General features: G+C 38.7%; 2 protein-coding genes, 1 long non-coding RNA gene, 1 other non-coding gene and 1 pseudogene across 10 annotated transcripts; 2 read left to right on the forward strand and 3 right to left on the reverse strand.

Annotated features, from left to right (window-relative positions):
* Positions 1–2,938: 2,938 nt before the first annotated feature.
* Positions 2,939–92,987, forward strand: BLNK (B cell linker). 2 transcript variants are annotated; one of them, XM_004456971.5, is made up of 17 exons: positions 2,939–3,154; positions 32,104–32,169; positions 35,257–35,306; positions 44,817–44,857; positions 49,573–49,729; positions 53,592–53,755; positions 60,518–60,596; positions 61,295–61,366; positions 69,274–69,346; positions 70,713–70,740; positions 72,015–72,057; positions 82,081–82,165; positions 82,616–82,647; positions 83,669–83,745; positions 84,586–84,669; positions 87,320–87,475; positions 91,668–92,987. In XM_004456971.5, exons 1-17 carry the CDS (start codon positions 3,108–3,110, stop codon positions 91,785–91,787), a joined length of 1,374 nt encoding a protein of 457 aa, XP_004457028.2. In that variant the 5' UTR covers positions 2,939–3,107; the 3' UTR covers positions 91,788–92,987. The 2 variants fall into 2 exon arrangements, with proteins under 2 accessions (XP_004457028.2, XP_071071851.1); XM_071215750.1 differs by lacking the exons at positions 2,939–3,154; positions 44,817–44,857 and having other exon boundaries at positions 32,136–32,169.
* LOC131278716 (uncharacterized) lies at positions 65,790–71,399 on the reverse strand. Its single transcript, XR_009186125.1, has 2 exons — positions 71,287–71,399; positions 65,790–69,605 (listed from the first exon to the last, which is right to left on the reverse strand). It is a non-coding gene; the product is annotated as an uncharacterized lncRNA (long non-coding RNA).
* Positions 92,988–99,394: 6,407 nt separating the features above from the next.
* On the reverse strand, positions 99,395–169,289 carry ZNF518A (zinc finger protein 518A). 6 transcript variants are annotated; one of them, XM_071215748.1, is made up of 6 exons: positions 169,166–169,289; positions 168,827–169,029; positions 166,489–166,616; positions 128,418–128,506; positions 106,179–106,302; positions 99,395–106,029 (listed from the first exon to the last, which is right to left on the reverse strand). In XM_071215748.1, the coding sequence occupies exon 6, from the start codon at positions 105,901–105,903 to the stop codon at positions 101,440–101,442; it is 4,464 nt and encodes a 1,487-aa protein (XP_071071849.1). In that variant the 5' UTR covers positions 105,904–106,029; positions 106,179–106,302; positions 128,418–128,506; positions 166,489–166,616; positions 168,827–169,029; positions 169,166–169,289; the 3' UTR covers positions 99,395–101,439. The 6 variants fall into 6 exon arrangements, 5 of the variants coding, with proteins under 5 accessions (XP_071071849.1, XP_004457027.1, XP_071071850.1 ...); XM_004456970.3 differs by lacking the exon at positions 166,489–166,616; XM_071215749.1 differs by lacking the exons at positions 128,418–128,506; positions 166,489–166,616.
* LOC111763809 (U6 spliceosomal RNA) lies at positions 133,588–133,693 on the forward strand. Its single transcript, XR_002796585.1, has one exon. It is a non-coding gene; the product is annotated as a U6 spliceosomal RNA (small nuclear RNA).
* A 60,160-nt stretch (positions 169,290–229,449) lies between the features above and the next one.
* LOC101441282 (E3 ubiquitin-protein ligase makorin-1 pseudogene) lies at positions 229,450–230,826 on the reverse strand (annotated as a pseudogene).
* Between the last annotated feature and the right edge of the window lie 28,506 nt (positions 230,827–259,332).

The following is a 259,332-nucleotide window of genomic DNA, read 5'->3' on the forward strand; positions in this document are numbered from 1 at the left end:
TTCAGTGAACATTCTTGAGCATGGCCTTGGTATACATGGCTTATACTTAGAAGTAGAATTGGTAGGCCATAAGTAGGTTCATCATCAACTTTATTAAATAATACCAACTGTTTAAAAAATGATTATACCTACTTATACTTTAATCCACAGTGTATAGAAATTCCTTTTTTAAGATTGGAATTATTCATTTGTCCAACTAGTAATCTAGTGATTATTTAATTTCCAAATCCACTGTGCCTGATTGAGCCTGAGCACATAACATGGTATGTTGTTGTCCATGTGCTGTGGAAAACATGTTGTGTGGTCTCAATCCCTTTACAAGTCATTCCATTAAACTTGGCATCATAAATTTCCACCCTTGCATTGGTCTTCTTGGTGAACCAGTTACAGATGCAGAGTAGACATGGCAAGTGTCTTAATTTGCCTGAGCTTCAATCACAAATACCATTCCATGGATTGGCTTAACCAATGGGAAATTTTTTTCAGTTCATGATTTCAGAGGCCAGAAGTCTAAATCAAGCCCAGGCAAGACCATGCTTTCTCCTGTATATTCTGGTACTGGATGCTGACAATCCCTGAGGTTCCTTGGCTTGTATCTCTGTTTCCTGTCATAGGGTGATGTCCTCTCCTTTCTCTTATGGATTCCCACTGACTTCCTGATTCTCCCTGTGGCCTTTTCCTTGTAAAAGCCTCCAGTAATTCAGATCAAGACCCAGCCTGATCCAGTTCACCACACTTTGACTAAAAATAACATCTTCAAAAGGTCCTATTTACAATGATTCACACAGGGAAGTGGATTAAAATTAAGAACCTGTCTAAATTGGGGTTCATAATTCAACCTATGACAGTAGGCCTGGAACATTAGGACTGTCACGCTACGGACCACATGGGGCAAAATGTCCAGTCTGGAAAAGCAGACTCTCATTTTCATCATGTCAGACTAAATACAGTAAAAAGAAGAAAGACAAATGGCCATAAAAAGAAAAAGCAGAAGTATAACCCAAGACCTTGGTCTTCTTCTCTGGGGAAATAAGAAGTTGCCAACCCAGGTGCTAGGCAAAGCTGTTGATTGAGAGAAAGATCAAGTGGACAATGGGGGTGCACTTCACAGTCATCTAGAAGGAACAAGCCAGTTACCATCATGCCATTCAGTGAAGCTTGATTTTCCTGATCTTTGATGATATTGGAGGTGCCTTCCCTACTCTTGTCTGCTCCTTCCTTTCAGTTAAGAACAATGGGCAGGTGTTTTAGAGCTCTTTCAGGATGCATTGCAAGAAAATTAAGCTCCTCATTTGGGGAAAATACATGATTGGAAGAAGCAAGATTTGCATTTGCCTCATGAAAGATTGTCTTCTCTCTTGCTGGCCTGGCTTATTTGGTGACCTGGCCAAGCAGAAGGGCCCCACCCTTCAATAACTCTAAGGACTTAGCTTCTGTACATCTGGTTGAACCTGAAATTTGGAGGCAGGGCATGAATGTGAATAATCAAGGCTTACCTGGAGAGAAATAAATCTCCATTTATAGAAAGAAGAGGCACAAGTTGTATGGGGGCTGCATCTATTGTTTCTACCTCTGCCACTGCCACCTCCACCTTCTCCAACCTCCCCCTCTGTCTCCTCCTCTTTTGACTCCTCCTCTTATCCTTTCTGTCTTCAGCGGGACTTTGGGTTTGTAACAGCAGAGGAAGTTAGTAGTCCTCTAATTTGTCCCTTCTGTGTATTTTTTTCAGATCCAGGAAAGGGCTGGTTCCACAGTAAATGTGGGAAGTTTATACTTGACCTCACAAAGTTAGCAGGGCATTCCTACTGGCCACAGGGGACATGCATCAGGTAGAAAAAGAAGAGTCTCATTTTCTTCCTCCCTTTCACTAAACTGCCTTCTGCTCTCTAAATGATAGGCAACTAAGGAGTTTTCAGGAAAAAGACATTTTTAATGCACTCAGAATAGATGAAAGGACTGTAAAGTCTTCCAGAAAGGAAATCGACATATCTGGATGGTCACATGCAAGTGTGGTTCCTCCACCTTGCACTGTGTCCCACTAGTCTATGCTTAGAGCACCATTACTGCCCCACGTCCAGGGATCCTTGTCCTTGGGTTTGGTGAGGGGATAAGAGTAATGGACAAGGATAGAAGGGGACAAAGGCAGGGAGGGCAGTGGCGTCTGCTTTTAGGGGAGACTTCAGAATGGCCTGATGTCAAAATTATATTATTGGGAGATTGTTAGATTTGTTCTTGGTTAACTTGTGGGTGCAACCTGGTTTTGTTGGAAAGCATTGGGCTATTGGCATAGTAATTCCTACCTCCACCAGCCTGATAAAGAGTCACACATCACACATCATGTTAGGCTAGACATCATTTCCTCTTTTCCACATCACCCATCTCCGCCCCCTAAATGACCTTTTACAGAGAATTTCCCCTCCCATTTTATAGAACTCCAGGAAAAGAGAGACTCTTACTCTCTTAGGAAACTGTCACCGCTGGCTCACTGCCACCCTGATATTTATTTTTTAAAATACTTTGGGGAAGAGCAAGAAACAATACAAAATTGCCATTTTCATATAATGGTTCTATAAGTGGGAAAAATGTATCCATGTCTTTATGCAAATGAACAGAAAGGCCTGAAGAAGCATTCAGAAGGAACTTGTTACCCTTTTTCTTGAGGCCAGAAAGCTGCTAGTGACCAAATGTCATGACACCTGCTGAAAATAGGGACTAAATGCAAGTGGGACAAACAGAAAGTAGTGACCAGCCAAAAGCTTGTCCAGACCTGGTTACAAATCTGGCTATTAAAGAAAGCAACTGGAAAGAAATTTGCATGCCCAATAGGTTTCACTATTAAAGTTTACACAATGCAGGGTAATCAGCCAAGCTGGCTGGCTACCCAGATCACATGATTATGTAGAAACATGAAACTTGACTATGTGCTCCAGCAAGTTTTACTTCTCCCTATTGCAGGGGTGTTTGCCAGCAGCCTGCACTCTCAGAAATCAGATAGAAGTGACCAGGACTCTTGAGACCAAACACTTACCATGCTACTCCCCAGGAGGGCCAGAAACTGCTGACATTACCACTGGACAGTTACTCATCTCTTACTATTACCAAAAAGAATGGACAAGCTTAATAAAATAACTGTCCCAGCCAGTCAGAAGTTGAGGTAAGATTTTCTCCATCCAATAATTCTTCTCCTCCTTCTCCTTCTCCTGCTTCTCCTCCTCTTCCCCTTTCTCCTCCTCCTCCTCCTTCTCCTTCTCTTCTCCTCTTTCTTCTCCTTCTCCTCCTTTTCTTTAAATGCTCTTATGGCATCGAATACGTTGATAGTTCTAAGAAAGTGGGTAACAAATACTATAGGGAAGTAGACTAAGTTTTTAAAGAAATGTGTAGGAACAAGTGGGCCTGCTCTGGCTGGCTTTTGCCAGTGATAGATTAATGTGCAAAGCTCTGGAAAGAAAATTACAAAAGAGAAATCCAAGGGCTTAAATTCCACCAAAAGTTAGTTTTCAGAGTCTGAATACAACAAACTTTTCTAAAGAAAAGTTTTGTCTAAACCGAGACCTCAACTATTTCATTGTGGTTTACTACTTCATTTTTAAGGATAGCAGTTAATCATTTGTATTCATTGTCATTTTACTGTTTCTCATTTATTTTGTGGGTATATATCACAAGTGTATAGGGGGGATTGTACCTGTTTTTCCAACATTCTTATCCAATGTAACAGTTATCTATTAAAAGCCTCATAGAAAGAATAAACCAGAATTGGCCCAAAGAACAAGAATCAAGAAATTTCTCTGAGTTATGGAAAAGAAAACTTCTCACATTATGACTCTGAATGTCTTCTTTTTGTTTAGTTGTAACCGCACCATGGTTTTTGGATATTGGAACTTTTAAATGTTTGGTGACTATTTTATATGCTAACTATATATTGGAATTTCACCAATTTTTCATGGACTGGTGTGACACGTGTAAGAGAAAAATTATTACAAATAACATGCTAAAGAATTCGAGCTTTCAAGACAACATTTAAGAAAACTAAGTCTCGAATTGATAGAGGGCAGCCCTACACAGAACAGAAGTTTTATGCCTAGTAGGTGCTTGATAAATGGTGATTTGAAATGAACTACTGCTCTGGAATCAGTAGGCAGCAGCTGCACCGGCCATTTCAATAGCTTGTCGAGTGTGTGCAGTACGATCGGCACTTAGCAGGTACAAGGAGGTATCTCATTCTTGCCCTTGGTCTCAAGCTCATAGCAGGGGAATAAGTAAAAGAATAGGGGGAAAAAAAAAAGGAAGACAGTAAGTGATAAAATGAGTAAAAGAAGAGAATTGGAGTAACTGGAGGCAGCTTCTTGAAGAAGATACTTTAAGAGCTAGATTTTGATAGCAGGTAAGATAAAAGTAGTTGGAGAGTAAGAGGAAAATTGTTATGTGCTGGAAGGGAGGCAATAGCAGCAGCCGAGTTTGCAGCTGACCTTGAGTATAGTCCATATATGGGGTGGTGAGGAGAGTTTTCTGGTCCAACAGAGGCTGTAGAAAGGGTCATGTGGTACTGAACTGTCCTGATTAGGTCGGAGGCACAGGGTGGGGGGCCAGATCACAAAGGGCAGGGAGGGCTCAACCATAGTGACTTGGAGATCCATCTGCACTGTTGGGAGATGCCAAGCCAGCAGGTTTAAGGGAGGTCTGCAGATTAGATTGGGGGAGGAGGGATCCCGGAGGCAAGGAAACCATGTAGGGGCACAAGTAAAGAACCCAAGCATCTGGGATTATAGGCCTGGACTTGGGGCACAGCAGTGAGAAAGGAAATGGAAGAAGTTGAAATGACATACAGAAGAAACTAACAAGACATGTATATAACGGCTTCTCACAAATGAGTAAAAGGGTACCAAAAGGTCCTTTTCAGATATATTCCATAACCTAGAGTTATACTAAACATTAGAACCTCTTTAAGGAAATCCAGATGGAAATTTAAATAGAGAAAAGCAAAGGAAACTAAATTATTTTATGATCCTTCCATTTGGGACAAAGTACAGCTTGATCACAGAGCAGTTCGTAGGCAATATACAACCATAGATTATAGGGTAGAAGACCAAAATTGAGGATAATCATACTCATCTGCTTAGATAGAAGTAACTTATTTTTTCTCAGTTGTCTTTATAGAATTAGCCTGTTTTGGTCAAATATGCAATGTCAACGTAGAACTTTTTAAAGAAAATCATAAACACGATAGACTAAGCACCATCTTAAATCCTGTCTATAATTACATAGGAGGGCAAAAAATAGAGGGATAAAGAACTTGACTCCAGTGATTTGTATTCTCTCTTCTGACTGTTTAACAGCAATTCAGAAGGTTGCCTAACTGTGCCATTATTTAGCACCAGATGACAGCGACGAGCTTTATTCATGCCTTAGGCTAATCGAAGTGTATGAGAATTTGCTCAAATTCTTTTTATTTTTAAAGATTTATTTTTTATTTATTTCTCACCCCACCCCCCCATTGTCTGCTCTTTGTGTCCATTCACTGTGTACTCTTCTGTGACCGCTTCTATCCTTATCGGCAGCACGGGAATCTGTGTTTCTTTTTGTTGCATCATCTTGCTGCGTCAGCTCTCCATGTGTGCGGCACCATTCCTGAGCAGGCTGCACTTTCTTTCACGCTGGGCAGCTCTCCTTACGGGGTGCACTCCTTGCGCATGGGGCTCCCCTACACGGGGGACACCCCTGCATGGCCCGGCACTCCTTGTGCGCATCAGCACTGCGCATGTGCCAGCTCCACACGGGTCAAGGAGGCCCGGGGTTTGAACCCCGGACCTCCCATGTGGTAGGCAGACGCCCCATCCATTGGGCCAAGTCTGCTTCCTTGCTCAAATTCTTAACTACAAAAATAGAGAGACAGTGAATGTCCATCAAAGGGGCTAGAAGGGATAATACTGACCCAGGGGGTATATTCCTAAGGCTGATAAGAGACTGGAGGCAGACTGAGTAGCCAGGAAGGAAGGGAAACCAGAGTCAAACAAAGAAAGGAGGGCAGGCAGGACTGGAAGGGAACAAGGGATTTCCAAAGGGTAGGAGTGAGAGAAATAGTTCCCAGGTGGACACAGTCCCAAATATGAGGTGAGTACTCACCTCAAAAGCTTCTGCTGAGGAATAATTTAAGTGGCTAAAGTTTCAGCACAGAGACATGTGAGCACAGATTCCCACTTTTTTCTCCCACTGAGACACTAAATGAAGTTGGCATTTCTGTTAGCAGATCATAGACTCTCAGGACACTTTAGTTGATTCTTAGGCAGGAGTTTTCCTTGATTTTTATAAGTTAATGATGTCATCATAAACCCAGTTGAGACCTGGGTTCTCAAGTCTTCCACACGAAACATTCCTAGGATCATTAAAATTCCACACTTTTAGGTGAACATTTCAGGATTTACAAGTCTTGAATCACATTGAACATATTCTTTTCAAGTTAGTGAAACTAATTTGAACAGGAAACTTTACATTTTTAATAATCTCTCAATTGACTCATTGTCTGGGCTTGTGTATTTTTCTTTGTAGCATACACAGACACGTATCTACTTACTTTTACAAATAGAAAAGATGAAATCCCCAGGTCTTTGACACAAGTACCGTCAAGTCAGGTCTCCCCAATTTTAGCCTGTTGGTTAAAGAATATGATATTTTTCAGTTAGACAAACGAAAGTTTGAATACTACCTGAAACTTTGAGTAATAGTGCCATTGACAATGCAATGTTAGAAAAGTTTACTTCACCTAACTGGTCCCAGTTTCTTCACTTGTAAGGTAAAGATAATTACAGTATCTTTGTCAAAGAGTTGTTGTTAAGAATTAAATAAATGATTTTGTGAAGTAATTGACAATGGTGAGCCTAGTGTATAGTAATTATTTAATAAAAATAACTGGTAGTTATTAATAGCATTATTGCTGTTATTCTTATTATTCTATAGCTATGCAATTGGTTTTCTGAACATAAACACAGGATTTTACATTGACCTCTGATAAGTTTCCGTTCTTCCCAGCCATTTTGGCTATTTTGTCTGTCGATTTTGACATCCAAGGCACTTGGCTTTATGTGGACAATAGCCATGACAAAATCCTTTCTCTGCCTTTTTCTAAGTAGCTAGTAAAACTATTGAGCACTACAGAAGCCTGTGTTTCACTCTTAAGATCTTATTTGACAGATTCTGGGCTGTGATGCCTCAGGTCTTGGATGTTAAATTAGAGTTTCCAGTTACTTGAATTTTCAAGTTAGAATCTTCAAAAACAAACTCACCTTCTTTTTCAGCTTTTCTCCACTAGCTGCCCCTCTGCTCTTCCCTTTTTGGGTCAGTGGTATCATCATCAACCCTCTTTCGGGCTCATCCTTCTCTCTATATCTCCACTCAAACCCTCTGAACTGCATGCCCCATGGTCTTTCTGGATGATGTTTTCACATACGCTCTTTTCTTTTAATTTTTACTGTTCTTTCCTGGACTAAGCTCTCATGCTCCCCTATGTCCCCAATCTGTAAAATGAGGCATTTGTACCAGACAATTCCCCAGATCCTTCTCAGCTCTAATGCTGTATGATGCTGTTATATCCTCTAAGGCTAGCATTTTATCCCATGACCCTTGGGGGGATATTTATTGATTGAATTTTAACAACTTAGTTGAGATATATAGTTTTCAATAGATTTCCAACCCCTACTTTTCCTGCTTTGGAAGCTGCCCATCTCTGAACACTGAAATCAGAGAATATATCTAAACAGCATCCAGATGAGATCATCTAGAAGGCAGCATGATATATCTGGAAGGACAATATAATTGGAGCCCAACTGGATTCTAATTGCCAGTTACTAGCTATGAGTCCTGAGGAAGTCATTCAACCTTTCTAAGCCTCAGTTTCTTCAGCTTCCACGTGAAAATCGAGATGCCTTTTTCACAGGCTTGTGGTGAAGACCAAGTAACACAACATGGGCTGAAGTGTCCAAAATAGAATTTGGCACTTGGTCAGTATAATAAGTAAATAAAACAGCAATCAATACTTCAATCCACACATCACAAGTGGTCTTTTGCTGTCTCCCTCTTCTTGCTCATGTTTATTGGTTCAAATCCCTTCCAAAAGAATAGTAAGCAGAGCAGGGAGCTGCCTGGAATATCATAGTTGGTAAAGGAACTCTTGAATACATGTACATCTGGGGCATCTCTCAGCTCATCTTTTATAAGTTTGGGTCAGAGGCAGGTGCTGATGTGGAAAAGCAAGCAGGAGGTAAGCATCTAATGGTAGAGATAAGACAGGCTTCCCAGAGAGTTTCATTTCCCATTCTCTTCCCACTGCCTACCCACATTATGTCAGCTGAGAATCCACTCAACTGGGCCATTTTCTATTACACCAATGGGTGGAATGCTCAGAGGAACCAGAGAGGGCTTTTCCTTTTGTATTAGCTGTAGTTCTTTAGGGAAACAGAACCAACAGGAGATGTGTAAATATTGTGAGATTTTTATAATAATTGTCTCATGTAACTGTGGTGATATACAAGTCCAAATCTGTAAGGCAGGCTGCAATCTGGGAACTTCGATGAAGGTTTCTGATGAATTCTCCAGGAGAAACTGGCTAGCTGAAGTGGAGATGGAAATTCTCTCCTCTGACTGCTGAAATCACTTATTTTTTCAAAGCCTTCAACCTATTGGATGAGACGTCTCTCATTGTTGAAGGCAATCTCCTCAGTCAATTGTAGGTGCAATCAACTTACTGATGATTTAACTTCACAAAATGTCCTCACTGTAAAAATCAGGCCAGTGCTTGCATGACCAAACAACTGGGCACCATAAACTGGCCAAGTTGATACATGAACTTAACCATCACGGTCCACCCCTTGTCAATTTGGTGGTGATACACATCTCCTTAAACCACATTTAATCTCTAAGTAAAAATAGTAAGTCGTATTTTTCATTCTTAAACTTGATATCCTATAACTTAAATGCTATGACATGAAGCTAATATAGCTTATATCATATGATAGGGTAGAAAATAAAGATATTTGCTTTATGTACATTTGCAAACATACTCATAACAAACAAGGAAGCAATATTCATAACTATTACAGTTCTCATTTCTCTAACTGGTTGTGTGGTTGCAGCTCATATTTATAACTACCTTCTTCCACTATCCATTCAATATTCCCTTTCCTCTCAGCGAGCACTTATCTGGCAGTGGTTCTTTGTCTGGTGGGGTGACCCAAACCTTCATTCCTGAAGTTTCTAGGCCACTGTTAGATCTGCCTTGGCTGGGCTGTTGCAGTTTTCCACTGACTTTAATCATAAGGTATGATAGTACTAAGAGATGCCCTAGGGGATCTCCTATATTCCGGGCAAACTCTTTTTTACCTCCATTGTGTAGTTGCAGTCCTATTTCTCCCTTGATAGTCAGGATTAATCAGCCAGCCAGTACAGTAATTGCCTTCTTTTCCTATTAATTCAGAGGAATGATAAGCTCAAAGTAGCCATATGGCAATCTTAACTTCCATTACTATGAAACCATAGTTGCGTCTTCTGGTGGAAGCACTCTTCCTTTTGGAACTAAGTCTTGTAGACCACCAGAGCTTAAGGTTGCAGGGACATGAATCAAAATTTTTTCCAGTGGATCAGTAGAAAAATAGTGAATAGTACCGATTCCATTTCCACCCTTTGATTTCTGGACCCAGGAATTCTGGCTATGGAAGAAACAGCACCATAGAGGGAAAACTGACTTAGAGCATACATAGCTTCCTGGAAAACATTGCCTCAGCCCTGCAAGGGATTGCCACCTAGTTGGCTCCATAATTGAGTCTTAAAATGGCCATTTCATTGTTCTATCAATCCAGCTGCTTTAGGATGGTGAAGAACATGGTAAAACCTGTGAATCCCATGAGCATGTGCCCATTCCCATACTTCATTTGCTCTGAAATGGGTTCCCTGATCAGAAGCAATGCTGTGTGGAATATACCATGATGGTGGATAAGGGATTCTGTAAGTCCATGGATGGTAGTTTTGCCAGAAGCATTGTGTGCAGTCAAGGCATACAATATCTAGAGTATATGTTTATTCCAGTTAGAATAAATTGTTGCCCCTTCCATGATGGAAGTGTTCCAGTGTAATCAATCTGCTACCAGTTATCAGGCTGAGCACCTCAGGGAAAGTTGCTATATCAGGGACTGAGTATTGGTCTTTACTGCTGGCAGATTGGGCACTCAGCAGTGGTGGTAGCTAGGTTGGCCTTGGTGAGTGGAAGTCCATGTTTCTTCCCCAGACTTCTTTATCATCAGTTTTCCAATCATTTTCCTTCCAAATCCCTGACCATCCAGACAAACCATTGAGAGCAGTCCACGAATCAGTATGCAAATGCACCTCTGGTCATTTCTCCTTCCAAGAAAAATAAAAAACCTAGTACCCCACTCAAAGTTCTGTCCACTGGGAGGATTTTCCCTAACCACTGTCCTTCAGGGATGTCCCCAGAAAGGGGCTCTAGTGCTTCAGCTGTCCAATTCCAGTGGTACTTGCATATCATGCAGAATCATCTGTGAACCAGACCCGAGTTTTCTCTTCCCCGATCAACTAATCATAAGGAACTCCCCAAGAAGCCATAGTTGTGGGCTTGGAAGGAGAAGGTAATGTGGCAGGTTTGGGGGCCATGTGCATTTGGGCCACTTCCTCATGTAACTTGCTCATGTCTTCAGGACCTGCTCGAGCCCTTTCTCATATATACCACTTCCATTTTATGATTAAGTGCTGCTGTAAATGCTCAACTTTATGGCTTGGCAGGTCAGACAACACCCAGTTCATGATAAGCAACTCAGGTCTCATGGTAACTTGGTAGCCCATGGCTAAACGTTCAGTCTTTACTAAAGCCCAGTAGCAGGCCAAAAGCTGTTTCTTAAAAGGAGAGTAATTATCTGCAGAGAACAGCAAGGTTTTGCTCCAAAATCTTAAGGTCTGCATTGTGATTCTCCTATAGGGACCTGCCAAAGGCTCCAGGTGGCATCTCTATTTGCCACTGACACTTCCAGCACTACTGGATTACCTGGATCATATGGCCCAAATGGCAGAAAAGCCTGGACTTGTCTCAGAGCCTCCTCTTGTTCTGGACCATACTCAAAACTAGTGACTTTTTGGGTCACTCAGTAAATGGGCCTGAGTAGCTCACCTGAATGAGGAATATGTTGCCTCCAAAATCCAAAGAGACCAACTAGGCATTGTTCTTCGTTTTTGCTTGTAGAAGGAGCCAGATGTAACAGCTTATGCTTCACCTTGGAAGAGAAATCTCAACATGCCCCACACCACTGGACACCTAGAAATTTCACTGAGGTGGAAGGCCCCTGAATTTTTGTGAGATTTATCTCCCACTTTCTGACATGCAAGTGTCTTACTAATAAATCTAGAGTAGTGTCTGCTTTTTGCTTGATAGGTCCAAACAACACATGAGTTTAACCATCACACCTTGTGAGCAAACTATGCAGGAGCCACTTTATCAGAAATGTGTCTGGTGAGTGTGGTCTTCAGTGGTGTCAGCTAAGAAAACTTTTTTCACCCACTCTTGGGGATGGCTGTGCCAGGAGAACCCTAAAGTAGAGTGCATATATGTGGGACTCCCTCTCTCCTGGACAAGGCTTGGACAGGGTCTTTCAGTGATAACTGTTGTAGCTTTCTCACTCTGGGCCACAGCTGCATAACACCTTCCTCTTCACACAGTCTCTTTCCAAATGGAGTATGATACAATTAACTGGGTTTCTAAGCCTGCCTTCTAGAACAGTGGATTGGAGGCTGGGCTGGTCCCAAATGCTTCAGGCACACATTTACAAACAAGCTCTTGGATTTTTCTCACAGATAACTAATCTTATCAGTTCTTTAGAGAATTTCCTTAGTTTGGTTCATTTTCAAGTTCTAGAGAGGAGCATACTATTGTTCTTATCAAGGAGTCTGGGCCTATTAAAGAATATGAACAAGAGAAATTAAAAAACAACATGTGGGAAAAGATGTGGCTCAAGTGGTTGAGCACCTGCTTCCCACTTAGGAGGTTCTGGGTTCCTGGTGTCTCTTTTAAAAAAAACAAACCAAAAAGCAAAACAAAGAACCAATGGCGCTCAGTGGTTGAGTGCCGGCTTCCCACATATGAGGTCCTGGGTTCAGTCCCCGGCCCCTTGTACCTAAAAAAAAAAAAAGCGATGGCATGCAGCATGTTTTAGGGGGAATTGAAACACTGGATGGCTTTCTTTGGCTTTTTAATAAACCCCATAGACGTATCCTTCTTTTTCCTTTCCCTAAGACATAGCTTCTTCATTTAGATCAGAGGCTCTCTAGCAGGCATCTAAATATTCTACGTTGCACAGGGCAGTCTCCACAACAAAGAATTATCTGTCCCAAAATGTCAATAGTGCTATCATTAAGAAATCCTGATTTGGAACAAGTGAAATGAATTCTCTCTAGAACAAGAAGCACATAGTTATTTCCATATGCTTGAATTGACAATATGTATTTTGTAATATACAATATATGCCTTTACAATTGATACAGCTTCTCTTCGCCAAACTGATTTTCCTCTGTCTGGGATGGTTTGAGTAAGCAGTTGCCAAGGGAAGGCCTACATTTTTATTAGTTTGTTTTATTTTTAAATTTTTAGTGATCAAACAAAATCCAGATTCCTTGAATTGTATGTACCATTGAGGTACACTCTGTTCTCTCCTGGGTAGAGAAAGGAGAGCAGGAAAAGATTTCCAGATATAAGTTCATCCTGAAATTGTCTCTCCTTCTACCTCTCCAAGTAGACTGGACAAACATTGAGTAGAAACCCTCAGCGTTGGGATAGAAAAAGGAAATTAGGTGATAACACAGCTGTTAAGAGGTCCAAGAGCTTGTGGTTCTAAGCCAAAGTCCAAATTCTGGACATTGTGCTGAATGAACATTGTGCTCATTGAGCATTGTCCTAAAGGCCTGTGGGGAGAACACTACCTTAGGACACTGACTAGATAAGAGTGGAGGGGAAACAATATGTGTTTGTTTGTCTGTACTTTAAAGTCTTCTGGTCATGTATGAAGATTTTGTAGCAGAGTCTGTGAGGCACAGATTCGGAATAACTCTTCCATTACTGGGGATATTTTCTGCTGCATAATGTACTCTCTCATGAGCCTGGTGTCCCTGTGACCAGTGATGTCTATGTTTTGAGACTGCTGGGCAGGTTTGAGGGATGCAAACCTTTTGTTAAAAAAAAAAAGAATTTATTCCTGTCTCTTTTGAGGCAATCCTATATCCTCCTTCCCCTGACCCCCACCCTGCCCTTTTAAGGAGGTTCCAGGGATTGAACCCAGATCTCATACATGGGAAGCAGGCGCTCAATCACTTGAGCTACGTCCACGCCCCTCCTAGGACTCTTTATGCTCTTGTTGATCTTATCCAGATCTAGGAAACAGTTTGCCCGGTTCTCTTCTACATATTAGGAAGATTGAGAATAGGTGTATGTCAGGGATCCAGGCTGGTGCAGGGTTACTGTCTACTGTTATTTCAGATGCTCAAGCCTTGTGGTGGTCCTAGATCCTGCCTCTGAACTAAATGGGCCACAGGGCTCCTGCTCACTACAGATACGGTCTCACCAAGGAAGGCTTTGAAGTCCTCTTACCCGAGGCTCCCTCTGTAGGACAGCGGTCAGAGACTCTGCCGAGGCCTCTCTGTCAGATACATTCTGACTCTGAATGTGTCATTACATTCTGTCAGTTTCCCCCTTAAATCTTACAGACTTGGGGGCTATTCTGCTTCTTTGAGGTGACCTGGCTTCCCTCTATTTGTTGTATTGAGTGTCTTTCTAGGGTAACTTTAGTTTTCCCATTCCAAGTTCTTGATGGGCTTCAGAGGCCTCCAGGGACCAAGCACAGGATTAGGTATAAGAAGATGGAAACTGTTGCTCCAGAAATTGGCTCCCTCTGTTTTTTTGGGTGGAATTCCAGGCTCCAGATCAAGGGAAGGGTAAGCCCCAAGTACAATATCAGCTGCTGTCTTCTAGGCCTCACACGACTGCCAGACTCCCCAACTGTGTCTAAAGAAGCAACCTTTGTGCTGGGCACTGATATCAGGACACTGGGATTGCCTAACCCGCAGTGGAAACCCTCTCTCAAGGAGTCACCCCCCTTGCCTATGTGTTAAACCTCCTTGTTGGCTCCTGGGTTTTCCCATCCCCAGTCCTCCCTCCATCAATAAGCAAGTTTGGCTCCTCCCATGCTCCCACATGTTGTTCCACAGCTGAGAGCAGTCTGCTCCCCAAAGGGCTCCTCTCCTTCGGCTCTGTTCCTCCTCCTTTGGCCCTCATTCTACTACCTGTTCTGCCTTCTCCTCTCCTCTCAGAGTTCCATTGGAGGCTACCCTCCAGCCTTATGTTTTACTCCGATGTTTTCAAGCATTATGGGATAGCACACACACACACACCCCCCCCAAGAGACCATTTCCCTCAGTCCAGCGTGAGTGACTGTTTTCAATGCTTATTTCAAAAGAAAGGCAAGGAAGCGTCAGTTGTAGCTTCCTGCTGAGTCACACTTACCTGTTTGTCACTTCCCTGAAAAGACTCTCTTTATCCCAGGGGCATTCCCTGCCTCCCAGTCTTACTGGGGACCCCAGACCTACTCCAGATTCCCTCCCTTCCCACGACGTAGGAAAATAGCAGCAGGGGCCACTGAGCTTCCTGGCTGCACAGGACCCCACGTTCAGAAGGGTTTAATTGGTTTAACGCTCTGCTGCCGCTTTCTTGAAATTGTTAATAATTTTCAAACAAGGGGCCCTGCATTTTCCACTGGCACTAGGTCCTGGCCACAGTTTCTGTGGACAACCCCAGTCATGCCTGCCTCCCGTGCAGTGTGTAGGGAGGTGGGCATGAATGGAGAAGTCCCCACCCAGATCATACAGGTTCACCTTGCAAGCACCTTAGAGGCCCTCTCTCCAACCTCGGTAAAAGCTGAGGCCAAGAGAGGTTGCCACCTGTTCCAGCTCACACCTGCTGAGCCTCTAACTTGACCTCTGTATTTGTCTATGAGGAGGGAGGGAGAGCAGGGCATGCCCTCGTTTGCTGCTCTCTCCCTGCATAATTTACTCGCCAGTGTAACATTCTTGCCCCTTCTATGTTCTCTATTTTTCCTTGACATATTTCTTAACTAAAAGGTGGCAATTTACTAGTCAGAAACGTTAGTGAAACCCTACAGAATTCCTGTTTTTGGTATTCTAGGCTATTACATGTTTCCAAGTCCAAACTTGAATTCCACACTGATTCAAGGCGTGTTTGGTTTCACAGTACCATAGGTTTTTCAAAGAATGCTTCTGCAATGGCTCATGTAATTTGAGTATGAGTTGTAATTATAAAGAACAGAGTTTGTCTTATATGGGCACCCAGCATACAGCATCAGCGTGTAAAATTTAAGAGGTGCCTCTGAAAAGTGTTTCTGCTGTATGGAAAAAATGTGGGCTTTGGAATCAAGCAGACCTGGGTTTGAATACTTGCTCCACATTTACTAGTTCGTGGTCTTTGAGGAGGTCCCTTAATCCTTTGTAGCCTCTGTTTTCTCATCTTTAAAATGGGAATAAGAATATTTACTACTAATATATAATATGTTGCCATAGTAAATATGTAAAACAGAGAGTAAGAGCTCAGTGAATATTCCCTTCCCCAAATTCCCTCCTGGCCTGTGCAATCCTGATGCCTCAAATTATGTCATTAGAGAGGCATCTACGGGGGATGAGGTGTCTCAGCATCCTAGCTCAGAATTAAACATCACTAAGCACAGGAGGTTAAGGCACTAAGCCATTATCTGTCACTAACACCAGGCAGGGTCAGTTTTCTGGCAGCCAGCTAGGACCCAGGGGTCGGAGAGCTGTGCTCGTCTATCTCCCACGCCAAGGTGTTCCACCAACAGTTGTCAGTTGAGTGACTGGAACATTGTTCAGGGAAGTGGTGATAAGAAGGAGGGAAAGGTCAGAGGCAGGAGGCTGCACCTGCTTGCTGTGACCCAGTTGCTTGGAATAGAAGATGAAAGTGGAACTACCCTCCCCCAATCAACTTTTTCCCTTACTTTATAACTTCGTTTGGTTCAAAGTTTAAAAAGCTGCAGGAGGAAAGATAGTTTTTTGAAGCACAGGAAGGATATTAATGTCCATACTCAATCCTGGGCAAGCCAGAAAAGAAACAGTAGTTTTGTTTTGATGAGAATAATTAGGGTAGCATCAAGCACAAACATTAGTAATATACTTTCAAAAAAGAAAACAGCAAATATAGGTGCTGTATCATTGGAAAACTGAGTCCTCTACATGTATGTAATTGTTTTGGCTTTTAAACTGTGTTTGAGCCCGTGTGGTATCAATGTCCTCTTTTTACAGTGTCACCATCACTGACAAATTACGTTTTTTCCCTGATATGTGATTAGAATTACCTATTTGCCAGTTGGTCTTACACACTTTTTATTGGCAGCTGGTTCAGCTTGAAAATCCTCAGATTTGCACAGTGATTTCCATGCTGGCAGGGGAGAGACTGTGCACCTAACGAATTGTCAGCCGTCAACTCCTATAAAAACCACGCGCACAGGGACAGAATTAAACATGACCCCTGAGTCTCCCCCAAACCTAAGCGTCTGCATTGTCTAGGGATGCAGGAGCCTCCTTTAACGTTTTTAGTTTTCAAAGACTTTTACAGACTTTGTAGATAGTTTTAGGAAGAAGTTTCCCTTTACCTAGCACCCTTCCTGCTATATGGGTGGGTGAGAGCAGAGACCAGGAAGCTTTGTTCTGTGCTAAGAGCAAGGAAGGTGCTAAAACCCTAGAGGCCTCAAAGGTTCCCAGCCCCTCAGGTCAGGGAGGGGGCTGGTCTTGATCATTCTTGCTGTCACATCAAGTGGCAAAGCATCTAAGAACATTTTAAAGCTAGAATCGTTCTAATTTCCTTGTCATCTCATCAGTCTTAAGGTGGTACATCCCACACCTAACGGCCTCTGGTAGTAAGGGTGACTTGTGCCAGGATTTTTGAAAGGATACAGGGTGTTAGTAGAATCATCCTCATTCCTTGTTGTGCCAAAACAGTTCAATTTCTGTCTGCCTATCACCCAGATCAGCAGTTCAGACATGCCAAGGTCTACCTCAAAATATTTGCAGAGCTGGGAAGGAAAAAACCGAAACAAAATAACAAGGTAGGGTGTGAACTATCTGGAGAAATTTGCAAATTACTTTCTATGGTTAGTGAAAAACAACCCTGGCTGTGGGACGCTTCTGTGTAAGGTGGATGCGGTCCCTCCTCTCCATTGGGTTAGCCTTTCTGGCCAGAGTTGTTGGGAAAGGACACGTGGTCATATAGTGCTTTGGTCTCCTGCCAGCTGCTCTGTTCAGCTGCCTTACTTCTGAGCATGTTCTAGAACCCCAGAAAGCATCCCCACACTTCCCTCCTCCTCTCCCCCCCACCCCGCCTACATGCACAGCCCTCTCTCCTCCACCATCTGTCCCTTCCTCTTCTTCTCAGTTCCTCCCTATAGTCTGAAACAAGCCCCAAGGACTCCACCGTCCCCGTCCCCTCCAGCAACAAGTCTGAGCTTGGTCACCAGTTGCAGAGCAAGGGTGGGGGCACATGTGGATCCCTGGTAAGATAAGTCAGCACTTATCACCCAGGGGTAGCTGAGAGCTTGGGCTCCCGAGTCAGACAGCCTGATTTGGAACTCCAGCACTGTCATTCACTGGCTGTGGGGTCTGGGGCAAATTGCTTCACCTCACTGAGCCAAATGTTCTCATCTACAACAAGGAAGATAATAATTGCAACTATGTCATAGAGTTGTTTTGAGGGTTAAATGAGAAAACGCATGCAAAGTGCCTGGCACACACTAAGCGCTCAATGAATGCTGGCTTTATTGTTGCTGATTATCCCTGTCTGCTCACTGGCGTGTGTGATGTGGTTTTTCAACAACGTCCTATCAGGCTTGTACTGTAAACATGGCTCTGGGCCGTGGCATAACAAGGAGGAAGACACAGTCCCTGCCATGGAAAAGCTTATCTTGTAGCAGGAGACCTCAACCATGTGCAGGAAGGGTAGAACAGGGTATGATGGAAAGAGCTGGGAGGGGTCCTCAGCTAAACTAACTTGGGGGCAATCGCAAACTCTCCTTGGACCTTGGTTTCTTCCCTTGGAGCAAGAGAAAGTTGACCCAGGATATTCATAAAGTCTCTCTCAGTTCCAAATTTCGGTGACTGCCTTTAATTCCAGGCAATATGAGGAGTCAGGATTCCAAAGCCCTGTATTCTGGGGAGAGCTCCATGAGCTCTTGGGCCTTGATCTCTGCATCTATGAGGTGGGGATGGGACCGCGACACTTCTGGAAGGCACTGTCTACACCTCCGAGCCTTTGCACCATGATCTCACTCTCTAGGGGGAAACGGCTTCAGGTGCTGAATTTGCAAATCTAAATATAACACCAGTAATGCCACAGGAAGGCCGGATTGGAGGAAGTGGGCACGAGTGGCCTGGGACTGGAAGAGATTGTGGAAAGGGCAGAGGAGGGAAGTTGCTGATTGATCAGACGAGCTCTGCAGCATGCAAATTATAAAAGAGTCACGGAAAAAGCAGCATTCTGTTTCAAAACGACAGGTTGGTAGCCCAAAACTTTGGCTTTGAGACAGAAATTATCTAAAAGGGAGAGATTTTAGTCTGCCCAGTTTCCATCTGTTCTATCTAGCCTTTGGCTTCATATAGGCCAGAACGTTTTTATGTGACAAGGTAATAGAAAGGGGTATCTTCCCTGCATTATCAGAGGGCAGGATTTCAGGTCCATTTAGCTCTGTTTTCAGCATATGCCTTTCTCAGTGTGCATTCACTGAATATTTGTGGAATGAATATGAATAAGAAAAATAAATGTCTTGTATCAAACAGTGCAGGCCCAATATGTTCCAGCAGGGCTGGGACAGCAAACTTGAAGGGAGAGAAAAAAAAAATCAGTAAATCAAGATTTGTAAATAATACATGTTTTCCCCTTAGTTTCGTTAATATGGTATATTACGTATTACATTAATTGATTATCTCATGTTGAACCTTTGCATACCTGGGTAAAACTCAATTGATCATGGTGTATCCTTCTTTTAATGTGCTTTGGATTCAATCTGACAGTATTTTGTTGAGGATTTTTGCACCTATATTCGTAAGAGAAATTGATCTATAACTTTATTTTCTTGTAGTATCTTAACCTGCATTTGGAATTAGGGTAATGTTGGTCTCATAGAATGAGCTAGGGAGTATTACCTTCTGTTCAATTCTTTGGAAGAGTTTGAGCAGGATTGGTATTAATTCTTCTTGGAATGATGGCTGGAATTCACTGGTGAAGCCATCTGGTCCTGGGCTTTTCTTTGTTGGGAAACAAAGAGATTGGATGACTGATCCAATCTCTTTACTTGTAATTGGTCTATTGAGGTCTTCTACTTCTTCTAAAGTCAGGGTAGATTGTTCTTGTGTTTCTAGGAATTTATGCATTTCATCAAGGTTGTCTAATTTTTTAGCATACAGTTGTTCATATTATCCCCTTATGATCTTTTTTATGTTTGTGGGGTCAGAAGTACTGCCACTCTCTCATTTCTGAAATATAAAAAATATCTTAATATAATATTTTTTAAAAATCAAAATTAATGAAAAAAAAAAAAAACCTTGATGACCAAAATCCCAAATTTTAAGTAAAGACAGGATAGTGTTGCCAGTCTGCTGTGCCTCCGGCTCCAGTGTGGCCTGCAGGGCCCTGTGTCCCAGCAATGTTCTTTCTGAGAGCTGTTGGCCTCGCAGCCGTGTGCTCTTCCTTCTATTTGGGGCACTCCTGGTGCTGCTCCGTTGCTTTTGGTATCTCCCTGTCCTGGGCTTGGGACTGAGCCAAACAGAATTGCCTCCAAACTGCCACTGGGGTCCCCATTCCCATGCCTTCTTCCCCGCTGCCACCCTGTTTATGATGACACTCTCCTGAGTAAGAGGCTGCACAGGATTTCCGCTGCCTAAAGCCCCATCGCTGTGGCCTAACAAATAAGGGCTTGATCACCTGCCCCAGCCCCCTCCAGCTCATCTTTGACTACACTCCCACCCACACCACATATCTGCCACCCAGCTTCTCATTAGACCCCAAACATCCCAGACAATGTCACCTCTGAGCCTTTGCATTTGCTATTCCTGCTACCTGGGTGCTGTTCCTCAGTGTTTCATCTGGCGAATTTCTATTTTCCATCAGCATCCAGCTCCTGGGTAACTTCTTGAAACCTCAAATTGATTCACTCCCTTCCCAGAATTTCCACAGCAAGCTGATCATCCCTATGCCCAGCACAGGCAGTTTTCACTTTCAACAGGTTGCATGCATTACTTTTTATAACTTTTATAAACAGAAGAAACAAAACTATTTTCAGTTTAGGGGGAAAATACAGTTTAAGACATAAAATACAAAAGACATCATATGAACCAAATAGTAGCTCAAAAACTGGATAGTAGATATAGGAGATAAAATGAAATAGTGCTGCTTGGAGTGTTATGAATCAGAACATAATAGAAACAGAATTTATTGCTGCAAAAAACCTGAGTGTCCATGTGATCCAATCCTCTCATTTTCTAAGAGGAAATCGAGCTCAGAGAGGTGCAGAGAATCGCTCAGGTTCACACAGAATAGGCAGCAGAGCTTAGAGTAGAATCCACTTCTCTAAACTCCAGTCCAGTGCTCTTCCCCTAAGTGGTCTTCCTTCCTGTACCCAGAGAATGATCTGGAAGGAAGAAGGAATGGCCTGCAAGCTGGGTCTTTGGGCTGTGGAATAGAATGGGAAAAATTGGGGATTCATAGCAGTGGGTTAATCAGGCCTAAAATGTTTGATTGGGGTCCGATTGCTAAGGCCTTTGGATGCCAAGCTAATGAGTTTTTACTTGATCCTGTAAGAAATACAGAGACTTCAAAGATTGTTCATGATTCAAGTGACTGCTGAAAGGGGCAATTTAAGACAATTAATTTGGAGTTCATATAGGTAGGGAAGGGAAGAGACTGAGGTAGGGAGACAAGAGAGGAGGCCACTAGAATCATCCATTACATGAGATTACAATGGCCGTGGCTGAGGGAGGGGGCAGAGATAGATGAGATACAGCTAGAGATGTGTCTACACAACTGATGATGGGAGATGAAAAGTCAAGTGGGAGAAAGGGTCAAAGAAAGCTTAAACGTTTTAAACCTGAAAATCCAAGGGCACCAGATCATAAGCTCCATTTTCTTCTTTTCTTATCTGGCATTCTAAAATTCTATATGATATACTTGTATCAAATGTAATAACAAAATATAAAATATATGATTAAAATAATGAGTAACATCTTAAAAAGAAATTCATAGTCAATAACATGAGATCATTTAAATACCTTAAAAAGGAGGAAGTCCACTAAAGAATCAGTGGACTTAATGATGGTCATTGTATTTTAAAAATGCATTCATTGTAAAAAAAAGTAGTTAAGATGGGATGTATTCTTTACTGGTATATATACCAAGGAAAATATTAGTGAGATTTCTACTTACTGCAAATTGATTAGAAACATATAAGTTGAAGATACCAGGCCAATTGTGAGGAGAGCATAAGATGTCCTAAGAAAAACCAACCAAGTAGGTGTACGTCGGTCACAGACTGAGAGCTAGTCATCCAAGCTCTGCAGGAGCTCAGGGTGAGACCAAGGAGCTCTTGGCCCAGATAATCAGGTTTGATTCAACAGCTACTGGGGAGCAGCTGCAGGTTCCTGAAGAGGGAGTGACCAGTGAAATCTGGGTTTTAGAAATAATAGCTGAGCCCTTATGATGCACGCCATGGATTGACGGCCTACTGCCAGGTGCAGTGTTTTCCTGGTACAAAAAGGAAGGTTTAGGCTTGGATCTTGGCTGAGAGAAGAGGGCCAGTACTACAGATACCAGAGGATGAAACTCGAGAACTGGAACTGAGGTTAAGATGTGGGGGCTAAGGAGATGGATGGATTCATCCATTCTGTTTGCAAAGAGTTGCTTTAATTTGAGACTCTCTTTAATCCGTTCCCAAGCCCAGATTAAAAAGGGATTTTCTCTAATAACATTGCTTTGCATTCCACCTTTTCTGAAAGACAGGAGTGAAACAGCTATGCTAAAGCTCGCCTTTTCACAGTTCTCTGTGTGTGCACTAAGGGGTTAAAATAGAGCAAGGTATTTTCTGATCCCTTTTTGTCTGCAAATCTTCAACAAACATATTTCTTACTGATAGCATCTTTTAAATCATCTCCTGTATTTAACGAAAATTGTTGGGAAGGCATTTTGTAAAATATATTTTTTTCTTAGACTACTCTTGGGTGATCTGGCCAAAATACCTGCAAGCAGCTGCTTCCATGTGCCCTTGTGGCCCTGGTGGAGCTCTGCATCCTGTCAACCTCATCTTTCCTGGACTTGGTCCATCCCTCTACACTCCTGGGCTGTTCTCAGCCTGCAGGTATCTTTCTGAAGATCAGCCAGACCCAATGGATTCCTCTTTGCCCTGTGCTCTCTTAGCAGTGACTCTACCTCCTATCCTGATCATGCTTCCAGTCATTCTTCACCTTGGTTGCACACTGGAGTTATCCCAGGACCCAGTTATTCCAGTTTAAATAGTCTCAAGTCAGGCCTTGGAATCCGGGTGATTAAAAGCTCCATAAGGTGATTCTGTTGTGCAGTCAAGGTCAAGAATCACTTCTGTAGCCTAGCTTTTCTTCCAGGAAGGAGATGATATATAGAGACTGCTCAGTGATGTAAGCTCTTAACCTCAATTTAGAAAACACTTGAAGAAGGCTGGCCATTTGTGTTTGGCTCCTGGGGACACAGTCCCAGGTCGGGTGCCCAGCTGTCTGGGAAGAGAAGGGGGCAGACAGGAAGCATCTCTGAGCCCAACAACAATTGACCTGAGCACAGGTGAAGGGAAAAGTCTGGGTCATCATCACCCACCGCTGATTCTTTCTTCTCTTTTCCCCTGTTGAAAGCAGACCTTAAACCACAGGCTGAAAAATCCTCTTTGCCAGTGTATGATTTTCCCTGGGGAGAGAGGATAGGCCTTTAGTCTCTAATTATGGAGTGAAAAGTAAGATTTGCTTTAAAGATATTTCAGGCAAAAGGCTGCAAGCAGGGAGGCTCTGGAGGTTGGGAAACCTCTTTTGCTCCTTGAAATTAACCCTGGCCTAGAAAGAGAGAAACCTACCCTGATTCTCTTAAAAATGGTGACATGCAAGAGAGTCTGGGATTGAAGGCACAGGAGGGAACTGAGGTTTGTCCGCTCTCTTCCTGTTCCTCAGGCCCCACCCCCTGAGCAAGACCCCGGAAGCAGGGCTTGCAGCATTTACTCTCACACAGGACTTGCTGCTTCTGGTTTCCTCAGATAAGGTCTGGCCTTCCCTCTCCCCTCCGTCAAGGGTAGGGGGATATTTCACTACTTCCTGTTACACCCTCCTGAATCAGAGTCTCAGCTAATTAAAAGCCACTCGCTTTGCAGATGGAGGAAGGATGTAGATAAAGACTGGGGGACAGAACAGAGTCCAAGGCTAGGAAACCAGATTGTGTACACGCTCATGCATGTGTGTGCATTTGTGAGAGAGAGAGAATTTTGCTCACTTTTGAAAATGTTTGACATAAATTAAGTGGAAAATACAGATTATAAAATGTCAGTTATGATCGTAATTGTATAAAACCTATACATATAAACGTGTGTGTAGCAAAAACAGGAAAACTATTAAAATTTAATGTTAACAGTAGGGGTTGAAATTAGAAGGGATGTTTTTAGTATTATTTCCAAATTTTGAAACAATGTAATGGATTAAATTTTTAATCATCAAGTTATAAAATTAAAAGCTATATAACCTATATGACCAGCCAGCTCTCACTCACGTGGGATTCCAAATTTTTAAAAAATGACATGTTACTTTTTGCTATTCTAGTTGCCAAAACCCCTGTCCCACTTTTCCAGAATTTCCCGTGCCTGGGTCTTCTGGGAGTCCCCAGAGGGTGCTTACAAATCCCATCATTCCACACTGGCTCTTGCTTACCTCCACATATATACTCTACTCTTTCTGGAATCATTTTCTTTCCTTGCCATGCTGCAGATGGCATCCTCTAGGTCCCACCTAGATTTCCTTGTACTCCTTCCACCTTTGGCTACAGACCTTTCCCTAATTTCACCAAAATCCTAGCAAGACTTAATAATACATACAGGACCTTACTGAAATTTGGGGGATAACAGAAGAAAAGTTCAAACTTGTGGATGATTAACATCTGCTGCCAGACAAGGTATTGCTCAGTGTACTGGGCCCTTCTTCTGGTCCTCCCCGCTTTGCTCCTAGCTACAAGCCATTTCAAGGGCCAGCTCATCTCTATTCTAAGGAAATCCTTCTAGAAGTCTGCTCAAACTGTAGTCTGGGGATCAAGAGCATGAAACCCTAGGTTTGTAGCCTTGTAGGATAAGTGACAGTAAGGAGAGCCACTGCTCCACTGACCGGGCTGTGCTGGTGTCTTAGTTCCAACATCACTACATTCTGTCATTCCATTTTAGAATACCATATTAGGAACGGCCTAATGAGCCCAGCCATGTGGCTCTGCTCCAAGCATGGTCCAGTCCCTTTTTGCATTGTCTTTCAAAGCAGGTGCATGTTCTTCCTGCAGTCTCTTCATCTCCTCTCTGAAGCTCTCGCAAACTGTAACTCAAGAAGAAAGCACATAACTAGAAAGTAAATAAATGACTAGAAAATAAGTTAATATGGGCATAGTGTAGTCTAAAAGCATCCAGAGAAAAGTCAGGAGGCCCACGAAGAAGGAATAACTGAGTAAAGCACATGCCCAAATTATGTTATCAAACTGACCACTCAGTTTATTTGCCTAAAATTTTGCACTCCGGTCAATAAGGACTTTAGTTTCCCCCAGAAAGTTATTTGTTTTTCTTGGGCACAACTGAAAGGCCATGTTGGAACAGAGTACTATCTATCACAGTGGTGTTCAAGGGGTGGTCTCCTGACCAGTAGTAGCAGCTCCATCTGGGGACTTGTTAGAAATGAAAATTCCCAGACCCCACTACAGACCTACCTAATCAGAAATCAGAAACACAGCCAGCTATGTTTCAATGGCCTTCCAGGTGATTCTGATGTAGCTGAAGCGTGAGAACCATTGGTCTAGCGGATTCAGAAGTAAGTGTCTACTTCTTTGAAAGCAAAAAACTGCTGGTAACTTTCAAATGATGATTTTCACATTCTAGTACATCATGTGATCTGAACTTCTTGGGATTCAGGCTCAGTCAGGGTCACACTACTACAACAGCTTAGATAACAACTAAGTTCTTGACATTAAAAATAAATAGCAGGGAAGCAGATGTGGCTTAAGCAACTGGGTTCCCGCCTACCACATGGAAGGCCCCTGGCTTGGTTCCCAGTGCCTCCTAAAGAAAACAGCAAGCTAGCATGGCAGGCAGGTGTGGTGAGCTGATGCAACAAGATGATGCAACAAGAGATACAAGAGAAAAAACATAATGAGAGACACAACAAAGAGTAAACGGGTGGCTAAAGCAATTTGGTGCCTCCCTCCCACATCAAAGGTCCTGGATTCAGTTTCCAGTGCCTCCTAAAGAAACAAGGAAGATGAACAGACACAGAAAGTATAAACAATGAGGGGGTGGGGGAAAATAAATAAATAAATAAAATTAATCTTTTTTAAAAATTAAATAAATAACAAAGCATATAAAATTGATTTCATTTATACAAGTAATAATAATTACTATAATTAGTTATATGACCTGTTGACTATTTTAATTGCCTAAATGTTATCCTGTTTAAAAATTACATATTATATATTACATATCAAAAATTACATATATTTTAAAATATAGATAAGCTTTGTTCTTCATCTTATTTTATTACATGTGCATGGCTGTGTCTTCACAACTTTGAAAAATGAGAGCATCATAATCCTATTATCCTTCTCCCCACCATGGAAGTTATCTCTGAAAGGGATAATCAAAGTGATATTATTTTATGTCTTATCTATTTTTACCCAGACACAACTTCTCTCTGTAAAACAGTTAGTGCTTAAAATGAGCTAAGAATATCACCACATTCCCCTGGTTTTGGAGACTGTTTTACAAGGTAACAGAAGTTTGGCAGCTGTAGCTGAGCAATTTATTGACATCAGAATTTGTATGTACAAGATGCAGAAAGAGAAAAAACATTTAACACAAAATGTATAATTTATGAAACACTTGAGCAATTTACTTATCATCTATCCTCAAAAATAATAGGAAATGCCCAGAAGCATCAGATACCAAGTAGATCAAATGGCAAAACTGCATCAAACTCTCTTGCAACTATGTGGGTGTTTGCATGTACCTGCTGACTACAGCATTTTACTTGTAGTTTTAGTTATTTTAGCTTATTCCTTTACTTATTATTGCTGCTGTTATGTTAATCGAGCAATTTATAACACTGCTGTAACCAACTGCTTGCCCCTCTTTCAGTGCCTCATGTACAGCCAGTTTGTGCTTACCCCAACTGGCTTTTACCAGTTTTCAAGGGTTTCTCAAGCAGCACTTGCACACTCCCTAGTAATTATAATTGAATCTCAACCCACCAATATATGCCAACTTCTCATCACTCTCTCCATGTGCCTTTGTTTAGATCTCATAAAAACCCTAAGCACTTTAAACTTGGGGAGACAGATTTCCTCCTGTCTTCTTGTTTGGCTGCCATACAATAAAACTCTTTTCTCAAAATTCTAGAGTCACAGCACTGTCTTCTTGCACATCAGGCAATGAGTCCTTGCTCAGTAACGTGTATTTGTGTGTGTGTGTATAAATATGTATACACACTATATATGCATATATATAAAATATATAAATGTATAATATATATTAATATAGAATATATATATATATTTAGATTTATCTACATCTACAGCAAAGTATCTCATAAAAACCATCAGCTCCTGGCTCTGAATTACTCTGCCTGTGACCCACTCTTGACAAACTTCTGAAAGAACCCTTCACTGCTGCCTCAGTTTGCCCTTCAACCTGGTTAAGCACTTACTTAGGCCAAAGATACTTCATTTGGTTACAGTCAGCTTGCAACCAATGTGCTGTCTGGTTTCTCAAATTGTGAAGTTTCCTCCTCCTGTCCTCCCCCCTATGCTCTTTATCCTTCCTTTCCCTTCTTCCCTCTATCTCACAGATTCACTATAGTTCCTCAGGAAAAAGAGAAAGATGTTTGACATAGAATTTATGTAAATAGATTCTAGAAAACTTAGGGATTCAAGGCAACTGGGAGCCTATCCCTAGAGACCCTCTGCCTGTCTCCTGGGCAGGGGTCCCCGCTCTCTGTCATTCCATCTATTCTCTCTGCTACTGATCCCATAATATGCATCCAGCACTGTGTTGAGCTCTTACAAATATATTTTAGCATACCCAGTCTACCTAACTAGTGAGTATAAAATGTAATCTTTCTTTTGTTACCCAAATTACAATGACTTGGCACCAACCCCCTACATCTGAATTTGGGCCCCTCAGTGGATCCCCCAGTAATTCCTTAAGATGCTACCTCAAGAATATCTCCAAAGAGATTTTTCTTAGCCTTCTATTCCACCCTCCAGCCTGTCCTCCCTCTGCCTTCCACTCCTCCCTGCCAATGGAACACTCCATTCCTTAAATTCCATAAGCCCAGCTGAGGCCAGTCTGCAACTACTGACAAGATATTACTGAAAATTCAGGGACAATGGATGCAACTTATCTTATGGAAAAAATCCAGAACGAGCCTCAGATGCAGTTAAAGTCCCCCCACTCCCTCACTGAAAACCCCCTAGGTTTGTCTTTGCTTTTCAGTACTTTAGCTCTTAACAGCCATTAGATCCAGAAGGAGAAAGAGCTCCCTAAAATTCCCAGTTAAGTGCTCATTTCTGGTTTGAGAATTTCCCTTTTCCCAAAATGACTGGGAAGAGGTATTCCCTACCCAGAAACTCTCACCCAATCCCACTCCTTGTACCCATGACACTCAGTAGAACAATTACAGTAGAATACCAGCATATTTGGGTTATTGAGTCTCAAGTTAATTGTTAGTGGAAGTCATTGACAAGCCAGTCCAGTCAGAGTTCTTCTGACAAGTTTTGCTCTCAGTCTCAGAGGCTCCTTTAAACAACTTTTCCATCTCAACACTGAAAAGCCACACTTTGCAGCATGGATGTTCTAAATCTATACAGAGCTCAGGAAATATTTCTCCCAGATCTACCCTCCCCCAATCAATAGGGTTTCATAGACCTATGCTAAGTTTAATTACACATCACCATCATTTTATGCTATAGAAGACCTGGCTCCTAATGTCAGAGAAATCTGCATTCAAGGTGATGGGGAAATCACAATTTTCTCCAAGAACAATGACTAGATACAAATATTGTAAGTTAATTAAAGGATCCAATCAAAGAGTTTTCTCAAAACAAAGGACATGTTGGCCTGAAAGGTAAATTCAAATACCTTCCTCTTCCAAGATGGAACCATGTAAAATTGTATTTATATTTTTATCAGAAGATTATCATGAAGAAACAAAAACATGGCCATATCCTCCCACCCTGTTAACACTTTTCTCTATATATGTATATAATACAGATGTAAACCAGCAATATATGCACATGCAAGGAAAAGTCAAAATAATCAAGAAAAATCTTAATTGTAAAGGAAAAGTCTCCTTTTTATAAGGGAGGAGGCCCACCCCCAGACACCAAGTCTTCACTCTACAATTGGCTGGGCAGTCCCTGCAGGAGGGGGCCCAGCTCCAGGAACAAGTGGGGGCTGAAATCCAAGCTTGCTCTGTTTGCCAAATTGCATGCCCTGGCACAGAGCAGTGTCTGCCCAGACAAAAGAGGCACCTTTATCTCATTTGTACAAAGGCACTCTGTTGGCTTTGAAAACCACCTTTTAGCAAACTGCATGCATGGACTTATTAAAAAAACTCTGCATTGAGCAGCACATATGTTTGTTTATGTTCTTTTTTCTCCCCAAAGAAAGCATACTATACCCATTATTCTGAAGTTTCCTTTCTTTCTTCTTTTTTCATTCTTCTTCCTCCTTTTTTTTTTTAAACTTAATAATATCTCCTGGGGATTTTTCTATATCAGCAGTTCAGATCTATGTTTCTTTCTTTCTTTCTTTTTTTATGGAATCTTTGGTATTCCATTGCATGGCTTTATCAAAATTTATTTAACTAGTTCCCTTTTGATAATTGATAGGAATTTAGGTTGTTTCCAGGTATTTGGGAGAGAGGCAGGGCAGATTGGGGTATGACACATAATACCGCAACCAACATGCTTATATGTATACAATGGCAAAGTTTTGGGATCATGCTCATTAGGTAAATTCTTAGCTGCAGAATTTCTGGGTGAAAAGGTATGGGTGTTTTAACTTTTGACGGGTATCAATTGTAACAATTGGCCCAGTGGTTAGGGCGTCCGTCTACCATATGGGAGGTCCGCGGTTCAAATCCCGGGCCTCCTCGATCCGTGTGGAGCTGGCCATGCGCAGTGCTGATGCGCGCAAGGAGTGCCGTGCCACGCAAGGGTGTCCCCCGCGTGGGGGAGCCCCACACGCAAGGAGTGCGCCGGTAAGGAGAGCCGCCCAGCGTGAAAAGAAAGTGCAGCCTGCCCAGGAATGGCACCGCCCACACTTCCCGTGCCGCTGACGACAACAGAAGCGGACAAAGAAACAAGACGCAGCAAATAGACACTAAAGAACAGACAACCAGGGGAGGGGGGGAAATTAAATAAATAAATAAATCTGTAACAATTTACATTCCAAAAAACATTTGTTTTCTTGCAAACTTGCCAATCCTGGGTATTATTACATTTGTTAATTTTGGCCAATCTGATAGGTAGAACATACCTCATTATTGTTTTGATTAGATATCTTTAAATACAAGTGATGCTAAAATATCTTCTCATTGGTCTATTGGCCACTTGCATTTTTTTCTGTTATGTGTTCATAGCTTATTGAATTGTTCATCTTTTTCTTACTGAATTATAAGATTTTTAGTAAATCAAGAAGCTTCTTATTAGTATAATTACATGTTACAAATATTTTTTTCAGGATGTCATTAGCTTTTTGATTTTTTGCATATTATTTTCAAATATTTATGTACTCAGATTCATTGATCATTTTCTTTATGGCTTCTGCAGATATGGAATTTTTAAATGATAGCTTTTTTAAACCCTTGCAGGGTTTAAAAAACAATCCTGGGGCCTAATTTCAGCCCTTATTGTGTCCTTCGGGATACCTCTATCCTTGTAATGTGGATGGTCTAAGGACAATAAGTGATGAACAGTGAGACCTATGAGAGGACCAGAGAACTTCCTGGTGTCAAGCTGTCATCTGACGTCACTCACAGTGAAGTGAGTCCCTTGGTAGTCTGCAGACCTGACCAAGTGGTGAGGCCTCTGGCATTGCACTGGCCTGAAACCTCTTGGGCTTCTTCATCCTTTGTGTTCAGTTCGCAATGCTGCCTGAGGAGCTGAAGTTCTCTACCATTTTAGCTCCGAAGTTTTCTGGCTATTTCTTTGATAATAAGATCCCTACAGATTCTGGACTGTGATGTCCTCTTTGAAAGCAGCACCTAGGCCTAAGGCCACTCCCTCTAGACCCAGTTGCTTGTCAGAAACAGGCCTTGAATCCCAAATGTCTTTCTTTTCCTAGCCCATTCCTCAAGGCCTGACTGGGAGGAGGACAGGGAAGGACTGTCTTCGGGCTTCTGATACCTGATAGTCCTAATTTCAAGAGCTTCTTCATACTGCAAAACAACTTCATGTTTTGGAGTGGAGGCATGGGAGGAAGAATTGGGGGAGAGACCAGGGAGTTGGGAATTTCCAGCTCCTCTGCACCCTCCCATTATCTGCATACCAATTGTCACTGTCTCTGTCTTTGCCAGCAAAGAATTAACTTTGACACTAGAAACCTGAAATAACAAAGAATTAAGCTGACATAATAGGATCTGGTGGTCAGTGCTCTCAAAGCATGGCTACAATTGGCCTCATTTTTCCAGTAGGGCAACCTTCGACCAGAAAACTTTTTCACTGCAAATTGCCAGTACTATGAAAACAGCCATCTGCCCCCTTTGTATCTTTATCCCGTTGGATTATACTAAGGCAGAAGCTGCCAATCTCAAAGCCTCATCTTTGGTAGGCACATGCCTAAGAGACTTAAAGAGCAGCATGGCTGCTTCACCAAGACACATTCACTGCTATGCGTAACCTCTTCCTGGTACCAGTTTCTGTTTTATGCTCATTTGGTTGCATGGAACATCAGCTGGGTCCGAGTCCCTGAGCACAAAGTCGGTGTATGTTACGAATACATATGTGGACTGGAAATGGAGTGAAGAAGGCTTTTGGAGCTAAGGGATTGCTAGAGACCACCTAGCTCTTCCTCTCTTCTTAGGGTATCTCTGAGATTCTCTGCACATCTGCTCTGTCCTTAAGCTCTGGACCAGCTTCCCTCCCCTCCTCACCGTCCCCTCCCTACTATGCCCACCCTCTCCCCTCTCTCCTCCCTTTGTACCCTCCCTCCTCCCTGTCCCTTTTTCCTATCTTCTCTCTCCCTCTTTCTCTTTCTCTCCCCTGATGCTTTCTTCTTTTTACCCCTTATGTTGTTTAATAAGTTACTGTTTGGGATAGCCCTATCCACTTAACTGAAATAGTTTTTTCAATTAACAAAATGTCTTTAACATTTTGCTACTCACCAAATTAAAATGGCTGCATTTAAATCAGAGTTATCTCCCTCTACTGGCTGACACCTTTGCCTCACATCTCTCCTCAGAACAGATCTGGGAGGTAGAAATCCTCCCTTCCCAGCCTGAGCCTGGGCCCAGACTTCCCAGTGGATGGGGACATGGCCCATGACCACATTCCTTATGGAGTCAGCCACACTTTCTCTCTACTCAAGTAACAGTCAACTTAATTAAGGACAATATAATTCATACCATTTAGGGGTTTTATTGTAGCTTTTTTCCTTTTTTATATTCAAGAGGGGTCAAATTTTTAAAAGTCAGCCTATTATTACTGTATAATAATTTCTAACAGTTCACATTTAAATTTGTTTCTCATAGGCAACTTCAAAAGATGGTCCATGATATCAAACACAATGAAGGTGGAATAATGAACAAAATCAAAAAGTAAGTTAGACTTCATAGCACTATGGAAACATTTTTATTATGTCAGCCTGTGCTAAGTGGAAGAAAAGAAAGCTCTCTGTCACCTGAGTAAAGAGTTGCAAGCTCTTTAACACATAACCCTCTCTTACTCATGGCTTTGAGTCTACAGTAGTTATCCACAGCCAGGAAACAGGCAAGTGAGTGGGCTGGTGCTCAGGGCCCTTTGTTTTTTCCTCTCTCTGCAGCAAAGGTGAGGTATGCTAATTCAAGGTACCCAGAAAACATGAAAGCAGGAAAGTCAGCTTCTATTACCAACGAGCTGAGGGCCATTAGAACATGTGGAGAAATCCAAACAAGTTACAAGAACAGAGCCCCAGCTTCTGTAGTCTTTAGAATGCCAGGTTGTCTTCCCTATTTTGATTTCTGCTTTCTTAATTATTGCCTTAAAATGGTGTTTTCTGTTATATTTGGGGAAAGAAAGCTAGAATCTCAAATCCTCCTATACACCAAAAACCTCTTAAGCCTTTTTTTTATAAAAGAAAATTGAAATTGTATGTATCTGCATTTGCCACTCAAAATCTAAATTAAGTCAAAAGGGGATATAATACATTAAGTTTTTTATTCATTCTTTCTTTTTTTAGTGAAAGTAATGCATATTCACTAAGTTAAAAAAAAATCAAATATTTGAAAATTGTCTAAAGTCAAACTCTCCCACTTCCCCATATACCCGCCTATATTGGTGGGCATTTTTTAAAGGGGGGGTCAGAGTTCAAATTGGTACAATAGTTTTGGAAGGCAGTTTGATAATACCAAGCAAATTTTTCTTTCAGTTTAACTGTCACAAACAATACTACAATAAATATCCTGTGCATACTTTCAATAAACCAGTAAGCTAAATTCCTGAAATGAAATTCCTGGTGGAGGGTTATCTGTCCTTAAAATTTTCATTGCTATTACCAAGTTTCCCTAAAAAATTTTGTACCACCAAAGAGTTCATTTTCCCCACACCTTCAACACAGAGTATTTTCAGTCTTTTTTATCTTAGGTAAACTTAGAAGAAATCACTTTGGGTGTTGCTCTTAGAACAGAAAATGTAAATGAGTTTCAATATGTGTAAGTGATCATCACAAAATAGTTAAAATGATCCCCTGCTTGTGGGGTAGCAGTCATCTTAGAGAGAAGACTTGTCTTCATATTCTGGGATATGACGGGGAGAGGTGTGCAATTATTTTTATTTTAAGTTACTTCTGATACATATAGAACCTCATTCAAATAAGAGAACACTGCTAGTCATTGTGATAATCACTATAAAGTCTAGATTGATTGTCCCATAGATGCCAATTTTATAATATATCAGTTTGTTCAATAATGTGGAGCTTTTGTATAAAATGTTTCTCAGTTCCATGGTAAATCATACTGACAGCAATCATGGATCTAGAATTTTCTTGGACTGTTTCTCTTTCAATCTGTGAATTGTCCCCAAAAGTACTTTTATTTGACAACCTTTTTTTTTTTTCTGCTCAGTTTGAAAACTATGACTACCATAGTCATTACTCTGGGTTAAGTCAATGACCCTTTGGTTCAGAGTTATATGCGGTTAAGCCACTCGAAGCCACGCAGCAGGTGTTACCTTGAAAGGAGGAAGCATGGTCGAGCAGATTGGTTCTCTAACAGAGACCATGACAGAATCTTCACTGGTCCGTGGCAGAATGAGAAAATGAGAACCCTAAGTTTTAGAGTTTGGTGTGCAGCTGCAGGCTACTAGGCAAGATCTGAACCATGGCCTCCGTTCCCTGCTGGTGTTCAGTGGCCAATAGTCTTTTCTAGAGTCTGCCCTTTATTCTGAGATTATGACCTTCATATGTTTAGAAATGTTAAAATACCCATTTTAAACACCATTTAAAATACAATTTTCCCTCATGAAAGGGTGGCAATAGTGGATAGTAGCCGGTTTGCATTTGTTTGTTATTTGTCCATGATCTTTTTTTCCCTACAATACCTTGTGCCATCTCTCTGTGCCTCATCATAGGAATAATGGTGATATCTTCCCAGCACACTCTGATGGCTTGCTGTGAAGACTGAATGAAATAATATGAGAGCCTTTTGGAAACAAAAAGCAAATTGCTACACAAATAAAAATCTTTTATTTTTGAAAAATTGCAAGGCTGATTTGAAAGGGATTTTTTTTTTGGTCATCAAACATAAGTTTTTGTGGTACTTTTTTATCCAAGAAATGAAATGTTCCCCATGAAATGATTATTTTATACATTGCTTTTATAAAAGAATATGAAATTCTGATAAATATAGGTTATTTGATATAGGGTTTATTTATATGTTTTTAAAACTTCATTAAGGAAAGCATTTTTAATAATATTTAAAAGATTTAAATTATTTAAAATTATTAAAAATATATCAATTAATTGTTTAAAATATATAAACTATTATTTAAAATAATAATTTGCTATAAACTTTTCCCATTTCAAATACTAGAAAGGAAGATGTTAGAACTTATGAAAAGTCTAAAAATTAGGATGATTTTAAAAAGGTAATTTTAAGTTTCTTCTTTTAACAACTTAAGAAAGATCATAAATATTTAGCACAAGTTATCTGTATAAAGGTACTGAAGTAGTTTTGAGCATGCTTGAAACTTGGATTTCTACATAAACTAAGTATCACAATCCTCAATCTCAAGATATTCATTGCTCATTTCTCAGCAGTTTTTTTTAACCTTGGCAAAAATAATTTCAGCCCAACTTATCACTGAAGTGCTCACTCTGGCTAATTTTTGTTCTGTTAAAGCATTTGTAAACCATTAAAATGTAGTTCGTCTTCTTTTATGTTCCTTTTATGCAATCACCACATCGCCCTTGAACCTCTGAACTCCATGCTTAATAGCATTCTGACTTACCCTGACCTCTTGGAGCCCCTGCACTGCCTGACTTTGCATTTGCTAAGTCACAGCCACTTTGTGCACTGGGACTTAATGACAACCAAGTAAGCTGCTATTCTATTAGTGTCTACCTGTTATCTCTATATTAACTTATACTGTGGGCCTTGACAACTGTTGTCCTATCCACTAACCATTTGTCTAATGGTTATTATCTACAGGCTGAAAGTCAAAGCACCTCCAAGTGTTCCTCAAAGGGACTATGCTTCAGGTAAGAGTGTTTCTTAAATACTTCAACTAACTCTTGACTAATTTAAATGTTCATATTTACTTGTTGAAAAGGCAAATAAGTTCTACTCAATCGAAAACAGAAAGTGCATATCCTAATTTTAAGAATGAACAAATCTTCTAGGCATAGCATTTGACTGTAGTGGAGATATAGTAGTACCTCATTCATCCATCCATCCATCCATCCATCCATTATTTGTCTATCCATATATCTATCAAACATTTGAACATCTTCCATATCTATGCCAGGCACGTACAAGGTCTTAGATTGAAATACACTTACACTCACAGAATTTATAGTCTAGAAAGGGAACAAATGATGTGAAATTAATTATAATTCTATGAGATAAGGGACACAGAAGTAGCACCTAATATATTCAAAGTGGAGGATGAGGAGGAAGGATATTTACAGGGTGTATGGAAAAGAAGACTGCCTAGATAGAGAGCTGTTCAAATGGATACTTTAGGGGTGATGAAGGGTAGAGGAGAATAAATTATTCATGGCACATGGTTAGTCTATCCTCTTCAACTCTGCAAACCCAATCCAACTAGGATCAATTTGGGCAGGGGAAAGAGGTCAATTTGAGATGGCAGGGCTTATGGCAGGGATGAGTGAAGTAAAATATCCAAAACATTTTCCTTTTCTGGAGAGATACCTTCTGAGGATAGGTCTAAAATCTCTTCTTACCGGCATTAAGTATAAAGATTTCCTTAACATGGCTAGCTCTGTACAGCCCTGGTGAAAGCCACAGGGCTATAGACATGATTGAAGACTTTTCCTCTACAGGGGCAATAGCTAAAAACAAACCTTAGAGAAAAGGGGGGGGGGGGGGGGTGGAAGGAAGGGGAGGGAAGGAAAAACTTGCTAAGCACCCAAATAGGTTTGTGGCAAAATTATGTCTCAGGTTTAAACAGAAGCCCAAAGGTCATATATTAATAGTCCAAGTCCCCATTCTAGGGTTTAAATACTACCCCACTATCAGGGAGCCCACCAACAAAATACAGTTTTTCTGCGACACCTCCTGTGATGGCCCCCCAAGCCTACCTGGTCCAGTCAGGGACAGACAGCCCTGGAAGATATGGAGATGAGATCTATCTTCTTGTGGCTTCCTACCTCTACCTCACTGTCACACCAGACAAGTCTTCGACTATTAAAGAAAGTGAAAATAGAGTTGTTCTAGGCATCTTCAAAGTATAGAATTTAAAAATTAGATCATTCGAATCTTTTCTTCTCCAGAATAAATATCTCCAGCTATTTCACACATTCATTCATTCAACAGAAAATTTCATGAGTGTGCCCTATATGACACTCGCTGTGCTAGGTATTTGGTGGGGAGCAAAATATAGTCCTTGATGTTATGGTGCTTAATGACTAACAGGGAGTCAGCTAATAGACAAGAAAACTAACATACACACACACATACGCACATAAAACAACTCTATTTCCCCAAAGCATGGTAGTTCTTATTAAGGAAAATGAAAGAGTACAGTGATAATTACTCACTAGAGTAGAGTAACCACTTAGGTGGTCTGGGAAGGTCTCTCTAATGAGATGACATTTAATTCGAGTCCTGAGGATAAGCAGGATCATTTGTCACTTTGTAGATGAACCAACAGTATTGGGGATGCTGGACACAGATGTTAGGAGCTTGGGGTGAATTCTCTGAAACCTCAGTAGACCCATATATCTGACTTCAGGATGGACATCTCTCCTGAATATCCCCTGGGCACCTCATATTCACTTGAACACAGGTCTTTGGAGTCCAGGGCCCAGTGATAAGTCCAGTTTCTCTTAACATTCCCTGGCTTTAGGAGATGCATCTTCCAGTCTCCCTCATGTTCAAAAATGTTCTCTCTTTCTTGACCTCAGACACCTGCTCTCTTTCCTAAAACTACAAAAATAGTTTTGGTATCAGTATGTGTGCATTTAATCCCTCTTGAAACACAGACATGTGGCTGAGTTGGGTCATCTAAGCATTTGCTACCCAAAGTGTGGCCTCTAGCCTATCAGTATCAACTACCTAGGAGTTTGTTAGAAACACACGACTAACCCATCCTAGAACTACTGTATCAGAATCTGCATTTTAACAAGAGCTCCAGGGCATTTGAATGTATATTAAATTTGAAAAGCCCTAAAGGACAAGCACATCCCCCCAAATCTGTTAAAGTTCCAAGATCTCAGAAGTTCATTCTGCACACACAATCCCCAACACTTGTCCTTTTTGCACCTGCACCCTCTTGACAACCCCCTCCTTTTGGTCACCTGCATTCTCTTAGCAACCCCCTTTCCCCAACTCATGCCTCAGGAACATTTCCAGCTGCTTCCCCTAAGCCTTGGAGACTCTTTACAGCTCTAAGCACGGGCCTCAGAAAGCAGCTCTGGAAGGTCTTCCTCAACCCAGGGTGTCTACAATGACCTTGGAGGTCCTAGTACTTGGAGAGCTTAGCCCTTCATATGCCTCCTGACCCAGGAAGGCTAATCCAATGCTCTCTGGAGGCCTATGGACCTCCAGGCCTACCTGTTTTCCAAAATCTTGGAATCATTCCCTCTTTCCAGTCCCCCTAGCAAATGACTTGCCCAAACTCTTGAAACTGGGAGGGTATGTTGACCTCGGAGACCCTGACCATCAGAGAGAAGAGCTTGGAAACAGCCAGTGCCCCAGAGGTCAGCAGAAGAGTGACCACAGTCTTCCCTGGGAGTGTGGAAGAACAAAGCTGAATTACAAACACGATGGAAGCCTGGATCTCCCATAGTCATGGAGATCGGACTTGTGCTGAGCCTGCTGTGTTCAGTTCAGACCCAGCAACCCTGCCTTTGTCTCTGAGAGCTGCCATTGTCTCTAGGGACTACATGGTCCACTGAGCAGAGGGCATCACTCCCAGCAGCTGGCATTCCGACTGGAAGGGAAGGTATCTAACACGTGTTGGTTGGGTATTTACTCTGTCCTGGGCATGATGCTAAGCTCTTTACAAATATTATTTCATTTACTTTTCCCATTAGCACCATTATATAGAAATTATCTCCATTTTGCAGATGAGGAAAATGCACCTCATGGTAATTAGTGACCTGTATAAGGTCTCTGCAACCACTAAGAGATAAATCTACCCCCAGGTGCTCATTCTACTGTTCCTTGCTCTGACACAAGCTGTGACGTCCTCTTCTAGCGCATTTCTCAGTATCCTGATGGCTCCAGGGCCTCTGAGGTTACCATGAGACTCTGCGTCCCAGTTTCTGACACTGCATTAGTTGAACAGCCTCCGAGGCACCTATATCTTTGAAACCTGAAGTCTGGCTCTTGGTGGGTCTATCATTGTACCTCAAATCTGCTGGCATCATTGCAAAAGCCCCATTGGTCACTTTAGAAACCCCCAAGATATCTGAACAAGGCCTCTCTCCTTGTACCCTTGGGGCCTGATATCTAGGGGCTGCTGAGATGTCCCAGGAGGTCTACCTTCTCCTCTCACCACTGATGTCATCCAGGGGTAAAATCAGAGCAATTATAAAAGCAGCAGGTTTAATTTATCTTTTCTGACAAATTGAATATTTCTGCCTGAAACTGCTGGGATAGCAAAATAAAAACTGCAGAACAAAGTAAGCTACTTAGCCAGGGATTCTTGGGTAATGGCCGCCATGGAAGCACAGGGTATGCCTAACTATCCTCGGTCCACTAAGGAAGTGACCTTTTGCTCTTCCCCTGGAGTCCTTAGTGAAGCCAGCAGTTACAGGATTTTCCTTCTCCCCATTAACACTCCTCCCTGGTGGTACCAGCAAAGCTGACAGGGGAAGCATGGTATTGGACATCAGTCCTGCCACGTGCAACTAAGAGTAGAGGAATGGAACCTGAACACAAAGGTGTTTTAAAACTGTGAAAGTCCTCAAAGATGGTCCAATGCAAGCCTCTCACTTTAGAGATAATAAACTGGAGACCAGAAGGGTCACACAGTCAGGTAATGGCAGAGCCAGGACCATGCCCCCCATTTCTGCACATACACACACATGGGATCCCGCAAAGGTGGATGCAAATGCAGACGAAGGGAATTTCTAAGACATTAAGTTTTTAGATTCAAAGTCCCTCTGCCAGACAGTCTAGATCTGTGCCTCAGCTTCCTGCTCTGGTGGTACCCCTTTCTCCTCTCAACTGCCATACCCACTGGGACTGTCCACCTGCTGCCTCCTGCTCAGCCTCTTTAGTTCTGCTTTCTGTTTCTCCCTGGCATCTGTCCTCACCACCACAGCTGGCCCATCTGCCTGTCTTCCTTCTTCTTTCCTTCCTCTCTGCCTGCCTGCCTGTATCCTGCTGCAGTTTTCCCACCGAGGAAGGGGGTATCAGTTCCTTGCATTAAATTACCAGCTCTGTAAAGGGAGAAATGAGGAAGGCAGGGCAGCCCAAATATAGCTCCCAGAGCAGGGGCAGGACCACAGCTGAGGCTGTGTGTCAGACATGCAGTTATGGGGCAGGCCCCTCAATGCCCATGGCTGAGATGCTACCATCTTCCATTGGTCCCAGAACCAAGCGGCTGAGTCCACACCTTGCCTTTATCCCTCTGCTCCAGCCATCACCAGCTGACCAGCCTGGTTCAGCCTTCATCTCTTCCTGCCTGAGTTACTAAACAACATCTTCATCAGCTTCCCCATCTCCAGCATGCCAGAACCTGCAATGCCCATTGTGGCTGGAACATCCCTTGGCTGGCAATGAATCTAGCTTTGTCTTGTTACTAGACATATTCTCCTGTTACTCCCCAGTGCTGCTTATTCATTCTGTGCACATCTGCCACCTCATGGATGCCCCTTTCCATCTCTCAGCTAAGCCCTGTTTCTGGAACTGACACATAAGGCCCCAGCCTAGCTGCTGGAAGCAGGAGGCCCTCTCGTCTTCATGCTGTTGTCAGAATCCTGCTCATTCTCCAAGGCCTAGTTCAGTCCCACCTCCTGAACACAGCCTTACACAACCTCTCAGCCTTCACTGAGCACCCGCTTCCCTGAACTTTCCCAGCACCTGGAATCGGTGTGGGTCCTGGGAGAGGTCTGCCACCATGGATTGCCCTCAGTCTAATACATGATCCTTCTAGTCTAGAAGTCTTTCATTTCCAGGATACAGGAGGGCTTTGTGCAAAAACCTCGGACTTTGGGGTCCTTCAAGCCTAAGTTTGAATCTCAACTTTGCTCCCTGAAAAGCCATGTCATCTTAGGAAAGTTTTGTAACTTCTCTGAGCCTCAGATTCCTGATCTGGAGCTAAGAATACCTATCCTTTAGACTATTATGGGAATTAGAGAGAATGTAAATGAACAGTAATAGCTAACATTCATTGAGCCTGACTCTCTGAGAGGTACTCTTTAAGCACTTCATGTATTATTTCACATTCATTCTCTCAAATCCATATGAGATAGGTACTATTAAAGATGTCCATTTTAGAGATTGGGAAACTGAGGCCTAGTGGTTAAGCAAATTGGCTAAGGCCGCACAGCTATTTGAAAGAGCAGAAACAGGAGTTCAAGTTAGTCAGTGTGACCCCAGAACCCAAGCTTAACCCAAGCTTAACCTGCAAGCTCTTCGCCTGGAGCAATGCTGAGACGGGACCTAGTGCTGTGCAAATCCTATGCCAGCAAGGGAGGAGTCCCCTCTACTGGGTGGCATGGGATTGTGCCATAGGCCCCAAACCAGGTACACAACACAACAGGAAAGGCTTTACCCAATAAGTAGGCCCAAGCAGGATCTCAGCTTCCTGGCAGAGGCTGGACAATCACATACACGAAATTCAACCACCTGGTCCATGTAAACTTGAACTTACCCTCCTTAAAATTTCACCCACTGCACTAGAGGCTTTTGGGATCCATTTCTTTGTGGTAACCATACCATGACTGTGGTTGGAGTGAATTAGTATTGGTGGTGTTTTGAGGGTTTATTAAGATATTTGCCGGGAAGCTGACATGGCTCAACTGATAGAGCATCCGTCTACCATATGGAGGGCCCAGGGTTCAAACCCCAGGGCCTCCTGACCCATGTGGTAAGCTGGCCCACGCATGCAGGAGTGCCATGCCATGCAGGGCCCCCCAGCATAGGGGTGGCCCACAGGCAAGGAGTGCGCCCCGCAAGGAGCAATGCCCTGCATGAAAAAAGCACAGCCTGCCCAGGAGTGGTGCCACACACACAGAGAGCTGACACAGCAAGATGACGCAACAAAAACAGAGACACAGTTTTCCAGTTCCACCAGATAAGGCAACCAGACAGAAAAGATAACACAGCAAATGAACACTGACAGCAGACAACAGGGGGGGAAGTGGAGAGAAAGAAATGAAAATAAATCTTAAAAAAAAAAAAGATATTTGCAATATCCTAGATAAGATACATTAGTATAGCTTTTTTTCTGTGTGGCAGGCTTTGCTAAGCACATCATGTGTTTATATGACTTGAGTCTCACAAAAACCATATGAGGTAGGCACATTCTTACCATTGTTTTACAGATGAAGAAACTGAGCTTTGAAAAAGATATTATATTACTAGTCCAAGACCAAGCAGCTAGAAAAGAGCAGAGCCAGGATTTAAAGCCAGGGAGTCTGGTTCTAAAAACCACTACCCCATATACTTTTGGAGGCTCCCTGAGATACTGGAAAACCAGTTACTACTTGGGATCTAGTTCTTGGGACTCCATGCTTTTCAGTCTGGAGGATTGCCTGCAAGCGTGTGACTTTAGGAGTATGACACATGAGTTTCCCTTGAGACCAGAAGATGGATGTAGCTGGGGCTAGGTGGGGCACCATCAAATCATCTCTATGGTCTTTTCTCCCTTTTCTGCCTCCATGCCCCAAAATATCTGGCTTAGGTCATCTGCTTTTCTCCAAGGCTTTATCTGAATGTTCACATGGGGTTTCAGGTGTAGGACCCCACATGGCCAGCTTGGCTCCAATCCTAGTCCTATGCTCCTAGTTCTGAGACCTCAGACAGGTTCTGCAATCTCTCTTACCCCGGTTTTCTCACTGAGAAATAGAAAAAATAGCAATGCCTACCACACAGTGCCGTTGTAAGGAAAAAGGAGGAAACATTTTAATAATACTTAGCCTAGCACCTAATTCATAGTAAATGTTCAATCTATGGAATCTATTATTACTATTTTCTTAATATTCATTCGTTCAACTCATTTAATAGTTCATATTTTTATTAGTGTAGAGGTTACATAATACATAAATTAATGCTTAGAAATGTGAAACACTGTCCAGAGGCAAAGAGAATTAGGCCTTACCTTTCAGCATAGAGAGACACAGCTTAATCATAGCATAAGGCAAAGTAAGGACACGTGAACTCACGGTGCCAGCAGCATCTAGGAGGGCTCTGAGGAAGGGTGAGCGGTTATGGGCAGAAGGACTGGGGAGACTCCATGGAGGAGGAGGCCTTTGAATAGGCCCACAAAGGACAACAAGGATTTCTTTGGAAGAAGGAGACAGGCTGGGGGAAGAGCTTGAGCGGACCAGAGAACGATCAGAAGTGCATGCTGGATCCCCTCTGGTATTACTAAAAGTGAATATGAAAGGCAGAAGCAAGAGAAGTCAATAGAGGGACAGAAGGGGAGGGCATTTGAAGTTGACACAGAATTTAGACTTTATTCTGTAGGGAGTTATTGATGATTCTTAAGGAAAGAAACGACATGACCTAACTTTTATTTTAAGAAAGTAACTAGAAATAGTAGGAAGGAAGGGTTGGAGAAAAGAGATCATGGAGACAGGAAACTAGTTAGATGGCCACTGCAACTACTTTCACTAATAATTGATCATAAAGTAGACCCCAACTCACTAAGAAAAAGTTCAGCAAATACAATTTATCAAGGTAAGGAAATGTGTAACTTATTTGATAAAGTTTCTATTTTAAATGGTTAAATCGTAAGCATCTTGCCAGTCTAAGTGCAGGTCTTCAATTTCCCCAAACGTAAGGAATTAGAAACTGGCCATTCCCCCATAGTAACAGGGAAGAGATGCTGCCATATTAGGAAGGGGATTTGTTCACCCATTCTTCTAGAGTTTCTTGGCCAACTCCAATGACTGCAATACACTATCATTTGGTATATGTCAACCTGAAGAATAATTTAATATGAATTATTTTCTATTAATGTCAAAGTTTGAACCCATATTTTATATGCAGGGTGAGGCTCCTTCTTAGCACCTCTCAAGTTTTCCACAAGAGAGAGCACAGCTGCTGCCATTGCTTAAAGCATGGCCACCCTGATCCAAAGTTCTCCTTCCTGTCCCCATTTCACCTCCAAGATTCCTTTCCCAGGGCCTCTGTGGAACCCCCTGAAGCTGGAGTCAGTTGTCTGTCAAGTCAAGGGGCAGAAATTGTGAAAAAAGTTCTGCTGTGGTTCTGAGGGATTCGGGCACCATTTCTTGGGCCCTCTGGAGCAGTGGCTCTTCAGTGAGGTGGGAGGGGGCTGGGCCCTCTGTGGGGCAGTCGCTGGAGCTCCCCACTCTGCGCAGGACCTGAGTCTGGTTGACCTTTGCCATAGCAGAGTGAATCATGTTTAACCTCTGAGGTCAGCTGATGTGATGGCAGAGGTGCTAAGCTTCTCATACTCTAAATGTGTTTTAGGAAGAGAGGGGCCAAATATTCTTCTTGGCTGTCACTTTTTTCAAGATCTGTACTTTTTTCAAGATCATAAGCTTTATCTATTTATATTTTATTATTTCTATTATATATGATTTACTGACGTATTTATTCTTCAAGATCATACTTAAGAGTTTAGACCTGTTGTATCTATTTTTATATCCCCTGTAGAACCCAGGACAGTGCCTGTACCTGGTAGCTCATAGACAGTGAGGCAGCAGAGCATGAGCTCTGGAGACAACCTGTGGGGTTCAAATCCTGGCTCTACCATTTACTTAGTGAGGGACCTTGGGCAAATGACTTATCTTCTTTAGGCCTCCATTTCCTCACAAGGTTTTTGTCAGGGCTGAATTAGTTATGAAGGACAAACTTCTGATAAAATTGCTGGGTGTGTAGTAAAACACTGGATAAACTTTTTTTTTTTTTATTAATAATTTTAAAAATCAGAGTTAAAGCCAGAGGGAATCATAGAAGTTGTCACTGCATTTTATAGATCTGGAAACTGAGAAGCAGAGTTAGGAACAGAGCCTGGATGGGACCTGAGGTCTCTGTGACTCCTGGTCCAGTGCTCTGCCTACTATATCATCCACATATGGATTCAAAACAATTCTTTATAAGCAGACCCAGCATGGATCCCAGGTCCTACTGTGTTAGTAAAAGGTCCAAGTAAAGTCCCTTGAAAAAGACAGACATTGCTCCACCCAGTGGGACTTTTCCCGATGCTCTGAGAATTGACTTAAAAAAAAAAAAAAGGAGAAAACAGCCAGAAGTGAATCAGAGACGACTGTAATAACCTCCCAAGGCCGATAAACAGGACCGGGAAGGCAGGTGCAGTGTTTGTGGAAGGGTGGAGCTGGCCAGCTGAGATTCATGCTGCTTCTGTTTCCCTCATGCCGATCCAGAGAGCCCTGCTGACGAGGAGGAGCGGTGGTCAGATGACTTTGTAAGTATGTGCTCCTGAGACCAGCAAGGTACCGTTTCCACCAAGCCTGGTGAGAGGCCACTTCAAGGGCTCATTTCTGAATCGCGTGAGAGCAGGGCTGGAAAGGCCAGCTGCAGACAAGGCGACGATAACCGTCATAAAGGCTGCTCCTCGCAGCATAACCCGCGGGCCAGGCACGTGGCTCACAGCTCTGCTTGCATGATCTCATTTAACACTCACCACAGCCCTTTGCGGTATTTTCATGCCCATTTTCAATGTCAGTGCTCAGCATAGGCGCCAGCACAGCCGGAACAGACGTTAGAATGTTTAAATATCTCCACATCAGTTGGTAAATGGCCTCTGCCCCAAACTCCCCAGTGCCCCATCACCACCTGGCCCCTGCCTAGGATCCCTAAACAAACCAGCAACTACAGAGCTCATTCCTGGTGTGTCAGGGGGTCCCTGGGACCCTCTTTAGTGCCTTGGTTAGAAACTGCAACTTATGAGTTGTTCATTTGAATAGCTGTCCTGTCCATTTTACAGATGAAGAAGCCAGGGAAGGAGTGTTTAAGTAACTCACAGTTCCAAAATTTAAACGCAGACCCTCAAATCACAGAATAAAAAAAAAGAAAAAGTTAAAGCCAGAGAGATTCATAGAAGTTATCTCCCCCATTTTACAGATGTGGAAACTGAGGCCCGGAGATGTTCCGTGTCTCCCCAGCTAGTTAGGAACAGAGCCTGGATGGGAATCTAGCTCCGCTGAGGTCAAGAGGAGCCCCAGGGCTCAGCGGAGCCCCAGGGAGTGAGGCTGGGCGTGATGATGGGGAAGGGGACGAATGTTTTCAGAACTGTCAACCTCTGAGAGGTGGTTCTGCAACCCAGAGGAGCCCAAAGCAGGACGCTGCGGCCATTTCTTTCCTGGGCTGAGTCTTGTAGGCACAAGACATCTTACAGATCTTTCATCACAATGATGGTTTCCCATTGCACACAGAGTAAAATCCACGCTTGTTACTGAAGCATCCAGGCCTGATGAAATCGGCCTCTGGGTGTGGAAATGTGTGTGTGGGAGGAAGAAATTGCAGTGAAGTAATAACTTTTTGCTCACATCAAAGCCATCCAGAACATTAGCCTGCTCCACTCTGTGAGTTTTATATCTGAAAGGGATCCAATAGCCACACGCCCCATTTCACAGATAAGGACACTGAGGCCAAGAGAATGAAAATGACTTGCTCAGCAGGGTCCTTGACTTACTCAGTGGCCCAAAGGGATGAAAATAGTACCTAGACTTGAGCTTGAGCTCAGCGCGGTGCTGTGTACACCTGTAGGAGTATATTCGGAGGATTAGGAGAGAGGACTTCCTCCTTTTCACCTATAGAGAAAAGAAAAACAAGGGGAAGGGCAGCCTCTCTCAGGATCCCTTTGGTATGGAATTCCTCGCAGGGCCCAGCAATCCGTCCTGCAGAAGCGCTGCAGGTGCGCCCCCTGCTGGCTGCACATGTGAGGCAACAGACGCTGCTGGTCCACATCTAGAGGAAAGCTAATGAAATTGAACTCACTGGCTGGATAAAAAGAACATAGAGTGGGGTCTTCGAAGACATTGGATGTACAAAATAAAATCAGCCTGGAGAGGGGAAATGACTTGTCCCAAAATTCAAACACCCAAAATTAAGACGCCAGTTATAATAAGGATTATTTAACTCGATTAGTTTTACTTCAGTGGCTTCTCATTGCAGGCTGATTAAAATCCATGCCTGTTACTAACTATGACCAAGTCAGGCCCCTGCAGACCTGCCCAGCCTTCTCTGCACCCCTCTGCCGGGCCGTGCTTCTCACCTGCCTTCCCTTGGTTCCTAGAACAGGCCAAGGTGCTGCCTGCCTCAGGGATTTCAAACTTATGGTTCTAGGGCAGTAGAAGGAAGGAGAAAGCAAGTGAGGGAAAACCAAAGAGCTTCCCCAATCTTCCTAATTTGGTTGGTGATTTCTTATCCTTGAGCCTTGACTAATTGTCTCCTTCTCAGTAAGGCCTTTCCAGTCCCCCCAACCAAGGTAAAATCCCTCCCCCTGTGGCTCTATTTCAGGACCTTGATGATTCCCTTAAGTGCCCCTAGAACACGTGGTAGCTGTTTTATTTATTTGGTTACCTTTTTATCATGTTTTCACTATTTGTTTATCATTGATCTCTCTACTAGAATGCAAATTCTATGAGGGCAGGGACCATGTTTGTCTTGTGCTTAGAGCCAAGCACACTGCCTGGCACATAGTAGGTGCTCAATAAATATTAATTGATTGAATGAATGAACAATTTGAGATTTCTGTCTGATTACACATTCTCTTCTTCAAAGTTTCCATCAGACTTCCCTAAGTATTGTACCTACTCTAGTATTGAGTGAAGGAAGAAATTTTGTTTGCCAGAATTTAGAATAACTTTGGAGAAAGGAATCGTTTTTAAATTGTCTCCAAAATTTGACCAGATTCCTTTTCTATTCCCTTGAGAGAAAAGCATTCAGTGCAGTCACTTTGCTTAAAGTAGCAGGTACTCCTGGTATCACTCAATGGAAAGGATTTTCCAAGGGAAGGGCCAGCCCAGCACTTCTCCTGAGCATCACCCGTCCTCAGTCCCTTCAGAGCCCAAGGCCAGCAGCTCAGTTCATTCATTTGTTCCACAAATGGTTAGTGGGTACCTTCCCTGGAGCAAGCCCTGAGCTGGGTGCTGGGGACACGGTCTCAGTCTGACCCTCCTGAGGTTTACAATTTGGTGGACAGCCCAGTGTCAGGTGATGGCTGCCAGGAACAGCTGACATGGGTCACTTTTCTGCCACCCTCCCTATCCCCACTGCTTCTGCCAACCTGGTCCTCTTATCAGGCTGCTCTGTCCAAGGGGCAGCAAGGACCCCAGTATCTTCCCCAGAAGGCATGCTGCTCCTTGGCCTCCAGGGAACCAATTCCAGAAATCCCCACACCTCTTCCATGCAAAATGAAACAAAGTGGGATACCTAAACTATAGCCCATGCAGGCTCACATGTCTCAACACAATGCCCACTGATGTTTCCAGATGTTTATTAAAGCAATTGTTTCTCAGTACTTGCACTGATGCCTCCCTGGGATGCTGAAACAGCTGTAACAGGGCAATTGGATCTTTGCCCTGGGCAAGGAAAGTTCCCACCACCTCTTGCAAGATCAGACTAGCCTTGCTTGGGAAGTCAAGTGCTTGCCCTGTTAAACCTCTCCCTGGGCCACCCTTTCACTCCCACTCCACCTCTTAGGCTCCTGCCTAATAATGATCATTGCCTTCTCCAGAACACAGACTGCACACTCCAGTTACTCAATACTCTGTGCCTTAGTACCCACATCGGTAAAATGAGATAAGAAGAAACTACCTCATATGATTGTGGTGAGAAGCAAATGAGGTAGTTCATGTTGTGGGCAATACATAGAAATACTGTTAGAAGAATAATTATTATATTGTGTATTATAATAAGTAATACTAATATATATTTACATAATATATAGTTAATTATTATTAATTATAATGATTATTAATATTAATATTATAGCCAGCCTACTTTCATATTCATGTTCAGGAAGAATGACTAAGCACTCCGTCTGCTATTACCGAGATAAGGGGTTGGGAAATTTCCTTTAAGATGTCTCACTCACCCTTCCAGGAATTTTCTTATCTCCACCCTTCTTGACCCTTTCCAGTTCTCTGACTCTAGAACAAAGACAAGTACAGTCCTCGGGGTCCTTCCTCCTTTCATTCTCTCTGCCAACACTCTTCCATCCACCTCAGGAAAACCTTTCTTTTCATCCTCCTTCTCGTTTCCTTCTCCAATCTCTTCACCCCATTCCTCTCCTGGCTGAAGAGGAAAGAACCATCCTCATTCATTTATTCATTCATTCATTCCAAACATACTGAGTGCCAATCATATGCCAGCCCTGAGATGCAGAGGTGAGCGAAACAGCCATCACCGATATCACATCCATGTCAGAAAATTTAATGTAGAAGGGGACAGGCACACCACCCATTCGTGGGACAACCATGGATCCATCATCTGTGACCATCACACCTGGCACCAGGAAGTCATGGGCAGCAGACACAAAAGTGGCCCAAATCAAAAATGTCTTCAAACACAATACACCAAGTCTCTGAAAGGGTGTGCAAGAAGCCAAGAGCGTTGTTTGCCTGTGGAGAGGAACTAAGTGACTAGGAAGGCTTCACCTTATGACCTTCTGAACTGTTTGAAGTTTGGACCATATTTATGTATTTCCAATATGAACTTAAATAGAATTTATACTTTAAAAAGAGTAGAAAGAAACCCGGTCCCTGCAGCTCACCAGCGATGCTTTTTAAAAAACAGCCTCATCCCCTCAAAGGCATCTGTGGACCCTCCCTCATGCCGTTGCCTCCCCTAATTCAACCTACTTCTCCCTCAACCATCTGCATTCAGGACAAGCTATCAGTGATTCTCTTTTATTGGGCCCTTTCCTCCTCTTTTTAAAATAGATCAGCTTTTACTATTCTTCTTGGTCAGCATTCCTAGTCTCAGCCACCTTCAGGGTTAAATAGTCCACTGTTTGCTCACGAGTCAGAAAGATCTGGCTCCACATCCCGGCTTGGCCCCTTCCCTGGCTGCCGACGGGGGTACCCCAGCCGCTCCAGGCTTGAGGGGGCGCCCTGCCCCGCTCGCCCCAGGCCTTCTCCTAAGGCACGCTGAGCTCGGTGTTTGCCTTTCCAGGACAGCGATTATGAAAATCCAGACGAGCACTCGGATTCCGAGATGTACGTGCTGCCCGCGGAGGAGAACGCGGATGACAGCTACGAGCCGCCCCCGGTGGAGCAGGAGCCCAGGGCCGTCCACCCCGCGCTGCCCTTGGCCAGGGGCGAGTATGTAGGTGAGCCCCGCCCGGCGCCCGGACCCCCAGACCCGCGGCCTGGGCCGTGGGCAACCGGAACGCTGCCTGAGGGTCTTGTGCCCGCCTGCCTCCCGTTGCCTCCAAGCAGGTGGTGTGCTCACCCCCAGAAAATGGAGCCCAAGCTGTAAGGCTTCCAATTTAAGGGAAACATATCCTTCCTAAATCTGGAATGGCAAAAACAGCCGAAAAACCAAACACAGCCTGACAGTTGCCTTCCCCACTCCCAGGGGCCCCATGGGAATCCTTGGGCTTCCTGCACCCAGGTTGCCTGGAATTTTGCTTAAGAAATCGGTGCAGGGAGCGGATGTGGCTCAAACGGTTGAGCACCTACTTCACACGAGGGGGGGCGGTCTGTGGTTCGATCACCGGTGCCTCCGAAAAACAAAACAAAACAAACAAACAGAAACAACAAACAAACCAACACAGGGCGGGGGGGACGATGTGGCCGACTTCCCACATATGAAGTCTGGATTTCAATCCCCAGCCTGGTACCTAAAAAAAAAATTCTGTACAGACTAGCAATGACCTTCTCAGTGTCTGCTAATGCCCCTCCTTCCTGCTTCCCCTGCCAGCCATTCCCAAGCCCCCGGGGCTGGCTGCTTACCAACTGAGACTAGCTTGGATTTATAACTGGGCCGAGCGGCTCTCAGCTTGGAATTAGCCTCATAGCTGAAATGCACCCAGCACCGGTCTGGCCTGGAGGCCCGAGTGTGGCATGGAATGCCACTCATGAAGAGGGCTGTGTTCCAAGCTTTAGGGATGGCGAAGTTCCCTGAGGAGAGCAAGCGTGTCCAAGATGCGGTCGGTGATGCTGACGTGGGTGCAGAGCTCTCTGCTGTAAATGCCGCCACGCCTGCCTCCTCACAGGCACCGAGCCCTGCTCCTGGTGCCGCTCTACATTTCACCCCCTGGGCCAAGAGATGCTAAGCACTGAGCCTGCAGCCGCCCCAGGCTTTTTATAGTTTGCACCTTGGTGCTTTACAGTCATTGTTCTACTTAACTCTCTCGAGCATCTTATGAAAGAGGTATTCTTTCCTGCGTTATAGGGCAGGAAAGGGAGGCCCCGAGGAGTGGAAAAATGTGGCCAAGGTTTGGTAAGTGGCTGAACCGGGGGCCAGCGGGGCCTCGTGACCCCCAGAGCCCATAACGCCTAACACTTAACACACACCACTCTATTTGGTAAGTGATCTTGCTCGATCGTGGCATCAACCCTGGGACGAAAACAGCTATCAGACCCTTTTAACAGACCAGGAGACTTCAACTCAGAAGGGTTATGTGGCTCGTCCAGTGGCACACTCTTCAAACCCTGTCTTGTGCTTTCTTACATTAAGAAATTTAAGTACACTGGAAGAGCTACAAATAATACTGCAAAAACCTGACAGGATTCCAGACACAGCCACACGGACCAGCACGAGCCACACCATCCAGAAAGGGGCTTCCACGGAGAAGTCAAATGTGATGTTAGGCAGCAGGTGTGGCTCTAGTGATTGGGCTGCTGCCTATCATACAGGAGGTCCAGGGTTCGGTTCCGGGGGCCTCCTGGGGAAGGCAAGCTGGCTGCACAGTGAGCTGGCCCATGTGGAGAGCTGGCTCAGCAAGATGAAGGAACAAAAAGAGACACAGGATGGAGCTGGCCATGCGCAGTGCTGATGTGCGCAAAGGAGTGCCTTGCCACGCAAGGGTGTCCCCCGCGTGGGGGAGCCCCACGCGCAAGGAGTGCGCCCGTGAGGAAAGCCGCCCAGCGTGAAAAGAAAGAGCAGCCTGCCCAGGAATGGCACCGCCCACACTTCCCGTGCCGCTGACCACAACAGAAGCGGACAAAGAAACAAGACGCAGCAAATAGACACCAAGAACAGACAACCAGGGGAGGGGGGGAAATTAAATAAATAAATAAATCTTTAAAAAAAAAAAAGAGACACAGGAGAGACAATAAGAGACGCAGCAGACCAGGGAGTTGAGGTAGCACAAGAGATTGAGCAGATCTCTCCCACTCCATAAGATCCCAGGATCGGTTCCTGGTGCTGCCTAATGAGAAGACAGGCAGAGAGAGAAGAACACACAGCAAATGGACACAGAGAGCAGACACTGGGGGTGGGGGATAAATAAATAAATAAATAAATAAATAAATAAATAAATAAAATCTTTTAAAAAATGTGTACTTAATCACACACCTATAACAAGGCAGGAGCCAGAGCTGAGGGCAGGGGCAGGTGCCAGCAGGACAGCAGAGAATGAGCAGGACCAGCCAGGGCAGCTGCATCAAGCCAGCGGTGACTGTCACAGGAGGAAGCAGCAAGAAAGCAATGACACAATACAGAAGCCAGTGTAAATGCCTGTCCTGTTCCCAGGACAGGGAACACACCAGCTTATTCCCATGCTAAGACTTTCCTAAACGCACTAGTCTGCGTCAGTTCTCACAGAATCCAGCTGTGGAGTAAATGCGGCCTAAGCCCTCCATCACATTGCAAGAGAATATTTGTCCCATTTATTGGGAATTGATTCTTTCCCAGACACTCTGCACATACTGCTTCCTTCCTAAACCCCACAGTAACTGTCTAAGGTGAGTATTACTATCCTCATTTTTAAAGTGAGGAATGTTATTCATCAACAGATAAATGGATAAATAAAATATGGCATAACTATACAATGGAATGTTATTCGACCACAATAAAAAATGAAATTCTGATACATGCTACATCATGGATGAACCTAGAAGACATGATGCTAAGTGAAATAAGCCAGACACAAAAGGACAAATATTGTATGATTCCACTTCTATGAAATAATCTAGAATAAGCAAATTCACAGAGACAGAAAATAGAATAGAGGTTTCCAGGGGCTGGGGGAGGGGAGGGAGAATGAGTTATTGCTTAGGGGGTACAGATCTTCTTTTTGGGAAGAGGAAAATTTTTGGTATTGAATGGTGGTGACAGTTGTAAAATATTGTGACTATAAGTAATGTCACTGAATTGTACATTCAAAAATGGTTAAAATGGGAAATTTTATGTTATATATGTCATGATTGTATTGTTACCATAATTTTAAAAAGGAGAGAGAGAGAGAGAAGAAGGTGTATTCCAGAGAGGTTGAATAACAAGCCCAAATTAACGTGGCTTATGCATGGCACAGCAAGGAATTCAAAGTAGACCCACCTGGCTTCAAACCTGAACTCCCTTCTCGATGCCTGCTGAAAAAGAGGGGCCTCGCCCCAGGGGAAATTCACAGATTCTTCATGATTTGAGGGAAAGCCCTGAAGAAGGGAACCTGCATGTTCACCCAGACAAGTAATTGCAACCCTAGATATACCTTAGAATAACGTGGGGAACTTTTTAAACCTATAGCCTCAGGCCCTTCCCCAGAAGTTCAAATTTAATAGGTTTGGGGTAGAACACAAGCCTGGGCAATTTTTAAAGCTCTCCAGGTGGTTCTAATATAAACAGGATGGAGAACCTTCTCTTAAGGGTCCCTAGAACAAAGTGAACCATCCTGGACCCCACACCACACACACACACACACACACCACACACACATCCCACTGCTCAAGGTCTTCTGTCCACTTGGTTTGGCAAGATATCAGACTCGCAGTCCTCCACAGTCTATGGGTCTCCCTCACTCCCCTAGAAGGATGTTTTTTATGGGGACATTCTTTTGGTTTTTATAATCTAAGTCAACGGTCACTTGAAAATTTTCCTGAACATTTTGCATTACTCTTTTACGGAATGCATTTATTAATAATTTGTGGCTACAGAGATGTCACTGGTTTTATATTTTCTTGATCTTCATGGCTTCCTCCCAGGGAATGATCCAGAGCCTCATTTGTCTTATGTTGTTTTCTTTCAAGACAACCGATCAAGCCAGAGACAGTCTCCACCCTTCAGCAAGTCACTTCCCAGTAAGCCCAACTGGCCTTCAGCGAAAACAAGGCTCTCCTCCACTCTGCCGTCCCGATCTCCTCTTCAGAAACCTCAAGTGCCACCCAAACCTAAAGAGCTCCTTGAGGATGAGGTAAAGTAAATCTGTCCGGAAGGCTTCCACAGACCAAGTGGACAGCAGGATGCAGAGGGGCAAGAGGACAAGTGGCCAGGATGGTCTGGCCTTGAGCACGTGGCCCTTCTTCCCTGCCCTGCTCTCTGGTCAGCACAAACCACCCTGCTCCCTGACTGCCTCCCTCTAACTTCATACTATTTTACTGAAAGGAAATTTTTTTCTCTAAAAATGTCAATGTATATCCTTATTTTAAGCATTTTAATTTACTATAGGTACATAGTAGGATATCAACTCTGAATCTGTGCTCTTTTTCTTCCCTGTGGTTTCCTCCAAATCCTCTCGTAAAATATTTCCTCCATTTTTGTTCTCCTTTACTTCTCTGCCCTACTTCCACCTTGCTTTCTCTCCCCAACCACTTTTCTCTTTGCTTCTCTACTTTTCTAAGATGGAGAAAAACAAAGGGAACATATACTCGAGACCCTAGAAGCTGAGCGGGGATCAGTATGGAGAGACTAGATGTTAGGGGTCTCATTGTGAATTCTTTCAACTATTCAGCAATCCATAGGAAGATATAAACTCAGACCAACTATAAATGAATATTGTGGATTTTATAAGGCTCTCCACTTTTTGTGAGTATCTAAGTGAGGCAAGGGAGAGTTTTGCTAATGGCAGCCTTGTGAAGGTGGCACATGCCAGTCTGAACCACTGAGAAAAGGAGAAGTATGGAGGAATCATACTTCTGGAATGGGCAGATGGAGAGTCAAGATAAGAAAGAGGTTAAAAAAACACAAAACCCAGAAGTCAACATTAAGATGTGACTGGACCATTAGACAGAAAAAGAGACTCAAGTACAATCATAAATAAAAACGTTTAGTTCCCCTATTCTGGCTACAGCTAAAATATTGAAGTAGAGGCTAACCAGAGAATTGGAGTTGGGGTAAAGACATGCAGGAGGAAGGAGCTTATATGCTATAAAGATGGGACTGGCTTACATTTGATAAATGCTGTGTATCAACTGGTGTTCTGGGTACTGCATAAGTATTATACCATTAAATCCTTACAACAACCCTAGGAAGTATGTACTATTATCATCCCCATTTTATATATGAGGAAACCAGAGAGCAAAGGGGTTGAAAAACTTGTCCAATTTTCCAGAGGTAAATAGTAGGGCCCAGGTGCTAAATGGCTACCATGGACCACTTCTCCAATGTCCACTGGAGCAAGACGAGCTCTTCACTCAACATAAATGTGCCAGGCACTGCGTGGACCCCAGGGCTTCAGCGGTGCCCAAAGAACTCAGTCCCTGTCCTGACAGGGTTTCCATCTATTTGGCCTCAGTGAGTTAATTTACCTCTCTCAAAATCCTCATCTGTAAAATAAGAATAATTGTACCTAACTTAGGGGGAAGGTCTAACTAAGAATTCGATAAAATAATGTATGTAAAATGATTCAGTGTTCTCATGAGTTGTGATAAGGAAAAAAAATTCGTAGGAAATGAATAGCTGATTAAAATTACTCTGAATAAGTAATAGGGTGTACGGTAATATGACTCTGTGGTATTCCTGTAATTTAAGGAGGAGGCAAACATGTAAACCCCTATGGCAGTCCTAATACTGAAAACATCTAAACATTGGAATTGATCAATGATTTTTAAAATTATCTATTTTTAAGTCAAGTTATCGTAATAACACATCATAATCATGTGTAGGTCATGATGGTGAAATAATCTACCCAGTTTCATAAAATCAATCAATGTTGTCACCACTGCCAAGTTTTTGTGATGTACACCTGGGATAATGGGGTTTATATTGAAACATTCCAGGTAGTCTCATTAGTATATGAATTGTGATAGTTGTTGATCATTAACTTACTTTGTCAGGTAACAACTATTTTAAACATTGAATTGTAATGTTGGAAATATACATTATACATTCCCTCTTCTTTATAAAATGTCAGAGAGAAAGCAAACAGAATTTGTTGGGATTGGATCAAGTCTTTTTCCCTATCATTGTTCTTTGAATTTAAAACTTGTCAACTCTAGAAATAGCATTACTTTAAACAGGTCAAATTCTAGACCTTGCAGATAAACAATCGTCTACCATAATCAGGTTCTGCAGAATAAAACGAGTGCAAAATTGAGAATTGAGAGGAGGGAAAAAATTCTTAGGCAGTGAAGTATGGGTAGGGAAGTTTGGTAAAGATACAGTGCTTCCAATTCCCCTTTATCCACTCAGGTAGTATTGCTGATGGCCAGTGCCGTTGTTCTGTGTTCAGATATAAGATACAAAGGATTTTGTTGACCACCTGCTTTGAGATGGGGCATGCCTACCTAGGTGCTGAGCCTCTATGCCCACAGGAGAGAAGCTGGGCTCCACCATGTCACTGCTACAAGCTAATTCAGAGAGATGGACCCGTGGAACCAAAAGGGTTCTTGGGGAAATCACAGCTACTCAATATCCCCACTATTCACTACTGCTAAATCATCTTTTTCCTGGCTATTGGGCCCATCAATTTCAATTCAACTTATGAGGCTCTCACTTCTCAGTCACTGGAACACAAATATAGACAAGGAAGAGGCCTTTCCTCAAGAGTTCAAGGTCTAACACAGTGAGACCAGGGACATCACAGAGGTTTCGGGGTAAAATATATATATACATATATCAGAAATAGCAATTAACTGGAAAGAGTAGAAATAAGACAAAGAGGAGGAAAAGGAAGAAGGTTACTGGACTATAGTGAATTAGAGTATGGACATTGAATTCTTGAACTGTCTGGGTTCAAATCCTGACTCTGACTTCATTTAACTGGGACACCTTGAACAAGCTACTTAATTTATATGTGCCTCAGTTCCCTCATCTTGAAATGGGGCTGATAATGGTGTCTACCATCCTGAGTCATTCTAAGGAATAAGAGCAATAACACACATAAAGTACTTAGAGAAGTACCAGGCACATATCAGATGTTCAATAAATGTTTGATTTTTCTTTCTCCCAGTACCCATTTTGGCTACCAGCCTCAGCAGGTTGTGAAAATCACTTTTGAGACCTGGTCCTAGTTTGCTTCTTATCAATATAAAATCATTCCTCCCAACATATGATCAAGTGATTATCGACAAAGGTGGCAAGACAATTCAATAGGGGAAGAACAGTTTGTCAACAAATGGTGCTGAACCAAATGTATATACATGTGTAAAAGAATTAAATTGAACCCCTATCTCATATCATATATGAAAATTAACGAAAATTAACTAAAGTACATATACAAAAAACCTACAGCTAGCATTGTACTCAAAGGTGAAAGACTGAAAGCTTCTCAGCTGAGATCAGGAACAAGATAAGAATGCCCACTGTCCCCACTGTTTTTCAATATTGTACAGATGTTCTAGCTAGAGCAATTAGGCTAGATAAAGAAATAAAAGACACCCAAATTGGGAAGGAAGAAGTAAAACTTTCACTATTCACTGATGATATGATCCTATATCTAGATAATCCTGAATAACCCACAATAAAGCTACTAGAACTAATATATGAGTTCAGCAAACTGGCAGGATACAAGATTAATATGCAAAAATCAATAGCATTTCTATACACTACTTAATGAGCAATCTGAGGAGGAAATCAGAAAAAAATTCCATTTATAATAGCAACTAAAAGAATCAAATATTTAGGAATAAACTTAACAAAAGACATAAAGGACCTGTACCCAGAAACTACAAAACATTGCTAAAAGAAACTGAAGAATACTTAAATAAATGGAAGGACAGTCTCTGTTCATGGACTGGAAGACTAAATATCATTAAGATGTCAATCTACCCAAACTGATTTACAGATTCAATGCAATCCCAATAAAAATCCCAACAGCCTTTTTTTTTTAAGATTAAGTAGTTATCTTTTTTTTTTAAGATTAATTTATTTTATTTATTTCTCTCCCCTTCCCCCCCACGTGTTCTTCTTTGTCCGCTTCTGTTGTTGTCAGTGGCACAGGAATCTGTGTTTCTTTTTGTTGCGTCATCCTGCTGTGTCAGCTCTCCGTGTGTGCGGCACCACTCCTGGGCAGACTGAACCTTCCCTCGCGCAGTGCGGCTCTCCCCACGGGGTGCACTCCCTGCGCATGAGGCCCCCCCACGCGGGGGATACCCCCGCGTGACAGGGCACTCCCCTCATGCATCAGCACCGCACATGGGCCAGCCCCACACAGGTCAAGGAGGCCTGGAGTTCGAACCGTGGACCTCCCACGTGGTAGACAAACGTGGTAGACAAACGCCCCAACCACTGGGCCAAGTCCGCCTCCCCCCAAGAGCCTTTTTTGTAGAAATGGAAAAGCCAATTATCAAATTTATTTGGAAGGATAAAGGGCCCCAAATATCCAAAAATGTCTTAAAAAGAAGAATGAAGTTGGAGGACTCTCACTTCCAGACTTTAAAGCATATTACTTAGCTATAGTGGTAAAAACAGCATGGTACTGGCATAAAGACAGACAGATTGACACAATGGAAAACCAAATAGAGAACTCTGAAATAGACCCTCATATCTACAGTCGAGTGATTTTTGACAAGGCTGTCAAGCCTTCCCAGCTTGGCTAGGGCAATCTATTCAACAAACAGAGCTGGGAGAATTGGATAGCCATATCCAAAAGAAAGAAAGAGGATCCTTATCTCACACTTTATATAAAAATTAACTCAGAATGGATCAAGGACCTAAATATAAAAGTGACCACCATAAAACTCCTAGAATAAATGTAGGAAAACATCTTCAAGATCTTGTGGTAGGCAGTAGTTTCTTAAACCTGACACCCAAAGCATGAGCAATAAAAGAAAAATAAGTGGGACCTTCTCAAAATTAAACACTTTTGCACCTCAAAGGACTTTATCAAAAGGGTGAAAAGGCAGCCAACCTAATGGGAAAAAATACTTGGAAATTACATATCTGTTAATGGTTTATATTCATGATACATAAAGAGATTGTACAAGCCAACAATAAAAAGACAAACTACTCGATTTTTTAAAATGGGCAAAAGACTTGAATAGACATTTGTCCAAAGAAAAAATACAAATGGTGAAAAAACACATGAAAAAATGTGCAATATCACTAGTGATTAGGGAAATGCAAATCAAAACTACAATGAGCTATCACTTCATACCTATTAGAATGGCCACTGTTAAAAAGTCAGAAAACCACAAGTGTTGGAGAGGATGTGGAGAGATAGGAGTGCTTATTCACTATTGGTGGGAATGTAAAAAGGTACAGCCACCGTGGAGGACTGATTGGAAGTTCCTAAGAAAGTTGGATATAGATTTCCTATGTGACCCAGCAATACCACTATTAGGTATACACCCAAAAGAACTGAGAGCAGTGACATGAACAGATATCTGTACACCGATGTTCATAGCAGCATTATTCACAACTGTCCAAAGATGGAAACAACCCAGGTGTCCATCAATGAATGAATGGATGAACAAATTGTGGAGTATACACACAATGGAATATTATGCAGTTGTAAGAAGTAAAGTCATGACACATATGACAACATGGATGAACCTGGAGGACACTATGCTGAGTGAAGCAAGCCAGACACAAAAGGATAAACACTGTATGATTGCACTATTATGAACTAAATATATTGTGTAAACTCATGGGGTTAATACTTAGAATATAGGTCACTGGAAAATAGAATGAGGATAGAGAATGAAAGCTGAGCTTTAATTTGTGCAGAACTGGTAAAAAGGTTGTTTGGAAATCTTTGGAAATGAATAGAAATGGTGAAAGCACATCATGGTGTTTGTAACTAGCAGAGTTATTATATGGGTATGAAGAGAAGTCTAAGGACATGTATATTATTAGAAGGAAACTAAAAAATGTAGCAAGACTAAATAACATACTGAAATCTCATGTGAAATATGAATATGGGTAATATTACATATATAAGACTTTTTACAAAATATAAATACAAACAAACTAGAGAAATGGAAACAGAATAGCAGCTATGTACAGCAGGGGAAGCAAAGAGAGACTGAGAGGTGAAGAGTTTTTGCCTGGTTTTAATTATCATTACTATTGGAATAATGAAAATGTTCTAAAAATGATTGAAGTCATAAATGCACAACTATGTGATTGTACCAAATACTATTGATAGTACACTTTGGATGGATTTATGTTTTATTACCATGTATCAATAAAATTGATTTGTTAAAAAAAAATATGTCCACACAAACCTGTATATGAATGTTCATGGCAGCATTATTCATAATAGTGAAAAAGTAGAAACAACTCAAATGCCCATCAACTGATTTTATCAGTTTATGAACTGATAAACAATATGTAGTATATCCATACAATCGACTATTATTTGGCCATAAAACTTAATGAAGAACTGGTAGATGTTACAACATGAATGAGCCTCGAAAACATTATGCTAAGTGAAAGAAGTCCCAAAAGACCACATACAGTATGATTCCATTTATATACAATATCTAGAATAGGCAAATCTAGAGAGACAAAAAGTTAATTAGTCATTGAGTATGTCTGTGGGGCACTGTGGATGGGGAGTGCCTAATGGGTACAGGGTGCCTTTGGGGTGATGGAAATGTTCTAAAATTAGATTGTGCTGATGGCTACACAACTCAACGAATCTACTACAAAACACTGAATTGTATAATTTACATAGGGGAATTTAATGGTATATGAATTATATCTCAATCAAACTGGTTTAAAAATACTCTGGCCCATACAGTAAAATATGAGTGTACAACATTTTCCTCATTTATTTCTGCATTTCTTTTAGGCAGATTATGTGGTCCCAGTGGACGATGATGCAAACTATATTCATCCCACAGAAAGCAGTCCACTCCCATCTGAAAAAGGCAAGCATTTACAGTTTTAAGCACCAGGAAACTTCTAGGCGTTGTTTGTGGTAAATGCTTCCAAGATCCGAAATGACTGTGCCCAGGCCTCCTTCCTCAGCACGTCCTTTCTGGCTAGCATCTGAAAGCCATCCTCTTTGTGTTTCATGGCCTTTCCCGTGCTTCCTCTTCCATGATTTAACACCCCATCTCAAAGTACAAATACCTCTAGGATCTTCTCTTCAGCTGCCCTCGCTTAGAATGAATTTCCCAGAAAACCTAATATTGCAAGCTCGTTGGCATTACAAATATTGCAGCAGAAACATTTTCTGCAGAGTACTAAGAAAATGAAAGAGTGAAACAGTCTCTGGATTCTGGTTCTTTCCAGGCTATTACAAATTATATTAAGAAGCTAGTGCCACATACCCTCAGATGAAGTGTGGAAATAATGCATGTTTATTCTAGATGAAATCACTGTGGAGAATATAATCCTGTATAAGTGATACTCCTGGATTATTCCATTGATTTATTCATTCCTAAAGAGATTTCTTGTTTGAAAGTTTCTTTTAATGGCTTGCGGGTTTGATAACTTTGTCTCCCACCTCTTTGCAAGTTCTCTGCTCTTACCCATTATTTCTGCATTATATTTCTTCTGTAAGCGTGAATTATCTTCAGTAGAAGGCATCTGTAATCATTATGTATGTATTTGTGTGTTTAAGCTCCCATGGTGAATAGATCAACCAAACCACATAACTCCTCAAAGCCAGCCTCTCCTTCCCGGACAGCTTCAGGTAAAGTATATGTGTGACTTGGTTTAATTTTTAAGCTTATTTGATAAACAACTCAGATTCATTATGAAAAAATAATCATTTGTGTCTCCAAAGTCCTTAAGAAATGGTAATAGAAGTCTCCATCTTCATCCTCACCTGCTGGCTGGGGGATTTTTGTTAAAGGGTCTCTCATCCCATGTCTTTTAGACTCTGTCAGATGAGAAGGTCTTCATCTTATCTCGCTAGGCACTTTACTGGCGTCCCTCCTTCTCTCCGATCCTGACTGAGATGTCCCCACGGTTCAGCCCTCACCTCTCAGCTCTTCTTTCGGGATATCATGATGGTTAAGAGCTTGGGTTTTGAGCCAGACAGACCTGGGTTGAAATCCCAGCATTCTTAGTAGCCAACTGTAACATCTTGGACTTGTCCACCCCTACCCTGATTTCCCACTGCCTTCTGAATACCTTGACATTCCCACCACCTCAGGCTCAAAGCACCCATCACCAAACTCACAGCTCATCACCTCTTTTCCCTGCTGGCATCCAGGTAACCTGTTTAGAGTTACCTGCATTCTTCCCACAGCCTGCCATTTCTTTCCCCAGAATTTGCTCTAGTTGTTTCCACCCTAGGCCAGACTGTTTTCATTTTATCACCTCATACATTTCTTGTCTGTAAGAACCATATCCCATCCTCTAGGTTCTCTGTCATTAACTAAAACTGAGCCTCTGAACGCCTCCAAGTGTTCCCAGTTTCATCCCATAACAAAGTTAGCTTTTTCTATGCCACCCTTACCCAAACTATGAATATTCATTGGTTCTTAGCTATCTCCTATAGGGTTTAGCAACTCCAAAGGCTGAAGCCAAAGATGCCGAGTGGTGCCCACACCCCCACCCTATTAATTGTGTAAGAGGTAATGGAGCCTCCACACTCCTTTGTTGTGTCTCTCTCGGTCTCTGTGTCATCTCTCTCTCATTCACACACACACACACACACACATACTACCCTCTCTCCCAGAGCTAACTGCTGAACACAAGAATTTGCGTAGCATGAGTTCTGCTTCTGTGGACAGGTTCCTTGAAAACTATGCAAACTCTTTTCCTGTAAAATTGGTTTGTCCTCTTCACAGGTTCTTGCCTTATTTTCCTCTCCTTCCAAAGTCACACGCTCTTTACATTTGGGGAGTAGAGGTCAGAGCTGTCTTCACAGCTTGTCCTACCTTCTTGGAACTAATGTCAACATACCAACCTAAAATGTCACAGTGAAGTTGCTTTCCTGCCAGCTGAAATGAGGCTCCTGACTAACGATGACTCAGGAGAAGGGTTATTATTAGTGGGAAAGAAAACTTTTAGCTGAAACAGATAAATGAAAGCCTAAATCCTCCTTAAGAAAATAATATAATAATCTCTGGTGATTGCATCTTAAATTGCTCTTCTTGACTAACAGAGGCCCCTTCTTCCTAAAACATACCCGATACTCCAGTCAACCTGGACTCTGAATGGCCCCCATGTAGTTCATGGGTCCTGTTTTTCGGTCTTTTCTTCGAGTTCTCACTGTTTTGACTTACCCATCCCTCACGCCTCAGCTCAGCTCCAGAAAGCCTTCTCTGGCTACTGCGGCCCTCAGCGAGCTCTCCTTTGCTGGAAGTCTCATCCCACCTACAATTCACACACACTTATTCCCTAACTGATTTGTGTCAACGTCTAACCTCTGTAAGTAAAGGTACTTACATTAAGGCAAGTTCCTTGAAGACATTGCCTTGAATGTCACCTGCTCAGGGTGCCTTCTTTGACCCGCACTGGGTTGGTCCCTCTCAAGGGCACCCCTCTGTGTCCCTGCATGTCCCTTTATCCCCTGACCCCTCCTGAGTTTTCTGTCTCCTCTATGAGACTTTCAGCTTCATGTCCTGCTCACAATTGTGTGTGTGTTTTGCCAGTTTAGTGTCAGCATTTGTTTTAAAAATACACAATATGTAAATATTTTAGATCCAACTTACCTGCTTTAGTTTGCACCCTAAGCAAACAAATGGATTTGATTCTGATTTTTTGTTATGGTTCATGTAAACAGTTGAGATAGTTACATATAGTAGGTTGTTTTAAACAGTAAAGTAGCCACAGAAACCCAACAGTAAAAAAAAATCAATTTAGTGTGTTTAATGAGATTGGCAGAAGTCAGATAGATGGGTCAGTTGGTTGGGAGGGCGAGTGAGACCCTCCCGACACCAGCTGCACTTTTACATTTATGTGGCACCATCATGAGAGCTTTAGCTCATCGGACTTATTATTTATTAGTTTGTTATTAACCTAATATATCTGTATTTTAATACTAGAGGTATCAGCTGAAGAAATCAGACTTACACAAGAAAATAATGTCCTTGTTACATGGTTGGTGAATACAGGTGGGAGGCAGTGCAGGAGGAAATGAGGCAATTAGCGAGGGACAAACCTGGACAGCGAGAGTGAGTTTCTGAGGGTGCGAACACTAGTACTTTCACAGATGATTTCTATAAAAAGGCGTGATCTGGCCTCCTGTGTCTTTGAGTAACTGTCAGTTATGTTTTAAAGGCTTTGGATAGTCCCCTGATGGGCATCTGGAAAAGGCTAAGGTTTCAGGTTCTGTTCCTGTAACCCTGCCATGAAAATTGCCTCTGGTTAATGTTCGTTTTGGCTCTTTAATTGCTCCTTAGGTGCTTACTAAGATTCACACAGTAAATTAAGTGCAGTGAGGGACGCTGTCCTCCCCTTCACATTCCCTACTGAGAAGCACAGTAGCATGGACTTGGCACACACTCCGAAGCCAGAAGAGTGAGGTCCTGGCTCTGACACGTGCCAGGTGCACGACTTTGGGCAGGTTAAGTCACACCCTGTTCCTCCGTTTCCTCCTCTAATAAACATCGACACGTAGGAGTATTGTATTAAATGTGTAAAATATACATATGATTCACACTCATAAAATGATAGCTCTTTGTTATGATTTTCATTCAGAATCCTTTGTTTAACCTGCCGTGAGTCATGACCTGCCTAGCAGAACATCCCGTAGACATCTTAGGGAATAGTTTTGATTCTTCCCTTTGATACACATTTTTTTCTCTAAACCAGGGTTTCCCTACCTCCGCACCATTGACATGTGGTGCTGCAGACTTCTTTGTTGTAGGGGCTGTCCTGTGGACTGTCTGCTGTTTAGCAGCATCCCTGGCCTTTACTCACTGGGTACCGGTAGCACTTCCACCCCAGTTGCAAAAATCAAAAATGTCTCCAGACATTGCCAAATGGCCCCTGAGGGGCACAAAATCACCCCTGGTTAAGAACCAGTGGCCTAAACAAACTGAAAGACTCAACCCCATTGTGATTTGTCTCTAAATGAAAATTCAGAAGATGGTACAAACCCTGGGGCTTATTAATATTTTTTTTAAAAGAGGGTAGATACATTTATTTCCGAGCTTCTTCTAAGTAAATATCATAGAAAGTATTCTATTCTATCTCTTTATTTCCTAAAAAAAAAAAGGAGACTGGGATTTATAGAGCTGAATTTCACCTGCAGCCCAAGTTTCAAGAGCTGCTAAATTAAATCTCTTTATTTTGTAGGCATGCATGCAGGGTCTGAGAGGAAATGATGCCCCTAAGACCCATACAAGTCTTGCTATGATAATAGAGTTTCCATCCCAGCTTAAAGAAATTTAATCCCAAGGGTTTACAATGCCCACATTGGGAATGGAAAGAATAAGGAAACTTATTTATATTGTATGTAAAACTGAAAAGAGAGTGATGCATAAGATGTATGTGGCAGAAGGAAAAACTAAGGGGAAAGTGTTTTCTTCTTTAAGAAACTTTGGTAAGAACCAGCTTGGGCAAGCCTGCCCTGCTAAACTGAACACGAACCTAATTTCTTGCTCAACACAATTAAAAAGCTGATTTCTGCCTTTACAATTATGCTCTGGACTCATCTCCCTCTATGGACTTCTCGATTTCTCTCTTACAATATTTCAACCAAGAATTCAGCTTTGCCAGAAAGCAAGGGCCTGATGGTGAAGAGGGCGCCAGAGTGCCAGAGAGGGTGCCTGGCCTAGGAAACAGAGCAGTCATTCTCCATCCTCACGTAAGCATCCACTAAAGCACCTGTTTCCCTAATTTTTCTCCACAGAGGGGAGAAGCAGCAAGTGAATCTGACAAGCCAAATCATGCCGCAAATAACATTGTGAGGTATTGGCTGGAGAGGAAAGGACTCGCCTCGGCTTTAGTTTTCAATAGCCCTGGTTTTGAGTCCCACCCTTGCTCCTTCCTACCTGTATTGCCTTAGGCAAGTTACTTAACCTCTCTTAGACGTAGCTTCCTCTATTTCGTGTTGTGTGAGGCCTCGAGCTGGCATATTTAAAGTACCTGGCACAGTGTCCCTACCTAGAGATCCTGTGGCTGGTTGAGGATAATGATAAAAGCAGTAACAACAGTAATCATATTTGCTCAGCTCCTTTATTGAATTATAATATATATATATAATAATCCCACCCATTTTAAGTGATTTCTAGTAAATTAGCAGAGGTGTAACTATCACCACAATCCAGTTTTAGGAAATCTCCACACCCACCCCAAACCAAAAGATCCCTCCCGTGATTTGCAGTCAATGCTGTTCTCACCCCTGGCCGTGGGCAACCTCCGATCTGCTTTCTTTTGCTAGAGATTTGCCTTTTCTGGACATTTCTTATGGATGAAATCATACAATATGTAATTTTTTTCATCTGGCTCCTATAAATTAGCACATTTTTACCCTGAGATATATTTACTCTCTTTCCAGCAATATTACTTTGTATTTGGCTAATTCTTTAAATTTTCTTACCACAATTACTCTAAGTAAGGTAGGTGGCAGTGTCTCATTTCACAAGTGGGGAAACTGAGGCACAGTGACTCACAGAAAGTACCCAGCCTGTTTGGTGACAAAGAAATAACCAGAATTCTGTCTTCCTGAAGCAAGACCAGTAGGTTTTCCACCAGAGCTTTTACTCCATAAACAGAGGAGAGCTGGGACGCCTACTTCCCAAACCCCATTCCCTTTCTCCAAAAGTTACTTATGGGGAAGGAAGGGAAAAGGCAGATGCTGACATGAAGGAAAGTCAAGCTTAGTAGTAAAACCAGGCAGAAGATCTGACAAAGATAATGCACCCAGGCCAAAGGATCCCTTGGCATTTAAGAAGAAAAACCCTGAGAAGAAGTTCTGACTTAGGCCCTCTTTCCACTTCCTTATTTTTCAGACAATATTTTTTTCTCTTTCCATAAATCTTCTATCAAAACCTATGAGCAGTCAGGAAGTAGATGTAGCTTGTGGTTTGAGTGCCTACTTCCCATGTACAAGGTCCCAGGTTCAATCCCCGATACTGCTTTAAAAAAAAAAATCTATGAGTAGGCATGGATATTTTAACAGAGTCAATCATAAATTTTGCTAATTTAAAGGACATAATTTCTTATACTAGCTAACTGAACTCAGCTGGATTCATATTTAATTGGCATTTCAATTTATTATCATGCAAAGTGTGGAAGTTCAGTTTCTTTTTCTAAATGTTTTTTAAAAATCATACCCAGTCAGGTAAAATATAATAAGGCTACTCCCCCTGGATTATTTTGGGGGCATCCAGGGAAGGCTAGTCTACTGAATCGGTACCACCCACTCTTTGCTGCTGCTACCGTGTGTGTGTGAATCAGCCCTACATGTCCAAAATGTGTATAGAAAAAGAGTGGATGGGCCTGCCTCATGCAAGATGGTGGATTGAGGCACTTCATGGCTCTGTCCCCTCACATAAGCTTTGAACAAGCAGCAAGAACAGGCAGAAGCATCTTTCCCAAAGCTCCAGAAAACAGTCAAAAATTTTCAGTAACAGGGAGAGCACTGAATTTTTTTTTTTTAAGCCCCATATAAGTGGTAGGATCTCATGGTGCCCTGCTGGCCCCTCCTCCATCGCCTCACTGGAGTAAAAATCCAGCTGACACTCCCATCCCATTGCAGAGAGAGCAGAGTAATGTCAAATGAATGTAGCGTGATTGTTTGGGGTGAAGGGAAAGTTCTAGGAATGCATGGTGGTGATGGTACTGCAATATTATGAATGTGATTAACTCCACTGAATGGTGTGCTTGGGAGAGGTAGGATGGGAAGATTTATGTTGTATATATGTTTCCACAATTTAAAAAAACAGAGAGAAACTAAAGAGAGAATGAAAATTGAATGCAATATATGATACTGGATAAGATCTTAGAATGGAGGAGAAGAAGTTCAAAAGGACATTACTGGGACATAAGAAAAAAATAGAATATAGATGGTAAGCTTTATTTCTATGGTACATTTCTTAAATTTGATAACTGCACACTTAAGATGATTATATAAGTGAATATCCTTGTTTGTAGGAAATGTACATGAAAGTATTATGTATCCAAGGAGTATATGTGTGAAACTTGTTCTCAAATGTTCAGAAGATTATAGATAGAGAGATAGAGAGATAAAAAGATAGACAGATATTGAATGATATGGCAAAGGTAGCAAAATGTTTAAATTGGTGAATCTGGGTATCTGGGGGGATAGGGTTATGTTGGAGTTCTCTGTATGAGCTTTATATTATTTTTGCAACTGTCCTGTAACTTGATATATTTTCAAATAAAAGATGTAAAAAAGAGAGATAAAAGAGTAAATGGGCTATTAGTGAAAGCCTGGGAACTTCTCCCTGGTAAAGTCCATGGGAATGAACTTCATGGCTTCTATTTTTAATACTCTTTGAGGCCTTTTTTTTTTTTTCATTCAGAATAAATGGTTCTTGCAGATGAAATGATATGGGGTGGAAGCACGTTCCTCCTATTCAATTATGTTATAAATCCTGAGAGGACAGAGGTCTAGCTCTACTTCCTCACTTTTTCCACAGCCCCTAACCTACTGCCTTCATGTGCTTTACACACCCTAGATTCTCAATAATCCTTGGTAAATGCTTCCTCAGTAAATGTTCACACCAGTGTTTACTTCTGCATGCTTCATCTCACAGTAAAACAACCCATACTGACAAGAGCAGGCCCAATCTATATTTGTGCAATGTACCCTGCAATTCCTATTGGGAATCATTGACTTCCAAGTTTAGTAGGTACTTAATAAAATATTTATTCTGTTCATTTTTACTCAACAAAGAATCTTATCAAGCCTCCTTAGTCTCGTCCAGCAGTAATGCCCAGGCAGGTGGGTACCTGCCTGTGAGGAGGCAGCCGGCAGATGCTGAGGCACAGGCCCCTAGCTTCTGGCCTCTGCTCTCTATCCCAGCTTAAAGACCTATCCTGGTCCCTCTCACCTTCCTCATATTGATTGTCTGGCTTCTGGCTTCAGGGAGCAGAGGGAAGGGTGGGTGCAGTGGACAAGGCCGTCTCAGACCCTTCTGTCACTTGAGAAGGTGAGATTTGGGCAGTAGCCTGCAGCTTGTCTCGATTTCTCCATTTCTGTAGTGTGTGAGATGAATGAATACATATCTTTTGAATGGGAAGTTCGGTGTGTGTATTTAAGTGTGGTTATGAATGAGCAGTGTCCATGGTCTGAATCAGGGGTGGCAGGCTTGTGCCCCTCTGTCTCCGGTGTGCACCTTTGTGCAGTGTATGTAAATGCGATTGTGAACTCCCAGCTTTCTCCCAGTGAACCCTCGGAATCAAGGCCTCTGAACCCACCCCATAGAGGGAAGGAGAAGATTATTTAGAAATGTTAAAATGGTGCCCCTAATCCACATCCTAGTTCTAAACTTATAAACTGACATCTTAAAAATGTTTCATTACATTTGCCTAAAGGTGTTGCCAATACCATCAACGTAATCACTCACCTATGTTTAACTGAAAACAACAAAAAATGTGCCTAAGACCAGCCTCACGGGGAGCGTTAGCCTCAGGTTCAGGCTAGGAGACTGACCTGTGTATTTGTTTGTACAGGTCGAGGCAGCGGAGCCTGGGAACCCACATTGCCTTCTTCACCCGCTGCACCATCCCCGCTGCCGAGGGCTGGGTGAGTCTCTGTTGCAGAGAAGCTTTGTGAGATCTGAGCTGGTCTACACTGCTTCCTGGAGGCCCTGCTAAGCCCTGCCTGAGAAATGGGGGTAGGGCTGGGGCTGCTTGTCTGCTTATTCCATCCAGAAACTCAAAGGCAAGTGCACCTCACTTGGCCGTAGGTATGTTCCTGCCGCATGTGGAACTCAGACTCTACTTCCCTCTTGACTCTCAGATGTGCTTCTCTGTTTCTGTGGCATGGATCAGGGGTGCTCCTGCTGAAATTAAAAAAAAAAAAAGTAGTCTTTTATCCTATGTATTTTCATAAATTTGATGTTCCACAAAAGACATCCCAATTTTCAGAAGCTCCAGCAACTGAATAAATTTGAGACCCACAGGCAGGTTTCATCTTTACATTCTACTTCTCTGCTTCTCTCTCAGGTAGTTACTGTTCTATAAACAAACATACACTAGGGTGATCAAAGCACTGTTGAGATTTCCCTCAAAAGTAACGTGGAGTCATTTTTCTCTTTGGAGTGTGAAAGGCTCTGTAAACTGCCAAGTACTGTAAAATGTTATTATTACAAGCAGCGATTCCATAACTTTACATTGTCTTAAAGGCACTCGGTAGTTGTTAGTATTCTTCTCTCACACTTTCAGGTCGCAGCCAAAAACAAATCGAGAGAGAAATGGTATTTAAAGGTATTTAAAATAAGAACAGAAGGGAAGCATAAAACCTTAGCAATACCAGATTCCAATCTCTCCTGGAACCAAGACAAGCCAGCCTGTTGGCACAGCCAAGCCCCTTCGGGACAGTAGTCGCACTGACTCTCAAGCTGCTGTGGTCTTGGCTCTCTCTAATCAGTGCAAATCTAGGCAGAGCTAGAGGAGAGAAGAGTCATACAGAAGCAGGGCAGAAGCCGGCGTGCAGGCACGGGGCTGCCCCCTCCCCTGCTTGGCAGCCTCCCTAGCTCCACCCTCTCTCCCCAGGCAGCAGTCCCAGGGTGCTGCTAGGGGGCCTTGGTAATATACAACTTTGAAGAGCCTGATCTGTTCCTCATTTTACAGATGAGGAAACTGAAGCTCAGACTGACCTCACAACCGAGATAAAGAGACCCAGTTCTGCTGACTCCCAGGCAACTTAGCCCCAGTTTATCCCCAGTTATCACCAATTAACCGCTTCCCCATCTGTCAGTGGACTCTATCTGAGGCTGAGAGGATCATAACGAAATCCTGCTTCAGCCCCTCTCCACCCTCCAGGTTATCTTCTGAGACTCTTGTACCTCTGTCATTATTCTAGTTTAAATTTGAGAGTAAAATGATAAGAGACTGGCTCCGCGGTTTTCAATGGGTTTTAACAAAGCTAATCTCTTTTTATTCCTCAGAAAGAAATCAGCGACACCACTGAAGACAGTAAGTTAATTTTGAATTTAACAGTGCTGCATATTTCCTGCATGTTTATTCTTTTTTTTTTTTTTTTAATTTTTTTATTTTTTATTGACTTTGTAATAATATTACATTAAAAATATATATGTGAGGTCCCATTCAACCCCACCCCCCCACCCCCCCTCTCCCCCCCCCCAACAACACTCGTTCCCATCATCCTGACACATCCATTGGATTTGGTAAGTACATCTTTGGGCACCTCTGCACCTCATATACATTGGTTCACATCATGGCCCATACTCTCCTCTATTCCATCATGTAGGCCCTGTGAGGATTTACAGTGTCCGGTGATTATCTCTGAAGCACCATCCAGGGCAGCTCCATGTCCCGAAGACGCCTCCACCTCTCATCTCTTCCTGCCTTTCCCCATACCCTTTGTCCATTATGTCCACTTTTCCCAATCCAATGCCACCTCTTCTATGTGGACACTGGATTGGTTGTGTCCATTGCACCTTTATGTCAAGAGGAGGCTCAGATTCCACCTGGATGCTGGATGCAATCCTCCCATTTTACCCGCCTATTTAAAGTTGAAATGCTTCTGGCTAAGGAGAACATGGCAACCTTCACAGCTGAAGTTGTTCCCCACACAATCCAAGAGAAACTTCAAATCCTCAGCTGGGAGGGTACTACAAAGGAGAAAAATCTCAGTTAGTTTATCCCAGCAGCCTCATGCATGTCCCTGCCTCCGCCCTCATCTGCCTCCCCATGGGAACCTGCGCTTGAGCCCTTGTGTCCTGTCCCAACCACTGCTGCAGATATACTGGCTGACCATCGTGTACCAGACACACATAGGCCTGAGTAAACTCACATTCTGGCTAGAACATGTTGAATCTGGGTTACTCCTCTAGGAGAGGAGCCCACCTTGACCTGACACATGATCTGCCGTCTAACATTTATAATCACTTACCAAATATAGAGAAGGTGGGGCCATGAGACCAAAGCCAGATGCCAGATTCCCACTGCACAAGCACTACTGCCCGGGATGCTGTTGGTGGCCATGGTATCCATCAACCCCATTGGCAGAGCCATTGGCTGAGACACTTAGAGCCAGTTGTTGCTAAATGCAAAGGCTAGGTTGGGGATTGCATGTTTTTCATTGTTATTTTGATTGAAAGAATAGCTATGCATCAATGAAAAGTTCTCCCAGTAAGTTTTTTATTGATAATATTACTTTGACATATATTTCCACATTATATCGAATATCCTTGCCTTTCCTTTTTTTTTTTTTTTTTTTAATATAGACTCCAGTTGCATCTCAACAGAATGCATCAAGTGTTTGTGAAGGTAAATTTATTTTATTTTGAAGGATGAGCATGTCCCCTACAAGTTAGTTAACTTATGGATTTGATATAAATGTACTTTTAAATTTCTTTCATTATAAGGCAACTATGAAATACAATTTTCTAAATTAAATGTCCTTCACTCTGCAATAAGTAGTGAGTAGCAAAGCTGACCGAGAACATGAATTTACCAGGTTTGATCTTCAGGGTAGGCTACAGTCTACACACCAAAAATCTGCCTGTTTGCAAGCAGGTGTGCCTTGCCAAACAACAGTGCAATGGCCTTACATAAAGGTGAAAGCTAACTTAGAGCCTCTGCATACCTGAGAACTAATAACTCAAAGTAATGAAATTTTTAAAAACCCACTCAAATAAGAACAAGTTACTTTGCTGAGTTTTCAAAATAATGGTTTCGAAGTTCAAATAACTATTTTAGTGCATCTTCAAATGCTTTCCCTTTTTTGTTTTATGCAAGCCAGAAATTTTACATATTTTTTATTTGAGAAGTTGTGAGTTAACAAAACAATCATGCGTACCATACAGCATTCTGCCCATACACTGTCCTACCCCCAACACCTTACATTGTTGTGACACATTTGTTACAAATGATGAACGAACATCGTCATAATATTACTGCTATCTATAGTCTATAGCTTATATTTAGTATATTTTTCTCACAAGCCATCCTATTATTAACGCCATGTATTGGCACTGTATATTTGTTACAGTTCATGAGAGAACATTCTCATATTTGTACTGTTAACCACAGTCCATCATTCACCACAGGGTTCACTGTATTATATGGTCCCCTGCCTTGCACATTCCATCCAAAGTGTATACTCAGTAGCTTTTGTTTTTATCACAAAGTTGTGCTGTCATCAGCTCAGTCCATTTCAGAATACTTTCATTGCTCCAAAAGGAAAAATACCATACCCCCTTATAACCACCCCCCTTTATTGCATTGATAGAGTACCTTCTTTGCCATTGCTGTAAAAATATTACAATTATTAGCGTTAACTACAGTCTATACATTACATTAGTTATATTTTGCCCATGTATTTTTTTTTAAGATTTATTTATTTCCCCCCCCTCTCTCCATTGTCTGCCCTCTGTGTTTGTTCACTGTGTGTTCTTCTGTGTCTGCTTATATTCTCATTAGGTCGCTCTGGGAACCAATCCTGGGACCTTTCTGAGTGAAAGAGAGGCGATCATTCTCTTACCACCTCAGCTCCCTGATCTGCTGCGTTTCTTATTGTCTCTCCTCTGTAACTCTTTTTGTTGTGTCACCTTGCTGCACCAGCTCTCCATGTGGGCCAGCACTCCTGTGTGGGGTAGTACTCCTGCACGGGCCAGCATTCTCTACAGGCCAGCACTCCATGTGGGCCAGCTCACCATACGGGCCAGCCTGCCCTCACCAGGAGGCCCTGGGCATTGAACCCTAGACCTCCTATATGGTAGACGGGAGCCCAGTTGCTTGCACCACAGCCACTTTCCTCCATACTCTTAACACCTTGTGAGAGGTAAATTCTTCTCTTTGTACTATTAACCACAATCATCCATCACTGAAATCTCTATTATACAGGCCCTAGATTATTCTCTAGCTTTCTTTCAAATGGCATTAAACCTCTCTAGACTATTCCTTTCAGCCACAATCACATTTCTGAATCTGCAGTGTTGATTTTACTCACTATAATGTGTTACCATCAGCTCTAACCATTTTCCCACATTTACAATCCATCTTATTAAACATTCTATATACATTTAGCATCAGCTCCCCCTTCGCAACTCACATTCTATCTCTTAGTAATGTATACTCTCTAGCTTAACTCTGTGAGTTTCCTCATTATATTTAGTTCACATTAGTAAGACCATAAATATTTATCCTTTTGCATCTGGCTTATTTCACACAACATAATGTCTTCAAGGTTCATCAATGTTGTCATATGCATCCCAGGTTCATTTCTTCTTACAGCTGAATAATATTCCATCATATGTGTGTACCACATTTTGTTTGCCCATTCACTGCTTGATGGACACGTGGGTTGTTTTCACCTTTGGCTATTGTGAATAATGTCACCATGCACATTGGTGTGAAAATGTCTGTTCATGTCCTTGCTTTCATGTCTTCTGAATATATTCCTAGTAGCAGGATTGCTGTTTCTCATGGCAGTTCCATATTTTGTTTCCTGGGGAATCACCAAACTGTCCTCCCCCAAGGCTGCACCATTTTACACTCCCACCAACAGATAAGGAGTATTCTCAATTCCTCACATCCTCTCCAACACTTGTAGCTTTCCACCTTCTTAATGACCATTCTGTTAGGAGTAAAATGATATTTCTGCATTTCCCTAATAGTGATTTTGAGCATCTTTTAATGTACTTTTTGGTCATCTGTTCTTTCTCTTTGTAAAAATGTCTATTCAAGTGTTTGCCCATTTTTAAATTTGGTTGCTTGTTCCTTTTTATTTTTTTAATCATTGAGTTGTATGGTCTCTTTAAGGGATGAGGGAGATCAAAACCTTACCAGATTTGTAGTATCTGGAAATTTTCTCCCAATGAGTAGGCTGCTTTTTCACCTTCTTAACAAAGGCATTTGGAGCACAATAGTGTTTAATTTTGAAGAGGTCCCATTTATCAATTTTTTATTTCATTGCTTGTACTTTGGCTGTAAGGTTTAAGAAACAACCACCTACCAAAAGATCTTGAAGATGTTTCCCTACATTTTCTTCTAGGACGTTTATGGTTCTACCTTTTATATTTAGGTCTTTGATCCATTTTAAGTTATTTTGTATAAAGTATGAGATAGGGGTCCCCCTTCTTTCTTTTAGCTATGGACATCCATTTCTCCCAGCACCATTTATTGTTCTGACCTAGCTGGGTTGGTTTAACAAACTATTCAAAAATCATTTGACATAGATGTGAGGCTCTATTTCTAAATTCTGGATTCAGTTCCATTTGTCAATATGTCTATCTTTATGCCATACCATGCTGCTTTTGCCACTTTATAAAACTTTGTAATGTGCTTTAAAATTAGGTAGTGAGACTCCTACAACTTCATTCTTCTTTTTAAATATATTTTTGGCTCTTTGGGGCCCCTTATCCTTCTATATAAATTTGATAATTGACTTTTCCATTTCAGCAAAAAGGCTATTGGAATTTTAATTGGGATTGCATTGAATCTATATATCAGTTTAGGTAGAACTACTATGTTAACTATATTTATTTATTTATTTGTTTATTTATTTTAAAGAAACTTTCAATTACATAAATGTTAAATAAACAAAATACCCATATGCCCCACTCCCCCACACACACACTTTCCCACATTAACAACCTCCTTCAGTGTGACACGTTTGTTACAATTGATGAACATATATTGAAGCATTGCCACTAACTGTGGATTATAGTTTACATTATTATTTATACTCTGTCCCACACAATTTTGTAAGTTATGACAAAATACATAATGGCCTGTATCCACCATAGCAATATTATGCAGGACAATTCCTATGTCCTGAAAATGCCCCCATATTACACCTACTTTTCCCTCTACCTCTCCTCAGAACCTCTGGTGGCCACTGCTTCCACATCAATGATGAAAGTTCTTCCATTGCTAGAATAACAAGTCTATAGTAGACTAATAGTAAGTCTACTTTAGTCCATTGTTCATTCTCCAAACTTGAGGATTTGGGGATGATGATGCCACTCTGCCTCTAATTGAGAGGGGGCTTAGTTCCCATGAGGCAGATGGGTGGAACTATCTTGCTTGCAGTTGCAGACTCTCTCTGTTCCTTGGGATGGGCATTGTCCATCATCACCTTGTTAGTTGTTCTGGGTGAGTCCAATGAACTGGAAAGTAGATGCTGCAACTCTGCTGAGATTCAGGGCCCAATTGGCATGTGGCCAGACCAAAGATTTTAAATCTCTTGGACATACCCCTATCAAGTATAGTACTAACTATAGGTTCAAATAGAAGGGGCAGAAGAGCCATGTGTAGGGAAACTACAACTGAGTCCAACTCTGTCACACTGGGGAACACTGGGTAAGGTCCACTGGCAGGGCACCAAACTCCTGAGCTGTCTCTCCTGCCTATAGTGTCTGGATGTCTCTAGACCCCTCAGGAGCCCCACTATTTGAGGCAGTATATACTGTGGTAGTCAATGAGATCCTGCAGAGAGGTGAATAAGTGTAACCTCTAGAATGACCTCCTAATTCACTTTGAAATCTTTTAGCCATAAGACTTTTGTATTTACTTTTTTCCCCATATGGTCAAGGTCTTTCTCCAGGTGCATTCCTAGTTGGCACTTGATAATAATCCCTCAGTGCCAGGGAGGCTTATCCCTGGAAGTCATGTCCCATGCTGGGGGTAAGGTGATACATTTATATGCTGAGTTTGGCTTAGAGAGAGGCCACACTTGAACAACAAAGAGACCCTCAGGAGGTAAGTCTTAGGCAACATATAATACTAGGCTAAGTTTCAATTTCAAAAGAAAAGATTCCTAAGTACAATCATCAGTATCAAGGGCCCAGCACAATGGACTGTCCTCTTTCACTAGGTACCACCCCTGTACTCAGGGGATTCTTGTCCCATTAGAGAGTATAGCAGAGCACCCCAGGATGGGATTACAATATTCTTTTGGTTATTATGTGGATCTCCACCTCATGAAAGCCCCATGAACACTTGAACACATTCATATGCCTTACAGGCATGCACCAGATGAATCCCCTCCCATGCATGCCCCCACCACTGACATCCTGCACCAATGTTCCTCCCCTGCCTCAGTTGTGACCCTTCTGTGATCCAAACCCTCTCCAAAGATGAAGCAAAAAAAAAAAAAAAACAAATAAAAATAATAAGAAAATTAAATAATAATGATAGTTTTAAAGATAACATATAAAGTACACATTTTTAAATTTTTAAATAAAACAACTTATTTAGTCATTATATCTTTCATCACTGTAAGATCAGTTGTCTCGTATGTACAGTGACATTTTCTTCTGTATATTCCCCCAGTGTCTTTTTTTTTTTTTTTTTTCATTTTATCTTCAAATAAGCTTTAGGTTACAGAAAAGTCATGTAGAGAATATAGGGGATTTCCATATACCCAATGTCCTCCCCCATTTTCCCTCTCCCCTGTTAATAACAGTTTACATGCAGATGGTACATTTGTTAGAATTGATGTACAAATATTGAAGCATTACTACTAACTATGGTCAGTGGTTTACATTATGATTTACATTTTGGACTGTACACTTTTATAAATTTTGATGAAATTTAAAGTCACCTGTATCCATTATTGTGAGATCATACAGAACAATTCTAATGTCCTAAAAATGCCCTATATTCCATCTATTCTATTTTTCCCTCCCCATCCCCTCGGGACCTATGGTAACCATAAAGTTTCACTTTTTGAAGAATAAGATTCATAGCTACGTGCAATAATATTGGCCCATTTTCTTTTACTAGGCACAACCTATGTTCTTGAGAGACTCTTGCCCCTCTATTTGAGAACATAGCATGACTCCTCAGAATGGGAGTTTAATATTTTTTTGTTTATTGTGTGAGTCTCCACCCACTGATATAACAAACTATGACAAGTTGAACATTTACATATTCCACAGAAGCTTGCCCCGGGAGCACTCTGTCCTGTATGTAACCCCTTACACATCCAACGCTCTATACCAATAATCCTCTCCTGCCATATTTGCCAAAAGAACATTCACAATGTTGTAGTTTTAACCACAGACCTGCAAATCTGCAGAGTTTACCTGTTCCTTCACCTGACCCTCCCCCCAGTTCCATGGATAGTCCAACCCAACTCCCCCACACTACTCCACTCACAGACCATTACTGCTGAACCCAATAGCATCTCTGTACCACTGTCACACCCATCCACTGCACCCCACCTTATCTTAGATTTTGGCTAAGGGTTGGTATTGGATCACAACCCTCTATTCATTTTCCGTCTCCTGCAAACCTACCTTCTAGAATCTAGCTCTGTGAGTCTGCTCAATTTGCTTAATTCATATCAGTGAGATCATGTAGTATTTGTCCTTCAATGCCTGGCTTACTTCACTCAACATAAGGTCTTCAAGATTCATTCATGTTATCCCATGTGTTAATACTGCATTCCTTCTTACAGTTGAGTAGTATTCCATTTTATGTATATATCACAATTTGCTTATCCATTCATCTGTTGATGAGCATTTGGGGTGCTTCCAACTTTTCTCAATGGTGAATACTGACACTATGGACATTGGTGTGCAAAAATCTGTTCGTGTCCCTCTTTTCAATTCTTCTGGATATATACCCAGCAGTGGGATTGCTGTGTCATATGGCAGTTCTGTAGTTAGTTTCCCAAGGAACCACCAAACTTTCCTCCAAAATGATTGCACCATTGTACATCCCACCAGCAGTGGATAATTGTTACCTTTCCTCCACATCCTCTCCAACACTTGAGATCCTCTTTGTTTTAATAGGTGCCATCTAATGGGTGTAAGATGATATTTCATTGTAGTTTTGATTTGCATTTCCCTAATAGCTAGTGACGTTGAGCATCTTTTCATGTGTTTTTTAGCCATTTGTATTTCTTCATTGGAGAAGTGTCTATTCATATCATTTGCCCATTTTTTAAATGGGTTGTCTTTTTATTTTTGAGCTGTAGGATTTCTTTATATAAGCTGGATATTAGGCCACTATTGGATAGACAGTTGCCCTTTTCACTTTCTTGACAAATTCCTTTGAAGTGCAAAAGTTTTTTATTTTGCGGAGGTCCCATTTATCTATTTTTTCTTTTGTTGCTCATGCTTTGGGTGTAAAGTTTATGAAACTGTTTCCTCCTACAAGATCTTGTAGAGGCTTCCCTACATTATCTGCCAGAAGATTTATGGTCTTGGCTCTTATATTTAGATCTTTGATTTATCTTGATTTTTGTAGAGGGTGTGAGATGGTGATCCTCTTCCATTATTTTGGAAATGGATATCCAGTTCTCCAAGTACCATTTGTTGAAGAGGTCATTCTCCCCCAGTTGAGGGAGCTTGGTGGTGTTATCAAATATCAGTTGACCATATATGTGAGAATCTATATCAAAACTCTCAGTTCTGTTCCTATGGTCAGTATGTCTATCGTTGTGACAATACCATGCAGTTTCGACCACTGTAGTTTTGTAATATGTTTTAAAGTCAGGTAGTGTGATTCCTCCAATTTCATTTTTCTTTTTCAATATATCTTTGGCTATTTGGGGCCCCTTGCCCTTCCAAATAAATTACATAGTTAGCTTTTCCAGTTCAGTGAAAAAATGCTTTGATAAATTTTTTTTGGAATTGCATTAAATCTGTAAGTCAGTTTGGGTAGATTTCTCAGGGCTTTCTATATATAGGATCATGTCATCTGCAAATAGTGAAATTTTTACTTCATCCTTTCCAATTTGGATGCCTTTTGTATCTTTTTCTTGCCTAAGTGCTCAAGCAAGTACTTCTAACAAAATGTTCAATAAGAACAGTGACAGTGGGCATCCCTGTCTTGTTCCAGATCTTAGAGAGAAAGCTTTTAACATTTCACTATTGAATATGATGTTAGCTATGGGTTTTTCATATATACCTCTTAGCATGTTGAGGAATTTTCCTTCTATTTCTCTTTTGTAGTGTTTTTATCAGGAAAGGGTGCTGTAGTTTGTCAAATGCTTTTCCTGCATCAATAGAGATGATGATGTGCTTTTGTTCTTTTGAACTGTTAATGTGGTGTATTGCATCGCTTGATTTTCTTATGATGAACAATCCTTGCATAACAGGGATGAAACCCACATGGTTATAGTATATAATTTATTTGACGTGTTGTTTAATATGATTAGCAAGTATTTTGTTGAGTAGATTAGCATCAAGTTTCATTAGAGAGATTAGTCTATAGTGTTCCTTTCTTGCGGTGTCCTCGTGTGGCTTTGGCATTAGGGTGATGTTAGCATCATAGAATGAGTTAGGCATTATTCCCTCCACTTCTATTTTTTGGAAGAGTTTAAGCAGGATTGATGTTAGTTCTTTCTGGAATGTTAATAGAATTCACCTGTGAAGCCATCTGCTCCTGGGCTCTTCATAGTTAGGAGGTTTTGAATGACTAATTCAATCTCATTACTTGTGATTGGTCTGTTGAGTTCATCATCTTCTTCTTTCATCAATGTAGGCTGCTTGTGTGTTTCTAGGAATTCATCCATTTCATCTAAGTTATCCATCTTTTTGGCCTACAATTTTTCAAAGTATCCTCTTATGATCCTCTTTATTTCTTTGGGTCAGTGGTGAAATCTCCTTCCTCATTTCTTATTTTATGTATTTGTATCTTCTCTCTTTTTTACTTTGTTAGTCTAGCTAAGAGTTTGCGAATTTTACTCATCTTCTCAAATAACCAGCTTTTGGTTTTGTTAATTCTTTCTCGTGTTTTTACATTCTCAATTACACATAATTCAGTTCTAATCTTTGTTATTTCCTTCCTTCTGTCTGCTTTGGGATTAATTTGTTATTATTTTTATAGTTCCTCCAGGTGTGCAGTTAGTTTAGGTCTTCGATTTTAGCTCTTTCTTCTTTTTAAATGTAGATATTTAGGGCTATCAGTTTCCCTCTCAGCACTGCTTTAGCTGCATCCCATAAATTTTGATATGTTGTGTTCTCCTTTTTATTCGCTATGAGATCATTACTGATTTCTCTGGCAATTCCCTCCTTGACCCACTGATTGTTTGAGTGTGTTGTTTAACTTCTATATCTTTGTGCCTATTCTGGTTCTCTGCCAGAGAATAAATTTCCAGCTTTCTTCCATTGTGTTCAGCAAAATTGCTTTGTATAATTTCAGTTTTTCTAAATTTGTTGAGACTTGTTCTATGACCTGACATGTGGTCTATCCTGGAGAATGATTCATGAGTACTCAAGAAGAATTTTTATCCTGCTGTTTTGGGGTATAATGTCTATATATGCCCATTATGTCTGATTTCTTGAACATATTATTCAAGATCTTTGTTTCTTTTTTGAGCTTCTGTTGAGATGTTCTGTCTGATGGTGATAATATTGTATTGAAGTTCCCCACTCTGATTGTAGAGGCATTTATTTCTCCCTTTAGTTTTGCCAGTATTTGCCTCAAGTATTTGGGGGCGCCCTTGGAGCTGGTTAGAAGATTTTTCCTTTTCAATATATTTGTGTGGTGTATTACACTAATTGATTTTGTTATGTTGAAACACCTTTGCATACCTGGGATAAAGCCCACTGGATTATGGTGTATAATTCTTTTAATGTGCTTTTGGATTTGGTTAGCAACTATTTTTACATCTATATTCATTAGAGAAATTGCCCAGGGACCTATCCAGCTTTTAACACACCCTCAGACCAAATTTGATGGAGAATAAAGCATTAGAAGGATTTAAAATTGCAATATTTATAAATGGTACAGCAGTAACATCTTTCTATGGACTTTGACATAAAATTTCTTACATTTCAGGTTTTAACTCTACCCCTTCCTCTCCCACTCGGGAAAACATAGTGAAATGCAAATCAAATTAACATTATTATAGGGAAACCCTTAAGTTTGTTCCGATTAATTTTTCAAATATTAAGTATGAACTATGATACTTTACCTCTTATCATAAACAGTTTATGTTTGCTTCATCATAAGACACTCGAGAGTATTATAACACTCTTGTGGAGGCTACAAAGCAAGTAGAGGGTGAGTCATTCAAAGGATGGCTAAAATTCACTCATTCTTGCTTCAACCAGTATTCACACACTTGGAAATCCAGTTCCCAGAGATTCAATCCTATGTACATTTCCAGGGGATGGATGGAGGGGGATAGGGTGTACCTGTAACCTATCCCTAAGAGCAAGAACACCTCACTAGACCAACAGGTGCACAAACCAATGACATCCTGGTAAAAGACATGTTCATGGGAAGACTTCTGATGTAATCTGGTTCTTCTTAACTGAGTGTTGCTAGGTTTTAGGGCAGCAGCTGACATTTCACTCTTATGCTAACATGAGAATTTTCCTACTCCAGAAAAACCTATACCTGCTGAACGCCACCGAGGGTCTAGTCACAGACAAGAAGCTGTGCAGTCACCAATGTTTCCTTCTACTCAGAAGTAAGAATCCTTTCCTTTAAAAATGTTTCCTTTGTGGTTGCAGGAATTAACTCCTGCATTGTTATTCCACACAGTGACACTGGCTTGTAGAGCTCGGTGAAAATCCAATATTTCATTGCTTTACACTTACATTTTTAAAAGGTACTAAGTAAGTAACAACTTTAAAAGAACTGCTCAGAGTTGCAGAGACTTAATATTCAGGTTCCCCTTAATTTTTGGACTTAACTAAAATCTAACACCTTAGTCAAGGCCCCTCCTTTCTCAAAATGAAAGGGAAGAACAATTTTACTTATCTTTAAGTTTCTGGTGCATCTCCTATCTGTGGATATGTTTTATTGGTTATTTATGTGCACTGTTCACAACTATTCAGAGCATCTTCAGTGTAAACAAAAAGTCAAAAAATTTCTATTGTGTTTTACTCTTTAACTAATTTGAAATAATTTCTTTCAGACAAATTCATCAAAAACCTATACCTCTGCCAAGTAAGTGCAATGAAATCATGAACAGTGATATCAGGCGGTGGTTTAAGGGTGAGCCTTGCATCTGATTGACCTGGGTTTTAAACACCGATACTGCTTCTTCCAGCTAGATGATTTTAGTACCCTCTCTAGCCTTTTTGCTCATCTGCAAAATGGGCCTAAGAATATTTATCTCATAGAGTTGTTATGAAAATTAATAGAGTTGAGATAATTTTTACTTTTTTTGTATTGACTTAATATTTTTACTAGTCATGCATTTTTTATATAAACAATGAAACTGTTTTTTTTAACATAAGAACATTAAATAAAACAACTTATTGGAAGTAGCTGATAGAATACTTGTTAGACAGAAACTCCTTAGTAAATTATAACTCTTTTAATTAAAACCAAAATACTTTTTAATTATCATAAAATACATCTACAAAAGCACCCCAAAAAGAGGATTTGGCAAATATGTGGACAATTTTCAATTGCCATAGAAATATGTGAATCAAAAAGTCAGGCTTGTAGACTTTTTAAATGAGAATAATAAACACATTACATAAATAACATGGATAACATAATACTAACATAAAAACATACTTTATGAAAAAGAAGCTTATTTTCCAAAGGAAAAAAATGTTAATGAGTGGCATTATTTTACATTTTTGTACATTTCTTTAATGTCTACAGTAACAGACAGCTGGAGAGACAGCTGGATTCTCTTATCTGCTTCTGCATTCAATGTGTTATAATCTGCTTTTTAATTTTGTTGTTGTTGTTGTTTTTGGTTGAAGTATATGAGCAAAATTGGGTTTCACATAGATACGTATTTGGGAAAGAAAAGACCTTATGGACCACCTGAAAGCATTTTGGGGATCCTCAGGGATACTTGGGACCACACTTTGAGAATCATTGCCTTAATTTTGTGTGTGTATGTGTGTGTCTGTATGTCCCCTGCAATACCTACCACAGTGTTGGGGTAGAGGTATAGTACAACTCAAAAAATAATGAAGATTAGTTGATTTTTTCAAATCCCTTTCAGGATTTCCAGAAGGGGGAAGCCCAACTATGGATGGATTAATACCCAGCTTTTTGTCTAGTTCCAATTTGTCAGAACAGGTATGAAATGAACTCTTATGTCATTAAATTGTTGCCAGTGAACTGCAGAAAAGGACATATCTTCTGAAGAAAGACAATTTGTAGTGAAGCTGGAGAATAGTCTGTATTTTAAGTTGATTTGTGAGTTGCCATTTGCTGTTGGGTATAGAATGCATTTATTTTTTCAATGACTAAGGCCTACCTTCATTTATTCCAATTTGCATTCCAGTTGCCCTGAAAAACTATTTGTGTTTCTTCACAAAACTAGCAAAGTATGTTGTTTTCATTGTTCTTCCTCTCACTTAGATTTTATTTCAACCTTGTAATTTCCTCAGAAAAGATCTGTAGAGGTTTGTGATATTAAAATATATAAAACACAGTAAGTTTAAAAAAAGACAAAGTACTCTTGGGCAAGTCTTCTCTGAACTGCAGTTTTTTCAGCTAAAATAGAGACAATCTCATCTGTCCTTGCGTTCGAAGTAGTTGCAAGAGTAAAATAATATTCATAAAAACACCTGACAAACTATAAAGCACTCCACCAAGCAATAACAATAAGAGCACAATAGAAAGGGAGAACATGACTTATGTAGGAGAAATAATAAATGTTCCAGGAATATAGTAAAAGTTAGTTCTTTCCAAATACTATTTTAAGTTTAGCAGCTAAGGCCAATGGAAAAACAAATAGTCAATTATATAATCCTTATGTTTGATCAAAGAATGTATAAAATTCATTTTTAAATTATTAGGCTAAATGTATTTAGGCCTATCTTGGTAAGGCAAAATGGGTCTTTGTTCCTAGTATACAGAACTTACAGTCACTTAAGGACCATCTTATGCTTAACAAAGCCCTCTATTTCACAGGAAGCTGATGTTCATTGTAAGCCATGGTATGCTGGTTCCTGTGATCGGAAGTCTGCTGAAGAGGCGTTATATAGATCAAACAAGGTTTGATCATTTCTAGTGTCCATATTTTGCCCTCAACTTATGCTAGGCACAATGGCCATTCTGATAATATGCTAATTAAAATAATTGCAATGATTATAAATACATTACTTCCTCAAGAGGGACTGCTATCCCCTCCTCTCTTTCAAACATCTCCTCCTTTGTTTTTCCATCTCATTTCTATGTGTCCTTTCATCTCTCCAAGGACACACAGGCCGGATCTGCTGTGTTCCAAACAGTGGGAAAGAAGTAGGTAGGTGGGGGGAGGTTGGCAGTGGGGGAGGGCAACTATAAGGCTTGGTGCTACATGAGCTCCATCCAGGAGTGAGAAGTGACAGGCTATTTTGGATCACTGCATGGGATAAAAGATGAGGGTCAACATGGCGGAAAAAAACACTTGGAAGTAAATTTTTGGAGAGCCCAACACCAACCATGTAGGCACAATGGGGACAGTTTGGACAATCTAAGATTAGAGTGTCAACTCAAGTCTGGGGTAAGCCCAAAGAAGCCCTCCACACCAGAAACTTTTCTTTCTATACATCTGACTCATTGATTTTTTTCCCTTTTCCTTTCTTTTCTTTTTTGTTACCTGTTCTCCTACAGATGTCCTCTCCTCTTGCCTTTGCCATGTACTGCATGGTTTATAAATTTTCATCACATTCCTAGTAATAATAGGTAATATTTCTTTGTCCAGTATTACACATTATCCCTATGTCATTGTTACCTATCCACCATAAGTCTCTTCATCAGTGCCATTGGAAATTAGTGATGGTTAATCCAATTCATCCAACGAACATTTTCTGACCTACTATGTCAGATGTACTCAACACAGAAGATTCACAGCTAATGAGACAGTCCTTGCTGTAAGGGTACTCACAGACAAGTGAACAAGTTGATGAAATAAAATGTTGTGCATGCTATGATGGTATTTGTAGATTATAGCTGTGCATAAAGGAGGTAGAAGGCAAGTCTACTTGGACCATTGATTAAATTCATTCTTTTCACCATCTATACAACCTAGTCCTGGCTTGGCTTTTTAAAAAATAATCTCATAACCACAGAAATGTTTTAAAAATAAGGAGCGCTCCTGTTCTATCTAGTATCCAAATCCACCAATTACTGATACTGACACATGAATAGGCAGACCAATACAATAGAATAAAATCCAGGCTTCATATGGAAATTATGAATACATGAAATGGTGAATATATGACTGATAGTATCTCAAACCACTATTTTAATTATAGAGATGCCGTAATATGTTTTAATAGCTGGTAGGGCTATCCCCTCTCATAGCTCTTTCTGAAACTAGACAAATTGATATTAAATTTCATATAGAAAAATAAACATGCAAACATGACTCAGTGAGCACCGAAATTAAAGTTTTTATTAGGATTGGATACTGAATTTTGTCAAAGGCTTTTTCAGCCTCTATGGAGATATTAAAATGAGTTTTCTCCTTACATTCATTAATATGGTCAATTACATTAATAGATTCCATATTATTGAACCATCCTACTTGGCCATAGTGTATTACACTCTCAGTGTGGTGTAGGATACAAGATTTTTGTATCCAGTGATAAGTAATATTGGCTTATAATTCTATTTTGTTGTTCTTCCTATTGTGTTTAGGCATTGATGCTATGCTTGCTTCATAAAAATGATTTGAAGACTTTCCTTCATTTTCTAAGCCCCAAGATAATTTATGTAACATTGATATTATGTGATCTATAAAAGTTGATAGAATTTCTCTAAATTCATCTAGATCTGGTATTTTTTTGTGTGCAGTAGTTTCTTGATGACCTTTATTTCTTCCATGTAAATTGGTCTGTTTAGGTTTTCTATCTCTATTGGTGTGGATTTTGGAATACATTATCTATTTCACCTAGGTTTCATAGATGCATCATAGAGGTGTGCATGGAAGTCTCTTTTTCCATTTTTGAAAAACTTCCTATCAACAATTATTTATCATTTCTTATTTTGTATATTTATACTTTCTCCTCATTTCTTTTTAAAATTTTTTATTCTGGTAACATATATAAAACCTAAAATTTCCCCCCTTTTAACCACAATCAAATATGGAATTCAAGACATTAATTATATGCGCAATGTTGTGCTACCATCACCACCATCCATTACCAAAACTTTTCTATACCCCAAAGAGAAACTCCATACTAACTAAGCATTAACTCCCCTTTCTTTATCCCCACCCATCTTCCGTTTCAATGTAAGTTTTGAGGGAAGAATTTTCATCAGCTGAAATGTTTTGATTCATAATTCCATTCTATTCTTATAGTAGTTTTGAAAGGAATTTGACTTTTTTCAATTCATAAGCAACTTATGGGTATGGTTCCTAGATTGAGTGCTTTCTAGGTTTGATCTTAATGTTTCTCTTCACACATTTCTAAATCCTATAAACATAGTATTTTATTTATCACATCAGATAGCCAGCATTGACCTCACTAAGGATTTTTCTATTAGTACATTTTGCTGAAGTCTTTTCTTAGAAAATAATACAAACTCTAATCAGTAATAAAAATTATGTAAATAATTACCGTTTGAATATAATATAGGTTTTCTTCATAAACTGATTTCTAAGCTATGGAAAAGTAAGTAATACTAACCATAATTACATTTTTCTTTCATTAAACAGGATGGATCATTTCTTATTCGGAAAAGCTCTGGCCATGATTCCAAACAGCCATATACATTAGTTGTATTCTTTAATAAGAGAGTATATAACGTTCCTGTACGATTTATTGAAGCAACAAAACAGTATGCTTTGGGCAGAAAGAAAAATGGTGAAGAGGTCAGTAATTTCTCCTTTAATTCAACTCTATAATTATGTATTGAGCACAATGGCATCGTACTGTATGCGGTGGTGGGGATGAGGATAAAGAATACAAGAATACTTGGATCTAAGCTTGTATACATGGAGAACAAGTTAAATACTATATTCATAATACTATGGGAGAATAGAAAGTAGTAAAAACTGGTATAATGTCCTTGTCCCTCTCATCCAACTGCTTAATGGAGTCGGTCTGACCCAAGATTTTAATCCAGGAGAAAATATAAATCAAGACTGAAATGTCAAGTAGAATTAAATTCACAAGAATCAAGGTCTGGGTCCTGATCTCCAAAGTCAAGACCTAGAATCTCAACTCAGACACTATGGTTGGTGACAAGGGAAGGATCTAGAGGAAACCCCAAATCCTGGTGAGCTGAAATGTTGGAATATAGCCCTTGGACTATAATGAGCTCATGGGTCTGCAGCCAGAAAAAACTATCACATGGGTCCTGTCTTAGTTTGCTAGGCTACTATAACCAATACCATAGGCTGATTAGCTTAAAAAATAAGAATTTTGTTTCACAGTTTGGGAAGCTAGAAGTCCAAAATTAAGGTATCAGCAGGCAATGCTGTCTATGAAGTCACTAACATTCTGGTTGTGGCTTGCCAGTAATCTATTACTCTGTTTCTACCTCTTCCATATGATGATCTGACTCCTTCTTTCTCCTCTTCACTCTTCCTATCTTGTTCAATTACCTTTGCTTCTAGGAACTTCAATCATACTGGGTTAAGTCCCATCCTGATTCAATTTAGCCTTATCTCAATAGGATCTTCAAAGATTCTGTTTACAGAGGAGTTCACTTCCACAGGACCAGGAGTTAGGACGTGAATATATTTGTGGGGGACATAATTTGATCCGTAATAGATCCTTAATATTAACCAAACATAAACTTAAACTACTCTTTAATCTGGGCCAAATTCGATGCTTACCATATTCCACTTTGGCCAGTATGTTTTGTTTTATAAAGATTTATTTTATTCCCTCCCCCCCCCCATTGTTTGTGTTTTCTCTTTATTCTCTGTGTCCATTTGCTGTATGCTCTGTGTCTGCTCATCTTCTTTTTAGGAAGCACCAGGAACTAAACCTGGGACCTTCCATGTTGGAGAAAGGAGCTCAATCATTTGAACCACCTCCACTCCCTGCTTTGTTGTCTCTCTCATTGTGTTTCCTCTGTCTCCTTGCTATTTCAACTTGTTGCATCAACTTGCTGTGCCAGCCTGTGCTCACTGTCTTGCTGGTCTTCTCCAGGAGGCACCAGGAACCAAACCCAGGACTTCCCCTATGGTAGGCAGGAGCTCAGTCACTTGAGCCACATCCACTTCCCCCAGCATGTTTTTACAGTTAGCCCTGAAATACGGGTTGCAGTAATCCATGGATGCTCTATAAATGGAGTGATAGTTTTTCTGGATACATTTGGAGCTCCCAAAGGGGCTCTGAACTTCCTTGTCCTTCTAAGAATCTCTGGTAAACAGCAACTCCTCTTAGCCTAGAGTCCTCATCCCTACCTCAGAGTGAACAGATTGGAGCTTCATCCCCTTCCAACACATCCAAACTATGGATATCAAAATAAGTACTATATTATTATCGTAGCATCTGGAAGTACTAGGAGTCCATTAAAACTGTTAAATTATATATAATAAAAAGATCACATCTTCCATAACTGAATACCTGAATGGAAAACGAAAACTTAGATTATATGACATCAACTATGAGGATAACTTGAAAAGTCTGTGTGTCTATATTTGCATGTATATGGGTATAAAAATAATCAATTGGTTAAATGCTTAACTTTTCAGACAATGTTTTGATATTGTGTAGTTACAGTACTTAGTAATTTGACAGCTTTGGCAACTGTCTGCTTTATTTTATTGGCCATGAGATTTTGAGTTACAAGTTTGTTTTCCTGTCCAGATATGGATATTTCAAATATACTGGATTAGTATAGACAGGGAAAAAAGAAGTGAGGGAAAACTGCAACTAAATTGTGCACAACTCTTCTTTCAATTAAATCTCAAATATACTTCAGCTCCACACATCCCTCCCTACTTTGAACATGTCAATACCCAAAACTACAACAAAGAAATACTCAAAACTGTTCAGGGACTGGGGCAGAATGAGACTTTTTTATGTGTACGTATGGCATCCATTTCCTTTGCTTCTTGGGTTTAGAATACTTTTTCTTGGAATCCACTCAGAGAGGTGGTATATCAATGCTATTACATTTCCCTGCCTTGCAACCTATAAATTTAAATTCCAATTGCATTCACTTAACATGTTATGCCAAACTGAATGTCTTTTGGTATTTTTCATAAAATCCTTTCATTGGTAACTTGAAGAGAGCTAAATGAATGAAGAGAAAGTAAGGAATAAAGTAAAAGTATTTGAAGGTCACTCTCTCACCTCTCCTCCCTGACCTAATATTCACATACCCAATTATCTAAAAGACAATGGTTATTTCATTTGAAAATTTGGCCAATATTCCATTTTACATTAGCCAATATATAAATATTTGGAAGTCAACCAAATAATAAGTTTTTAAAAACTTTCATTCCAGTTGTCTTTATACGAAAAATTAAGAGAAAAGTAAAATCAGTTGATAGTAAGGACCAATATTGTATAATTTCATGTATATGAAATACCTAGAATAAGCTAAATGCTAGGATTTCAGGTCCTAAGCCTGGCTGTGGGTGGGAATGGGGAGTTATAGTTTGATGGATACAGAGTTTCTGTTTGGGGTGATGAAAAGTTTTGGTAATGGATGGTGGGACTGGTAGTGTAATAATGTGAGTGTAATTATATCACTGAATTGTACACGATAGTGGTTAAAAAGGGAAATTTTGGATTGTATATATGTTACCACAATAAAAATCAATTTATAGTAATTACTAAATTCATTGCACTGTTGCAAAACAATTACCACTTTTTAAAAAAGCCTTTAAATACATCGGTGACTGTCACTGTGACCTTATGTTTTAGTTTCCTATCTGCTAAAACAAGAACTATACAATGGATTGGCTTAACAGCAATTTATTGACTCACAGTTTCAGAGCCTAGGCTTGCCGCCAACCAGGGTCAGTATCTTCTGGATGGATGGCAGTCTTTGGGGTTCCTTGGCTTTTCTATCACATGGCAACATAGTGACCACATCTTCTCTTTCCTCTTCTGAGTTCTATTGACTTCGAGCTTCTGGCAACTCCCCATGGCTTTCTCTTCTGTGTCCAATTTCCTTTGCTTATAAGTACTTCTCCCATATTGGATTAAGGCCCACCCTCATTCAGTTTGGGCACTTTAACTAATAACATTTTCCAAGGTCCTTTTTACAAATGGGTTCACACCCACACAAACAGGGGTTGGGACCTGAACATGCCTTTTATCAGGGACATGATTCAATTCTCAACACCTTGTAACAATTTTGTATAATCAGTTAAGTTCATTTCGTGGTCAGTGTTAATTTTATTTCTCATTTAAAACCTAGATGATTATTACTTTCAGAAAAGATTTGTGATAACCTTAAGTAAAAACCCATAGACAAGAATTAAACTATGGAAAAAGAAATATGTACTGAGAGGCTAGCATGAAATAGATCATTTAATTAGGAACAAATTTAGCACTAAGCTTACTGGTTGCCAGAGCAGAAATGGAAACATGAGACTTTATAAAGCTTTCCTTATTTGTTCAAAATAAAAACATAAGCTTATCTGAGAAATAACTTTTTCCTGACACTAAATTCTAAGGGACTTTATTATATCAGTCCTTTTATCTAAGACTTGTGTAACATAACAGACATTTGACTTGTAAAGGATGCAGGAAACCTCACCTTATCACAATTTCACATTTTGACACTAAAAATAGCAAAATATTCAAATATTAAATCATAAGTCAGTGAAGTAATTTCTCTAAGTATTTCAGCAAATTGATGTCATCAGCTATTTTTATTTTTAATGACTATAAGACCAGGTCTAACACCTAGGTTACTGCTTTTGCTAAACTAGACTTTTGGGGGCAGAATGTCAAATGGGACCTAGAAAATTTGACTAACTTGAGAAAGTGGGAGAAGGTGGGATCTTAACTGGGCTTTGAAGAACAGGAGGAATAAAGCTTGATGTTAACATAAATATCAATGTATAATTTATCTATGTTTTCTTGCTCTAGTACTTTGGAAGTGTTGCTGAAATAATCAAGAATCATCAACATAGTCCCCTGGTTCTCATCGACAGTCAGAATAACACAAAAGATTCCACAAGACTGAAATATGCAGTTAAAGTTTCATAAAAAAAAAAAAAGTCACTATCATTGTTACAAACATTTCCCCCAAGTTTCTACTTTTGAGAGAATATCTTAAAACTGAAGATGGAGGTAGCTATTGAGGTTATCATCTTTTTCTTTAGAAGAACTCACATAGATTTGTTCTATTGCCTGACCAGATGAACTGTTAATTTGGTGAGGATGAGTTACCATGCTATTAATATTCTTCAAATAAATATCTTTATTTAAAAGAACAGGTGTAAAGTATGTTCAGTAATATAAGAGAATACCATTCTATTTTCAAAATAAGAAATGATACTCACTGATAAAATAAAGCTGCTGGCAATTTCAGCCACCACAGTGGTCACTGGTACACTAATTTGGCTTGGTATCTACTGTCACTGCTTGACAATCGTCTTGGTTACATTTTAATTTATGGAGAGGACATCACCATCCCAGGGTCCACAGAATGGAGGAATAAAATATGGGCTAGAGTGGACTTACTGATATTCTACTATAAAATTATTGTGATGAGTAATAGAAGAAATTTTAGCATTGAGGTGGAGAAAGTGGCCACAGTAGTTGCTGAGGGCAGGGAGAGGGTAGAAAAGATGTGATGTGGGGGAATTTTGGGGATTTTGAGTTGTCCTTAATGATATTGAAGGTCAGATGCTGGACTGTATATATCCTGTCATAACCCACTGAATGTACTGAGGGAGAGTGCAAACAACAGGGTAAACTATTATCTGTGTAGTGCAGCAGTGCCCAAAATGTGTTCACCAAGTGCGATGGGTGTGCCACAATGATGAGGGAGGTTGTTGGTGTGGGAGGAGAAGGGTGGGGGTATGGGGGGTATATGGGAACCTCTTGTATTTTTTAATGTAAAATTTTTTGGTAATGTATATATCTTCAAAAAATACAATTTACAAACATGATGTAGTGGGGGGTGGGGAGTGGGTTATATGATAACCTCTTATGTTGTTTTTTTGTTTTCTAATGTAACCTACCTTGTGATCTATTAACTTTAATTTTAAAAAACCAACTCTAAAAACAAAACAAAAAACAACAAAAAATTCTAATGTGTAGAAAATCAAAATATTATATGATATTTTTAAGTAGCAGGCAAGGAGGTTCTAATGGGACATGTAATTGGATATGAACTTTCTAGAAATTCTTGTCCAGGATTATGTTCTTTGCTTTGTTTATTAAAGATTATATCTTCTTTTACCTGCATGTCTATTAAATGGACCTTAAACCTGACATGAGTTCAAGGTCAGATAAGGGCAAAACTAGCCTAAAAGCCAGTTCCTAGGGAAATATTCCCACAGAACGAGGGCAGAAAAGCAGACAGTCATGAACACAGGATTAGAAGAGATACCATCCTGAGCAGCCATATCCAAGGTCTTAGGTCATCCCAGAAATGTATTAGACTTTGCCATATCAAAGCATTTTTAACTGTATACTCCAGACAGCATTGAAATGATAAAGCAGCTAATTAAGATAAATTTAAATATTAAGTGAGGCGCACACTTGTCACTGAATAAAATAGCAATCTCTAAAAGGATTTTAAAAGGCTAAAGTGTAATGATTTCAGAGTAATTCAGACTCACTTGTAAAGATAATTGTATTAAATTTTAAATGTCAAACTTACATGATTGCTATCTATGTAAATTTTTTTGACCACGAAATCAGTATAAATGGATTTAGGAAATTTTGTATAAGAAAGTTTTGAGTATTTTTTTAAGGAAAACAATGAAATCATTTAGAATATGGCAGAAGGGATAGCTCACAATCCACAATTTAAAGGAGAGTTAATATTTTGTGAAGCAAAGGATCCGTTTGTACTGTGAAGTATCAGTTCTCCAGTTTTTCATTTTCTCTGTGTTGTATGAAGTGTTTTTCTAGGTAAGTAAAGCTGCATTAATTCCATTCACCACCACAGTGACCCTGGCTCCCTAACAACCTTTTCTGTCCCAACCCCATTCTCCTCCAAGTGGCCCATTCCAGCTCAGTGTAAGAGCACAGCCATGGGCTTATACTATTCCAGTTAGTTAGGTGGTGGAAAAGGAAACACTAGCCAGAGAGAAAAGTACATTGGCGAGGAGCTGAAGGAAACAAACCACCTCAGTTGCTGTTTTCTATTTGTTTCAAGAATGCTCTCCCTCCTAGTAGTGGGAATATTGCAAACTAGATTACAACTGGAGTAAGAGGAGGGCTGTTTAAGTTTGTTCAGATGACTAAATGAGATGGAAATGAGATGAGATGATCTTAAAATATTATTTCTCAATTTTCCAGTTATGAAGGGAACTATGCACAAATCAATAAACATCAAAATCAACAAAGGTGATCCTATTCTATCTCTTCTGCCAATGCCATACTCTTAAATACCAACAAATGATGCCCTGAAAACTCCCATAGCAAATTTTGCCAGGTCAGATCCCTAAAAGAGTCAAGGCACTTTGCCAAGAATAGGGACCCTGATCAGTGGCTAATACAAGGCCTCATATTATTAGAAATTGTTCCCTCTGATTCTATTTCTTGGAAGAGGTTATAGGTCAGGCTTTCTTAATAAGGGGTCCATGAGCTTGAATTTAAATTCAAAAAAACATTATTCTTGTGGGGATGTGTTGGTGTGGGTGTGATACATTTTAAAAATAATACACAGTTTAGTGTGGACTTAGTAAGGGGTCCATGGTTTTCACCTGACTGGCAAAGGAGTCTGGAACAAAAAAGGTTAAGAACCCCTGTTGTAGAGAATTGGTATCACTCTTCTTTAAATATTTAGAATTCACCAGTGAAACCATCTAGGCCTGGTACTTTGTTTTGAAAAGTTATTAATTGCTGATTGAATTTCTTTAATGGATATAGGCCTTATCTATTTTTCCTTGTGTATGATTTGGTAGATTGTAACTTTCAAGGAATTGGTCCATTTTATCTAAGTGGTCAGATTTAAAGATATAGAATTGTCCAACTCCATGAATTGAACAACTCAAGAATTATTGTTTTATTATTCTTTTAATGTTCATGGAATTAGTAGTGATGGTCCTCACTTTCATTTCTGATATTACTAATTCATGACTTTTTTCCTTGGTTAGTCTGGTTAGAGGTTTATCATTTTCTTGGTCTTTTCAAACAGCTTTTGGTTTCATTGGTTTTCTCTATTGTTTTTCTGCTTTTGAGTTCATTGATTTCTGTTAGTTTTTATTATTTCTTTTGCTTACTTTAGATTTATTTTGCTTTGCTTTTTCCAATTTCCTAAGATTGATTCTGGATCTTCTCTTATATGCATTCAATGTTATGTTTCTTTCTAAGCACTAGTTGTACTGTATTCCACAAATTTTGATAAAGTTTTATTTTTTAGATTTCTCCCCCCGCCCCCCACCAGTTGTTTGTTCTCTGTGTCTATTGGCTGCGTGTTCTTTGTCCGCTTCTGTTGTCAGCAGCATGGGAATCTGTGTTTCTTTTTGTTGCGCCATCTTGTGTCAGCTCTCCGTGTGTGTGGCGCCATTCTTGGGCAGGCAGCACTTTCTTTCGCGCTGGGTGGCTCTCCTTACAGGGCACACTCCTTGCGCGTGGGGCTCCCCTACGCTGGGGACACCCCAGCGTGGCACGGCACTCTTTGCGCGCATCAGCACTGGGCATGGGCTAGCTCCACACGGGTCAAGGAGGCCCGGATTTGAACTGCAGACCTCCGATGTTGTAGATGGACACCCTAACCACTGGGCCAAGTCCACTTCCCTGTATTTTCATCTTCATCTAGTTCAGAGTATTTTTTAATTTCTGAGGCTTCTTTTTTGACCCATGTTATTTAGAAGTGTTATTTAATCACCAAATATTTTTGGATCTTCCCAGCTGTTATTGCTTTCTAACTTGAATTCTATCAGTTTTTGTTGCATGCATTTTGAAGGTCTGTTGTTACACAAATTAAGAATTGTTATGTCTTCCTGGATAACTGATCTCTTTATCATTATATAATGCTTCTCTTTATCCCTGATAATTTTCCTCATTTGGGTATCCGCTTTGCCTGACTACAATAGCTACTCCAGCTTTCTTTTTACTTGATGAGTGTTAGCACAGTATATCTTTTTCCATTCCTTTACTTTTACTCTGTCTTTATAGTTAAATAGGTTTTTTTTAGACAATTAGTTGGGTCTTTTTTTTTTTAAGACTCTGGAAGTCTACCTTTTGATTGGTATACTTAGACCATTCACATTTAAGGTGATTATTGATATGATTGTATTAATATCTACTATATATCTTTTTGTCTTCCACTCTTTTTCTGCCTTCCCGTTTGTTTTGCATTTAATGTTTCAATTTTTCTCTCCTCTCTGCATATCAATTATTTTAAAAATTATTTTTGATTGCACTAGTTTGCAAGATACATCCACAGCTAATCTAAGTCCACTTTCAAATAGCACTATACTTCTTTCCATGTAGTGCAGGTAACTTATCAGTGTATTACCATTCCCCCCTCATGTTCCTTGTAAAATTGCTGCCATTATGGATAAGTGAAATGACATCCAGTATATTTTTGCTATTACTTTTATTTTAGATCAGTTAAAAATGAGAAAAAAAGTATTCTACTTGAACTTAATTTATTCCTTCCTGAACACTCTTCATGGAGATCAAGGTTTCCAACCTAAAATCATTCTCCTTCTCTTTGAAGAACTTGTAACATTTCTTGCAAGGCAAGTCTACTGACAACAAATTCCTTCAATTTCTGTTCCTCCAAGAAAGTATTTCCTCACTTTTGAAGGATGATTTTGCTGAGTACAAAATTCTAGGTTGGTGATATTTTTCTTTCAATAACTTAAATATTCCACTACACTTTTTTCTTGCTTGCATGATTTCTGAAGTACAATCTAATTCTTATCCTTGTTTCTCTATTGATAAGGTGCCCTACACCACCCTTTGGCAGATTTTGTCTGAATTTTCTGTAGTTTGAATATGGTATGACTAGGTGTAGGGTTCTTGTATTTATCCTGCTTGGTGGTCTTGCAGTTTCTGGGTCTGTGATTTCATGCCTATCATTTAATTCTGGAAAATTCAGACATTATTACTTCAAATATTTTTTCCGTTCCTTTCTCATCCCCCCTCCCCTCTGGTATTCCCAATAAATTTGTTGTAACTTTGTTTGTCCCACAGTTCTTGGATATTCTTTTGTCTTTTTCCTTATTTGCACTTTGCATATCCGTTTTGGAAGTTTCTACTGATACGTCTTCAAACTAATCGATACTTTTGTCAGCTGCATCATCTACCAATGCACCCATCTGTTAACAGTGCTCTTGATTTCCAGTATTTCCTTTTGATTCTTAATCACTCTGCTTACATTACACATGTTCTTGCATGTTCTTCACCTTTTCCATTAAAGCTTAGACACTCAATTATTTTAAATTTCTGGTCTTATTCCAACATCTCTGCCATATCTGCATAGTTCTTATGGTTGCTCTCTTCAGACTTTTTTGCCTTTAATCATGCTTTGTAATTATTTGTTGAATGCTAGTAAAAAAAACTGAGATAATCAGACACTTATTTAGTGTGAGGTATTATGTTTATCTTGAGTTAGGCTGTATTTACTTTTTGCTATAGCTATAGGTATCAGAGGTTATAATTTCTTCTGGTGTTGTCTCCCCTGTTGTCTTTGGATTTCCTAGAACTTCCTTCTTAAATAAGGTTTCAGCCTTGCAGTTCTTTTCAGTTGCAATCTTATTATACAGGAGCCTTATTGATGTTATAAGGTGTGGGGGGAAGGAAGATGCTATCTAATCTTATGAATTGTGTCTTCATCTTTTAGTGAGCTTGTGCAACTGGTCTGTGACTTTCACATGAGCTTCTGAGCAATTTCCCCCTCCCCATTGGAGGGGGCTTGAATTGGGTATTTCCCTACCATATCAAAGGCTAGAGGAAACTGGAATTCAGAATTTCCTTTCCCCCAGAAATTTCTGATAAAACCCACCTTGATTGGACTCTGGAAAACAGTCTCTCTTGATGGTAGTTCTTTGGTAAGAACAGATGCTCTGAGTATATTTCAAAATGGTTACTTTCCCCCTTCCCTTCAGGTGCTAAAACAAGGAAGAAATACCAATACCCCAACCCAAATCAGTCCTAAACCAAATTAAGGAATTAGCAGATACACAATGGTGAAATGGAATCACTTAAAAAACAAACAAAAACAAGCAAGAGTTAGCTATTTGGAATGCAAAATATTGTCTTCATCACACTTCCATTTCAATATTTATCCCCCACATTCCAAAAAACCTGTAACTCTTTTTCTTAAGAGTTATTACACATGACTGAAAGAACTAGTTTTTAGGTCTATTTCCCATTGTACCTGGACATAACAGCAGTCCTGACTGACTTTCATTTTTAATCTTTCCCTAAATTGTATTACTATTACATAATCTACCTACTTTACCCATTATTTTTGTTACATTTACAATATTTTAATTTTTATACACACACAATACTGGCAACTTTATATATATTTTAATTTTTATACTTTCTTTTATACAGCCTGGTATATTTAACAAACAACTGTATCAAACTGATTTTAGAAAAAGCAGACCCTTAATGAAACTAAGGCAGGTGGTTAATAAATTATGGCCTGTGGACTAAACCCAGCCTGTTGCCTGTTTCTGCAAATATTAAAACATTTGTTTACACATTTATCTATTGACTGCTTTTGCATCATTAGAATTACTGATAAAGGCTCAAAGCCTGGAAAACCTAAGGTAGTATACTATCTCTTTGCCTTTACAGAAAAAAACAATGAAGACTTAATGAAAAATTTTTTCCTAAAAACTATTAGATTTCAATCTGTGCTACTCAATTCTCAGTAAGATAGAAAAGCATATATATAGTCATTTATATACATATATATTAAATATATGAATGCCAATTAATGGGAGGCCCAATTCAAAGGAAACAAACAGGAAAAAGTAAACCAATTCCTGGCCCTGAAGTGGGGATTACAAAAATAAAAGTAACACTTCCTCTTGTAATAAAACTTCAAACAAATGAATATCATATTTTGAAGGGCCATCTTTTGCTCAGTTTCAGCCAGGAAAAAAGAAAGGTTAAATTTCTCTGCTCTGGAAATAGGAAGATCCAAGCAGGTTTGCTTCCTTCAGAATAACCTAGGATAGCAAAAACAGAATAGGTTCTGACTGGAGTATCTGGGTCATGAAACATATTTTGAATGGCTTTTAAAATGTTAAGGCAAAGGTGTCAGTATGTAGCTCAACATTAGATTTTTTCACTGATATTGCTATCCTAACAAAGAAATGTTATTTTTATAGCACTTCAAATATTGGCAAGATGGTTCCTTCTTTGTTCTCCCTGTTCACAGAAGATGCCTTACAAAAGGTCTATCCATAACAGAACATTTCAATTTTCTTGATGTTAGGGTACTGAAGTGCCCAAGCTTTTTTAATGGCTTAACTTGCAAACACAAATGAAGTAAAATTATGGTAAAGTTACCCTCCTCAAACAAAGTATCACTTATGATTTTGGAGGTGTATGGGTATGGGAACCCCACACTTTATTATGCATAAAAAAAGACTTTGAAAATCTAAGTATTTTCCATTAGAATAAAATTCCCATTAGATTTTAGCACAGTAAAAAAAATTCCTGGATAAACACAATCTTCAGATAAATTTAATTGAAGAATTTGTTACAGAAATTAGCAATACTTGCCATTCTTTAAACATCACACACATTATTAATATATACTGTATATTTCGAATGGACTCCATTCTTAGGCTCAATTTAAGAAACACAATTTAACAATTTTTATACAAAAAATATTTCACTAAGAAAGTAGACAAACTGCACAAAAACAGTACAATATAATGTGCATAGCAAGATAGCTTGAAGTATCTACATATGGCTTTCTTGAAAATAAAACTATTGGGGAAATGGACCCATTTGGGACCTACTGTTACAGTTGACATATGTAAACTGTTTCACATCTTTTAGGCACTTGCTAACAATAGTGTTCAATCCCTGAAAAATGAATTTACAAAAAAAAAAAAAATTCTACATCTGAAATAAAAACAAGAAAATAACATGGGTAAAGTCTTATATATTTCTTTTAAATTAAACAATCAGTTTTATTAGTGCATGCACAGAACTAAACTGAAAAAAAAAACTTATGCTAAAAACCTTCTGTGCAAAATTTACATATCAAAATGAAAGGTACAAAAATATGTACAGGTTTAAATTCTTTGTTATATACAGAAAAGAAGCCCTGAAGTTTTAATTCAATCAATGAAAATGTCATAACACGTTTAGTAACAATGTAACAAAAATCATATAGCATGTAATTCTGCAATATAAGAACTCCATTATCCAATGAGCCAATAAAATTTAATACAAAAATTACAAAGTGGAATTTTAAACCTATGATTCTTGCATTGTTCTGAAAATATCCACTTAAAAAACTTTCCCTGTTGGGTTTGTCCCTAAGGAATCTGTCCTGAAGTTTTATGCACTGTCACTGAGTACACTCTTAATGCTTCCCCGTTTTTGACTGTCAACAATCAGTAAATAACTTACTCTGGGTTGTTAACCACATGAAAAGTTGCTAATAAAAATGATTTGCTTCAATTTGGACAAGTTCAGATACTAAGAGTAACTAAAACAAAAATCTGATTTGCTTTGCTAACTTTGCTTCAAAATATTGCTTCTATAAATTTTTAATTTTCAAGAAAAGCCATTCCCTTTCAAGTGCTCCTGTGACAACTCTTTTTAAAGAGATGGTAACCAACAAAAAAAACCAGCCATTTGGTTTATGGGGGAGGAACAACTTAAACCAGATAAGCATAGTTCTTTGCAAGGCGACCGCGACCACTAAGGAATATATTCAAATTCAGAAATATGTTCAAGGTCTTCAACTGGACATTAAACTACTAAGAAAATGCAATTCTTCTCTTGAGGATGACACCTACTACAATGCTTGACATAACCATTTAGAAAGAGTAAGAAAATTACCTTGGGAGAATGTGCCAATCTCTGACATGGGTCACAACTTAATAAGAAAAAAGATTCAGTAAAAATCTGCTTTAGATTTACTTGCCCAAAACTTTTCAAGCATTGTACGAGGTGTTAATGGCAGCAGATTAAACATCCTTTCAAATGAGGCTACACCCTTCAAAAGAACTACATTTATGAGATGTAGAGTAAGTTTTTTATTCAAACTCAGTATATCTGCACAAATGATGAAAAACTCCCTCATTGCCAAGATGTGAGTTCTCATCTTCAGAGGAGCTATACTTACCAGATTAATAAACCTGGTGGAAGAAGAGAGGGATGGGGCTACCCACCATCATTACCCTTGACTAAAGAGTCACAAATAATTTTAATATAAACTGGGAAAAGAAAGCCGTTTTATCAAAATTTTCTTTAGCCCTAACTTTCAAAGAATAGGCATTAAAAAAAAAAAATTAAACCAAGTACATCTGTGCTGTGACTAGTTTCTTTCAAAATTTATGCACACAGTGGTTATATTTTCAAATATTTAACATAAAACTTTTGTTCTTCCACTGAAATATAACCTACTTTAAAAATAATTAATTTCAGCTACCATCATGAAGTGGAGAAAGGTCTGAATTATGGTAATCAACCCAGTGTTTTCCTTCTAAGATAACTTCATCTTTCTTTTTATTGGTAATTATGTAAACTATTCTAACGTATTCCAATCTCGAGTAGCTTCCATTAAATGTCTCTGCCCATGACCAGCCCAAACATCCTGATTGTCAAAGACTCTACCACAAAACCAACAGTTAAACTTATTAGCCTTCAGAACATTTTCAGAGGTAGTTTTCACAATCTGATAATTGTTTTTGCTTGTCTTTTTAAGTGTTAATTTTAACACAAATCTTTCCTTCACAGAATTAACAGGTTTAAATGTTTTGTGCCTCTTGGAAAATTCATCATAAGGTGTTTCAGAAGAGATACAACAAATGGGTTTCAGTAAAGCATCGACAGTTTTTTTTGACAATAAAACCTTAAGTACACGTCCATTAAATTTAGCAATAGTTTTCATTACATTTACCACTTCTGGTGCATCTGCATCAGGATGGTTCAAAACTACAACTGGTTGGTTTCTCCTTGGACATGTCACAAGCTGTTTGGAACTAAAAGGGAAAATCCTCAAAGTTCTGACTGAATCTTTTGAAAGTCTAGGTCTGTAAAGCCCAAATGTTTGATGGAAATCTCCAGGTTTAGCCTTTTCTTTACACTTTCTATGCAATGTTGCTTTTTTCCTAGGAGGTTCTTGGTAATTGTCCCTACATTTTCGTTTACACTTTCTGTTTCTAGATGCAAAGGGAGTTTCAGAATCTTTACTTCTTACATGAGATTTTGTTCTTGAAAAATTTTTTTTGGAAGCCATTTTTCTATTGAAGCTTTTCTCATGTGGACAACTGGTCTTATGCCTTAATGCTCTGGTCTCTGGAAAGTTGGCATTACACACTGACTCCTGAGGAGTTTCTGAGGATGTTGTTGTAGAAGTTATCACAATTTCATTTGCTGGCATCAGATCATCTAGTAAGAAGGGTAAGGCATCTCGAGAAGATCCTGGTTCTTTCTGCTCTCCTGTAGTCTGAGTAGATGGTATATCATCTTTTTGCAATGAGGATGCAGAGTTGCTTACTGACTGATTATTAGTAGTACTCACATTTAAAACAGGATTTAAAATTTTCAGCAATATTTTTTGTGTTGTTCCTTCAGGTTTCTTTGGCTGTATATTTTGGTAAGTACTATTTTGGACTAACTTAGGCTTAAGCAGCTCAGTTTTATTTGGCATCACACACTTCAAAAAAACAGCTTGTTTACCATCAGGCAAGAAGGTATAAAGTGGTGGTTTTGGCAAAACCCCATTCTGTGGTCTTACTGAATCCAAGATATTCAACTTACTTCCCCGATGTTCAGATAGCATATTAGGAGTCGGAACTGCTTTCACTGAAGAATTTGCTGATGTTTGAATAACACAAGAGCCTTTCAATGGCAAAGTATTTTCTGAATTACTTTTCATGCTCAAACAACTGCCAATGCTGGAACAAAAAGCAGGTGTAAGACAATTATTGTTTGATTCTACCTTTAAAAGAGGTGTTCTGCAAGGCTCCTTTGTCATAGTTCCACCGCAAGCTTGTGCACTCTCACTTTTAACACTGGAAACACCTTCAAGCTTCCCATTATTAATTGTTAAAATCATCCCAGGCTTCTTGTTTAAAAGAAGAGAAGCAGGTACACTTTGTGTATTAACCACTGGAAGTGGTCTTCCTGAAACCACATGTAATCCAGTCTTGTTAGCAATGTGCAATGGTACAAAAAATCCTTTTGGAGTCTGAACAAATATAGCCTTTTTTGGTTCTGCATTTAGAAATGGAGTCTGCATATATAAAGAACCTAAATTTTGTGTAGTTGCTCGTAGTTTGTCCTTTACAAGCTGCTGTGTTATTATCGCATCTGACTGAGTCTTAAGTAATGTGCCAATACCTGAAATTCTAGGTGTCTTCTCTGAATCTCTCAGATCCTGTGGAACCGATAACACTTGTTTTTCTTTTCCATTCCATTTTAAATTTACATCACTTGTAGGCACATTAATACCCACACTGCCAGATGGAACTGGTAAGATGCCTTGCACTTTCAAGTCTTTTGAAGATGCAACTATTTTGCTTTCTTCCTCATGTTTCTGAAATGACTGATCACAATGAAGCGGCAGGCATTTATCTGGAGTATTATTAGAGTCTTGTTTAACATCAGATTTTGTTTTTAATCCATCTTGAAGTAACTGGTTTACTTCAGGAGGCAAAAATTCTGATGCCTGCTGGCTCTGGAGAGAGAAAACAGATGTAATTCTAGGCATCATAGGCGAATCAACACTAGAAATGTCATCCCATTTAGATTTTCCAGTCACACTCTCTAAATTTTGATTTTCATTAGTGTATAGGTTCTGACCATCAATGTTTTGTCCTTTCTCTAACACACACTGTTCCTCCATTTCAGCCTGTGTTTTTAAAGTACCATCTTTCGTATTGAAAAGGCTAATAGATGCTAACAGACTATCTGGGTTTGAGCTCTCCTTCCTCACTAGGGATAAAACGGATTCACTTATTGGCTGCTGAACAATAGTTTTACTTGATGAAGATTCTCTCTGATTTTCATACATTGCTGTTCCTGAAAATCTACGACGTTTATTAGAATTATTCACTTTTGAGTAATTATGAAAAGGTAATGAACCTTGGTTAGACAATTCAACAGGCAATTCAGAGTTAATATAATTAATGCAATAGTTATGCATATCTCCACTGTTATATGCATTTGGTTTCGTAGTATAGTTGACTTTATCTGGACTCTTAATGACGGCAGCTGGTACCTGAGAGTGACTCTGAGTAATATGATTTCCCCAAAAGCCAACATTATCTCTTGTTTCAACTTTTGTGGTCAAATTCACTGATGTTTTAACCAATTCCAATGTTGCTGGCAAAGAAGATACAGTTTTTTCATCATCCACTGACTGAGGCTTATTACCTGTTTGAGATATTAAAGCCATTTCTTTTTCTAATGATACTTTTCCAGAAACTTTAGGAGGTGAACATAAAAATGGAGTAGTTGCTTTCATGTAATCTGTGTCACTTAACTCAGTCGTTATTCCAGTAGTGTCCAAAGTCTGGGGCTGCAAATGGGCAGTACTGTCTTTTGTAGCATCTGACTGTGAGTATGGTGAATATAAATTTTGTTTATTGGTAGGCAGCAATTTTATTACAATATGTTGTTTTCCATCTACCATTTTGAAGTGCATAAACTTAGCACTATAGTTAGCAGGAGCTGTTAGTTTACCATTTTGCACCATTATCACTGTAGGTACTTGTACAGCTGTCTTCAAGAAACCGGAAGTAGAATTTGATCCCTCTTCTGCTTTATTACACTGCCCAATGGAGAAAAGAGTTGGCTTCTCTGACTCTGACTCAATAGGCTTATCATTATTCTTCTCATAGTGTATTCTGTCAGCCTTTTCTTCATTTAAATGTTCTTTAACAAGACGACTCAGGTCTTCAGATTTAGCTTGTGTTTTGGTCATTTTTTTAAGCACTTTTATGTTTTCGTCAATATGTCTGTCACTTCCATTATTAACTTTCTTACGTATCCAGAATGTTTTCCTTGATGCACCTATTTTGTATCTTTTCAGTATTAGTTTAAGTCCTGCTGAAGTCTTTGCCATTCTTTTTTCATATTTGTCTTTTTCCAATTTTTCTTTCGCATATAAATGTTCTTTGTGAAACGTTATAACATGTCTTACAAGGTACTCTCTCCTGATGGCACCATAGCCACAATATTGACAAGTAAAGGGCATTGTACCAGAATGAGCATGCAGGTGCTTCTGAAGTTCTCCTTTGGTAAAATATACATGATGACATTTACCACATTTATACTGTATTTCACCATGTCTATGAATGTGTTGAACAAATGTGCCAACATCCTTGGTGCAGAATTTGCACCTTTCACACTGAAAATGACCATTAACACAATGTGTGGATGTGAAATGCTTTGTCAAGTTCAATAAAGTATATACACTCCCATTGTTACAAATGTCACATTTTACTAACGTGCTTCTATGGGTACGTCTGTGTTGTTTAAATACCTGGAAGTCATTTGCTGAAAAGCTACACATTTCACAAGGATATGAAGGTAATTCACCATAGTGCCACATTTGAAAGTGTTTCTGCAAATCATTTGGGCTATATCGAGTGTTGTCTCGGCATTTTGAACAGCTGAAATTGAGTATTTTTGCAGACATTTTTAAACCCTCTTCATCAGCTCTCTCAGACTTATGGGGCAAAATACATTCCTCTACACAGTTTACCATTTTTATACTAACAGATTTTCTTGCCGTCTGTAGTTTACCCTGAAACAATTTTCTGTATTTATCGATTTCATGTTTCAAAAAAATTTCATTTGGAATATTTATCTTCGGCAAGTCAATTTTCACATTTTTTAGTTCATGATGTAAGCTACCTTCTGAAATACTTGGTTTAGGTATTGATCTGGCAATATCAAATATCTCATTTTTCAAATCATAATCTTTTGGTAAAGCAGTTGGTTTTTCATCACAAAATAACTGTTTCTGTTCAGATGGCATGATTTAGCAAAAAAAAATCCCAATTTTTTTCCTGAAAAACTCTTGAAGTTATTCGTAATTTAAACAGGAAACAATACTGTGCTGACACATCTTCAAAATACCAGGATTTTTTCCACGTTAACTCACCTGAAATTAAACAAAAAATTGAAACTTTCATCACAAAGTTATCAGTGAATTTCATATTCATAAGCTCATTTTGGTGCAAAGTAGGAATATTAATCAAACACATAAATTAAAGATATAAAAGACAGTTAAATATTTTAAGACCAGCTTACCATGAAGTAATAGATTGAGGTAAAAACAACACTAATCTGGTAGTCAGGAAATGCAAGCTCTAATTCTAGCTCTGCTCTGTGACTTTCGGCAAGCATCAACTTCTCCACACTTCAGTTTCCTCATCTAAAAAAAAAAACCAAACAAACAACATAATCAGCTAAGACCCACAAACTGTTAAGATTTCAATAGTAAATTGATATTACAATTTTATAGGATTTTTAAAATCTTAGCAAGGTAGTCCTAAAAACTTAAATTCCAATTACACACATATAGTTTACCCATGAACATTGAATTAACTTTCTCATTTGTTTAGCTGATCCCGTAATATTACCTTGCAAGAATACCAACAGACTTCGGTCCAGATTTTCTACTTCCTTAGTGCCTCAGGGATAAGCTATATTTAAAAGAAAACATTCATATATCTAACTACCACAACATAAATACAGTAGATGCTATCTCAGCAAGCTTCCCTTGCAAAGAGATGAAGATGAGGAGGGAAGAAGAAAAATTAAAAGAAACAGTTCATCTCCTGGGATAGTACCAAAATCTACTGCTACCTTTCTGATTCCCTACCTTTTTGGCCATTTGATTTTTCAGTCCCTAGACCTCAGAAAGGTGGCCACAAGGAAAGCCCTTGGCAGATTAGAATGTACCCAATACTCTCCACTTCCATTAATTTATACACTTACCAGTTATGTTATGTTAGACAACTTTCAATTGCTGTGTTTTAGTTTCTTCATTTATAAAATGGGAATAGTTAGTACTCCCCTAACCTCTTTCACAGGGTTGTTGTGAAGATTAAATGAGAGAACACATGTAAAGATGTAAAGTGCCATATAAATCATTATCATGTGTGATTATCATGTATAAGACTCTATAATTCAAATTACAAAGGAATAAAAGTAAAGCAGTAAGATGTGACAATATATTACTGAGAATGGTATCTGGGTACCAAGAATTCAATAGTAAAAATATCAAACTGTATACCTGAAGAATTATATTTTCTTACTTTACTGTCCTTAACTATATATATTGTTAACAGGTAAAATCAGATAAAGCTAAAGAAAATAAAGTATAAATCACATTAAGTTCCATCCATAACATGGACATTTATACTCTCAAAGGTCTCAATTTTAAATTTCAATTAACCTAAATACCTAGGAGCTCCACTGTTTTAATCCTTTATTTAGGGAATATAATATGTATTCAAATTACATTGAGGTCCTTTTAATAGTTCTCAAAATTAAAACCATTTATTTTGGCTTAAGAAATACATTCTTCAAATACATATAATTGTTACATACTAAACTGATGATGAATTCTGGTTAAAGGTACCAGCTTAATGGATTATTTTTATATACAATGCCTAAAGAGTAAATTTTGTTAAAAGTATATTTAAACTTTTAAAAATTGTTTTACTGTACTACTTATAAAGCTAGAGGTAAAAGTATTTACTTCAAAAGTAAATAAAATTTTTACAAGTTCAATGATTTCTAGTTATACACCGCACCAATTGAGATTTCCTAGGGAGTAAGTTTTCTAACAGTAAAAAAAAAAACCATAATAATCACCTACGAAGCTTGTTACCACACCAGAATCTGAGGGTGGGGCTCTAGCATGTGAAACTTCTTAAGCATGCCTAGTAATGGTTCTTTTCCAACACTTCTGTTACTATATATATAACTCTATCATGGATTTCATTACAAAAGACAATTGCACCTTTGAAGTAATACGTGTCCAAAAATGTATTTTTGTAATGCCTCTAGAAAATTCGATTTCTATATTTCTAAATGTCATCATTCCATTTCAAAACAGCAACACAATTATATTTTTTCTTACGAAATAATACATATCCCAGAGTCTGATATTCAGTACAAAAATGTAATTTTAAATAACTCCATCAACTAACATCTAATGCTAAACAATTACTAAGCAAAGTGTATAAGGCATTTCTGATGGGTGCGTTGGGGAGAGTTCATAAACAGTTATGGCCATTACCCTAATGGAGCTTAAAGACTAAGGAAGGAGACAGGACATATACAAGAATGCAGTATTTATCACAGGGTTGACTATCAACCTCACCCTTTCAGTACACAGCCAAGGAATCAAAAATAATTAAGTAGATGCCTGACAGCCAAAATGGATGCCACAAAGTTCATCCTGTTCTCACAGAGAAGGCTCACACATTCCCATGTAGAGTTTATTCTTATTTCTGTGCAATTAGTGAATTTGGTTTTAGTCCTCAGCAAATGAAGAAGGCAGGAGTCTCTCGATATGGGAAGAGTAAAAAATATCTTTTAAAAGGGGAGGCAGGGCATAAAACTCTAAAAGCATAGTAAGACAAAATAACTTAGCCTAGCAGCAAAAGTCACTTATACATCAATAGTCTTGAAAGGTACTTCAGTACTGAAGCTAGCTAGTAAGACAGGCAATCTACAGAAAAATCTAAAACCTGGCAAGGTAGACCAGGTGGACGTCAATAACCCCTAAGATGGCTGCTGGAAGACCTTTACCCACAAAGATTCTGCCATTCAAAAAATTTTCTCTGGAAGGCAGGAGAAACCCTGGATATTCCTCAAGGACTTTATCACTGGACCCTCCCAGGGGACTGATGGGTGGAGTAATCAATCAAAATGGTGAACAGCTGGAACTCCTCCCCTGCCATTAGTAAAGGGGTGAAATAATAGTTCAAAAAGCAGGCCCAAAGCCTGAATTTGCACACTCGCTCTCTCTCACTTTTAAATCCCTGTTCCTGTCTTCTGTGCCCTGCTCTCGCCGTTTTTCCTCTGCCATGATGGCCATGCAAGTAAGCATTTATAATCTATAATGGCGAATTGTAGTCTGTAAATCAACCTTTCTCACTTTTCAGCCCCTTCCTCTCTACCTGGAACCCATGGTCTGTTATTTTCTCCCATTTCTCATCCCTCCCTGCCTGAATAAATTACTAGCCTAACCCACCCAATGTGCTCTTTTTTTTTTTTTTAAATATTTATTTATTTAATCCCCCCCCCCCCAACCCCGGTTGTCTGTTCTCTGTGTCTGTTTGCTGGTCTTGTTTCTTTGTCCGCTTCTGTTGTCGCTAGCGGCACAGGAAGTGTGGGCGGCGCCACTCCTGGGCAGGCTGCAGTTTCTTTCGTGCTGGGCAGCTCTCCTTACGGGGCGCACTCCTTGCATGTGGGGCTCCCCTACGCAGGGGACACCCCTGTGTGGCAGGGCACTCTTTGCGTGCATCAGCACTGCGCATGGGCCAGCTCCACACAGGTAAAGGAGGCCAGGGGTTTGAACCGCGGACCTCCCATGTGGTAGACAGACGCCCTAACCACTGGGCCAAGTCCGTTTCCCCCAATGTGCTCTTGAAATTCATTTCTGCAACAGTCAAAAACCTAAACAAAATCTGATAACAATACTTCACAATTATAATTATAAATGTCCCAAAAGTAATGTCAACAGTTATATCATATGGAGGATACTCTACTACTGAAAATATTTTTTACAAATTTTTCATCAAAAAGTATTCAAATAAAGTGATTTGAAGTTTGTTTAAACAGGGTTCTCATTTCCCTTAAAATGCTAAATAAATTTTTAAAATAGGAGTATTATAAAGTATATATGTGCATACATGTACATCATAACTCAGACGTTGTGGAACAGTATCAACTTCAAACATTCTCTTGCCTATGTAAACCATCCAAACGTTCTAAAAACCTAATGTTTTAGGGTAAACTACATTTCCCATATTGTTTATATTTGAAACAGTACAAACTTCTTTGCCAAACATGTATTACTACTGTTTTTCAAAATATGGCTGGCTTACACAATAAGTATTCCATTAATTTAAAGAAAGTAGAGATTACTTTAAGTGAGATACTACTTAAGGCTTTCTTTGACCATCCATTTATGAGAAAGCATATGAAAAAAATGGTCTGGAATGTGACTGATGTGCACAGAGGACAATGAATAAACTAGAAAAGCCAGATGGAAGAGTACATGAATGAGAATATGTACTCTACTTGTAGTCCTCTATAAGTATTTAAAATGTAATAATGTATTAAATTTTGTAATTCAAAATAATGAAGGAAAAGGGGTGAAGAAAAACAAAGTAATTTATACCTGGCTCTGGAATGTACTATTATTTTACTGGGCTTCCCCAATTTTGTTTTTCATTTATTTCTTAGATGTTCGTATGAAATTTTTTTTTAAAAATACAGATTTAGCATTAAAAAGGGAAAAGCCCCTCTAGACAGCCTCTTAATCCTACTCCTCTTCCACACAATAAGCACTGTTAAAACTAGGTGTGCAATGTCCCAGACCATTTTCTATATATTTATAAACTTATGTCTGCACACACACAAATATTGAATTGACTAGAAGTCATTTGGTTGCAGGTGACCAAAAGTCCAAGTCATTACAATTTAAGCAAAGGTAATTTGCTAGATTGGAAAAACCTGGCAGTATACTAGTCTTAGGTAAAGAATGATCTCGGGAAACAAGCAATGTAATCAGCCCTGGGTACTCTTCTTCTCTTGGCTTCCTTATTGAGCTCCACATGGCCTAAGTAATTATTATCTCTAAGGCAGGAATTCTTAACAAGGGGTCAGTGAGACTGAATTTAAATTTAAAAAACATTATTCTTGTGGGGACGTGTTGGTGTGATATATTTATTAAATAATACACAGTATAGCGTGGACTTAGTAAGAGGTCCACGGTTTTCACCTGACTGGCAAAGGGATCCATGGAACAAAAAGGTTAAGAACTCCTGTTCTAGGGCATCAAGATAAAAAATTACATTATCTTTCAACAACCCCCCTCCAATTAAAAAAACAGAAAATCTTGATATTCTCTTTAAAAACCTATCTCAACTATCACTGCAGTTAATAAAGATAAGCAGGCAGAAACATCACTGGATATAATAGCTGAAAAGAGAGAAAATCTGAGCATTCAGAAAAACCTCTCCTCCATACCCTATTCAGCAGTGAAAAACAGTAACAACGACAAAAACGTTATGTAGAGAAGAAGAAAACCTTAAAAAATCAATAACAGGCAATCTTAGTGAGGCCTGAGATACTAAACTGAAAATACAAGAGCATGTTATCATGAAAGAGAGAAGTAAAGGGAGGGAGGAGGTGGGGAAGAAATAATTTTTGAAAATAAGAGAAAACATTACTGAGTTTTAAAAAACAGATTTGAATATTCAAAATCAAAGGCTTCCCAAATGCCAGGCAAGATTGTTAGTGGGAGGAGAATATAAAAGATAGTACCTACAACTTAACCAAATAAAATTTTAAGGTTTAAAAGTTAAAAGTGAAATGTTACAAAAAAGGTAGACAGAGAGAGGTACCTATGAGAGGATTCAATTTTTCGTCCGCAACACCAACTAATTTCAGATATTTTATTCACAACTAAATGCTGGAAGACCATGAATAATAATTATAGAGTTTTGAGGGAAAAGTAGTAACCCAAGAATTAATTCTATATCCAGAAAAACTATCATTTATATGTGAGGAAGAAACGTTAATTTTAGATATACAAGGATTCAGAGAGCATGTTGTATAAATATTCTTTCTAGGGGAAAAAAAAAGTTTAAGTAAATACTTCAGCAAAATCAAATTTCAATTAGGAAAAAAGAACTCAAGAAAGCGAATAAGATAATATGCAACACATAACTGTGGACTATAAAATCTACAAAATAGAAATATGCAAATATTATTGTTAATATGGTTAAGAAAGTAGAAGTGAATGAACAAGGGGGACGTGCAACATGACAAATGGCTAATAATGATTAATATATAAGAAGCTTTTATTAAATAAAAATTAACAATGGAGAAACAGGAAAGATGACAACTACAACAAAATTCTGCAAGTTGGAAAGCAGCTAAATAAGAAGTAACTAACCTTGCAGACAAAATAAAACTGACACCCAGGAAAACAGCGGGCAAAGTTGAGAACCAACCCCTTTTAAACCCTGAATCTTCAGAAGGTCTAGGAACTGCAGTTATCAAGTAACTCTAAAATTGGGGAAAGAAGAGGAGGGAAAGCTAGAATAAAGAGAACTTGGAAAAAGCTGTATGAATTTGAGTTAGATGTTAAGATTCCTTTTCCTACTCCATCATGCTAAGTAACCGCTTTTCTAACACAGCAGAAGTCTGGAGGTTTGTTCTCTGCAGAGCATAAAGCATAATCTTTGAAATAGGGGACATCAGGGACAATTGAGAGTGAGCACCATACCAAAAACAGGAAGATTAAATAAACAAACATATAGACAAGCAAATTCTGAACCTTGAGAAAAAGATCCACTCACCCCCTTTTCCTCCTTCTATAGGTTGGCTCATTGGCTAAAACAGTTCTACTCATAGTATGATCTGCTGATGGTCCAGGAACCACTACCAGTCCATGACAAGACATATATAGAAATTGAGCGCACGCTACTATAGCAATTTCACAGGGTTAAATTTATGTCTGCTTATTCTGATAATAAAAATTTGGCCTTGTGTTTCACGTGTTCATTTTTAAATTTCACTTTTCTATTAATTTATTTTTATTGTATTTTACAAAAGTATCCATTTGTAAGAGATTAAAGTAAAAAAATTGGGGGGCTTCACCAGTCAGTGTGCGAAGCACTGGGCCAGTCTTAAGTCTGACCAGATCCATATACGGAGCTTCCCAGAGTGAGGATCAAAGCTTTGTCAGAAACCCTTGCATGCGCTCAGAGTTTCCCATTAGCTCCTAGGTCATGAATACACAATCGAGGATCACCAGGCATCTGAGAAAATCCTCTAATATTAGTGCAATATCCACACCAAATGGAAAAAAGCAACTTACAGAAACAGAGACTATGACTGAAGAAGAACTAATTGACTTCTCAGGGTTATTAAGAAACAAGAATAGGATGCTATGAAAAACAAAACACAGAATAAGTAAAAATATGCAATGAAAGTGTTGGAAGGTAAAACAGAGGTAATTTCTCTGAACAAAAATACAAAGAGATGGAAAATAAGAAAGATTAAGAGTAATAATTCAGGGGGCCTAACATTTGCTAACAAGAGTTCTGGATAGAAAGCACAGAAAAAAGAGGGAAGAAATCATCAACAAAATCAATAAAAATAATTCAAGTGAAGAAATGAATTTCCAGAATAAAAATGTGCAAGTGTTCAGCACAGTGAACAAAAACAGACCCACACCAAGGCACATGATTTTAAGTTAGAACTGTGCAGACAAAAAGAACATTCCCAAGTTTCTAGAGAGGGAGAGAGAGGAAAAAACCAGTCAAATAAAGGAGTAAAAATCAGATGGTTTCATGCTTCTCAAAAGAAACAACAGAAGGCCAAAGTTAAAGGAGCGATATCTACAAATTCTGAGGTAAAAGTACTTTCAACCAAGAATTCTATACTTAACCAAGTTATCAGTCAAAGGTATAATGAAATCATAAGGTCTTAAAAAATTTACCTCCTATCCACCCTTTCTCATGTGCTAGAAGATGTACTCCACTAAAATGAAAGAGTAAATCAAAAAAGAGAAAGACACAGGGTACAGGCAATAGGAGATCAAACAGGAGAGAAGTAAAGAATATCCCCAAGATAACAGTGGCAGGAAATTCCAGGATGACATTTGGGCACCAAATCACATTGATGGGAGCAATATGACTCAAAAGGTAAGATATATTAAGGACTGTCATCACCAAGAACCTTACTAACACTGTGACATATTTTTAAACTGAGTACGGAATCCCCAGGTGATCCTAGCCCAGTTTCTTATCCGTATTTTGACTTGTATTGACATATATGTTGATGTTTCTGCCCGAAGTCTAGATCAGCTGAGGTCTTCGTGAGTTTACAAACTGAAATTACAAACAGCTTATTATCTCACCCAAACATCCAGAAACTGGTCTATACTGTATCTCTGCTAAATCTTCCTAAGGACTCAATCATGACTTTACACACTGATTTCCCCCAAAGGGCCTCTGGTAAACTATCAGAGAAGCTAAAGCCAGACTTTCATCCAAAAATTTTGTTCACCTTAACTTTTCATGAGAACCTTCAAATAATAGTGGCATTATTGCTATTTCCTTGCTAGCTAGAGGAATAGCAAAAGTTAGGCTGGCTACTCAAAATCTCAAAACTAAACAACAATGTTTAGAGTCATAAAAACACAGCTTCGGGAAACAGACTTGGCCCAGTGGTTAGGGTGTCCGTCTACCACATGGGAGGTCCGTGGTTCAAACCCCGGGCCTCCTTGACCCATGTGGAGCTGGCCCATGCGCAGTGCTGATGCGCGCAAGGAGTGCCCTGCCATGCAGGGGTGTCCCCCGCGTAGGGGAGCCCCACGCGCAAAAGGAGAGCCGCCCAGCGCGAAAGAAAGTGCAGCCTGCCCAGGAATGGCGCCGCCCACACTTCCCTTGCCGCTGACAACAACAGAAGCGGACAAAGAAACAAGACGCAGCAAATAGACACAGAGAAGAGACAACCGGGGGAGGGGGGAGGAATTAAATAAGTAAATCTTTAAAAACAAAAAACAAAAAAACACACTTTCAAAGCCCAAGGAAAAAAGTGTATAACTTTTGGTTCATATAATAAATATACCTTCTAAAGGTAATAATCAGGGAAAATATCCACTAAAGCATAGTTTATAAAAATCACAAAATTAAAAATAACTAAACGCCCATATATAAATAAATTACAATTAAATTATGGAACATTACTCAATTTTCAAAACAATATTGTAAACCCACATTTACTAGATAGAAGATATTCAAGATAAATTTAAAAAAAAAAAGGAAAACATAGATTTATTTTGTTCAAATATACATAGATGGATAGAGGATGGATGAATAAACAAATGGACAAACACACACAAACTCAATAAAATGTCAAGAAGAATACATGCATCAAAATGTTTATAGTGATTACTGGTTACCCTAGATCAGTGTTTCTTAAAATACTGTCCTTGGAGCACTATAATCTCCACATTGGCATTCTTCTTTATCATAAAGCAAGCAAACAGCTTATATATGGATGCTATGAAAAATCAATCTCTTTGCCTCTAGATCTCAATGGTATGAAACTTTATCAAAAAGTGGCATGCAATCAAAATTTTGAAATTCTCATACAAACTGACTTCTGCAGTAAATCAACTGAGTTTTTCATGAACAAATTCAAAATTATGTATGCAATGCCAATAAATAATTGACAAATGCTGACACTGAAAGTAGAGAAGAGATCAAAACATAGGCATCATTCAAAAACCGCACTCCTCATATCAACAAGAGAAGACTGTAAAACCAGTCACAAAGTTAATGGCAAACAAAAAACTTAGAAAAACAATCATGCTATTTGATGTCACCCATGCTACAGAAACCCATACTATAACAAAAGTGATTTGTCTGTTGATTTAACAGTTAATTTTGAGTAATGATGTTGACTAGAAAGTAAGTGACAGGGGTCTGCACTCTCAGAATAGAAGTGTGCAGCAAGAATGAGTATGGTTATGCAATAAAAAGTTGCATCTATTTTATACAGAAAACAGATGGTAATGGTATTCAACTTAAAATATGCTTCCTGAATCTTGGAACCTTTTTGGAAAAAACAGTAAAAATTGTAACATCAACCAAATTTCGACTATTAAAAAATATATATACATTCCATATTTTATAAGCTATATGAAGAAATGAACAGCAAGTGAATTATGATTGCATTAGCTAAATAAAAAGTGATTGTATGTAATTCTTTTAGTAAAGCACTGGATTTGATCTGACAAAATTTTATTTAGATTTTTCTCCTATGATGTTATCTTTAACAGTTTGGACATCAGTATAAAATGGAAAATTTGTAAAATAAAATGGGGGTACTTTCTATCATTACATCTGCTCTGGAACAGTTCCTTAATTATTTAACTTAAGAATTACCTGTTTCTTAAGATTATATACATTGTACCATAATACCAAATGGGCCTATTACCTCTTTAGACTTTAGATCTTACAACCATAACAAGTTATTCTGTAGTTTCCGGTCTAATGCTACTTCCTTTAAGGATACAGAATCTTCCTCAATACATACTAATCTTGGCCTTCTCTGAATATCCATTTAAAGGGTAGCCACTATTCACTATTTTATGACAAACTGTCTTATATTGTCATGTCATTTCATTTCTCATTTTTTAAGTTTTAGATTTTTCTTACAACAAATAATTTTATACCACTTCATTCCACTTATTTTAACAGCACAAAAAGGGGATCCTGCTGAAAGAAATAGAATTACTTTACTGAAAGAAATCTTGGTAGAAAGAACCAAAATTTCTATTTGGCTTTCCAAATGCCTTATACATGGATTCACCTAAAATATGCAATCTTATTTTCCACTCCTGCTCCTTCCCCAAAAACCATTTACTGTAACAGGAGAATCAGTTTCCACCCAATCTTGGATCACTGTATAATCATTTCAACACCGGCCTTTTCTTAAACTATTTCCTGTGCCTATCAAAATTCCATTCAAAAGTCATAACTCATCTGAAGCAATACTCCCTTTAAGAAACCTTCCTGAGTTGGTCCTCACCAATTTCCTTCCTATCAGAACTTGGGACTTAAAATCTACACTATACAATTGTGCATTCATTTATCTGCACTCTGTGTTGTATTTTCTGTACATTAACACAAATTCCTCAACTAAACTATAAGCACTGTAAGGCAAAGACCTACTCTTTTTCTTACATTTTCCTAGTGTTAAGCATAACACTCATTATTCTCAACACAACTGATGACCCATCACATATAAAGATATACTATTAAAGAAAGTCCATCATCCACTCAGACTAGTATACAATCTTTGACTATCCAGGTAGTTGGCACATACCTGCACACAGCAGGCACTCAGTGAATGTTTGTAGGCTGAATAAAGGAAGAAATGAGCACATGCATGAATGGCCATTTTTTATAAAATGGAAGAAAGGGGCAAATTGTAGGATGTGAATAATCAAAAATTCAAACTACAAACCTCAAATTCCTAAGGGCTGTACATTCAGAATTCATCCCACTCCAACCAATAGGTATGAAATTTTAAGAACTGGTCTAAGAGACTAGGAAGTATACCAAAGTAGCTGACAGAATCAAAAGAAAACCACTAGTACCACACAACCATGACTCCTGGAACTAAAGTTGGCACTGTCTCCCTCCTTCTCTCATCTCTACCTGACTTCTTCACTTTCTCCTACTGCAGACGGGTTTCTTAAATATGTGGGAAAGAATGTCACTACGATCCTCCCAGATAAACAACTTCAGAGAACAGGGAGCATCTTTCTTTTAGCATTGATAACATCAATTTCAAAGGATTCTGGTTGACTATGCTTAAGTAATAGGCAATCACTGTTACAACAGGGATAGCCAGACTTGGGTTCTAAGTATAAAACTGATGGACAGTCCATCAACCACTTAGAATAAAGGAGGAGTGGTTCCCCAAATGAAGCAATACTGAGCTGGCAAAAACAATTTATGTCTTCTACCAGCCACAACCTTCAACAACCCAATTTTAATTAGGAATTGATTATGATTTCATAACATTTTGAAATCACCTTTCCATAAAGCTAGTATTTATTTTCAGCTAGTACCACTTCTTGAAATGAGACACATATGAAGTTCACTTAATTCTCCTAAGCTTCAAGTCACATATCTTTGTTCTCATATTCTGACACTCATTTCATGTAGTCATACCAACCATGATTTAATATTTTAGCCAGATTTTTCTCACAATCTTTTATGGTAAAATAATCCAAACCCCTCTGGTCAGTGATACAGCAGCCTCTTGTTTACGTTTATTACATTTAAAGATTTCATTCTTTATCCTGTTATTTTTCCTGAGTAGTCTGAATCAAACACAGCAGAGGAAACTTTTGGTATTCAGCATTTACTTTCTCTATTCAGGAACATCATGGCAGCCCTGTGAATCTCACATGGGAAGAGGCCAAGAAAATGTTATGTAATTAGTTATTCAGAAAAATGAATGTTAAGTGATAACCTAGTATCTCAACTCAGTTTTTTTCACTCTCTACTCACTATAATTGTTAAGACATTCATTTCTGATGAAATAAAAATGTGTGCCTTTATGGAAAATGGTGCTGAAAGGAAAGCCATCTGCTGGTGAAGTAGAGGAAAAAACACGGTTGCGATTACGTAAAGTTATGTAAGGAGCTAATGCCTACTTCAACTATTTTAATAGTTACAGACATTATTTTATTCCTAAATTAGACTTATATTTATGCATTCAGTGTATGTGGGGGGATTACTATATGATACTATGATGTCCAAGAATATCTTAAAGATCCCAGGATCTATCCAGCACAAAACAGACACTTGTATTTCAAGAATAGACAAGCCATGTATTTTTACAAAAATACAATATTTTCAATTGTGTTTTAAAGCTTTCCTTATAACACATTGATATGTTGGTGAGTGTTTTATATACCCCTTCTTTTTTGTCCATATCAGGAAACAGAATATTCAAATAATTGTCTCTAGGAAACCAGTCATAATTCTACAGTGATTCGCAAGTTCCTTTTTCTAACTCATAATGTAGAGGCTACTAATCATAATACAAATACATATCGGACAATTATTCTTTCAATACATTTTGAGCTTGCTAGATCAAAACAACAAACATGTTTGTTTATACAGCTTCAAAACATCTTCCTACCATATTTATCCCCAAAACTTCTTCCTATCATATTTATGCCATCTTTATTTAGAAGGATGATATAGTAAAAATAATCTTTAAATATCTAATAAAATGGTAAATAAATTATGAAAGCAAAAGTTACTGCTTACATTAAAATGAAACATATATAAATATTTTGGCCAAAAATAAAACTATGATAAAAACTCATGTATATGTAACTATTTTATTTAGTCCAATATTAAAACTCCAGAACTTCAATCTTTACCATACCTCTTTCTTCAAGGAATAAAAGGCCTATGATTTAATGCTTGGACAATGTCACAATCAGGAACTGTGATCAAAAGAAGAGATGATATCTGGAAATGAATACCAAGATCTTAAGACTCTGACTGCAAAAAGCGTTAGTAAAATGTTTTTATACTCTTGATTCTCTTACACTTCAAACTCAATTTATGCATATAAACTAATTAAAACAAGTCTCTCAGCACTTAGACAAACAACACATAATTAATACCCAGTGATAACATGTCATAAATTTACAAAGGTCACAAAACTTGAAATTTTTAAGGGAGCTGAGAAGCAATATAATTCAGTATCTACATTACTACAAGAAAGGAAAATGAGTCTTGCCCAGTCATGAAGCTAGACCTAGAATCTGAGTGATTTCAGGCCAGTTATCCAACCCCGAAATGCTATTTCTAAATACTTCTATCATCTAACAGCAAGAAAATTGGTCACCATGTAAAACCAATACCCGGTTATAGAACTGAACTGAAGTACTCAATAGCCTACATACCTGGAATCAGATAATCCATAAAAATTTAAACTTTATTATAACCTTTTCTTGTCTGCTAATAGTGCTTTGCCAAAAGAGTACCTGAAGGAATATAAGCAAGAGTCAGGTCTTTTATCAGTAATTTTTTAAAAAATGGTTGTATAGTGTTCTAAGGTGATCAATGCTTCAAATAAAAATAATTCTAAACTACAAACAGAAAAGTAAACAAAAATATATTAAAAGGACACTTTAAATCTTAGTCAAAGTGTTGACTTATTCTAAAATATGTCCCTCCTATGTTTCAAGATATAAAAACTTTTCATGCCCACAGCATACTATTCCCAAAGATGAGAAATGTGACAGTGATGAAAATCTCAAGCATTTAAAAGCAGTTTTTCACTCATTATGAATGCACACAGTTAGTTGTTCATTGCAGTTGCTGTCCTTATATTCTTCCATAAAACCAAATAAAAAATGTTTTGAATTGTTGTTTATATTTACTTTCCCTAAACAAGGAAAACTCTGGATGTGCAGACAGGTTAGATACCTGCATTTTATCCCTCCTTTATCCTTTTCCTAAGAGTTTTCTGTATCTAGGCCTGACTTCGTTTATGGAAGTTTTAGCAAAAATCAACACTATCATGCTTATTACACCCATGAAAATCTAATACCCTGAAAATGTTAATACAACACCATATCTTCATGAATTTCAGAGAATACAACTTTGCTGAAAGTCAATGAATCCAGAAATGAATTTGTACTTAAATTCTTAAAGTGTCAGGGAATTTCATTGAGTCAATTTAATTGGTTTCTATCTATTCAACCTAGGACACTCATCTTAATAGTACACTCAAATCAGACCCCTAGCTACAGAAAAAGTAATTCAACAATATCCAAGTAGACTTAACATACGTAAGCTCAAGTTCATTAAATCCTTCTCCTGATGTACCGTTTGGTGTCCTCATGTTTCATCACTGTGATAACTTATGAAGTTAAACAATTCCTCTCAATTCCTTAAACAATGACTTACTTTACTTTTCTAAATCTTTTTAGACAACAAACCCAAGAATGCTTTCGCTAAAATAGCTCACAAGCACCAACTGCTCCCAAATTTAAACCTACAAAGAAAACTGGACCTTAACTTTCATATACTGAACCTTAAAACTACCACATCTGTTTCATGATCTACCTAAGAGTTACAACATTTCACAATATATATACACACTCATCCTATATATTGTTAGTTACTAGAGCCACCTATGAAAAGACTGTCTACCTGACAATAAGGACACCATGTTTAGTCTCAAAATAGACCCTACGAGTGAGAGAGCCATTTATAAAGGAATCCATCTGCTACTGGGTGTGGTTGAGAACTGCAGAAGAGCTCCTTTGGGCAACTCGGGATGAGGGTGCGCGCGCCAGGTAGCTGCGCGTCTCAGCTGTTAAGAACCCCCCCCCCCCATGACCATAAGCTAAGCCGACGGTATAGACGCCGTCGAGTCGGACCGCGGTGGGTCTGAGAACCTACGGCTCGAGGGATGCGGTCTGAGGGGTGCCCAAGCTGTCTCCATCAGCCCCAGACGCCGCAGAATGGGGGCTTCAAGCGGGGCGCGAACCCCACTCTGCCCCAAACACCGCGCCCGATCCGCCCCTTCCTCCGGGGCTCGGCTGCCCCTCCGACGCGCGGAGGCACACTGTCACTGCGCTCCCGCCGCAACTCTGAGGCAGTGCCAGAGTAGAGAGGTCAAAAAGCCCGGAAGCAAAGTAAACCCGGACTAACAAGCGGAGACTCGGTTCTAACAGCCCTCAACAGCGCCAGGTTAAACAGCCGACTTCTTTAGAAAAACTTTGCAGCAAGTTAAGCGGAAGCGCTGAATGGCCGGGACTATTTAACAAGCGCTTCCTATCACAAGAGGCGGATCCCTCTGCCTGCTTGGGGGGATCTTGACGACCCATAAACTCGCCCTTTGCCTCCAGCCTGGCCCTCTGTAAGTCCTGGCATCCTTACCGGTCTAGGAGGCTCCGCTCATGGGAAATACTCGTTGTGGTACCCATTACCTCCAAGTCCCTGATGGCGGCCATTACACTTCCATCCGGGTATTGCCGAAAAGCCGATCGCAGCACTACGGAGAGCGCACGCTGAGGCGGAGGGATCCGCGCTGTACCTGAGACAAGCGGAAGAGGACGGGGGCCGGCAGGATCCGCAAGTTATGCTTGCGAGACCAGGCCCTCAGTTTGACTCGCCACTGTCCTCTTGGATGAGCGGGTATCCCCGACTCCCTTCTTTAAAGTGACTCACTTTTCCTCCCGTTGCTCACCCACAGCTACAGAGATCTACTGCCAATGAAATGGTACACGAGCGACGACACTATGCTCTTAAAAGTAGACACCAAGAGCAGGAACTTTGTGCTCTGGGCAAGTCTTTGCTAATTGGGGATGGGCTCAATCGCGAGATTTTTGTTTGTTTGTTTCCTGCTTTGCAAATGGTGTCACCCCATCTCTTGATTCTGACACCCGGGTTTTAGGAGCCACTGCATCCTAGGTTAATGAACAAAGCTGCCAAAAACAGCTGGAAGACTTGAGGTCCGCTCCATACATAATCGTATTTAATAGTTGATCTGAGAACTTTCACCCAATCAAAGGACTCTCTTCTCCATATCATGCAGCAGGGGTGGACAAAGAGGTCAATTAATGTTATGGTTGACTTACCCCCAAGGCCAGTATGGATCCTCTTCCTCCTTTAGATCATTTCTCAAACTCAACCTATTAATTGACCTCACTGTTAAAAGAAATTTCCTTCCTAAAACAATATATTTTGTACTTAAGGAGGATAGTGGGGATATGGCATCAAATTTAAAGTTTTAAATAGTTGATGCATTAGGATTCTGAAGACCTGACTGCTATTTATTAGCTGAGGGCATTTAATCTCTTAACCTCACGGAGTTATGCATAACAAGCACTTGGTTGTTTAAAAATAGAGTAATCAACTCCACTGAATCCACAGAGTAATGCAAACGATAGAAATGATAATGGTGGTGACAGTTTCCATCTTGATTACAAACCTTTTTCAGCTCTTCGACATATCACGGACACTGAGTCAAAAAGCAGATCGCTACACAATGGCCAAATTTTCTTCTAAAAATAATATGTAATTGAGAATTACATTTCACTCTACAGATTCACTCCACTGAAGCACTGAAAAGACCATACTACCACAAAGTTACCACGATAAATTTTACACGCATTTACAAAAATATAAGCATTCTTTTAAGCTTGGCACATAGTAAGCATTATATAAATAACCATCATAATCATTATTGAGGAGTTAAATGATATGAATTTGGAAATTCTCTTAAGAATGGCTATTTTGTTTTTGCTTGTTTCTCAACTTAAGCCCAATCTCTCTATCATCAACAATATAATCAATGGTGACAGGAAGTGGGAGAAAAAAGAGAAACCAAAAACCAAGGTGATCTAGTGTAGAGTGGTCAAGGATATTATGGCTTGGTTACTCTCTTCTAGTTTATCAACCAAGGTTCTTCGAAAATGAACTTCAGAAAAAAGAAAAAAGAAAATCAACTTCAAGCATTGACCTTCCCAAAGTTCTTTGCAATGTATGTTACTCAATATTTATTCAGCATTCATTTTCTTGAACACCTACTTCAGAAAATGTACTACTAGTAAATAAGATAAGATCCCTCAAGGAATCACCAATTCAGTGGGAGATTCTTGAAAGCCTAAAAGATTTTATGATCAGAGCACCTCCAAAGATGGGATTTCAGGTACTATAGCAGGTGATGAGAAGATTTTTTTAAGAGTAGGAATCCTTCTTAGCTTCCTCTCAACTCATACTTCCTAGATGATCAAGATTTTAAATATGTTGCTATTTTTATTAAGTTTTTATTCAAGATAAGATCCCTCTTTCTTTCTTCACATTCAACTGTAGAGAACATTAATCTATATAAATTATACTGGCCTTCCCTAAATATTTTAGGGTATACCTCCTCCATGACAAATTACATGGAATTCTTTCTTTGGCATTTCTGTATCCCGAAGGTAAGAAAACTGATGGCACAGTTATATTCTCTCCTATACAATCACGGAATTCAAGTATTTAGGAAAAGAAAGGAACTTATATATTTATTAATTATATTTTTAAAATAGTAAGCCTGGTACACATATATGTTATATACTCTATGTATTTGATACATCTCATTGTTAAAGTTGTAAAAGAGGGAAGCAGATTTGGCTCAAATGATAAGAGCATCCACCTACAACATGGGAGGTCCAGGGATCAAACCCAGGGCCTCCTGACTTGTGTGGTGAGCTGGCCCACACGCAGTGCTGATGCGCGCAAGGAGTGCTGAGCCACGCAGGGGTGTCCCCCGTATAGGGGAGCCCCACATGCAAGGAGTGAGCCCTGTAAGGAGAGCCGCCCTGTGCAAAAAAAAGTGCAGCCTGTCCAGGAGTGGCACCACACACACGGAGAGCTGATGCAGCAAGATGTTGCAACAAAAAGAGACACAGATTCCTGGAACTGCGGACAACAGAAGCAGACACAGAAGAACTCACAGCAAATGGACACAGAGAGCAGACAACTGGGGGGGGGGGGCGGGGAAGAGGAGGGAAGAGGAGAGAAATAAATAATAAATCTTAAAAAAAAGTTGTAAAAGATTTAAAAAGTACAGGATTTCTCTCTGCCCCGTCCCCCCCCGCCCCTTTTGTGGTCAATGGAAAACAAATTGATTGAGCATTCATTTTCTTGAACGCCTATTATGGTCTATGTTTTCCATAGACCCTTTATTAAGTGGTCTATGGAAAACAAATTTTACCTAAATTAATTTTTTGTGGAAAAAATTTTAACAGAGTAAATCTGATCTCCGTGAGACCAGTGACATATAGATGGACCATGCTAATGTAGACAAATTACACTTGATAACTCACAACACTAAATCAGTATGGCTCATTATTCTAAAATTTCCAAGTTACATCCACCTGCAAATTTCTCTAACTCATTCTCTCAATAATAATTTTTGAAAAACCAACTTGTTGGCTTGTTTTAAATAAGTACATGCCTTAATACCTCTACATATAATACCAAAGAAGTCATGAATATTGGTATTCATGTTTTGTTTGTTAATGTTTTTTTCGGGGGCTGAATGGGGGCGGGGTAGGCAGGTCCTTGCAATATGTCTCAGAATGCTTGATGTAATAGATGATTAAGAATCATGAAATGAATAAGAACCAATGACTCATTTCACTTAGTTTCATGTGCTTTATTCCTGTTGGCATTAGGAATATTCAAGGTGATGGGGCAATCCTGGAGAACTAGGTTAGGATAGGATTTAAGAGTATAATTCAGCAATGGTTACAGAATAACGTATTTAAAGAAAATAATTAAATGCAAGGGAGGAGGGAAAACTCTGTACTAAAACTTTGTAAATATGTATGGAAAGTTATTAATCAGAAATTGAAAACCTAGAGGATAGCATGTGGATGAATATAGAAGATAAACAAAATCATAGTGAGGATTGCTAGGATTCAAAGTGCTGCAGTCAGATGGAAGAGATAGATGATATCAAAATATAAATTTTAAGACTGACCTAGAATTCAAAAAACATTTTGGAAAGTCTACCAAATGAAGGCATTGTATTCAGCAGCAGGAATTTAAAAACCTGCCCCTGCCCTCAGATAAGCAGTTTATCAATGTTGAGAGGGGGCCAATACAATGTAGTTTGCCTAGGAAAGTCCTGATTTGTAACTGCCCTCTCTCTCTCTCAAACTGCTGAAAATCTCATCTGCTAAAAGCAAATTATCTGAGAAATGTTTGATCTCCCTTACTCATTGCTGAAATTAATTCTTTAATTAGGAAGAAAGGAAGGCAGCAACAAGAATTATGAACATGAACTTAAGATTAATCAACAAATAAGAAACAGTTGCTCATAAAGAAATGTTGGAATTGGTGGACTGGCACCCGTGATCAGCAGGAGTTTTGCAGTGCCTGGGTTCTTTTATCCCTCTCTCCTTAAATTCAGATATTAAGGGACATTTACTAAATGGCACACACTAATTAGGACCTAGTCTAAGCCTGACCCAAATATACATTACCTGAAAGAGGAGCTTGAGCTCCTAAGACACATTAAGAGAAAAACTAATAGAAAGGAAAATACCAAACTAAACAACATATACTCTCTAATGCAGAATTATTAGAACAGACATGCTAAGAATTTTTAATAAACATGTTAAGTATACTTAAAGAGATGAAGGAAGACCTTAGTACATGAAAAAAGGACAGGAAGTCATTGCAAAAATGTAAAACTGTTAAGTATAAATATATAATAGTAGAATAAATAACACAAATATAGTTAAGTAACAAGATGGACACAAATAAAGAATTAATTATAAGAACATATTGAGGACTTTTCCCAGAAGCATGAAACAAAGCATAAAATATTATATTTAAAAAAAGAAATGCCAAGATGTGGAGAATAGAAGTGCCAGTCTGATGAGGGAAGAAGAGAGAGAATGTATTTTATTAAAAGTTTTCCTGAAATGGTTTACAGAGTACCAAACAGGATATATTGAAAAACCCACCCCAGAGTCATTAGAGTCAAAATTAACAGCAAAGACCAAGATTCACAAACACAAATCAAAATTACACATGTTGAGGATGATTATTGCCAAAGTGTAGAAGTTGGGAAATCTGTAACAATATGATGTGAGAAATAAATAAGTTGAAATCCCCTCCCCCCTAAAAAAAAGACAGAGAAAATTCTAAAAGCTTCCAAGGAGAAGGAGAAGATCATTTATAATAAAGAATAAAAAATCAGATTAAGATCATATGGCTACCATAGCACCAGGCATTATGTCCTACATCAGCAGTATTCCAAGCAGAAAGAAGTGTTCATCTCACACTCTTTCACCTTTTATCAGGCAAAAAAAATTTTCCAATAAATTTTTTACATTTAATTGGCTAGGACTGAGTCATATGCACACCTCTAAAACAATAGATGGCAAAAGGAAACAGGATTGTTGAGATTGGCTTCACCCAATCACAATTTATATTCTGGGACTGGGCAAATTGACTTGTGAACAAAAACTCTAGCCTAATTAGCAAGAAGAAAGGGTGAATAACTTTTGGCTGGCTATTAAAGATGTTTTGGCACCGGCCAATATCACAAAAAAAGAGGAAAACAGGAAATACAGAAAAACACAACAGTACCTACGAAGTATTCTTATCAGTTCACAGGAAATACTAAAGTCAGAGAAACCAGTAAACTATACCATGGGGATGAAATCAGCGACGAATTTTGAGAAACTATACAGGGCAAATGACCTGTTTTTCTCAAACAAATTAAAAATTTCAAGAAAAAAAGAAGAGAGAAGGGTAGATCCAAAGAAACTTAAAATGTATATTAGACATTGTGTGTGGAAGTTATTAGGATTCTCATTCAAACAAACAAGCAAACAGACAAAACATATGTAAGAGACAATTAGAAATTTGAACATTAATGATATTTGATGACATGAAAACTTTCTTCTTAATTTTTAGGTGTATTGTTAGGTTTATTGTTATGTTTTTAAAGTTTATCATTTAAAATGTGCTAAAATATTTGCAGATAAATGATAGTGTATATGAGATTGACTTCACAATAATGTAAGGAGGTGTGGGTGAACGTATAAAAGAAATAAGATTGGACTTAAGTTCATAATTGATGAAGCTGAAGGATGGGTACATAAAGTACCATTATGAAATTATGTCTACTTTTGTATATGTATTACATTTTTACATTTTTCACAGTAAAATGTTTTAAATCTGGCATAAAGGGAAGGGAAGGAAGCTGAAAACCACATGGTAGTGCCATTTTTGTTGTTGTTGTTTCACTGATTTCCTAATAGAAAGGGAAGCCTAGAGGCTAAATTAAACCACAGGAAAAAAGAGAGACTTATCCTGAGAGTCCATTTTGCATTTGCTGAATAAATCAACCGAGAGTGAAAATTATGTCCATTGGCCATGTGGCTGGACTTTACTGATCATATAACTAACAAGATGGTCAATGTTTCTCAAAGGCAGGAAATCAGGGATATATAAAGAAAATGGTTCTTGGGAAAAGGGGCAAAGATTCAAACTATTTATGTGAAAAATGTCCATACCTATACTGAAATCACTCCACTGCCTTTTTTCCTTTTACCCAACCTCCTCAAGCAGCTAAATTAAAAAAAAAAAAAAAAATAGATCTAAACAATACCCAGCTCCTAGTTCAAAGTCTAACAGAAGGATTTAAAAAGTTGCCAAGTAAACAGGAAGGGGAATTAAGGAAATTACACATTTCTGTTGGTACACAAAGATTAATAATTTTTAAAAATCCATGAAGTACTTGCAAAACCTGTTACTCCAAAAATCTTATTTAGAAAAGGAAGGAATTTAAAATGCAAGAAAGAAATGAATAAAGTTGGAAGAAAACAATTTTACACAATAACTACTTTGCACACTCAAGGAAACTAAAGATAAGTCAGTAAACAGGGATTAAAGATGACAAGAATGGAGTCAGGGGACACCAACCACAATTGTGGGTAGGAGTGAAAAATTAATTTAAAACAGAAAAATTAAAGGAAATACTGTTAAAAAAAAAAGGGGCGGGGGGGGGAGGGGAGGGATGCTACTTGCTCCTTTCCCAGACATCCATTTCCTGGCTTTGCTCCCAGAATGGTGGTTGTTAGACATATACCATCCACACACACATAGGCAAACATATATTGGAACATATATCTTTAGTGAAATGAAAGAACTCAAGAAAAATACTTACAGAGATGTATATTTAGGAGTCTAGAAATAAAGCTTTAAGACTCCACAATGGAAGTCACCAGTCATAAAGCCATTCTGTAAACATTTTTTCTGTAAAAAAAGAAAAAGGAAGAAGGAAAGAAAGTAAGTATGGCAGTTTGAGATTATTTACAAATTCCCAGAAAGAAAAGATTATGTTTGTAAACTGGTCTGTTCCTCTGGGCATGATACCCTTTGAGTGTATAAAATTCAAAGGTTTTACATTTACTTGATTAAATCAATTTAGGCCTTGAGTCTCTAAATTCGTTGAGTCCCACCCCGTTGGTGGACTGATAGAAATGGATAGTCACTCAAGGAGAAGATACAAGAAGAAGAGAGAGCTCCATAGACATAGGAAGGAGAGAACTCTGTCAGTATTGATCCTGGAGCCTCTAGGAGGGAGGAGCCCTTCACCTGATAGTTTGCAGTTGAAGAGAGCAGCTGAGCAATTAATAAGGCCTGGAAAGAAATGAGCCCTATGCCAGACTCATATAGGAAGCCCTGAGGGATGAGCCCTATGGCAGCCTACAGCTGAGATGGGAAGAAGCTGGATCCACAGAGCCTGAAGAGGAAGAATGAAGGAGAGACCAGACAGAGATCACCCACTATCTTGCTTAAACACATGGCAACTGACATTGGTGAGGGAGCAATCTTGAGTTGGACTCTTTAGGGCCTTATAATTGTAAGCTTTTACCCCAAATAAATATCCTTTATAAAAGACAACCAATTTCTGGTACTTTGCATCAGCACCTCTTTGGCTGACTAACAGAAAGAAAGAAAATGTTAATTCTAAAGAAAGTGTCAATACAGCAAGCTGAAGAAAACAAAACAAAATCCAAACTATAATGCTCCAGATAAGAAAAGAAATTGCATCCATGAAGGAAAGCAAAAATATTATGAAAAATGGATATTCTGAGGTCAAGAGAGATCTCTTAGACATTAAAAAATATGCTTTAAAATGTTCAATAGGGGAGTGGATGTGGCTCAAGCGGCTGAGCACCTGCTTCCCACATGGGAGATCCAGCGTTTGGTTCCTGGTACCTCCTAAAAACAAAACAAGCAAACAAACCAAAAAAACAAAACAACTAGGGGAGTTGATGTATCTCAGTGGTTAAGTGCCAGCTTCCCACCCACAAGGTCCTGGGTTTAATCCCTGGCCCCTGGTACCTCAAAAAATAAATAAATAAATAAATAAGAAAAGAAAAAGCTCAATAAACAGTTTTGAAGATAAAATGTGAAAATCACTCCAAAATAGAAAAAAAATTAGAGATAAAAAATAGAAAAGATTTTAAAGTTAAAATCTAACATCCAATTAATAGGAATTCCAGAAAATGAAAAGAGAAATGAGAGGAAATTATAAAATAAATAATAAAAAGAAAATTTCCAGAATCAAAGAACACGAATTTCTATACTGAATTTGGTTGTTGAATGCTTACCGAAAATGACTATGCCAAAATACAACATTATGAAATTTCTGAACATCAGGCTATAAAGACCATAAAACCTTTCAGAAAGGAAAAGCAAGACATATGAAGAAGATTGTGAATAAAAATTGAATCAGAATTCTCAGAATAACAAAAAATGCTGGCTAACAATGAGGCAATTTTCCTACCTAGGTTCTATACCCAGACAAACTAACCATTAAGTATAAGAATAGAATAAAAACATTTTCAGAAATGGAAATTCTCCAAAATTTACCTCACTTCTACTTCTTCTCAAAAAGGTAATGCTTCACTAAAATGAGGGAGTAAACCATGAAGGAGGTAGACATAGGAGTCAGGAAAAACGAGATATGAATCAGGATAAGGTACAAGAAAATCCCAGGAGAATAGTAAAAGGAAGTCTCAGTGCAGAACTCAGGGGGAACTCTGGCTCATTGGGGAACTGAGACAACCAAAATTTACTCTGGAACAGAAAACCTGTAACTGATAATATAAAATCTTGCTCTATCAGTGGGGCTAGGGTAGGCTGGCAGAGACAACTTCAAATAACTATACAGGGAAAAGTGATCAAAGAGGAGAAGAGAGAGAAAAGTAAATAAAGACAAACTTCCCACTCAAATTGAACCTGCAAATTAAATTCCAAACCCATAAAGCAATTTTATGCAATGAAAGATAGCCAAGAAAACCAAACTTCAGACTTCAGAATATTAATTCATTCCAGAAGAAACTGAACTGCCTCATACAGGTAAATAAAGGAATGGCATTATTAAAAAGAACAGGCAAAGAATTATGAATCAGGCAGAAATGAAATACAAACATAAATATTTTAAAAATCTATTAGAAATACAATTGGAAATCTCAGAAATAAAAATTATATCCATTGAAATAATGTAATTTAACACAATGGATAATGGCCACAATGGCTGTAATAGAAAAGAGATTTAATAAATGTGACAGCCTTGAGAAATTTCCCCAAATTACAACAAAGGGGGGTAAATTTATTATAATGGGAAAGAGGAGTTAATAGATATGTATTACAGATTGTGTGTCTCCAACATACATCGTTATAGAAGCAAGTATGTGAAGAGATAAAACCTGAGAATTTTTCTACTATGAAAAAATACACAACAGGTGTTTAAATATGTACTCCAAATACTAAGTGGGATAAATAAGAATATACCTGCACACATCATACTGAAACCACAAAATGTCAAAAGTGAAAAGAAAAGCCTTCAATGTTTTCAGAGAGAAGACATTAAATAAAAACAAATGACAGACTTTTCAAGAGAACAGTGGATATCATAAGAAAATGGCATGATGCCTCAAAGGGTTGAGAGAAAATACTTGTCTAACTAGAACTTCATACCTAAATAAGTTACTATACTAAGACCAAAATAAAAATAAAAATAATTGCTATCATAAAGATTAAGTAAATTCACCCTACACATTTCCTTCCCTAAAAGTACTACCAGCAGGTTAGTAAACCTTGAAGGAAGGTATGAAATTTTACAAAAATGGTGAGTTCTGAAACTTGTAAAACATGTAAATAACCTAATAAACTCATCAATGAATGTATTTTTTCTTTGAAAATGGTCAAACCTGAATCACTATGCAACAATTATACAATTTGGAGTTGGGCTTGGTGTTCAATGGATATAGTTGATGTCTTCAAAAGAAGGATAAAAATACTAAGCAATTACACTGTTAGAAAAATTTCACATAATTATTTACATTAAAAAATTGAGGATTACTTTTAGAAGAATAGAAATATATTCTATAGTTTCCAAACCAGAATAGGAATCAAAAGGTTAGTACAAGGAAAAGAGGAAAGACGAGTCAAAGCTGGGGTCTGGCAGAGAACATGGCTGTGAGACTCACCCAGAAAGCCCAAGGGAAGGCTGCTACTAAGAACAAAGATGAAAAGACTGCAGAAACCCTGGCCATGAGGTCCCATTTGAAATTCCCCCAGGGTCAAAGGGAAGTCCCGAATAACTCCAAACAGGACTCCCCATTGGTCCCAGAAACTCCAAAAAAAGGCCTCATCTTTGGTCTCCTGAGAGCCAATCAGAACAGCAAACAGCTAGGGCTCCTCCCCCAACATTAGAAAGGGGAAGTGGGAAAAATGGCTTTAATAAAGGCAGCCATCCAATCCCTTTGCCTGGAGATAGCTCACATCCATGTCTGGATATGTACTTCTATTTCTCACAGTAAACTTTTTACTGGCTTAAAAAAATAAAAAAGAAAAAAAACAAGGCAACAAAATTTTTCAGTACACCATAGTAAAGATAAAATTATAAATGACAAAATGCTGTAAATAGAAAATGCAAATAAATACAATTTAAATACAAATGTAGAAACTGCTCCAAATATACCAATAATCATTTTTAACAAATTAAATTTACATATTGAAAGATCCTCAGAACACATGTCAGAAATAAATTCCATCATTGTCATGCTTATAAGAGAAAACTTAAAACTATAAGGAAGTTTGACAGTAAAGGCAGAAAAAGATACATCAAGAAAATACTAAATTAAATGAAGATAGGTTAAAAAAATTAATGAGTTAAAAATATCATTTAAAGCCAAAAGCTTTAAATGATATTTAAGGGGATTAAAAAGAAACTAGGGAAGCAGAGAGCATCCATCTACCATATGGAGGGTCCAGGGTTCAATCCCCAGGACCTCCTGACTGGTGTAGTAAGCTAGCCCACGAGCAGTGCTTCCAAGCGAAAGGAGTGTCATGCCAAGCAGAGGTGCCCCTGCATAGGACGTGAAAAAAGCACAGCCTACCCAGGAGTGGTGCCGCACACACAGAGAGGTGATGCAGCAAGATGACGCAACAAAGAAAGAGACACAGTTTCCCACTGCTGCCAGATAATGCAAGCGGACGCAGAAGAACACACAGCAAATGGACAGAGAGAGCAGACAATGGGGGGGAAAGGGGAGAGAAATAAATAAAATAAATCTTAAAAGAAAAAAAAGAAACACTACATAGTAATAATAAAAGGGATAATTAGCCAAGAATGTATCACAATCCTAAACTTATATATAAGAATATAAGATTGGAATTTATAAAGTAAAAAACTTTACAAATTATAATGTACATTACAATTATACTATACATTATATATTTAAATACAATCTATTGTAATTTATACATATCATTTATAATATTACAAAGTTAAAACTATACATTTATGAGGAGGAATTAAAAGGAAAAAATGAGAACTCCTCAGTCATTGAGGGAGATTTTAATACTCCTCAATCAGAAACTAACAGGCCAAACATGTGGAAAAAAAATTAGTAGAGATATGGAACATTTGAACAACAAAATAAAAAAGCTCGATCTAATTTATATATTTCTGGCACTTAGGAAGCTGAGAATAAACAAATGGAATATTTATAAAACCTGAACACAATTGAAAGCATAAAGGAAGTCCCAACACATAACACATTTCCTAGAATCAATACCATACAAAGTAGTGATTTCCAAACAAGGACAAAATGAAAATAAAGATATGATTTCATTTTATTTCTCATAATAATGAAAGATGAATATATAGATGAATGCTTTCTTTAAATTTTTCAAGATAAATTAAATAATTAGGAAATGAAATATTAAACACATTTCAAATGTAAAAAGTCAAAAGCATATATAAAATAGCCAACAAAAACACAAATTTATTTTTTTAATGTATAAACATGTCTTATGTGCTCACTTCGCAGCATATGTACTAAAACTGGAATAATACAGAGAAGATTAGCATGGCCCCTGAGCAAGGATGATACACAAATTCTTGAAGCATTCCATAATTTTAAGACAGGAGCCCACCTGGAGGGTGTAGAGGTAAAATGATATGTGCCATGTTACTAAACTCTGGTTGTTCCTAAAGGGATGAAATAATAAGGCATATTCATTTTCTCCTTTTTGTTTATCAATCTTTTCTAATTTTTATAAAATGATCATGTCATGGAAAGGCAAAGCAGGGGTATTGACAGGATTGGGTCAGAGCCATCATGATCAAGTGTAGTGAGGCTCAAGGATGGAAAGCAGATGGAAATGAAAAGATTTCAGTCTGCATTTGAGCATCTCTTTTGCTGCAGCATTATCTCACTGACAGTGAAACTTTCTGGGAATGTGATCTTGGGCATTGCATCTAGGACACATTAGACACTTGGTGAGTATACTCATCACCCATAAAGTATGAATAAATTTTAACCAGCAATGTAACCTGCCAAAATGTCAAATAAAGTACCAAGAACTATTAAATTAGATTTAAAAACAAATAACAAAAACAAAAACATGTCTTATTCAATATGAATTTTTAAGAGAGGTAGCTAAAAACCAAACATGAAAAATAACTAAACACTACCCAAAAAGGGATACTTTTAATTTAAAATGAAAAATAGAAAATGAAGTAATATTGGATGATTTTTACAAAGTGCAACCTTAAAGAAGAAAGTGTATCAATAGCAACAATTGAGCTACAAGTATATTTTGTGTACACTTTTTCTAGCAGTTAAACATCTTGATTTTTATCCTAGGATTGGAAAATGGTGAGCTAGTCATAAATCATGCCAAATCTTTTCTTCTGTCTCCTTTCTTGCCAAATAATTTCATCTCTTTTCGATAACTCTGAAGTGATCTTTTAAACTATTTTTAAGAGACTGCATTTTTCTATTAGTGAATGTTTATAGTTTTTTTTTAAAAGAAAGCATTTCCAGTAAATTTTACTATTTAACTTTAGCTCACCCAAATGAGATGAAGAAGTCATATATATGAATTTCAATGTGTCATATTCATATTCCAGCTGTTAGGAAATTCTTTGGCTTGAAGAAAGAAATAATCTTGTAATACAATCTATACTGATTGCCATTTTCTTTCCCCTCTTGAGGATGTGGATGTTTTGAGAACATTTGCTTATTTCAGAATTTTAATCTACATATATATCTATCTGGAAAGAGATGGCTTTTGTAGAGTCATTGTTTTAGCTATAAATTTCATAGTCAAATTTGTAGTATGATTTGTATCTTGATAGCCAACGTTTCTGGAAGAAACACCAAAGTTTTCATAGAAATAGTATTGAATCTGACTTCAGATAAACACAATTCCTGAATTTAAATAATTTAGTGCCTTCTGAACACCTTTTTTTTTTCAGAATATATGTACAGAGAAACCTTTCTCAGTACCAAATCCTGAAAAATGCCACATAAAATTTCAAAACCAGTTTTTTAAATATGGCTGAGCTGGTGAGAAACAAGTAGCTCATCTAAAACAGAGAAAACATGATTTCACAGAGGGTAAGCAAATATGAGAGCCAGGAATTGTCCTCAATGCATGTGTCAAACATGGTTGCCAAGAACTATTAACAGATTTTTTAAAATGCATTCTTGTTTTAGGAATAGTAGTACATTAAAAATGTTTCAAGGAAATACAATAAACATAGAAAAGTGGACAAATCATAAATATATAGTGTGGTGAACTTTACAAACAAATATACCGATGTAACCACCACATAGGTCAAGAAATTGCCAACATCCCAGAAACCCCATCCCCATGCCTCATCTCAATCACTATACAACCCTTCCCCACTCAGAGGTAACCAGTCTCTTGACTTCTATTTTTTTTTTCAGATTTTTAAAATTTATTTCTCTCCCCTTCCCTGCCCACCCCCACCCCACCTCTGTTGTCTGCTCTCTGTGTCCATTTACTGTGTGTTCTTCTGTGTCCACTTGTATTCCTATCAGCAGCACCCAGAATCTGTCTCTATTTTGTTGCGTCATCTTGCTGCATCAGCACCCTGTATGTGCTGGGCCACTCCTGGGCAGGCTGCACTTTTTTCACGCTGGGCGGCTCTCCTTACAGGGCGCACTCCTTGCACGTGGGGCTCCCCTACGCGGGGGACACTCCTGCGTGGCACGGCACTCCTTGCGTGCATCAGCATTGTGCGTGGGCCAGCTCATCACATGGGTCAGGAGACCCTGGGTTTGAACCTTGGACCTCCCATATGGTAGGCAGACACCCTATCCATTGGGCCAAATCTGCTTCCCTTGACTTCTATTCACCATAAATTAGTTCAGACTGGTTTTTTAACCTTATGTAAGAGAAATAACATAGTATAATTGTGTATTCTGGACTCACTCATTTAATATTATATCTATACACATCATTGATTTTGTTGCGTAGAATAGATCATAATTTTTCATTGCTAAGAAGTATTTAATTGTAGGAATATATCACAATTTATTTATCTTTTATATAGCTGGACAGCTGAACTGTTTCCAAATTGGGGTAATCACAAATAATGGTGCCATGGACTTTCTTCTATATATCTTTTGCTGCACGTATGCACATATTTCTGTTGGGTATATACCTAGGATTGGAGCTGTTAGATCATATGATTGTATATATTTAGTTTTAGCATACACTGACAAAGTTTTCTAAAGTGAATATACTAATTTCTAATTTGAATAGCAATATATCAAAGTACTAGTAGTTTCACATATATACCAACACTTAACATTACTATTCTTTTTCCTTTTGCCATTCTGGTAGGTGTATATCTTATCTCATTATAGTTTGAATTTGCATTCTCTTATTTAATAAGAAGGTTGAGTGTCTTTCTGTATACTTTTTAGATGTTAGATACTCTTCTGTGAAGTGTCTGTTCAAATCTTTGCCAATTTTCTTATTGGTTTGTGTTTCTTATTGATTTTCTGGATATAAGTTCTTTGTAGATTAGACAGATGTATTATAATACATTCTGTGGCTTGCCTCTTCAATCTTTTTAAAAAATTTTTAATAAGATTGAAGTATATAATTCATATGAAAATAAGTAAACAGTAAGTGAATAGTAAAAGTTGTGCACTTAGAAAACGAACAGGCATATCATCATACGAGGCTCCCATACATCACCCTACCACCAACACCTTGCATAAATGTGAAACTTTCATACTATGGAATAGCATCATCAAAATATTATCACTAAATATAGTCCATATATTACATTTTATGTATTTTCCCCCAACTCACTCAATTACTAACACCCTGTATTAGTATTATACATTTGTTACTGTTCATGAAATAATGTTCTCATATGTTTTCTTTTTACCATAGTTCATCTTCGACCACTGGATTCCCTGTGTTATACAGTCCCATGCCTTGTACAAGCCATTCAATGTGTTCAATCAGGGCTCTCATATTCATCACAGTGTTGTTCTGTCATCATCTCAGTAAATTATAAAACATTTTCATTACTCCAAAAGGAAAAATCTCATACCCTCTAATAACCCCCAATTCTGTCCCTTAGAATTGATACATCTTTTTTGCCATTGCAGCAAAATTATTACAATGTTACTGTTAACTATCATACATAAGTTACGTTAGTCATAATTTTTCTGTGTATCACCATATTCTTAACACTTTGTAAACGAAGAACATTCTTATATTTATACTATTAACCACAATCTTCATCCACCATTGAAATCCACATTCCATAGATTATTCTCTAGCTTCCTTTCAATTGACATTTATGTCCAGACTACCCCTTTCAGCCTCACATTCATAAATCAACATTGTTAGTTATAATCACTATAATGTGTTACCACTCTTTTCCACCCCTTCACAATAAGCCTTATTAAAAATTCTACATATATTATGCATCAGCTCCCGTTCTCACCCAACATTCTATCTCCTATTGACCTATACTCTAAAGTTTACCTTTTTTACATCTATCATCTTCCTATTTTTCTTCTTTTTTTTTATTTATTGAAGTATCTCACTCATACATGAACACACATAAACAATAAATGCATAGTAATAGTTGTGAACTTACAAAACAAACATGTAACAGCATACAGGGCTCTCATACTTCACTCTACCACCAATACCTTGCATTGTTGTTAAACATTTTAAACTAATAATTAAAGAGTATCCTCAAAATATTACTACTAACAAAAGTATTTTCCCCCAACCCATCCTATTATTATATCATTTATACATGAATATACAAAAACAATAACTGTATAGTAAAAGTTGTGAACTTACAAAGCTAAAGTGCATAACATCATACAGGGGTCCCATACATCAACCCTCCACCAACACCTTGCATTGATATGAGACATTTGTTACAAATTATGAAAGAATATTGTCAAAATTTTACTACTAATTATAGTCCTTATTTTACCCAACCCACACTATTATTATTTAAATATATTTTTATGACAGAAGTTGTAAACTTACAAAACAATTATGCACATGTGCAGAACTACCAAACAACACCCCTCTATCAACACACCACACCATGGTGGAACATTTGTTACAGATTATGAGATGATATTATCCAATTATTACCAGGTCCATAGTGTACATTTGTCACATATTTTCCATAGTCCCCCATTATCCACACAGTACATCTTTGGCATTTATGGAAGAATATTACATTATTACTGTTAACCACAGTTTATAGATCACTCCAGTTGTATTTTTCTCATGCTTTTCCACATTCCCACCAATGTACAACAGTGATGTACATTTGCTCTAGCTCACCTAGGACATTTGTGCATCTATACCATCAACGACAATTCTCATCCACCTCTGGGTTTACTGAGTTATTCAGCCCCTAGATTATTCTCAAGCATTCTGTCAATTGGCATTTACAGCCCTAGACTACAATTTTCAGCCACATCCCCATTTATAAACCAACAGTTACTCACTTGAATGTTTTACCATCAACTCTACATTTCCACACTTTTACAGTAAAGCTAATTAAAATTTCTACATACATTACACATCAGTAGTCCATCTCAGTCCTCCTCTTACCTCCTTTAAAAATCCACCAGCTATCACCAGGGCTTGAAGATATTTTCCTACATTTTCTTCTAGATGTTTTATGGTTCTTTCTTTCATATTTACATTTTTTATTCATTTTGAGTAAACTTCTATATAAGGTTGAGATAGGGGTCCTCTTTCCTTCTTTTGCCTATGAATTTCCAGTTCACTCAGCACCTTTTGCTGAATGAGCTGTTATGCCCGAGCTGGGTGGGTTTGACAGGCTAGTCAAAAAGCACTTGACCATACATGTGAGGGTCTGTTTCTAAGCAATCAATTCAGTTCCATTGGTTTATATGTCTGTCTGTATGCCAGTACCATGCTGTTTTTACCACTGTAGCTACGTAATATGATTTAAAGTCTGGAAATGAGAGTCCTCCAACTTTGCTTTTCCTTTTTAAGATGTTTCTGGCTATTCAGGACCCTTACCCATCCAGATAAACCTGATAATCATGTTTTCCATTTATTTTTAAAATGCTGGTGGAATTTTTCTCAGGATTGCATTAAATCTGTATATCAATTTGAGTAGAACTGGCATCATAACGATATTCAGACTTCCAATCTGTGCGCATGGAATGTTCTTCCAATTATTTAGGCCTTTTAAAATTTCTTTTAACAAAACAAGTTTTAGTTTTTTGTATACAAGAGCTTTACATTGTTGGTTAAGTTTTTTCCTGAATATTTGGGTTTTATCTGTCATATTTTATTTTCACCACTCTTTTGAGACTTTGTTACTTTTACTAATATAATCTTCATTTCTAGACTCTCTTCTAGGCCTCTCTCTCCTGTGTTTTCTTTTCAGGCTGTAGCACACCCTTTAGTATTTCCTGCAAAGCTGGCCTCTTGGTTACAACCTCCCTCAGTTTCTGTTTATCTGTGAATATTCTAAGCTATTCTAATTTTCAAAAGACAATCTTGCTGGATATAAGATTCTTGGCTAGAAATATTCCTCCTGCAATATCTTAAATATATCATACCACTGTCTTCTTGCTGGTGAGAAATCTGCACTTAATCTTATATATATTACAGAAGGGATAAATGTTTCTCTTGCTGCTATCAGAATTCTTTCTCTTTGGCATTTGCTATTCTGATTAGTATGTGCCTCAGAGTTGGTCTATTCAGATTTTTTTGGATGGGTGTACATTGTGCTTCTTGGACATGGATATCTATGTCCTTCAATAGGGTTGGGAAATTTTCTACCATTATTTCTTCAAATATTCCTTCTTCCCCTTTTCCCATCTCTTCTCCTTCTGGGACACCCATGACACAAATGCTTGCATGCTTCTTGCTGTCATTTAGTTCCCAGAGACCTTGTTCAATTTTTTCCATTCTTTTCTTCATCTGTTCTTTTGTATGTTCACTTTCAGAGGCCATTTCTTCAAGCTCAGCAATCCTTTTTTCTACCTCTCAAATCTGCTATTATATGATTCCAGTGTATTTTTTTCTTCCACTCTCCTTTCCCTTCCCCTGCCCTGCTGTTTCTGCTGTGTCCATTTGCTGTGTGATCTTCTATATTTATTTCTCTTTTTGTCTTCTCTTCTCTTCTTTCTTCTCTAGGACTCACCGGAATTCAATCCTGGGGACCTCTGATGATGTGGAGAGAGGTTCCCTGTCAACTGCACCACCTCAGTTCCTGATCTCCCCTTCACTTCACCTTGATTCTCCCCTTCATCTCTCTTTTCTTGCACCATCATCTTGCTGTGTGACTCACTCACGCGGGCACTGGTTGACCATGTGAGCACTCGGCTTGCTGCACAGGTACTCAGCTTGCCACACGGCACTCACATGGGCACTCAGCTCACTGCATGGGCACTTGGCTGACCACAAAGGCACTGTCTTGCCGCACAGGCATGCTTTCTCCTCTTTGTTTTCACCAGGAGGCCCCAGGGACCAAATCTGGGTCCTCTCATATGGTAGGCAGAGGCCTTATCATTTGAGCCACATCTACTTCCCCCAGTATATTTTTAATTTCATTTATTGTGCCTTTCATTGTCATAAGATCTATTTTTCTATGTATGCTTTCAAATTCTTCCTTGTGCTCATCCAATGTCATCTAATATCCTTAATCTCTTTAGCCATCTCATTGAATTATTAAGGAGATTTGTTTGAACATCTATGATTAGTTATCTCAACTCCTTTACATCATCTGGAGGCTTATCTTGTTCCTTTAACTGGTCCATATCTTCCTGCTTCTTGGGGTGGATTGTAATTTTTTTTGGTGTCTTGGCATCTGGCTTACTGGAGTATTTATTCTGGGTGGTTTTTCTCTTTAGTTTAGGCTTCCTGTCCTTTTTCTAATTGCGTAGGAGGAGCCAAGGATGTATTTGGTGCTATAAGCTATGTAGGCTCAAGCTGCTCTCATTGCCCCAGGGACTGATGAAGCTTCTTAAAACTTTCTCTTTTGCCAGTGGTAGGGAGGGAGCCACAGCTGTTTGAAATAATCCGAGTCCTGCAGGCCTAAAGTGTAGTTACCCAGAGAGACTAATGAAGCTTCAAGCCCCTTTCTCTCCTGGAGCCGCAGGTGTGGGCAATGCCGGTCCAAGATGACTGCAGTTGCCTCAGTAGACTTTTGATTATTCAGTGTGTGCCCGTCAAATGTACCTGCGGTTACCTGGAGAGGCTGATGTAGGACCCATCAGCTTCCTCCCTGTTAGACGTGGAGCTGAAGCCTAGGTTAGGGCTGCAGGCCAGTCTGGCTGAATGAAACCAGTCTCTACTGTCACTATGATTTTCAGTTAGTCTGGCTTCCTCTCGTGCTCGTGCTGGGGGTGGAGTCAAAATGGTGGATACCGGCCTCTTTCTGACTTGGACAGGTTCAAACTTTAGCTGTTCTTAAGGTTATGCTTTACTCAAATGAATTTACTAATCAGTGGCTGAAATCAGTGGCCAGCTGTCTCTTCCTCCTGTTTTTGGGAAATGTAGCCTCCAATTCCTGCCACCAAATAGCTCCTGCAGTGCCTGCACTGCCAAAGTGGATAATCACCAGCCTCCTCGGTGTGGCCTGCAGCTTTCTAGAGAGGCTGGCGCAGGTCCCCCCAGCTTCCTCTCTGCCTGATGTGGGACTGGGGCTTATGCTAAAGCTACAATCTGATCTAGATGGAAAGAAGCTGGTCCCTACCAGCACTGTGAATTTCAGTCTACCCCACTTCCTCTCATGACAGGCACAGATTTAAGATGGTGGCTACGAGTCTCTTTCTGACTTGGACAGGTTCAAACTTTAGCTGTTCTCAGGATTATACTTTAGCCTGCCAAATTTACTAATCAGTAGCTGAAGATGGTGCCCAACCGTCTATTCCTCCCCCATTTTGGGGAAGTGTAGCTTCCAATTCCAGCCGCCAAATAGCTGAGGCAGCTTTTGCTGCCAGTGGAGGATAAGCATGGGCCTCTAGGGTGTGGAATGCTCTACTTACGAATCTTCTCTGCAGATGAGCAGTCTCCTCTTTCCATTGCTTGAAGTAGTTGCAGGATGCTCCTCTGGTCTCCTGGAGCCCCCAAACAGGTGCTTTAGATAGCTCTGGGTGATTACTAACTGCCCTGTGGCAGGAGGTGGACTCTAGCAGCTCCTTACTCTGCTGCCATCTTGCTAGTTGTCCTCTTCTATTTTTTATTTGTTCTTGTTTCTTTTTTCCTCTCCTACTTTTTGGATGAGTGTTTCATAGTTCCTTTTTTTTTTTTTTTTCATTTTTTACTCTCATTTTAAAATAAAAATATTTTCGCTGCTTGTCAACACTTTATAACATACAATTCTGGATAATCTGCATCTGCTTTTTAATAATATTATACTGACTCACATGTAGTGTGAGGACCCTATGATAGTATATTACCTATCCTCTCTCCCTTTTATTGTACCATTGTTCTCACACATTTCATTTTTATGCCATATGCTATATTTTCCTATGCTATAATCATACGAATCAGTTACCATATTTGTTTTAAACAATCACTTACCTTCTTTTTTTTTAGATTTATTTTATTTATTTCTCTCCCCTTCCCCCGCCCCTCCAGTTGTCTGTTCTCTGTGTCCATTTGCTGTGTGTTCTTTGTCCGCTTCTGTTTTTGTCAGCAGCACAGGAATCTGTGTTTCTTTTTGTTGTGTCATGTTGTTGTGTCAGCTCTGCATGTGTGTGGCGCCATTCCTGGGAAGGCTGCATTTTTTTGCGCTGGCAGCTCTCCTTACGGGGCGCACTCCTTGCACGTGGGGCTACCCTACACGGGGGACACCCCTGCATGGCACCCCTTGCACACATCAGCACTGTGTGTGGGCCAGCTCCACACGGGTCAAGGAGGCCCTGGGTTTGAACCATGGACCTCCCATGTGGTAGACGGACACCCTATCTGTTGGGCCAAGTCCACTTCCCAATTACTTATCTTTTAGAGCAATTAAAAATAACATTAATGTTTTATTTTATCTCCATTTATTTCATCTCCAATATTCTTCATTCCTTTATGTAAATGTATGTTTTTTATCTCTATTGTATTACTTCTACCTGAAGATATTTCATTAATATTTTTTAGTGTAGCTATAGAAGCAATGAATTTATTCTTTTTTAGTCTGAGAATACCTTACTTCTTCATTTTGGACTTACAGTTTTATGTACTGACAAGAATACAAAAATGGGCTATACATATATCCTCAAGGTACTTATGATCTAGTGAAATAGTAAACTGTTAAGCATAAAACTGCCATATGAAATGACTATGATTATGAAGAAATATTTAAAAAAAGGATTCAGACTTAGTAAATTTAGTAAGCCAAAAAGCATGTTCTAAGAAATGCAAAACTCCCTCATAAACAGTGATTAACTCAATAGTTCTACCTAGATTGGATATTTATGCCTAAGTACATTTTTAGGTTTAGAAAACAACTACAATCAAAGAGAAAAGGACAACATCAATGTAGAGTCTTCCCTACTGAAAGAAAAGTTTTGCCCTTAGAAAGGAGTTCTGAATATAAGATATGTAAAACAACATCAATGTACAATCTTCCCTACTGAAAGAAAAGTTTTGCCCTCAGAAAGGAGTTCTGAATATAAGATATGTAAAACAATGACAAAGGCTTTGTCATTTTAATATTTCTAGTTCATTTTGCTTGGGTAGAATGGTTCCCTATTTTGCCTTTATGCCTTTCTTCCTTTCAGGATTTTAAGATATCTTTGGTAAAATGATAATTAAAATGGAGGGCATATTTTTGGCTTACTTCATGCTTTGTTTTTTCCCCTCAAGCATTCTTACTTGGGAAAACTAAGTTGCCAGCTGCCCCAACAAACTGACCTGGAAGTTGGTGAGTTTGTTTATGTGTATGTTTCTCTTACTTTAATTGCTTATGAAATACAAATGCTTAGAATGTAGACATTCTAAAATACTTGGGGAAACCAAGTCTCCTTATACTTAGTTGTTATTGCTATTAAAGTTTATATTTTGGGGAATGGATGTTGTTGAAGTGGTTGGGCTTCCTATGTGCCTGTTTCCCACATAAGAGATCCGTAGTTTGGTTCCCGGTGCCTCCTAAAAACAAATAAGTAAACAAGCAAACAAATGAAAAAACCAACTCAAGGGAGCCAATGTGGCTTAGTGCTTGAGCACTGGCTTCCCACATACAATGTTCTGGGCTCATTCTCTGGCCTCAGTACCTCAAAAAAAAAAAAAATTATATTTCAAATATATAAATGAAAAAATGTATGGACAACCAGCAAGACTGCAGCAGAGTAGGGAGCATCTAGAGTCAGTTCTTTCTACAGGGCAGTTAGTAATCACCCAGAGTTACCTAAAGCACCTGTTTGGGGGCTCCAGGAAACCAGAAGAGCATCCTGCAAAATCCTTGAAATAATGGAAGAAGGAGACTGCCCAGCTGCAGAGAAGATTCCTAAGCAGAACACGCCACACTGCGGAAGCCAGTGCCCAACCTCCACTGGCAACACAAGTGGCCTCAGGAGGTATTCCATGGCTGGAATTTGAAATTCCACTTTCCAAAAACAGTGGATGAAAAGACAGTTGGGCACCAATTTCAGCTACTCACTAGTAAATTTGGTAGGCTAAAGTATAGTCCTAAGAACAGCTAAAGTTTGAACCTGTCTAAATCATAAAGAGGCCAGTAGCTACCATTTTAACTCCATCTCCAGCATGAGGGTAGGCAGGGCTGACTGAAAAGCACAGTGCTGGTAGGGACTGGCTTTTTTCTATCCAGATAGGATTGCAGATCTAGCATAAGCCTCAGCCCCACTTCAGGCAATGGGGAAGCTGGGGGTACCTGCGCCAGCCTCTCTGGGAAAATACAGGTCATGCTATGGAGGCCTGTGCTCAACCTCCTCTGGCAGCACAAGTTGCCTCAGAACTATTCTGTGCTGGAGTTGAAAGCTCCATTTCACAAAAACAGGGGAGGAAAAGATGGTAGGACACCAACTTCAGCAACTGATTAGTAAATTTGGCTGGTTAAATATATCAGTAAGACCAGCTAAAGTTTGAAACTGTCCAAATAGGAAAGAAGCCAGTAGCTGCCATTTTAACTCTACCCCCAGCATGAGGGGAAGCAGGGCTGACTAAAAAACAGTGACAGTAGGGATCAGCTTATTTCCACAAAGATTGAATGGCAGCCCTAGGCTGCAGACCCTGCACCAGCTTCTCCAGGTAACTGCAGGTACATATGGCTGGCACACACTGAATAGTTGGAAGTCTACTGGAGCAACTGTGGTCATTTTGGACCCATACCTCCAGCTCTATCCCTTCCCCAGGCAGGGAAGGAAAGGGTGTGGGCTCCATCAGTTTATCTGGGGAACTACAGCCTAGGCCTGCAGTACTTGAATTATTACATATGGCTGTGGCTCTGTCCCTACCCCTGGCAAAGGAGAAAGGTGGGAAAAGCTTCACTGTTCCCAGAGCAATGTGGGCAACTAGAGCCTCCACAGCTTATAGCACCAACAATATCTTTGCCTTGGCTCCTACTACACAACCAGCAAGGGAGAAAGTGCTAGAAAGCCATAAACTAAAGAGAAAAACTGCACCCATAATAAATACATCTAAACCAGATCCAAGACACCAACAAAAAATTACAATCCATACCAAGAAACAGGAAGATAAAGCCCACTTAAAGGAACAAGATAAATCTCCAGATAACATAATGGAGTTGAGACAACTAATCATAGCTGTTCAAACAAATCTCCTTAATAAATTCAATGAGATGGTAAAGCAATTAAGGATATTAAGATGACATTGGGTGAGCATGAAGAAGAATTTTGAAAACATACATAGAAAAATGTCATCTTACAGGAATAAAAGATGCAATAAATGAAATTAAAAGTATACTAGAATCATATAACAGCAGATTAGAGGAGGCAGAAAGAAAGACTGGTGAGCTAGAAGACATGGCCTCCAAAAAGGAACATACAAAGAACAGATGAAAAATAAGCATGAAAAAACTGAACAAGGTCTCAGGGAATGAAATGACGGCATGAGATGTGCAAACATATGTGCCATGGATGTCCTAGAAGGAGAAGAAATGGGAAAAGGGGCAGAAGAATATTTGAAGAAATAATGGTAGACAATTTCCTAACCCTATTATCTGTGTCCGAGAAGCACACCAATAACCCATCCGAATAAATCCAAATAGGCCAACCATGAAACACATACTAATCAGAGTGTCAAATGCCAAAGACAAAGAGAGAATTCTGAGAGCAGCAAGAAAAAGCAATGCATAACATATAAGGGATACCCAATAAGATTAAGTGCTGATTTCTCATCAGAAACCATGGATACAAGAAGGCAGAGATATGATATATTTAAGATACTGCAAAAGAAAAACTTCCAGCCAAGACTCTTATATCCAGCAAGATTGTCTTTCAAAAATGAGGATGAGTTTAGAATATTCACAGATAAACAGAAACTGTGAAAGTCTGTAACCAAGAGACTGGATTTGCAAGAAATATTAATACCGAAGGGTGTTCTACAGTCTGAAAAGATGAGAGAGAGAGGTTTGGAAGAGAGTCTTGAAATGAAGATTATATCAGTAAAAGTAACTAAAAGTCTCAAAAGAGTGGTGAAAATAAAATATGACTGATAAACCCAAAGGTCAAAATGGGTAAAATAAGAACTGCCTTTTCAGTAATAATATTGAATGTTAATGGATTAAATTTCCCAATCAAAAGACAAAGACTGATGGAATGGATAAGCAAATATGAGCCACAGATATGCTATCTGCAAGAGACTCACCTTAGACCCAAGACTACTATAGTAGTCAGCCAAAGGGGTGCTGATGCAAAATACCAGAAATTGGTTGGTTTTTATAAAGGGTATTTATTTGGGGTAGGAACTTACAGATACCAGGCCATAAAGCATACATTACTTCCCTCACCAAAGTTTATTTTCACGTATTGGAACAACACGTCTGCGAGGTTCAGGCTATCGGGGTTCCCGCCTTCCAGGCAGGTTCTTCCTGGATTCAGGATTCCTCTCTTCCCAGGGCTTGCTTCTCCCTGGGCTCAGGGTTCCTCTCTTCCTAGTGCTTGCTTTATCTTTCCTCTGTGTGCTTACTTCCTGGGGCTCCAGCTTAAGGCTTCAGCATCAAACTCCAACATCAAAACTCCAACATTAAAAACCCCCAACTCTGTCCATTGCCATGCCTTTTATCTGTGAGTCCCCACCCACCAAGGGGTGGAGACTCAACGCCCTAATTATGTGGCCCAATCAAAGCCCTAATCATAACAATCATGCTCAGGTACAGACCAGATTACAAACATGATCCAATATCTATTCTTGGAATTCATAACCATATCAAACTGCTACAGATACCAATAGATTGAAAGTAAAAAGCTGGAAAAAGATATTCTACACATTCAGTAACAAAAAAACAAGCAAACAAACACCTGAGAAGCTGTACTTTTATCAGATGAAATAGACTTTAAAAGACACTAGTATCATGCATTCTGAGGAGGAAGTCAGGGAAAAAATTCCATTTCCAATATCAACTAAAAGAACCCAATATTTAGGAATAAACTTAACCAAGGATGTAAAGCACTTATATTGAGAAAACTACAATGCATTGTGAAAAGAAATTTTAAAAAGACCTAAATAATTGGAATATTCTGTGCTCACAGACTAGAAGACTAAATAGCATTAATATGTCAATTATACCCAAATTGACATACAGATTCAATGCAATCCCAATAAAAATTCCAACCACATTTTAAAAATAAACTGAAAATACAATTATCAAATTTATTTGGAAGGGTAGGGGTCCCAAATTGCCAGAAACATAAATATCTTAAAAAGGAAAAAGCGAAGCTGGAGGATTCTCACTTCTGGACTTTAAAGCTACAGTGGTAAAAAAAGAGCATGGTATTGGCATAAAGACAAAGACCAGTGGAATCAAACTGATGGTTCAGAAACAGACCCTCACATCTATGATCAAGCAATTTTTGACAAGCCTGTCAAACCCAGCTTGGGTAAAACAGTCCATTCAACAAATGGTACTGGGAGAAATGGATATACCTAGCAAAAAGAAAGAAAGAGGACCCCTATCTCACACCTTATAGAAAAATTAACTCAAAATGGATAAAAAACCTAAATATAAAAGCTAGAATCATAAAGCTTCTAGAAGAAAATATAAGAAAACATCTTTAAGACCTGGTGGTAGGTGGTAGATACTTAAAGGAGATAAGGGAAGAACTGAGATGGACTACTGATCCTTAATGTATGTAGAAGTTTTAATTAATGTTACAGTAAAGGTGTGGAAATGTATGGAGTTGATGGTAACACATTATAGCGAGCAACAGCTGGTTTAAAAATGAGAATGTGGCTGAAGAGGGTAGTCTAGGGTAGCCAATTGACAGAAAGCTAGAGACTAATCTAGGGACTGAATAGCTCAGTACACCCAGAGGTGGATGAGAATTGTGGTTGATGCAAGAGTGTCTTTTGTGAGCTAGAGCAAAAGTACATCACTATTGCAAGTTGGCAGGAATGCGGAGAAGCATGGGAAAAATACAACTAGAGTGACCTATGGACTGTGATTAATAGCAATACTGTAATATTCATGCATCTATGCCAAAGATGTACTGTGTTGATAACAGGGGAGTATGGAAAAATTGTGCCAAGGGTACGTTATGGACCATGGTTAGTGGTAACATTCTGATGATATTATCTCATAATCTGTAACAAATATTCTACCACTGTGTGGTGTGTTGACAGAGGGATGTTGTATGGGAATTCTGCACATGTGCATGATTTTAAGTTCACAACTTCTGTAATAAAAATATTTTAAAAATAATAATAGGTTAGGTTGGGGTAAAAATACACTAAATGTAAGATATGGACTATAATGAGTGATAAGATTTTGATGATATTTCATAATTTTTAACAAATGTCTCACAACAATGTAAGGTGTTGGTGGTAGTTAATGTAGGGAACCTCTAGTGTTATGCATACTTGCTTTGTAAATTCACAACTTTTACTATACACTTACTGTTTAGGTATGTTCATGCATAAATGATATAATAATAATAATAATAGGATGGGTTGGGGGAAAATATACCAAATGTAAGATACTTTGGTTAGTAGTAATATTTTGAGGATGCTCTTTCATCATTAGTTAAAAATATTTCACAATAATGCAGGTATTGTTGGTAGGGTGAGCTATGAGGGCCCTGTGAGATGTTATGCATGTTTGTTTTATAAGTTCACAACTATTACTATATACTTAGTTTATTTATATTTAAGAATGAGTGATATAGTTCAATAAATTTTTTAAGTAATAAAAAAATGTATGAATACAGAAAGAATTCTTGAAAGAAATTACATAAAAGGTCAGATGAGAGATGTAGAGATTTTATATTCTTTAGAATAGTTCACTTTAATTATTTAAGCTAAAATTAATCTCCACTACCAGTTGTGTATCTTTGGAATGAACTGGAAGAAAAGAAGAGCTGGCAAATCTCTTGCAGCTTCCATCTTAGACTCTTTATAGCTGCCTTTGCGTTCTACCTACACAGTATCATTCATTCTTATGCCATTTCAGAGGCTTGCTTCCTCTCCTGGAGTTGGTATCATCTGGCTGGCTAGCAATCTTTGGAGTTCTCTGGTTTTTCTGTCACTTGGCAATGCACAAAGTGGCGTTTTCTTTCTTTTCCTGGTTTGTTGATTTTAAGCTTCTGGCTTGTATTAGTCTGCCAAAGGATGCCAATGCAAAGTACCAGAAACCTGTTGGGTTTTATAAAGGGTATTTATTTGGGGTAAAAGCTTTTAGTATAAGGCTGTAAAAGGTCCAACTCAAGTACCAGAAGTGTGCCTTCTCACCAAAGTCAGTTACCATGTATTGAAGTAAGATGGCCACTGAACTCTGTCTGGTCTCTGCCTTCCCCCCTGGGGTCATCCTTTCCTCTTCATCTCAGTGGGCCTAGTCTCTTAAGGCTTCTTGCTTAAGTGATTCTATTAGTCCTCTCTCTCCTGCTATAAAGCTTGTTTCTTTCTGGGTCTCCTACATCAGTCTCAGCTGTTTGAGCCTCTCCTTTCTGTCATATGGCAGGATAAAAAAAATGGCAGAGCTCTCTCTCCTCTTCAATCTTTCAATGGTATCTTTTGATGAATTTTAAATTTTAATGTAGTTCAATGTATTGATCTTTTGCTTTATAATTAGTGCCTATTTATGTTCTTTTTAAGAATTATTTTCCAGCATCAAGCAAGATCTTTGCACGTTTTAGCTTCTAAAAAATGCTACTACTTTCTTTCACACTTCGAAGTAGGAGTTGCCTTTTTATCTTCCATAGATAGCCAATTTGCCCCAAAATTACTTAACAAAATAACACTTCATTACTCTTCTACAGAACAACCTTTTTAAAAAATAAACTGTCCATATGAAAATGATATTTCTAAACTCCATCTCTGGCCAATTGTTCTATTTCTCTATATTGCATCAATAGAACACTGTCTTAATTACTTCAATTTTATATCTTTTATGTCTTCATATTGATTTTTTTAAAAACTCCCCTCAATTATTTTTCTTTCTTTCAAATTGTCATGGATAATCTTGACCCTTTGGTTTTACATTACTCTTAGAGTCTGTCAAACTTTACAAAAAGTCTGCTTTGATTTTGAATTGAAATCATTCTAATTTATGAAGAACTGACATCTATATAACGTTTAATCTTCCAATTCTTGAAAAATGGCATATTTTTCATTTCATGTCTTCTTTAATGTCACTCAATATTTTATAGTTTTGTGTATAGAAATCTTCCACATTCTTAGGTGTGACTTATTCATGCTAATGTAAATGCTTATCTTTAATCAAATTTCATTTTCTAACAGTTTGTTTCTAATACATAGAAATGCAATTGACTTTTGCATGTCGACCATGTCCAGGAACTTTGCTAAAATTTCTTTTAATATTAATATAAGCATAACATTGGATTTCTTATATACATTAGAATGTCATAATAGTGGTATTTCTTCTTTGCAGATCTTCATATATTTTACATCTTTTTTTTTTTTTTTGAAACTTATTGCAATGGCCTCCATACAATGGCCTCATTTTGGTAGGACCTCTATATAACGTTGGATAGAAATGGTGATAGCAGACATCTTTGTCTCAGTCTCAATATCAGAGGAAATTTTTTTTTCATTTCAGCTTCAAGTATGATGTTTTGGAATGGTTTATGTATATACACCCTTTACCAGACTGATTGATGAAAAAGCTTTTTATTTGTTGTTAGCTAAAGGTATTTTTTAAAAACTGAATAGGACTTTCATCACATGCTTTCACTGCATCTGTTCAGATGTTCATATGATTTTTTTCCTATTCTCAGTTAATGTGGGGAATTACATTGACAATACAATATTAAAAAATCTTTGCTTTCCTGGAATAAAAACAACATGGTTGTGATATACAACATACTTTACATGTCACAGGATTTATTCTAAAATATTATTTATGATTTTTTTCATCTATGTTTATGAGAGGAATTTTTAGGAATTGTCTTTCCTAATAATGTACTTGTCAGATTTGGCCTTATAAAATGGGTTATATTTTCCTTTCTCTGCTCTGTGAAAGAGGCTACTTATGACTGACATTTTGTTTCTTCCTTAAATATTTGATGGAATTTACCACCAATGAGCTGTGGCTTCCTTATGGGAATATTTTAAATTATGGACTTGATTTTTTTAAGAATTACAAAACCACTGAGGTTTTTTTTCTTGTGTCCATTTTATTTTTTAGAATTTGTCCAGTTTTCTTAAATTTCAAATCTACTTACAAAATAATTCATCTTATCCTTTTTCCAATGTTTTCCCCTTACATATTTTGATATTACTCGTGATTTTTTATCATTGTCCCAGAGATTTATCCTTCTTCATTTCAAAGAACCCAACTTTTAGAAAAGTTCATCATCTCTATTGAATATTTGTTTTCTATTGTATTCATTTCTGATGTTGTGCTTACCCCCTTTTTTTTTTTTTACATTTTTTGGTTTGTTATTCTGCTTCTATCTTCTGAAGATAACTCTTTAGCTAATTTAAATTTAGTTGTCTTTTTTCTTTTCTTATGCATACATTTAAAATTGTAACTGACTTTCTAAGCACAACTTTAGCTGCAATAGTTTTGATTTGCAGTATTTTCATCATCATTCAGTTGATATTTTGAATTTTCTAAGTTCCATTGTGATTTCTTTATTCCATGATTTATTTTGAACTGTATGGTTTGATTTCCAGACACATAAAGGTTTTCTTTTTTTCCTTTTTTTTTTTCTGTTATTGATTTCTCAATTCCACTATGACCAGGGAATATACTTTACATTATAAATGATTCCTGTGCTCTAAAAAATAATGTATATTCTGTGTTTGTGGAGTGTAGTTTTCTATGTATAGTGATTATGTCAATGTTGATAATCATGTTGTCTCTTCTCCTATGTGCTTATTGAATTATTTTTATCAATTTATTCGTCCAGTTACTAGGAGAGGTGTGGTTGTAGATTTGTTTATTTTTCCTTGTAGTTCTGTCCCTTTTGCTTTATACATTTTGAGGTTGTTATTATGTGCTTAAAAAATTTAAATTATTATATCTTCAAGGTAATTTAAATATTTTATATTTATGAAATTAAAATTTTTTAAATTCTAGGACCCCATTTTTCCTTGAAGTCTACTTCATGTGATAATGACATATTTATACCAGCTTTAAGTTAGTGTTTACATAATATAACTTTCTATTTTCAAATCTTTGTATCATTAAAGTGTGTTTCTTGTAAACAGCACATGGTTGCTTTTCTTCCTAATAGGAAAGTTGTAATCTTTTCATTGGATAATGTAGTTAGGTTTAACATAATTATGAATATGTATGAATTTAGATCTACCAACTTAGTATTCATTTTCTGTTTGTTCTACCTTTTCTGTGCTCCTTTCCCTCCCTTTCTTGTCTTTTGGATTGACTGGATATGATTTACTATTCCTTTTGTCCCTTTTATCAGCTTGGCAATTACATAATCCTTATTATTCTTTATGTGTTTTGCCTTATATTATGTGCCCTTGACTTATTTAATATCTAATATGAATACTTTATCCTTTATTTGGCAATGAAAAGAGAACACTTTAACTGAATTTAATCCCACCTCTCCTGACTTATGTGCTACTATTAATCATGGATTTTAATTCTCTCTATATTTTAAACCATCCAAAAAACATTATCACTGTTTTATGTAGACATAATTTATTCATATTGCTTTTCCTTGCTTTTATAATGTCCTGCAACTCCAAGCTGCCATCTAGTATACTCTTCTTTCTACCTGAAATACCCTTTATTTCCTTTAGTATGGGTTCGACAGTGATGGCATTTTTTCGGTTTTTGTTTGCCTGAAAATTTACTTATTTCACCTTTATTACTGAAAAACATTTTTGTTTGGTACATATTTTAGTTTGTTAAAAGCTGCCAAAAGCAATATATCAGGAATGGACTGGTTTTTACAATGTGGATTTATTAACATAAAGCTTACAGTTCTGAGGCCATAAAATGCTTTACTCCCTGAAAACTAGCTGCCAACCTGAACTCGTCATATGTCATATGTCTAACTTCCTCTGGCTTTCTCTCTGCAGTTTTCTCTCTGTATTCATCCCATTTATAAAGGACTCCAGTAAAAGGATTAATACCCACTCTGTGGTGGGGTGATATATGGGAGCCCTGTACGATGATATGCATGCTTGTTTTTTAGGTTCACAACTTTTACTATACACTTATTGCTTATGTATGTTCATGTATGAATGATATAATACAATTTTTTAAGATTATACAAAAAAAAAAAAATACTGAAGTAACCAGATAAAAGGAATTTCCCACCTATAATAGGTTTATAGCCACTGGAATTGATTAACCCTAAGGACATGATTTTCTGGGGTCTATAAAAGCCTCAAACTACCACAGTATGGACTTGAAGACTGGCAGTTATTTTATTGTAACATGCTGAAAATACCTTTACACTTTTTCTGGCTTCCGTTGTTTCTATTGCGAAGTTAGCTAACTGCCCAACTTTTGTTCAATTGAAGATAATGTCTTTTTTAATCTCTGAAAGAAAAGTGTTTTGCTTCTGTTTGTTTTTTCTTGTTCTTTGATTTCATTTGTTTTACTTGTGTCTTGAACAGTTTATTTATCCTGTTTGTGTTTATGAAAAAAATCCATTTTGGAAAAATCTGAAATCTCATGCATTTACTATTTATAGTTGCATAAAAAACTACCAAAGCTTGGCAGCTAAGAACAATAAATATTTGTAATCTCATATAGTTTGTGAGTCAGAAATCAAGGAACAGTTTAGCTGGGTAATTCTGGCTCAGGATCTCACATAAGATAGCAGTCAAGGTGCTTTTCAGAACCGAAGTTATTTCAAGGCTTAACTAGGGTTAAGACCTTAGTGTTTGACTCAAATGCCCAGCAAATTAGTGCTGAATGTTAATAACATTGATGCCATCATGTTGAATAAAATAAGCCAGCCACAAAAAGACAGATATTATATGATTACACTGATATGAAATAATTAGAATATGCAAATGTATAGAGACAGAAAGTAGAGTACAGGTTATGGGGGCAGAAGGGAGGGAAAATGGATGGTAGTTAATGCATAATGGGCGCAGGGTCTCAAAGATGATGTAAACTGTTGGAAATAGATAATGACAATGGTAGCACAACATTGTGAATGTGATTAATACGTCTGAATTGTATTCTTGGGAGTGGGTGAGATGGAAAATTTTATGTTGTATACATGTTACCACAATTAGAGAGAGGAGCAAAGAGAATGACATAAATGCAATACATTGTCCTGGACTGGCTCTAATAATAGAAGACAAAATGCCCAAAAGACACTATTGGGACAAATGAAAAATGTGGAATACAGACTGGATGCTTTATATCAATGTTAAAGTTCTTGAACTTGATTACTGTACTTAATGTGGTTACATAAGTGAATATCCTTGTTCTTACAAAATATACATGGAAGTATTAATTGGTAATGGAGCAGGATGTATGCAACTTCCTCTCAAAGGTTTAGAAGAAAAATATAGATAATAGATGATAATGATAGATAGGAAGGAAGCAAGAGAGAGAGGGAGGGAAGGAAAGAAGGAAGTTACAACAAATATGGCAAATGTTAAAAGTTGAGAAATTTGGGTATCTGGGTAGGGGGTAAATTGGAGTTATCTGTATTTTTTTTTTCCAACTATTCTGTAAGTTTGAAATTATTTCAAAATTAAAAGTTAAAAAAACAAAAAAGACGAGAAAATAGATTATGATATGAATAAGAGATTATGATAATAAGTAGCAAGCCTGCCCAGCTTCAAATATAGGTAAAAGAGACTCCTCATCTTGATGGAGAGTGAAAGTTTCTGGAAAAGCATGTGGAACTGAAAACATTCCTCAGCCACCTGGAAAATATAATCTGACAAAATATTATTTGTAATATATATGCCAGGCTGCTTTAAGAAGTGCTTTATAAACAATATTTACTTAAACAATAATAAATTTTACTAATTTGCAAGTCCACCATTGTTTCTTGTATTGCACTGCTTCTTCATTTTAGTGTGTATCCTTTGGCAGTTTTCTGAGAGAGGATGTGTAGGTGATAGATTCTGAGCCTTGAGATGTCTTAAAATATACTTTTTTCACCCTTTATTTGAAAGATGTTTTGGCTAACTCTAGAATTCTGGGTGCCAGGTTCTTTTCCTTAATGTTTAGAAAATATTGCTACATTTTTTTCTTAAATTCATGTTGTTGATGAGAATATGACTTCAATAATTTTATTCCTGGGCGGCGGACTTGGCCCAGCGGTTAGGGCATCTGTCTACCACATGGAAGGTCCGTGGTTCAGACCCCGGGCCTCCTTGACTGGTGTGGAGCTGGCCCATGCGCAGTGCTGATGCGCGCAGGGAGTGCCCTGCCACACTGGGGTGTCCCCCGCATAGGGAAGCCCCACGCACAAGGAATGAGCCCCATAAGGATAGCTGCCCCACATGAAAGAAGGTGCAGCCTGCCCAGGAATGGTGCCACAGATATGGAGAGCTGACACAACAAGGTGACACAAAAAAAAAAAAAACAGATTCCCATGCCACTGACAATAGAGGCGGACAAAGACGACGCAGCAAATAGACACAGAGAACAGACAACTGGGGTGGGGGGGGAAGGGGAGAGAAATAATTAAATAAATCTTTTTTAAAAAATCATTTTATTCCTTTTATAGGTTATATCTGATAGTTTTAAGAATTGTGTCTGCATCCCTTATCTTCTAAAATTTCACTACCTTGTGTCCAAGCACTACTATAACATATGCAATATGTCTTATTTAACCTTTCAATTCAAGGATTCATATCTTTCATTTGTCCTGAGAAATAGTTGTTTCCTCAAATATATCTTCTTTACTTTCTTTGTATTTTCTCTTCCTAAAAATCTTGATGGCTGCTGATGCTTTTGGATTGATTCTTCATGCCTCTTGATATTTCACTTGTATATTCTACCTCTACAGCATAGCCTTGTGTTTAAAAGATGGACTCTAGAACTAGACTGCCTGTAATCAAATCCTGGCTCTACTGCTTACTAAATGTATGACCTTGGTTGAGTTCTCTATCCTTTTTGTGCCTCATATTCCTCATCAGTACACTAGAAATAATACTAGTACATTCCTCATAGGCTTCTGAGGAGTAAAATGAATTAATATTTATAAAGAGCTTAGGCTGAATTTGTATTCTTGGCAGTCATTTGCCCAGCTAAACATGGGAGTTCTATTACTACAGAAGATAATAAGAATGGATTGTTTTAGTTTGCTAAAGGCTGCTGGGAGCAATGTACCAGGAATGTGTTGGCTTTTATATTGGGAATTTATTAGGCTAAAAGTTTATAGCTCTGAGGCTGTGAAAGCTTCCAAATCAAGGCATCATCAGAGATGCTGTCTCACTGAATGTCAGCTGCTGGCAATCCTGGTTCCTTCCATGTGGCAAGGCACATGGAGACATCTGCTTGTCTGGGTTTCTGCCTTCTCCTCAGGGCTTAATTAGTCCCTGAGCTCAGCTGCAGCTGATCAGGAATTTAGCTAGTCTCTCCCTGCTTCTCTGGGCCTCCTCTCTGAGCCTTTTAGGAGCCTCTTTCCAAGCTTCTGTGCTCCACTGAACCAGCCTCCAGCCTCCAGGGCTTCTCACTCAGCCTCTCAGGGTTTCTCTGTCTCTGCCATCCTTTTCTGTGTTTCTCTAGCTTTCTCTGTTTATAAAGAACTCCAATAAGAGGACCAAGACCCACCCTGGGTCATGCCTCACTGAAGTAATCCAATCAGAGGCCCCAGTTGAATCTAATCCAATCAAAGGATCCCACTGCCACAGAAATTAGCTGCAAAAACATTATCTTCTCTGAGATCAACAAAAAGGATTAAACTGTCACATGGATATGAGAGAGAGTTACTGTCGGTTTTTACAAAAATTATGTCTAATAACATAAAAAAATACCTCCAATTAAACTGTGGCAATGCTTTCTTATCACCCAGAAATGTGTAGTTATTGGAATAAATGTTCTAGATTTATTTAGACATGGATTTAATTACCTACCCCTTCTATGCATACATAAAAGCAAAACAAATCATTGAAGGTATTTCTAAAACTTCTTCACATTCAGAATTTGACCTTCTAAATCACTTTTTAATTCAGAGGCATAAATATCTGAATTTTTCTTTCTAGTATTATCCTTTGTGCTATAAAGAAGGTTTGTGATGCACCCTTTCTTTTTAAAGTGCTGGAAAGCAGATGTGGCTCAAGTGATGGGGCCTGGGTTCAACCCCTGGGGCCTCCTCGTGAAAAAGAAGAGAAGACATGCCTTTGTGGTGAACCAGGGCCCATGTGATGAGCTAGTGCCTGCAAGGCAAGCCAGTGCCTGTGCAAGTGAGTCACACAGCAAGATGATGAAGCAACAAAAAGAGAGACAAAGGGGAGAGTCAAGGTGAAGCACAGCAGAAACCAGGAACTGAAGTGGCGGAGCTAACAGAGATCCTCTCTCCACATCAGAGGCAAAGGTCCCCAGGATTGAATCTGGGTGAATCCTAGAGGAAGAAAAAATAAGAAGAGAAGACCAAAAGAGAAATAGATAAAACAGGAGGGTGGGGGTGGTGTGGGGGGGATAAATAAATAAATAATCTTATTTTTTTTAAGTGCTTCATTACTGTCTCCAGGATTTCCTTACAAACTGCTGATACCTGTTCTGCAAGTTTTGATACTAGTCATGACTAAGGGAGACTAGTAATTTAGTATTGAGTCTGGATAGCTATGATGCATCTAAAAATTAGGGGTTCTATGAGTATAGAAGAAGGAAAGAAAGGATATTAGGAGACAACTAGTACTCTCATCAACATGATTATCATTCCCACATCATTCACGTAAGGTAAATAAAGTCCAAGTAATGGATTAACTTGCCCAATGATGCTCAATTACTAAGTTACAGAGCCAGAACCAAGTCCAGATGGGTCCAGCTCTATAAACCTACTCTAAAATACAAATGTAGAATTGACAAAGCTTTGAGGAAATTGGCAGCCTCATATATTGTTCATGGGAGTTTAAACTGCTTTACATTTTAGGAGGACAATTTAGCAGTACCTGTTAAAATTTTAAATGTGCTTCTCTTTAACCTCAGCATTTCTTGTAGGAATTTAGTCCATAAAAATACCAGTACAAATGTGCAAAGATACACATACAGGATCTACATGACTGAATTTCTTCAGCAGACTTTAAATTAGAAACTAGTGTTGCAAATAAAAGAATGGTGGTGGCAGGAACTTTGAAATTCCAGAGCCAAAAGTCACAAAATTGCCATTGGTGCAAGTGGCAGTGTCTGTAACTAGCAGTCGCAGCAGTGATGCCTCACTAGCCCAGTTCTGTGGTGTGACTTTGGGAATTTATTTTGGTGGCCTAGACTCTAAGGTGGGCTACCTGGCCATCTCAAAGATTCTGTGAGCTGCCAAGTATTCTTTCACAAATTCCTTATCTGCTTAAACTAGTTAGACTGGTTTCTACTGATTGCAGCTGATAACACCTGCCTCAATTTTCTTCCTCCAACCTGCCAAGCGGTCACTGCCTGGGGGCCTTTGCTCTTACTGAGTCCTCTACCCTAATCTCACAGGTCTGGCTCTTTTATATCACTCAGGATTCATGTCAAATGTCACCTTGTGGAAAAGGCCCAGATCTCCCATCTAAAGAAGATCTACACCCACATTCTTCACTTCTTATCAAATCTATTTTATTGTCTCCCCAGAACTTATTAATAAGTGAAATTATTTTGTCCACATATATTTCTTTTCTTGTTTATTTCTCCCCCTCCCTTCTCAAATAGAAGCTCAAGAAATTTTCTTGCCTAGAAAAGTGCCTGGCACATCATATGGGCATTATAGTTTTTGCTGAATAAATTAATAAATTTTTATCTTTGTTTTGTAATACCTTAAAACTGGGAACAGGGAAGCAGACTTGGCCCAGCAGTTAGGGCGTCCGTCTACCACATGGGAGGTCCACGGTTCCAACCCCGGGCCTCCCTGACCCGTGTGGAGCTGGCCCATGAGCAGTGCTGATGCGTGCAAGGAGTGCCCTGCCATGCAGGGGTGTCCCTGCATTGGGGAGCCCCATGCACAAGGAATGCATGCCGTAAGGAGAGCCGCCCAGAGCCAAAGAAAGTGCAGTCTGCCTAAGAACAGCGCCGCCCACACGGAGAAATGACACAACAAGATGATGCAGCAAAAAGAAACACAGATTCCCGTGTCTCTGACAACAACAGGAGCGGACAAAGACGACGCAGCAAATAGACAGAGAACAGACAACCAGGGTGGGGGGGGGCAGGAAAGGGGAGAGATAAATAAATCTTTAAAAAAAAAAACTGGGAACATCCTTTGACTATCAATAGGAAATTAATTAAATAAATTGTGCTAAATCCATACACTAGAATATACAATTATTTAAAAAGATAAAAGTACATCTTAAATATTTTGACATAGAAAGATTTCCACAATATACTGAGTGAAACAGTGACAAAGGTAGGTTAAAAAATGATAGAATCTCACACATTTTATACGCTTAGGAAAAAAAAACAGGAAAGATATTAAACTATTATGAATGGCTAATTCAGGATAATGGGAATACTAAGGTAGAAGGAGTAGATAAAACCCTCATTTTTTACTTGATAACCTTTTGTATATTTTTGCTATTGGGCCTCTCCTCTTTTCACTGCAAGTGCATATAATAAGATAGGCTTAAAAGGTTAAATTTATTGGAAAATACTAAGGTATGATATCCTTTGCAATGAAAGGAAGGGTTGAACAAACATCTACTGAAGGGGCAGGAATTATGCCAGGCCCCCAAAATTACCAGAAAACAGACATAGAAGTTCTCAGAACTCTTTACATCAATCTCCTATCTTGGCTTCTCTTTGCACGTCAGCTTCACTTTACCTCATTGCAAAAGCACTTTGTCAGATAGAAGAGAATATCACTGTTGACTTTCTAAGTCTTTTATCTGATCTATTCTACCAGTTAGAAAGACTAACCTGTTTTACCAGGCTTGGTTTGAAAAATCCCAGGATTTCAGATTTGCCCAGCTAAGGTCAAATGCCTCTTCTGCCATTACATAGTTGGGATTAATGAAGGGCAGTTTCCAGAAGAAAAGGGATGCTAAGGAGTAAAAATTGAGATTTTACACTAAATTATATTATTTAACAAATTGAATACAAAATAAAAAATGTGATATGCTGAGGTAGTATCTATATTTCAGGGTTCACTTAGTTTATGAATAAACTCACCAATCAAAAAGGAGAAAAATAAACAATATTTCTGTGTTGCAAAGAATAATGCCCCCCCAACGATGTCCATATGCTAATCCCCAAAACAGGACATTACACTATTTCTATTCAACATTATATTTGGTATCATCACTGGTGCAATAATGCAAGAAAAAGAAATAAAATATAAAGATTAGAAAGAGAAAAAAACTGTTATATTCACAGTAAGATTTTAGATATAGAAAATTCAAAAGAATATACATATGGATGATTTAAATTCATGTAAGAGTTTAGCAAAATTGCTGGATATTCAAAATCAGTATATAAAATCTGCTGCACCCCAAAAGAGAGTAAAGTATCAGGAATAAATGTTAAAATTTTTTAAAAATATGCAAGATACTTACAAAGGAAACTATAAAACTTTAGTAAAAGACATCAAGGAATATCTAGATAAATGGAAAGATATACCATGTTCATGAATTGGAAGATTCAATGTTATAATGATGCCTGTATGTGTAGTTGCTGGGCAAGCAGGACCAACCCCCTGGGAAACAGGAGAGCAAAGGTCAGTTGATAGGCCACAGTCTGGAAGCTAGCACACAGACTGCGGCTGGAACTGGGAGCTACAGGATTCCAGTACACTTCTGTGTAGATACTGGGCAGGGGTGGCTCTGGGCAGCTGCACGGGGCAAAATTCTGGTGGCTGGCACACTAGTCAGCCAGACTGCAGAGGCCCTGGCATGTACACGTGTGGGTCTGAGAAGAGAGAGAGCAGTAAACTGAGCTGGACATAGAATCTTGCCATTCTAGGGCTTCCATCTATGCCTCTGCTGTCTAGAGCTGGGGAAAGCACATGTTAGTCAAACACTGGAGAAATCTGTGCCCTTCTGGTACCTAGTACTGGAGAAAATTGTGCAGACTGAGAAGTGGTGAATTAAAGTACATTCTCCAAGAGCTACCAGCATGAGGAAGGAAAATTCCTTCAACCTATAATGTTTTCCCAGCCCACTCTTCTGATCAAAGCTTAACATCATGCCTGCTGGCAAAAGAATATTTCATATCCATTTTTTACATATCAAGCAAAAGGGTAAATGTGGAGTTGAGAGGCAATAAATTGATAATTGGCATACTGGCTTGATGAATAATGCCTAACACCAGTCATTTTATAAAAGAAAGCATGTCTCAAAAAAACATTTAGGGAATTTATGTGGAGTTGAGCATATGGGAGCCCAAAACTTAGAACAACTGTATACCAGCCATGGTAGAGCAAAAAGACCAATAATCAGCTTACTTTCTTCAAGTGAGGGAGCATTTAATTTACCAACACAGAACCAAATGTTTTCTTTAAAGCATCACTGAAGACTTCTTAGGACCTTTTGTAGAGCTTATAAACTTATCTGTGGCTTATCTTAGGTATAGGGAGGAAGGAGAAAGGCAGATGGTTTATTAAGAAACCTGTATGAGTTCTCTTGCCTCAAGAGAATGCACTTTGAATACTGTAAATGATGCTAGATTCCAAATGGTGGACATAAATGGTGAAAACTTTTATATTTTAATCAGGGTAAATGACTATCCTCTAGATCATCCACAACCTTTATGATCACAGTCTGTAGGTAATAATCCTTAAGCAATGCTCAGATGTCTTCCATAAACTGGATCTGGAAACTGGTATATAACTTTCTGTATAAAAACTGGTAACAGGTGTGGTACTGTATTATTTCTCATACACTGTAGGTCAATTTTAATCACTTTTATTCAAATAATTGATTTTTTTACATGATATTTTGCCCAAATTAGTTAGTCCCATAAAAATCCACAAGGAAATGTTTTAAAGCTATTGTTGTATTAGTCAGACTAAGTCATCTGCTTTTTTTCTTTTTAATTTCATTGTCTTAACAGAATAAAGGATTACTCCTTTCTCATGCCCTCATTCAATACGGGTTAACAAACATGGTGAGGGGCTCTGTTTCATGACATCATTCAGAGACCTAGGTTTCTTACATCTAGTGGCTCTATCTTCCAATAGAGTCTCTAGAGTCTTCAGAATTCTCTACATGTGTCCTGCAGAGAAAGAAAAGTGGAAGGAATAAAAAAGGCAACATCTATTCTTAAGTACCTCAACCTCAAAGCGACCTACATCACTTCCTCTCACATTCCATTGATGACATCTAGTCACAGGACCTTATCTAGATACAAGTACAGCTGGGAAACATCCTGCTGTGTGCCAAGGAAAAATAGGAGAAAATGGATATTGGTAAGCATTACTAGTTTCTATCACAATATACAATAAATGGCTTATTGTATTTTTCAAGGTTCTTCATCTTCATTGCTTTCTGTTTTTCTATGTATTGGCTTCTTTCTTTTCAATTACATGTCTGTGTTTTAGGGAACATGGACTCAGATCCAAGCATCTCTCTGATCATCTCTAATTCTAGAAAGGACAGAGATGGACTATAATAAGCTCAGGAACCATACCCAGTATTCATGTGGTCCTCTTAACCTTGAACTTGGGCTTACCAATAGTTTTCTTATACCCAAGTGAATTGAGGTCATCAGAAATTCTGAGGTGCTATCCTAATAATAACTAACTTATCAGTTCATCATCCATGAGAGGGTCCCAATTTTTCTCTATTTGTATTATGGTAAAGATAATGATTCTCTAAGTCATCAAGCAGATTAAAACTTCTATATCTATATCTAGAACTTCTAGATCTAGATCTAGCCTTTGTGATGTTTGGCATCCTTTCAAAAGCTATGAAAAGGTGGAATGTCATATTTGAAACACTTAGCAGATTTCTGCACTGGGATATATTAAGGAAGTTTTCACACAATCAGAAAGTATTTTTCATAACAGCTTCCACTGTCAGCCAATATCCATTTTCCTCTTCTAAAAGGGAGAGTTGCAGTTGGCATTTTTTTCCTTAAAGGATCAGATAGTAAATATTTTAGGCTTTCCAGGACCACACAATTCCTTCTTCTGCAACTGCTAAACTCTGTTGTAGTGCAACAGCAGCAAAAGACAGCACCAAAAGTATGAGCAAGTAAAAAAATAAACTGTATGTCATCAGAATTTATAACTTTTGTGCTTTAAAGGACACCATCAATAAGTAAAAAGATAACCAACAGGGGAAGTGGCTGTGGCTCAATCAGTTGGGCTCCCGTCTACCATATGGGAGGCCCTGGATTTGCGTCCCGGGGCCTCCTTGTGAAGTCAGGCTCTCATGCATGCCGCAGAGAGCTGCCCGCCTGCAAGGGCCATAGAGAGCTGACTCAGCAAGGTGATGCAACGAAAAGGGAGACAAGTAAATTCACAGGAGAGCACACAGCGAATGGACACAGAAAGACAACAAGCAAGGTGCAAGGTGGGGGGGGATAAATAAAAATAAATATAGACACTCAGAAGAACGCAAAGCGAATGGACACAGAGAGCAGACAGCAAGCAACCCAAGGGGCGGGGGGTTAAAAAAAAAGGTAACCACCAGAATGGGAGAAGATTTTTGCAGATCACAGATCTGATAACCAACTTATACCTAGAATATAGAGAAAGCAGTTACAACTCAATAATGAAAATACAGAAATACAGATGACCCAATTTTAAAATGGGCAAAGGACTTAAATAGACATTTCTCCAAAGAAGACACACAAATGGCCAATAAGCTTATGAAAAGATGCTCAGCATCACTAGCCATAACAGAAATACAAGCCACAATGAAATCCCACTTCACACACAGTAAGGTAGCTATAATAAAAAAGACAGATAATAAGTATTGACAAGGATGAAGAGAAATTGGAACTCTTATACATTGCTGATGAGAATGTAAAATGGTGCAGCCACTTTTGAAAACAGTCTAGCTGTTCCTCAAACGTTTAAACATTACGTTACCATATGACAAAGCAATTTTGCTCCTAGAGAAATGAAAACATACACTCAAAAAACATGAATGCTTATAGCAACATTATTCATAATGGCCCCAAAGTGGAAATAACCCAAATGTCCATTAAATGATTAATGGATTAAAAAAATGTAATATAGCCATACAATAGAGTATCATTCAGCCATTAAAAGGAATGAAGTAGTGATACATGCCACAACAAAGATGAACATTATGATAAGTGAAAGAAGCCAATCACAAAGAACCACATATTGTATGATGCCATTTATATGAAACGTCCAGAAAAGGTAAATCTTTCGAGGCAGAAAACAGATTAGTGGTTGCTGTAGGGGAGGATGAGAAGGCTGGGGAGGATTGGGGACAATAGCCAAAGGGTACAGAATTTCTTTTTCTGGTGATGACAATGCTCTAAAATTGATTGTGGTGATAGATTCACATGTCCACCAGCTTATTAAAAGCCATGGAATCATAGACTTTAAATGGGTGAATTATATGCTATGTGAATTATACCCCAATAAAGGTGTTTTTAAAAGCAGCCAGCCATACATGTATGCAGTCCAATAGTTAAAATGCATGTGGCTGTTTTCCAGTAAAATTTTATTTATAAAAAACAAGTTAGCTGACAATTAACTGAACCCAGATCTAAAGTAACAGAACTCCCAAGTTTTTAGCTGAGAACTGGTTAACTTCAAAAAAATGCCACCTTTTCTGGCCTCTCTTACAGACAGGTATTGTCTTAGTTCCCCATTTTGCTATGACAAATGCCACAAAATGGGTTGGCTTAAACAACAGTAATTTATTGTCTCACAGTTTTGGAGGCAAGAAGGGTTGCTTTCTCCCTCAATTAGTGGTGTCTGGGTGCTGTCTTGCCACAGTCCTTGGGGTTTCTTGGCTTGCATTTGCACTTCATGTTACATGGCAATGTCCTGTCCCTTCTCTTGTGAGTTCTTGCTGACTTCCAACTTAATGGCTCTTTATAAGGCCTCCAGTAATTCAGATTGAGGCCCACCCTCATTTAGTTGGGCCAGACCTTAACTAAAAATAACATCTTCAAGAGGTCCTGTTTACAATGTGTTCACACTCATAGGAATGCAGATTAAGCACGTCTAAATCAAGGTACATGGACGAGGTAGGTTTGTTTTGGATTTCTTCATCCTTCCTATTGGTTGGAAGGTGGATAGTTAGAGACCTAGCAGTCATATTAGACCATGAAGTGACTTTGGAAAATGGAAGCTTCACATGGTTGATGATAAGATCAAAAGAGCCAGGACTCCTCACCCCATGAATCACCCAAGCCCTAAACTGATTTTACTAAGAAAGAAAAGAATAAATTTGTTACATTTAGTAAACTTTTATTTAGGGACTTTCTGTTACTCTATACTCACAGCTGAGCCTAATCCTAATTACTACAGCCCTCAAGGAATTAAACAGCAATGCCTCCTAGAGGCATTTAAATGGATGTGATAAGAGACCCAATTCTCACCACTCTTTACAGCATTAATTCTCAATGTATTGGACTTTTAACTGGTGTCTTACAACTATTTGAGTTCATATTTTAAACAAAGATATAAAAAGATATATTTTCTAATGAATCAATCCTGTGGAAACTTTTTTAAATGTCAAACTTCATAAAGTACCATATCCCTTACTTAGAACAGTTCCATTGTTTACTAAGTCCCTCTTGAAGCCAAGTCTTGAGCACTGCTACACAGAGTCTGTTGTAGGTTTCCTCTCAGGTCCTGCAGAGTGTGAACATCAATTTGTGGCTTCCTCTGCACTGGGGGACAGAAAAACAGTCCTTTGGGTGGGTCCAACTTTACCTTGACAAGATTAAAATAATGTGTTTGAAGATGTCAAAAAGTGTTACAAATGAAATCCAAATAATAATGTTTACTCTTCTTCACAAAAGAGAGACAGAAGTGCACAATCTCTATAGTTTATACTCTCCATAAGGGTTTGAAGCATGACTTAGTGTTCACATAATTCCCCCAAAAGGGCAACTCTAGGTTCCAGAGACACAATCCAAAAAAATAATGTGAAGAAGATCCTGTTTCAGCATCATTTTCTACTTATGCTCTGATAAAATTCACTTGAAAACAGGGATTCACTCACTGTGGACCTACCTGATAATTAGACTTGACCCTTATTCTCATGGGCCCTTTTTGGGGTTCTTAAAGGACTGCTGGGCTGCCTCTAAATGCAACTCCTATGACATGCAAGGTGACAAACCATCCTGATTTGCTAGGACTGAGGAGGTCCTGGGATGAGTTGCATGGATAGGTAGTTACTGGTCAGAGTTTTCAAAAACTGCACACCATACAGATTCTCCATCTAGGAAGTCCTCTTGGGCAAGAGTTACAAAGGCTCCAGGCCAGTTCTCTTCCTCTCATGAGGCCTACATGTGGTGCACAAAAATCACTTACTTGAGCATCATTTACCCTGACACACTACAGGAGTGCAGGCTACGCATATTTCTACAAATATTTGCAGAAAAACATCAATTTTACTCATTTGCTTCATTTTTCCTGTAAAGATTGTGGACCCAAAACTGCACTTGGATACTACCTTGAAAAAACCCAATGCTTTCCGAAGCAAACAGGATTCCTCTATATGATTTGTATCAAGGTCTTCCGTTTGTTAAAATATGGCAACATGCCATTGTCTTCATTATGACAATTAAATTTTTTTTACCATAGTCAACTTTTCTCTTGTAAAAAAAAAAAATCATAGAAAATATAGAAAATAGAAAGAGGAAAAAAATATGATTCTTCAAACACTATCATTACTAATGCATGTAATTCTTGCTAATTTTTCTATGCATAGTTTACCTTGTTTTTACCAAAAAAAAAAAAAAAATCAATACCACCTTAGTGCAGAGGGTCTTTAAACTTTTTTGTTCTATAGACCCCTTTGCCAGGCAAGTGAAATGAATATTAATGTAATTTATTTATTGCATACATTCATAAGTGAAGGAAATGCTAGTTTTCAGTTATTGATCAGAGAAAATAAAGACATTAAGTTGAATTTTTTTCAATTCAAGCTCATGGACTCCCTGAAATCTCTCCACAGTCTCCTTGGGTGATTTGTGGACCCCTGGTAAGAACTCCTGCCTTAGTGGCTATACACATTTTATTATTTGAGGGCTGGTTATAGTTAATATAGAAATAAGATCGAACAATAGATTTTTTCAGTCACATTCTAAAGAAATAGGAGAGAGATGAAACCATTAGGTGGAAAGTCAATGAAAATAGCTGCCAGTCCTTTGTTTAGGCCAGAGACTGTATTTGATCATGGTGACAGGTCTCCAATTGTCTGAACAGTCCTGAATTGATAAGTGCCTGACAGGAGATTAAAATATTTCCCAGAGCTCAATAGCCTGTGGTAGTTTCCTCAATTAATCTGCAGCTTCCAAGGCAGCTGCATGTGCCAGAAGAAAGAAGGGCAAAACAAAGTGAAATCCTAGATTAGTAAAAGTAATCCTAGCACACTGTTGGGTCATGAGCCCACCCTAAAGATGACAGTGCCTGTGTGTTAGCCACACTCACTGGTCAACTGGATGTTGAGCAGTTGGTGAGAATGGTGGTCTCAGAAGTGGGTTACAAGGATGGTACGTGCAAGGGACTTGGTCTTTCCTAAATAGAGGCTCTTTGGCACTCAAACCACTCAGCTACACCCGCTCCCCGTCTTTCTAAGAGTTAACCGGAAGCACAGGCTTTACAAATCAAACTGCCTAGGTAAGAATCTAACGCCATCAAATACTAGCTGTATGATCTTGGCCAAATCACTTACCCTCTCCCAGTTTTAGTTTCCCGGTATATAAAATGGACATAATAGTTTCTAACTCCTGGGGTGGTTGTGAGGTAAGGATTAAATGGTATGACAATGCTGGTGCTTAGCACAATAACTGGCACGTAAAACGTGCTAGAAAGAGTTGGTTGTTACTAAGAACACAGACTCTCCCCGCCACCGATAGCGGACCCAACAGACCTGCTTCCTGGAAACTTCTCACCCCAGTCTCCTTCAGCAGAACGCGGATCACTCCGCGGTCGCGTCACTTCCGGGAGGTTCTGCCCGCGTCTCCTCGAAATACCCGGATGCAACTGTCATGGCCGCCATCGAGGAAGGCCTGCTATGGAGATCGAGTCAAGGGTTGCTCAGAAGGCGACCAGAACTTAAGGCTTCAGGGAGACCTGTCAAGAGACAGAAGATGAGTTTGATGGGCTGCAGGGTCTCCCCGACGGTCCTAGGAACAACACTTCCGCACTTCCGGTTAACTTGCCGCCAAGTTTTTCTATAAGACTCCCTTTTAGCGGGTTGAGGTCTTACGGGGCAACCGGGGACGAGTCCCGCTTCCCCCTCTGGCCTTTGTGTGCCGGGCTTTTGTTCCGGCCACGTCTGGCAACCCTGGAACTGGGAGGCACTGCGCCGCCCGGCCCGGGAGGAAGGGGCGGGCCGGAAGCTAGGACTGAGAGAGGCGGAGCGCGCCGGTGGTATCGGGCACCAGCCGTAGTTCGCAGTCTCCACTCAACCGGCGCCGCAATTAAGCAATGTTTGTCTGGTCAGTTCAGTAGAGATTAGGGTTGCCGTCGGGCTTTCCAAACTGACTATAGGATTCTTCCCTGCTGACCCAACCACATTCAACCACAGTCTGCCCAGTCCCAGATCAACTCTAATCTTTAAAAATAACTAGGGGGGTATAGTGCAGTTTGTGATTTTTTGAAATCTCAAACATAAGCAAAACTAAGGTTCAGAAAAGTTCACATGTTGACTCGTATAATAGTTTTCTTTTAAGGGTAAATTTGAACAACATGTTAGTGCTTATGAGATTTCAACAAAAACATTATTTCAACTTAGCTAAAATTTGGAATGAAGTTTAATATTTAAAATATTCACAAAATCGTTGAACCTTGCTATTGTGCCGTTGTCATGGTGAAACACAAGATGCCAGAACTGAACCTTAAGTCTTTAATTACCAGGAACTTCCGAAAATATAATTCTATATATATTAATTTGAGTTGCTTTTGCAGTCTGGAGGGTGTCCAATAGGTTTTAGTATTCGGTGAAACAAGAACAAATGTGAGTTGATTCATTGACAGTTTCTTAGTAGTTAAGAGTTTGCTTAACTGCATATCTGTTGGATTTATAATGTCAGTTTAAATCATTTTTGTTTGCCTGAAATATGTAATGAGTTGGTATATAAAATACACATACGGAATGTTATTTTTAAGAAACAATGTGGGAGCTAATATTTCAAAGCATGTTTCTCTACATAATATAGGGTGTTATAATTTGGATTTTCACTTAAACTCTCAAAATTTGGAGAACTGACCTAGAAAGACTTTTGAGAAAAAAAAAGATATGTAGGTTTTTACCCCCTTTGGACATCCCAATATTTGAACTGAAAAGAAAATGCCATTTTAAAGCACCTTGGATTTTTTAAATTTTTACAGTTACCTGCTATTTGCAAAGCACTGAGTTAATAATGGATGGGAAAGTGCTCTAAAATACATATAGTAATATGTAAATCATGAACAGTTATTACTCTCTCTTCATCCGAATTATGTCCCTCCGTGGTACATTTAACTCACCAAACTTGTGGTATCTGCTTGTTTAGGTGTCTAGCTGGTTGCAGCAGGTGCCAAGTCTAGCTAATCTTTAGGAGGCACCTGGATGTGAAACTGGGACTTCCCATGTCTCCCATGTGTAGGCCAGCACCCAACTAATTGAGCCACATCCACTTCCCTATAGTAGTATTTTATTTTATTTTCTTAAAGATCCCACTCCCCCACCCCCCAGTTGTCTGCTCTCTGTGTCCATTTGCAGTGTGTTCTTCTGTGTTTATATTCTCATTAGGCGGCTCTGGGAACCGATCCTGGGACCTTCCAGAGTGGGAGAGAGGTGATTACTCTCTTGTGTCACTTCAGCTCTCTGTTTTGCTACTTCTTATTTTCTCTCCTCTTTTGTCTCTTGTTGCGTCATCTTGCTGTGCCAGCTCTTGGTGTCAGCCACCACTCCTGGTGGGGAGGCTTTCCCAAGAGGGACGGCATTCCCATGCAGGGCAGCACTCCTCTGCGGGTCTGCATTCCCGTATGGGCCAGTTGGTTGAGCTACATCCATTTCCCTAGTAGTATTTTAAATAAAATAAAAATAAAATGATTAGTTTTTATTTTAAATATTTTGTTCCTTGTTTCTGTGTTATTTGAGATTGTGCTTATGTCTTTGCATACATTAGAGCCCTTGATTTTATGATAGTCAGTGAGCTTGATTCTTAATTTTTGTATGATTTTATGCAGGTGGCTCTACTTGTTTTTTGGCACAGTACCATATGGGCATGGAAAAAGCACTGTTAAGGTGAAATTTTTTAAGGTTTTAAATAGTTCAAACTTGTAAACAGTTTAGTCTTCCAATGTTATTCTCAAATAACTAGACATGGGCTTCATATAGTGAGTAGTAGTTGTGGGAAAATTGATGATCACTTTAAATTATTTCCTACCAAACAAACAAAGTTTGCTCTCAAATAGTTACCACTTATGGAGCACCTCCATAAGATGCCAGTCTCTTTTAAGTTGACAATTTATCTCATCAACTCATTAATACTTACAACTAAGGCTGCATCTGGGTATCCCGACTTAGGTCTATTACATCCCTGTTTTATAGATGGAGAAACTGAGGCACAGAGGGAATAAGTTCTTTGCCAGTCATCAAAAATTCAAGCTGTGTTGTTATCTAATTACTTTATTTGACACTGCACTCCTCTCCATTTAACTGAAGCATGTTGGTAGGAGAAGAATGTGAATAGAACTGAGATCTGGACTCTAGTCCTACCTAGCCTGTTTTGTGAATTAGGAAAAATCTAACATCTCTGAATTTCATTTTCCTCACCTGAGTAAATGAACTGTTTGAACTATTATATTTTATTGATTCTTGAATCATCAAGAATCCTAAAAATAATATCTTCACTGGTATTTTTTTTAAAGCCTCTGACACTCCACGTTTTGATGCACATGCACTGGCAGTGACAACTTCATCCTTATTGCTACCCAGCCTGACCACATTGAAACATGTGGCTTATCTCATAGATGCTAAAATTTGAAGCAATGTGCATCTTGGAATTGATGAAATACAGTAAGTGATTTCTGGGCTACTTTTCAACCCTGGTCCTATGCTATCTGTGACTTTATAACATTCTATTTCTGGTTTATATATATATTTTTTAATGTAATTAATTCAAAATAAACATAAGCTTCATGGTAGTGGAAAAGTAGCACCATATCTGTCTTTATCACTTCTGAATCTCCAATACCCAGAAAAATGCTTGGCACTTTGTGAGTGCTCAGGAAATATTTGTTGAATTAATTATGCAAGTTTTGATTTTATATTATAAAGGCAACTTCTTAAAAATTGTGTTTGGTTTGAATTCAACATAAAATGTAATTACAAACATGTTTTGCTCACTTTTTTTTTTTTCAAAAGTGTGCTGTGGTCTTTCTTTCCAAATATCTTTCCTTCTCTTCACTGTTGGTGATTATAATCAAATATGGGGTACATTTTTTTCTTGAAGAGGTATAGTAAAAATTGTGCTGGCATATAGACTTTTTAATAAGCAATCTAGCAGCTTTTCTTTTCCAAACTGGAAAATTATAGGAAAATTGTTCCATATACAAAGATTTTCATCTTAAGAAAAGTTGGGAAAATGTTATTTTATACCATATTAAAATTTTATGAACATTCTGGAGATGATGAAGCATACCATCCTTCCAAATATACAAATAGTATTAAATGTTTCTGAGACACAAATGATAAAAATAAACTGTTATTGAAGGATATTTTGGAGCTGTGAATGGGCAGAAAAGTGTTTGAATTCTGGGATGGGCAAATGCAAAATAATGTACAGAAATTATCCCAATTGTATTTATAGTATGCCTGATGAGGTCTGTACTTTCAGTTAGAATCAGAAAAAAGGCATAGGAATTATTCTATAGAGTCATAGACTGTTCTCTGGAGATAATCAGCTGAGTATTTTGTTGTGGCCAGAGAAGCCAGCAGCATATGAGCAGGAATGGTGTAGAAAAATCCATAATAAATATTTTACCCTTAAACAACACAGTGGTTTATAAAAACATGTGATACAGGAAAGTCTTGAACAAATTGAAAACTTTGAAAATCCCTTAAAATTCCTTTGATTCTTTTTTTTTTTTTTTTTCAGGACTTTCAATCAAACCCGGGACCTCATATTTGAGAAGCAGGCTCTCTCAACCGCTGAGCTACACTTGCTCCCCACACTGTAATTCTTAAATATGATCTTAGCTATAATTTGCTTCATAGAATTCAGTAAAGCATATATGCCTGTGTACCTAATTTGAAGACTACAGGAGTAAAGACATTTATATAGCTACTAAAATTTCTGCCACTAAAATGAAATTCTACCACGTTATAGCACACCATAATTGAATTAACAATGACCATTAACTTCTCTAAATTTCTACTGTCAGTTTGTTTTTATCAAATCCCCTTTTCACAAAAGCACAGTTTTCATTCCTTTATAAGAAACTGCCCATGCAATAATGAGGAGGGAATAGTTTTTCCTTTTGTTAGTATTTATTTCCTTGCACAGATTATATAAAGGTACACTTTCCTGAATCCCCCCAAACCAAAGGACAATAAGACCAACAGGAAATTATTTTATGAGTCCAAATAAAATAATTTATAAAGTTTTCATAGAAGTTTATGCTTATTAATTAAAGACCTATTAATCAAAGGTTTAGAGAACTGAAGGAGGAGTGCTATTTATCATTAAATTCTTTGAGCAAATATGTTCTTTTATATCAATATAAAGTTTTTTTAAATACCTAAGGATTGTTTTGTACCACCTCAAAAATTGTTTTTCTTTAAAATGTTCACAATTGCCACAGCTTTTTCTCCATTTTAATGTTTTCCTAGAAGTAAATCACAGTAAACCTTCCTCTCTTCCCCTCCCACCTCTGAAATCCTAGAATGTATTCACTGTTTTGAATATGTTTTCCACATGTTTAAAAATTTATATCAAATGTAGATGAATTTAGTATTTTGAAATCTGGAGAGAAGCTGAGGAACCCAAAATCATAAAATCAAAAAGGTAGAAGAGAAACAAAATTTTAAAACCTTCCTCCTACTATTGCCATATTATTTATCCTGAGCAAAGATGAATTTCTAAGCATCTCACTTAAACACTACAGCAAGTAAATCCTTAAATGTTTTTAGAGAAAAAGGAATAAAAATGAAATATTACTAATTTAAGACATCATTTGTTTTAAGTTACTATATTGAAGTAAAGGATTTTATAAGTTCATTAACAATTTTATTCTCCATATCTTGTTTTTTTAATGAGCTCTCAACCATGATTTCTTTTCACATGGGGTAGTCAGAAATGTTATCCTATAAGTTGGCGAAGAAATGTTTCATTTCCTTTCTAATTTTTATTAGAAAATCATTCTTCTTTATAGTCAAAAGCCTAAATGCTTTATGGCCTATTTTCATAAGCAGAGTGTTTTTTTCTGTTTTTGTTTTAAAGATTTATTTTATTTCTCCCCCCCTCCCCCAAAATGTTTGGGCTCACTCTCTGCTCTCTGTGTCCATCCACCGTGTGCTCTCTGTGTCTGCTCATCTTCTCTTTAGGAGGCACAGGGAACCAAACCTGGGACCTCCCATGTGGGAGAGGCAATCACTTGAACCACCTCCATTCCCTGCTTTGTTCTCTCTCTCTCTCTCTCTCTCTCTCTCTCTCTCTCTCTCTCTCTCGCTGTCTTCTTTTTTTTTTTTAAGATTTATTTTGTCTCCCCTTCCCACCCCACCCCCCCAGTTGTCTGTTCTCTGTGTGCATTTGCTGTGTGTTCTTTTCGTCCGCTTCCGTTGTCAGCGGCACAGGAATCTGTGTTTCTTTTTGTTGCATCATCTTGCTGCGTCAGTTCTCCATGTGTGGCGCCTTTCCTGGGCAGGCTGCACTTTCTTTCGTGCTGGGCGACTCTCCTTACGGGGCGCACTCCTTGCGCCTGGGGCTCCCCTAAGCGGGGACACCCCTGCGTGACATGGCACTCCTTGCACACATCAGCACTGCGCATGGGCCAGCTCCACACGGGTCAAGGAGGCCTGGGGTTTGAACCGCGGGCCTCCCATGTGGTAGACAGACACCCTATCCACTGGGCCAAGTCCGCTTCCCTCTCGCTGTGTCTTCTTGTTGCATCACATTATTGTGTCAGCTCACTGTGCCAGCCCATCACACCAGCTTGCTATCTTGCTTGTCTTGTCCAGGAGGCACCGAGAACCAAACCTGGAACCTCACATGTGGTAGGTGGGAGCTCATTTGGTTGAGCCACATCCTCTTCCCCAGAGTGTTCTTTTTTATGCCTGCCACTTAATTTGTTGACTGTGAGAACAAATAGCATTTATGAAATGCCTGTGCAGCATTAAGATATAGACATGAAAAGATGACTGTATCTTGCCCCCTGCCCTGGAAGTACCTTTGTGAAAATGACATATCAGAGTAATGAACTTGTGCTGTGAATGTATGTACAAAGTGGAGAGAAGACACAAGTGATCCTTTCTGAGGGCTAGAGAACATGGTAAAAGGGGGAGAGGAACTTTATAGAAGTTGTGATCCCTTGGATGGCCAGATTTCTTTGAGGAAAAGCAATTTGGTGACTGTGTTTCTCAACAGAAACAGTATTAACATTTTGGAAAGGAACTTGGTGCCAGATGATCCCAAGCATCATAAGATATTTAGCAGCCTTAACCCTGTGGACTTTTCCCACTAACTAGCTTCAGTTGGGGTCAAGAGGAACACTTGGCATCCTCACTCTCCAATTCTGACCTTTATACATATGCACAATCCCCTGCTTCTTTGATATTCTTACACTCTGATTATATCCATTTGTCACCCTTCCTGTCCATGTCATTTGTGGGCATTTCCCTAAATTCATTGAAAAGTGGCACCTGGCTTACAGTTTCCCACCCGTCCTCTCGTCCCACTGTAATGCCAAGTAAATTCACATTCCAAGTAGATAACCAGCCAATATCCTGTCCTCTCAATTGCTTCACCTCCTCAAATTCAGTGACCTTTATCTTTCCATGAAGCTACCTAGTCCTTGGGCCTTGTTACCATTTATGTCAACTCTACCCCTAAGAGCTTAAAATGAAATATTTTACTCTCTACCCATTTTTCCAGCTTTCTAACTGAATGACTTCCAATTCATCTGTACTTTAGCTTCAAGAAATTAAGTCCCTTAATAGTGTTACTTCCTCCCTATCAGTTTCTTGTGCTTTTCGTTCCCATCATTTCAGCAACACTCTTGCACTCTTGTCCTTCTGTTGCATCTACCAAGTAAACTCAACCCTAGGTCAGAAATGATAATAAGAGCTAACAGTTACTGAGTGCTTACTACATTCAGACACTGTTTTAAGTTTACATGAATTGTCACCTTTAATCTTCATAACAACCCTATAATATAGATATTATTATCTCCATTTTGCATATGAGAAAGTAAAGCTCAGTTTCTCTCTACTGAGAATGGTTGCTAGAATTTGTAAATAATAATTTGCCACTAGAAACTATGCTCTTAATCACTTCTTTAAGCTGCTTTTCAAACCAGCTGTCTTTTCTACTTCCATACCTGGACTGCTGAGTTGTTTTATGGTCTGAATAGATTTGGCTAAATGGAGAATATTGAAAGCGCTCCTCACAACCTTTAGTTGAGTAACTAACTTTATAAGTCTCACACCAAGACAGAAAACATATAAGCAATTATATTGGTATCTAGTGCACCATTCATAGCTGCTTCTGAATGTCTATAGTCAGAGGGGAAAGAAAAGCTAAAAGAGATTATACATTAGTTTTGGGGTTGAGCATGACGTGTTATGTCTGCCTAATGACCAGACAGCTGTTGAACTTCTGAGACTGGACTTGGCTTAATTGGCAAAATAAATAGGAGAGAGTCTTCTATCTGTTTTGAGAACAACCACTATAGGCAATCTTTCCTTCAGATTTCTCTCTCTAGATATTTCTCTTTTAGTCCTAGATTTGTTGACCCTAATGTTGTCACTTGAAATCACAGTGTGAAGTTTTTGAAAGCTAATTGCCCCATCTCTGGGGTTCTCTAATTATTTTAGGGTTTTGTTTTGACCATGGATTTTATTTGTACAAAAAAAACCTTTGTCATTGCCATTCTTAAGTACTTAAAAAGGCAAACTTTCATTTTCTATATATTTAAGATAATACCAATAAATTCTTACTTTAAGCTCAGATCCACTATAATATTTTCATACAATACTAAAAGAAATTATATGTCCACCACAATTCTGAACCTGAGTTTAAGTCACTCCATTTTAAGAGAGAACGTGGCCTCTGGTGAATAGGGTTTTTCTTAGAAACCCCTTTCTGCTCAAAAGCCTTCCTAGAGAAAAATTACTCACTACAGAATACCAGTAGCACTACAAATTTATGTTCATGACTTTGTCTGGCAATTCTGTTTTCCTGTAGCTTTCTTATTTTCCACAGGAGCTATTCCAAACTTCTGTTGACCCCAGACATTTCCCTTTGTGTCTGCCAAGTTCCCCCGCAACCCCATTCCTTCATTCTCAGATTATGCGTCTCTTTTCACGGAGAAAATAATAACCATAAGATGGAAATTTTCACAAGTTAGTACCATTATACCTTCAAACTTACTTAATTGGTACCATTCTTTGTTCTTGCCTCTTTCCACAATGGAAAAGGTAATCTTCCTCTGGTCTCAGATAATAGATCCATCCCCATTCCTGCTTCTTAGGATATTTGCTTCTTTATTTATCTATGGCTCCTTCCATCAGATCTTTTCTATATTAGAACAAAGAAATTATACTTTCCTACAACAATTCATCTTCCTCTGTTCTATTTCTTACTTTCCCTTTACAAACATGATTCATGAAATAGTTGTTTCTATTCAGTTTTGTATTCTCTGCTTCCTATTTATTCTTTTTTTTTTTTTTTTTAAGATTTATTTATTTATTTAATTTCCCCCCCTCCCCTGGTTGTCTGTTCTTGGTATCTATTTGCTGTGTCTTGTTTCTTTGTCCGCTTCTGTTGTCGTCAGCGGCACGGGAAGTGTGGGCGGCGCCTTTCCTAGGCAGGCTGCACTTTCTTTTTCACGCTGGGCGGCTTTCCTCACGGGCGCACTCCTTGCGCGTGGGGGCTCCCCCACGCGGGGGACACCCTTGTGTGGCACGGCACTCCTTGCGCGCATCAGCACTGCGCATGGCCAGCTCCACACGGGTCGAGGAGGCCCGGGGCTTGAACCGCGGACCTCCCATATGGTAGACGGACGCCCTAACCACTGGACCAAAGTCCGTTTCCCCCTATTTATTCTTATCTGCAATATTTTACCCAGAATGAAACCATAGATTAAAAGGTCACCAACTACCACTTTGTTTCTAAATCCATTGGGCACTTCTCAGGCCTTATCTTAGTTTAACCACTCTTTTTTTGACATCTTCTCTTCCTTGGGCTTCTCTATTGCCATTGTTTTCTGGTGTCAGATAACTTACTTTTCTGGCCATTCCTTCTCAATATCTTCAAGGGCTTCTCATTCAGTCATTCTCTCATTTTTCTCATTCATCTATTTAGTAAACATCTATTATATGCCAGGCACTATGTTAGGTACTGGAAATTGAGAATTTGATGCAATATGGGACTCATTCTCCAGGAAAATGCACTCTTAAACATATACTTAAAATTTAGCAAGAGTTTCATAGCTTCTTAAATGCTTGCTTATTTGTTTTTAATCAAAATTTTTATTGTCTTTTTTTTTTTCAGGTACATAGATCACAAAATGTTACATTAAAAAATATAAGAGGTTCCCATATACCCTACTCTCCACCCTACCCCCCCCCCCACTCCTCCCACATCAACAACCTCCCTCATCAGTGTGGCACATTCGTTGCATTTGATGAATACATTTTGGAGCACTGCCACACTGCATGGACTGCAGTTTACATTGTAGTTTACACTCTCCCCCAGTCCATCCAGTGGATTATGGCATGACATATAATGTCCTGCATCTGTCCCTGCAACATCATCTAGGACAACTCCAAGTCCTGAAAACGCCCCCATATCACACCTCTTCTTCCCTCTCCTGCCCTCAGCAACTCCCATGACTACTGTCTCCACGTCAATGATACAATCCCTTCCACTGCTAAAGTCACAATTGTTCTACAGCAGAATACCAGTAAGTTAAATGCTTGTTTATTACTTGGATTAATAAGCTTTGCCTGCAAGCCCCCCAACCCACCTTAGTAGAAACTTATATAAATATTAGAAAACTGCCTCATGAAGCTTATATTGCAAATTAAAAAGAAAATGCCCACAAAATGTGAAAGTGAAGACAATTTTTTCCCAAAAGAAAGATTTTGCAACCATTGGAAACATTCTTCAAGACATTAAGATGAAACAAATTCCCCAACCTAACATTTGCAGGCAAACCACTCTTCCTCTCCCAGCTCCCCACTCCCATATACTTTTTTAAAAATACTTATTTATTTATTTATTTTTACACTTTTTAAATTAAAGTTAATAGATCACAAAGAATGTTACATTAAAAAATGTAAAAAAATAAGAGGTCCCATATACCCCACTCCCCACCCCCATACACTTTGATTGGTGTCTATGGTGATTTGAAGTTCCATGCTCCCCAGAAAAACATGTTCTTCAACCTAATGCATTCCTGTGGGTTTTGATGAGGTTACTTCAGTTAAGATGTAGCCTACCCCAATCAGGATGGATCTTAATCCTATTACTGTAGTCCTTTAAGAGTGGAATGAAATTTATTTATTTTAAAGATTTATTTATTTATTTCTCTCCCCTCCCCCCCTAACTCCGGTTGTCTGCTCTCTGTGTCTTTTGGCTGTGTGTTCTTCTTTGTCCACTTCTGTTGTTGTCAGCGACACGGGAATCTGTGTTTCTTTTTCTTGTGTCATCTTGTTGTGTCAGCTCTTCATGTGGGCGGCACCATTCCTGGGCAGGCTGCACTTTCTTTTGTGCTGGGCGGCTCTCCTTATAGGCACACTCCTTGTGTGTGGGGCTCCCCTACGCGGGGACATCCCTGCGTGGCATGGCACTCCTTGTGCGCATCAGCACTAAGCGTGGGCCGGCTGCACACGGGTCAAGGAGGCCCGGGGTTTGAACTGTGAACCTCCCATGTGGCAGACAGATGCTCTAACCACTGGGCAAAGTCTGCTTCCCATGGTATGAAATTTAGACATAAGAGAAAGCCACAGAGGGAGCAGCCAAAAGCTGAACATCAATGGAACCCAGAAGAGAAGGAAAAGACCAGGAGACATAACCGTGTGCTTTGCCATGTCACAAGCTAAGGGCCAAGGATCACCAGCAGGCAGTCCCAAAATGCCAGTCTTTGGGGAGAAATCATTGCTTTGAAGATGCCTTGATTTTGACTTTCTTTTAGCCTCAAGTCTGTAAGCAAATAAATTCCTGTTGTTTAAGCCAACCCATTGCAATGATATTTGCTCAAGAAACCAAGGAATCTGAAACAGTGTCACAGGAATAAAATTCAGGAGGCTTAACTCACCCTTGAAAAGGTGAAAACAAAGTGATAGAGCTGGTATCTTTACTTTGAGATTAGTTTGAATATGGTTCTAGTTACTACTAGGGTTCAAATAATGGACAGGATATCAGCTTCAGAGAAGGGGGCAAACAGGAGGCTGTGTAATTCCTAACTTGATGACATTATTTCTAGTGACAGGAGTAGGAAATGGTCCTAGTGGTGATATCTTGTGATCATAAGTAATAGAATATTTGCATTCTGGCCATTACACCTTCCATGCTCCATCCATCCTCCTTCAAAACGGGTGGATGCTAAGAAGACCTAGCTCTGTCGTCTTTATATTTTTTTTCTTTAACTTTTTAGTTTGAAATAATTTCAAACCTACAAGACAGTTGCAAAAATAATACAATCCCTTATCAAGAACTCTAATATACCCCTCCACACCAGATACTCAGATCCACCAATTTTAACATTTACCACATTTCATATTTACCTTATCATTCTATCTATCTATATTAGTCAGCAAAAGGGATGCTGATGCAAAATACCAGAAATTGGTTGGTTTTTATAAAGGTATTTATTTGGGGTAGGAGCTTACAGATACCAGGCATAAGTTACTTCCCTCACCAAAGCCTATTTTCACATGTTGGAGCAAGATGGCTGCTGACGTCTGCAAGTGTTCAGGCTCCTGGGTTCCTCTGGGGTAAGCTCCTCTGTTTCTCCACAAGGTCAGCTGTAGACTATCAGGCAAGTGGCTCTGTCTCTCTCCCTGGGGCTCCAGCTTCAGCGTCAAACTCCAACATCAAAACTCCAACATTAAATGCCCTCAACTCTCCTTTGCCTTGCCTTTTATCTGTTAGTCACCACCCACCAAAGGGTGGGGACTCAATGCCCTACTGACACAAGAGGTTTACATGACTACTTAATCAAGCAAACCTCTGAATCCAATATAATCTAATATGCCCAGAGGAAAAAATCAGTTTACAAACATAATCCAATATTTCTTTTTGGAATTATCAATAATATCAAACTGCTACACTATCCATCTATCAGGTAATCTATCATTGATCTATCTATGTATCTACCTATTTTCTGAACATTTGAGAAGTTTTATATATATATACACAAGTGTGTGTGTGTGTGTGTGTATATATATATATAGTATAATATATTTTTTAAAAAAGAATTTTCTAGCCAAAACTCCCATATTGGGTTTCCTTTGGTCACTAGAAACAGTATGGGAAAAAATGGTGAGGTTCATATTTTGGGTGGAGCTATTGTGTAGGAGATAATTTGTCAATTTTTTTTCACCTAACAATTTACTGAGCATCCACTATGTGTCCAAAACTGGGCATATAATGGTGAGAGAGAAAAAAAACTCCTGCTCATGAAGCATGTAGTCTAATGGAATAGATCACCAGTACCAGATAATCACAATTATAAAAATGAAAATTTAATAGTGTTAGATCTACAACAATAGAATTTGACAGGGAGGTCAGAAATAGTTGATAGTCAAGCTGAAATCTGAAGGCATGAGTTAATATTAGCTAGATGAAGAGGAAAGGAAAGTATGTCCCAGATAAAAGAGCCAGAATGTGCAAAGTGTATGTGGTAGATACTGGAAGACAGGTTAGGTGGTTAGGAGAGAGTGAGGAGGAAATAACACTTGAGGTCAGATTAAAGTTTTGAGAAACTGTCTTTGACTATGGCTGGAAGAGGGCTTATAGTGGGACCAGAGTGGACATAAAGGGACCAGTAATCCGAGTGTAAAATCCGAGTGGTGGTGATAGAAATTAAAAGAAAAAATGATAATACTTGGAAATTGGTTTTGAATTTGAATACTAGATTAGATTGGATATAAATTTTTGTTAATTGTTTAGCAGACACTGAATTTTAATTATTCTTTTTGGTAGTGAAATAGGAATTATTGGTTAAAAATAATTATATGCTCTTAAAATGTCATGGCAGATTGTATGCTGAGGCACATTAGTTCCTCCTTGAAGCCTATTATGTACTTTGAGTATGAACAGCTAAAACCTCAAGCTTGAGTAATTGAGTCTTGGACTTTTAAGAATCAGCCACCAAATTACAAAGTATCCCTATGATTTAAGAGTAAAACAAATTTCTAAAATCCTTATTATAACCATGTTTGAGATTATTTAACTTGTTTGGATAGGCTAATTGAATAATTTCTGTTATTATTCTAAGTGGTTCCTTTTCTCCTATCCCTTCTCTCTCTAATCCAAATCCAAATTTAGAAATAATTCCTAAAAGACAAATGCATGTGGTACATTTTCAGGAAGAGGGTATTTACCTACATTAGTGCACTTTCTGTTTTGGTAAAGTTTATAGAGTTCTTACTTGAGTGATACCAGCAAGCTTTGAATAGGAGGGACAATTACTATGTCTCTTTGGTTGAGTTTCTAAGATGGGCAGTTTCTTCCATTAATTGGTTTAGGACATTCATAAATTACAGGTAGGTCATATTATTAATTGATTTTTGTTGTTGTTTCAAAAATGATGGTTCATGTCATAACCTTAACAGCTGTAGTAATAGGAGCCATTAATATAACTCGTTTCCTCCAAAGATGTGGATAGTATAACTATCTTAACTCAGAAAAGTGAACAGGAAGTAATATGTGTATGTATGTGTGTGTGTATTTATACTTTGTGTAAAAAATCTTTTAACTGAGATTATTCAGAAATCCAAAATATAGCATTTTGAAGACACAATGAAATGGACCAATATCTGTCCATATAGAGGGGAGTACAGGAGATAGTACAAAGATATTTCTATGGGTTATGATGCATTTTGCTGCAAGTAACAGAAATCTAAGCTGAAACAGGATTAAACATTAAGAAAATTAACTCAAACAGCTACACTAGTGTATATTAAGACTACTGATTTTTGTATGTTGATCTTTACCTGGCCACTGTGCTGAATTCATTTATTAACTCTTGTAGTGTTGTGGGCAATTTTTTGGGTCTTTCTGTATGTAGGAATGTGTCATAAAGAAAGTTTTGCTTCTTCCTTTCCAATTTTGGGTCCTTTTATTTCTTTTTCTTACCTAACTGCTCTGGGTAGAATTCCAGTACACTGTTGATTAACTGTGTTGACAGTGGACATCCTGTCTTGTTTCAGAGAGGGAAAGGTTTCATTATTTCACCTTTAAGTGAATGTTAGCTGTAGGTTTTCATGTATGCTCTTTATCATGTGGAGGAATTTTCTTCTATTCCTATTTTTTTCTAAGAGTTTTTATCACGAAAGACTGCTGAATTTAGTCAGATAACTTTTCTGCATCAATTGAGATGATTATGTGGTTTCCCCCTTCATTTTATTAATGTGATATAATGCATTAATTGATTTCCTTATGTTGAACCACCCTTGCATAACTGGGATAAAACTCACTTAGTTATGATGTATAAATCTTGTGACGTGTTATTTGCAAATTTATTGAGGATTTTTGCATTATAGTCATAAGAGAAATTTGTAATGTTCTTTTCCTGTAATATCTTTATCTGACTTTGGGATTAAGATGATGTTGGCCTCATAGAATGAATTGGGTAGTGTTCCTTCCTGTTCAATTTTTTAAAGAATTTGAGCAGGATTGATATTAATTCTTCTCTGAAGGATTAGTAGAATTCACCCATGAAGCCATTGGTCCTGGGCTTTTCTTTGTTGGGAGATTTTGATTTTTTTGAGGAGGGGATTCTCTCTTTAAATTTTATAAACTTCAGAATTCTGTGTATATATTTTTTACCATGAACATGACACTTTTGTAATGAAAATATTCATTGTGGATAGCATACATCGATAAAAAAGTTTTTAAAAAGCTTATATTTGTTTAGCAAATTATTGGGAAGTCATCCAGAAGACTGGTAAGAATGCTTCAGGGGAGGAGAACTGGAAGACCTGGGGTATGGGGTGGGGAGGAGAATTTTCACTGTGTCCTTTTGTACAGTTTGAATTTTTCTCATCATGAACTTGTGTTATTTTTTCTTTCTAATATGTATTACTTTTTTTTACATAAACAATAAGTATATAGTAAAAGTTGTGAACTTACAAAGCAAACATGCATAACAACATAGAGGGGTCCCTTATATCAACCCACCACCAACACCTAGCATTGTTATGAGACATTTGTTACAAACTACGAAAGAATATTGTCAAAATCTTACTAATTATAGTCCTTATCTTATATTTGGTGTATTTTCCCCCAGCCCACCCTATTACTATTTTTTAAACATATATGTATGACAGAAGTTGTAAACTTACAAAACAATCATGCGTATGTGCAGAATTACCAAACAACGCCCCTCTATCAACACACCACACCATGGTGGAACATTTGTTACAGATTATGAGATAATATCATTCAATTATTACCAGGTCCAAAGTATTTGCCACACTTTTTCCATACTCCCACATTATTAACACAGTACATATTTGGCATAAATGCAAGAATATTACATTATTACTGTTAACCACAGTCTACAGTTCGTCCAGTTATATTTTTCTCATGCTTCTCCACATTCCCATCAACCTGCAATAGTGATGTACATTTGCTCTAGCTCACAAAGGACATTCTTGCATCTATACCATCAACCACAATTCTCTTCTACCTCTGGGTTTATTATGCTGTTTAGTCCCTATATTATTCAATTGGCATTTACATCCCTAGGCTACAATTTTCAGCCACACCCCCATTTATAAACCAGCTGTTACCTACTATAAGTGTTACCTTCAACTCTGTACATTTCCACACTTTTACAGTAAAGCTAATTAAAATTTCTGAGTACATTAAACATCAGCAAGCCCTTTCAGTCCTCCTCTTATCTCCTTTAAGAATCCACTGCCTACCACCAGGGCTTGAAGATATTTTCCTACCATTCTTCAAGAAGCTTTATGTTTCTTGCTTTTATATATAGATTTTTAAATCCATTTTGAGTTAATTTTTGTATAAGATGTGAGATGTCCTCTTTCCTTCTTTTGGCTATGGATATTCATTTCTCTCAGCACCATTCATTCAAAGGACTGTTCTGCCTGAATAGGTAGACTTGACAGGCTAATCAAAAATCACTTGACCATAGATGTGAGAGTCTGTTTCTGAGCCATCAATTCAGTTCCATTGTTCTATGTGTCTGTCATTTTGCCAGTACTATGCTGTTTTTACCCCTGTAGCTAGGTAATATGATTTAAAGACTGGAAGTGAGAGTCCTCCTACTTTGCTTTTCCTATTTAAGATATTTCTGATTATTCAGGACCCCTTAACTTTCCAAATAAATTTGATAGTCATGTTTTCCATTTATTTAAAACAAATAAATTTTATTTATTGAGATTTTTATCAGAATTGCATTGAATCCATATATCAATTTGAGAAAAGTTAATATCTTAATGATATTTACTCTTCCAATATGGGAGCATGGGATGTTCTTCCTATTATTTAGGTTTTTAAAATTTCTTTCTAACGATGAGTTGTAGTTTTCTGAAAGCTAGTACTTTATGACTTTGGTTAAGTTTATTCCTAAATATTTGGGCTTTACCTGTCATATTTTATTTTCACCACTCTTTTGGCACTTTTAGTTACTTTTATTGATATAATCTTCATTTCTAGACTCTCTTCCAGGCCTCTCTCTCTTGTCTTTTTTTTTTTTTCTGCAAGTTGAAAAATAGTTTAATGATCATTCTCCAAAATCCACAGGAGAATCATAAATGTTTACAAGGACAAACTGTTTCACTACTGCTATCATCACTGCACCCTTTATGGTAGAGTATCAATCCTAAGTCAAAAGTTTCTGGTCACTTAATCTACTTAAAACCAGACATAAAAAACAAACTAAGTTATAGCAACTTCAGATTGCAATGTGAAACTATTGAAGCTCTCTTAGAAGGGTTTACTCTCTTTGAAAACAGCTCCCTGTCCAGAGGGTGCTCAAGGCCCAGGTACCTTTCTTCTTCCAACTAGCCAAGAAACAGTTAAATATCTCACTGTGCCCTAAGAGGTCCCAATATTTAGTCAAAGCAAGTATGAAACAGGTGGCATACCTTCTTCTAAGTGTGAAGAATATCAGAGTTTGGGAGAATATGTTAAAACCTTTAAGTCCTTGGTGGACTAAGATACTGAAGCACCAGTGCAGAAAGTCTCCTGAGATAGGAAATCTGGAATCAGTACGTCTTCCTTCAGTAACAGTCTTTTCTACTCTTTGGCCTAGAAGAAGATGATTTTTTTGTGCTTTGAGTTGGGGATCTGCCCCTTGGACTTTAACCTCTGAACAGCCTCCCTCATGTGCTTGGGTTGTAGTGGTGGCATGTCTCCCCACTTCTCACACATGTCCAGTGCTGCTTCTACCACATCCCCAATGAAGACCTTGGAAATATCAGACAAAGCAATAACAACATTTTGAGACAGAGGTGCCAATGATGGCCTGGATCAACCTTTTAATGGATGCTTTAGGGAAAATTGACTGGTGGTACATTTCATAATAGCTCAGCTGCACCTCAGCAAAAGAAGAAACCAGGATTTACATCTTCTGAATCTCATCTAAACTCACCCTCATTTTTGAAAGATGATCTTGCTGGATATAAGATTATTGGCTGGAAGTTTTTCTCGTGCAGTATCTTAAATATATCATACCACTGTCTTCTTGCCTCCATGGTTTCTGATGAGAAATTGGTACTCAATCTTCTTGGGTATCCCTTAAATGTTATACATTGCTTTTCTCTTGCTGCTCTCAGAATTCTCTCTTTGTCTTTGGCATTTGACATTCTGATGAGTATGTGTCTCAGAGTTGGTCTATTCAGATTTATTCAGATGGGACATTATGCTTCTTGAATGTGGATATCTATATCCTGCAATGAGGTTGGGAAATTTTCTACCATTATTTCCTCAAATATTCCTTCTGCCCCTTTTTCCTTTTCTTCTCCTTCTGGGACACTCATGACACATATGTTTACACACCTCTTGCTGGTGTTTAGTTCCCTGAGACCTTGATCAAGTTTTTCCATTCTTTTCTTCATTTGTTCTTTTGTATGTTTGCTTTCAGAGGCCATTTCTTCAAGCTCACCAATCTTTTCTTCTGCCTCCTCAAATCTGTTATTATGTGATTCCAGTGTATTTTTAATTTTATTTGTTGTGCCTTTCACTCCCATAAGATATGCTATTTTTCTGTGTATGCTTTCAAATATCACTTGTGTTCACTCAGTGTCTTCTGTATGTCCTTAATCTCTTTAGCCATCTTCTTGAATTTATTAAGGAGATTTCTTTGAACAGCTATGATTAGTTGTCTCAACTCCTTTATGTCATCTGGAGCCTTATCTTGTTCCTTTAACTGGGCCATATCTTCCTGTTCCTTGGTGTGGATTTTAATTTTTTGTTGGTGTGTTGGCATCTGCCTTACTAGAGTATTTATTCTGGGTGCAGTTTTTCTCTTTAATTTAGGGCTTTCTGGCCCTTTCTTCCTTGCTGGTTGTGTAGAAGGAGCCAAGGATGTAGTTGGTGTTATATGCTGTGGAGGCTCAAGCTGCCCTCTTGCCCCAGGGACCAATGAAGCTTCTCCCAACTTTCTCCTTTGCCAGGGGTTTTGATTGAGCCACAGCTGTGTAGAAGAATCCAAGTCCTACAGGACTAAACTGTAGCTGCCCAGAGAGACAAATGAAGTTTCACTCCCTTTCTCCCCTGCTTGGGGCAGGGATGGAGCTGCAGGTTTGGGTAGCAATCTATGCCAAATGGGTCCAAGATAATGCAGTTGCCTGGGAAGACTTCTGATTATTCAGTCTGTGCCAGCCAAATGTACCTGCTGTTACCCAGAGAGGCTGGGTGGAGGGCCCACCAGCTTCCTCCCTGCTAGAGGTGGGGCTGAAACCTAGACTAGAGCTGCAGGATGATCTGGGTGAAAGAAGCCAGTCTCTACTGTCACTGTGATTTTCAGTCTGCCTGGCTTCCTGTCCTGCCATGGGCAGAGTCAAAATGGTGGCTACCAACCTCTTTCCAACTTGGACAGGCTCAAACTTTAGCTGTTCTGAGGATTATACTTTAGCCCACCAAATTTACTAATCAGTAGCTGAAGTTGGTGCCCAACTGTCTCTTCCTGCCCCAGTTTGGGGAAATGGAGCTTCCAATTCCAGCTGTCAAATAGCTGAAGTGACTTGTGCCACCAGTGGAGAATGGGCACTGGCCTCCAGAACATGGAGTGCTCTACTTACGAATCGTCTCTGCAAATTGGCAGTCTCCTCCTTCCATTCATTCAAGGATGTTTCAGGATTCTCTTCTGGTCTCCTGGAGCCCCCAAACAGGTGCTTTAGATAGCTCTGGGTGATTACTAACTGCCCTATAGCATGATTTAGGAGCTCCTTACTTTGCCACCCACTTGCTGGTTTTGGTTTTTTTGATGACTGATTCAATGTCTTTATTTGTAATTGGTCTGTTAAGATCTTCTATTCCTTGTAGAATCATTGTGGTTTGTTCATGTGTTTCTAGGAATTTGTCCATTTCATCTAGGTTGTCTAATTTGTTGGCATACATTGGTTCATAGTATCTTCTTATGATCCTTTTATTTCCCTGGGATTAGTAGTAATGTGTCTCCTCATTTATGATTTTGTTTATTTGTGTTTTCTCTCTTTTTTTCATTGTCAGTCTACCTAAGGGTTTGTCAATTTTATTGATCTTTTCAAAGATTTTTGGCTTTGTTAATTTTCTCTATTTTTTATTCTCAAGTTCATTGATTTCTGCTTTAAACATTATTTCTTTCCTTCTGCTTGCTTTGGGCTTAGTTTTCTGTACTTTTTCTAGTTCTTTCTGGTATGTAACTGGGTCTTTTATTTTTAGCCCTTTCTTTTAATGAAAATATTTAGGGTTATAAGTTTCCTTCTCAGAACTGCCTTTGTTGCATCCCATACATTTTGATATGTTGTGTTCTTGTTTTCATTCATCTCAAGATATTTACTGATTCCTTTCCAATTTCTTCTTTGACCCACTAATTGTTTAAGAGCACCTTATTTACCTTCCATAAATTTGTGGATTTCTTCCAAGTCTGCACTTGTTATTGATTTCCCATTTCATTCCATTGTGGTCAGAAAAGATGCTAGCATGATTTCAAACTTTCCAAATTTATTGAGATTTGTTTTATTAACCAACATGTGATTTATCCTGGAAAATGATTCATGTGCACTTGAGAAGAATGTATATCCTGCTAGTTTGGTGTGCAGTGTTCTATATATGTCTCTTAGGTCTAGTTCATCTATTATATTATTCATGTTATGTGTTTCTTATTAATCTTCCATCTAGATGTTCTATCTGTGGATGAGAGTGGTATTGAAATCTCCAACTATCAATATAAAGATCTTTATTTGTCCTTTCAGTTTTTCCAGTGTTTGCCTCATGAATTTTGGAACACAATGGTTAGGTACAAAAATATTTATGATTGGTATTATAATATTTCTTTTAGTGGTCTGCTCCTTTTATTAATATATAGTGTCCTTTTGTCTCTTCTAACAGTTTTTGACTTAAGGCTATTTTGTCCAATATTAGTATAGCTACCCTATCTCTTTTTTGGTTACTTATTTGCATGGGGTATTTTCTCCCATGCTTTCTCTTTCAACCTACTTGTGTCTTTGGATCTAACACAAGTCTTGTAAGCAACAAATAGTTGGATCATGCTTTTTTAATCCATTTTTCCAACCCATGTCTTTTGACTATGGAGTTTAATCCATTAATATTCAGTATTATTACTGTAAAGGTAGTGCTTACTTAATGCATTTTGTCCTAAATCTTTTTTATTTCTCTTTTTCCTGTATTGCAAACTCCTTGTCTGTATAGCTGATCTTTTGTGATGTATATCACTATTCTTTCTCATTTCTGTTTCTGCATATTTTTAAAATATTTTCTTGTGTTCACCCAAGGTTTATGTTATACCACCTTCATCTGTAATCACCAAATTGAAAAGATACCAACTTAGTTCCAATAGCCTATTTTTTCTCTACTCCCATATCCATCTGTTTCCCCCTCTTTATATTGTTTTTTTCCCACTTTCCCACTTTATATTTTGTATGTTCATTTTCAAGAAATATGCCTTTCTCTTGTTCAATTTTATTCTTATTCTGAAATGAGTTAAGGAGTAGGGTTGGATATTGAGGATACAGTACTATTGGGTTTTACATTTACTTTTTTCATTAATGATCATCATTAGTTAAATGATAGTCTTCATTTCTTCACACTACTCCAAGTCACTTCACTCTCTCTGTATTTTTTTTGACCTACAGAACACCCTTTAGTTCTTCTTGTAGGGCTGGTCTCTTATTGACAAAGTCTTTCAATTTCTGTGTATCAGTGAATATTTTAAACTCTCCCTCATTTTTTGAAGGAGAGTTTTGTCAGGTAAAGAATTTTTGTCTGGCAGTTTTTCTCTTTCAGTGCCTTAAATATATCATACCATTTCCTTCATGCTACCCTTGTTTCTGATGAGAAATCAATACTTATTTTTATTGAGAACCCTCGTATGTGACAAATTGCTTTTCTCTTGATGCTTTCAGAATTCTTTATCTTGATATTTGACATTCTAATAAGTTTTTGTCTCAAAGTAGGTCTATTAGGATTTATTTTGTTTGGAGTATGATGCACTTCTTGGACATGTGTATTTATGTCTTCATAGTAGTTGGGAAGTTTTTCGCCATTATTTCCTCAAATATTCTTTTTTAAAAATATATATATATCTTTATCACTGTTATCTTGTATGTACACTTTTTCATCCATTTAATTCCCAGTATTATATTTTTTAAAAATTTTGTCTTCAAAGAAGTTTAAGTTTACAGAAAAGTCATATACAGAATATAGCAGATTACTATACGCCCAACATCTTACTCCTTTTCCCCTTTCCTCTATTAATAACATTTTACATGTAGACAGTACATTTGTTACAACTGACATACAAATATTGAAACATTGCTACTAACAATGGTAACTGATTTACATTACATAATGGTTAACACTTTGATCCATACACTTTTATAAATTTTGATGAAATTTAACTGTGTCCATCAGTGCAAGCTCACATAGAACACATCCATCACCCCCAAGATGCACCATATTCCATCTATTCTATTCCTCCCTCCCCCTCATCTTGGGACCAAGCTTCACTACTTGAAGAACAAGATTCATAGTTACTTGCAAAAAAATTGAGGGCTTGACATACTGACCTGTACTCTCTTATTAGGCACTGTTTCTATGCTCTTGAGAGACACTATCCCCTTCATTTGAGAACATACCAGGACTCCCCAGGATGGGAGTCCAACACTTTTTCAGTTAGTATGTGGGTCTCCAACCACTGATACAAAATACTATGACAAGATGAATACTCAACCCCCCTAGAAACCTGCTGCAGGCATGCCTTTTCACAATTGCCCCAACATCCAACACCCTAAACCAGTAACCTTTCCATGGCATATTGCCAAAAGAATATTCCCAAAGTTGTAGTTTCAACCACATATCCACAAATCCACCGAGTCAACAGCTCCCTTCCCCCACCCTACCCTCAGTTCCGTGGACAGCCCAACCCACTCTCCCCACCCTACCCATCTCATAAACCAGCACTGACAAATCTGATAGTACCACTGCAACACCATCTTGCCCATCCATATTCCAACTATACACTTCCACATTATCATAGATTTTTCCTATATGGGCATTTATTCACAGCCTTCTTCTCCCTTTCTGTCTTCCATAAATCTGTTTTACAAAACTAGCTCTGCAAGCCTGCTCAATTCAATTAATTGATATCAGTGATGTCATGACTTGCTTTACTCAATATAAGGGCTTCAAGATTTATCCATGTTATCCTGTGTGGTAACACTGCTTTCCTTCTTACTGCTGAGTAATATTCCATTGTATATATATACCAAACTTTGATTATTATTTTATCTGTTGATGGACATTTGGGTTGTTTCCAACTTCTGGCAATAGCAAGTAATGCTTCTATGAACATTGGTGTGCATGCATATATCTGTATCACTGCTTTCAATTCTTCTGGATATATACCCAGTAGTGGGACTTCTCAGTCAAATTGCAGTTCTATAGTTAACTTCCTGAGGAATCACTAAACTGTCTATCACAATGGCGCACCATCCTACAATGTTCCCATACCTCCATATCCTCTCCAACATTTGTAGCCCTCTATAATTTTTAATACCCACCAGTCACTGGGTGTAAGATGATATTTCATTGTAGTTTTGATTTGCATTTCCCTAATAGCTAGTGATGCTGAGCATCTTTTCATGTGCTTTTTAATCATTTGTATTTCTTCTTTAGAGAAATGCCTATTCAAGTCACTTGCCCATTTTTAAATGTGTTATTTTTTTTTTTATTTTTGAGATGTAGGATTTCTTTATATATGCTGGATATTAGGCCCCCATCATATATTTGGTTACCAAATATATTCTACCATTGAGTAGGCTTCCTTTAGACTTTCCTGAAAAATTACTTTGAGGTGCAAAACCTTTTAATTTTAAGGAGGCCCCATTTATCTATTTTTTCTTTTGTTGCTCGTGCTTTGAATGTAAAGTTCATGAAAACATTTCCTAATGCAAGATACTGTGGATGTTTCCCTACATTATCTTTCCAGATCTTTATGATCTTGGCTTTAATAATTAGATTTTTGATTCATCTTGAGTTAATTTTTGTATAAAGTGTGAGATGGTGTTCCTCTCACATTCTTTTAGATATGAATATCTAGTTCTCCAAATATAGGTTGTTGAAGAAATCATTCTCTCCCAGGTGAATGGGCTTGGTGCCCTTCTTGAATATCAATTGACTGCATATGCAAGGATCTATATCAGAACTCAATTTGGTTTCATTTCTCAGTATGTTGATCCTTCTGTCAATACCATGCAGTTTTCACAACTAGTTTTGTATAATGTTTTACAGTCAGGTAGTGTGATTCCTCCAATTTCATTTTTCTTTTCCAAAATGTCTTTGTCTATTCATGGACTCTTTCAGTTCCAAACAAATTTCATAGTTAAGTTTTACCTTTTCAGTAAAAAACACTGTGTTAATTTTTTTTGAGGTTAAAATATTCTTCCATTTATTTGTCTTCTTTGATCTCCTTTAAAAACATTATGTAGATTTCTGAATACAAATAATTTCCTTCTTTAGTTAAATTTATTCCTTGGTATTTCAGGATTTTAGTTGCTATTGTAAATGGGATTTTAATATCTCCTCAGTCAGATCATTATTGATGTACAGAAATGTTACTGATTATTGCACATTGACTTCATAATCTGCCACTTTACTGAATTCATTCATAAGCTCTAGAATTTTTGTTAAAGATTTCGCAGTGCTTTCCAGGTACAGGACCATGTCTTCTGCAAATAGTGAAATTTTTAATTCATCCTTTCCACTTTGGTTGATGTTTATATCTTTTTCTTGCTTAAGTGCTCAAGTAAATGACTGTAACACAATGGTAAATAAGAGCAGTGACAGTGGGCATTCTTGTTTTATTCCAGATCTTGGAGGGAAAGTTTTTAGGATGTCACTATTGAATATGATGTTAGCTGTCTGTTTTTCATATATACCTTTATCATACTGAAGAAGGAAGGTTCCTTCTATTTCTATCTTTTGAAGTGTTTTTATTAGAAAAGTGTGCTGTATTTTGTCAAATACTTTAATTGCATCTATAGAGATGATCAAGTATTATTTCTTTTTGATCTGTTTATGTGGTGTGTTACATTTATTGATTTTCTTATGTTGAAACATCCTTGCATACAAGGGATGAAACCCACTTGCTCAGGGTATACAATTCACTTGATGTGTTGTTGAAGACGATTATCAAATATTTTGTTGAGGTTTTAAGCATCTTGGTTAATTAGAGAGATTGTTCTACAGTTTTCCTTTCTTGTGGCATCTTCGTTTGACTTTGGTATTAGAGCGATGTTGTCATTATACAATGAGTTAGGCAATGTTCCCTCCACTTCTACTTTTTGGAGGATTTTAAGCAGGATTGGTGTTAGTTCTTTCCAGAATGTTTGATAGAATTTACATGTAAAGGCATTTGATCCCTGGGTCTTCTTAGTTGGGGCATTTCTGTGATGACTAATTCAACCTCATTTCTTTCTATTGGTTTGTTGAGTTCATCAGCATCTTCCTTTGTCAATGAATGCTGCTAGTGTATTTCTAGGAATTTGTGCATTTCCTTTAAATTATCCATGTTGTTGGAATGAAATTTCCAAAGTATCTTCTTAGGATAATCTTAATTTCTATAGGGACAATGGTGAAATCTCCTTTCTCTTTTCTTATTTTATGAATTTGCATCTTCTCCCCTTTTTGTCAGTCTAATTAAGTGTTTGTAAATTTTCACAAAGAACCAGCTTTTGGTTTTATTTTCTCTAGTGCTTTATTATTTTAATTTCATTTAGCTCTGCTCTAATCTTTGTTATTTTCTTCTTTGTACTATGTTAGGAGTTAATTGTAGTTTTTCTTATTCCTCCAGCTGTGCAGTTAGGTCTTTGTTATAGCTTTTCAATATAGGCATTTATTGCTATGAATTTCCATCTCAGTACAGCTTTCACTGCATCCCATAGGTCTTGATCTATTGTGTTGTCATTTTCATTCATTTCAATGTAGCCACAGATTTCTTGTATAATTTCCTCCTTGAACCACTGATTTTCTATGAGTGTGCTGTTTAACTTCCATATCTTTGTGCCTACTCTGCTTCTGTGGCCCATAATGATTTGCAGCTTCATTCTATGGTGGTTAGAGAAAGTACTTTGCCTAATTCCAATATTTCTGAATTCATTGAGAATTGTTCTGTGGACTAGTTTGTGGTCTATCCTGGAGAATGATACATATACACTCAAGAAGAATATATATCCCACTGTATTTGGGCTGATGTTCTGTGTGTATATATTAGATCCAGATCCTCTAATGTGCTATTCAATGTCTTTATTTATTGATTCTTTATAAAGAGATCCTTCAAATGGTGAAAATGGTGTATTAAAGTCCTCCACCATAACTGTAGAGGCATCTATTTCTCCACTTAGATTTTTCAAGGTTTGTGTCATGTATTTTGAGGTGGGCTGGTTAGGTGCATAAATGTTTATGATTGTTCTTTCTTCTTGATAGATTACCACATTTATCAATATATAGTGTCCTTCTTTGTCTTTTAGAATACTTTTAGAGTTATAGTCTATTTTGTCTGATATTAGTATAGTTAGTCCCACCCTATTTTGGTATTGTTAGCAAGTAAAATTGTTCTTCAAACATTCCCTTCAGCCTCCTTGCATCCTGGGTCTAAGGTGGGTTTCTTATAGACAGCATAGAGATGCATCATATTTCCTTATTCATTCTGCCAATCTGTGTCTCTTGATTGGAGAGTTTAATCTATTAACTTTCAGTGTTGTTAATGTCAAAGAATTACTTATATTAGCCATATTTTCTTTAGGTTTATGTATGCCTTATGTTGTTTTCCTTTTTTAAATCATTTTAGTCGTTCTTACACTCTCCTCCAACCCTCTCCTATATTTTCCTTTCAATCTGCAGAACTCCCTTTAGTATTTCTTGAAAGCACATTTCTTATTGACAAGCTCTCTTAATTTCTGTTTATCTGTGAATATTTTGAATTCTCCCTCATTTTTGAAAGCCAGCTTTCCTGGAAATAGAATTATTGCCTGGAAATTTTTCTTTTAGCACCTTAACTATGTCACACTACTGCCTTCTTGCCTCCATGGTTTCATATGAAATATCAGCACTTAATACTATCAAGCTTCCCTTGTTTGTGATGGATCTCTTTTTCTTTGATGCTTTCAGTTTTTCTTTATCTTGAGCATTGGACAATTTGACAAGAATATGTCTTGGGGTAAGCATGTTAGGATTTATACTCTGAGGTGTGCTGCCCTTCCTGAGCATGTACATCCTTGTCCCTCAATAGATTTGGAAATTTTCAGCCATTATTTCCTCCAATACTCCTTCTGCACCCTTTCCCTTCAATTCCCCTTCTGGGATGCCTATAATGCTTGTGTTTGTGTATTTCATATTGCTCATAATGTGTATATTTGAGTGTTTGTGTTTTCATTCAAATCCCTAAATCCCTGCTGGATTTTTTCTATCTCTTTATCTATCTCTTCTACTATCTGTCTGATTTCAACTATACTGCCTTCAACATCACTGATTCCTCTGTCTGTTCAAATCTGCTGTTATACGCTACCACTGTATTTTTGATTTCTTGCACTGTGCCATTCATTTTCATCACATCTAACTTTTTATGCATGTTTACAATTTCTTCAGTATGTTCTTCTAGGGTCTTCTTAATTTTCTTAATCTCTTCTTTCAGTTCATTAAATTGATTCATGATAAAAGTTTGGAGATCTCTGATTATTTGTTCCATGTTTTGCTTCTCCTCCTGTTTTTTTTAGTTTGTTTATTAGACTGTGCCATGTCTTCCTGTTTCTTAGTATGGCTTGTAATTTTTGGTCGGTGTCTAGGCATCTGTTTATTTTGATGGGTTTATTTCTTCTGTTAGCTTCTCTTTGTCCTGTAGGGTTTTGTTTTGTTGTTGTATTTGTGTGTGTGGTAAGGTTTCAATTTAGCACTTCATTATTTTTATTCTATTTCCTTGTAGAAGTGGAACTGTACAAGACCATAATCCTTGCTAATTCCACCTCAAGAAATCTATCCAAGATGAATCAAATCATATTTATGCAATGAATTGTACCACAAATTCATGGTAGCTGAAATGCTATGCTCCCCAGGAAGACCAACTTCAATTTCCTCAGAGGAACCCAAAATCTTTCGCGGCAGATGTTGTCCTGGGAGTGGGCTCAAATATTCTTTCTACTCCTTTCCCCTTCTCTTCTCCTTCTCTGACAACCATGATATGTATATTTGTATATTCTGTGCTGTCACTCAAATCACTCAAATTCCCATGACTCTTCTCAATTTTTCCTATTCTCTTCTCTATCTGTTCTTCTAACTGTATGATTTTGATTGTACTGTCTTCTAGTTCCCTAGTTCTTTCTTCCACCTGTTAAAATCTGCTGTTGTATGCCTTTAGTGTATTTTTAGTCTCCACTGTTGTGCTTTTCATGCTCTTAATTTGTTATGTTTTTTATACTTTCAAATTCTTCTTTAAGCTCACACATTGTCTTCTTAATATCCTTTTTCTCTTTATATATCATTTCCTTCATCTCCTTGAATTGATATAGGAGGATTTATTTGGATGTCCTTGATTGGTTGTTACAACTTCTGAATCTCCTCAGAAGTTTTTAGGTGTTTCCTTGACTGAGCCATATCTTTCTGTTTCTTAGTATGGTTTGTAATTTTTTTCTGATGTCTATGATCTGATTATTTTTATGAGTTAACTCTAAAGGTTCATTTCTCCCTTTTTTCTAGGGTTTATTTTTAATTGGCTTTGTTTTAAGGCTTTTTTTTGACACTTGGTCTGACTTGTTCTAGACCTTTAAAATAGCCCATGTGTAACTTTTGAGATTTACTCAGCTCTTCTTCTGATTCTTGCTCTGGATATGTGGTGCAATTTTTAAGATTGCAATTTTTGTGCAGTTCTTTCACCTCCAGGAAGGAGTTTTCTTTCCTCTGTTCCTTCTCCAGGAATCATCATCTGTTCTGTGGTTTGTTTTGTTTGTTTGTTTGTTTTTGTGCATGCTTTTTTCCCCAGCTCCTATAATTTATTTAAATTCTTTCCCTCACTCAGTGCCCTGTTTTCCTTACACTTTTCATTTTTGGAACCCGTTCTTTCCTAGAGCCCATTCAGTTTAAACTTGCCCTTCCTGATTTTTTCCTGTGAGACTTTTTTGCCTCCAGTTTCTTCCCCCTTATGTTATTCCACCCCAGGGAGCCAAATGGGATCAATCCAGAAAGGTAGGTCACTTTAGATAAGTCTGTTTTGCCTTTAGGTGGTCCAGCTGGCTGAAACTGGATTTAGTGAGGGCACAGCTGTTCTTACCAGACTTATCAGGATGTTATTTGTGTGGGAAAGCAAAAAATAAAATAAAATGAATGAAATGAAAAAAAAAGTCACACTTTTGTTGGTTAGCATTTAAAAGTTTATTTGAATTCCTTCATTTCAAGCAGAGAAGGTCCAAAGAACACGGCTAAATTGGCCTTTGATGGAATAAAGTACAGCTTCTTAGGATTTGATGAAATAAATTAATCTTCCATGGCTAACATAGAAAATGGGGGTGAAAAATTGAACAGGAAGGAACTTTACCAAACTCAATCTATGAACCAAAAATCACCCTATTGCCAAAGCCAGATAATGATACTATGAAAAAAGAAAATTAAAGACTAATTTTTCTAATGAATATGCAAAAACCCTCAACAAAATACTTGCAAACTGAATCCAAAAACACATTAAAAGAATTATACAGCACGATCAAGAGGGTTTTATATCATGTATGCAAGGGTGGTTCAACACAAGAAAATCAATTAGTGAAATGTGGTTACATTAATAAATTGAAGAACAAAAATCATATGATCATCTCAATTGATGCAGAAAAGGCATTTGACAAAATACAGCATCCTTTTTGATAAAAATACTCCAAAAGATAGGAATAGAAGGAAGCTTTCTCAATATGGTAAAGTGCATATATGAAATCCCACAGCCAGCATTGTACTAAACAGTGAAAAACTGAAAGCCTTCCCACTGAGATCAGGAATAAGACAAGAATGCCTACTGTCACTGCTGTTTTTCAATGTTGTGCCAGAAGTTCCAGCTAAGGCAATTAGTCAAGAAAGAGAAATAAAAGGTACCCAAATAGGAAAGGAAGAAGTAAAACTTCCACTATTCACTGATAATATGGTCCTATACCTAGAAAACCTCCCCCCAGAAACCAACATAAGAGCTACGAGAACTAATAGTTGAGTATAACAAAGTAGTGGATACAAAATTAATACACAAAAATCAATTGTATTTTTATACACTCCTAAGGAACAATCTGAGGAAGAAGTTAGAAAAAAAATTCCATTTATAGTAACAACTAAAAGCATCAAATATTTAGGAATAAACTTAACTAAGGACATAAATGACCTGATTCAGAAAACTACAATACATTGCTAAAAGAAAACCAAAGAAGACCTAAATAAATGGGAGGACATTCTGTGTTCATAGATTGGAAGTTTTTCAGTTCTACCCAAATTATTTACAGATTCAATTCAACCCCAATTAAAAGCCCAACAATCTTTTTTTTTGCAGAAATGGAAAAGCTAATTACCAAATTTATTTGGAAGGATAAGGGGCCCCAAATAGCCAAAAAATATCTTTAAAAAGAAGAATGAAGTTGGAGGACTCTCACACCCTGACTTTACAGTATATTCGCAACAATGGTAAAAACACCATGGTATGATATAAAGATAGACATATTGACCAATGGAACCAAATTGAGAATTCAGAAATGGACTCAGAGAGAGCAGGTGAACACTGGGGATTGGCAGGTATGTGATTAAAACTACATTGGGTGGCGGACTTGGCCCAGTGGTTAGGGCATCCATCTACCACATGGGAGGTCTGCGGTTCAAACCCTGGGCCTCCTTGACCCATGTGGAGCTGGCCCATGTGCAGTGCTGATGAGCGCAAGGAGTGCCATGCCATGCAGGGGTGTCCCCGCATAGAGGAGCCCCACGCGCAAGGAGTGCACCCCGTAAGGAGAGCCGCCCAGTGCGAAAGAAAGTGCAGCCTGCCCAGGAATGGTGCCACACACACAGAGAGCTGACACAAGAAGATGACGCAACAAAAAGAAACACAGATTCCCGTGCAGCTGACAACAACAGAAGTGGACAAAGAAGACACAGCAAATAGACACAGACACAGCAAATAGACACAGAGTACAGACAACTGGGGTGGGGGGTGGGGAGGGAGAGAAATAAATAAATGAATCTTAAAAAAAAAAAACTACAACATTGTGTGGAGCTGGCCCATGCGCAGTGCTGATGCGCGCAAGGAGTGCCCTGCCATGCAGGGGTGTCCCCCGTGTAGAGGAGTCCCATATAAGGATTGTGCCCCGTAAGGAGAGCCACCCAGCATGAAAGAAAGTGCAGCCTGCCCAAGAATGGCGCGGCACACACGGAGAATTGACACAACAAGATGGCACAACAACAAAAAAGAAACACAGGCTCCTGGTGCTGCTGATAAGGATAGAAGTGGTCACAGAAGAATACACAGCAAATGGACACAGAGAGCAGACAACTGGGGGGGCGGCGGGAAGGGGAGAGAAATAAATAAAAAATAAAAAATAAATCGTTAAAAAAAAACAACTACAACATTGGGAATATTATTTTGGCAACATGGCAGGGGAGAGTGACTGGTTTAAGGTATTGGATGTGGGGGTTATTCGGGACAGGGCACACCTGGAGCAGGCTTCTAGGGAATTCTAGGGAATGTGTGAGTGTTCATCTTGTCATAATGGATTGTTTCAGTGGGTGGAGACCCACATAATGAGCAGGAAGGTGATGGACTCCCATCCTGGGGAATCCTGCTATGTTTGCAAATAGAGGGGTAGGAGTCTTCTTGAGAGCACAGCAGTGCCTAATAGAGGAGGACAGAGCAGTATGACAAGTCCTCAATATTGTTGCAAGTTACTATGAATCTTGTTCTTCAAGGAGTGAAGACAGTTAGTTGCCATGGGTTCAAAGAGGAGGGGGGAAGGAGGAATAGAATAGATGGAACATGTGGCATTTTGGGGGTGATGGAAGTGTTCTACATAATCTTGCAATGATGGGTAACAGGCAATGTTAAATTTCATGAAAATTTATAAAAGTTTATGATCCAAAATGTAAACCATAATGTAAACCATTGACCATGGTTGGTGCTATGTTTCAACATGTTCACATCAATTGCAACAAATGTACCATCCACTTATAAAATATTATTAATAGGGATAAGGGAAAAAGGGGGAGGATGTTCAGTATATGGGAATCCCCTATATTCTGTATGTGACTCTTCTGTAACCTAAAACTTCTTTGAAGACAAAATGAAAAAAGTAAGATACTGGGGGAATAAACAGAAGACAATGTCACTATACATACAAGACAGAATCATATGGGGCAGTTATTTAAAATTCAGATTTCTAGGTTATATCCCAGACTTACCTTATGAGGATGGGGTTGGGTGCCAGGAGTCTGCATTAATAAGCTTTTCTGAGGAATGCACACTGACATTTAAGATTCCCTACACTCTAGGTTAATATTGATATAGGTATTGCAAAATAATGAAGGTTTCTATCTATGTGCTACAGAGGAACCCCTCAAGTTGGAGTAGTAAAAAACAAAAACGAAAACAAAAAAACCAACAGCAAAAAAGTTTATAGCTTGTCTGAAGACCTATACCATGAGTTAGAGGGTTACTGCTCTAAGCAAGGAGACCAGATCCTGAAATGGGCTTGTATACTGTACCATTCAAAGATTCTAGCAATGGCTTTCTTTAACACACACCCCCTTCGTCCCCCTACATTTGTTTCTCCAGATAGCTTTCTTTCTTTGTTTTTCAAGCTAACATTTTTTCCTCCTCCACATAATATATTCTGTACACTTCCACTAGCAATGTATGTGAGTTCCTACTGATCCATCTTCTCACCAACACTTCCAAGAATGGAATCTCTGATACCTGGCTAATGGGGTGACTGAGAAATCTTACTTTCGAGATGGATTCTCCAGGGTCACTTTTACAAAATGTTCTTTCTTTTGTTGCCTTACCTATGTGTCATATGAAATCCCCCTTTTACCTTGGGGCAGGAGAGTTGTTATAAAGTTCAACCTACAGACCGGAGTGAAAATTCTTGCCCTTTGTGGAAAAGGAGAAACTAACAGTTCCTCTTACACTTTTGTTTACAGATATCCTAAAGGAGTTTGTTCCCAAAATTTGAATCTTTTTCTGAGGAATAGATAAGGCGACAAAAACCACTTGGTTTTCCTCCACACACACACACACACACACTCTCTCTCTCCCTCCCTCTCTCTCTCTCTCTCTATTTGTTGCTCTAATTTAATATTAAATACAAAAATATGTTGTAATGGTTAGGCTAATGTGTCAACTCTGCCTGGTAATTGTGCCCAGTTGTTTGGTCAAGTAAGCACTGGGCTAATTGCAATACAAGGACATTTATGGACTTTAATCATCAGTGAGTTGATTGCATAGATGGCTGATTACATCTACAATCAGTCAACGAGATTGCCTTCAGCACTGAGTGATGTTTTATTCAATCAGTTGAATGACTTAAAAGGGGAAGTGATTTCAGCATTTAGAAAGAATCTTCCAGTTCGACATTGGATAGCCAAGGCCTCCTGGGAACTCATCAAGAACTTTCATTGGAGCCCCTGAATGTGAAATTTGGACTTGTGCATCCCCATGGTCACATGAAATAATTGTATAAAATCTCATGCTATTTACAGATATAATATCTCCTGTCTATTCTGTTTTTCCAGAGAATCCTGACTAATACAGTTGTGATTCTTGCTAATAAAATTTACCTTGTTCTTATAATGGAAAAAAATATATTATTCATAAACCATACAAAGAACACCAAGACTTGGTTGCCCTTCCACATAAATAAGTTTAACAATGACCTACACAATTTTCAAATTCCCATAGCAGAGGACCACTGTTGAATTTTACCTTAATCATTTTTTCAGGGTCAAAATTAGGCACATGAGCTGAGAGCCAAGTGTGAAGCTTACAATTAATCCTTACATTTAACCAGTACATGACCCATTGCCTGATATATAAAACACACTTGGGGAAGTGGATATGGCTCAAGCAATTGGGCACCTGTCTACCATATAAGAGTTCCAGGGTTCAATAACCAGAGGCAAGCTGGCCTGTGCGGTGAGCTGGCCCACACGGAGTGCCACCCCATGCAGGAGTACTGGCCAATGCAGAGAGCTGATACAGCAAGATGACACGACAAAAAGAGACACAGTAGAGAGAAAATAAGAGACTTAGCAGACCAGGGAGCTGAGGTGCTGCAAGAGAATGACGCCTGTCTCCATTCCAGAAGGTCCCAGGATCGGTTCCTGGAGCCACCTAATGAGAATACAAGCAAACACAGAAGAACACATAGTGAATGGACACAGAGAGCAAACAATACGGGAAGAAATAAATAAATAAATCTTTTTAAAAAGTACACTTGAAAATTAATTGTTGAATGAAGGCTAAATGAGTGATTGAGAAGACATATGAATGAATGAAGGCACTAAGAACTCAAATTTAACATTAATTTCTAATATGAGGTTTCATCATTATTCAAACAAAGGAATGGCATCCATATTGGCACTAATATTTCTTCATGCTGGTGAAACAATTTTTTTTAAAGATTTATTTTATTTTATTTATTTCTCCCCCTCCTGTTGTTTGGGCTTACTGTGTCTGTTTGTTGTGTGCTACTCTTCTTTTTAGGAGGTGCTGGAACAAACCAGGGACCTCCCATATGGGGGGAGGCACCTAATTGCTTGAGCCACCTCTGCTCCCTGCTTTGTTGAATCTCTCATTGTGTCTTCCTCCTTGTGTCTCTTTCATTGTGTCATCTTGTTGCATCAACACATCATGCCAGCCCATCGTGTCAGCTTACTGTCTTGCTTGTCCTCTTTAGGAGGCACTGGGAACCAAACCCAGGACCTTCTGTGTGGTAGGAGGGAGCTCAACCACTTGGTCTACATCTGCTTCCCCTTCCCAGCCTATGAGATGCCATTTATTGAGTATTTAACATGTGCCAGGCACAATGCTAAGTACATTACCTGCATCAATGTATTTACTTCTTAAAACAACCTTGTAAGGTAGATATTATTTCCCCTTTATAGAAAATGAAACTGAGGTTCAGAGAGATTCAGTAACTTGCCCAAAGTTAGACAGTTGATAAATAATGGAATTTGCATCCAAACCCAGTTTTGGTTTACTTTAAAGTCTGGACTTTGAGTTGCTACACCACTTCTCTCTGCTTAATTTGCAATATTCTGCAAATTAGTTTGGCTTATTTCAAGTTTTGCCCTTTCTTCTTTAAAATGATCTCTGACACCACTTTTGAGATTCCTGTTCTGGCACTGACTGTTGCTTACTGCCAAAGGTCTTCACTACCTCTTTAGTTTATGAAGTAGTTCTTCATTTTTTTATCAGCTTCCTTTGAGGACTTGTCCCAAGGCCTGAAATCCTCACTCAATTGAAATCTAGACTGAGTAGATTCAATACATAGCTTTATAAGTTGCATTCTCTTCCGCAGCTTCCTGAGAGGCTTTACATTAAGCCCCTTTTCCTATCATTCACCAATTACTGCTCAAGGTCCTGCCTGGAATTGAACAATTGTCTCAACCAACCTCAGGTCAGATGTAAATGGTTTTGTTTTTTTTTTGCATTATCCCAAGGACCTCTCTTTGAATTTGTTTTCCTCACCTGTCTCATTTTTTTAGGACCAGAGACATCATATTTTATTGTACTCTCTAGGGGTATATCTTGGTTGTCTTTGAAACTGGAATTTGACTGTGAACAGGGCACACCTTTTTCCAATCCTCCAATTTTTGTTCAAAAGGGGAATTTAAATGTTCATTTTCTTTACTTTAAAGTCTATGTTGGCTGGGATATTACTCTTTAACTTCTGAGCAACTATGTGTCTTTATGAGAAAGAATGACCACTTTGATTTAGTTAAGGGTAATATCAAACTTAATTGCCAGGCACTGCAACATGACTTGGTATTGATGAGGTCCAGTTACCTTAGTGGGTCATGTTTCCCACAGGAACATATATCAGAACAGCTGACTTCATTTTTAATGCTATTAAGTGTGCTTCTTTTACAGTATCTGCCACTTTATATTCCACAGAAAATTTTGAAGAAAGTGTTAGCTATTCTGCATGAAATATCCAAGTGGGTAACTTGTTCCTTGGTGATTTCAAAGGAACTAGATTAGAGACATTGGGCATTTTTATTCTTTGAAGAAATCCAGGGGCCCAAGTATTGAAGGCCTCACTTCAGAAGCCTTATAACCCTTGATATAGGATAAGGTTTGGGCTTTCCCTGGCTTAACTAGACAGGCCTCATGGCAAGGAGCCTATAGAGTTGACTTTGACTCCACTCCCTTGTAGGTTCAGCAAAATCTCTGTCTGGCAGTAATATTTTCATCTCTATTCTCTTGTTTATGTGCCTCTCTTATGGCTGCACAAACTAAGCATCAGTGTCCCTCCCTACTATTGATTCTTGAATAAGTGCTGCCTCCCTTTTTAAAGCAAATTAATTGAGGCTTAATTTACATACAATACAATACATACATTCAATAAGTTTTGACAAATGTATATACATGAGTGTATTAGTCGAGGTTCTCTAGGGAAACAGAACCAACAGGAGATATCTATAAATAGTATGAGGTTTTATAAAATTGTCTTATGCGACTGGGGGGATGCACAATTCCAAATTGTGTAGGGCAAGCTGCAAGCCAGGGACTCCAATGAAGGCCCTTGATAAGTTCCATAGAAAAAAAACATCTGTCTGAAGTAGAGATGGAATTCTCTCTCTGAGTGCTGAAATCATTTCTCCTTTTAAGGCTTTCAACTGGTTAGATGAGATAACACTCATTGCTGATGGCAATCTGCTTGGTTGATTGTAGATGTAATCAGCTGTGTATGTAATCAATTCATTGATGATTAAAATCCATGAAATACCCTTGTATTACAATTAGCCTAGTGTTTGCTTGACAAACAACTGTTCACCACTACCTGGCCGAGTTGACATACTGGCCTAACCATCACATTGAATAACCATTACCATATCAAGATATAGAGCATTTCCATTACCCTCAAAGGTAACCTTGTGTGGCTTCCCACTAAATCACCCACTGCCCTGAACCCCTGGCCCAGGTAACCACTGTGAATGAGATGAGAATCTATCACTATGGAATGCACTTGTCTTTCCTAGAATTTCAAACAATGGAATTATATAGTATATTTTCTTTTGGGTCTGACTTCTGTCATTCAGCATAATTCTTTTGAGGTTCAACCATATTGTTTGTGTATCTGTAGTTTGATCCTCTTTGTTGCAGAGTAGTAGTCCATTATATGGCTATATGATATGTATTAGCCAGGATTCTCTAGGGAAACAGAACCAATAGGAAATGTCTGTAAAGAGTGTGAGATTTTATAAAATTGCCTCATGAGACCATGGGGATGCAAAGATCAAATTCTGTAGGGCAGGCTGCAAACAAGGGGCTCCAATGATGATCTTTGATGAATTCCCAGGGAGACACTGGCTGTCTGAAGTAGAGATGAATTTACTTCCTTTTTCAAAGCCTTCAAATGACTGGATGAGAAGTCACTCATTGCTGACAGCAATCTCCTTAGTAAAGAGCATGTGCCCATTCCTGCACATAATTTGCTGTGAAGTAGGTTCCTTGATCAGAAACAATCTCCTTAGTTGATTGTAGATCTAACCAGCCATCTATGCTGTGTGGAATACTATGGCAGTGTATTTGATACATCCATGGATGGTAGTTTTGGAAAAGGCATGCAAACCCTTATCCAGAGTAAGTGTCTATTCCAGTTAGATCAATTTGTTGCCCCTTCCATTTATTGACGTGGTCCAATGTAATCAACCTGCCACCAGGTAGCAGACTGATCACTTTGGGGCATGGTGCCATGTTGGGGGCTGAGCATGGGTCTCTGCTGCTGGCAGATTGGGCAGTCAGCAGTGGCTGTAGCCAAGTTGACCTTGGAGAGGGGAAGTCCATATTGCTGAGCCCATACATAACTTCAATCCCTACCAGCATGGCCACTTTGTTCATGAGCGCATTGGGCAATGACAGGAGTGGCTGGGAAAGAGGCTGAGTGCAAGCCACAAAGCATGTCATTTAATCCACTTGGTTATTAAAATCTTTGCTCTGCTGAAGTCACTCTCTGGTGAGCATTCATGTGGAACACAAATATTTTCATGTTTTTTGACCACATAGAAAGGTTTATCCACATACCTCTTCCCCAGACCTCTTTGTCACCAATTTTCCAATCATGTTCTTTCCAAGACCCTGACCATCCAGCCAAATCATTGGCAACAGCCTATGAATCAGTGTACAAACCAATCTCTGGGTATTTCTCTTCTAAGTGAAATGAGCAACCAGATGCACTGCTCAAATTTCTGCCCATTGGGAGGATTTGCCCTCACCATTGTCCTTCAGGACATCCCAGAAATGACATGCAGTGCTGCAGTTGTCCACTTTCAGGTGGTGCCTGCATATCATGCAGAACCATCTATAAACCAGGCCCAGGTTTTCTCTTCTGCAGTCAACTGATTGCAAGGAACTCCCCAAGAGTCCATAGCTGTGAACTGGGAAAGAGAAGGTAATGTGGCAGGAGTGGTGATCATTGCTATTTGGGCTATTTCTTCATGTAACTTAATTGTGCCTTCAGGACCCACCCAAGTCCTATCTCATTTATACTACTTCCCCTTTATGATGCAGTGTTGCTGTGCATGCCCAACTTTATGGTTTGATGGGTCGACAATACCCAGCTCATGATAGGTAGCTCAGGTCTCATGGTAACTTGGTGGCCCATGTTCAAGCATTCAGTCTCTGCTAAGGCCCAGTAGCAGCCCAAAAGCTGTTTCTCAAAAGGAGAGTAGTTATCTGCAGAGGATGGCAGGGTTTTGTTCCAAAATCCTAAGGGTCTACATTGTGATTCTTCTACAGGGGCCTGTCAAAGGCTCCAGATGGCATTTATATTTGCCACTGACATTTCCGGCACCATTGGATCTGCTGGATCATATAGTCCAAGTAGTAGTGCAGCTTGTACTGCAACTTGGACCTGTCCCAGAGCCTCCTCTTATTCTGGTCCCCACTCAAAACTAGCAGCTTTTCTGCTCACTCAGTAAATGGGCTGGAGTAGTAAACCCAGATGAGGAATGGGTTGTCTCCAAAATCCAAGGAGACCAACAAAGCTTTGGGCCTCTTTTTTGGTTGTAGGAGGGGCCAGATGCAGCAGCTTATCCTTCACTTTAGAAGGGATATCTTGACATGCCCCACACCACTGGACATCTAGGAATTTCACTGAGGTGGAAGGCACCTGTATTGTTGTTGTATTTATCTCCCATCTTCTCTCATGCAAATGCCTTACAAGTAAGTTTAGAGTAATGCTACTTCTTGCTCGCTAGGTCCAATCAGCATATTATCATCAATATAGTGGACCAGTGTATTGTCTTGTGTGAGGAAGAGATGAGATCAAGTTCCCTGTGGACAATATTATGACATAGGGCTAGAGAGTTGATACATGCCTGAGGCAGGACAATGACGGTATATTGCTGGCCTTGCCAGCTGAAAGCAAACTGTTTTTGTGGTCCTTACTAACAGCAATTGAGAAAAAAAGAGCTTTTACTAGATCAATAGCCACATGCCAGGTACCAAGGGATGCGTTGATTTGTTCAAACAGTGATACTACATCTGGAACAGCAGCTGCAATTGGAGTCACCACCTATTTAAGGTTACAATGATCTACTATCATCCTCCAAGATCTGTTTTCTGCACAGGCCAAATAGGAGAGGTAGGAATCACTACCCCTGTATCCTTCAGATCCTTGATGGTGGCATTGATCTCTGCAATCCCTCTAGGGATCTGGTATTGCTTTTTTAAAATTAATTTATTTTTATTATTGTCTTTTTTAAAAAAAGATAAATAGATCACACAAAATGGTATTGCTTTTGATTTACTATTTTGCTAGGTGAGGGCAGTTCTAGTGGCTTCCATGTGGCCATTCCTGCAATAATAACCCTCACTCCACAAGTCAAGAGATCCAATATGAGGATTCTGCCAGTTACTGAGGATGTCTATTTCAATTATGCACTCTGGAACTGGGGAAATAACCACTGAATGAGTCCAGGGACCCACTGGACCCACTGTGAGATGGACCAGAGCTAAAACACCATCGATCACCTGACCTCCATAAGCCCCTATGCTAACTGGTAGACCACACTGAAGTTTTGGGTCTCCTAGAATTAATGGCACTTCTGAGTCAGTGTCTAATAATCCTCAAAATGTCTGATCATTTCCTTTTCCCAAATGCACGTTACCTAGGTAAAAGGCCCTGGGTCTCTTTGGGGAAAGCTGGGAGGAAGATTAACAATATAACTTTTTGGCAGTGAAACAGGATCCTCCCCCAAGGGGGCCTGGCCTTCCCCTCATTCAAGGGGCTCTGGGTCTGTAAACTGTCTCAAGTTTGATTAAGGGGCTGTGACTCCCTGTTTCTTTAATTCAAGTTAGGGCTTTGTAGGAATTTAGTACTTATAGGTACCCATGATCCATTAGCCAGTGACATAGGTCTATGTGACTCAGACCCTTGATTGCTGCTTTGAGTCTGCCTTTCCTTGTGGTAACCATGCCCACATGGAATAAGCGCTCCTACTTGGCTTCTGCCAGCCTGGGATCCCATCATCCCCATAGTGTTCAAGGGTTCTAGTCCCATGACAGCAGTTCCCACAGTAATGTCTAATCTACAGAGAAGAGTAACCACTGAGCTCTTTGGGGAATATGGAGTTAGTCTAACAGAATTTTTTTTTAAGGGTAGAACAATCAGAAGTTCTACCTTTTTTTTTTTTTAAGATTTATTTACTTATTTATTTCTCTATGCTTCCCACCCCCCCCCCCACCTCTCCTACCCCCCACCCTGGTTGTCTGTTCTCTGTGCCTGTTTGCTGCATCTTCTTTGTCTGCTTCTGTTGTTGTCAGCGGCACAGGAATCTGTGTTTCTTTTTGTTGCATCATTTTGTTGTGTCAGCTCTCCGTGTGTGTGGCACCATTCCTGGGCAGGTTGCAGTTTCTTTTGCACTGGGTGGTTCTCCTTACGGGACACACTCCTTGCGCATAGGGCTCCCCTATACAGGGGACACCCCTGCATGGCAGGGCACTCCTTGTGCGCATCAGCGTTGCACATGGGCCAGCTCCACACTGGTCAAGGAGTCCACTTCCTTAGTCTAACAAATTTATTCCTCATAGTCCTGGTAAAAAGTGTGTCCCCTGAACATTTCTGGGGTAGATGGGCAACTTAAATGATGAGTCCATTCTAGTACTCCAATCTCTCTAAGACTTTGGATCCCCTCATCTACAGTTTACCAGAATAAATCAGGCATCTCAACCTCATGCATTGTAGACCAACATTTGGTCCATATTTCAGCCAGCCACCCAAAAAAACTGTTAGACCTCTTCCTAGCCCCTTAAATTAAAAATTGAATCCAGAATCTCTGCTTAATGAGCCCATATCAATAAATCCAGCCTGATCCAATTTTATATTCCTTCCATACCCTTTATATCCATTCCATACCTTTAATATCCATTCTATACCCTGAATATCCATTCCCACACATATTCCCCTGATTTCTGGCTATATAAATTGGAAAACTCAGGCAGTTTTTTAAAGAGTATAGCGTACTTCCCCATGGGTCACACTTTGTACTTCACCTTGGAGGCTTGTTACAATTTTAGTCTGGTTATAGGTCTACAAGAAGGGTGGAAGGGTTAGGTAAGGAGTGTTTTGTAAGCTAATTACCTTAGGGCATTTCCTTGCAGTTTCATCTGGTGAGACAGGATTAATCTCTTCAGGCAGGGTTTGGGTGGCAGACTCCTCAGGACAGGGTGGAGGTTGGTTGATGGTTTCTTCAATCAGGGAGGAGGTGGAGACTACTTGGGGCAGGCTGGAGATTGGGCAGTGCAGGTTTGAGGTTGTGTGGTATCCACCCCAGGGAAGGGAAATCTGGACTTCTTGGTGCTGGCTGGTGGTTGGGTGATGCAAGCTTAACATTGGGTGGTTCCCACAGGGGAGAGGTTTATCTGGCAAAGTCTCAACAGAATGGGTGTCAAATGTTCCCATCAATATCATCATCAACCCATACTTCTCCATCCCAATCCTCAGGGCTCCACTTCTTTCCAAGCAGACACCATGCAAGGTTGAGATTATAATTTCCATTGTGACTCTGCTACTGTAACTCTGCTATTAATGCAATGAGACTGTGAATCTGGTTTTCAGAAATCTCAAGTCCGCGGCTGCACAAAACAAGATTTTCTTTCAGAGCACACATAGAAACTTTCACATCATTCATGCAGCACTTAAGTTGCAAATTTGAAGACTTCAGCTCATCCCTTTCTTTTGTAACTGTATCCAGCATATTTAGGAACAGCCAGTCAACATCACCCTAACTTTTAACTCCACAAAACTCCATTAAGGTTTTAAAAACACTAACCCAGAATTTTGCCTCTTATAAGCATGGAAGTAGTCATATCCAGTGGTGATATTTATGTATCACTATTTCCAACTCTTGCCATGAACTGTCAGTAGCTGCTTGCTTGACCAAACAACTGAGCACCATTACCTTGCTGAGTGATACATCAGCCTAACCATCAAACCAGAATTTGTTTATCCATTCACCTATTGATGAACATTTGGGTTGTGTGTAGTTTTGAGCTACTATAAATAATGCTTCTATGAACATTTATATATGTCTTTGTTTGGATATATTTTTTTATTTCTCTTGAGTAAATAACTAGGAGTGGAATGACTGGGTCATATGGTAAACGGTGCTTAACTTAACAAGAAACTGCCAAAATCTTTTCAATAGTCGTTTACCATTTTGCATTTTCACCAGCAATATATGTGTGTTCCTATTGCTTTACCTTCTCACCAACACTGAAGATGATCATTCAGTTTAACTTTAGCAGTTCTAGTATCTAGTAGTATTTCATTGTGGTTTTAATTTGCATTTCTTTGATGATTGCTGATACTGAACATCTTTTTATGTGCTTACTGGCCATTCTCATATCATCTTTTGTGAAGTGAACAAGTGTTTATGAGTATCTGAGACTTGCTAGGCATTGTGATGCTTCAAACCCTGGCCTACTTGGATTTCTGGAATGACCACCAGCATCATACTACCCCTACCCAGCTGTGCACCCTGCTTGCACCATCACCCTTCCTTTTGTTGGGTTAGGTAGCAGTAAACTTTTTTGTAAAGGGCCAGATAGTAAACATTATAGGCTTTGCGGGCCCTGGGATCTTCGGTGCAACTACTCAACTCTTTCGTGGTACAAGCAGCCATAGACAATATGTTAACTCATGAGCATAGCTCTGTTCTAGTAAAACCTTATTTGTGGACCCTGAACTTTGAGTTTTGTATAACTTTGACATGTAAGAAAAATACTATTCTTTAAATTTTTTTCAACAATTTAAAAATGTAAAAACTATTCTTAGCTTGTGGGCCTAAATTTGCCTTACCTTGCTCTAGAATCCCAGCTCTGCCATTTATTGTTTATGTAGCCTTGGGCATATATCCTTCAAAAGGAGCCTTTTTGGAAATGCTCCCATGGCTGAAGGCTATCTCCTTTGTTGATTAGAGATGCAATCAGCCATGGATGTAATTAGCTAATGATTTAAATCCATCTACAAAATATACACAGTAACAACCAGGCCAGGGTTTACTTAACCAAACAACTAGACATCATTACCTAGCCAAGTTGACAAATGAAATTAACCATCACAATGTTTGTGTGTTTATGTGTTTTAGGTATGGGGGGCCAGGGATTGAACCTGGGTGCTCAACCACTGAGCCACATTGTCTTCCCTGAGTTGATTTTTTTTTCATTTGTTTTGCTTGTTGTTTGTTTTTTCAGGAGGCAGTGGGAACTGAACCCAGGACCTCCCATGTGGGAGGTGGACACTCAACTGCTTGAGCCACATCTGTTCCGCTTCCACCATCACAATGTTTTGTGCTGAAAATGTGTCTTCTCCAAAATTGAAAAAAAAAAATCAATATTTCTTGAGGGCATTATTTGAGGCACTTATTATTATGGTAGCCAGAGGCCTCTGGGTTTCAATGCAAGTGTTTTGGGTCACTGTTTTGGTTGATCTACAGTGTCTATAGTTGTAGAATGAATCAGTTTATTGTGAATCCATATATTAAATATTTGAATCAATAAATAACCTTTCTTGAAAGTCTGCTGGTCCATTATTTGTTTGCTACTAAGCAATACAACATCATTGGGCATTGAAAATATGATCCTATTAAAAAGAAAGCTGTACACCCGAAACTTTAGCAGAGTTACAGCCAATTCCTGCTCTCCAGTTCTTCGGGATTTCCCTGGACAACTAACAAAAGAAAGATAATGGACCAGCACTATTCCCAAATCAAGGAGAATCTTAAACTGCAAGCAAAACAATTCCATTCCCCTGCCCCAGAATATTTACATCCCTTCTCAGTCTGAAGCAGAGTGGACATCATCCCAAATCCCTCAAGACTGAGGAGTGAACAAAAATAAGGGAGAGGGTGGCAGACTTGGCCCAGTGGTTAGGGCGTCCGTCTACCACATGGGAGGTCCGCGGTTCAAACCCCGGGCCTCCTTGACCCATGTGGGGCTGGCCCATGCGCAGTGCTCATGCGCGGAAGGAGTGCCGGGCCACGCAGGGGTGTCCCCCGCGTAGGGGAGCCCCACGCGCAAGGAGTGTGCCCCATAAGGAGAGCTGCCCAGCACGAAAGAAAGTGCAGCCTGTCCAGGAATGGTGCCGCCCACACGGAGAGCTAACACAGCAAGATGATGCAGCAAAAAGAAACACAGATTCCCGTGCCGCTGACAACAGAAGCAGACAAAGAAGACGCAGCAAATAGACACAGAGAACAGACAACCAGGGTGGGGGGAAGGGGAGAGAAATAAATAAATAAATCTTTTAAAAAAAAATTTCCTTAAAAAAAAAATAAAATAAAATAAGGGAGAAATGTAACACAATTTATTGTCACTGTGGTTATTATCGTGAGTTAACTGAGTAACTTATAACATTGATATAAAAATAATTTTTTAATAAAAAATTTTTCTCAAAAAAAGAAAGCTGCATAAACCTGCAAAATACCTGTTTTGAGACATAATAAAGTCAGTCTACTTCTTGATCTGAGACTATTTTCATTTTCTCTAAAAAGAAAAGTATATTAAGCAATTCATATTCATTGTAGAGAAAGTTAGAAAACAAAGTTACAAAGGAAAAAATAAAAATCATCATACACAGTCCCAATACCCAGCAATAATTATGTTGATCCTTTGACAAATATCCTTTCATATTATCAAATCAAATTATTTGACTTTGAATCAATCATATGTACCTATAAGCTACTCTGTCGTATTAGATAAAACCAAATGAGAAAGTGAAATGTTTAAGTGACTTGTGAATCAGGGTAGGCTTTGAGCCTCTCCGTAATCTGAAGACTGTTTCTACTTAGCACCTTACATGGGGAATATCTATAAAGCTTGAGTCTTCCTAAATGTGACAACATACCCAATCATTGCTATATATACATATATAGAAAGCCTGGGTGGTAAACAAGCTTAAAATAAGTTCATCTCTATCTGTTCCTGGTCCTCATACCCAATAAACAAATCTTTGATCCCTACTTAGATTTTCATTCACATATAACCTACAAAGAGAAAGTTCCATTGTGAATTACTAAACTGAGCTCCAGACACTAATTAAATTAAAATGTGACATCACATTATCTTTTCCCAGTCTCTAACCAGAAAATCTTCCACAGTATTTGATTGTCTACAAAATACGTAAAAAAATTTGTCACTGAAGAAATATGTATGTAGATATACATGTATTTATGTATATATTCAAATATCCATTATTTTATATAAATTTTAGCATGCCCAAAATATGTAATAATATATTTTTTAAATAACTTATATAACATCCCTGTTAATCTTGCACAAGATTAATATGTCAACTGTCACATCATTATGTTCCTTGCTTTTGGATGGGTTATCCAGTAAAATGAGATGATAAAATGAAATAAGAACTATGAATTTTATTGAAATAAGAAGTAAACATTTCATTATTTGCCACTGATCTGAATATATAGCTGGAAAACATAAAGAAATCAACTGGAGGGTAGCAGATGTGACTCAAGCTGTTGAGGGCCTGCTTCCCACACGAGTTGTTCCAGGTTCAGTTCCTGGTGCCTCCTAAAAACTAGACAAAACAAGCAACAAGCGAACAAATGAAAAAACCAACTTGGGGAGCTAATGTGGATCAGTGGTTGAGCACTGGCTTCTCACATACAAGGTCCCAGGTTCAATCCCCAGCCCTGTTACCTAAAAAAAAAAATCAACTAGATTTTATTAAGAACAATACAAAAATTTCAGTAAGGCTGATGGTAATAAAGTTAATATATTAATATTTTAAAATGAGTAGCGTATTATTTTAAATATTTCAATTACTCTTTTAATAAAATTTAAAATACAAACATGTATTCATGTATTATTAGTGTCATTAAAAACATCTTGAAACAAAATATGGTTCTAAATATATATCACTTTCCTTATGCAAACAATAACCAGATTTTTAAAAAACATAGTGGAAAACAAATTCTATTTACAACTGTGATTTGGGGGAAAAAATAAGATGCCCAGAAGTAAACTCAACAAGAAAGGTATAGGATCTATATAGAGAAAACTTTTTAAATTATACTGAGGGTCATCAAAGAAGACTTGAACACATAGAAAAGTATCTATCTCTTACTCTATAACAGGAAAATGTCCCTGCAACAATATAAGGAAGTTTAAAGAAAATAAAGTTGGTAAGAATATGTGTAACAGTAAAAAAGCTAGAGGGATGATTTTTAACAATGTGAAATGCTTTTTAAAACAAATTGTTGGGAAGCAGATTTTGCCCAATGGATAGGGTGTCCGCCTACCACAGGGGAGGTCCAAGGTTCAAACCCAGGGCCTCCTGACCTGTGTGATGAGCTGGTCCACACATAGTGCTCATGCGCGCAGGGAGAGCCATGCCCACATAGGGGAGCCCCACGTGCAAGGAGTGCGCCCCATAAGGACAGCTGCCCAGCGTGAAAAAAGTGCAGCCTGCCCAGGAATGGCACCACACACATGGAGAGCTAACACAGCAAGATGTCGCAACAAAAAGAGATACAGATTCCCAGTGCCACTAACAAGAATACAAGCGGAAACAGAAGAACACACAGCAAATGGACACAGGGACCAGACAGCTGGGGGCAGGGCAGGGAAGGGGAGAGAAATAAATAAATAAATCTTTAAAAAAATAAAAATAAAATAATTTAAAAAATTGTTAGAACTACCAACATAAAAGAAAAACTGGCAAAGGAATGAGCAGGCCTTTCATAGAGGGATAATGATAAATGGTCAATAAACTTACAAAAAGATGCTCAGCTACACTCAGAATTTAAGATATGTAAATAAAAACAAAAATAACAAAAATGAGATTTTTTCATCTGTTACATTCACAAAAATGAAAAAGTTTAATATGATTGTTGGGAGCATTGTGGCAAAAATACGTATTCGCTATAGCATTTTAAAATAATTTCAAAACCTTCAACAAAGGATAAAATAGCTTCTATTCATATAATTTAATACCCAAAACAACCCTATATATAGACCAAAACAATGGACTGAGATGCTACAGGGTCTTGTCCCCCCACAAAAGCTTTAAACTTTCTCAGAACTCTGGAAAAGTTTAAAGATTACAATTACTGGGGAAGTGTTAACTAAGAAATGGCAACTTAAAAACCATAGGATCAGAGAGGGGGCAAGATGGTGGAGTAAGGAGCTCAAAGAGTCAGCTTGTCCTACAGTTCAGTTAGTAATCAGTCAGAGCTATATAAATCACTTGTTTGGGGGGCCCAGGCGACCAGAAGAGCATCCTGCAACATCCTTGGAAGACCAGAAAGAGGAGACTGCCCATCTGCAGTGATGATGCATGAGTAAAGCATTCCATGCCATGGAGGCTGGTGCCCATCCCTGCTAATAGTGCGAGCTATTCTCTGATTGTAGTTGGAAGCTCCAAGTCCCCAAAAAAGGAAGAAGAAATGGTATGGCATTGATGTCAGGTAGTGAATAGTAAAGTCAGCTGGCTAAAGTCTAATCCTAAGAATGGCCATAGTTTCAACCTGTCCAACTTGGGAAAAGGCCAATAACCTTCATTTTAACTTTTCCCCCAACATGAGAGGAAGCAGAACTGATTGAAAAATACAGTGAAGATAGGACTGGCTTCTTTCCACCCAGGTTGGATTGAAGCCCTAGCCTAGGCTCCAGCCCCACTTCCAACAGGGAGTAAGATAGGGTGAACTGCACCAGCCTTTCTGAGGAACTACAGTCACTTTTGGCCTGCATAGACTAGATTAGTGGGCAATGGGTATATCTATGGATATATCATATATGTGAATATATCTATGACCCCAATAGGATAGGAGGAGGGGGCGGTGTTTCTTCAACCTCTCCTGGCAACTGCAGGCCCACGTGGACTAGAGTGTTGGGCACTCCTGTGGCTCCATCCCTTCCCCTGAAAAGGCAAGAGGGACAGAGCTCCCTCAGCCTCTCTGGGCATCTGCAGCCACTTTCAGCTCACATGGACTAGACTGTTAGACACATCACAGGACAGGAGGAGGAACAGTGCTCCCTTAGTCTTTCTGGGCAGCTGCAACCATTTTTGGCCCACATGAACTAGTTTATTGAACATTTCTGTGGCTCCATCCCTTCACATAAAACAACAGGAGGAAGGACAGTGCTTCCTCACCCTCTTCAAAGAATTTAATTTTATTTTCACCTACATGGAGTAGATTTCTGGGCACAATGGAGATTCCATTCCTGCCCCTGGAAGGGGAAGAGGGGGGCCAGTGCTTTATCAATCTATGTAGGCAATTGCAGGGAGTTTTGATCACATTGATTAGGTTGCTGCCCACCCTTGTGACTCCGTCCCCACTGCACACAGGGAAGGAAGGGGCATGGAGCTTCATCAGTCTCTCTAGGCAATTACAGATGTTCTCATCTGCATGGCTTGGATTACAGTACGAAGCTGCAGGTCCACCCCTACCCCTGGTAGGGGAGAAGGGTGGGAGAAGCTACATTAGTTCCTGGGGCAACACAGGAAGCTCCAGGATCCATGGCTTACAGTACCAACCACATCCTCAGCTCCTATTACATAACCAGCAAGGAAGAAAGGGCATGAAACAGATAAAAAAGAGATGAAAAATTCAGATTGACTAAACACAAGACATAATAAATTTCCAAATTCAGTTGAACCAAATATCAAAGAGGGCTGTAGCACAAAGCCAATGAAATGGAAAGCCTTAGACTAAAAAGAGAAAAGGGGCCAAAAATAAATACATCTTGGAAGCAGATGTGGCTCAAGCAATTTGGCTCCTGTCTACTATATGGAGGGTCCCGGGTTCAGTTCCCAGGGCCTCCTGGTGAAAAGCAAACTGGTTCATGTGGTGCAGAGAGTTAGCTGGCCTACATGGTGTGGAGAGCTGGCACAACAAGATGACACAACCAAAAAGAGACACAGAGGAGAGACAGTGAGACACATAACAAACCAGGGTGTGGAGGTGGCTTGGGCAGTTGACTGCCTTTCTCCCATGTTGGGAGGTCTCAAGATCAGTTCCCAGTGCCTCCTAAAGAAAAGATGAGAAGGAAAGCAGACCTAGAAGAACATGCAGTGAATAGATACAGAAAGCAGACAGAAAGCACAAGTGGTGGTGGTAGGTGGAATAAATAAAATAAATGTTTTTTTTACAAAGAAGAAATACATCTAGTAAATCAGAATGCCAAGACACCCACAAAAAAGTACAATCCATACCAAGAAACAGGAAGATATGACCCAGTAAAAAGGACACACTGCACCTCCAGATGACACCTCCAGAGCTGAAAGAACTAATCATAGCCATTCAAATAAATCTCTTTAATAAATTCAAGGAGATGGTTAAAGAGATTAAGGACATCAAAAAGACACTGAGTGAGCATAAATAATATTTGAAAGCATACATAGAAAAACAGCATATCTTATGGGAATGAAAGGCACAACAAATGAAATTGTTGAAGGCATGTAACAACAGATTTGAAGATGCTTTCTGTCTTCAGTGAGCTTGAAGACAGGGTCTTTGAAAGTGAATAAACAAAGGAACAAATAAAGAAAAGAATGGAAAAAACTGAACAAGTTCTCAGGGAGCTAAATGATGGCAAGAGACATGCAAACATATGTGTCATGGGTGTCCCAAAAGGAGAAGAGTAGGGAAAGGGGGCAGAAGGAATATTTAAGGAAATAGTGGTAGAAAATTTCCCAAACATATTGAAAGACATAGATATCTGTGTCCAAGAAACACAACATACTCTCATTTAAATAAGTGTAAATAGACCTAATCTGAAACACATACTTAGCAGAATGTCAAAGTCAAAGATAAAGAGAATGCTGAAAGGAGCAAGAGAAAAGAGATGCATCACATACAAGGGATGCCCAATAAGATTAAGTGCTAACTTATCAGAACCAGGGAAGCAAGAAGACAGTGTTATGATATATTTAAGATACTGAAAGAGAAAACTGCTAGCCAAGAATATTACACTGAGCAAGATTGTCTTTCAAAAATGAGGGCAAGTTTAGAATATTCACAGATAAGAAGAAACTGAGAGAGTGTGTTACAAAGAGATTAGCTTTGCAGGAAATACTAAAGGGAGTGTTACAGCCTGAAACAAAAAGATAGGAAAGAAAGGCTTGGAAGAGAGTCTAGAAATGAAGATTATATCAGTAAAATTAACTAAAAATGTAAAAAGAGTGGTGAAAACAAGATATACAGATAAAACCCAAAGTTGAAAATGGGTGAAGTAAGAACTGCCTTTATAGTAAAATATTGAATGTTATTGGATTAAACTCCCCAATCAAAATACACAGACTAGTGGAATGGATAAGAAATAATAAGGCATCTATATGCTGTCTGCAATAAACTCACCTTAGATACAAGAATACAAATAGATTGAAAGGCTGGAAAAAGATATTCAATGAATGTAGTAAACAAAACAAAGCAAAACAAAACAAAAAGCTGGAGTAGCTATAATTACATTGGATGAAATAGACTTTAAAAAGCAAAGCTGTTTTTAGAAATGTGAAGAATATTACATATGAAGGAAAGGGGCAATTCATCAGGAAGGAGTAACAATCATGAATGTATATGAACCTAACTTGGATGCCCCAAATTACATGAAGCAAACACTGACAAAACTGAAGGGAAAAATAGGTGTCTCTACAATAATATCTGGAGACTTCAATATGCCACTCTCAACTTGGATAGAACATCTGGGCAGAGGATCAATAAAGAAACAGAGAGCTTGAGTAGTATGATAAATGGGCTAAACCTAATAGATATATACATAACATTGCACTACCAAAGAGCAGCATATATATTCTCAAGTGCTTATTGATCTTTCTCTAGGACAGACCATATATTTTTGGTCACATAGCAGATCTCAGTAAATTCAACATGATCAATATTATACAAAACACTCTCTCTATCATAATGGAATAAAGTTGGAAATGAATAAGAGGCAGAAAAAGGGAAAATTCACAAATACATGGAGATTAAACAACACAGCAAACAATTAGTGAGTCAAAGAAGAAATTGCAAGAGAAATTGATAAATATCTTGAGACAAATGAAAACAGAAACAAAACAAAGAACATATGGGATACAGTGAAGGCAGTGATGAGACGGAAATTTATAGATCCCAGTGCTTACATTAAAAAAGAAGAAGGAGCTAAAATCAATGACCTAAGTACACAGTTGGAGGAACTAGAAAAAGAATAGAAAATTATTCCCAAAACAGTCAGAAGAAGTGAAATAACAAAGGTCAGAGAAGAAATACGCAAAATTGAGAACAAAAAGTAAAACACACATACAAAAAAAGAGAGAATTAACAAAACCAAAATTTATTCCTTTGAGAAGATTAACAAAATTGAAAAACTTTTAGCTAGACTGACAAAGAAAAAAAGAGAGGATGCAAATAAATAAAACCAGAAATGAAAATGGGAATGTTACTACTGACCCCACAGCAATAAAAGAGATCATAAGAGGCCACTATGGGGAAGCGGATGTGGCTCAAGTGATTGGGCTCCCTTCTAGGATATGGGAGGTCCAGGATTTGATTCCTGGGGTCTCCTGAAGGCAAGCGGGCCTGCCTGGCAAGCTGGAGTGAGCAGAGAGCTGGCCCATGCAGAGAGCTGGCCCATGTGGTAAGCTGGCCTGAGTGAAGTGCTGGTTCACCCAGGAGTACTGGCTCATGCAGGACTGCTGGCCTGCACGGCAAGGTGGCCTAGATGGAGAGCTGGTGCAGCAAGATGATGCAACAAAAAGAGACACAGAGGAGAGACAATAAGAGATGCAGGAGACCAGGGAGCTGAGGCGGCACAAGAGATTGAGTATTCTCTTCCATTCTAGAAGGTCCTAGGATCAGATCCTGGTGCCACCTAAAGAGAAGACAAGCAGACACAGAAGAATGCACAGTGAATGGGTGCAGAGAGCAGACAATGGTGGGGGTGGGGATAATAAATAAATAAATAAATAAATCTTTTTAAAAAGAGGATACTATGAACAACTCTACACCAACATACTAGAAAATGTAGATGAAATGGAAAAATTGCTAGGAACATACAAACAAACTACACTGGCCCAAGAAAACAGAAGACTTCAACAAACCAATTACAAGTAAAAAGATTGTAAAAAGTCATCAAAAACCTCCCCAAAATGAAAGGCCCAGGTCCAGACGACTTCACAAGTGAATAATACCAAGCATTCAAAGAAGATTTAATACCAATCTTACTCAAACTCTTCCAAAAACTTAAACATGAAGGAACACTAGCAAACTTCTTCTATGAAGCCAATATCACTCTAATACCAAAGCCAGGTAAAGATATGACAACAACAACAACAACAACAACAAAATTACAGGCCCATTTCCTAAATGAATAGATGCAAAAATCCTCATCAAAATACTTCATCAAATCCAACAACACATTAAAAGGATTATTCATGGGAGTCATGTCCCATGCTGGGGGGAAGGTAATGCATTTACATGCTGAGTTTAGCTTATAGTGGTCACATGTGAGCAACATGGAGGCTCTCAGGAGGTAACTCTTAGGCACACTGCAGCTCTAGGCCTAGTTGAAATTTCAGGCACACAGACTCATAAGCATAGTCATCAGTATCAAGGGCTCATCATTGGACCATCCTTCTTCACTGTTCTTTGCCCTTGCGCTTGGGGGGTTGTTGCTGTTCCATTGCGTAATGTGACAGTAGTGCTATTCACAGGTGGTATGATCCTATACCTAGAAAGTCTTGAAAAATCTACAACACACCTACCAAAGCTAATTAATGAGTTCAGCAGAATGGCAAGATACAAGGTTAATATGAAAAAATCACTAGTGTTTCTATACACTAGTAATGAGAAATATGAGGAGTAAGTCAGGAAAAAAAATTCCATTTATGATAACAACAAAAAGAATAAAATATTTAGGAATAAACTTAACCAAGGCATAAAGCACTTGTTTTCAGAAAACTACAAGGCATTACTGAAATAAATCAAAGATGACCTAAATAAATGGAAGAACACTCCATGTTCATGAAAGGGAATACTAAATATCATTAAGATGTTAATTCTCCCCAAACTGATAAACAGATTCAAAGCAATCCAGATAAAAATTCCAACAGCCTTTTTAAAAGAAATGGAAAACCCAATTATCAAATTTATTTGGAGAGGTAAGAAGCCTCCCAGTAGTCAAAAACTTCTTTAAAAGGAAGAACAAAATTGGGAGACTCTCATTTCCAGGCTATAAATCATATTATCTAGCTACATGGGAAAAGCAGAATAGTACCAGCATAAAGACAGACTATATATAGATCAATGGAACCACATTAATGGTTCAGAAACAGACCCTCACATTATGGTAAAGTGGTTTTCAACAAGGCTGTCAAGCTTACACATCTGGGGCAGAACAGTCTAGTCAACAAATGGTGCTAGAACTGGATATCCATATCCAAAAGAAAGAAAGAGGACTTCTATATCATGTCTTACAAAAAACTAACTCAAAATGGATCAAACATCTAAATATAAAAGTGATAACCATAAAACTCCTAGAAGAAAATAGGGAAACATCTTTAATACCTGGTGGTTGGGTGGTGGATTCGTAAACCTTATACTGAAAGCATGAGCAATGACAGAAAAAAATGGATAAATGGGACCTCCTCAAATTTAAATACTTTTGTGCTTCAAAGAACTTTGTCAAGAAGGTGAAAAGGCAGCCCACTGAATGGGAGAACATATTGGGAAGCTACATATCCTTTAAGGATTTGATTTCCATGCTATATAAAGAGATCATATAACTCAACAATAAAAGAGCAAGCAATCCAATTTTAAGAATGGGCAAAAGGCTTAAATAGACATTTCCCCAAAAAGGAAATATAAATGGCAAAAAGCACATTAAAAATTATTCAATTTCACTAGCTATTAGGGAAATGCAAATCAAAATTACAATGTGATATCCTCTCATACCTTATAGAATGGCCATTATTTTAAAAAAAACAAACAGAATACAAGTGCTGGCCTCATAGAATGAGCATTATTTTTTTAAAAAAGCAGAATTCAAGTGCTGTAGAGGATGTGGAGAAATAGGAACACTCCTTCACTGTTGGTGGGAATGTGAAATGGTGCAGTTACTGTGGAAGACAGTTTGGCAGTTCCTCAGAAAGCTAAATATAGAACTGCCATATGATCTTGCAATCCCTCTACTAGGAATATATTCAGAAGAACTGAAAATCAGACATTTACAAACCAATGTTTGTAGCAGCATTATTCACCTTCCAAAAGATGGAAACAATCCAAGTGTCCATCAACCAATGAATAGATAAACAAAATGTGGTATATACAAATGATGGAATACTATTCTGCTTTCAGAAGAAGTGAAATTGGGATACATATGATAACACAGATGAAACTTGAAGACATTATGTTCAATAAAATAAGCCAGACACAAAAGGACAAATATTGTATGGTCTCACTAATATGAAGTAAATATGAAGAATAAATGCATGGAGTTAAAACCTAGATTATAGATTACTAGGAGATAGGATAAGGTGTGAAAGGGGATATTAATAGTTAATATATGTAAAAGTATTGGTTAGCTTGACTGTAAATATGCAGAAATGGGTACAGCTGATGGTAAAACATTATACTGAGTATACCTAACACAGTTGGTTATAAATGGGATTGTGACTGAAAGGGGTAGTCTAGGGATGAAAACGTCAATTGTAAGAAAGGACAGAACAACATAGGGACTGAACAACAGTGAACTCCAGGTGGATGAAATTTGTGGTTAATAATACAACTACAAAAATGTAGTTGAACTACATTTGAAACTACAATGTTGAACTACAGTTGAAAAATGTATGAACTAGGACAAATGTACATCACTATTACAAGATGCTAAGACCAAAGACATTCATGGGAAAATACAATTAACGCAAACTATGGGCTATAGTTAACAACTATAGAGGTATGGGATTTTTTCTTTTGGACTAAGGAAAATGTTCAAAGGTTTACTGGGGCAATGGCTGCACAACTCTATGATGAAATGAGAGCCACTGAGTGAACACTTTGGATCGAATATATAAGGCATGGGACTGTATAACACAGTGAACCATGTGGTGGAAGACTGTGGTTAGCAGTACAAATTTGAGAGTGTTCTCTCATGAACCATAAGAAATATACAATACTAATATACGGTGTTAAAAATAGGGGGTGTATGGGAAAATATCCCCCATGTAAGCTATGGGTAATACTACAGTTAGTGGTAATAGTCTGATAATGTTTATTCATAATCTATAACAAATGTTCCACAAAAATGTAAGGTTTTGGTGGAGGGGTGATTTTTTGGAAATTTTGAAATTATGCATGATTTTTTTGTAAGCTCACAACTTCTTTAACAAAAAAAGTTTTTAAAAACACAACAGTAGAATCTTATGGTTCCCTTTCCAGCACCCCCTCACTTGCTGGGTATTGAGCCTGCTTGCATTGACAGTGCGGGTCCCTGGTCCAGATTCTGGGTGGAGCAAAATAACCCTTGTGCACATTCTAGGATGCATGTACATTTGTGCCAGTCTGTCTGCAGACAGCCTGAAGGACTGAACACTTGTCACAAACATACTGTCCCATTACTTGCCCTGCTCTTAAAGGAGGCTCACAGTACACAGTAGACTAGCAGTCGAATCAAAGCTGCCAGGGGCAAAGGATTGCCACGCTTGGGACCATGACAGAATTCTATTTCCTAGAGGAAAGGGGACACTTGGAGTCTTGTAAATGGGGGAATTTCTAGGGCCGTGTGTGCATGTGTCAGAAAAGACTGTGGAAGAACCTATACTTTTGTCTCAGGCTATCTTTAAAACTCATTATTAGGATGGCTAAGCTCTGCAGGAGAGCCCTTATAATCAGGCCAATCTGCAAAACCTGGGAAAGCATTTTTTGGTGGTTTTTTGTTTGTTTGCTTTTGTTTTTGTTTTTTAGCTCCTGACATTCAGGGAAATCTCTGTCAGGCAGCATTGGGAAACTGTGTCACTTTTTTGTTGCATCATCTTCCTGTGTCAGCTCTCTGTGTGTGTGGCGCCACTCCTGGGTGGGCTGCACTTTTTTCACATGGGGTGACTCTCCTTGTGGGGTGCACTCCTTGCACGTGGGGCTCCCCTATGCAGGGGTGCCCCCACATGGCACGGCACTCTTGCATGTGGAGGCACTGCACATGGGCCAGCTCACCACATGGGTCAGGAGGCCCTGGGTATTGAACCCTGGACCCTCGTTATGGTAGGCAGATGCTCTATCAGTTGAGCCACGTCCATTTCCCACCTTGTTCTTTTAATGGCATTGTTATAGTAAAATAAAGAACCCTATGAGAAAAAATTTAACTTGTTTCCAGTTATATTAGTTAGCCAAAGGGGTGCTGATGCAAAAAAAAAAAAAAAAACAGAAATAGGTTGATTTTTACAAAGGGTATTTATTTGGGGTAGAAACTTACAGTTCTCAGGCCATAAAGCATAAGTTACTTCCCTCACTAAAGTCTTCTGCTATGTGTTGGAGCAAGATGGTTGCCAGTGTCTGCATGAGTTCAGGCTTCCTGGGTTCCTCTCTTCCCAGGGCTTGCCTCTCTCTGGGCTCAGCTGCTCATTCTCTGGTCTCTGCAACTGCAAACTATCAGGTGAACAGCTTGTTTTTCTTCCTTAGGCCTTCTCTCTTTCCTCAGGACTAAGCTCCTCTGTGTGCTTACTTGCTAGGGCTCCAGCTCAAAATTCCAGCATCAAAACTCCAACATCAAAATTCCAACTCTGTCCTTTGTCATGTCTTTTATCTGTGAGTCCCCACTCACCAAAGGGTGGGCACTCAACATCCTACTGATGTGGCCTAATCAAAGCCCTAATCATAATGTAATCATGCCCAGGTACAGACCAGATTACAAACATAATCCAACATCTATTTTTTGGAATTCATAACCATATCAAACTGCTACACCAATGTTTAGCTCTTATCAACAAAGCTAAAATAAAACTTATCCATATGTCATTTCATTTATGGGTAACTGTATCTGTAGGATAAATTCTTAGAGGTGAAATTTGAGTCAAAGGATTTTTGCATTTGTGCTTTTGATTCCTATTGCCAAACTGCCCTTCACAGAATTTGATATATCAAACACTTCCATCAGTAGTGCAGAATAATGCCTGTACCTGTACACCCTCACCAACACAGTATTATCAGAAATTTTTAAATGAGGTTGTAGCAGTTTGATATGGTTATGAATTCCAAAAATAGATATTGGATTATGTTTGTAATCTGGTCTGTACCTGCATGATTAAGTTATGATTGGGGCTTCGATTGGGCCATGTCATTAAGACATTGAGTCCCCAGGTCTCACAGATAAAAGGCATGGCAAAGGACAGAGCTGAGAATTCTTTGTGTTGGAGTTTGTTGTTGAAGTCTTAAGCTGGAGCCCCGGGAAAGAGACAGAATCATTCCCTTGAGAGGCTATATCTGGCCTTGTGGAGAAAGGCAAAGCCTAGAGAGTCTCATAGTCTATAGCTGACCTTGTGGAAAAAACAGAGGAGCTGAGCCCAGAGGAACCCAGGAAGCCTGAACCCTGGCAGCCATTGGCAGCCATCTTGCTCCAACATGTGAAAACAGACTTTGGTGAGGGAAGTAACTTATGCTTTATGGCCTGGTATCTGTAAGATCCTATCCCAAATAAATTCCCATTATAAAAACCAACCAATTTCTGGTATTTTGCATCAGCACCCCTTTGGCTGACTAATCCAGAGGATGAACATGTTTTCTTCAGAAAATTTTGTATTTATTTTTCTGGGAACTGTCTGTTCTTATCTTTCCCTCTTTATATGTGAAGAAAATGTAGCTCTTTGCTGGAGATTAGTTGCAAATACATTACCCATATTATTGTTTTTGACATTGATTATGATGGTTTTTGCCATGTGGAAATTTTAAAATAGTTTATATAGGTAAATTTTATTGTTTTTAGGTTCCTTATTTACTTTGAAAGTTTTTCCCCTTTTTGAGGTTATAAAACAATTTTTGCATGGTTTCCCTTTGGTCAAAAATTAAATTTTTGAGATGTTGATCCAATTTTATTTTATTTTTCTAGGTTGTCGAATTGACCCAACTCATTTTATCAGATAATCCATATTTTTCTCCAATGATTTAAAATGCCACATTTAAGCATACATTAAATTCTACATATGTTTACATTTGTTTTTGGAATTTCTGTTCTGTTTCACTAAATTGTCAGTTCCTTTGCGGTTCCATAATTTATTGTAGATTTGTACTATATTTCAATATACAGTTGGGGTAGTAGTCTCTCATTCTTTTTCAGAATTTTTCTGGTTATTCATGCTTGTTTAGTTCATTAAAAATTAACTTGTGAAATTAAGCTGAATTTATAGATTACTTCAAGAGGAATTAACATCTGTATTAGGTTGACTCTTCCTATCCAAGAACATGCCTTTCCTTTTGCTCAGGTATTCTTTTGTGTCACTCAGAAATATTTTAAAATTTTCTTCATATAGATCTTGCAAATTTCTTAGTTTACTTCTTGGTAATTGTCTTTTTTTGGTGGCCATTATAATTGGGTGTACTTTCCATTAACTCTAACTGCCTGTTATTTGCATATATGAAAATTATTTCAACTATGAACCCAGCCCATTTACTGAATTCTCTTATTGTCTATAATAGTTTTTTAATTTATTATTTTGGAATTTCCATGTATACAATAATATCATCTGCAAATCATGGTAATTTTACCTCTTCCTTCCCAATTTTTATACCTCTAATTACTTTTCTTTTATCTAGTTGCATTGACTAGAACTTTCAGAACAGCATTAAATAATAGGGATGATGAACAGATATCCTTATCTTGTTTTTGGCTTTAATGGGAATGTTTCTAGTGTTGTGCTATCCATTATTGTAGCCACTAGCCACATGTGCTTATTAAAATTTAAATAATTAGAACTGAATAAAATGAAAAAGGCAGTCCCATAGTCACACTAGCCTCATTCAAGAGTTCAATAGCCATGTGTGGCTCATGGCTATAGTATTGGGACATTCCATTATCACAAAAATTACTTTTAGACAGCACAGTTCTAGTATTTCCCCAATAAGCATGATGCTGGCTTTAAGACGAATATGGATATATTTTTCCATATTAATGGAGCATTCAACTATGGCTTTTTTAATCAATAATTTTTCTTCTATGAAAAATTGATCTTGAATTTTATTTAATCCTTTTCAGCATCTAAGGAGATGATTTTTTTCTCCTTTACTTTATCAATATAATCAATTATATCTGCACGTACTGAACCATCTTTGCATTTCTGGAATAAACCCTACCTGGCCAAAATTTATTATTCTTTTAATGTGCTACTTGATTTTACTTGCTATTGCTTTATTTAGTAATTTCATATCTCTATTCATAGGTGAGACTGGTCTGTATTTTCTTTTTTCTATTTTTTAACTTCAGATTCATTTTTGTAACTTTTGAGACAGAGAAAGCAACACATTCCTTGGGTGAAGGGGAGGGATTGAGAAGACAGACCCTGGGTAAAAATTATTACAACAGAACCTAAAATTGATTGGCCTGCCTTGGAGAGAAACACAGACTGCCACACCACCACAGGTAATAGCTACTGTTTTAGGCTCAACAGAGCAGTTCATTCTCCACTGAAGGTTGCTATCAATCCAAGTCATAAAAATTTTCCAATTCATCAAGAAACAAGTCCCATTCATCTTCAGAGTCTGTCAGTTTTGTCAGGTCATTCCCACCTGGAGTCAAAAACATAAGCAACATCTCACCCAGCTCAAAGGTGACAAAACCCCTTTATCATCATTGTCGAAGGAATTACTGCTCTTTTTTTATTCAGTTGAGCTCCCAGAAATGGTTCCTCCCTTGGACCTGGTATCTGCTTGATGGTCCCACTTTCCGTATCTGTGGCTCCTCTCTAGAGCCATCAGGGAACACATGCTTATAAAATCAGTTTCCTCCAAATGGGCAGCTCCCACATCCTCCATCAAAATACCTGCATACTTTGTTGTTCATTGCCTCCTTGTATTTCTGAATGAGCTTCTGTTTCACCTTATTCTCCTCCACCTAGTACTCATGTGAAATGACAAAGTTATATGTGATCTGGCAGTCTGGGCAGAACTTTATGATCTTACTCTCAAATTGCTTAGCACTCTTCCATTTGCAGTACACTTGAGACAGTGTGATGTTGCAGTTGGAGAGAATTCCAAAGCAATGCTCACTGGGATTGGCTTTTTCATAGACTACCTTCATGCACACCCTACAAACCATGTCCTTATTGTGCTGGACAGCAAATGAGAACTCCATGTCCTCAGCGCAAGATTTTATATACTGTGATCTCTGGGCAGCATCCATTGGACATAGGACCTGCAGCCCATACATATCACATGAATCTCCATGGAGCTACACACAGTTTTCCCCATATGGGCACTGTCCCACAGCAGCATGGGAGCAAAATTGCTTCTTTGTTTCCATGGTGGTTTGCTACTTCTCTGATTCTTCCTTGGTCACTGAGCTCTGTGGAGGTGCTTCAGTACAGGAAGTAGCAGTACAGTCATAGTAGGGCTGACCAGGAACAAACTCAATGGCATTCACCCAGTCTTCTGGGCCTACTCCTATAGGTGAAAAATTTGAATTTCTTGACTTAGTTCCACCTGCACTCATGTCAATAAGCAGCAAGGGATGATTTTGCAGCTAAATCTGCAGCAGTTACTTCTTCCTGTTTCAATGGCTTGCTATGTTCATGTCTTCAGTGGCCTCCATAAAAACAGTACCCTCACTGAAAATAGTTGCACACTACACCATATAGATTGTCAGAGAGGTCATGTGAGTAGCGAGTTATCTCCTTCCTTACAAACCCCATGCATAAAATACCTGCAGGTGATGTTTAATGCAGCTTCCACCTCACCCTCCTCCCATGCCCAGGGACAGAGAGGTGACTGTGTGAATAGAGGTGGGGGAGGCCGCTGCTGCTACTGCTCCTACCCCTGATGTTATTGCTGCTGTTTTGGGAGCTGCAGCCTCTGCCATTACTGTTTCTGTATTTTCTTTTATCTTTTTCTTTTTTTTTTTTTTTTTGTATAATTTGGGGGAGTTGATATCATAGTGATGCTCATTTCATCAAAAAATTTTTTAAGTTTCCTTCCTTTTTATATTTTCAAAGTTTAAGTAGCATTGGAATTTTTTGTTCCTTAAAGGTCTTGTAGAATTAAATTTCTCTTTTATATTGTCTGGATCTGGTGCTTTTTAAGAGTGCAATTATGGTAATTTATTTTGTGGGTAATTTTTTATCTTAGAAATGTATTCATTTCATCTAACTTTTCAAATTTGTTGGCATAGAGTTATACAAAGCATTCACTTCTGATTTTTAATTTCCTCTGTTTTAATGGCCATTTTCTTCTCATTTCTTACTATTCCTTTTTTCTTGATTGAGTTAATGGTTTACCTATTTTGTCAACCTTTCAAAGAACCAGCTTATGTATGTATTTCTTTCCTCTTTCATTTTTTCTCTTTTTAATTCCTGCTTTTATTTTAATTTTTCTTTCTGTTTTTATATGGTTTATATATTGTTCTTTCTCCACTTTTTTTCACTCTGTTTTTTCTTCTGAGCTCTGCTTACACTTTATCCCAGAGTTCCTGGTATGTAGAATTATTATTATAGTGATTTTCTACATACTCAAAATTTTAGTTTAGATTTTTTATTTGACCCAAGGATTTTTTTGAGAAGTGTTTTGGTTCTAGTATATATTTCATTTTACTTGCATTTTGATGAGAGTACATTTTCTACATTAAATCTACATTTTGGCATGTATTCCTGCTTTATTTATAGATTAATATATAGTCAAATTTTGTGAGAATTTGATATTATCAAAGAGAAACTCAAAAAGATACAGTGAATTATTAGCATGTTATTTATTTGTGCACAAGGTAAGCCAATAATAGATTGATTTCATCTAAAGGCAAAAAAATGGGAGGGTTTTTGCAGTTTGGAAACCATGAATTTTGTTTTTCTTGGGTGAGCTGCAGATTAACAGGCAACTAGAAAGGTGGTCAGTTAGAATACTATGATCCTAGGCACCTGGTAGAGCAAAAAGGAAACAATTTCAGTCTATTCAATGGGAGAAAATCTTCAGAAAATGCATATCTGACAAGTGTTTGATTCCCATGGTTTATAAAGAGATCACAGAACTCAACAGCAAAAAGACAAGCAACCCAATTTAAAAGTCGGTGAAAGACTTGAATAGAGGTGGGACAAGATGGCATCAGAGTAAGAGCACCCATGTCATCACTCCCACAAAAAACTGGCTAAGTGGGGAAAAATCCTGCCTGAGCGAGCTGTTTTGGGAACCCACAAGGCAGGAGGCTGCTGTATATTGATCCATAGAGACCATGACAAGAAGAGTGATAGCTCAAGGTAAAACCATGGGTTTCTGCCCCTTCCCCAGGGCAAGAAGCCAAGGCTTTCCCCAACCTCACCAGTCATACAGCTGGAGGAGAAAAACTCCAAGAGAGGGAGGGTTCTGGTGAAGGGTGCAGAGGTGTCCTACGAATGTGGGTTCAAATATCTGGATCCCGCTTTTTGAGCTTTGAGGAACATACCAGTTGGACTGAAGAGAAACCAGGAAGAGGGGAGAGGCAAATCTGCCAAGGCAGCATGGTTTACCTAACCTCTTTGGGTTACATCTGGGAGAAAGTGGAGCCAGGCAATTAACTAATCTTGTGCAACGCACCTAAGGGAGGGGGATAGTAAGAAGTGCTTGGTAGGATTCCAAAAGCATATTTAGGGTTCCTGGCAAGGTATGGGTGCTCTCTCTCAAAGAGACTGAGAGTCATTATTTTTCATAGTGATTTGGTTCACCAGAGTCCAATTTGAATTTCAGAGGGGAGCTCTCACACGGGCTTCCTGCTGCTCTGGAAGAGAGGGAAGTGAGAAAGGGAGAAAGGGGGAAGGGCAGATTTCCAGTTTATTAAATTGCAAAGAGTCTATCCTGCCCCTGGAAGGGGACTTTTTTTGAGGAGCAGGTTGACCCTGAAGGAGAGTTTGTTTCAGTGGAGGAGTTTCAGCCTTGAATGTGCAAGATTTCTGGCTCATTTCACAGCTCCTCTTAGAGTACTGATCCACTGGAATATTAGCTGATACTTTGAGACAGGGAAAACATAGATAATATCCTTGTATTAGCTTCCCTTGGGTCTCTTATTTTCCCTAAATAAGAGCTCAAGACAGAAGTCTCTTTTTTTATTGTTTGGTTGCCTCCTTGCTTGAGGGCTTGTGTTGTTTTTTTTTTTTTTCTTCTTATCTTGCCTTTCTTCCTCTTTTTCACCCTTTTTTTCTTTTCTTTCCTTTTTTCAATTAGGTGCACCTGCTTGTTTATTGTTTGCTGTGCTTCCTCATCCTCAACCTCCTCTTTTCTGTGTGTACTGATTTTGGCTACCAATGCTATCTCTTTTCCTTCCTACACTTCCTACATTCCACCTTCTGTTGTTGCTTTTAGATTCACTCTCTTTGTTTAGTTCCCAATTTTTCTGGCTTTTTATTTTGAACACCACTATTCTGTTTTCTGTCTTTTATTAACTCTTTATCTTATTGTCTTTTCTTTTCTCTTTCCCTCTCTCCTGATCATGCTAGCCTTTTAATTCATACTATATTCTTCTCCATATTCAGTTTCCCATTTCATTGTAGACACTCCACTTTCTTATTCCTATAACTATACCCTGCTTATAATATTTATTATATTTAATGTTTATTCTCCTAGGTCTTATATGGTTCTTCTGATAACATTTACTACCAATACTACTATTACACTTTTTCTTTCCTTACATCTTTTGCTTTCCCTGGCCCTACTCAAGGTAACAAAGACAACAACAAGGTAATAGAATAAGAAGAGCCAAGTGTCAAAGAGAAAAATTAACACACACATAAAAACAGCATGTAAACAAACCCGAGACTAGAGGGAGAAGCTAATCAAGTGAAGAAACCCAAGAAGATAAAATGATGACCAGACAGGAACAAAAAAGTACAAACCAAACCAATAATCAGGAACACATGGCCCAGTCCAATGAACAAATTAAAAACCAGGAAGAGGGAAACGGACTTTGGCCCAGTGGTTAGGGCGTCTGTCTACCATATGGGAGGTCCGCGGTTCAAACCCCGGGCCTCCTTGACCCGTGTGGAGCTGGCCCATGCGCAGTGCTGATGTGCGCAAGGAGTGCCGTGCCACGCAAGGGTGTCCCCCGCGTGGGGGAGCCCCACGCGCAAGGAGTGCGCCCGTGAGGAAAGCCGCCCAGCGTGAAAAGAAAGTGCAGCCTGCCCAGGAATGGCACCGCCCACACTTCCCGTGCCGCTGACGACAACAGAAGCGGACAAAGAAACAAGACGCAGCAAATAGACACCAAGAACAGACAACCAGGGGAGGGGGGGGGAAATTAAATAAATAAATAAATCTTTAAAAAAAAAAAAAAAAAAAAAAAAAAAGAAAAGGCCAGTCTCTAGAGGCTGCCTATTATATTAAAAAAAAAAAAAAAAAAACCAGGAAGAGGAGCAGAACATCGAATATCTAATCAAAGCTCTCCAATCAAATATCATGGACAAACTTAATGAAGTAAAGGAAGAGATTAAGGATATTAAGAAAACACTTGGAGAGCATACTGAAGAAATTGTAAACATACACAAAAAGAAAATGGATACGGTGGTGATGAATGGCACAGTTCAAGAAATAAAAATACACTCAGCAAATAACAGCAGATTTGAAGATGCGGAGGAAAGAATTAGTGATGTGGAAGACAGTACATTTGAAATCAAACAGATTGTAGAGTTGATAGCTAAAAAGAAAAAATCCATTAGGGACTTAAGAATTTGAATGACAATGAAAAATGCACAAACATATGCATTATAGGCATCCCAGAAGGAGAAGAGAAGGGAAAGGGGACAGAAGGGATGTTGAAGGAAATAATGGCTGAAAACTTCCCAAACCTATTGAAGGAGATGGATGTGTATGTCCAGGAAGCACAGCATACCCCAAACAGTGTAAATCCCAACAGGCCTACCACAAGACAAATACTTGTCAAATTATCCAATGCTCAAGACAAAGAGAAAATACTGAAGGCAGCAAGAGAAGAGAATCATCGCAAACAAGGAAAGCTCAATAAGATTAAGTGCTGATTTCTCATGTGAAACCATGGAGGCAAGAAGGCAGTGGTATGACATAGTCAAGGTACTAAAAGAAAAGAATTTTCAACAAAGAATACTCTATTCAGCAAAGCTGGCATTCAAAAATGACAGAGAGTTCAAAATATTCACAGATAAACAGAAACTAAGAGAGTATTCCAACAAGAAACCTGCCCTTCAAGAAATACTAACGGGAGTTCTGCAGGAGGAAAGGAAAAACAGGAGAGACAGAGTTGGAGGAGACTGTAAGAACAACTAAAATGACAAAAAGAGAAAAAAAATCAAACAAAATATGACAAACACAAATCCAAAGAATATATGGCTAATATAAGTAATTCCTTGAAAGTAATAACACTGAATGACAATAGATTAAACTTACCTGTTAAGAGAAACATATTGGAAGATTGGATAAGGAAACAGGACCCATCTATATGCTGTCTACAAGAAACACATCTTAGATTCAGGGATTAAAGGAGATTGAAAGTGAATGGTTGGAAAACAATCCTACAGGCAAACGATAACCAAGAAATGGCAGGAGTAGCTATATTAATACCAGACAAAACATACTTTAAATGCAAAACAATTGTGAGAGACAAAGATGAACACTACATATTAGTGAAAGGGATAATCTTTCAAGAAGAAAGAATAATCATAAACATCTATGTCCCTAAAAAGGGCACCTCCAAATGCGTGAGGCAAACACTGGAGAAACTAAGGGAAGGAATAGATGCCTCTACAATTATAGTGAGGGACTTTAGCACATCACTGTCACCATTGGATAGATCATCTCAAAAGAGAATCAATAAAGAAACAAAGACTTTGAACAATATAACAGAGGCTCTGGACCTAATAGACATATACAGAACATTACACCCAAATACAGTAGGATATACATTCTTCTCAAGTGCACATGGATCATTTTCCAAGATATACAACATGCTAGGCCACAAAGAAAGTCTCAATGACTTCAGAAAGATTGAAATGATACAAAATGATTTCTCTGACCACAGTGGAATGAAGATGGAAATTTGCAAGGGCCAGAGACACAGATTTGGCACCAAGATATGGAAGTTAAACAACACACTCTTTGAAAAACACTGGATGAAGGAAGAAATCTCAGCAGAAATCAGTAACTACCTTGAAACTAATGAAAATGATAACACAATATATCAAAACTTATGGGATGCAGCAAAAGCTGTACTGAGAGGGAAATTCATAGCCATAAATTCATATGTCAAAAAAAGAAGAAAGAGCTAAAATTGAAGAACTAACTGCACAATTGGAGGAATTGGTAAAAACAACAACAACAACAACCAAAAAACCCCAAAGAAAGAAGAAAGAAAATAATAATGAAGATCAGAGCAGAACTCAATGAAATAGAAAATAAGAAAGTGCTCAAAAAAATAAATAAAACAAAGAACTGGTTCTTTGAAAGGATCAATAGAATTGACAAACCCTTAGCTAGATTAAGGAAGAAAAAAAATGAGAGAAGATGCAAATACACAAAATAAGAACTGAGAAAGGGGATATCACCACTGATCTCACTGAAATAAAGACTTTCATAAGAGGATACTTTGAAAACAATGTTCCAACATGAAGGACAATTTAGCAGAAATGGGCAACTTCCTAGAAACACATAAGCAGCTTACACTGAAGAAAGAAATCGATGATCTCAGCTAACCCATCACAAGTAAAGAGATAGAATCCGTCATTAGAAACCTTTCAAATAACAAGAGCCCTGGGCCAGATGGATTCACTGTGTATTTTACCAAACATTCCAGAAAGAACAATTACCCATCTTGCTTAAACTCTTCCCAAAAATTGAAATAGAAGGAACATTGCCTAACTCATTCTATGATGCCAACATTACCCTAATACCAAAGCCAAACAAAGACACCACAAGAAAGGAAAATTACAGACCAAACTCTGTTATGAACCTAGATGTAATATCCTCAACAAAATACTTGCCCATCGTATTCAACAACACACTAAACAAATTATACACCATGACCAAGTGGGTTTCATTCTGATATGCAAGGATAGTTCAACATAAGAAAATCAATTAATGTAACACATAAACAGATTGAAGGAAAAAAATCACATGATCATATCTATTGACACAGAAAAAGCATTTGACAAAATGCAGCACACTTTCTTGATAAAAACACTTTAAAAGATAGGAAGAGAAGGAAACTTTCTGAACATGATAAAGGGTATATATGAAAAATCCACAGCTAACATCATTTACAATGGTGAAATCCTAAAATCCTTCCCTCTAAGGTCAGGAATGAGACAAGGATGTCCACTATCACCCCTTCTATTTAACATGGTGTTAGAAGTACTTGTTCAAGCAGTGAGGCAAGAAACAGATATAAAAGGCTTCCAAATTTGAAAAGAAGAAGTAAAATTTCACTATTTGCAAATGACATGATCCTATACATAGAAAGCCCTGAGAAGACTATAAAAAAGCTTCTAGAACTCATAAATGAGTTTAGTAAAGTCACAGGTTATAAGATCAATGCACAAAAATCAGTAACATCTCTGTACACCAATGATGAGCAAGCTCAGGAAGAAATCAAGAAACAAATACCATTTACAATAGTCAATAAAAAAATCAAATTCCTAGGAATAAATTTATCCAAAGATGTAAAAGACCTACACACAGAAAACTATACAACACTGCTCAAGGAAATCAAAGAAGACCTAAATAAATGGAATAATATTCCCTGTTCATGGATAGGAAGACTAAATATTATTCAGATGTCTATCCTACCAAAACTGATCTACAGATTCAATGCAATCCCAATAAAAATCAACATGGCATTTTTTGATGAACTAGAAAAACTAACTATGAAATTTATTTGAAAGGAAAGAGGCCCCAAATAGCCAAAGACATAATGAAAAAGAAAATGAAATTGGAGGAATCACACTACTTGACTTCAAAACATACTACAAAGCTACAGTAGTGAAGACAGCATGGTATTGACACAAGGATAGTCACACTGACCAATGGAACTGAATGGAGAGTTCTGATTTAGATCCTCATATATACATTCATCTTACATTTGACAAGGCCACCAAGCCCACTCAACTGGCAGAGAATGGCCTCTTCAACAAATGATGCCTAAAGAATTGGATATCCATATGCAAAAGAAAGAAAGAGGATTACCATCTCACACCTTATATGAAAATCAACTCAAGATGGATCAAAGACCTAAATGTAAGAACCACAACCATAAAGACCTTGGAAAACAATGTAGGGAAGCATGTACTGGACCTTGTAATACTAAATGGCTTCATGAACTTCACACTCAAAGCACAAACAGCAAAAGACCAAATAGATAAATGTGACTTCCTCAAAATTAAAGCCTTTTGCACCTCAAAGGAGTTTGTCAAGAAAGTGAAAAGAGAGCCTCCCCAATGGGAGAAAATATTTGGTAACCATATATCTCATAGAAGACTTATATCCTGCACATATAAAGAACTCCTATATCACAGAAATAAAAAGACAAACAACCCATTTTAAAAATGGGAAAAAGATTTGAACAAACGCTTTTCCAAAGAAGAAATACAAGTGGCTAAAAAGCACATGAAAAAATGCTCAAAATTACTAGTTATTAGGGAAATGCAAATCAAAACTACAATGAGATGCCATCTTACTCCCGTAAGACTAGTGGCTATCAAAAAAACAGAAGACTACAAATGCTTGAGAGGATGTGGAGGAATGGGAACATTCATTCACTGCTGGTGGGAATGCAGAAGTATCCAGCCATTCTGAAGGACACTTTGGCAGCACTCAAAAAGTTAGCTATAGATTTTCCATATGATCCAGCAATTCCACTACTGGGTATATACCCAGAAGAACTGAAAATAAGGACATGAACTGATATATGAACACCAATGTTCATAGCAGCATTATTCACTATTGCCAAAAGTTGGAATCAACACAAATACCCATCAACAGATGAATGGATAAATAAAATGTGGTATATACATACAATGGGGTAGACTGATGTTCTCAAACAGAGGAGAGGGTGTCTCTTGAGAGGAAGGGTGGCTCCCAAATGGGGGAGGATAGACTAGAGTGTCAAGCCCTCAGCATTGTTGTAGGTATCTATGAATCTTGTCGTTCAAGCAGTGAAGCTTGGTTGTCACTGTGGGCCCTGAGAGGAGGGGGGGAGAGGGATAGAATGGATGGAAGTGGGGATAACTGGGAGCAATGGAAGTGTTCTACAAATTCGTGCAATGATGGCTATAAGCCATGTTAAATTTCACCAAAAATTTAGAAAAGTGTTTAGTCTAAATGTAAACCATAATATAAACCATAATGTAACCAAAAATTTAGAAAAATGTACAGTCTAAAATATAAACCATAATGTAAGTCATAATGGAATCATGGTTGATACCTATGGTTCAACATCTGTACATCAGCTGTAGCAAATATAACATGCACGTGTAAAAACATCATTGCTGAAAAAGTGAGAAAAAGGTTTGATATTGGGTATATGGAGTCCCCTATATTGTATATGTGACTTTACTGTGATCTAAAACTTTTTAGGGGAAGCGGACTTGGCCCAGTGATTAGGGCATCCATCTACCACATGGGAGGTCCGCGGTTCAAACCCTGGGCCTCCTTGACCCATGTGGAGCTGGCCCATGTGCAGTGCTGATGTGTGCAAGGAGTGCTGTGCCATGCAGGGGTGTCCCCCACATAGGGGAGCCCCATGCACAAGGAGTGTGTCCCATAAGGACAGCTGCCCAGCGCAAAAGAAAGTGCAGCCTGCGTAAGAATGGCACTGCCCACACGGAGAGCTGATCCAACAAATGATGCAACAAAAAGAAACACAGTTTCCTGTGCTGCTGACAACAGAAGCAGACAAAGAAGACGCAGCAAGTAGATACAGAGAACAGACAACCGGGGCAGGGGGTGAGGGGAAAGGGGAGAGAAATAAATAAATAAATAAATCTTTTTAAAAAATAAAATAAAAAATAAATTTTTTTAGAAGCCAAAATAAAAATTAAATAAATAAATAAAAAAGGATGTATACATTGCAGATAGAATGGAGGAGTTTGCATGGTCACTGTGCATACAGGGCAATACCTATTACTGTGATGAAAGGCACAATGTCAAAAACAAAGTTTTATGATATTTTTCATTTTTTAATACCCCAATTTATTTTTTACTTTATTTTATTTTTTCTAAATTATTATGTATTCTATTTCTAATCTTTAAACCTGTCAATACTATTTCATTTTCCTACTAATTAAATTTGGCAATATATCAGGCTTTATTGTTGAAGTTTTGGATCATAGAGGGATTCAGCTATGGCAGGGGAGGATCACTGGTGGGATGTCATTGATGGGGGATACATGGGTGGGAGGGAGTTCTCCAGGTCATGCATATAAGGTATATAGATATGTTTGGATGTTCATTGGATATTGTCATAGTGGATAGAGTTACACATGACAACTGAGGGAGTGCTGAGTTCCCATCCTGGGGAGCTCTGTCACATTCCCCAGTGGAACAGCAACAATCCCCCAAGTGTAAGAACAAAGACCAGTGAAGAAGGATGGTCCAATGCTGGGCCCTTGATACTGATGACTACGCTTATGAGCCTGTGTGCTTTAAATATCAAGTAGGCCTAGAGCTGCAGGGTGCCTAAGAGTTACCTCCTGAGAGCCTCCATGTTGCTCAAATGTGGCCACTCTCTAAGCCAAACTCAGATGTGAATGCATTACCTTCCCCCCAGCATGGGACATGACTCCCAGGGATGAGCCTCCTTGGCAATGAGAAATTACTACCATCACCAACTGGTGATGCAACTAGAAAAGACCTTGAATAAAAGAGGTAATGGTAAAGACAAATGAGTTTATATGGTTACAAGACCAAAACAAGTCAGGAGGTCATCAGAGGGGTCGTGCTTATGCATGTTTCAGCAGGTTCCCAAAGACAGCCAAAGTAGATAGAACCCCAGGTGCTGGTGCTCCTGAGGGCTACAGAGACACATAGTTTCTATGGTCATGACAGATGGCTCTGAATTTCATTGCCTTGTCAGTGGGCCCTACTTTGGAATTTATGCTCCTGATTGTGATGGAGTTGGACTCAGATGTGACACCTCTACACATGCCTCTTCTGTCACTTTTACTGAACCTGTGATTGGTGCTGGGGTTTATGTATGCTCAAGAGACTTCAATCTTTGGACTGTTCATGTGCCAGCTGGGCTCTGAGCCTCAGCAGAGTTGCAACACCTACTCTCCGGTTTGTTGCACATACCCAGGTCAACCAACAGTGAGGTGAAGATGGTCAATCACCATTCCAAGGAACAGAGAGAGTCCACAACAGCAAGCAGGAGAATCACATCCATCAGCCATGTGGAATCTAAGCCCCCTCTCCATTTAGAGGTGGAGTGGATATCGCCATCCCATGGTCCATAAGGTGGAGGACTATAATATGAATTGGAGTGGACTTGCTGGTATTCTTCTATAGAACTGTTGTGATTCTAGCAATGGAAGAAATCGTATCATTGATGTGGACATGGTGGCCACGGGAGTTGCTGAGGACAGGGAGAGGGAGGAAGAGGTGTGATATGGGGCATTTTTGGGCTTGGAGTTGTCCTGAATGATATTGCAGGGACAGATGTAGGACATTATTTATCCTGCCAGAACCCACTGGATGGACTGGGGGAGAGTGTGAACTATGGTCCATGTGGCAGTGCTCCAGTGTATATTCACTAAATGCAATGAATGTGCCCCACTGATGAAAGGGGATGTTGAAGTGGGAGGAGCGGGGGTGGGAATGGGAGTGGAGTATATGGGAACCTCTTACGTTTTTTAATGTAACATTTTGTGTGATCTATTTATCTTTTTTAAAAAAAGACAATAGAAAAATTTAAAAAGGAAGTAATGAATGTGGAAGGAATCAGAAAGAAAAAAGACTTGAATAGACATTTTTCCAAAGAGGACATAGAAATGGCCAAAACACACATGAAAATATGCTCAACATCACTAGCTGTTAGGAAAATGCAGATCAAAACTACAATGAGATAGCATTTGACTCCTTACAGAATGGCCATTAATAAGGTGGAAAACTACAAATGCTGGAGAGGATGTGGAGAATTGGAAACACTCCTTCACTGTTGGTTGGAGTATATAATGGTGCAGCCTCTTTGGAAGATGGTTTGGCAGTTCCTCAGGAAGCTAATTATAGAACTGTCTTGTGATCTAGCAATCCGACTATAGGAATATATTCAAAAAGAACTGAAAGCAAGGATGCAAACAGATTTTTGCCTACCAATGTGCATTGCTGCATTTTTCGCAATTGCTAAAAGATAGTAAAAACCAAGGGTCACTTGGTTCATCTGATGAATGAATAAACAAAATGTGGTATATATAGTACAATGGAATACTATTCAGCCATAAGAAGAAATGAACTAGGGAAGCACATGACAACATGATTTAAACTTTGAGGATATTATGTTGAGTGAAATAATCGAGACACTAAGTTTATGGAGTTAAATTATAGAGTATAGGTTAGTAGGAGACAGAATGGGTTGAGAAGAGGGAACTAAAACTGAATGTATGTAGAATGTTTAATAACGTTGATTGTAAACATGTGGTAATGGATAGAGTTGATGGTAGCACATTATTATTTATTCATCCTAACACTGCTGATTTATAAATGTGATTTTGCTTGAAAGGGGTAGTCTGGGGAGGTTAATGTTAATTGAAATACAGCCAGAGGATAATTTAGAGACTGCATAACATAGTGATTCTGGAGGTAGATGAGGACTGTGGTTAATAATATAAATACAAGAATGTTCCTTTACTACATGCTAGGAATATGGTGATACATGGAAAAATACAACTAATGTAACTTATAGACTATAGTTAAATAAAAGAAAAGAAAAAATTATTTCTGAAGTCCTTCCCAGAATTAAGTAATAGAAAGTCCCTAACCAGGGAAACCTCAAAGGGAAAAGAAGTAAATAAACCTGTCATTCAATGATAAGGGGGCGATTCTATGACCTTCACTGAGTGGAAGGTATACTCAGGGGAAAGTAATTGGGTATGGGGGCAGCTGGTGGAGTATAGAGAGATAAGAGCTTGGGAGGGAGGTGATTTTCATCTGGGGTCACAGAGAAGGGCAAAATCTCACCAGGAAGAGCAATGGGGGGAAAACCTTCAGGCAAGGAAGAGCAGGCCAGAAACAGCCAGGGAAAAGGAGAATTGTGCTGCTCTATCTGAACCCTTTCCTGACACTATCTCCTGGTGATGATCTTGGCTCAAATGTCACCTCCTTCAGGAAGCCCTGCCTTATTTTTTGCCCTGCTCCCTAGCTAGGTGCTCTCTTTTATGTGTCACAATTATATTTTGTAATATCTCAATTTTGTTCTTCTTGTGTGTGTGTGCTGGAAATTTAGAAATAAATTTATTTTGTGTAAGAAAGACTTCCTAGTCCCAATGTTCATATATCTTTTCACTTTACAAATGTAGTTGTAGGGAGACCTGGCCTTAAAGCATATGGAATGTACCTTGATCTGTAATAATTATCACAATATCCTGGACCTTGGGGGAGAATTCATTGTTCTAAGTTATTGATGATGTAATTTCTTACATAAAGAAATGAGGCAGCCCTTCCTAGGTGTGCCATCAGCAGTTTTCTGGCAGATTCAAATGAGCCCAGAAATAATGATGATCAAGCATATTTGGGTTTGCTTCTGTCTCATTCTCTTTGGGCCTGGTCTGTTATTGGTCACGCTGGGGAAATTAAGGAGGTGTGGTTGTTTTTCATATCTGTTTCATCCTCTACACCAGGGGTTCTTAACCTTTTTTCTTCAATAGACCCGTTTGCCAGTCACGTGAAAACTACAGACCCCTTACTAGGTTCACATTATACTGTGTATTATTTAATAAATATATCACACTCACACCAACATGTCCCAACAAGAATAATGTTTTTTTAAAATTTCAATTCACACTCACAGACCACTTGTTAACAACCCCTACTCTATATGTTAATTTCTTGCATGAACTTATTGTCTTATTCTTCTTTGTATATTCACTATCTAACATACTGCTCAGTAAGTATCTGTGCAACAGTGAAATGAATGAATAAATAATATCAACTATTTGCCTGGAACAGAAGAGGGAACTCTAAAAAATATAAGAATAAAAAAACCCAACAATTTCAGTTATCTAAGGACTCTTCAGAAGACAGTTTCTATGTGGCATGGGTGATAGGCTATCTCTGTGTCAGTCATGTCCCTTGTCACCGCCATCTTAGTTATTGCAGATCTGTACCATTTCTTTTTTTTTTTTTTTTTTTTAATTTTTTTATTTTTTATTGACTTTGTAATAATATTACATTAAAAATATATATGTGAGGTCCCATTCAACCCCACCCCCCCACCCCCCCTCTCCCCCCCCCCAACAACACTCGTTCCCATCATCATGACACATCCATTGGATTTGGTAAGTACATCTTAGGGCACCTCTGCACCTCATATACATTGGTTCACATCATGGCCCATACTCTCCTCTATTCCATCAAGTGGGCCCTGTGAGGATTTACAATGTCCGGTGATTACCTCTGAAGCACCATCCAGGGCAGCTCCATGTCCCGAAGACGCCTCCACCTCTCATCTCTTCCTGCCTTTCCCCATACCCTTTGTCCATTATGTCCACTTTTCCCAATCCAATGCCACCTCTTCTATGTGGACATTGGATTGGTTGTGTCCATTGCACCTCTATGTCAAGAGGAGGGTCAGATTCCACCTGGATGCTGGATGCAATCCTCCCATTTTCAGTTGTAATCACTCTAGGCTCCATGGTGTGGTGGTTGTCCTTCTTCAACTCCATCTTAGCTGAGTGTGGTAAGTCCAATAAATCAGATTTGTACCATTTCTTAACATGGTAGATTTACCATAATGATATATTATTAAGATTTTCTGTATTTTTACTTATATGTTAATTACTGATCTGTCATGGATCAAGAAAGATGAATTAGGAAAACGGACTTGGCCCAGTGGTTAGGGCATCCGTCTACCACATGGGAGGTCCGCGGTTCAAACCCCGGGCCTCCTTGACCCGTGTGGAGCTGGCCCATGCACAGTGCTGATGCACACAAGGAGTGCCACGCCACGCAGGGGTGTCCCCCGCGTAGGGGAGCCCCACGCGCAAGGAGTGCACCCATAAGGAGAGCCGCCCAGCGCGAAAGAAAGTGCAGCCTGCCCAGGAATGGTGTCGCCCACACTTCCCATGCTGCTGACCGCAACAGAAGCGGACAAAGAAACAAGACACAGCAAATAGACACCGAGAACAGACAACCGGGGGAGGGGGGGTTAATTAAATAAATAAATCTTTTTTTAAAAAAAGAAAAATGAATTACAGTGTTCTATAGCCATGTATTTATTTTCTTTTTCCTTATATCCCCTATAGTTTTTGCTTAATATTGTTGCTAAGTTATTCGATCTATAGATATTCATAACATAATATTTATTGTGAATTATAACCTTTATAGCACAACAAAAAGCTTGTTTTGATCTTCTTTTAATAAGTTTTGGCCTGAATTCACCCTTGTCTGTTATTAAGATCTTGATCATTGCTTTGTTTGTTTGAGTTTTCCTCATGTCTCTACTCATCCTTCTATTTCAACCTTTCTGAATACTTTTCTTTTAGGTGTAACTCTTTTATACAAAATAGATTTGAGTTTACTTTGTGATTCAGTCTGAAATTCTTTTCTCTAAATATTTGAGTTTAGCCCATTTACGTTTATTGATTTGATATAGTTGGTCCTTTTCTTATTTTTATTATGCTTTCTGTATATATACATTTTAAAAATATTTTACTATGTGAATTATTGGGTTTTTTCCCATGTGTAATTCTTCTGATAAATTGAAAGTTTTGTAAGTATGTTTTCATGGTTATCTTTGTAATACACTATTTATTTAGCCAATATCTCAGTATCTTTATTTCTCTTTTATAAGTAATGATAGAATTACTATATTTCCTTCCCTTTAATCTATCACCCAATTTTATCAATTCTATTCTCTTTCTTAGTGTTTACCTTTGTACTATTAAGTATCCATATACCTACATCACTTGATTTGTCTTATTTGTAAAATCTCTCTGACTCTCGTCTCTTCTCACCAGCTGTATTAGTCAGGGTTTTCTAGGGAAACAGAATCAACAAGAGATATCTGTCAATAGTATGAGATTTTATAAGAGTCTCTCACGCAGCCGTAGGGATGCAAAAGTCTAGGTTCCACAGGCAGGTTGCAACCAGGGGCTCCTATGAAAGTCCAGAGAAGGTTCTTGATAAGTTCCAGGAGATGTTGGCTGTCCAAAGATGAGCTGGGAAATTCCCAATGCTGGAATCACTTCCCCTTTTAAGGCATTCAGTTGATTGGGTTAAGTGTCACTTATTATTGATGGCAATCTCCCTGGTTGATGTAATTGTAATCAGCTATCTATGATTTACCACTGCAGTAAAGTCAATGGTGACTAAAGTCCATAAATGCCCTTATTTTACAGTTAGTCCAGTGCTTGCTTGACCAAACAATTGGGCACAATTACCTGGCTGAGTCAACACAATAATCTAACCATCACTCCAGGCTACATTGCCCACTGTCAGATCATTCTTCCTAAAATCACCCATATCATATCACAAATCCTCAGGGGTATCTCTGATCTCCCACAAAGTCTACATTCTCTCAGATTTTCAAAATTCTGTAATGCAACATCATCCTATGCACTCAACCTTATTTCCTCTATGACTTAAAGAATTTGTCTTCACTGTCCAACAGTTGTGCTGAGTGTAGTGGGAGAGAAGGGCTTCAGCAAGGTTTGGAAAGTCTGCTTTGTGCCATTATCAGAGATGATGCCCCCCACCCATACTTGCAGACTGTCCCTTCTTAGTATACCTAGCTCAAGTTCCAGATCCATAAAGCCTTTAAAAACTCTCCAGAAACTCTTAACAGCCTCAGAAACTCTTAAGAATTGGAAGATACTGTAGAAGTCATCCAGTCTAATTTACACCCAGGTTCAAGAATTACTTTTGTCAGATTCCTGGTCAAAGTTAGCTGGCCTCTGGTTTCTAGGAACTCAGGGACTCATAAATTCCTTCAGTTGTTTCTCATATAACATGATTTCTGGACCCATCACCAGCTTGAGGCCACACTTGAGTTTTTTACCACTCCTCTTAAAATTCAGTTTCATTAGATTTTCCATATGTGATCTATCCAGACTAAACAATGGAGCTATGTCTCCCTATAGTGAGAATACTGTATTTTGAAATCAACCTGAGTGTATTTGTTTAATAGCAATACCCCACTTTTGAACTATGTTTATTTTCAGAGTCACCTAAAACCCCAAGAGTCCGACAATGTGCCAGCCTCCCTATGAGCACTAGAAGAACAAGATGAATAAGACAAAATCCCTGTCCTCAGGAAACATGTTCAATATGCAAAGCACTTGACCAAAACTCTCTGATCATCAAAAACAAGGAAAATCTGAGAAATGGTCACAACCAGGAGGAGTTAAAGGAGACATGATGACTACTTTTAATGTGATATTAATATTCTTTCTAGTTGGGGAAAACTAGCAGACAACACAAGATAGTGACTTTATTATTTTAAATCACAGATCCTTTTGAAAAACTGACAAAAATTTTACATATAGAGAGGGAAATAATTACATAAGTATATGTATCATATCTGAAGTTCATGAATTCCAGATTAAGGACCCTGCAATTCTGGAAGGTAATGTTAACTGTGGTAGACTCTCAAAGGATATTTTGCTCTCAAAGGATATTTTGAGAGCAAAAATGAAAGTGGCATTGGGGTGGGGTCAGGGTAGCAGTAGGTATTCATTCCTTCAATAGGAAGCTTTAGGTTTGTCTTAATTCTGCCAAACTGATAGTACAATCCAGTTTTTGTTGGAAGGACCACCTAAAAGTAAAACGGGTTTTTCTGGATTGACCACATTAAGGGTTGCCACGGTAGGATAAATTAATGGGAAGAAACCAGAGGCAGAAAATCCTCATGAAATAATAAAAAAGATGTGTGTGTGTGTGTGTGTGTGTGTGTGTGTGTGTGTGTGTGTAACTGAACTGCTCTAAGAGAGGACAGGTCCCAGAACAGAAAAGTGTAAGGAAAAGGAGGCACTGAGTAAGGAAAAGAACTTAAACAAATCATAGGAGCTGGGGAGAAAATTCTGCACAAAAACAAGCAGAACAGATTAAGGTTTCTAGAGAAGGAACAAAGGAAAGGAACCTTTCTCTGGAAGGTGAAAAAATTGCACAAAAAGTTCAGTCTTAAAAATTGCACTGGAAATTCAGGGCAAGATTCAGATGAGGAAGAGCAGAGAAAATCTGAAGTTAAACATGGGCTACTCTAAATGTCCACAATATTTTGGACCAAGCATCAACGAAGAACCTTGACACAAAGTCAAACAATAAACACTAGAAAAGGAGAAACTGACCTTCAGAGATAACCCATCAGGATAATCAGATTCCAGGGAATCAGCAAAAAATTATAACTCATACAAAGAAAGAGGAAGACATGACTCAGTCAAGGGAATAAATTAAAACTTCAAAGAAGACACATAATTTGTAACAACTAATCAAAGATTTTCAAATTTCTTATATCAATTCAAGGACATCAGGAAAAATAAGATATAGAGCTAAGATATTAAGAAGACACTGTGTGAGGATAAAGAAAATTTTGAAAGTATAAAAAGAAACATAACAGAAATTATGGCAAAGAAAGGCAAAAAATGGATATATAAAATACACTAGAGGCATACAACAGCAGACTCGAATAGGCAAAAGAAAGAATTAGTGAACTAGAAGATAGGATAATTGAAATCAGAGTCAGACAGATATGGAAAAATTTGAGCAGTGTCTTAAGGATTTGATTTACTGTATGAAATACACAAGCATACAAATCATGGGTGTCTGAGAAGGAAGAAGAGAGAAGGGAAAAGGTGCAGAAGGCATATTTGAGAAAATGGCCAAAAATTTCCCATCTCTTATGAAAGACATATACATATCCAAGAAGCACAACATACTCCAAACAATAAATCCTAAAAGATGTACTCTGAGACACATACTTACCAGAATGTCAAAGCCAAAGACAGAGTGAAATGTGAAAGCAACAAGAGAAAAGCAATTTGTCACATACAAAGGATTACAATAAGAGTAAGTGTCAATTTCTCACTAAAAACATAAGCCATGAGGGCAGTGGTATGATATACTGAAGGTACTGAAAGAGAAAAACTGCCAACCCAAAATGCTTTATCTGGCAAAATTCTCCTTCAAAAATGAGACAGCAGAGCGGCTGTGTCTCAATCAGTTGGGCTCCCATCTACCATATGGGAGGCCCTGGGTTTGCATCCTGGGGCCTCCTTGTGAAGGCAGGCTCACCCGTTTGCTGCAGAGAGCCACCAGCCCATAAGCACTGCAGAGAGTTGATTCAGCAAGATGACACAATGAAAAGAGAGACAAGTTAAAACACAGAAGAGTGCACAGCAAATGGATACAGAGAGCAGACAACAAACAAGCCACAAGGGGGGGGGGCTTGGATAAATAACAATAAAAAAATACAGACACACAGAAGAACACACAGTGAATGGGCACAGAGAGCAGACAGCAAGCAAGCCGCAAGGGGAGGGGGGTTTAAAAAAAAGAGAGATGGTTTAAAATATTCACAGATAAACAGAAACAGAGAGTTTGTCAATAAGAGACAAGTTCTACAATAAGAGACAGTTCTACAAGAATTACTATAAGTTCTGCAGATTTCATGACAGGTGAGAGTGGCTTGAAGTAGTGTGAAGAAATGAAGATCTTCAGTAAGGGTAACTAAAAAGGTAAATGCAAAACCCAATAGTACTGTATCCTCAGTATGACTTTCTATTTAATTCCTATAAATAAATTGATTTTTCAGAAAACAATTGAACTAGAAAAGGCATTGTAGCAGTTTGATATGGTTATAAATTCCAAAAACAGATATTGAGTTATGTTTGTAATCTGGTCTGTACCTGGGCATGATTAAGTTATGTTTAGGGCTTTGATTGGGCCACATCTCCAGGGCATTGAGCCCCCACGCCTTGGTGGGTCAAGACTCACAGATAAAAGACATGGCAAAGGACAGAGCTGAAGGTTTTCTGATGTTGGACTTTGATGCTGAAGACTTAGGCTGGAGTCCCAGAAAGTAAGGTCACAGAGGAAATAGAAGGCAGCCTCAGGAACCTTGAACCCAGAGAGAAGCAAGACCCTGGAAGGGAGGAACCCAGGAAACCAGAACCCTCACAGCCATCTTGCTCCAACAAGTGAAAATAGACTTTGGTGAAGGAAGTAACTTATGCTTTATGGCCTGTTATCTGTGGGCTCCTACCCCAAATAAATAACCTTTATAAAAACCAACCAATTTCTGGCATTTTGCATCAGCACACCTTTGCTTAATACAGAATTTGGTACTGAGGAGTGGGGAAGTGCTTTTGTAATTACTTAAGTGTTGGAATGGTTTTTATAAATGGGTAAGGGTGTTTTTTGTTTTTTGAGGATTTGTGGGATGCTTGATGGAAAAGGCCTAGAACACTTTGAAGAGATTGTTGATAGCAATATGGACGCTAAAGAGACTTTTTATGATGCCTTAGAAGTTCATGATGAAACTATTATTGAAAACTGGAGGAAAGGCAATCCGTGTATTAAAGTTACAGAGAACTTAGCAAGAATAACTCCTGGTGTTTTATGGAAGGCAGAATTTGAAAATGGTGGGTCCAGGCATTTAGCTGAAGAAAGTTCCAAAGTAAATCCAGAGAATGTGGCTTGGCTTCTGCTTGGAGCTTACAGTAAAATGCTAGATGAGAGAGATATGCTGAGGACTGAACTGTTAGGCAGAAAGAAAACAGAAACTGATTCCAGAAATTCCAAGCCTCTGGAAATCAAGCTCCCAGATGAAAATGCCCCATTGGAGGACTTAACTAAACTTGGAACTTGTAAATCAGGATTGAAGATGCAGTTACATCAGAAAGACTTGTGGAAAGCCTTACCATCGGATGGCTTGGACCACTGCTTCTTGCATGCTAAACCAACAAGGTTTTTTTTTTTTTTTTTTTTAACTAAGCCACAAGAATTTTATTAGAAACAACTTTGTGAAGTTTCTCTGCTTTTTTAGCAGTTGAATTAATTCCACTTGTGATTTATACATTAAATCCACTTGCAAGACAGTATTGACATTTATTTATCTATTTATTTTATAAACCACAACCATTTTGTGAGTTTTTGGGTTTTTTTACCCCACCCCCATTCCTCCCACATCAACATCCCCTTTCATTAGTAAGGCGCATTCATTGCATTTGGTGAATACACCCTGGAGCACTGCCACCCTGACCATAGTTTACATTGTAGTTCACACTTTCCTCTAGTCCATCCAGTGGATTATGGCAGGATATACAAAGTCCTGCATCTGTCCCTGCAACATCAGTCAGGAGAACTCTAAGTCCCCAAAATGCCCCACATCACACCTCTTTCTCCCTCTCCCTGTCCTCAGCAACTCCCGTGGCCACCATCTCCATATCAATGATACAATTTCTTCCATTGCTAGAGTCACTACAGTTCTATAGTAGAATATCAGCAAGTCCACTCCAATCCATACAATATTTCTCCATCCTGTGGACCCTGGAACGGTGATGTCCACTCCACCTCTAAATCAAAAAGGAGCTTATATCCCACATGGCTGACAGATGTGATTCTCCTGCTTGCAGTTGTAGACACTCTTGGTTCCCTGGTGTGGTGATTGACCATTCTCACCTCCCCATCAGCTGACCTGGGTAAGTCCAACGAACCAGACAGTAGGTGTTGCAACTCTGCTGAGGTTCAGGACCCAGCTGGCACATGGCCAGTCCAGAGATTCAAGTCCCCTGAGCATATACAGACCCAAGTGCCAACCATAGGTTCAGTAAAAGTGACAGAAGAGGCATATATAGAGAGGTCACATCTGAGTCCAACTCCATCACACTCAGGAGCACAAATTCCAAAGTAGGATCCACTGACACAGCACTAAACTCCAGAGCAATCTCCCATGACCATAGAACCTGTGTGTCTCCGTAGCCCTCAGGAGCACCAATACCTGGGATTGTATCTACTTTGGCTGTCTCTGGGATCCTGCTGAGATGTGCATAATTGCAACCCCTCTAATGACCTCCTGACTCAAGTCTCTTGAAGTCTCTTAGCCATATAAATTAGTTTGAGTATTGACATTTAAAGACTTGTTTTTAGGTTACCTTTCACTGTTATCCAATTTGTAACAGGTGAAGCACAAATCTGATTTCCTAGGTACAAGTAAGTTGACAGTTAAACCTAGATTTCAAAGTTGAACACAAAGGTAAGCACAGATTAAAATGGAAGAGAGAATTTTATACCCTTAGCATTTCTAGGAACTTTTTGATTTCCCCCCCCTTTTTGTTTATTGACTTTGTAATAATATTACATTAAAAATATATATGTGAGGTCCCATTCAGCCCCACCCCCCACCCCCCCTCTCCCCCCCCCAACAACACTCGTTCCCATCATCATGACACATCCATTGGATTTGGTAAGTACATCTTTGGGTACCTCTGTACCTCATAGTCAATGGTCCACATCATGGCCCATACTCTCCTCCATTCCATCCAGTGGGCCCTGTGAGGATTTACAATGCCCGGTGATTACCTCTGAAGCACCATCCAGGGCAGCTCCATGTCCCAAAGATGCCTCCACCTCTCATCTCTTCCTGCCTTTCCCCATACCCATCGTCCACCATGTCCACTTTTCCCAATCCAATGCCACCTTTTCTATGTGGACATTGGATTGGTTGTGTCCATTGCACCTCTATGTCAAGAGGAGGCTCAGATTCCACATGGATGCTTGATGCAATCCTCCCATTTTCAGTTGTAATCACTCTAGGCTCCATGGTGTGGTGGTTGTCCTTCTTCAACTCCATCTTAGCTGAGTGTGGTAAGTCCAATAGATCAGATTGTAGGTGCTGGAGTCTGTTGAGGCTCAGGACCTGGCTATCACATTGTCAGTCCAGAGATTCAAATCCCCTAAATATATCTTAAACCCCAACATTAACTGCACCTCCAGCACATTAGCATGAAAGTCTTATGAAGGGAGATCCCATCTGAGTCCAGATTCATCACACATAAACACCATTTCCAAAGAGGGGTCATCTGCCCTGGTAGTTAACCCCATTGGCCATGACCATAACTCCCATGGGTCTCTTTAGCCCTCACAGGAACCAATATCCGGGGGTTGTATCTGCTTTGTCTCTCTGACTCTGCTCAGTTGTGCATGAGGGCAATCCTTCTGCCAGCCTCCAGACTCTTTTTTAGAAACTCGTAGCCATATAAACTCATTTCTCCTTTCCATTTCCCCCTTACTTTAGGTCAAACAGCATTTTAAAGTCATGGTATTTTATGTAGACATGGATATTCTGCCGATCCACATTGAACCTTCCGTATAAGGTCATTTTCCAGTTGCATCATCAGTTGGTAGTTGATAGTGGTCCCTCGTTGCCAGGGAGGCTCACCCCCGGGTGTCATGTCCCACGCTGGGGGGAAGGCATTGCATTTACATGCTGAGTTTGGCTTCGAGACTGGCCACATTTGAGTAACATGAAGGCTGACAGGAGGGAATTCCCAGGCACAATGTTGCTCTAGGCCTTGTTCTTATTTTAGGTTTATCAGCTCACAAGCATAGTCATTAGCATCAGGGGCTCACTGTTGAACCCTCACTCCCTCCCGGTCCCCGCCACCGTACCTGGGAGACTGTCGCTGCTCCCCTAGGGACCACAACAGAGCACCACTGGCCAGGAACCCAGTACCCCCCCTACTTTGGTTTTTAATTGTTGCCACTATGAGTATATCCATACATTACCATGCACCCTGGACATATGTTCTGTACAGCTCCCTGTCAGCCATATATCACCTGTCATTGGTATCCCATACCAGTATCCCTCCATTGCCATTGTTGAAACACTCTGTGATCCAGAACTCCCCGAAATTTGAAGCCCAATATAATGTCATGGTCCCTTACTAGGGAATGGCATATAGCGATGGGTTTAAAGGATAGATAAAGAACTTGGATAAAGTTAGATAAAGAACTTAGATAAAGAATGTTGACTTGAAAAAATTCCACATCCTATCTTTTTCTTCCCCCCCCCCCCCCCCCAATTATTCAGCTTTTCTTCACAGGAGTCCTAGACCACAGCAATGTATATATATAATATACAGCACTCCCACACATCCACCAGAAAACCTTTTCCCTTCCACAGTGATACTCTTACGCCCTATTCATATCATATTTACTTAAAGTGATGTACAGAGTCTGAGACATTAGCTTTCTAACAAGGTGACATCTGTGCTTACATTGTGGTGCATACTTTAGGATACACAGTTCTTTACATTTTTAGTTATCCTATGTTTTACATTATGGTTTACATTATTAGTCTGTCATCTCCTATATGTTATGGTGTAATATTACATGTTTTATATCCATCCTTGTGTACTCTCAAGAAACTCCTCTCTTACCCCCTATTTACTTTGGTTCCACACATTTAACGTCCATTTTCCCTTCCACCTTGGTGCCCACAGTGACAGCCAACCTCCGTTTCTTGAGGAGCCACTTCCAGAGATAGATGGAATAGTGTTCAGGGCCTAACTTGCTCAACTGCCCCAATGCCCTGGGAGCCACCCTTTCTCTCGAGGGATACAGTTCCCTCTATTTGATGGCATTAGTCCTCCCCAGGATGTGGGTCCACCCCCACTCTCACTACTTGGGTTTATACCCCATGGTGTCACCCACTCTGGCAGAATGAGCATTTAGACATTCCCCAGGAGCCCGTCCTGCATCAGACCCTCCCCTCCGAGCATTCTAAACAGGTAACCCTCTTTATTATATTTTTATATGATTTTCTCGGCATTTTACTCTCCACCAACACCTGACCCTCTCCTGTGTTCGTATGCTACCCCTCCCTCCCCCCACTTTTGGGCAACGTTACCCATCCGTCCCTCCCCAGCCACCCTCAAACCCGCAAAGCCCCAACCAAAGGCAACCCCTTGCCCCCCTTTTATCTCTTCTTTGTGTTCATACTTACCACCATCTCGTCTTAAATTCCACCCCTGCAGACATCAGCTCATATCCTTCCTCCACCCTCCGATTTCCTGTAAGCCTATCGTTCAGTCTCTTGCTATCTAGGGCAGCTTGTTTATTTCATATCATTGAGGTCATGTAGTATTTGTCCTTCAATGTCTGGGTTGCTTCACTCAACATAAGGTTCTCAAGATTCATCCATGTTATCACATGTGTTTGTAGTGTGTTTGTTCTTACAGCCGAGTAGTATTCCATTGTGTGTATATACCACATTATATTGATCCACTCGTCTGTTGATGGGCATTTGGGTTGATTCCAACTTTTGGCAATAGTGAACAATGCTGCTATGAACATTGGTGTACATATATCAGTTTGTGTCCTTGTTTTCAGTTCAGCTGGGTATATACCCAGCAGTGGTATTGCTGGGTCATATGGCAAATCTATGGCTAGTTTTTTGAGAAACCGCCATACTGTTCTCCAGAATGGTTAGATCCTTCTGCATTCCCACCAGCAGTGGATGAGTGTTCCCCTTCCTTCACATCCTCTCCAGCACTTGTATTCTTCTGTTTTTTTCATAGCTGCCAATCTTATGGGTGTAAGATGGTATCTCATTGTAGTTTTGATTTGCATTTCCCTGATAGCTAGAGATTTGGAACATTTTTTCATGTGCTTTCTTGCCATTTGTATTTCTTCTTCGGAGAAGTGTCTGTTTAAGTCTTTTTCCCATTTTTTAAATGGGTTGTTTATCTTTTTATTTTCAAGATATAGGAGTTCTTTATATATGCAAGTTATAAGTTTCTTATCAGATATATGATTGCCAAATATTTTCTCCCACTGTGTGGGCTCCCTTTTTACTTTCTTGACAAACTCCTTTGAGGTGCAGAAGGCTTTAATTTTGAGGAAGTCCCATTTATCTATTAGTTCTTTTGCTGCTCGTGCTTTTGGTGAGATATTCATAAATCCATTTCCTATTACAAGGTCCTGTAGATGTTTCCCTACACTGCTTTCTAAGGTTTTTATGGTCTTGGCTCTTATATTTAGGTCTTTGATCCATCTTGAGTTGATCTTTGTATAAGGTGTGAGATGGTAATCCTCTTTCATTCTTCTACATATGGCTAACCAGTTCTCCAGACACCATTTGTTGAATAGGCCACTCTCTCCCAGTTGAGAGGGTTTGGTGGCTTTATTGAATATTATGTGGTTGTATATGTGAGGTTCTATATCAGAGCTTTCAATTCGATTCCATTGGTCTATATGTCTCTCCTTATGCCAATACCATGCTGTTTTCACCACCGTAGCTTTATAGTATGTTTTGACGTCAGGTAGTGTGATTCCTCCAATTTCGTTTTTCTTTTTCAGTATGTCTTTGGCTATTCGGGGTCTCTTTCCTTTCCAAATAAATTTCATAGTTAGTTTTTCTAGTTCCTTAAAGAAGGCTGCGTTGATTTTTATTGGGATTGCATTGAATGTGTAGATCAGTTTTGGTAGGATAGACATCTTAATAATGTTCAGTCTTCCTATCCATGAACAAGGAATAGTCTTCCATTTATTTAGGTCTTCTTTGATTTCCTTGAACAATCTTGTATAGTTCTCGGTGTATAAGTTCTTTACCTCTTTAGTTAAATTTATTCCTAAGAATTTGATTTTTTTATTTACTATTGTGAATGGTATTTATTTCTTGATTTCCTCCTGATCTTGCTCATTATTGGTGTACAGAAATGCTACTGATTTTTGCGCATTGATCTTATAACCTGCGACTTTACTAAACTCATTTATGAGTTCTAGAATCTTCGTTGTAGATCTTTCAGGGTTTTCTATGTATAGGATCATGTCATCTGCAAATAATGAAATTTTGACTTCTTCCTTTCCAATTTGAATGCCTTTTATTTCTGGTTCTTGCCTCAGTGCTCGAGCAAGTACTTCTAAGACAATGTTAAATAGGAGCAGAGACAGTGGGCATCCTTGTCTTGTTCCTGAGTTTAGAGGGAAGGAGTCTAGGATTTCTCCATTGTAAACAATATTGGCTTTAGGTTTTTCATATATACTCTTTATCATGTTCAAAAAATTCCCTTGTATTCCAATCTTTTGGAGTGTTTTTATCAAGAAAGGGTGCTGTATTTTGTCAAATGCTTTTTCTGCATCAATAGATATAATCATGTGATTTTTTTCCTTCAATCTGTTTATATGGTGTATTACGTTGATTGATTTTCTTATGTTGAACCATCCTTGCATACCTGGGATGAATCCCACTTGGTCGTGGTGTATAATACATTTAATGTGTTGTTGAATACGATTAGCAAGTATTTTGTTAAGTATTTTTGCGTCTAGGTTCATTAGAGAAATTGGTCTGTAATTTTCCTTTCTTGTGATGTCTTTGTTTGGCTTTGGTACTAGGGTAATGTTGGCATCATAGAAGGAGTTGGGTAATGTTCTATCTGTTTCGATGTTTTGGAATAGTTTCAGCAGGATTGATGTCAGTTCTTTCCGGAATGTTTTGTAGAATTCACCTGTGAAGCCATCTGGCCCTGGGCTCTTCTTAGTTGGGAGATTTTTAATAACTGATTCTATCTCTCTGCTTGTGATTGGTTTGTTAAGATCATCAATTTCTTCTTTTGTCAATATGGGCTGCTTATGTGTTTCTAGGAATTTGTCCATTTCCTCTAGATTGTCATTTTTGTTGGAATATAGTTTTTCAAAATATCCTCTTATGATAGTCTTTATTTCTGTGGGGTCAGTAGTGATATCGCCTTTCTCATTTCTTATTTTGTGTATTTGCATCTTCTCTCTTTTTTTCTTTGTTACTGTTGCTAAAGGTTTGTCAATTTTGTTAATCTTCTCAAAAAACCAGCTCTTGGTCTTGTTTATCTGTTCAAGTGCTTTCTTATTTTCTATTTCATTTACTTCTGCTCTTATCTTTGTTATTTCCTTCCTTCTTCTTCCTGTTGGGTTACTTTGTTGTTGTTTTTCTAATTCCTTCAAATGTGCAGTTAGTTCTTCAATTTTTGCTCTTTCTTCTTTTTTGATATATGAATTTATGGCTATAAACTTCCCTCTCAGTACTGCTTTTGCTGCATCCCATAAATTTTGGTATGTTGTGTTATCATTATCATTTGTTTCAAGGTAGTCATTGATTTCTTTTGAGATTTCCTCTTTGACCCACTGTTTTTCTAAGAGTGTGCTGTTTAATTTCCAAATCGTGGTGTGAAATCTGGGTTTCTGTCCCTTGCAAATCTCCAGCTTGACTCCACTGTGGTCAGAGATAATGTTTTGTATGATTTCAATCTTTCTGAATTCGTTCAGCCTTTCTTTGTGGCCTAGCATATGATCTATCTTGGAGAATGATCCATGTGCGCTTGAGAAAAATGTATATCCTGCTGTGTTTGGGTGTAGCGATCTATATATGTCTATTAGATCCAGCTCCTCTAATATACTATTCAGATGTTTTGTTTCTTTGGTGATTCTCTTTTGAGATGTTCTGTCCAGAGTTGATAGTGGTGTATTAAAATCCCCCACTATAATTGTAGATGTATCTATTCTTTCACTTAGTTTTTCCAGCATTTGCCTGATGTATTTAGAGGCACCCTTGTTAGGGGAATAGATATTTATGATTGTTCGATCTTCTTGACAGATTTTCCCTTTCACTAAAATGTAGTATCCTTCTTTGTCTCTCACAATTGTTCCACATTTAAAGTCTATTTTGTCTGATATTAATATAGCTACTCCTGCCTTTTTTTGGTTATTGTTAGCTTGTATGATTGTTTTCCAGCCATTCACTTTCAATCTCCATGCGTCTCTGGGTCTAAGATGTGTCTCTTGTAGACAGCATATGGATGGGTCATATTTCCTTATCCAATGTCCCAGTCTGAATCTTTTGATAGGTGAGTTTAATCCGTTGACATTCAGTGTTATTACTATCAAGGAATTATTTGTGTTAGCCATATTTTGATTGGATTTGTGTTTGTCATATTTTGTTTGTATATTTTTTTTTGTCTTTTTTGGTGTTGTTGTTGGTCTTATACTCTCCTCCAACTTTGCCTTTCCTGTTTTTTCCTTTCTTCCTGCAGAACTCCCTTTAGAATTTCTTGAAGGGGAGGTTTCTTGTTGGTATACTCTTTCAGTTTCTGTTTGTCTGCGAATATTTTGAACTCTCCATCATGTTTGAATGCTAGTTTAGCTGGATAGCGTATTCTTGGTTGGAAATTTTTTTCCTTTAGTACCTTGACTATATCATACCACTGTC

The sequence above is a fragment of the Dasypus novemcinctus genome, chromosome 6 (assembly GCF_030445035.2).
Source record: "Dasypus novemcinctus isolate mDasNov1 chromosome 6, mDasNov1.1.hap2, whole genome shotgun sequence".
Classification (NCBI taxonomy): Eukaryota; Metazoa; Chordata; class Mammalia; order Cingulata; family Dasypodidae; genus Dasypus; species Dasypus novemcinctus.

Coding starts and splice junctions, on each gene's coding strand:
- BLNK (XM_004456971.5), top strand. CDS start 3,108: ATGGACAAGCTTAATAAAATAACTGTCCCAGCCAGTCAGAAGTTGAG. Junction 82,166..82,615: donor ATGTTTCCTTCTACTCAGAA/GTAAGAATCCTT, acceptor AATTTCTTTCAG/ACAAATTCATCAAAAACCTA. Junction 83,746..84,585: donor GTTCCAATTTGTCAGAACAG/GTATGAAATGAA, acceptor TCTATTTCACAG/GAAGCTGATGTTCATTGTAA.
- ZNF518A (XM_071215749.1), bottom strand. CDS start 105,903: ATGCCATCTGAACAGAAACAGTTATTTTGTGATGAAAAACCAACTGCT.